The sequence below is a fragment of the Nelusetta ayraudi genome, unplaced genomic scaffold, assembly GCF_046127955.1.
Source record: "Nelusetta ayraudi isolate G7.1 ecotype Tasmania unplaced genomic scaffold, CSIRO-AGI_Nayr_v1 ptg000074l, whole genome shotgun sequence".
In the NCBI taxonomy this organism is placed as follows: domain Eukaryota; kingdom Metazoa; phylum Chordata; class Actinopteri; order Tetraodontiformes; family Monacanthidae; genus Nelusetta; species Nelusetta ayraudi.
Window position 1 is genome coordinate 524,025 of NW_027466124.1, and position 260,203 is coordinate 784,227.

Consider the following 260,203-nt stretch of genomic DNA (forward strand, 5'->3'; position numbering starts at 1 on the left):
ATTTTCGCCCCGCTTGGCAGTAAATCAAAGCAGCAGCTGGACATGCTGCCTAATAAAGGATGAAAGCGGCTCTTTGCGCCAGATATAAGTCCTGCGGTGCACCGGTGTCACATCCTAGTTAATGGCATTAAAGGGATTTTTTTTTTTCCCCCCCTCCCCTCCCGGAGGTATCGAGAAGCCGGACGGCGTGCACGTGTTGTGCGATAGTGCATTAGCATGCAGGCCATATGTCGGTACAGTAAATAAGGAGTGTGGCTTCAGGGCGACACAAGGGCAGGTCAGCGGGAAGAGCCAGTAAATGACACACCTTCTGCTGCAGAATGAGCTCAGGCTGCGCAGCAGAGGCAGCTGGCAGGGAGAATAATTATAATAATAATAATCAGGTTAATTACAAGTGTTGCCTACCTGAGTTTTTTCTCTACTTTGCGGTCTCTACGAGGGCATCGTTTCAGGGGAGGGACACAAATCACACAGCGTACTTTTAGTGTTATTGTTTTTAGTCCTTGTTTTTATTTTTACGACCCTGCTCATGACAGTGTAATTGATCATCGCCACTCTGGCGAGACAAAACTTGGAACGTTCTAATGAGGAATTGCAGCGTTATCACCGATGGAAGCTGCTTCCTAAACTTTTCGCCGTGAAAATGATTCTGCCATCTGTGCCGGCGATGTCAAATGGATCCATAGCGCTGCCCCCTGCAGTCAGACTATGAAGTGCAATCTGTATTTTTTTTTTCGTGGGCCTTTTGTAATTTCCCACCGTCACTACACCTAATGCAGGCTAACGTTAGCGTTAGCAGTGATCGGACAAGTCATCAAACTGAATGCGTTGTTCATTCTGGGAAGCACAACGTCAAACAGTTAAAAGTGCTGAAAATGTGTTTCTTTATTTGAAAAAAAAAACACAAACAGCCACCAGACAGTGAGAAATACGTGGAGGCTGGAGTTTGCTCTTTCTGTCAGTCAACCTCAAGGCACAGAAAGAAACCAAATCTTGCCAAAGTTCTATTTTTAGATTCCCTCGTTCTTCAAGCTCCATGGGGCTTTAAGCTCTCTGTCAGTTTGAATCTCATCTCACTCGCCAAAAAGCATAGTTTTGGAAAATGAAAAATTCAATTGTATCTCAAAAAAAAAAAAGTGTCCTCCTTGTGGAAAATTGTGCTGATTGTCGTCACATCAACCCAGCGTGCTTTCAGTTTTTAATTTGCCCGGCGGTTACATTTGATATGGATCAGCCATCCACCGGGGGAGCTGTCTTTTGATCTCTCACCCATCAAACGTTCATTTTAGTTGTTACAATCTCTTGAATAACTTGCCAGTAATGAGTCTGTGCGAGTCATTTCTTTTGCTTGCCTGAAAGTTTGACGGCAAAAAGAAAAAAAAACCAAGCAACAACTGTAGCTCGTCCTCCGTTCTTCAGTCTTTTGCTCCAGTAACTTTGCACTAATTAAAACTCTGGCGGAATGTCTCACGCAGGACGTTAAGATAATAACATTTAAATTAAAGGAATTAAACTCGCTATGGGGAAGCCACGAGCTGATTACAGCTTGCCGGCTAACGGCGGCAATTTGCATGCGTGTGCACGTGCACAGGTTGGGCGCAAACAAATCAACTTGCGCTTGTGTTGTTTTCTCTCTCTTTTTGTGGTCTGCAGCTACATCCAGAACTCTCAGCCCTACCTCAACAACATGACGGCGGTGGGCTGCATGATGGCGCTGGCTGCCGTCTTCCCGCTCGGCATCGACGGCCACCATGTGCACAGGTCTCAGTTTCCCGTCGTCTGCCAGGTAAGCGGAGGAGAGACAAAAAATAAACAGACAGAACAAAAAACAAAAAAAAACAAAAACGGATATAAATGCTTAAACCCAGCGCGCTATGTTTGCTGTTTGTTTGTTTGAATTTCCAGGGTCTTGTTTTGAAATCAGATGGGTGAAGGCGGCATTAATTATCTGTCATAGCCGCAGACTCGGGTGCCGCCGCTCTGATATCGCCGGCGGAAACACCTGCAGACTAATTAGCCGCTTCAGGATTCTGATCGGCCACAATTACCGCATGAAAGATGATGAAAGTCTGAGCGCCGACATAATTCACGAGGCGTTCGGATGTAATTTGGTACAGACGTCACCCGTTTTTTTTATTTATTTTTTTGATTTGCTGGGCGAAGGAAGAAGAAAAAAAAAAAATCAAGATACACTATGGAACCAGGCACTAATGAGGAGTGGGAGTTGCTCTCTGTCACAGTGTCGAGTCTCTGCTGCAGAGAGCGAAAAACGAAGGTTTACATTCGTCTCGTCTGGCTTGTCCACATCTATCTATCTATCTATCTATCTATCTATTTCCTCTGTGATTCATTTCTTTTCCATTTTCCCCTTTTCACACCTTGAAAAATGTCATTTTCTCATTTGATTCTTTATTCTTTTCTTTCCTCCTTTGTCATACTCAGTTTCCTTCTCGTGTTACCTCTCGCTCATTTCCTTCTCTCTTTCCCATTTCTCTTTACCATACCTCTCTTTTTTTCTTTGTTTCTCTCACTTCCCTCCCCCCTTTTTCTTTTATCTTCGTAGTTCTCAATCATGGGGAAGTGTGCCCGGTCGCACTTGATGTCTGATCAAAAGCGCCATCAGTCGTGTTGTCGTGATTATAAATAAATAAAACAATCGTGGCTGTAGACAGCGAAAGATGAAAACAAATCAAAGTCTCGCCTCGACGTCGCTGAATGAATGAACGGCGTTTTAAAAGGAAAAGTTTCCTCCTCGTGCCCTCTGACCCCGGCCCGGCTCTTGTCTCTCTCCCTCTCTTCTCTCTGTCTTGCCAGTTCCGCTTGTGGCTGCTCGGCCTCGGCTTCAGCCTGGCGTACGGCAGCATGTTCACCAAGATCTGGTGGGTCCACACCCTCTTCACCAAGAAGGACGAGAAGAAGGAGAAGAAGAAGGTAAGGGGGACGGTGGGCGGGCTGTGTGGGAGAGGGGAGGAGAGCAAGTCGGGAGGGTGGGAGGGACAGAAGAAGGAGGGCGGGAGGGAGGGAGGGAGGGAGACCTGAGCCGTGCAGCATGTGTGGCTCCGGCTGATAAAGAAAAGTTCTGTTAGGGAGAGAAGGAAAAAAAAAAAAGCAACTTTGCAGGCGTCTCAGAAACATAAGCTGCTGAGAGGCCGGCTCGGCGCCATTTGCTGCGGAGGATAAGGGAGTTGGACACACTGTGACACAGATACCGCGCTCTGCCTGCACGTGCACACGCAAGGCACATGCAACACGTACTGACGGCAATTTTGCAGCACATGTGCGCAAAAATACACACAGCAGCCGGTCCTCCTCCCCCTCTTGCCCTTATCGGCTGAGAAGGACGTCATTGGCTTCGTTTGCATGCCGGTGCGTTTGCCTGTTTGTGTGTGTGTGTGTGTGTGTGTGTGTGTGTGTGTGTGTGTGTGTGTGTGGGCGTGTCCGCATCCCGCTGCAGATAGCGCGTCCCTGCAGCCGGCCAGATAGCGGCAGCGCGCCGGCTGCAGTGGGAATTTTTCCTTAGACCCTAATCACAAGAATGGGAGATTAAGCCGTTTGTGGGGGCATTTATGAATATGGATGAGTATTAAAGTTCGAGGTGGGAGAAAAAAAAGCAGAAAAATGAAAAATGAAAAAAAAAAAAAAGGGCGAGGATTTGTTGTTGGAGGACGAGTGCGACGAATCGCACTCCCTTCGTGTCCACAGGGGGGCGTGTTTGGCCCGGAGGCGCAGTGTTTAAAGCCACTTTGACAAACAGAGGGCAGGACGAGCGTGGCCCAAATCGTTTCTTCATGCAGCTCGAGCGAGGAGGCGCTCCGGAGGACGGCGTAATGTCTTTTCGCTCTTTATTTTTTGTGCTATTTTTTTCCCCCGGTTTAGAGTCCCCGGCTCCGCCGCACACCTCAATCGCCGCCACTACGTCGGTGGTGCTGGACATGAGCCAGTGTGGCGGAGTTTCATACACGGTGGGCGTAAATGGGAAGGAACGGCGAGGGCAGGAGAAGGGGGGGGGGGGGGGGCAGGGGGAAGGGGCCACAGCGGGAGAGCTCATTTCGCCCCGGCTGGTTTGTCGGTCACGGTTGTGTGGCCTCCATTACGGCTTTTTGGTGAAGAGCGACATAAAGTTGATATCGATGCTTCCAGCGGGCGTCCAGGTGCAGGCGGCGCCATCCGCAGCGTGGACGATGTCGGGTGGCAGCGCCTGTGATTGGCCCTGCACACACCAGCAGACTCCCGGTGCTCCTAAAAATATATTTAGACACACACACACACACACACACACGCACTTGGAGACACACGCGCTCAGAAAGACAATTCGCGCCCAGCCATCCAGAACTCGCAAGGACGCCTGTCGAATTACTCGTCCTGGTTGTTTGTCTTTGTTTGTGGGCCGACTCATGATGCCCTTGGATAGTGACAGTAGTATTTGTGTGTGTGTGTGTGTGTGTGTGTGTTTGTGTGTGTGTTTGTGTGTCTCTGCCCGGTCTTGCACAGCAACACTTGGAGCCATGGAAACTCTACGCAACAGTGGGAGTGCTGCTGGCCATCGACTTCCTGTCACTCATGATCTGGCAGATCGTGGACCCGCTGCACATCACCGTGGAGGTAGAGCACCGCGCGCACACACACACACACACACACACAGACACACACAGACACACTAGATCGTTGCGGTGTCATCGGCCGTTTGGCACACACAGCGTGCGGCCGCTGTCATCAGTCAGCGAGGCGCTAATGAGCCGTTTGTGTTTCTCCAACCTGTCAGTGAACTCGAAAAATAGGGGAAAAAAGTCCATACTTTAGTTATTGTGCTTGCTCCATTCCTCAGAAAGTATGTGTAAAACCACTTAAGTGCTGTGATGTCATAAGGGTTCAGATTTCTTAGCAATATCCTCCTGCGTTCCCAAACAGGTGGATAGTCCAAGAAAGTCGCAGTTTTTTGCAAAATGCTTGTTTTATTTTAGATTTTTTGGGGATTTTAATTGTGCCAGACAGGACGAAAAGTAAAAGTCTTTCAATGTATATATGGGACTTTTCAAGGTGCCATGCAACATTTACTGTCACAACAGTCACGAGTTTGTGAAATCGCTTTCGTTTTCATTGCGCCACGTTTAGTTGAAAAAGAGAATGTGAATATTGGACTTCCATGTCATCCAGTTGGCACCCAGTATGACACCTTCTGATTCCAATTCCAATATATATCTATATATATATATGTATATGTGTATATAAATATATTGTGTGTAAAGACCTTTAAGACCTTTCAGCTTAAGGTCAAATTGAAAGGGTGCTGCAAAACATTTCACAGTGCCTGAAATGAGGAAAAGAGCAAAGATGATATTGAAAATTCAATAAGTAGCATATTTTCAACTTTGAAAGGTTGAAACTTGTTTTTGACATCCCACTGAAGGTTTGCTCACCAGTGCTGGGCAAACTGCGAATTTCGGCCACCCGGTGGCTAAGATGTAATTCTCACAGCCTCGATGAGCGCGAATATCCGCTCGACCGAGCCACATGTTGACCTGTGGACGGGAGGAAACTGAGACATATTTACTCCTCCAGCAGAGGCAGAGGACTGTGAGCATTGATTTCGAGCTGTGTATGTGTCCGGCTGATGAATGGAAGTCCAATAATCACCTTCCTCCAGGCTTCTCCCGGTCCCCGCCGCCTCCGGAGGGAAATAACTGCCGTCATTAGTACTGAACTGCTGCCGTGTGTTTAACCACTGTAGATCTGAAGCGGCTCTCCGGTTGGCTGAACACAGCGGCCGGCTCCAAAGAAAAAAAGAAAAAAAGAAATCTCGATATGTTGAGGTTCCAGTGGATCTTGAACTCTTTCCTAAGAAATTCCTGCTCTTGCTACATGCTAACAGCTGTGACGCTATAGCTAAGGTGCTTCACCTTAAAGGGAATTTGTGCTGGCGTAGGCCCGCCTCTCATAAACACACACACGCACACGCACACACACACACACACTACTTTACATTGTGAAGTCAGTGTCTTCTCCTTTCAACCCTACTGTCCTCAGATGGACCAAACCCCCAAAAAAAACAAACTCGAAAAACCAAATGCTTGTGTTTAATGGTACTGCTGAGGTAAGCGATGATCAGAGTCAGCTCGGTCCATGTGCGCGTGGTCTGCAGTCGTTAAAGTTCAGGTGGAGCTCTGCATAAAACAGACGTGCCTGGGCCTTTTCTGCACAGCCTGGACTTTAACTGCAGGCCTCACTCGAATTTTATTCTCTTGCAGTATTTCACATTTATTGCATATCTGATACTTCGACATCTGTATCAGCGCCGCAGGAGAGACCCGGGGGGGGATTAGCAGCGCCGTCTCTCGGGCTTTTGCTTACGCTGCTTTTTTTATTATTTTTTTGTCTGCCTCTGCCGTCTTCAGCGCGCTCCTGTCTCATCCCTCGTCATTATCTCCGCTCATTCTGTGTCTCTCTTTCTCTCCTTCTCTGCCGTTTGCCGCCGCCTCGTCATCCTGCCTCTCCTCTCCTCTCGCCTCCCGTCTGCCGCGTGAGCAGAAGTTCACCAAGGAGGCGCCGAAAGAAGACCTGGACGTCTTGATTCAGCCCCTGTTGGAGCACTGCAGCTCGGAGAAGATGAACACGTGGCTCGGTAGAGATCCTTCTCTTCTCTTCCTTTGCTCTCGCTCCTCCTCTATGAGACCAGCTGGTGGCTGCTGCAGCATGTTCTTGCAGATCACAGAAGTTCATAATTTCTTCGAAAAACAAAAAACAAAAAACAAAAACCCAAAACGTCAGGCCCAGGGAAAAATCAGAACTGATCACTAACTCGCTAACTCACACTCAACTGTTGCGTGAACGTCGTCGGCTGTGGCGCCGCCCTTGTCACACACGGCGCCGTCACGTATGTGCGTGCACTCCTCACTCCGAGTGAATCGGGTCTCGTGTGGCCGCCCGCGCGTTTGATTCCTCCGTCACCGGCCCGCCCTCCCGCCTCCCGCCTGGCCGTCTTTGACGGCGGCTCTGATGAAAGTATAATGGTGCTGAAAATTCAAATAATGTGGGTCACAAAGTGGGCCACTGCCCCGCAGCGTTTCCCCCCCTCAGAGAAGGAAGAGATGGCCCTTTAATATCAGGCGGCGTACAGAAACAATGGGCGGTCTGAAGTGGCGTCCGACTCTCTCCGTCACACATTTCCCTTTTCCCACTCGACTCGCTTCGCCTCTTTCATGCTTTTATTCTCTTTTCTCTGTCAGTCAGCCTGACTGTGACAGGCTTTAGGCTCATCCATCCCTCTATTGTGGCTGGGCCCTTATTTTTTTTCCCGGAGACTTCCTACCTCTGCAGCGCTCGGTCGTGTCGAGACCACACCAGGAGCACGCAGGTGTTACTGAGTCTCAAATTAAAGTTGCACCCCAGCGGGTTTCAGTGCAGCCCCCTGGAGGAGTAGCGGGCGCGGGTGGGGGGGGGGGGGTTCCTGCGGTAACAGGGCCTTCACGTCCTCACACATTTCAAGCGACTGTGTGACAGCGCGCTAAAGTGCCGCCGCGCTCGGCTAAACGCCGCTGTCAGCACCGCAGGTTGGAGTGCAGATGTTTGCTCCGCACCTTTAAAAGAAAACTGCTGTGAAGGGGATTTTAATGCGTGGATATTGATTGTATGCATTGCAAGAATTAAAGGTCCAGTCTGCAAAATTTTTAAGGAAGCCCACCTGACAGCGCGTTTCGTACTGTCGGGTGGGCTTCTTGCAAAAATGGTAGTGCAAGATGGCAGCTAACTAGTAGCAAGGCCCTTGCTCTATATATATTCTTATATATATGTGAAAACAGTTCAAAGGGTAGGAAAGCCAAATTACTTTTATTGCACTATGAGCAAACACTGTTATTAATGTATTTATAGGCAGTATGTTAAGATTTTACCAGCACAAAAATCATAAATCAAGCCCAATTTTACACACTGGACCTTTAAGAAAAAGAAATGATGTGATTGTCATCAGTTCTGGTGAGGAATAAAGCCACAAAGCGATGGAAGTAGATTGAAATGATCCAAATTGATGCAGCAAGTCACGGATCGTGTTCCAGACCCTTGCTTTGCTTTGAGTCAATAAACTCCAATAAATTCCCACGTCGTTCAAACGCACGCCCCTGCTGCTGCCTCTCGTGACGAACGGCTTCTGTTTTGAATTTGCAGTCTCCCTGCCGGATCCCGGGGATTGATTCTCTCAGACGGAGATCTCCCTCGCTCAGCGTGCGAAGAAAGTGTTTTCCCAGGATGCCCGGCTTCTCCCCGTAACCCAGCAAATTGGCTTTGACTTGTAGAATCAATGCGACGACCCTGGAATTCATCAGCGAGGTCACTGCGAGTGAGCGGGCGAGCGATGCGGGTTAGAGAGTCAGCGCTCATGTTGCCGCTGCGCCGTCTGGGTGGCAAACGTCTGGGTCCTAAAATGTTCTCCAGATGCACTGAAGTTAATTAGGCCAACCTTAATCGGGGCCTGTTGGAATGTTTAAAAAAGCTTCCCTGCGGAGCTCAAGCGTGGGCACTGTTTGCTCAATTGAAAATTAATTAATTGTTAACTGTTTGGAAGGGGAGAGTCGACGGCACGCCATATGAATATGTTTTGTTCGTGGTTCATTTATTTTGTCCTCATTTTTGCCCTTCAATATGGGTTTTTGTTCCATGTCAAAAAAATCGTGTGGTGGAACTGCGCAATCCATGCTAATGGATCAATAGCATTAACAAGGCTAGGTCCTTTTTTTGTAGTTCTTAAAGGCAGCCAGAAGTTGCTGTTCCCTGGTTCTGACTGTAGGCTCACTGAAAGAAAGACAAATTGGAAATGTTCTCTGCTGGAGGAGGGCAAAATGGGTGGATGGATTGAAATCTTCGGGGGGGGGGAGAGAGAGAAATTCCTTTGAGCAAAGTGATGTAATTAGCAAATTCCAATCATTTGTTCAGGACATCAGAATCCGGTGTGAAGGAGCATGCAAACCTGATTAAACACACGCGGTGGTGTATTGTTCACTGTATGTAAAGGGCAGGGCTGCACGCTCGCTAATTTCCTGTTTCTTTCTCCACTTCCTGTAGGCGTGGTTTACGGCTACAAGGGTCTGCTGCTGCTGCTGGGCATATTTCTGGCCTACGAGACTAAATCTGTCTCCACAGAGAAGATCAATGACCACCGGGCAGTGGGGATGGCTATTTACAACGTCGCTGTGAGTACGGGGGGGGGAGAGAAAAAAAAAACTAATCTCCCGTCTCTTACTGCTCACTTCATGCTGTCTCACCTCCTCTGCAAGGCTTCTTTTAAGCTCGCTGAATCCCATCCAAAATCGAAGGCAGTATGATTTTTCTTTTCTTTTTTGTTACGTCGTAATAGCCTGAATTTGGCCGGTGAGCATCAGCGGGCTTTAATCACTGCCAGCGCCTCCCTGATCGCTTCACCTGGTGTTTAACATTTTCTGGAATATACAGCAGGAGTCGTTTTTTTCAGCTTATATGAGGGAAGATAAGGCGATTGACCGGCGTGTCAGGGCAATTTCAACCTTTAAAAGCTGCACTCTCAGCGGGATACTCTATGCACTTCATAAAAGTTAATAGAGTTCACCGCCAACTTGATGCTCCCTTAATCCCTTTGTGGTGTTTTTTTGTTTTTTTTGTTTTTTTTTTAAAGAAAGAGATTGGCAGCCGAACATGACACATCTCCACATCACACTGACACGCCTCCAGCAGCGGCGTCTAATGATCCTCAATAATAAAGAGAGCAGAGCGGAAAATTACTGACAACTTTTCTTTTTTTTTGTGTTGTCTCTCAAAACAACCTCTGGGATCAGCTGCACATTACAAATTGATGATCCTCTGTAAAAATGCACCGTCTGTGTAGTGATTGGCGGGCGCGTTATAGAACACAGAAAACAGGCCGCTGCATGAAATATTCAAGCGTTCCGACGGGTACATCTCCATTTTATTTTTTTTTATATATTTTTTTTTTTTTCATTCTCCAAAACAAAAATCCCAGGGCACATTTTTATGTCCAAGTCATTATAATAGCAACGCTGCTGTTGCGCATGAATCATCCGGTTTGATGCATCTGGTGCCTGCAACAAAACCAGCAGCCGCCACTCGGGTTTTTCACAATAAACCAAAAAACAAAAAGCAACTCGTCTTTCAGGGTACTGCTCCGGAAAGTAATGGATCATTATCGGGTTCGTTGCCCAAGTATCTTCTCTCACATACAAGCAATTTGTCTCTGTGTTTGTTGCATAACGACAAACGATTGCATTATTATTACGACTGCAGCTGCAGCTGCGTCTCACATTCATCATTTGTGTGTGCGAGGATTTATTTAATGTCACAGTTTTTTTCAAGCCAAAAGAAAAGCAGCACAGTTCAGCCGTGTTTTCACGACAAATGCCTGTAAATTGCTGCCAAAAAAAAAAAAGCTGCACTTTTCAGCAGGCCAGCTGTTTCCACCTGATGGACGAGCCAGCAAATATCCTGGACTGCTGCATTTTCACTTGTGCTTGATTTATCCATTAGTTTTGGGCAGTACTTGTCAAAACTGGACAAGCAACAGTAATCACACAAGACTACGCAAAACAGCATGCGGGTGGCACTGCCGATTTTACCAAGTGGCCATCTGTGATATTGCAGGAATAAAAATGTGTTTTTCCCTTAGAATATAATACAAAACTAAACGCCTCTAAAACGGTTAACAGGATGCCTCCAAACCTGAGACACGGTTCATGATAAATTTATCTATTGTATATTTTTAAGCCATGGGCTTTTCTAACAACTTTTCTCCCCATTAAATACTTTATTGCGAGCGTGACTTACGGTTACCTAAGTGCTGTTCCGATGCATCAAGTGAGTCACAGACGCATGGTGGGAAGTGACACTAGTTAAGCATCACCACTTCTACACTTATAGGTCCACTGTGTAATATTTGGCTTGATTTATGAGTTTTGTATTGGTAAAAGCTTAATATACTGCCCATACATACATTAATAAAAGTGTATAATCGGAGTACAATCAAACTATATTGATTTTCCTGCCCTTAGAACAGTTCTCATATATATGTATAAGAATATGCATAGAGCAAGTCTTGCTCCCAGTTAGCTGCCAGCTTGGAAGCTGGTGTGGACAATCCAGCCCGCCTGACAGCGCATTACATGCATAGGGTGACCGCTCGTGTCCTGAACCAATGAGGAAGAAGGTGGACGACCCAGTGGCAAGCTCAGGAGGGGGGGGGGGGGAGAGAGAGAGAGAGAGAGAGAGCGCGAGAGAGAGACGCTGCAATGTAATATTTAACCACTTGATGTTGCTGTTTCTTCTTCGTGGGGCCCCCATCTTTCATTGGTCAGCTCGTTCTGATGATAAATAAGAACTCAATCAGGAGCCACCAGGAGTCTTTCCAGGTTCTTTTTCCCTCTCTGGCGTCCATGCCTGGAATGCAGGAGGGTCCATAGGAGGCGCTGCTTTGTTCCCGAAACGTGCGCACTCAGGCAGCGGTGAATGACGGCGCCGTCAGTCGCTGGCATCCATCCATCCATCCATCCAGCGGCTGTTTGTGGCGCTGCTGCGGCGGCGGCGGCGGCGCCGCAATCAAACGCTTTTAGCAGCAGCGCCGCCGCCGCCATTCTGTCGACTACCGCCACTTTGGGTAAACGCTCGGTGGCATTTTCCTCACGCCGTCGACGGCCAGCCAACTTTGAAACGTCTCTGGGAGAAAGTCGTCGTTCCTGTCGCGCCGCACAATTTTGTTTATTTCTTTTTCAATTTTTTTATTTATTTATTTATTTATTTTTGCTTTGCTTTGGTGATCAAACCTCCCCCTCTTCTTTCTCCTCCTTCCTACCCGCGGGCTCTCTAACGACTGTTTTTTGTTGTTGTTGTTTTTTTTTAGTCTTATGCCACGCAGAAAAAACACAAAGAGGAAGCACCTTAATGAGCATCCGCACACTTAGCAGCTCGGCGCCGCTTTGTGGATGCATAATTAGTAAATGGATTGATCTGGGCGCCTGCGTGGAGGAGAGGATTTATCATTTATCACCGTTCATGGTTATTTATGAGAGCATTAAATGCGGCTCATGCTCGCGCGCGTGCTCGTTTCGGCGCACACTCAAGCCCTAATGTGCGTGCGCCGCCGCCCATAATGTTGTTATTTTGGTGTAGCGATATACACATAATACACGTTATGATCCCGTCAATAGTTAATAGTGTCTGCGGAGGGACCCTCCTCCTCCTCCTCCTCCTCCTCCTCCTCCTCCTCCTCCTCTCCCTCCTTCCTCCTGGCGGAGCCGCCAGCGCCTGCCCGGCCCTGATGAGATGACAATGCGGTGATTGTCAGCGCTGCTGCTGCCACTTCACTCATGACTTTTTAATGCTGTTTTCACATGGGAGCCCTCGCCGGAATGATAAACAGATGCCTAATGCTTTTATGGATGTGATTTTCCAGCCTGCTCACGCTCCCTCTCTATCTCCCTCTCTCTCTGCTTTATTCTTCTCCTCCTCTTCCTCCCCCTCCTCCACCCGTCCGTTCCTCCTTATTCTCTCTCTCTCTCTCTCTCTCTCTCTCCCTCTCTCCCTCTCTCTCTCTCTTCTTGTCTGTCTTTGACTCCTTGCAGGTGCTGTGCCTGATCACGGCTCCGGTTACTATGATCCTGACTTCACAGCAGGACGCCTCCTTCGCCTTCGCTTCTCTCGCCATCGTCTTCTCTGCCTACATCACGCTGGTGGTGCTTTTCGTACCCAAGGTGCTCCGACTCATTACTGACGTCCTCAGGGGGAATGAAAAAAGAACAAAAAAGAAGAAGAAAAAAAACCTACTGCCGCACTTAAACCAAAGGTCAAACGTGCCTGCGTCAGAGTCTTTAGTGATGCAGCCTGCAGCTCCATAAAACAACAAGCTCCTGCAAAAACTGACGGAGCTGCATTTTCAAAATAATAGCGTGCAGTCGGTGCAGAGATGTCAGCCGATGGCTGGAATCTTTTTTTTCTTAAAAAAAAAAAAATATGGCTTCTTACCCCAGAGTGATATCCAAGCCTGTAGTTGGTGGCTGCTAACAGTTGGTGTTAGGATTTATTTATTTATTTATTTTTAAAAAAAAAGAAGGGGAAGAAATTACTGTCACAAACATTGTATGGCATCACACATGCTTGGCAGCATCTAAGACCATAAGTAGAGCCGCATTTGCGACGCAGAGAGTTGCACCTATATGAATCTGGATCTCAGCAGCCCTAAACTGGCAGGGGAGACATGCATTTTTAAAAACTGCCATTGACTGGCTGTTTCTTCGAGCGCAGTCCTGGAAAATACTGAGCAGCGCACGCTTGAAAGATCCTTCCCCTGGGACCGAGTCCGGCTGGTGGTTCTCAGCTTTCAGCCAAGTGTGAGAGATATTGACCTGAAAGGGCTTCAGACGCTGGAGAACCGAGTCTCTTCATCAGGAGCTCCTGCAGAGATGAATAATGCATCTCTGGAGGAGCGTTATTCATTTGGTCGACCTGCTCTCTTTCACGCCTGATCATTTTTATTTTTTTCGGGGGAGGGAAAAGGATTTTATTTATTTATTCTTTTGTAGCTTTATTGATCCTCCCCTCCTCCCTCTGTCCCCCCCCTACCCCTCCCCACCCCCCTTGGTCCTCGATCTCGCTGTGCAGATGCGGCGCCTCATCACCCGCGGCGAGTGGCAGTCGGAGCAGCAGGACACGCTGAAGACCGGCTCGTCCACCAACAACAACGACGAGGAGAAGTCCCGTCAGCTGGAGCGAGAGAACAGGGAGCTGCAGAAGATCATCCAGGAGGTGACGAGTCTTTCACACGCACGCGCCCGCCGTGTCGGGCTGCCGCTTCACGTTCACAGACTCCATGCACCGTTGTATTAAATGTGAAGGGCAGCGTTCTGTTGACTCGTTTGTTTTCATAGCGTTAAATGCAGCCCGGTTTCCATGGCGACTTTAACTGTGACAGATGTGGAGGCACCCCGTCCTAAATATTAGTGTCACTGTTAAAAATGACACCCGGGCCATAAAGATTTTATGGGGCAGAAAGCGCGACCAGGGAGCCGCGGCGCCGGTGTATCAGTCACTTTCCGACCCTGGACGATCGCAAAATGCAATTAACGCTTGAGGGAGGAACAGTAAACTTTGTTTTTATTTAAGTATGAATGATGAGACCAATATCTCATGAAGGGACGATGCCGCTGCAGCGCACTCTGCTGGACAAACTGTGCAATCACACTGGCATCTACTTAAAAAAAACAAAACAAAACAAAAACAGATCAATCCATTAAAAAAAAGTGATAATAATAATTTTGTTTTAAAACCAAGCCAGTAAAATGACCAGACTCCTTAGTATTTTCGCAAAAGAAATAAAGACTGTTGCCACACTAACTTCTAACTTGAAGGAGGAGAAACAGAGAACATTGTTATCGCAGTGCCATGAAACTGAAGTGGCTGCAGGACGGCGTTACTCAGCAGGTGGTCATTAAACACTGAGAATATCCAGAATTTCCTCATGTGAAACTAATAGCGTGCTATTTTTAGTCTCGATAAATGCTTCCGTATGTGCGATCCTCGTCTTTGTCTCTCCGTTTCTTGTTTTTATTACCTGTTGCGGCACGTCCAGAAGGCCGTGAGTCAGTTTTGCTTGCAAAAGCAGCGTGACATCAGAGGGGGGAGGGGCTAGAGAAACAGCATGTAAACAGGATTTTAAATCATCTCTGATCAAGAGTGGTTAACCACTGTTAGTAGACATTTCGAGGGTTTATCGTTGGCTCTTCACTCACAGTCACTGTTATTGACCAAGATCTACAGATAAAGACATGAACTGAGCTGAACTCCACAATCATAAAGACGAAGGACTAGATAGAGGTAGAACTACATTTTAAAAACCTTAGCTTTTATTTTGACTGTAACAACTATATGCGGTTTAATTTGCCACAGCTCAGTACTAGAAAAGTACCGTGTATACGGTGATTACCACATATATTACCACATATATTACCACAATATTTTCAGGACTGACTAATCTACAGACTAATTTGTTTTTTTGGTTGTTTTTTTTCCCCCTCAAGTATTGCTATTAACTCTGCTAGGGAGCTGGGGTGCTGCCTTTCTAAACCCAAATACCCACGCATGAAATCTGAGTCACCAGCCCTCAGTGTATGACTGGCCTGAAGTTCCACGTTCAGGTTTTAGCTGTGACCAAACAGGAAGCTGCTGCCCGCCTGTAAGCGGCGGCCTCGGCTGCAGTGTGACCAGCTCATTAAAAGAAGAGCGACGCACGTCACCAGAGGTTTTTTCTCTCCCACTGATTGGCTTTTGGCAAGACGTCGTGGTCCAGATCGCGGTCGTTGAGCGCCGTCCCCCGCTTCCCATCTGGCTCCAGTCAATGCTAAGACATCCGACTCGTCTGCTTTAAAACTTCACAGAGGTTTCATCCAGTCAACTTTCAAGTGTCTGCGGGAAAAAAAAGTTTTCTATGGGCTCTTCATTGGACGGACGCCTCATAAAAACCCATTTGTGTGCGAAAACGTCCATCTGTTGCATCGTGATGAATTTAGTCATTTAAAAAACCAACTGTCTCTCCTCTTTGCAAGTTTCAAATTTCCCTTGAATATCTAAAGTGACGCACACAGATCAAAAAGGTTGCGGGTTCGATTCCGGGGCCTATGGTCTTTTTGTGTGGAGTCTGCATGTTTTCTCTGTGGTTTCTGTTCGAGTCTGCGAACGCTGGGTTTCCTCTCTGTGGCCCTGCAATAAAGCGGCGACTTGTCCAAGGTTTAACCCCGCGCTCTCCACATGACATCTGAGACCGGTTCCAGCAGGCGGGCTGGTGGTGGAACACGAGATGGCAGTCAGACCCACCGTCACTCTAAACACACCCTCCAGCCTTGCCTCCAGTTCTCACACTCGCCGTTTCTCCCCTGCAGAAAGAAGAGAGGGTGTCCGCTCTCCGCAACCAGCTGGCCGAGCGCCAGGCCCTGCGCAACCGCCGCCGGCCCTCCGTGGGCCAGAACCAGAACCACAACGCCCCGCCGCCCCAGCCTGACCCCAAGTCGCTGCTGCCGCCGCCCGGCTACCCAAACCCGGCCACGGACAATCACTCGCTGCCGCCGTCCTTCTCCAACTCGTCCAGCCTCTACCCAGCCGACAGCAAGATGAGCCGCAACCACTGCCACAACAGCCAGATCCCGCTGCTGTACAAGTAGGCGGGCCAGGCGCTGGCGAGGAGGGGCAGGAGGGAGGCTGGGTGGGTGGGGTTTTTTTGGGGGGGCGTGGGGGGGTGGGCGGAGGGCGGGGAGGGGTCTTCAATCGCACAAATGCACGCGGTGGACACGCACGTCACCACAGAGACACTGTGACCTTCACATACAATCGGCGATGAGCACAGTGGTGTCGTGACACTGTTGTCAAAGAGTAATAATACTGCTAATAGCAACAATAACCATGAAATCAATGATGACTGCGATGATGATAAACAGCGTGGAAGCACAAGCGAGCACACTGGAGTGATTCACAGCCGGCGTCGCACCACTCACAGCTTCCGTCTTCACCGCGTTCAAGCGCCATAAAAAACAAGCACACGGGGGGGGGGGGGCGGCGTCAGCACGAGAGGTCGTCCCCAAAGGTTGCTGGTCGCCAAGTCATCCCCCTCCTTCACCGGCCTGCTGACCTGGAGGCTCAGATACACGGGACAGAGGGGGGGGGGGGTAGGAGGTGTCTGTTTGCATCTTTTGCTCTCTGGTCTCCACTTCTGGACTTGACGAGCACCGCCGTCGTGATTTCTATCGTTCTGTCGTATCTGCTCTGTTTCTCGTCATGGAGTTTCTTGTCCGGATGATTCGTTTACTTTTTGAGAGAGTTGTGAATTCTAAAACAAAGGAAAAAAAGAAGAAAAGAACTGAGATTCTGCAGACGGGGAATGTACAGTCTTCTCCTCGGATGTTTTTTTTTTTGGTTTTGTTTTTTTCTTGTTTTTTTTTGCAGCCGAGCTGGACTGCGCGAGGCGGCGGCGGCGTCCGATCCTTGGTGGTTGTGCTTTATGAAATAGCCATAATTTAGAAGAAACCGAGGCATGTTTGGGTGTCTATTGTCGGGCCTGTACGTGTTCAAGAACATGACTTGTGTCTTTAGAAAAACAAACAAAAAAAAAAAAAACCTTTGATGTAAAGAAATTAGACGGACAGGACGAAACGCCTGCTCCCGTACCAGAGTTTATATTTTGATTGTTTGCAATTGGTAATGGTCGGTTTATTTAATTTATTTATTCATTCATTTATTTTCCAAAACTTGAATAGATTTGTGTTGAATCTGTTCCTTAGCAGTAGAGAAAAGAGAGCTGTCGGATTGAAGTGTCCGTGCACGTGATGAGCTCCTCAGCTGCAGCCCTGATGTGCTGAGGGGAGGAAGGTGACGCTCAGCCTGGAAAACACCAACTGTTTCTGCAGAGGCACTGTGGTGAGACGGCGGCTATTTCTGTGGAGCGGGGAAAACAAAACAAAACAAAAAAAAATAACAACAAAGGAAAACCTGCTTTTCGTCACATTTTATACATGCCAAAATGTTAGTCTTTAGTGTCTTATTGTTTTTACGTTTTCTTGGTTTTTCATGAATGGACACACCTCAAGTTTGAATTTTTTACGCAGTTTTTCTTTCTTATTATGCCTTTGCTGAAGTCCTAACGAGTCTAAGGGGCGACGGAAGTGAAACAATGAGACGTACTGTATTAAAACTGCAGTTAATCTGGATGTTCTATTTCATTCATGAGCTGGTTCCAGATTTATGAAGCGACAATACCCAAGCAGCAGTCAGATATCTCTAAAACATATATAAGCATATATTCTATATACATACATATGTATGTGTGTATATATATATATATGTATATGTACATATATATATATATATATATATATATATATATATATATATATATATATATATATGTATATATATATGTATATATGTATATATATATATATATTTATATATGTGTATATATATATATATATATATATATATACATATATACATATATACATATACATATATATATATATATACATATATATATATATATACATATGCCTGCACTTTAAACCCATCGAGCGCTAGTTCTACTCTATGTTGCAGCAGTTCTTACATTTATACCTCAGGTTGCCAGCCGAGAGGGACGGTGATGAATGAAATAGGCCATATTCATTAACTGCACAGATCCCGGATCAGTGTAACATATGAATGCAGAAATAATCAAGGAGTCATTCTGTTATCTTGCACATGTACGCCAGTAATACATGGTTTCTGGAGCAATTTGTATCCACTATATCTGCAATCATAAATGTTGATATATTTCAGAGTATGTGTATGCTAATATATGGTTACCGTAAAATAAAATATTTGTTTTTACGTCGGCGGGGGAAGGTGTTTTTTCCATTTCATTTGAATTTTTCTCTTTCTTTTTAATTTTTTTCATCATTTGTGGGCCTATTTATAACATCCGCTAGATGTCAGAAGTTATTTGTTGCTCCGCTGACTCACAATGACCTCCTGAGTGGTGAACTCTCTCACACTGAGTAATTTTGTCACTGAAACTTCCCGTTTCTTTTTTTTTTTTTCCTTTCCCCACTCTGAGTAGCTGGCAGGAGTGAAAGACCAAATAAAAACGCCGGAAGAGATCATTATTGACCCGGGGAGGGTAGGGGAAGCGGTTTCAGACCCGGTGACGAACTGGGAAGGCCCCCATGGGATCCTCGTTAGCGAGACAACGTGGGGATGAGAATCAAGTCAAGTGGACAAATGAGCCTTAATCGCATGCGACGTTTCTGAAAGCCAAAGACGATGAGGAGCTGCACGATCTCCCTGTTTGTCTTTTAAATGTAAACTTGCTCTCGTGCAAGCCGAACGCACATACACACCACACTGTTTACACACCCCCACACACACACACAGACATGCATCACATCCCCATGTCATGTTTCGTTCCAGCCGACTGAAGGGGAGGCGTGTTGTAATGGGCCGGGGAAGGAGCTGCGCTGTGTCGCAACACCACGTCGTAGGACGAGTGGCAGAAAAGGGTTAGTGTGTGTCTGTGTGTGGAGGGGGGTTGGTGGGTGGTGGGTGGGAAGGATGGGGTGTGGGTGTGGGGGGTGGGGGGGGGTGTCACTGGGGAAAACCCGAGCTGGGCTGAGGCTTCTGTGGGCCTCCATCTTACACAGCACTCAGCAAGAGACGGCGACTAGCAGGAAATTCCCCTCCTCGTCCCTGATCTCAGTGAAAAAGTATCCACTGGCGGTGGAAGCATTGTCACGGGCCAAGTGATAGATTGTGTGTGTGTGTGTGCGTGTGTGTGTTTGTGCCTGCAAGTTGGTATGTGTGTGAGCTACCATCCTGGCTGGCCGCAGTCGTTTGCCAACTCAGCTGCACAGAGCTGTGCGTGTGTGTGTGTGTGTGTGTGTGTGTGTGTGTGTGTGTGTGTGTGTGTGTGTGTGTGTGTGTGTGTGTGTGTGAGGCCATCGTACAGTCAAACGTCGCGTCGTCACAGTTTGTTTTTTTCTTTTTTTTTAATTAAATTAGAAAGCATATAAATAGAACATTCTGACACCAGGTCACAACAATATAAATATAAATTATAATAAATAATGCAAATAACAAGTACATAAAAGTTGACGCGGTACGTCAGTACAGCAGTTTGTGAAGGGTCCTCTTCAGCGAAGAGTTTTTAGTTGTTTGTTTTTCCTTTTTTGTAAAACAAAAAGAAAAAAAGGCTCTGATAACATTAAAACTGTTACAGTTTACATGGGTACTTAAACATCAGCCACGCTGAGGGAAACAGGATTAATCTCCATTGAGATCTGAACATGTCAACGTCACCGTGATGATGACCATAAATAACAGCGCTTTAAAAAAAAAAACAACATATGAAACTGTGCAGAACTTCTCTTCCTCTTTGTCCTTTCGCGAGTCCCTTTTTTCCCGCCCCTCTCTCCTCCCTCTCCCCTCTCCGTCTGCTCTCGCCCATCTAAAGTGCAAACACGCCGAAGAAGGTCTTGCCCTCCTCCTTCTCCACTTTGGACAGCGGGTGGGTCTCCGCCCACAGCGTGTCGCCTTCGATCAGCTTGAACACGGCGCCCAGGTAGATGGTGTTGTACGAGCCGTGGCCGGCCGCCTCGCCGCCCTCCGACCCCCCGGCGCTCTGACACGCCGACCTCACGCCGCCGATCAGCGGCACCTTGCCCCCCATGGAGTCGGCGTGGCGCCATATGCGGTGGCTGAGCGGCGTCGCCTCGGCGTCGCTGCCGTCGGCGCCGCAGGAGACGCTGTAGGACGCCTGGCTGTAGACGAAGTACAGGCCGCTCTCGGGGATCTTGATCCGGTTTTCGACCAGCTCGAAGCCGCCCTGGGAGAAGGCCTGGCCCTGGGTGCTCAGCCACTCCAGCTGACGGACCTCCGCATCCTCTTCGTGTGAGAACTGTCGGGCTACGGGGGGGGGAAGGAGAAAGAAAGTGTCATCATCACACACCTCCATCCATCCATCCATCCATCCCACAGTCAATGATTAGACTGAATATTCCAAAGCACAGCAGCTTAATGTGTGACTTGTTAAACGACTTGTGCAAACGCAAGTGGAGCCTCCGCTAAAAGCCGAGCTCCCGAGCCCCGGGTTGCCAGATCCAGATGTTGTGACTCACCTTCTAAATGGATTGCCGACTTTGCACTGCTGCCGATGCTGCTCAGCGTGTTGTTGTGACCTGCGGACGGGAAGACACAAATACCAGTTGGTCTCAAGCAAACTGCTGAAATAAAATAATTATAACCATAACAGCAAAAATAGTCATGCGGAAGATTGGCCGTGCACACGCACTCACCTGTGGGCTCTGAGGAGGCGGACGAGGGAATCCTGTTCACCAGCGCCTCCAACCGACCCTCCTGAGGCTGCGAGAGGAGGAGAAGAGGATCAGAGGTCAGGATCAGAATCCACAGGTGCAGGCGTCCACCGAGCAGACGATGCTGAGTGTTGGAAATGACTTTTCATTTCTCCTTACCGTCGCTTTTTCCTTTCCGTTCAGGTGCCACACAAACAGCACGGCGCCTCCGAAACACAGGACCAGTAAGAAAAGAGCCCCGATCATCGTCCACATCCTGCCCGAGGAGGACTTCTTCTCCACCAGGACCACCCTCCTGGGCAGCATGCCCATCTCCACGTCGCTCTGTGCCGCTGTGAACTCCACCATGGTCGCTGTGCAAATGTGTTCTCTCGTTTGTCTCTGGTTGACTTGATGCTGCGGCACTTCTGCTCTGCTCTCTTCCTCTTTCTGTGTTGCTGTTGTGTCAGACTGAACTGCTGCCAAGAGCATGTGTGGCCGTATTTATATCTGCCGCTACTGCTTCTGCACGAGGGGAAACTCCAGTGATGTCACCGCGTCAGTGGAGACAGTGCATGGAGGCAGCGGCAGCAGTGGGGAGGCCGCTGGAGAGAACCGAGTTGGCAGGGGAACAGAAAGGTTTTTTTTTCTTCTCTCTTTTCTCTTTCAGTGGAGAGCTGCGGGTTTTACACAGCCGTGGTTTCAGGATGGGAAAGTGCTCGGTCAAATCTCAGGGTTTTTTCTTTGTTTTTTTTTCAAATCTTGTTTTTTTTTTTTTTTGATCACACGCACACGCACACACACACACCCACACACACACACACACACACACACACACACACACACACAAGTATAGTGAGGCGCTCGCACATGGACATAAACACATACCGAGCTCATTACAGGTTTTCTGAGCCGGCCGCAGAATGTAAGCCGGCCCTGCGACTGCTGAGCTCCACACATAGCACACACAGAGCTCCGCGGCTGCCACCCAACACCCCCCCACCCCCCTCCCCACCGACCCCCGGCATTTTTCCAGGTCACGCCGGGCCAGATGTTTTCCCCTCGGCCACAAAAATGCGTGTTTCTGTAAACAGTCCACCTGCTGGTCGGCTGTTTTGGCTGCACTCGGCTGCAACACGCCCTTCTGTTTTGCATCTGTGCGCGCTGAACCTGCGGCAGGCGGCTGTGACCTCGCCGGCCCGTTGTCGGGGGGGGGGGGGGGGGCAGCGTACGGGCTTGTGGCAGCTGTTTATCAACAATTGCACCCAGAACTTCTCCCTTTTCCTACATGATCACCGCCGTGATTCATGTTGGCAATGTAGTCACTGTCACACACACCCCCTCACCCCACCCCCGCCCTGATAGGAACAAGAATAGATCAGCGTCGGAATGTAATATGTTGATGAATCGTAGGTTCACCAGAGGAGTCTGTGGGAGGGATGGGAGAGGCTGACCATGACGACCGAAACAAATAAATAGTTATAGTTATTGTTATTGTTATTGTTATTATTATTATTGTTATTGTTGTTGTTGTTGTTATTATTATTATTATTATTATTATTATTATTATTATTATTATTATTATTATTATTATTATCATTATTATTAATAGTAATAATAATAATGAGAATAATAATAAGAAGAATATTTGTTTATTTATTTATCAATAATAATAAACGGACCACCAAAACTGCTGGTATAAGCATTGTTCAGATTTGATTGCCTATAAATATCTACAACTCATGAATTAATTAGAATTTAAATTTCAAAAAATAACTAAAGGCAATGTGTGCAGTTTAAAAAAAAAACAAACACTGTCAATACACAACTCTTACTCTCTATCACTCTCATCTGAAAAGAAATTTCTGAGAGCGAGAAAACTGTTGAGTGAAAACTTGGCAACCCTCCTTTTTCCATTTCAGGCTTTGTGCTGCAACCCAGACCAAGCTACCCGACAAACTGGTTCCACTTCTCTCTCTCAGCCTCAGTCCCTTTTCCCTCTTTCGTTTTTCAAACTGTGTGTGTGTGTGTGTGTGTGTGTGTGTGTGTGTGTGTGTGTGTGTGTGTGTGCGCGCATGTAAGACTGAGAGTGTGTGTTTGGAATAAACCATTCAAAATGTGTGTGTGGGCTATTCTGTCCCCGTCTGAGATGTTGAGGCCTGTTGCGGTATCACGATGTCTGATATGATTCTCATTCAATTCCCATTGTTTTATTCATTCATATATATTCCTTTTTTGCCCCAGGGCTTGGTGTGCGTATCATGAATAATTGTCAGGCCACTTCCATTTTAAGTGTGTGTGTGTGTGTGTGTGTGTGTGTGTGTGTGTGCGCGCAGCACTGTGCCAGCACTGTGAAAATCAGTACACAACTTCCTCCCTCCTCTTTACAGTTTTATTCCGGCATGCAAACCGCCAAATGCAACAGGATGAGATCACCGTCATCAACGTCGTATTCGCCCACATGACCCACAAACAAAAAAACACCTCCGCGCCCCCCTCCCACCCGTGTGACGACTCAGGTACATCCGCTGTCCTCAGACGAGCAGCAGGCCGACCACAGAGGAGGGTTTATCCATCCGTCGGGACGCAAGTCAGAGTAGAAAGCGGTGCGTAGCACAGCCAACACCTACAGGCTCCTGGAAATTTGGTTTATGCTTTTTTTTTTTTTTTTTTTTCTTACAACCCAGAAACCTTTTTATGACCAAAGGCCTTCCTGAGAAAGTCTGTTGAATTCAGGCATAAATTCATGTTTTCCTTTATGAAGTACTGAGAGAGATTTGGAGGTGCTGACCCGAACGCCTGTGAATTTCCACGGCCCAAAAAACAAACAACACAGAAACTGGCGGAGTGAGACACCTCCAAGTCATAAGCGGTAAAAAGATAGAAGCATATATGTGTCACGTAAATACAACAAGGGCAAACTGAAAGAAAGAAAAAGAAAACAGACACAAAAGAAGAAGGTTCCGTCAACCGGCCTGTGTTTATCCCACACCTCTCATCGGCTTTGTTGAAGTTTATCTTTGGCAAATTGGAAAAACCAACTCGGTGTCTCAAAAGCTGGTCTGTTGGTCGTCATTTTATTGTGCTGATAACATAAATATAGGAAGGAAAACCAAAGTGCCTTGACAGTCGGTGGTGGTGTGCGTTGCTCCCACATGCTTTGTTCCCGAGGGACACAAACGCCTCTTCACAGAGACAGAAAGTGAAGCTCCCCACTTCATATCTGGGTTTCCTATTTCCCTTTCCCCTTTCCCCTTTCCCTGTGCACCTGAGTCATGGCCAGTCCGTCCCTGCTGCGGCATATTTCAAACATAGCGTAGCTCCCCGGCCACATCAGGAACACTCGCTGGAGAAGGGAGGAAAAAGAGCCCTGCTTTGTTCTCCTCCTGATTTTGCCGACGGATTGCATCATGAAATCCGGGGATCGTGCGGTCATCACGCAGCTGAGCTCAGCCAGCGAGCAAAGATTACCCCAGGGCAGGAAGGAAAAGGTCGGCAGCTGAGGAGGGTAGAAGAGGAAGGAATCCCCTTAAGCCAAAAGAGACAAGACCAGTGCCTACCAAGTTCTTTATTTATTCTTTCTGGGGAAACACTCACAGGTGCTATTCTTTTTCTTTCTTTTTTTTTTTTAATCCACATCATACAGTTTTTGGTTTCGTGTCTCTCTCGCTCTCTCCCCTCTTCATTGTTTCTGTGTGTGGGCTCAAAGGCAGCTACTCGTGTAAGGGAATAAACTGGGCCAGAATGAGGTTAAACCACAAATGCAAGGTAGCTTCCGCCACTGCCAGATTGTATAGTCTGGTGGCCTACCAAGCCATCGATGCGCTGCCAAGCATTTACGGCGTGCCTGTTTGCCGTTTCACCGCCCCTGATCTGCCAGTAACACACACAAAAACACACAAGGCCAGTCGAGGTTGTTATCTGAGTCTGAACATCATAATCCTCCTGATTCACAGTCCTGGAATTAGCTGAAGTCGGGGCGAGAAAAATCAATTGTACCTTCAATGATAAGATTACAGGCTGGTGGTCTGAACGACAGTTGAGACTGTGTGACAGTGTGGTTGGTGGCAGTCATGTTGGATGGGAGGATAATAAGACTTGGCTGACCTCCCTCATGCATTGTTGTGGTGTTCAGAATTTTGTTTGACTACATAACAAGATCCAGCTCACAGATAACAATGTCTGCTAAGGTGCCAGCACTGTAGTGTAAATGCGGTTCATTGGTTGTTGATTTCTTGGTCAATTATTTTTCTTTTTGTTTTACAAACAAAAAAATGTATCTATGTTTACATCAGAGTAAAAAAAAAAAGATAAAGCCAAGCCAAAAAAGATAAAAGCCGAGCCAAACTTACTCACAGCTAATGAAGACTGAGTCAGTTACAAACATACTTCCTGCTTCAGATTACAGGTAGCTCTTGCTGTGGTCTTATCACAACCACAAGCAAGAAAGTATTGTATAACATTCCTTTGTCTTAGCATGCTTGACTTTCTTTTGTTGCTGTGAGGTTCAGCATCTTTGATATGGACTGTTAGCATTTAGCCCGGCCTGGGACACCTGTGTGGGCCGTCTCCTCTGGTCCAGGCAGCTGCAGCTCCCAGGCTTAGAATGTCCCACCTTGTCATGTTTAAATGTTTGCCGTTTCTAATTCTTGTCCCCACGCAAATCACTCATTGTGCAAATTAGCATTTGGCCACTTTTAAGACGGCCAGTAGCTTATTTTTTCACTACAGTGGCGGCGACACTGTTTTGTCCAAGTGGTGTAGGCCTAGCTAGCTATTGGACCAGCCTGCTAGCTAGCCAGTAGTAACCTACAACTAGTAGTAAACTACGGTAAACCACGGACCCTGAGGCCAAAGTGCCAAATATATGGTAAGACAATATCTGGCCTGCCTCAGTTTATTAATACGGCTAATGTAGAAAACCAAGATGATCTTTTAAGCACGGATATGCAGAATGAAAATAATTGACCCACATAACAAGACCTTTAACGTCATCATGCGGACAGTTTTCCTTGGAAGGACATGACAGCCTACTGAGTGATACATACTGTCTTAATAAGGTCTTGTTAGTGTCACCTTTTATGAATAACATCTATTCTGTGAATAGCAACGTCATCTTCTGTTGGCAGATCACTTGATTAGCAGTGAAACACTCAACCTCCCACCTTCACAAAATAAAAGTCAGAAAGGTTTTTTTTAAAAAAAAAAAAAAAAAAAATCCAGCACAACCTGTGAGATATTGCACAGAGAACTGATGCTAACAAGCTAAAGCTAAACCGCTATTATGTTGACGGCTGACTACTACTGTGCCTAGATTAAATGACTTGTGTTTATCAACAGGAAACAGGGCAGATTGCTCAACACAGAGCACAGAGCGGGTAGCACAAATTTCATCAAAGCGACAGACGAGGAATTCAGCGTGACTAAACCAGATTTTTAGGCAGTGAAAAATAAATATGCCGCAGCTTTATGCAACGGCATTTGAAGAAAGTGTGTTTTTGTGTGACTTGTAAGGGATTTGTCATGTGTTGTTGTTCCACACTTTGTAGATGCCGGCAGGCCTGTCACTCGGTGTTGAGCAGGTAGCGGGTTGTTATCAATTCACCAGAGCGTTGAGCACCTGCCCGCAAGGTGTGAACAAGGCTGCGGGACGCCCCCACAGCTTTCTCCACGGCGAGAAAGGACAAAATTAGGGGTCTGAGCAAATGACATTAAAACAATTTACGCGTACACACGTGGGGCAAAGCCCTCGGTGGTTATTGTAGCCTCGACCACATGTTTACTTCTGTAAGCTAACAATCGGCATCGCCAAAGTCATCATTTCAAGTGGAGCCGCAGCGTTTCCTTCAAAACCCTTCGCTGCCAAACATCTAAAACCAAAAACCTTGGCAACACTGCCGTCAGGTTACAGAATGGATTTTGTTTCCACCTTCTTTCTGTCGACGGCTGCCGAACCTCAAGAGTGTCAGAAAGCCTTTGTGTGTCACACGCAAACAGATATTGTGACGATGCCTGAACTCATGCCCAAGTCATCTCTTGGCACCTCTGACGTCTTGAGTAAATTGTTCTGTTCAATCATTGGCCGCAGTCAGCCGCTGTTGTCAGATTTTCCCACTTCAGTGGGGATTCTTGTGTGATATTCCACAATACGGTCCACTTCTCTAAACTTGGGGTCATTACTTCCTGTATTATTCTGACACACGGCCGTGTATTTGACTGTGTCACTTGACTCCTCCCACACTTCGCCTGCCTCGTGCTTGTTGTTCGTGGCCCAACAGTTTGTCAGAGCCGAGCAACAGTTGTTCTTTCGTTAGTTTGAGAGGCGGAGGCTTTAACCAATCACACTTATCAATCAGCGCATCAACAGACTTTGCAACTATCGCGTGACTCAAAATAACTCGAAATAACTTTCATTTCTTCTCGTCGGGTCAGGTGTTGTGTTCTCATCCATCATATGATTTATGTTATTTTATGCAAAATGCGGCTGCACATGTGATAGATGCTGCAATAAGATAAACCCCGAGCAAAACCCTGGAATACAGGAAGTGGCGCCTACCAGCAGGTCGTGGAGCTGCTGCCGCTGACATGATGGAGGAAGTAGTGATGAAAACTGCGGTAAGAAAGCATTAGGCAAGTGTGAATTATACACAATTTAACACTTTGTGCTTACACACCATCGCGTTACGTCAGTTCCAAAGAGACTTAACATGTCACAGTGTCGTGGCTTTTTCTTGTATTTGTATCTTGTAATCACTCCTGCAGAACAATAAAGTTCTCCATGGCAGAGAGTAGCGGCTGGGTTGTGATGTGTCATCCGACAGAGCCATGCAGTGGTTAAACATCGTCATGCAAATCTCTCCGACGCTGCAGTTGCTTTCCAGCCTGTATTGTGCTGCCTGCAGAGCATCAGCGTAGGTTTGGCCAGAGCTGTTGAGGCGGAAAGCCAAGACCCTCCCTTCCACTTGAAACACGTTATGTTTGACACTATTGGAAATATGGTCATTTTGATAAAATCATCGCTGCACTTTGAACTGCTGCAGTTTTACAAATGCAACACTCTGCTGTCTTTTAAGAATCTTAATGCTTTGTAGAGCTGTAGAAAACCCTCAAGCACACACCGGGATTCCCTGCTCTGCCACAAGGGGAACAAAAACTCCAAGGAATGTTTCCCATGTCTTATTGGGTTTTGTTTGTTTTCTATCGATCTGAAATAGGTTGTAAAGAGGAAACTTTTTTAGTAAAAACAAGAGCCGCGATTGGGAATGCTCCAACCATCTGTCTGCTGGAAAAATGATTAACAGAACACAATGTGAGCCAAAGGTTCATTCCAGTTGAAGGCCGACACGACACTGAGAACGATTAGAGTGAAGTGCCAAGTGTTTTTCTTTTTTTTTGTGATGCTCTCTAATCTCAATGACTGCAGCTTCAACCCCACGGCCAGATTTATGGCCGACGTAGACAAGAATGTCTCTGTTTGCCTGTTTCTTCAGCTCAAGAAGAAGCCGACAGAAATTACAAGGCTGCCAGACACACGCGCACGCACGCACGCACACGCACACGCACACACACACACACACACACACACGCAGACACACACGCACACACACACACACACACACACACACCATTGGAGCTACAAAGAGTCCCGGGAACAAAGGACGGAGTGTGTCAGGGAATCTGCAACCTCACAGGAACCTGCCGGACGTGAAGTCACGCCAGCTGCTTTCTCTGAATCCCGATCTTCAGGTGTGTGTGTGTGTGTGTCTGTGTGTGTGTGTGTGAACTGAAATATTCTAGAGGCAAGCACAGACTTAACACTGGGGAATTTCTTTTGGTTTGTTTTTTTGACACGTCACTAACTGTCAACTTGTTATTTTTAGAGTCTCCAGTTATAGACACTTATTAAGTTTTGGTTGGGGTGTAGCACTTTCATTCCAGGTAATGGTGTGCGTTTTAATGTGCGTGCTTGTGTCTGTGCGCTCGGTGCTTTCTTGATTGAACTCCGCCAGGCAAGGTCACTTTATAGTGGTATGACTTGATAGATTTCAAAATGAGGCCGTGATTCATCTCTGTCTGATCATCTTTGCGATGGAAGTTTGTAGACGAACCCAAGCGGCTGCCATCACATGATTCTGTGGTGCAAAGTCTGCCCAAATAACCTTAGAGGTCCCTTATTGTGCAAATGTACTGTGTCAATGTAGAATAAGAGAACAGAAAATGGCAAACATTTACATGTAACTAAGGAATGGTTGGAGGGATTTGGCTGAGCTGCTGTGTCACTGCCAGGTTTCTGGCTCTGAGACAGTGGTGTGCTGATCTTGCTTCACTTTGGTGACCTTGAAGGTCACGTTTCACAAAATTCACAATCTGTCAATAGTCTGTGTCTGCGGCCTGTCAGGGAACTCCTTGTGAGGAAAGTCCATCCTGTTTCTTGTTTGGCCTATGCAACCAAGTGCGCGCCAAGGGAAATCAGCCATTAGTGATGTCACTCAGGAGACTGATGCTGCTCCCAGGTCACGCTGTCACCTACAGTCATGTCATAGAAATAACTTCAGAAGGAACCCATTTTTGCAGCATGCTTTTACTGCAGTTTTGGGGAGTTTTCGCTCAGGTTGCGGGGCTATGAGTGACAAAAAAAAAAACCCATTTATCATTGAATTTTCTTTAAACTACATGACTAAAGTTACACACATCTACCCTCAGCTTTTAAAAATAGTCTGGCCTGTCCTGTTTGTCGTCTCCCCCGGCTGCCACTGCTGCGGCTGCAACAGTCAAAGGCAACTTGAGCTCGCGAATTTGTGAATCAGGGCGCATTTCGACATTTCAGTTCACTATTTATTATAATAAAAATATAATAAAATCATTTCATGGGACAACACTGAAGAAATGGCACTTTGATACAACGTAAAGTAGTCCGTGTACAGCTTGGATAACAGTGTGAATTTACTGTAATATATATATCATAACTCAACATACAGCAATAAATGTCTAAATCGCTGGCAACAAACAAAAGTGAGAGCATAATATGTAGGTCAGCTCAACTTGTTCTGACATTCAGTGTTTCGACTGAGGTTACTATTGAGGTTTTAGCGTAGTCCCTTCAGCCAATCAGCTTCTAATCACCCAGATACCATTTGTGACTCTCGTCTGTTCTTTTAAATATTTCACAAGCTGGTGACTGTACTGTTGTTGCAGTCACAGCAGAGTAGTGCGATTGCGAATGTGCTCTGATGAAAATGCACAGATTATGTAAGAGTAAGTCTAAGAATAGCTGCCTTTCATATGTTGATAGCTGGGCCACGGAGCTGCTGAGGGGGAAGATCTCAGGTCGTTTGGAGTTTCATCACGCTGCAGGCAAGCTCTGAAGAGGAAGCTGTGTCACTGATGTTGCACCAAATTTGTGGTTTCCTGTTTTTGCACCTGTTGCTCCCAGTTACTCGGCGCAACACTCCATTCATATTGGAAAGTGCCAGAGGCCTGAAAGCCAGGCAGCGGATTCCTGCCGGCGGTGGATTTAACGAGACTGTGACGCGTTCACCGCCTCTGCGGTTTCTGTCCAGTCTTTAATTGACAGATGGTTTGAATGTGTTGCTGGGCCGCCGCCGCCGCCGCTGCTGCTGCTGCTCGCATAATATCACACTTTCGTCATGCTTCCTGCCATGGGTAGTTTGACGCCCTCTTGTGGTTGGTCGGTAAAGTTAGAGTAGAATTTACAGTCTCTTAGTTAAGTTTACAGATATTTTATTTTATTATTAGTATGGCACAAATCTAAACAACCATATTATTTTATAAATTACAAAAAATAAAGTAGAAAAACAAACAAACGTGAACAAAAAACAATTACAAGCAACCAATTAAAGGTCTCATATTATGCAAAACAGTAATATGCCTCTCTAGATTGCTCCATGGCTATAAAACAGGCCTTTGGTCAAAAATGTTTCCATAATTCTTTTCTCGACTGAATTCCAATTTTAAAAAAAAAAATAAAATAAAATAAAATAAAATAAAATAGAACTATAGAGAACCTCATGAAGTTGCCAGTCAGAACCAGTTGTCATACTTTAACATTTCTTAAATCGATATTGCATATCAACTGCATCAGGTTTTTGCATTTTGACATGGTGCATGCACAGATTTCTTCATGTATGAGGGTAAAGAGGAGATCTCCGGTATGTAGACCGGCGACGTGGAAAAACAGTCCAGACTCAGCAGTCACTGTTTTCTTTTTCATCAGAGATGATTACTTTAACTGAAAACAAAAACTACTGCCAATAATACTAATAATACTCATACTACTACTACAACGACGACGATTATTATTATTATTATTATTATTATTATTATTATTATTATGATAGAGAAGATTTACATAATTATGTCAGAATCTGGTTGATACATATGGGTGGTTAAAACTTCCTGGAACCTGCTTGAAGTTGGAGCTTTTGTTGCTTTAGTGTTTGTTGTTGAAAACAAAAGACAACCAAGATGAATCCTTGAGAAAAAAAAAAGAAAAAAATAGACAGACAAACCCCTGAATCCTTGTGATCTGGAATCTTATCGGGCCCAGACTTTTACAAACCCCCCCCCCCGACCCCAACTGTAAGAATGTCAGTGGGTGATCTGGGTGGGTGAGGTGTTTTCCAGGCCTGGAGGCGTTCCGTCCTAATGCAGCTCAAAGGCTCCCCAGTAGCTGATGTCAGGAAAAAAGTTGCCAGTGATGTTTATTCTGACACGGTCCCCCTTTTCAAGCTTGACCACCCTCGACACCCACACAGAACCCCCTGCCATGTTGGGGTAGATCCCGTCGATGATTTTCTGCTCGTGTTGACTGTGCCTGGCATGTTTGAGCAAAACCACCGACTTGGGGTTGGTTTTTGGTGGGCTGAAGGCCACCTGGGCGTAGAGGAAGTAGAGGCTGTCCATCTTGCAGAGGATGGAGTTGTCTTGCCAGGTGAGGTGACAGGAGTGGCAGCTCTGAGACCCACCCGCGTCTACCCAGGACTGTGTGCCATCTGTTGGCACATATCGCACAGATTTATCCTAACAGAAGACAGCTGCCACACTCAGGACCCCCTGAGAAAGCCACGCCACCTCTTAATCTCCACATGTGTTTCCACGTTAATTCCGAGGCCCTCCCAAACAGCGACATTTTCACCCGAGAGGGGCCCCAACTTTCCCCTGATGGAGCGATGCTACCGTAGCTTATAATTGTGTGGTGGTGGCGCCCACATTATAGCTCGGCGTCGACTTTGTCGAGGTTTGAGAAACCCACTTCACAAAGGAAAGAAGCAGTGTGGTGGGAGGAAGGCAGCTAGGATGGAAACATGACAAAGCGCGACTGTTTGTTCTCTCCTGTTCGCATGGTTCAGCCCGCCGCCGTCTGAGTGCGCGCTCGCTAACAAATGTGGATAAATCGCAAAGTAATCCCTCAGATTAAAATCTCCTTCAACCGTGAAGTGGCAAATGATGCAGTTCGACACAATGTCGCAATAGAATCCCATTTGCTTTCACATTGCTCTAATACGTCAAATACTGATAACGCAATCTCAAAACGAGCATTTCTCGAGTTAAAGGGGCAAAACGCATCAAACTGCCAGGAAAACAGGAAAGTTCTTGTTCATATGAGAAACGCTGTCACTCGGTCACACTGATGGAGAAGTGAGTCCTAAAATGTTTTTAATCTTAACGCAAAACTTGAGTCTGTTTCAGTCACGTAGCATCGTGTTGTTATTTACTCGCCGCTGCACCCACTTCCTCTCAATGTGCTCCGTCTTCCTACGTTTCTTAGAATGACAATGAACAGCTCCCAGAACGCTGAACTTTTCCACCAGCCCACCACAGACATCTGTAGGTGAGGCGGCAGCTTTTACTCAGTGCTAGAAACTTGAGTTAGACAAAAACGGAGCGTCGGGGCCTCGCTGTGCGGCTTTGTTGTTCGGTGAAAGGTTCTGGGCTACGTGAGAAAAAGTTGTGTTCATCTCGCTTTAATAACGTAACATGGTTACTGTGTGTGACAGCAGAAAAGAGTGTGACGGGCCTAAAAAAGAATTCTCTTTCGTTCTCGCTCTCATTTTCCTGGGGATTATAAATAAAGAGCGGATCTGAGAAATGCAAAATTTGCTGACATCATACCATGATGTGGAAGTAGCAAAATATAGAGTGGCACCAATGTACTCACCCATCGTCATCTCGATGTGTGACAGCGGTGAGCCTGTAGAAATGTAAAATCGATTATTTTGCTGCAAGATGCTCAGATGTTCCAGGTATACATTTTCTTCTATTTACATCTTTATTGTTTTTATGATGTTTTGTGGACAGTGGTAGAAGTTAAGACTAATCAACTTACCAGTGGCCTTTAAGGGAGCTGCAATAGTGTTGGCTGTAAATGGATGAAATAATAATAATGAAACAGCATTAACAAAATAATAATATACTAGAAATTCACAGGTGTTTACAAGATCAACAAATACCAAATAAATTGATTGACAAATACCAAATAAAATCGAATAGTTCAGATGTCAAAGAGTATAGAAAGAACATATTAAAGTTAAAAACTGAATTTAACAAACGTGCATGCGTGTGTGTGTGTGTGTGTGTGTGTGTGTGTGTGTGTGTGTGTGTGTGTGGATGCGTGTCACTGATCATGTATTACCTGTTGGACTCACTTCTGGCTTCAGCGTCAAGGCTTCATTCTTGAAGAGACAACAACAGCAACAAGATGAATTCACGTTAGAAACTTTACAAGCATCATCTTCAAACATTAAATAAAGTCTTGTTTTAACAGACAACATATCAACCTCCAAACAACAAGGTGAATCTGTGTGTGTGTTCCTAAACTTCTTTTTGGAATCGGGGTATTTGCTGTTGCCAACATAACCACAAAACATGGTTGTATACTGTTGGAAATTGGAAATGTTAAACGGCAGTTAAAAAAAAAAAAAAAAAAAAAATCATTATCTTCTTGTTTATTTTTGATACCAGTTAGAGGTGTTCCGAGGTCCTTCCGTCCTGACGCTGCTGCCATCTAGTGGCTGGTCTTATTAAACCTTTTGACTCTTCACAGAGCGACCACTTTTGTATGTGTTTGTGCGGGCACGTGTTATTTTTAATGTAATTCTCTTTCTTTCTTTCTTTCTTTCTTTCTTTCATTCTTCCTGTCTTTGTTTTGACGTCGTGATGTCACTGTCTTTCTTTCCTCCAGTGTCAGCGATCGTTACCTCGGCCGGCTTGGGCTTGATTGAGGCGAAGAGCGCCGCCATCACCACCATGGCCACGGTGAGGAGAGCGCACCACACCTGCAGCAGCAGGTACCTGTGAGACCTCGGCTGCCAGTCCATCCTGTGGCACACACACACACACACACACACACACACACACACTTGGTGTTGAGTAACTTCATGATGGAACCTTCACTCACCTGCTACTTACAATCCTTGGCCTCACGTTTAATCCAGTTCTCTGTGAGCTTTGCTTGCTAAGAGTTACTGGCCCTTCTTTTGTCTTTGTTATTTGTGTTCTAAGAGTCTCAGTCATTGTCTGAAGATACACAATTCGGTTTGAGAAGATGAAACAGACTGAACTCTGAAAACTGACCAAGAAACTCAGGAGCCTTACTGACACACAATTTCTATTTTATGGCGATAAGGAAGTTTGTTTGTTTGTTTGCTGTCATGAATATTCCAGTAGTTGTTCATCTGTGTGTAAAGCTCATCCACACGCTTGATTTAGTTCCGCCAACGCAGACATTAGACAGTTTTGAGAGGTTCTATATTTCACCCATCTTCAAATCCCAAGCAACTTTATAGATCTCCATAAAACGACACAATTTAGCAGAGTTTTAGCTCCTGATACAACTTTTGCTTCCACGGAAAAAACCCACAAAACCAACAGAAGTGAAGCATGGGCTTCTCTCAATTCAGGGCTGTTCACTTGAAGTCTGGAGACAATGACTGGTTGAATATTGTTCATCATTGCTGATTATTGTTATAGTACAGTGGTAGTTAGAGTATTTCACATCTCTCTGCGAAGGTTCTCAGACATCCAGGTCATCAGTTAAGACTCTAAAGATCAACTGTAAAATGCACCAGTTCCAGCATCCACAGAGTGCATTGTGGGTACGTGAGTCCTCGGCCCACCTGGCCGCTACCTCTCAGGGATTTCACCGCACGGGGAAGTTTTCCTCCTCCTCCTCCTTCACCTTCATAGAACGGCGTGTGGGAGTTTTAGTTTGAAGTGCGGTTATTTTTTTTTTAGACTGAAACTGCTTCTGTGATTTCTGATACGCTGCTGACCCTGAGTCATAAAGGCATGAGTCTCCAGCACCGTCAACATGCACCAACACCTCGCCGGCTGGTTCGCTGCGCACGCTGGTAGCTTCGTCTCACTCCAGGATATCCAGATTGGGCGTGACGTCATGTCGTCAGGTGAGACGGGGTGATTGCTACGGAGCCCAGCAGTGCCATGGTGCATCCCAACCAATCAGCCGCAAGTGTGATTGATTGTGATTCTTATGATTTAGTATACCTAACCTTGCCACTGCAGCTACAACAGGGTAAAAGGCTGTAGTGTTGCAAATGTCTCTCAGCGCACAATTATGACATATGACAGCCAGTCTCACACAGTGGCCACGCATTCTTTGATTGGCTGGTTATGGAAAGTCCGAGTTCCGTGCCTGAAAATCTCATTTAAGATTTATAAACATTTTCAATCTTTTCAAACAAAATATAATTTTTAAAAGAGGACACACTTGACTGTCACATTTTCCCCCACTTGATCTAATTCTGCTAAATTCACAATCCCAGCTCCAGACTGTCATCTAACATGGTGAATGGATCTGGTTTGATTAAAATCATAATTATATAGTTAGTGTTGTTATTATTGGACTCAGTATATCACAAAAACCTCAACTTACCCAGCGTGTCTTGCAACCTCGGTGTCCAGCTGTGTATGCTGCTTCTCTCTGGGCGACATGAGAGCCTGATAGGGTTTTTCCTTTAGTACAAGCTGGTTGTGGAGATGAGACAGAGGTTTGTTTGGTGTGTGTGTGTGTCTCTCTCTCTCTCTCCCGCTCTCTCTCTCACTCTCACTCCCTCTCTCTCTCTATACTTCTGTCTTCCTCCACAGACAGAGTTGTGGTTTGAGTGGGGACTCATAAAGGACGGCTTTGGTGTAGGTGGCTCTCCGCTCGCGTGTACGTCGCAAACGTTAAGTGTATATGTTGTGAAAATGTCTGTCCCACTTAACACCTTGCTGTGAAACTCGAGACTCCGCTGAGGCCAAGGGGAAAGTTCATGAAAATAAACCTTTGTGCCAGGGTGATTGGTGAGTTATCCCTCTCAGTCCCGTCTGAATCAGAGAAACTGGGAAAGAAAAAAAACCCCTCTCTGCTCCGAGAGGTTTGGGTAAAGTGAAGGTGTTTATGTTCAGGTGACACATTTAGAAATTGGTATTCGGTGCAGCCCCCTGCTGACTCACTGATGTTTGTTGTCGGAGGATTTTTGATTTCCCACGTTGGTGAGAGTCACGGCCACAGCCATACCAAACCGAAATATCACTGAAGATCATATCACACATCTTTGATGTTTTATATGAGGAGAGTTCAATCTGTTCAATCCTCCCCCCCCCCCCCCCCCCCCCACACACACACACACACACACACACGCACACACAAGGGAAGGTTTTCTTCTCCGAGTTTCAACACCTCGACCTCACGAAAGTGTCTTTGCTACTGAAGAAGCCTCTTGGATGAAAAGGTAAAACGTCTTCCAATGACAAAGAACAAAGTTGCCTCCGTCTGGACGACCGATATCATTCACATATGGGCCTTCAGTGATACATACAGTGACCTTCAGTGGTCAGAAAGTAGATTGGCAACACTGTTAAAGGCAATTTTACTGCTTTCTGGTGTCTCACTTTATTTTTGTGCATCAGTATCTTTCTTAGCTTATCTTCAGGGAATTCAGGGATTGTGAAATGTGGAGTCGATCGCTTACAAAACAGTGATCACTTGATGGGATGCCAGGTTTGATAAAAGCTCATCACCACTGGTTCTGCTGGGTGTGAAGGAGGAGAGTTGAGGACCGTTGCTGACCAGTATTGGGCCATGATGTTCCTCCTTGTGTGACTGAAGTCGAGAGAAGCCGTCAGTGCTGTTCTTTGTCCTTCTTGCAAAGAGGAAATTGTCTTGTTGTGATGAAACTGACCGCATTACAGCATCCATGCTGACACAAACATTGTTTACGAGCCAGCAGTGTGCCTCATGTTTGTGGCTGTGGTTGATCTCAATCGGTCTGGCCGGTCAGCTGAAAGTAATTAATCTGTGAGTTTTAAAGATGGATCTACAAGATCTCTAGACTTTGGTGATCCAAGGTGAACAATTACCTTATTTCACCAACCATATTTCACCAAGCAAAGTGCTTTGGACCAAACACTGTCATGAGCCGGAGTTCCTTGGCGACCCTCAGGGCCTCCACCCTGGCACCTCTGGCTTTGCTGTGTGACGTGCTACACCTCAAACGGCACCAAAATCTCGGCCTTCCTTCCACCAGGCTTTTCATTTCATTTCATGCCACAGAAATGGGATCGTGTCATGAAAACGAGAGCGACATTTGGCTCATGGCAGCCAAAGTATGAGCGAGAGAGTAATAGTGAAGGAGAGAGTCACTAACCTTTTCTTACTCTTTGCTGGTTTTATTTTCAGTGGGACATCCCCTTGCAGCTGCTCTGTGTTTGACAGGATTCCCTAAATGTCACCAAATTTCACCTCCCTCTTCCCTTTCTCTACTTTGCACTCTTGCACAGGCAGACACACACAAACACTGGGTGCTTTGTCTGTGTTTGATCCTTAGGTGCTGTCCCCAGGCTGAACAACTAAAGGGAACAAGCAGTTTCTAATTGTTCTCCTCCATACTCCCAGCTGTGTTCTTTGCAAGAACTATATGTTTTATATAAAACCTGGTCTTTGGTTCTTCCCACATAATTTCCCCCACTGGACTGAGACAAATACCCGTTGACAGGCACACCTGCACTCTTTATTTTTTCCAAGCCCCCCCAAAAAGACAGGTCAGGCTGCTCTGCAATGCAGAATTGTTATGTGTTTGCTGTCAGTGATTTAGCCAAAGAGGAGTGTGTTGAAGAACTTAAGATGAAAGCAAAAGTTCAAATTATCCCTCTTGCCCTGAATTATTGGAACTGAAAACCAAAAGTACACAATATCTCTTCATGGTCAAATGGTGTAATGTAATGAGTTTGTTCTAAAAGGGCACAAAGAAAAAAAAAAAAAAGAAGTGGGGGTATTTACTTGAATTGTTGGTGCTGCTCACAATGAAAAACTAGTCAATCAAACAGTCAATCAAATACAACAACAACAAAAATTGATTTTCATATGAGTTGGAACAGAGCCATACTTGGAAAGAGGAAGGAACCAGACAGAAGCAGCAAGTGACGAGGCAACTCAACTTCCTTATTCACTTTTTGTTCTTTTTCATGCTCCAGCCCAGGACACCTCAAAGGCAGCTGCTTCAGTGAGCGCTTGCCAAAAGACAGGGAGGGATTCCCTAAAAATCCTTCTTCTAAAAGAGTCATTCACTCTTCCTGCAGATAAAGATTTCACAGCCTCTCATTGCTCATGTTAGAAATGACTAGAATGCTTTGTGTCCTTCACTCTCACCTAGCTGAGTTGGGTATCCTCGCTGAGCGCTGGACATTGGCCGCAACCTTTCACACACACTGAGTTGCTGTTTGGTGGAAAATGTCAGGAGCTTCACTTTCACCAATATTTTTCTAACTACCAAGTAAGTAAGTACTAAGTGTCGCTTTTTACTCTGTCAACTGCCCACACATTCGCAGCCGTAGCAGCAACATTACTTGTCGTCTGCCACAAAATCCCCAATATAGAACAACATTCACCGTGTGAAAAAGTAGCTTTATCATTGGGGAATGCCTGTAGCAAGTGTTGTTTGTGAACTTTCCTCTCTTGAGCGGAGACAAACGGAACACATTAGCACCCACACAAAAACCAAACATGCGGCCATACGCCCACACGAAGATAAGATGCCCTGTCATGGCGGCCTTGGAGGGCTCTCCTACCCTTTTAAAAAAACACGAACCAGTGTTTTTAGCTTACAGTGGGAATGCTTTAAGCAAAGGGCTTAATACGCTGCTTTTCGGGAGAATTATTTTAATTTTTATGGAGGTGGGCAGGGGTGGGGTGGAGGATGACACCTTCTCTCAACAGAGGAGCTCCTTTTAGTGGCAGATTGCTGTCACTGACCTCTTCCACCGAGAGATTCAGGTCCTCTTTTGTGCCCTGTGCCATCAGGGGGTACAATGCAACACTTGGGAGGGGGGGAAGGGACAGGCTCCCTGGGGAGGTGGCACGCTGATGTTGTTGTTGTTGTCGCTGCTGCTGTTTGTTTTATTGTTGCCTCAATGTCCACGGTGTTGTGATGAGGATGAGGATGATGAGGATGATGAGGACTTCTGCTGAACAGATGCAGGTTTGATCCACACCCAGATAGACCCTGCCAAGCCTTTGCACCTGAGCTCTCACTCATCCTAAATAGCAGCAGTGTGACTTCATCAACACTTGACAGCACCTTGGAATTCGATCATCCACACCGCAAATCATTCAGGTTCAGTCACTCTGTCTGACTTCTGACTAAATGTCTTTTATTTGTGTCATAGGAAAAATATGAGGAAGCCTCACTTTCATGCTGCATGAAGCCATTCTGTTGGAGGACAAGTAAAAAAAAATGTAGTAATCATAATCCAGAACATAAACAAATTGTAAAATCACAAAATGTAATTATTGTCATTTCCCTGCTTACCTCAGTGCTTCTTCATTCATGTACAAAGCTCTGGAGGTGCAAATACAGTTATGGGATTAGAAATGACAGAGATCAAGAACGTATGAAGGGGAATTTTTCTTTTGAAGGAAAACATACTTTTCTGTTGAGGCAATGTGACATTTGCTGTCATGTTATGGCAAGCGGCGTGTTTTAGAAACAGTGCCACCACACTGGGGTTTGTGTCATTCTGACGAGCTACGGAAGAAAAACAATAACAAGTAAAAAAAAAAAAAAAAAAAGGAAAAACATTCGGGAGACTGAAGGAATGAGGAACATGGTGAGTATTTCAGTGAATAATATATTTAACTGTATTATCAGCATTTAAATCGCTTGTCCACCAGTTTGATTCCCATTGTGTGCATGTGTGCTTTCTAGCTATGAACTGTTATAATGTCCGAGTATCATTATTTTTAGTTAAAAAAAAAAAAATACAATGAAACATCACAGCATTCTTGAAATAAAAAATCTGTTCAGTGGGATTTTCCATGATATAACATCAATAATGAATGACGAATAGTTTATTACAGCAGTGACTCTAAATAGGTTAAATCAATGCATAGAACAGAGAAATACTGTTGAGAATGCACTTCAAGCTGTTAGACAGAGATTACTGACAACTTACTGTACAGCATGAATCTGTTGATGGAATCTTCCGAGTCTGTAGGACCCAGGGGTGGCTCTATCTCTTGAAAAATGATGCATTCAGGGCAGTTGACCCACTTGCCACTTAACAGCGGGTTTCTGCGCTGCAGTCGCCCTACAGGGTGAATAACATTCAGAAAGGCAGCAAAACAAGGCAAACACAAACATGGCAATGCAGCAGATTAATTGCAGATGTGATTTGAAATGTTCTTGTCAGTTTGCACGTTTACACTGTGTTCATCCCGGTGAACACAGGAAATTACTGAAATGTGACAACTGTGATGTTGATTTTATTTCTAACCTCCTCATAAATTTCCCTTTTTGTCAAAAAAAAAAATCCATCTGCACAGTTGAAAGTCCATATTTAGCAGTGTGGATATCTTTGTGATCTATATTACATTTGTGGGCAAATGCAGGTGACAGTAAAGTTACCTTGCAGCTCCAAATCATCCCTGTCAGGGTGAATCTTGTAGGTCCAGGTCTGCTTCACGCAGTTCCCTGCACTGCAAAATATTTATATTCATGCAAATACAAAATGTATTTTAAAAAAACATAATCTACCCTTATTGGCAGAATTACACGAGGTAAATGTGACATCAATGCTTTCATTTTTGTAATACATTTAAACCATTTGTGGATGTCACTTCTTTAGTTTGGGCATTTTCGTGTTTCTGTTTTTACGCGGCAGTTTCATGTGTGCATATGACACGTGTCCACACTGGGCCTGAATGTGCTGCTAAATTTGGGATTTGGGGAAGTTAGCTGTGGAAATTTTAATGTTTTTTTTCAGTTACCTCATTGAATAGTTTGATTCCAGTGCTACTTTTACAACTATGAGGTTTTAATGGTTATAGTCTCCTTATTTGGTGTTGTCTAACCTGGAAAATCTGCCCATTACGACATCATAAAGGGCTGATTTCCGAAACCGTGTGTTTGGAAGCTGCAGCAACAGAAGGAAACGCCTCTCATTTCTGGAGATGTAGATTATTGTTGGAACCTGCTGTTGGCATTTTTTTTCATCAGGTCGCTGAGAGGAAACAAAAACACTCCTTTCCCAGAAACCTCTCCCATTAGGTGAGACTGTCTGTGTGAATCTCACACACGCATGTGTCCTGTCGTCAGAAGGGTGTCGTTGTCAGCCTCCTCCATGTAGAACCACATGCTGTCCATCGCCTGGAACTTCAGGACGTCGGCCTCTTTGCGGCTGACGACTGCTCGGAAGTGCCATGTCCCCAGGTACTGAAACGCAGAGGGACAGATGGCAGAGGCGGCACAGAAGTGAGCGCCGGCAAAAACAAGGAAGAAGCTGCTAGAATAAAAAGCCCACCGCATTCAACGGAGAGCGATAGGTGGAAAAAACAGAGGTGGTGGAAAATGTATCTGCGCGGGGTTCGTCTTACATTCATAGTTGTCAACATTTTTAGATTTGCATAAACTGTACAGCAGTTCCCTTTTTTTTTTTTCTTTTGGTGACCCAATAACAGAGAAAATACTGCGTACGAATGGATTTGTTGCATGTTATTATCTGTAGGCAACTCAGAGGCCAACAAATAGAATTTTAGCATATGAATAAGTAGAAATCTAGTTTCTTACCTGCTGCCGGTCAACCGTATTGACAGGCAACTGCTCAGTGGATGGGCAGGAATTGTTAATGCCAAGCAACAAGTTGTGCATGTAAATGAAAACCATTAAGAGTTTTTCCCACATTGTTGCCATCTATGAGGATTAAGCGACGCGCTGATCAGGCTGCCCTGCTGAGGTTTGTGTCATTTCCAAGCATTTCAAGGAGGGTAAAAGGGTGAAGCTTAATGATTACAAATTGTGTTGCCATATCTGGTGTGTGTCAGCAAAGAGAGTTGAATTTGCTGAACCTCTGTCCTTCATTGTAAACAGTGAGGTTTGCGTTTGTTTCACAACAGAAAAGCAAAGGTTTATTGGAAGCTCTCAGGCGAGACCGTGGTGTAGGCAGCGCCACGTTTCTGTAAAACCACTTCAGAATGAAAGAGTGTCTGTTATAAAGCCCCGTTATCTGGTGTTTCAACCTAAAATATATGTATGTGTAAAAGACTTCGAGACAATCAACCTACTTGTTGTGTTATTTTCTAATCTATTGCAAGCTTAAAGTACTAGAAAAGAAATTGGAATAGTTTTCCCTCCAAAATAATTTACTATTCATGTAGAAATGAGGAAATATAGAGAGAGAGGTTGGAAGAAGCACATTAGCAGTGTCTCTGCGGGCCACAGTCGTGCTTGGCTTGTCGTTGATTTACACCAACTTCCACTAGGAGGCGTCAATCGCCAGCTGTAACACGAGTATGTAATGTAACGTAATGGTCTTCACAAAATCTTTGTGGCATAACGTCTTTGAAAACAAATTTTCTAATGAAGAATTTTTTTTCTGCTGTGCTATGTAAACTTAGAGTCACTTGACCGACGCTCACGGATGTAAACTTTTTCCCTGAACACTGCTTTAATGAAATTAGAAATTATTTCACCAAACGTGAAAAGCATAGCTGTACTGTACTGTATTCCACCCATTTCAGGAGCATTGTTGACAATCAGCTAATTGATAAAAACAACAAAACACTGACACACTTTTTTTTATTATTTTTTTTATTGCTAGATACAGACCAGGGTTCTGTTAAGTGCCATTTCTAAATAAACATATTTAAACCATGAGTGTTTGCTATAGTAAAATATATTTTGTATGCGAAGAAGAGAGACTGAAGTAGCTGGGGACAGTGTCAAGTTTGAAGGCTGCACCAGGTGTACAACGGCTCCCAACCCATGAACCAGTGCTGAAGAGTGATGGATACCGGAAATACAGAGGTCAGACAGACATGCAGGTTGCCAGATGTTTGCGTATTTACCCAGAGACACACAGGCATTAATCAAATCAGGCATTCTGGTCAGACGGATTAATAATAAAAATAATAAATAAGCCCAATTGACAGTTTGCTCCAAATTAAATTATTATATTCTTCATTACATGTTGCAAATCCAACATTAAATTTTGTGATTCATTTTTGAGCTTCTTTGCACACAATTTGATGAAATGCTGTATTTTGACGCAGAGACGATTTCTGTCACATCCTGATCCTCTTGATTAATGTTGCTTCTCCCTGGTAGCTGCAGTGTGCATGTTTAGTAGTTTCCGGTTCCCAATCTGTGATGACAGGCCAAAAAAACCCAGAAAGAAACTGATCCTACGACTCTCCCTTCAGCACGGACACCAGATCCCCGCTCTCCTTCAGCTCCTTCATAATGTCCAGGCCCCCGATCAGGTCACCCTTGACATAGAGCTGCGGGTAGGTGGGCCAGTTGGAATAGGTCTTGAGGCCCTGACGCACCTCCTCGTCCTGCAGAATGTCGAAGGTGTCAAAATCCACCCCGGCGCCGTTCAGAATCTCCAGTGTCTGCTTGCTAAATCCACACCTGGCCGCCTCCTTGTTGCCCTTCATGAACAGCATGACGGGGCTCTGGTTGACCAGGGCCTTGAGGCGGTGCTCCATGGTCACGGCCTTCGGGCAGGTGTTGGCCAGCTCGCCGGACACGGCCAGCTCCTTCACGATGTCCAGTCCGCCCACCAGCTCCCCGTTGGCGTACAGCTGTGGGTACGTGGGCCAGTTGGAGTAGGCCTTCAGGCTCTGACGCACTTGCTCGTCGGACAGGATGTCAAAGGTGCTGAACTGGATGCTGTGCTCTTTGAGCAAGGCCACGATCTGCCGGCTGAAGCCGCAGCGGGGCTCCTGCGGGGAGCCCTTCATGAAGAGCATGCAAGGGGCCGCGTTGATGAGCTTCTTTAGCTGCTGGTTCAGGTCCATGGCGCCGCCTTCGCCGGCGGCTCCGCCGGGACTTCCGGCGACCGCCAGGCGCTGTACCTTCTTGGTCAGCTCCGGTACGTGAGCCCCATCGATGCGGTCCACCTTCTCTCCTCCTTTGAAGAAAAGGAAAGTGGGCACTGAGGCGATCTCATACTTCTCCGACACCTCGGGCACTGCTTCCGCCTCTAACTTGACGAACGTGGTGCTCGTGGGCTCCTTCGCCAGCTCGGCCATCGCTTCGTTCATCTGGGCGCACTGAGGCGCCCATTCCGCCTGGAAATGTACAACAGTGAGACATTTCCCAGCCTTGGCGAGGATCTCCTCGAACTGCCTCTGTGAAGTCACTTCCACGACATTCGCCATTTTTCTTTCGTCTGCGGCGCAGCGATTCCGGCAGCGGCTTGACGTCACTTCCTTGCAACCTGGTGGTGGTAGCCTCCAAGTTAGCTTCTAGGAGCTTCTACGAGGAAGTCGATTGCGTACCGTTTGATGATAAGAAACAGCTGCACACACTGGATACGTTGAAAGAATAGTGTGGATTTTCAGGTAACGGCTCGGCCACATGCCGGGATCTACTTGCAACCAAATACGATGTCGAATGTGATACGATTAGTGTCTCTAACATTTTGACTGTTTGCGTTAGCTTGCGCCGCCCCACCGGGGAACGCTTGCTCACCAACAGCTTCAGAACAAAGTCTGCTTCTCAACGTTAAGCCAAGCTAATCCTGTTAGCAAGCTAATACTCGGCTATGCTAGCAGCGGAGCGTTAATTGCGTTTACTGCTAGCCTTAGCAGGTCGTGTTGCTGTCTTGATGATGGCCAAGGCCGAAGTTATGAAGACCGGTTTTGTTTTAAACGACAGGCTGCAGTCCTATAACCTCAGCTCGTGAACGGCAGCATTGTTTCGGACGATGATTGTATTAGCATTGTTTCTCCTCATATGCGCGAAGTAGTTGGCGAACTTTACTTGACAACAGCATCATAGTGGTGATAACCTAAACGTTTGTTTATATTCAATTCTTCTGATATTCATACGTGACGCAGTTTGACGTAATCATTTTAAATGCGAATTTTGGAAATTTTACAAGTTCACCGTCGATTTTCTTCTCTCTCGCTTAATTGTCTTTAACAAACCACATGAATTTCGAAGATTAAGCAAAATTACGTTGTCTATTGGAATTGACGTTTAGCACCACATGCACTTTCCATTTCATTGACGTTAAAGGAAATTGTACAGTAATTTTTACTGTACAGTTTGTCTGCCGTCTACAAAAATATGCATACATTGCACACATACGCATCCATTATACACGTGTGATAATAGGGCTACAGTCGCTTGATATGCTTGTTAACTTATATCCAAAAGGTTTCTTAAGTTGTAAAAACGAGTTTTAGGGTTATTGAGTCCCATGTAACCCTTAAGCGTGCAACACCTTGGAGTCAGCACTGACAGTTGTACTTATGTTAATGGAGACGGGAAAAACGTGAGTTCTTACTCAATTGACCCTCATTAGACAACGTAACCTCAATTCACACCACAGCATAGCACTGTGGCCCAACAACTCATATGATGCCATGGTGTTGTGAGTTGGGCCACCTCTGACCACGGTTAAATACCAGGTTCTCCCTAAACCATTTCTTAGAGCGGAAGAAGCCTTTCATGTGGTAGGTGAAATGTCCAAGTAATCTAGATTGAAGTTCAGTCGCCTACAGCTCAGCACAGATACGGACATCTGAGAACCTGCACAGACCTTTGTCATCATATTTTATTTTATTGAATTGTTAATATTCTCATCATTGTATGAAAACCTGATAAATGTCTTGAATGTTGTAGTGCCAATATGATTCGTAAATACAAAAATGCTTAACAATAATAATAATGTGTCAGTGGTTTTTTTGCATTTGGTTTGTAGTGTGAAAAACATTTAATAAAAAATAAACCGTGATTTACATTGAGGCAATAATTTTGCTTCATATAAATTGACAATGAACCAGCCAACTCTGATTAGCATGCCAATGTTGCTTATTGGTTATTTTGTCATTGAACGTATTAATAATGTCCCCTAAAAATATTTTCTCTTCAATCATCACATGGTTGTCATCTGCGTGCGCATGAAGGTGCTAATTATTAACCGAAGCCACCGTCTCCACGGCTGGTTGGCTAAATTATCACACTAGGTGTAAACTCAGAGTATGTTGAATGTGATTTACAGGAGTACTGCTAGTTCTCTGCAGTAGTTTCAGTGCACTTGTTGATGTTGCTGGTCTGATTAATGTGATGTATTGTTCTGCCCCAAATTAAAACAAATTGTTCTTTATATCAGAAACACCATGGAGGAGCAAACTACAGACATTGAGGTGACAGTCAAGACATTAGATTCCCAAAGCAGAACCTACACTGTTAGATCTCAGGTAAGTTCATCTATTTGCAATGTAGAATGACTTGTTTTTTTTGTTTGTTTTTTTTTGTTCTTTTTTAAACTCCGTATTCCCTTTTGCAGTGGTCTCAAAAGTTATTTTCCCTTTTAATTAGTTGACAGTGAAAGAGTTCAAGGAGCATATTGCCTCTTCAGTGGGTATTCCTGTGGACAAACAAAGGCTGATCTACCAAGGCAGAGTCTTGCAGGACGAGAGGACCCTAGCAGACTACAGTAAGCAAAGCTTGAATTAGTAAACAAAAAGCAACACATGTATCTTCCATACAGTTCGCGTGAAGTAGTGACGCCTTCATTGCAACAATTTCTCCTTTTGTTCTGATGCAGAAGTGCACAGATATAACAAGGCTTGTTTTTTTGTTCAGATGTAGGTGGAAAGGTGATACACCTGGTGGAGAGGGCTCCTCCTCCACCATCCCAACCTGGGTCAGGTTCTGGAGGCACTGCAGCGGACAGCGGCCCCTCCTCGTCATCATCGGGCCCCTCGCAAGTACCTCCTCATGACCGCAACGCAAACAGCTACGTCATGCTGGGAACCTTCAATCTCCCAGTTAACATTATGGATCCTCAGCAGATACAGGTAGGGTTTCTCGTGACCCACTTGTTGACACGTATTCCAGTCTGTGAGCATTGTGCACTTGCACACCTGCCAACCTATATACATTTTGTGTAGCATGTACGCAATTTGATATTTTTCTCTAAGTGTATGTTACGGATGTTGCAGCCAAAAAAAAATTATTTTTTTTTCAATTATTATTATGATCTTTTTTTTTTTTTAAGTAATCAGTCCTGCAGGGCAGTTCTACTGGACTCCAGGATGAAAAGTGAAGGTCTTCAAAGGGATATATACTAAGACTTTTCTTCTTTATGTGCTGTAATCATGCAGATGTCAGTGCAGCAGATGATGGCCGGCATGGGAGAGAACGTAAGGAACGCTCGAGTCACAACCAGCACTGGGGTAAAATTCGAAGCCTGTATTCAATCCTGCATGGTATTATCTTATTAGTGTCTTGTTGTTGGAGCAGAAGGGTTAAGTTGGGCAACTGGTGATCTTGGAGAGGTTTCAAGAAGCCTCTCGGATCAGAGGTGAAACATCTTCAAGATCACAAGAACAAGTCCAGTTGCCCCAACTGAACCCTTTCCAAGTCCAGTTGCCCCAACTGAACCCTTTCCAATTCCAGTTGCCCTAACTGAACCCTTCTACTTTAAGAGGACATGGATGACCGAGAACCTTCACAGACATATCGTGTTGTCGCCTAATCTCAACATATGTTTTTCAGACCAATGGTTCCGTGAATGTGCACATCGATATGGACCAACCGGTGCAGAGTGAACCAAGGCTGAGGCTCGTGCTGGCTGAGAACCTGCTGAGGGACATCAACAACCTTATTCAAAGGATGGAGGTGAGAGTGCGGCAGATTGTCCTGGATGTGAAGGTGGAGTCAAAGCACAGCGTTACCTTTTAAACAATCACGTCGTCGTCCTGCGTCCCCGTTTCAGAGTCGGCCAGTCGATGCATCTTCGCAAACAGATTCAGCCACTGCTGCTGCTGCCGCTGCTGCTGCTGCCGCCGCCGCTGCTGCTGCTGCTGGGCCCCCTCCCCCTTCATCGTCATCCACCACCTCCACTCCCTCTCCCTCTGCTCAGCCCATGGACACCTCCCCACCTCCGACAACCCCTCCACCCCCGCCCACCTCTTCAGGACAGTCTGAGGGACCAGCACCACAACCTGCACCACAGTGAGGCTTCCTTCAGTACCGACTTTCTGTTCCGTTGTTGACCAAATGAAAACAGTTACCATGAATCAGAACTTTTATGTCCTCATCTACTCAGTCACCCCAGCCCAGCCGAGCTGGCAGAGATGTTGTCTGAACTGAGGAGGGTGGAGGAGAGACTGCAGCCGTTCATCCAGAGGGCTCACACCATCCTGGAGACGGCCACCACTTCAGAATACAACAATAATACAGTAGGACTTTGCACTGCTAAATAGAGAATGAGAAGTTGTTTTCTGAATTTAAAAATGAGATCTGAACAAAAATTGTCACTATCAAAGTTGTTTTGTCTGATTATGGACTGACTTCACTGCCACAGGAGAGAGAGGAGGACCAGCGCACCCTCGTCCTGACGTGGGAGGCTCTCCGTCTGCTTGGCAATGCAATCGTGGCCCTCAGTGACCTGAGGCTGAACCTCTTGAATCCCACGCCCCGCCACCTACACGTGGTCAGGCCCTTTTCCCACTACGCCACCCCGGTCACTCTGCCTGGAGCCGTGCACCACCACATCCCGGTGCAAGTCAGTCAAGCGTCCAGTCGGCTCCGTTGAATGTTCTGACTGCGCGTTTCCCCACAAGGCGACTGATTTGCGTGCTCTCCTCCTCATACACCTGCAGATGAACCTGGGTGCCACGGTGACTGCCAGCATGGAAGGACAGGCCCCGCCCACCCAGTCCGCCAGCCAGTCTGATCAGCCAGGTCAGGGACAGACCTACCCCCCACAGACTTCCCCGTCCAATCAGCAGCCTGGACAGGGACCGGCTGGGCCCCGGGTCATCAGGATCAGCCATCAGGCTGTCCCGGTGGTCATGATGCAGATGAACACAGACGGTGTGTTGTCCCTCCCCCGCCCGCCACTGATTGAAAGCTGTTTGTGTGCCGCTCAGTTGGTGACTTGCTGAGTGATTTGAAGAACAGAGATGTTGTGTCAAACCCCTCCCCCCTCCCCCTGGACTGTCATTAATACACTTACTTTTACAGCAAAGGTCAGTTGTGGACTACAACTACTAATAGTTCAGTGAGATTAAACCATCTTTGTTGTCGTCTTTGTATATTCTGCGCAGGCCCAGGTGCAAACCCTGCTGCAGCTGGACAGCCGATGCCTGGACAACCAGGTGAAAAAAATAACACTGGAAAATCCTTTTATGCAACATCTGGTTATGCAAAAACCCAGAAGTTCAGCTGCGTTCCTTTTTTTTTTTAACAACAGTGCTATAGTTGAATTATCTGTGACTGACATTCGCCGAAATGGTGTGAGTCGTTAATGATTGGTCGCTGTCTGTCTCCACCAGGTGCCCTCCCTCCCGACTTCATGCGGAATCTCATGCAGCAGATCAGCCAGTACGCTGCTGCCGTCGCCACCAGCGCTGCCACCGCCACCGGGCCGCCGGTGCCGCCACAGCCCACCCCTCCTGGCCCCAGCTCCACGGCCAACTCCTCCGCCACCACCACTGGTCCCAACACGCCCACCACCACCCCGACGGCTCCGCCGCCGCCTCCTCACGGCGGCCCGCAGCCCCAGGCCAGGGTCGTCTTCACCAGGCCCTCCTTTCAGCCCAACATGCCCCCCCCAGCCTTCGGCCCCCGGGGGACCACCATCAACGTGCGGGCGGCCATGCCAGGCCAGCAGCCCGGCCAGGTGGGAGTCCTGCTGGTTTTCCTCTCCGTCAACACTGGCAAACACGGCTGATTTCAATCCATATTTTTCCACAGGCATTCAACCCTGCTGCCCTCAACCAGATGATCAGCGGGTTGGTCGGACAGCTTCTGCTCCCAGGACAAATGGGTACGCGTGTTCTGACCTTCCAGTCATCTGCTATCAAACTGGGCTCACCAGAGCTGTGGGTCGCGCGTCAATGTCACCTCGCACTCAACCGTTCCCTCTCTTGTGACAGCTGGCCAGCCAGCCACATCCTCGTCCTCATCCTCGTCCACACCCACCACCTCCACCTCCACCTCTTCCTTTACCTCCCCCTCCCAAACCTCCTCGTCCTCCTTTTCCTTCTCCACCTCGGGTCCAACGCCGCCCACGGCTAATGCTGGTAACCAAGGGCAGCCAGAGGGCAACCCCGGTGAGGCCCAGCCGCAGGAGATGCCCCCGGATCTCGGACAGCTCCTGGGATCTCTCTTCGGGGTGGCTGGCGGCGCTGCCGTTGGCCCTGGAGGGGCTCCGACCATCACCGTCACCACATCCGGCGTCCCATCCTTCATCCAGGGAGTGAGCGAGTTCATGCAGCAGGCGAGTGTTTTGAATCTGCATTAGTTGCGACCCCTCTAAATTTTCATAGATTTTCTCTTAACTTTTAACCTGTTTTACCTTTGTAGGCAATGGCAGCTTAACATCACAGTTTATCTAGAACCTTTAAGGCTGCGTTCAGACTCAAATCCGGGCTTTTTTTTTTCAGGGTTGACTGTCCACACTGTTTTTAGCAAGTGTCCAAATGGGACCTGGCTCTGTTCAGACTGTGCCACATTATTGACCGAGCTGACACGTCGCTGTTGCAACGACGTCGGGAGTGGAGGCGTCGTCCAGCATAGCGTGTAGTGTGTGACGTCATATCATTGCGACAGCGGCACGTGTTGCCATGCATGGCCTGGAGCTTGGCTTGAATGGACCTACAGTATCTCCCCACACACTGATGAGCCAATGAGGTTCCTCCTCTGTCCAGGCACTGCTGTTTTCTACTTCTTCTGTCTGCTCCATTACGTTACAGCTCCGCACCTGGAATGGCGCCCTCTGGTCTGGCGCATTGGGTTTTGCGTTGCGTAGAGTGACAGACGGTCAAAACCCATCAGTGTGTTTGGAGCTGTTCACACTCAGACGCATCTGTCCAAATGCCATTTGAAACTCCCTCCCAAATGTGGTTTCAATCCGTCTTACATAAATCGGATTTCATGCGATTTGTGACGGTTCAGGCTACAAAAGAGCCATCTGGTTTAAATCAGAATGGGCTAAAATTTTGATTTTGGCTGGCAGTCTGAACAAGGCCTAAGAATATTTTTATTTGGCTCAACTCATATTGACATAAATAAATGTAACTGCGCAGTGAAATGAATTTACACAATAATCTATCTTCATACGACCAAGACCTCAAAATAATGTGAACAGTCCTTGTCTCCTCAGGCCTCTCAGCCCATCTTCTCTCCACCTCCACCTGCCGCTGGCGCCACCCGGGCTCCGGGGCCCAACGCCGCCCCCAACCCACCAGGTGCGGCCGAGGCCCTCAACCCAGAACTGTTCACTGGAATCGTCCGCGGTGTCCTCAACACCATGATGGGCTCCTTGGGCCAGGCCCAGAACGACACCGAGAGCATCGCCCAGTTCATGCAGAGGCTGTCCCAGGCAACAAACATTTTCATCAGCCCAGAGGACCCCACCGGTAACTTTCTCTGTCACTGCATCGGCTGCATTTAAAAGTCCAGAATGTTAATTCATTATGTGAAATGTCAGCAGTTGAGATTTTTTGTGCGCCTCTACGGTGACCCTCAGGGTTTTTCGGGGAGCTGCTGATGTTGGTGTGCCAGACATTCACCATGTCAGACCTGGTGATGCTGCTTCATGGCCAACACCAGCCGCTGACCCGCATCCAGCCACAGCTCTCCCAGTTCTTCACCCAGAACTACCTGAATGGCAGAGAGCCCACTGATGAAAACATTGCTGTCAGTACCACTGATCTGTCAGTTGTTCGGATTAAACGTCTCTTGTGTTTTTGTGGTCTTGTGCCTAAATGCTATTTTTTCCCCCTTGCGTTTTCTTTACCTGATGTCCTGCAGACTGCAGCTGCCAGTCTCGTCAACGAACTGGAGGAGTACATCACCGAGAGCTTTGTGAGTTTCTGTTTCCACTCTCTTCCCAGCTGCACAATGACACAGCAGTTTAGAATCTGTAGTAGTCGTCACGTGTAGAGATCTGGTCTCCCCTCGCATCAGTTCATTCTTGCTTGTTTTTTGAGTCTTGAAACACTTGATATCGTTGTTAAAGTAGCTGTCCTGGTGTCATTTCAATTTATTTAGTCAACTCTCCATGTTTGTTGTTCCTGTAAGATGTGGCTGCATGGTTTGTTAGTGTATTAAATGGTGCCTCATTATTCCATCCGCACAGAGGGAGTCTTCGGTCACGGTGTTGGAGGGTGTGGATGCCACTCAGACCAACATGTCGTTCTTCAGGCAGCAGCTGCAGCGCATTGCCACGCACATTCTGCGCTGCCATGGTAACCTTTGAAAAAACACGGTCTTAATCACAGGAGCGTCTCTGTTTGTTACCGTTCCTGTGAGGTTTGTGGTGTTGACGCTTCCGTGTTCATGTTCCAGATGAGTCATTCGGACCGGTGCTGCTCCAGATGTGCAACCAGGCTCTGTTCGAGTGCCTCGCTCTCAACCTGCATTGTCTGAGAGGAGACCAGCGAGCCCTCACTGCAGTCATCAACCATCGTATAGTCAGTATACACGAGCTTGGTTGTTGTATTGGCATCACAAATGTGCTAAATTAGTCATCCCTACATTTGTCACATCCCATCATTTAACTTCCCTCTTTGCTTCTGTGTGATCGCTGGTAGGGTTCTGATTCGTTTAACTCATGCTGACATTCCTGATCAATCAATAGGAAAATTTAAATATTTCATTAGAGGACAATCTCACAACAGAAGCCCAAACACTGCAGCCCCAGAAGTTGGTGTCACCCCTCTCACTGATCACTGTGTGTTGTGCTTTCAGCGGAGGATGTCCAGTGACATCAGTCCCAGCCTGGTCAACTGGATGACGAGCATGATGACGATGAGGCTGCAGGTCATTCTGGAGCACATCCCCATCACACAGTCCCAGATCCAGAACTACATTGTTCACACACAGGTAAATAAAGTTGCGATGCCCTGCTTCTGGAATGACCAGTTTTATATTTGAGTTAAGTTCATGCAACTTCCTCCCAGGAGATGGATGCAGACACACTCGCTGGCACTTTCACTTTGCGTCTTTTTGTATGATGATGGCCGGGCCTGGGACCTTTCTGTGTGCATGTTCTCCCTGTGTCTGCATGGGTTCTCCCCGGGTTCTCCGGTGTGAATGGTTGTCTGTGTCTATGTGGCCCTGCGATGAACTGGCGACTTGTCCAGGGTGTCACCCTGCCTTCGCCCTAAGACAGCTGGGATAGACTCCAGCAGACCCCCGTGACCCTGAATAGGAATAAGCGGGTATAGAAGATGAATGAATGAATGATGATGCTGAAGAAACCTGCTTTCAAAAAGGCTCTCGCAGATCCTTTTACTTTGGAGGGCGAGGCCAAAAAAGGCTAATGAATATTGAATGACACTATTTCACAGAGAGATCAGTCCGCAGCAGGCACACAAGAGCCTGAGGGAGCACAAGGTCCGTCGGTAAGTGTGCGGAGTCTTTATTGCCCCTTTTCACATCAACCAAGTGTGACGCTTGAGGCGCCGCCGCCACCGCCGCTTCCCGGCTCTCTCACTCACGCCGCCATCGTCTTCCCCCGCAGAACGGCGACACCCTCTCACCTGCCGCGGCCACCACGGCAGAGGAGGCCATGTCGGTGTCACACGACACCAGGGGGTCATCGCGGGAAGCGAGAGTGTTGCCGGGAGACCTGGGAGCGTCAGGCGGCGCCGCACCACTAGGCGGCGACATGGCGGCCGCAGGTGCCGAGGGGGGAAGCGAGGAGTCTGCCAGAGAGTCGGAGGCCTGGGCGGCTGCCGTGCCTCCGGTGAGAACCTTCAGTCGTCCATTCCATGATGTATAGCATCTAAAAACACACCGTCACAAATATCAACCTGCATCCTTGACGCCGCCTGTGCTGCTGCAGGAGTGGGTGCCCATCATCAGGTGTGACATGATGACCCAGAGGAAGATGAAGGCACAGCCTCCCTTGTCCGACGCCTATTTACATGGAATGCCAGCAAAGCGCAGGAAGGTAAGCGGATCGGTTGCAGACTCACGCGCAAGCGTCACTTTTTGTCATCAATTCCCTAACGGTCTGTCGGTCCCTCTGTCTGTCTGCAGACGGGGCTGAGCGGCGGAAGCCTGCTGTCACTCTCTGATGCAGTGAGTCAAGCAGCCAGAACGGCAGGAGTGAAGCCCATCACGTCGGCTGAACAGCTGCAGGACGATCTGGAGAGCCAAGAGCTGAAGGAGGCCTACTCAGAGCAGGTGACTGCATGTCCAGTGGGAGGAAGACGCTTGCAGCACAGTCCTGCAAATGAATGACAACAACTACAATTCTTTGTTTTTATAATCTGTTGAAAAGTGGAAGCAAGCACACTTTATCTACTATATTTCTGTTTGCCCCTGAACTTTATTTTTTTAACTGCATGAGTTACATTACATTTATTTCTATCAGTTTATTCTGTGAAACATCTGCTTCCTCCGCAGTTGCCATGTTATAAAGTGGAAGTCTGATTACTTGACTGAGCTTTGAAAGAAAAAAAAAAAACCACTAGATTTAGCCGTCGTCGTGATAGAAAATGCTGACTCAAATTTATTTTGAAAATAGTCTTTATTGAAATAGAGCCACATCTGAAATACTTAACCTTATCTTTGAACAACCCCTGGTCTGATTTGTGAAATTATTTCTGACTACTAGTGCTTCTCTCTCACTTCCCTGTCTACCACTTTACACTAATGCGAGGACAAAAATGTTCTTCCCCCTCAGGTCAAAGCCGACATCAAGAAACGTGTGAGGGAAGACTCGGACTTCAACTCTCAACTCTTCCCCAACACGCACAGAGCCTTCTCACCAGACTCGTAATCCAGTTACAGGGACCTCCGAGGCCCCCCCAGACCCCGACCCCCACATGTATGCCTCAATTCGACCTCCACTCATTGCAGCTTGGCCCCTCCCCCAAAACAATCTGTCCACGTTGTGTGAACATCAGACGCTCTGTTGACTAATGCTAATGTGACTACTTCCCCCGTGCCTATTTATTTCTGTGTTTATTTTGATCAATGTGTCCGAGTAGATGTGTATGTCTGTACCTCCCCCCTCCCCTCTTGCCCCCATGTTGCTTTGTTAATATGAAGCCTGGATTCTCATCTTTTAGAGTTCCTCTTTATACTCAAGCACAAGAGTATACTTTCATGTAAAAACATGCCGTTTACTACATGAATGTACAGTATGCTTAATAAAACTCTTGATTCACAGTAATGAGAGTGCTCTTGAGAATAGAATCTTGTCATAATTGTATTAAAGGCCAATTTATGCAAAGCTAATTTCCATAACAATTGCTTGAAAAGGGGACTTTAAATGAATAAGTTGTTATTGCTACATATGTCCACTAGAGAGCATTCACGAGGGCACACACGACTCTCTCAAGCCAGAGCTCAAGAGTTCTGAGTTCATGGAACGGGTTACATCAGTGGTGGACCGTCAGGGCCAGCTAGGCTCTCTCTGCTGGCCTAACCATACTTAAGAGAAGTACATTTTCCTGAAAATATGATAATAAAGTGATTCTCCACCGGCGCTTCCATTGTCATTGCCAATCAAGGTAGAGTTTTTATGCAATCATATTTCAGCTAGCTTGTGTTGTCAGGTCCTATGAAATCAGCAGTCGACATAGCAGGCTGATGTGCACTGTAAGTGAACCAACCTCAGTTGCGATAGCCAATCAGATGTTGAGTCACCGCTGCTAAGGCCAGCTAGCTTACACTGAACTTCACACCCAAGGATACTGTGATTGGGTGAGCCTTGAGAACCTCTACGACTGAACTCAACCCGGAGATCCGGTTGCCACCACTTCAAACCCACGATGGCTGAAGGACAGGGCCGGCCCAAGCCTCCCTGGGGCCCTAAGCAAAATTTGATTTTGGGCCCCTCTATTTCAGCCAATATTGATTGTTGATCATTCACACACCTACAATGAGTTCAATGCAGCTCTGGCAGTGGTGTTTACATCCTATTGACGGCCTGACATGTCTTTACACATGTATGTATTGCACATTGAAATTATGCTGTTGCTGTATCTCCAAAGGTAAAATAATCAGAAACATAAGTAATACCAATGCAAACCTAATACAAATAATTTCAATTAATGCATCATGGAGGGTGGGGGGGTCACTTGTATATGCACTAACTGTGGTTTTTATTGTGTCTTTTTATGGTAATTTTCACGCGCCGGAGATCCTGGGAGATGCTGCAAGCAAAACGTCTGCGTTCCACACACACACATACACACACACACAACCAATTTTAAACCATGAGTTTTCTGTGCAATGATAAGCATACATGCACATGGGAACATGACCCATTTCATCCTCTTTCTTTCCTTCTTTCTTTCTTTCTTCCTTCATCACTGGACCAGAAATATATTTCTGAATTGATGTTTTCCTATTTTATAGTAGGTGGATCTTTTTGACTTGGTCGTTTTAAAAGTAGCTTGCATGTTGAAAAAGTGTGAGCACCCCTGATCTATGCCCTTTTCCAAGTTCCACAAGCACTTTCACTGTCATCTGCCTGATTACACCCATGCCATTTTCAGAAAAAAAAATTTGCAAACCCTCTATATTATATTACCATTTTCAGAAATTAATTTAACTAGGTCTGTTTTATAAAAGGTAAAGTCAGCCTCAAATTCTGGCAATAAATTGGAGACTAAAGTCCTCTGGAATCCCAACGTTCTCCCCTAAAACTATTTGCAGCTCCTCCTCAGTGGCTTTGTTTCCTTGTGGTCAGAGTCAGACGGACCACGGCCTTGCCTTTATCTCTGATAGCCTGGTCAAAAACTGGAGATTTAATGTTAATTGCATCACAGGCAGAAGCATTGATGACACATGCAGACTGCATGTGCGTTACCCTTTTTATGATAATTTTATTATATTTGAGTGATTTGTTCACCCCAGTTGGAAGGATAACTGGAGTTGAGATGTCCTTGAAACTGGCAATTACAAATGCATGATTGTGTTTTTTTTGCAGGTTTTTGTAAAATTTGCTTCTTTTCTATATTGAGCTGCCAATCAATGCACTTTGTTTTTCCCACTCATGCCGGTCAGTGTGTGTGATGAATATCACAAGATTTCTTGTGACAATATTGGGTTGCAACTTCAGAAAAAACTTGCAAACAGCATGAAATGCTCCAAATGAATGTTAACACAAGCTAAAAATGATACTGGATGAAACCCTTGAGCCATGGAGTCGCCTTCTGTTGCCAGAACTGTTAACATTGTTGTGTTTCCAAGGTCAACCACTTATCAGTAGGCAATGTGATACAAGTAGCAGCTTCAAAGAGAACTCGAGAGTAGCTTGCTGTGGTGGCAAAAATGAAGATCTGCAAGAGGAATCCAGGGTCTGCTGAGAGTTTTATTATGGAGCTCCGGACACGCACCCAAGGCAGGCTCGGTGTGTGTGTGTAGGAGAAAGGAATAGTCAGGTTTTAAGGACGTTTGGTCAAAAAGGGGAGGGAGAAGAGGAACAAAGGTGGTCTGATACAGGAAGGGCAACTGGTAGAACAAAGGCTCGGGTGGGGCGGCAGTCATGCCACAAGAGATGGCCCAGTGCACAGCGGGGAAGCACTACTGGAAACCAGATGCATGAAGAAAAGAGGTGTGAAGTCGACGCAGACAGGGCAATTACATATGTGGAGCCTTCACAGCCAGGGGTAAGGCAGAAACCGCCTTACCCCAATCTCAATATTGAGGGCGATTGAGCCAGAACTTGACGTTCTGAGAATTGGGACAGCACTTCGCGGGAGCGCGCATTTTTGAGATTGAGGGTTAAGGGAGGAATTGGAATTCACCCTTTCCTCTAAGACTCGGCCAGGGGAATTTCTTTTCTTATCTTTTCTTTTTTTTAAAATTGGTTTTTGTCGACGTCTCGAGATTAAAAACAATGCCAGTAACACCTTTATATTGATAGTGGACAGGGCCGGCCCAAGCCTCCCTGGGGCCCTAAGCAAAATTTGATTTTGGGCCCCTCTATTTCAGCCAATATTGATTGTTGATCATTCATACACCTACAATGAGTTCAATGCATTTCTGGCAGTGTTGTTTACATCCTATTGACGGCCTGACATGTCTTTACACATGTATGTATTGTACATTGAAATTATGCTGTTGCTGTATCTCCAAAGGTAAAATAATCAGAAACAAAAGTAATACCAATGCAAACTTAATTCAAATAATTTCAATTAATGCATCATGGATCACGTCCAGGGTGCCACAAATGGTTTTCAATCTCAAAGGGTAGCACATCCAGCTACAAGAGTGTCCTGGGGTTGATTTACACAACATTCCAAGTGATAAAGCACAAAGTGAGGTATATCATCTAATCAGCAGCTGCACTCTGTTGAAAGTGTGTTTTTGTACAATAATATATCTTTGATCATATAGAAATAATCATTTATACATGAGAAAAAACACTGGACGCGGAAGCGCCGAGCGCTTCAGTTCGGCGGCCATGTTAATCAATGTAGTGCTTCACACCAGACGCGAACGGGTGCGCGGCTTGTGCCATTAATTTCAATGGAGGCGCCGACGAAATTCGCGAGCTAGGCTCGAACTGGTTCACACCAGACGCGAACTGCGGTCAAGCCAGCCAACAGTTCGGCAAAAGCGTTCGAGCGAGCAGACACTCGCTTTCTGCTTGCTTTGTGTACACCAAGTATTACAGTAACTGCTAACGTCGACAGTCGACAAGCGCTTCTGCTCAGCTGCAGTCTTTTTTTCACTCCCACTTGAGCTTCTTCTTTAAAAAAAAAAAAAAGAAAGAAAAGAAAAATCATTTTCAACATCGCCCGCCCCGTCCCGTCCCGTAGCCAGCTCACTTTCGTAGGTGTGTGTGTGTGTGTGTGTGAGTGTGTGAGTGAGTGAATAGAAACACACTCCGGTGTCCATCTTAAGACCTCTTTCATAATGATCACTGACCGGCATCTCCAGGATCAAACAGACGTATTTTGATCAAGTCTTCCTCTGTGTGTGTGTGTGTGTATTTGTTTAATCTCTCTCGCACTCTGATTACTGACAAATATAACATACAAATATGATCGAATTTGTCATTCGGTTTTTATTTTGAAAATTCACCGGATTTTCTCGTTTTTTTTGAGCGACTTCCTGTACTATTGACGAGGATCGCTCACAAAATGGAGCAGACGCCGAAACGACAAATGCATGGCGCGAGCCGCGCGCCTGTTCGCGTCTAGTGTGAACCACCACATTGATTAACGTGGGCGCCGAATGGAAGCGCTCGGCGCTTCGCTTCCACGTCCAGTGAACTGACGTTAAATGCATGGCGCGATCCGCGAGGGGAGTTGGCGGGGCTTTTGTTTGTTGTCAGGCTTATTTGTTGCCATGGTGAATCGTAGTATCGACAATGTCTTTTTAACTCTAGGTGTGAAACTATTAAGAGTTGATTTAATTAACTCAAATCTGCTCTCATATGTTCTGAAACTGAAAACTGAAGAGTTCTCGATATCCGTCCGGATCAACTCAGAGTTCAGAGTTGAACTCAGAGTTTGTTGAACCTAGTTTGTGAAATGAACCTCTGTTAACATTAGCTAACTAAACCTCAACATCTCAATTGCAACGTTCACAAACAGCAACATCAGACATATTGTGTGTAGGAGAAAGGAATAGTCAGGTTTTAAGGACGTTTGGTCAAAAAGGGGAGGGAGAAGAGGAACAAAGGTGGTCTGATACAGGAAGGGCAACTGGTAGAACAAAGGCTCGGGTGGGGCGGCAGTCATGCCACAAGAGATGGCCCAGTGCACAGCGGGGAAGCACTACTGGAAACCAGATGCATGAAGAAAAGAGGTGTGAAGTCGACGCAGACAGGGCAATTACATATGTGGAGCCTTCACAGCCAAGGGTAAGGCAGAAACCGCCATCACACTCGCTTTTTTCATCGCCATTTTTCGAAGATGTCTTGGCGAAAATACGCAATGCCTTCTGGGTAGCCTTTACTCCCAAGGGTGGTGCCGGAAAATCTCAATATTGAGGGCGATTCAGCCAGAACTTGACGTTCTGAGAATTGGGACAGCACTTCGCGGGAGCGCGCTTTTTTGAGACTGAGGGTTAAGGGAGGAATTGGAATTCACCCTTTCCTCTAAGACTCGGCCAGGGGAATTTCTTTTCTTTTCTTAAAAAAATTGGTTTTTGTCGACGTTTCGAGATTAAAAACAATGCCTTCCGCTGAATATTTGAAGCAGTTCGTCAGCGACAAACTCGCAGCTGTGGCTGAGGAAATATCTGCAGTTTTTCTCACATCGATCGTCGAGTATGAAGAGGAGCTGGAACGTTTGCGCAAATTGTTAGATGCGGCCTGGAAGCCAGTCGTGAAGTTACCCCGGACAGGTCAGTAACACCTTTATATTGATAGTGGACAGGGCCGGCCCAAGCCTCCCTGGGGCCCTAAGCAAAATTTGATTTTGGGCCCCTCTATTTCAGCCAATATTGATTGTTGATCATTCACACACCTACAATGAGTTCAATGCATTTCTGGCAGTGTTGTTTACATCCTATTGACGGCCTGACATGTCTTTACACATGTATGTATTGCACGTTGAAATTATGCTGTTGCTGTATCTCCAAAGGTAAAATAATCAGAAACAAAAGTAATACCAATGCAAACTTAATTCAAATAATTTCAATTAATGCATCATGGATCACGTCCAGGGTGCCACAAATGGTTTTCAATCTCAAAGGGGAGCACATCCAGCTACAAGAGTGTCCTGGGGTTGATTTACACAACATTCCAAGTGATAAAGCACAAAGTGAGGTATATCATCTAGCAGCAGAGTGCATCAGCAGCTGCACTCTGTTGAAAGTGTGTTTTTGTACAATAATATATCTTTGATCATATAGAAATAATCATTTATACATGAGAAAACACACTGGACGCGGAAGCGCCGAGCGCTTCAGTTCGGCGGCCATGTTAATCAATGTAGTGCTTCACACCAGACGCGAACGGGCGCGCGGCTTGTGCCATTAATTTCAATGGAAGCGCCGACGAAATTCGCGAGCGAGGCTCGAACTGGTTCACACCAGACGCGAACTGCGGTCAAGCCAGCCAACAGTTCGGCAAAAGCGTTCGAGCGAGCAGACACTCGCTTTCTGCTTGCTTTGTGTACACCAAGTATTACGGTAACTGCTAACGTCGACAGTCGACAAGCGCTTCTGCTCAGCTGCAGTCTTTTTTTCCACTCCCACTTGAGCTTCTTCTTAAAAAAAAAAAAAAAAAAAAAAGTCCCGTAGCCAGCCCGCTCCGTAGCTCACTTTCGTGTGTGTGTGTGTGTGTGTGTGTGTGTGTGTGTGTGTGTGTGTGTGTGTGTGTGTGTGTGTTTGTTTAATCTCTCTCGCACTCTGATTACTGACAAATATAACATACAAATATGATCGAATTTGTCATTCGGTTTTTATTTTGAAATTAGTTTATTTTGAAAATTCACCGGATTTTCTCGTTTTTTTTTTTGAGCGACTTCCTGTACTATTGACGAGGATCGCTCACAAAATGGAGCAGACGCCGAAACGACAAATGCATGGCGCGAGCCGCGCGCCTGTTCGCGTCTAGTGTGAACCACCACATTGATTAACGTGGGCGCCGAATGGAAGCGCTCGGCGCTTCGCTTCCACGTCCAGTGAACTGACGTTAAATGCATGGCGCGATCCGCGAAGGGAGTTGGCGGGGCTTTTGTTTGTTGTCAGGCTTATTTGTTGCCATGGTGAATCGTAGTATCGACAATGTCTTTTTAACTCTAGGTGTGAAACTATTAAGAGTTGATTTAATTAACTCAAATCTGCTCTCATATGTTCTGAAACTGAAAACTGAAGAGTTCTCGATCTCCGTCCGGATCAACTCAGAGTTCAGAGTTGAACTCAGAGTTTGTTGAACCTGCTTTGTGAAATGAACCTCTGTTAACATTAGCTAACTAAACCTCAACATCTCAATTGCAACGTTCACAAACAGCAACATCAGACATATTTGGCTCAATTTTGGTAAAGGCTGTGATTTGATTTTCACAAAGAATGTATACAGGACAAAAATAAGCTGCACTACTTTTACTCAATGAAGTCGAAAATGATAATCCACACATCATATGTAACAACTGAATGAAAATAAGAACTGGAAGAGAACTGAATATTATTATGTTTTCCACAATTCCTCTCCTCCACAGACGCGTTCTATTTTAAACCCATTTTGACAGTTGATCTGGCCTAATGAGATAATTTATGTGCTAGTCTATGTTGCAAATCGCAGGAAGTTTTTTTTTTTTTTAAGAAATCAATTGAAATTATGAAATTAAAACTCTTCAAAGACGATAATAAACACAGATTAAATTAAATACAGTATAAAAATGAATGAAACGGGGATTTTGTCAGGGAGAAAACAAAGCACAGTAATCATAAGTCTGCCACATAAATGAAAAAGTAAATAGGGCACTAATGGAGAATAAGGACTGGTATTTTAAATTAAAATAACACATAGCGAGCAACGGTCGCAGCAAATGTCGCGACTGCTAGCGACACCGAGCATCGACACTGCCGGCAGTCGCAGCATATGTTGCGACACTTTCGCAGAATATGCTGCCACACTTCCGGCACAGATCAAATGAAGTACATCATATGAGTAAATGAAAACGTAGATATTGTAAAGGAAACAAAATAAATATAATTAAGAGGTGCATATAAAGTAAAAGAATAAGTGAATACGGCACTTAAATGCACATAAAGGAGCATAAGTACTGGTATTTTAAATTAAAATAACAAATAGCGACACTTCCGGCAGTCGCAGCAACACTTCCGGCAGTCGCAGCATATGCCGCGGCAGTCGCGGAACGGGTGCCACTGCCACAAATCGAGCCAGCCCCTACTGTGTTCGCGTCTGGTGTGAACTACTACATTGATTAACATGGGCGCCGAATGGAAGCGCTCGGCGGTGCTTCCGCGTCCAGTGTGAACCGGACGTAAGCCGTCGCTTACTTCGCTTATGCCTTGGGCCGGCTCTGCTAGCCACACTAAAGATTGGCTAAACAATGTGGCTAACTAGTTTCCTAGTCACCTATGGAGTTGACCGAACAAGCACAGCAAATTAACCACCGGACAAAACGCCCACAATAATGTAGGTGAACCCCAAATTAGCACCACCTCCAGTAATTTCCCCCACCTGGGAGGTTAAATGGGTGAAACCCTCTACTATAGACATAAAATCACAATACTAGTCAATTTCTATCAATCTTGAGGTATTATTAAATGATCAAATTGGAGTACATTAAGCAAATTGATTTGGGTGCTTAGTTTTGGCTTGTTTAGTATATCGTTGTGTGTTCTGTGCCCCTCCAGAGAAGGAAACAAAGGAGACTGTGATTGTGGATGACAATGCATCCCTGAATCAAGACAGGAACTCCAGTGTGGATCCAGAAAAGCCTGAGCCTCCACAGGTCAAAGAGCAAGAAGAAGAAGAACTGCGCATCAGTGAGCTCGGACTGAAGCAGTTATATTCTGCTGATGGGGAAAATAACAGGAGTGGAGATGCAGCTGTTGACTGGAATCCTGAGGAGTCTTCAGGTGACAATGGAGTTCCAGTAATTGTCTGTGTGTGGTCAGAAGCCAACACTGATCTTTCCCTCTGCCCTGGTGTTTCTCAGAGTCTAGTTCAGAAGAACATTAAGTGTGAAAACTCAAAGTCAACAGGACACAAATGCAAAGATCCAACCAGTAACTGCCACATAACTAGTGAAACTAGTAAAGACCGAAACGTCTCTGTCACAGACTCAAAATTTCACAAACGCCTTGAGATCCACATTGGAAAGAATCAGCGTGTGTGCAAAACATGTGGGCACAAGCTCTCAAGTCGTGGAGCGTTATTACGCCACATTCAAATTCACTCAGGCGAGAAGCCACATGTTTGTCCAGTATGCAGCAAGAGTTTTAGAACACAGTGTAACCTGAAAGTACACAAAAAAACACACACAGGCGAGAAGTCATGTGTGTGCCAAACATGTGGTAAAGCTTTTGTTTGTAACTCAAATTTAAAAAGACATATGAGATCGCACACAGGTGAGAAGCCATATGTGTGCCAAACATGCGGTAAAGCTTTTGCTAGTAACGCAAATTTAAAAAACCATATGAGATTGCACACAGGCGAGAAGCCATATGTGTGCCAAACATGCAGTAAAGCTTTTGTTAGTAACGCAAATTTAAAAAAACATATGAGATCGCACACAAATGAGAGGCGTTATGTTTGCCAAACATGCGATAAAGCTTTTGATTATAACACAAATTTAAAAAACCATATGAGATTGCACACAGGTGAGAAGCCTTATGTGTGCCAAACATGTGGTAAAGCATTTATTTGTAACTCAGATTTAAAAAAACATATGAGATGGCACACAAATGAGAAGCCTTATGTGTGCCAAACATGCGGTAAAGCTTTTGTTAGTAACGCAATTTTAAAAATCCATATGAGATCGCACACAGGTGAGAAGCCATATGTGTGCCAAACATGTGGTAAAGCTTTTGTTCGTAACACAATTTTAAAAATCCATATGAGATTGCACACAGGTGAGAAGCCATATGTGTGCCAAACATGCGGTAAAGCTTTGGTTAGTAAAGCAACTTTAAAAAGACATATGAGATCGCACACCGGCGAGAAGCCATATGTGTGCCAAACATGCGGTAAAGCTTTTGTTAGTAACGCAGTTTTACAAATCCATATGAGATCGCACACAGGTGAGAAGCCATATGTGTGCCAAACATGCGGTAACGCTTTTGTTAGTAACGCAAATTTAAAAAACCATATGAGATTGCACACAGGTGAGAAGCCTTATGTGTGCCAAACATGCGGTAAAGCTTTTGTTTATAACACAAATTTTAAAATCCATATGAGATCGCACACAGGTGAGAAGCCATATGTGTGCCAAACATGCGGTAAAGCTTTTGTTTATAACAGAATTTTTAAAATCCATATGAGATCGCACACAGGTGAGAAGCCATATGTTTGCCAAACATGCGGTGAAGCTTTTACTGTAAAGCGATCCCTGGATATGCACAAAAAAAGACACACAGGTGAAAAGCCATATATTTGCACGACATGCAGCAAGGGTTTTTCCCTGAAGAAGTACTTAGATCGACACATGAGTGTCCACACAGGAGGGAGGCCTTTTGTCTGCAAAGCATACAAAAAAGATTTCGCTAGTGCCAGTGCCTTCAGAAACCATGTGAAATCAACACACCAAGATCAGACATCAAGTGTCCCTGAACACACCTGAATATTGTCAGCTCATTGGTCAATTACACTGCGGATGGTGCGTTGATATAGTATTGCACCTGTCTACGTACAAGAATTCTAAAGGTGCATTCATGGGGAGAAAAACATATATATAAATATACACACACATACATACACACACACACCCTTTCACAAGTTTCAAGGTAAGCTGTTATTGTCTGTTAATTTGTTTTTTATTAGTTTTATGAGTTGTTGTTTTTTTTTACCTTGGTGACTTTTGTGTGTTCATTGGAATATTGATGTCTTGATACTATTATATCGTCAGTGTTTGTTGATTCTTTGATCAGCTATCCATCTTAGGGGATAAGTGTAGCCAAATCACTCAACTTTGCAGCGTGAAATTTTACACAAGTGTACAGGTTTTGTGGATTTCGAGATAAATCTTGAATGAAGAATACGTTAAAATGTAACATCAAAATGCTGTAGGTCATGTGGAGCGCTTGCTTTTGGTTTTCGGCTTTTTGTATTGATTAAATTTATGAATTTTTGTTGCACTAATTTCTTTTAATTGGGGTTGAGGACGATGTTTTTCGAATGTTTATTATCCATCCATTTTCAACTCCTGCTTATACCCGCACAGGGTCGCCAAGGCCACATAGACAAGAAAGACAAACAACCAGTCGCACTCACATACACACCCACAGACTATTTTGGAGTTTCCAATTGACCTCACATACATGTTTTTGGACTGTGTGAAGATCCCGGGGAACCTGTAGAGAGCCCATGCAGACACACGGAGCAGGGCCGGCCCAAGCCTCCCTGGGGCCCTAAGCAAAATTTGATTTTGGGCCCCTCTATTTCAGCCAATATTGATTGTTGATCATTCATACACCTACAATGAGTTCAATGCATTTCTGGCAGTGTTGTTTACATCCTATTGACGGCCTGACATGTCTTTACACATGTATGTATTGCACATTGAAATTATGCTGTTGCTGTATCTCCAAAGGTAAAATAATCAGAAACAAAAGTAATACCAATGCAAACTTAATTCAAATAATTTCAATTAATGCATCATGGATCACGTCCAGGGTGCCACAAATGGTTTTCAATCTCAAAGGGTAGCACATCCAGCTACAAGAGTGTCCTGGGGTTGATTTACACAACATTCCAAGTGATAAAGCACAAAGTGAGGTATATCATCTAGCAGCAGAGTGCATCAGCAGCTGCACTCTGTTGAAAGTGTGTTTTTGTACAATAATATATCTTTGATCATATAGAAATAATCATTTATACATGGGAAAAAAAATAGTTGAAAAAAATTATTATTTTTTTTATTATTGCTCTTGGGGGCCCCTTAGTGGCCTTGGGGCCCTAAGCCGTCGCTTACTTCGCTTATGCCTTGGGCCGGCTCTGCTGAAGGAGAATATGAAGATTTAGTTGCTGAATCATCTGCAAATCAAAATGTAAATACCGTGGTGCATTGGCGCAGTTCGACAGCTCACAGAGTACTGCTGGTTGAATACTTATTAAAACTTTGTTGAGGAATCTCTGAAAATGGCCCTTTTTTTGTAAGTTTTGACAATATCAGAGGCCTTAGTTACTTTGTCTTAATTATGATTTAAATGCTCTGGAAACGATGTTTTCCCCAACTGGGTCACCTTTATGAAAGTGATCTAATGTCTGAGTGTGACTCTCCATGGGTTCTCAGGCCATAGTGTCATATTGAGGGTAATGTGAGGTGTATTAACTTAGGGTGGACTAAATATCAGGTATCTTTTATATTTTTTTGGGGGGGAAATTAAAGACAACTTCTTGAAGATGGTTGAGATGTTTCACAGACAGGAAGTTAGAAATCAGGCACATGTGGATGGTTTGGAGGCCACTTTTCTTTACAGCCAGTCAGTGGACAATCAAGGTGCGTGATTGGCCATTGTCAGTGAGAAGAAGATTTTGATTCTTTGTTCTCTTTCCTAAAGCCCCTCCCTCGCAGGCCACCACCCACCTGCCACTTGACATCTTTGTAGGAATTCCAGAAGACAACTAATCGTGTCTTCTGGATTTCCTACAAATACAAGACTTAGTTTAATCATCCGATAGTTAACATAATTATCCTGTGACCATGCACCCACCTCTAACTTGTGCTCCATTTCTTTGTTAAATTTTTTTTTTTCAGCAGATGGATTTTGTAAATCTCTTTAACCAGTAACTGGGAATACACAAGGAAGACCTAGGCGTAAAATGCACTGTCCACCATAGGGCTATAGTCTATCTCATATATATTTCTGCATCATTATATAAACATATGCTTTACAAATCATACAATGTGATTTCCTGTGTTCTTTTTTTACATTCTGGCTGTGTCTCAAATCAGGTTCTGCACCCTTGAGACCGAGTGTCCTCCGTCTGAAGGAAGCGTTAGTAGACTTACCAGCCTAGAAGGACGGACCAAACCCCGCCTCCGCGGTAACCACAGGGGACGGTCTAGCCTTCGGCGTATTTCCTCGTTTCGTCACCGCCGTTCCCTCCGGCTGGCCAAGCAGACGTTTTTATAGCATCAAGCTAACCATTGGTTCGCCATCTAACGATGGCGTTGGATGGTCAAATAAATAAAATCCTACGTTAAAAACTGGATACTTTATGTGAAACTTCAATATTTAGTTATATATGTCGTGTCTTAACCAGTACATGCCGCTAATTTCAGCTGACTTCCCAGGATCCCACGATGCTTTGCAGCAGCACGCAAAGCACCATGGGATACCCAAGTGCGTGAAGGATAGTGCGGTGTATCCTTGGAATCGGCTAAAACTAGTGCGTATTTCCGAGTGCGCATTTTGAGCGTCCTCAGCACCCTCGGGAATTGGGACGAGCCTTCGCGCAGTGCTATGGCGCAACTTCCTTCCAAAATGCGCACTTCAAGGGCGCAGAACCTGAATTGAGACACAGCCTCTGTCTCTTACAGTTGAAGTGCACCTATGATGAACATTACAGCCCTCTCTTATCTTTTTAAATGGGACAACTTTCAGAATCGGTGGCTGCATGCCAAACATTTTTTGCCACACTGTTTATATGGTAAAAGATAATAGTTAACAAATAGTTAAATATAGTTAACATTCAGTACAAACCAAACAGTTGATAATTGGACTTGGATTTTGTTTTTCTCTGTTGTGATGATGCGCTGCAGGTATGACAGACCTAATATTCCGCCCAGTGTGTGAAGTCTCCCCCTCATTATCTCTCAACACATTGTTCCCCGTTGCCTCGGTGAACAGGCCCAGCAACCGAGTGAGTCAGGGTTGGCTTGTTTCAGAGGAATCCAAACAAGTGCACTTCCTGGTTGGCATCCTGTTCTGAGGGAGGAATGTGAACAGACCATGTGGCACCAAACACACGCACTTCGTTATCAGCAGCGAGGGCCGGTCAAGGACACGACTCGCAACTAACAAAGTCTTCTGTTGGCTCTGTGCATCTCGCTGCCGTGAGGACATTGGACACCCAGTGTTGGACTCTACACTGTGTGTGTGTGTGTGTGTGTGTGTGTGTGTGTGTGTGTGTGTGTGTGTGTGTGTGTGTGTGTGTGTGTGTGTGTGTGTGTGTGTGTGTGTGTGTGTGTGTGTGTGTGGTCACCCGTCAAGAGCTATTCTGGGAGTGGCAAGACCAGTCAACCAGCAACTGTGGAGTTTACCTGCCCTTTGTTTGCGTTCGGTGTGTGTCTAATAAGGCTACGGCGACCACAGTGTGACTGATGCTGCTTAACACACACACAGACGCACACAGAAACACACCTTAAAAAAAAAAAATATCACGAAGTCAAAGAAAGTCACTGAATCCTTTTTGTAGCTTGTTAGTTAATGTCAGCAGCTCATTTTGTTCCAGTACACAATGAGAAAAATGAAAAAGCTTCCCTTTACTTTTTAAGCAATACAAAATGTATTAGTAGAGAAAAAACAAACTAAAGAACTTTCATGAAAATAATCACCCAGACATAATGAAGACATGAAAACAGGACGATGGCAACAACAGATTGATTTTCTAGTTGGCGTCTGCAGCTCGGCCAAAACAACTGAAACTGAAAACGTTTTTCATTTCTGCATAATCTGTTTTTTCTTAGAGACTGACAGATGTTGGTAATTTCTAGCTTTATATTCACCATGCTGCATCAGTCTCACTATGCCCATGAAAGTGTAGATTACAAAAAAGTAAACAGAAAAATGTTTTGAACAGTGCAGCTCATTTTTGGCGTGATTATAGAAAAGCTCCGGGGTTTGATCTGGGATCTTTGAGATTCCTGTATCGATGGGAGAGCCAGACTCCGAAGATCTGAAGGTGAGAAACGTACTCAGGTTGAGCAAACACAGTCCGGTTGTACGAACGAAATCGGTGTTAAACGCAGGAACTTCCAACAATACACACTCACCTCGGTGAAACTGAAGAAGAGTCCGATGCTGCCGACGAACCGCAGCACGTCTCCAGCATACTGCTCGATGATGTGTGAGCACGAGGTGCAGGACAACGGCTGCTTGTGAAAGCAGCTCTGGGAGGATGAGGAGGAAGAGGAATCATGAGAAAATGTAAGACGTTGGTGGAACTCAGGATCGGGTTGAAAGACGAAACTAAAACAAACAAACAAAAAAACTCCTACAGCAGCGCAGGTGCCGTTGGGGTTGACGTAGGAGAATCCGCAACAGTTTAGTGTCTTCTCCACGTCGACCTGAGTGGCCTCAGACTTGTTCCATCCGATCTCCAGCAGCTGGTTCTGAGAACAGCAGGGAGACAGTCGGCTTGTGAGAAAATAATTGCGGGAAAAATTGTGGAAGGCAGCACCAAAAGGAGGAGGCAACGCTGGGTCCCCAGCCCATTAGACTTTAGGTTAGACTAGGGTCGGTTAGCTTAGCTTATGTTAGCTTAGGTTCATTGATCCCACATGGGGAAACTTAAGTAGCTGCCAGAGAAAACATAGAAAAAAAATTATACGAACAACACATCATTTGCAGTACTGTACACACAATAAGGCAGATGAATCGTGGTCTAGAAGTACGGCATGGTAATAAAAAAAGAAAAACAACATCGATCCGTCCATTTTCCATACCCGCTTCTTCCCGAGTTCATCACAGGGCCACATAGAGACAAACAACCATACACACTCATACACACACCTGCGGACAATTTAGAGTTTCCAATTCACCTCTCATGCATGTGACCACTGCAGGAACAAATGACTTCCTCATTCATTCAGTAGAGTAGCGACACGTCACTAAGACTTCTAAAAATATTAGCGGGTCGTTCTCACCACCTGTTGCATGCTGTGCTAAACTATGTGCAGTGAGTAAAATCTGATTTGTCCTCGAACAGTACAAAGGCAACTGTGATATTGTAGATCAATCATTGAAAAGCTCGACTTATTTTAAGGCGAAAGGAGCTTTCAGTACCAATCACCATTCCTCTGAGGGTGAAAAAAGGCGGAGCTACAGCCGGGTCTTTGTTAAAACAAAATAAATAAAACGAGAAGTTAGAGCTAGTTTTTAAAAGATGGACTGGACAACGTTTGCTCGTTAAAAAGAAGAGCAATGAGGGCTTTTCTCCGCCGTCGACTGACTCTGCTCAGTTAGACACACCAGAGTATCAAAGCCGTGAGCCGACATGATTCAGGTGACTCCTCAAACCAACAGAAACTGTGTCACAACCAGATTTAACCAGCAAATTCAATTCAAGCAAAAATATAAAAACATATATATATATATATATATATATTAAAAAAAACAACTTACCTGCTGGTCTTTATTTATGGCCAGACAAGCACAGGAGACTGAAAACTGGACGACAAACACTAAGAACAGGACAATCATGTACTGGAAGAAGTTTAGGAAATTGACATGAAGATTAAAAAGAATAGAAAAAAAATATCCAAGTGTAAAAACTTGAATAACATTTCATAAAAACTACAGATAAATTTAATAGAAAAAAAAAGGACAGCAGTGATATCTTTCAGTCTTTACGTCAACCAACTGTGTTAAACGCGGAGCAAGGATACGAAGAAGAGCAGGACCTGGTGGTGCTTCAGGGCACCGCAAAGCCCCACCAGAGCCACCAGGAAGAGGAAGCTGCCCACGCCGATGACCCCGGCCATCACCCTGATGCTGGAGACCAGGCCGAACCATTTCCCCCAGCCCGCCACACCGATCAGGAGCAGACTCACCAGCTGGAGAGGGAAGCAGATGAGATGCACAGAGTCCGTTTGTCAGAGGACTGAAAAGGAGCCTGATAATCCCTCATAGTCCTACCTGGAGATCAAATACAACATGGTGCTTTTGTTTTGTTTTTTAAAATTAATTTATCTGAGGTTGTTTAGCTGATCATAATACATCATAATATGTTTTTTATAATGATTAAATTATTATAATTTACACATCTATTTCCTGTACTTTGTGTTAGTTACTTTTCCCCAGCTGTTGTTTAAAGTGAAGCACAATGAGTTCATGTCGTGTGTTAAGTATTTCAATAGGATAAGATATATCAAGATAGGGTTTGTATTGCAGAAACAGCCTGCTACAAGCAAAGCAAGTGGGTCATAGTTCATCCAGACATCCAAACATTTTTTTTACAATTCTATTTAGCGAATAATAATAATAATAATAATAATAATAATAATAATAATGTGAAAGTCATTACAGGGTATTTTTCCGGCAGCTGTTTACACAGATACAGCAACGTTTTTCTATGACCTCAGCTGTACACCTGCTGCTTCACACGTCGACTGGCCTCCACTGATCCAAATGAGGCCTAATTATTCAACAGCAGCAGCTGTTGCTGCTGAAAGCGTTTCCGCAACAAGGAAACAGCGCCGAAACAAACTCTCAAACCAGGCGGCAATTTAAACACGAGTCGCAGTTTCTGTGTCGCAGTAAAAACATAATCACTTATATGTAGGTCTCAATGCTCAAACCTGCCGTTGTGTCCGCCTGTTGCGTAAAGTCCCATAAACATGCACCTGCTGACCTGCACAGAAAAGCAACTCACCACATAGAGAACGTTGAGGGCGCACAATGTGTTCTTCGTGCAGGTATATCCGCCGCAGACCATCTTCTCCTCCGGTCCCGTCCGCTCAATAAAGTGTAAAGTTTGCGAGTTTCCCCGAGAGTTGGAGCCGCTGCTGACGGTCTGTGATCGCTTCTCCTCGTCCGCAGGAAAGAGAAATCCGAGAGTTTCCTGAAGGGCTGCGGATTAACCGCAGCACAGACGACCTATTGTTCCTTACGCACACAGCACACAGCACTCAGCCCCGTGCGTTGCCATCAACGGCTCGTTATTAGGCACTACATACAGGTACTACCCGAAAAATTAGAACGTCAAGAAAAAGTTGTTTTATTTTTGGCAATTTAACATAAAAGATGAAAGCAACACATTTTATTGAGCCATTACACTGACATCTCAAGCAGTTCCTTGTTGTAACTTTGCTGATTAAGATTGTCAGCTTATTAAAACCACAAACCCACAAACTCAGAAAATTATTATAACATTTGAGGGTTTTTTTTTTGTTTTTTGTTTTTTGTAAGCTGCAAGACCTGATCAGCAAAATCCAAAGAAATAAAAACTTGCAATATATTGATTTGCATATTATTCCTTTATATAATATGTCAAATTCACCTTTTAAGTTGAATTGCAGAAACACTACAACCTTTTCAAGATATTCTAATTTTCTGGGTAGTACTGTATATATACAAAACTTTCAAGTTTTTGGGAAAACGCAAAAGAGATGGCCAGCATTATAAAGAGATGATTTAAGCCAAAAAAAATAAAAATAAAATAAAGTATTTACTTATGTTTTTGTTGAGATTTAAATGTGAACATCATCTATAACAGTAGATATGTTCTAATATGTTGTGGTAACTTCACTCTTATGACCAGTAGATTATAGAGATCCAAAACTGTTTTCCCAACCATTGTTGTATTATAGCGCTAAAAGCTCCCTCTTGTGGTCTATCTATCTCACGTCACATCACATCACGTCACATGTGGTCACGTCACGTCACGTCACGTCACGTCACGTCACATCACATACTGGGGTATTCATCTGATAATCTAATTAGACTGCATGTTTATAAAGTGAGAAATCAAACCCCAAACTAAACAAAAAAAACGGACAACATAAATTAATAAATAAAGTAAAAAATCAGCATAATTTAGAAAGAAAACGAAACAGCATTTTTCTTTTATCACTGATCTATCTACTCTATCTATTTTGCAAGTGTTACAGTATTTACTATTAAAACCTTGCAGTCATGGTGTTCTGGTGTTTCCTGTTTTATTTTGAAAGTTTGGCAAAAAAAAATATGTCGGTGAAAACACTCTATTAAAACGTCCCACAAAATGGTGTATCCCTATATGAAGTGCACTGTACAGAAGAGTAGGGGGCGATTTCAGACATAGCCTTCGTCTCCCCCACCGTCTGTGCCCAGATGTTGTTTCTACTTGGTTATCTAATGTTTCATCATGGCTCTTTCCTGTCTGGTCACCTGGTCTGTTTTTTCTCGGTTGTCTGTATCTCCAGGTCTGTTGCCTGTTTCAGTCCCGTTTCGGTTATCGGTTTAAGTTTGCCCGTATTTCTGAGGTTTGTTCATTTTTCCCATGAGGACAACTTTTAAGTTTTGTTCATTATGTTCAAAAAAAGGATTTCCTGTTTTTTAAATCTGGGGTTGTCTGTGTTTGGGTCCTGCCGCGCTTGCGACACTCGGGGAAATAAACATGACTGACTCTTTGCCATTAAACACACACACACACACACACACACACACACACACACACACACACACACACACACACACACACACACACACAAAGAAAGAGGAAGCGGATACAGAAATGCACTGGTTTCTCTACTGACAGAGCTCTCTACATTCAAAACGAGCTGAGTTACAATCCTGCTGTTTCTGTTTTGGTGGCGACATGGAGGAGCTGAACTATGTGGCCGTGACTTTTAGGACCGATGGTGCTCCAATATACGGTCTGTCTGTCTGTGAAATATTGTCTTCTTCTCTATTGTGGGCGCATTCTAACCATTCTAACCTGCTGAAGTGAAACCAGAATTGTTCCTGTTATTTTCACAACTTTGGGCAGAAGACATTTGTGTTTCACATTTGTGTTTTTTTTTTGTTTTTTTTAACGGAGGTACTGAGAACCAGCGATAAGACCAACTCTGAAACAGATGTTATGATACGCGTGCACAGAACAATTTTGAAAAACAAACAGACAAACAAACAAACAAAAAAGACACATGTATACTCTGACTTGTTTGTGATTGTTTGCCTTCTTTCATTCAAAGCTGTTATCTAACGGTCATCTCTGTGAGTTTCAGCCAAATCTGAGTCGTGACCCCAAATGTCCCCAAAAAAACAACAAACAAAAAGTGTATATTAGGATTTTTTTCCCCAGCAAATTTTAGAGGTGAATTTTTGTGCCGACCCACTGAGCTAACCTAGCTCGGGTTCCTGAGGACTGTGGTAGGATATCAGTGCATAAAAAACAGCAATGATACATTTGGTACATTTTGCCATTGGACTCTTGAACAACCTGCAGCTGCAGGGAAAAGTAAACAGCCGGTCACCTTCTGCAGGTGTAACACAAGTGCAGCCTCAGCGTTTTAGGTCTAGTTTAATAGTAAAATATATATGTATATATATATATGTATATATATATATATCCTCACTCTTTTAAAACTGAAGTCAGAAAAAGCTAGCTCAGCTTACCTATTTGCTTCATGTCAAAAATGAGACCTCTTCCAGTACACATTTCACCCACTAAAGATGCTTCAAGACTCATCAAATTTGCAATTTGCAATTTCAATTTCAACCCACTCGGCTGTATAGCGCCACCTACCAAAACGAAATCAGCCACCCAGATTAAGTTTGAGGAGTTTTGTCTGTGGTATGACTAAATTAGAACAAAAACGTTCTAACTTCTAATTTCTAAAAAAAGTAAAAAAAAGAACCAAACAAAAAAAAAAAACCCATTAATTACCCACTTTGAAGGGGAGGTCTACGAGAGAGGCTTAGGGCCACAAGAAGAGAAAAAAATATTACAGGAAGTAGATTTTTATTTAAGTCATCATCAAAAAAGACGAAATTTCGTGAATGAATAAAGTCAACGCAAATAAAGTGGAGATTGGCGAGTAGACTGGATGGGTGGTGGATTAACCCAGTTAGAAACAGTTAAAAGTAAACTGCCGAAAAAAAAGGTTACACAACAAAGTTCACCTACAGTATTAAAAAAAAACCCTGGCGAAAGCGAAGGTACTGTGCTCCGTTACACTTGCGCGCACAGCCTTTCGACTTTATTCTCGACATTTTGACTTACTTCACGATGACATCATTTCCACAATTTCGATTTTATTCACCAAATTTAGTCTTTTTTACGTCGACTTTATTACTTGAAACTTTGACTTTAATCTCAAAATTTCAACTTTATTCTCGAATTGGAAAGTTAAAAAAAAATAATTATATCTTCTTCTTTTTCTGTTCTTGTGGCCCCAATCCTCTGCCGTAGAGGTCTGAGTCTGAGAAGAGGAGGACGTTTCATTTCCCCTTGACCTTCTCCCGCTCCTTTTTACAGAGAAGCCCCATGACTCTGCAGTGATCTATGAGGAGGTGAAGCCAAGAAGTGTCGAGCCTGACGCACACACAGGTAGACGTTACGCAGATTGTCGGAGGCGTCTCTCCCTTGCCAAAGTCACGGTGCTTTTTGCTCTACAGGAAGCAGAAGCGGTGCTCCGGTGCCCCCCCTGCTGCTCCGTGCGGTGGCAGCAGGTCTGACCATCACCTGCCTCATCCTGCTGTCAATCGTCATCGCCCTCACTGTCCACTGTGAGTCTAGCTGTTTCTCTTATGCGTGGCTGATTTTCTGCAGGAGTGACGCTTTCCTCCCTCTCGACCGCAGTCAACATGGTCATTTCCGAGCAGAAAAGAACGCAAAGCGACCTGACGGAGCAGATTGAGCGGCTGCAGGGGTTGCAGGTGCGCCTGGAGAGAGAGGCTGGGGAGCAGAGCGGGGAGAGAGACCGGCTCAACTGGACCCTGGGAGTCATTCTGGAGCACCAGAACTTCCCAGTGGCCTTCCGCTGCCCGAATGGAGGTGAACCAGACAGGCAAACTGACACCGTCCAATGCCCTGCGGAGCTCACAGTGGGGCATCGTTGCACAATTAAATACTCAAGAATCTTTGTAGATCTCCATACAAAGAAAGAGGGGGCGGGGGGGGGGGGGGGTCTCCAGGGTCTCTGTCAGGGTAGAACTTGGTGTGATTACTTAAATACCTTGAGCCAAACCGGAAGATTTACAGGATGTGACACAAAAAATCTGCATGGTAAAACTATGCTTCTTGATTCTTGATGCTTGCCTAAAATGGAGAGTAAACAGTCCGGTTATCTTCTATCGTGTGTTTGTCATACACCGGATGTATATATTTTCAACATATTCAGGAAACATCGGTCTCAAACACCAACCCATTCTGTCACAGACTAGCTCGTCTGTGCTTGTAGACTATCTACTGCAACCACATCTGCCTCTCCCGTCTGTCATAAAACAGATGGTACTTTTTCTTTACAGTTGATTCTATGAGACCTTTAAAGGTTCACAGCATAGTGTTTGTCAAGGTCGTGAGCAGGAGACACAGCACCTGTCTGTCTCACACCCTTCTGGTTCTACAGTGTGTAAACCCTGTCCCGCGGGCTGGCTGCTCTTCCAGTCCATGTGTTACCTCATCACCGAGCACATTTACTCCTGGGAGTGGAAGACTTGGGAAGGAAGCCGCCACAGTTGCAGGGAACTGAGCGCAGACCTGGTGATGATCGACAGCCAGGAGGAGCAGGTACATGGCAGCCAGTTTTGTTTGTTTGTTTTTTGTTTGTTTTTTTCCTGTATGTGTGCAGTGCGAAACTGTGACATCTTGTGGTGAAATAACGCCACGGTCCTAATAATAACTTAATATCCCTCCACCTACTCCCCCAACCCCAGTTTGTTCATTCATTCATTCATTCATTCATTCATTTGTTTGTTGATTGATTTATTGAAGTCCAAATCATTTTCTCATAATGATTTGGTTCAGTGTTATTTCTGTTTTCTGAATAACCTTTAAACATTACTTACAAATACTAATAATACTAATAATTAAACCTGCAAGCAGGGTTGATGGGGCTCACACACACACACACACACACACACACACACACACACACACACACACACACACACACACACACACACACACAGCCTTTTCCTTTAAATAAAACTGAGTAAATGGCTTCGGGGTCAGAGCGTATCTTAACAAGGTCATTTTGTTGACCTTGATGAGCTGTGAAATGACAATGTTTTTTGTGAAATGACCCTAAGGACACTTTGTTCATCAAAGTGTTTCCTGTCATATTCTGAAGTTTAAAGAACCTTGAGTAAACGGCATCGGCGGGAACTCTTCAACTCTAATGTCACCCATTTGTGGAACTCAGCATTAATGGACTAAAACTAAAACATACTAAAACTATAAGGATGTCACAACTAAAAATGGTTGATTTTTTTTTTTTTTTTTTTTTTTTTTTTAATAAATGGAAATATCTCCTTCTGGTTTGTCATGGACCAAAAGTCAGAGTGAATGAATGTAGGTTTGAAGAGAGGAAGGTGTGGATTCCATGTCTCTACAACCTTCATACTGGCCCAATACTAGGGCCATTCAGGTCTGAGACAGTGTTTTTTTTTTGCCAATAGGTGGCGTTTTGGAGCACTTTCATTTTTGCATTTTATAAAATGCTTCACCGGTTCTGATCTGCATGCCAATGTTCTAATTTTCAGAGCATTATAAGGGGGTCAAAATGAGGTGGAATGGCGTCACTTGTGCGTGTACCCCGTACAGAAATATTCACAAAAAAAAAAATAAATAAAAATACCAAAAATGAAGGGGATCTCGCTCATTTGCTCCGCATTGTTTGATCTTCACAGTCTTGGCTATGTGATACTAAAGTTTCATGCCCCCAGGAGAAGATGTTTAAAAATTGGTTGATTGTTTCGCATTATTTTTTACATATATACTTTCCTGTTGTGTGTTGTTGTTTCACGCATGCAGGAATTCATCAGTAACAACACAGAATTCTACAATGATTACCGCCACGGCTACTGGATCGGCTACAGCCGGGTAGAGGACACGTGGATGTGGACTGGCGGGAGCAACGGCACCCTGACGTTAGTTCTGATCTTTGGGATGGCACAGTTTGGCATTTCTCGCCTCAAAGAGCCTCCAAGTAACCAACTGCTGAATTCTTCTTATCTCCCAGGTTCTGGACGCAACAGAATAAAGTCTATGGGGAAAAATGTGCTTTGACTCTTAGACTTGACTCTCTGGACAACTGGAGGAAAACTAGCTGCCACATGAAGAACCGCTGGATCTGTGAAATGAGGACCTTGATCAAATAAACAATCTCGCCTAAAATATTGTCACCTAAATGGTAGCACATTTCTATTTTTCAATAAAACTGAAGGACAAATGACTAACAGCTTTAGGAGGATGGCAGCTGAAAAGGAACTAAACATTCAAAAACTGTAACCACAGGTTTTCTTTGTAAGGTTTTTTTTTTCAATGTTATGAGATAAGAATGTTTCCAAATAAAGAAGTTTAGGTTCAAAAGAGTTCAAAGTTCTAACTTCCTCTGTGGTCACAGAAGCAGGAACTCTTGCCCTCACAATCTGGGGCCAACAAATGTTTCTACTCATTCAGGAGCCCATCAGAGAAAAGAGGAAGCTCTAGTTTGTTCTCCATCAAGAGGTGCTGCAAGCGACCGCTCAGTCTCTCCAACATCTGCGAGGTTACAACCCGGGGCGGTTCCTCTGCACCTGCACCAGCAAGTGGTGCACATACATGGCAGGAGAGCATGGAGGAAAACATCACTTACGCCACAGTGGTAATTAAGGATGGCAAACAGCCTCCAAGGGGTAAGAGAGTCTGACATCTTGCATCTTCCAACGTTGATTTTATTCTGATCCGTTTATGGAGAATCAAATGATAACGTCACAGCAAAGAGGGTCACTGCAGTGTAAGAGGAAAGTTTTTGTAGCAAAGTGGCATTCAGGCACCTTTTCATTAAAAAGTAAAAGTAAAAACAGTATCAGATCTGATGTATTGTGACTTTAGCATTTTAATTGGGTAAAACTGAAAATCTGAATGTATCTGACTTCATCACAACAGTGCATAGTGCTTCACTGCAGCAGTATCCACATAGGTTAAAACAATAAAATTCATAGTATTTGTAACAGTAGCCTTGAAACAAACTACCGCGAAATAATTGATGAATATTCAGGGTGAATTCACTCACTTGATTCTGTGAATGTTGCCATGCAGCGAAGACAGAGGAGTCGACCGTCTACGCCAGCGTAAAAGCTAAACTGGCTGCAACAACTTCTAGTGAGTGTCCTTTTTAAATTCATTAATTTTAACAGTTAAGTTATAAAACATGCTGGGATTGAGTTTGCTTTGATTCTAAACAACTTTCAAATCTGGTAAGCAACTAAAAATAAATAAATAAGAAGTTTAAATAAGTTTTGGCTTTAAAAAGTTTTAAATAGCTTTTTATATTTTACTTATATGTTTTACATTTTATATACACACACATATGCATTCATTTATATATATTTGTGTGTGTGTGTGTGTGTGTGTGTGTGTGTAAATATATATATATATATATATATATATATATATATATATATATATATACATATATTTACACACATATATACATTTACAAATTTACTTAATTGCTCATTCACAAAATTGCCATGAAAGCCAAGTGAGTCAGTAGCAGGTTATCAAAAGCATATTTCTGTCATTTTTGATTTCAATCAAAAGAAGACAAATTTAAAAAAAAAAAATACACGATAAAATGTTTTGAAAATGAAAAATAGAAATGCCATTGGTAAATAAGTGAATTGTAATGGTGATGACTCTCATGACAACCAGGCAGCGGAGCTGGAGCTGGATGCTCCTGGTTCCGTGTGTTGATGTCCTGCTCAGTGCTGCTCTTCCTCATCCTACTGGGGTCCATCGGCCTCCTCATCCACTGTGAGTCATTACGCAGCGCTCTGGTGGTCAGCCAGGGAAGTGCACCGCGTCGCCCTCACAACTTTACGACAGTGTTTCACCGTCCTGCCAAAATCGTAACGAGCGGCAAAGTATTTCTGGAATAACGTCTTCTTGACTTTTAAGAATAAATGGCCCGCTAGCGCTCATTAACGCTGCGCCTGTGACGCTGCAATATGGTCAGTGTTGTCAAAAACTTTACAAGAGAAGGCCACTTAAGGTGTTTTACCCCACTCAGCGGAGTAGTTTCCCCTTTTGCCCCAACAGGGAGTCTCACAATGTCAACTAAGTGGCTCAATGGCAGTGGGGAAATCCGATTGGCTAACGTTGCACGCAACCAGGCAGAAAGTTTCCCAAATGTCTTCACAGTCGTTTCCCCAGTGTTTTCATGGGAGCTTCTTTCCAGGCGGGTAACATAAAATAAACCCCTCAGATTTGTGAAACGTGGTTTAAGAGAAATGTCAGAACTATAAAGGTCCTTTAAGGTCTAAAAACAGATCGAGCACAATATGAATTAAAAAAAAAAAGAAAGAAAAAGAAGAACTGACTAAATGCCTCTGCTGCTCACCGTCACTGCAGTCCGGCTGCTGATTGGCCATCAGCAAACACAAATCAGCCACCTGGAGGCTCAGGTGGAGCAGCTGAGTGACTTAAATGTCATCCAGGAGAAAGCAAACGGCGACCTAAGGGGATTGACAGAGCAACTCAACTGGACGCTCAACGTCATCATGAGCTATGAGAAGTTTCCTGTGAAGATGTTCTGCCAGGGACACAGTGAGTCAGAGTGAGAGAATGAGTTTGTGTGTGTGTGTGTGAAATGCATTTGTCTTCAAACTGAACTTCAGTCACCTCGTCTTTGTGTCATTAACCACAAATTCAGTTTGGTCGTCATTCTCCAACCCTGCAGGGTGTCAACCATGTAAGGACGACTGGATTGAGTTTCACAACAAGTGCTACTTGTTTTATGAGGAAGAACCTCCGTGGAAAACGTGGGGCGAAAGTCGACGGTACTGTCAGGAGAAAGATGCCGATCTGGTCGCTATCGACAGTCTGCGAGAACAGGTGACGCCGCATGAAGTCGACATTTCGACTGGATGCGGCCTGGCAGTGTCAGAGGGTCAAATTTGTGTTGATCTTTTGGCTTCGACTCACAGGAATTCATCAGCAGTCACACCAAGAGCTACTATGACACCTCCCATGGATACTGGATGGGGTTGCAACAAAATAGTGAGAAGCAGTGGGTGTGGCTGGATGGCAGAAAAGACACTCTGGGGTAGGAGTGACTTTTATGATTCACCTGAACTGTATTGTGATCTCGTGATGCCGAGCTAGTTGACAGCCGGTGCCGGTGTAACAGAAATTGTGAGTCATGAATTGTAAAAAGTGTCATTAGTAACAGCAAGTACAAAAGTAACATGAATGTTGCCGTTTCCTGAGTCGGCCTACTTCAGGACTTACCTGAAGTAACTCGTATGTGAATTAAATCAGGGAGCTAAAGTCACACCTGTTGCATTCATGATTCCATGTGTGCAAAAAATAAATAAATAAAATAAAAATGCATCTCTCCCCTGTGAGTAAATTCATCAGAAATGAGAGACGTGAGTCCTATTTGAGAAGGTGCACGTTAAAAGACTATGGATCTAGAAATCAGCTCTTTGTGTGATGTGACAAAAGGCAAACTTTAAGCCACTCCCCCACCCCCATGATCCTTGTGTTGGATGATTTCAGGTTCTGGGCGCAGGAAGATCTCGGTACCTTTGGTCAGTATGGACTGATGATCCCAGCCAGGAACGCTACCGACAGCTGGGACCCGGCAAAAGCAGACATGGAAAACAAATTAATCTGCGAGAGCGTCGCACTGCTGAAGACTGATGACGAGTAGCGCTGATGGAAATCTAAACACAATGTTTAAAAACAAAGACTGAGCTTAACGGTGAAAAAAAAAAAAGTCTCTATACATATGGAGACATTTGTATTTTCTGAGACAAACACACACATATATATGTATGTGTGTTTATATATGTGTGTATAGAAATGCTAAAACAATGTATTCTTAAATTTTAACTGCCCCTCTATGTTTCTTTTACATAAATATTAACAGGTTGTTGCCACGATGGGGAACATGAGCACCATTCACGGTGCAGTTGAGTGAGGACCCATCTCATAATATGCGAAAGTTCATTTTTTTATTATTTGCACATAGCATTCAGTTTCCTACAACACTGGTGGCTTCCTATGTTGCTTCTGTTAAAAAGTTGAATTCTTAAAATGTTATTTTAAAAATTGCCTTGAAAGCTAAATCGCTAATAAAGAGATAAACAAACAAACAAATCTCAACAAATGATCTTGAAACCGACAAGTTTTCTTGTGGCCCTTTAACTGCTAATAATTTGGTTTCAGGGTAGAATGTTTTTTTTTCTTTTTTTCTTTTTAACTCTTGTCTGAGCCGACGGTCTCACTCCATCCTGCATGTCACCAGTCACTTGGTACTGACTAAAGGTGACAGCAGTTATTCTTGGTCTGAAGTTCTCATTGAACTTTTCCTCCAATCACAGAAGAAGCTGCTAAATGATGAAGCTCCACCCTGTTGGCCACAAGAATGAAAGGTCTACAGCTTTAATGCCACAGCAAACATCTCATGTCAAAAAGCGACTCATGAGTCCAACTCCAAAGAATCTTTCGGACGCCGAGCTACTCTTTGGACTTTTTCTTTTTCTTCTTCTTTGGTGGCGCTTCCTCCTCGTCCGTGCCATCTCTGGCTTTGTCCTTTTTGCACTTTTTCCTTTTCTGTTTCACAGTCACTTCTTGCTCCCCACCATCAGCTGCCTCTAATAAAACTGCAGATTTTTTCCTCTTGCCCTGTAGGGGGCGGTCCCGAGTTGGCTCGGCTGGGTTTGACTCGGTATCTTCAGCCTCCTCCTCTGCAGCGACGTCACACTGGAGTTCAGGGGATTTCCTCTTTTTCTTCTTCTTCTTCTTCTTCTTCTTCTTGACAAACTCAGTCGTTTCCACCAGACCCCCGGAGGCCTCAGCGCGGGGTGACGCACTCTCTTCTTCCTTCTCCGCGTTGTTTTTCTTTTTCCTCTTTGTTCCGTCAGATGGATCCCCGGCGCTGTTCTCCACACGCATCACGTCTCCCTCAGCTTCAGCCGTCTCTTCCTCGCCGTCTTCGTCACGTCGCTTTTTCTTCTTCTTCTTCTTGGGTTTAATATCCATTTCTGGGTTTTCAGGAACCTTGTCATTCAACTCACTAGCGCCCCCTGTGGATTTGCCCTTTTTCCTCAGGGAATTCTCCACAGCCGACTGGGAAGTCCCACTTCCTGGTTGGCTCTTCTTGCCATACTTGGCCATGAACTCGGCCTCCTGCTGCTCCAATCTGGCAAGCTTGGCGCTCATAGTCAAACCATGCCGGGCACCTCTGGGATAAAAGCAACAGAAGCTGATTGTGTGTCACTCAGAACAAACTTGCATATTTAAATAACTTACTTAGATAAACTTACTTGTGAGCTGTGCGTCCTCCACAAGCCTTTATAAGATCAGCGTCAGAGAGCCTGTTGACCATCACCTGGAGTTAAAAAGCATGTTCTGGACTTGACATTCTTTCACGTGAGGCTCTTACTTGAAGGTAGTGGACAGGTCCAGTTTCTGGTCGTCCTCCTCCTCGGAGCTACTGCTGTCATCCGAGGCTGAAGACTTTGGCTCTGGCTGCTCCTGACCAGACAGCAGTGTGGCTGACTGGGAAAAAACAAAACAAATCACCACAACGCCACAAAGTAGAGCTCTGTTAACAATGCAATAACATCTAAAATTTGTTTTCATATTGGCTGCTGCTTTATCCCAGTTCATGTTGACACGGTTACATGACGAAAGCAATTACTTTGACAAAGCAGCCATAAAGTTTGTCTTTAGCCAGAGTGGCCTTCGCTGGCTTCTTATTGGAGATCATGCCATCCTCTTCATCGTCCTCTGCCGACTTCATCACCTGAACGCCATTCTATAGAAGAAAAGAAACTACAGCTCATTTGGAAGCTTTTCTTTGTTGGGAGAAAAAGTATCCGACAACAATGACAGAGGTTCCGGCTCAAGGTCCTTACACACCGGGCAAAAGGCGACGCAACGCAAATAAGTACATTTTTTCTGTACACGCCAAGCGCGATGCGGATATGCGTATAAAATTCAGTCAGCGAATGAAGTTTGGGGCGCCGAAGGAGAAACGATGGAGTCGACCGCACCCTCAAGTGATCTGTCCTGGTGATGGTGACGAAAAGTCTTTGGGTGAATCAAATATTGTTCTTGAGAGGTGTTGCAGTCGTTATGACTTATGACTTTTGTATGCCTAGTACTTTTGTTTATAGTGAACTTGTGAATTCTTATTGTATTGCTAAAAATGTGCGACGGCGCAGGTGGAAGATACTAAATATTTGCTTAAGAAGCGGCGGTTACAAACATTTTTTTTTTAAACCATGTTATTGAAGTCGCTGTTGCCATAAAATATTTTTTCGTTTTCCTTAGGATCATCATTTAGAGAGATTTTCAGAACAGATTTAAATGACAGAATAAAAGATAAGATTTTTTAAAAGTGTAACGACCAAGAAGTTTTGTTTTCCGTGCGTAAAACGAAACACCGCCTTCGACAGCACAGCTTTTCCAAGTAAAAGATCAACATAAGAGGAGATGGGTGAGTTCAACACGACCATCCAGGAGCTCAAATTTTACCCAGTGAAATTAGGCCTGAACGGACAATTTGGAGGACTGCTCTGTCAAACTGGCTCCGCATTTGCAGAGGGAGAGAACATTCCAAAGTTTTGATGTGACGTCATCGACCATCCAACATCATTTTGATTGGTCAGAGGTCCAGTGCTTGCCTTTTTGCCTCTGAAAAATTTGACACAAGACTGAAAAAAACCAACAACAAAACAAACAAACAAAAAAAAAAACGCAAATTATTCGCCCAGCGAATTCGCTCCCAGTGTGTAAGGACATTCAGACAGAACCCAGATGACACGAGTTGCTTTCCACTTTTTGTATAGCTTACCTGATCAGATTCCACCTGCAGGCTGGACGAGGCCTTGTTGAAGACATGATCCCACCAGTGGAAGGTGAACTGATCTCCTTCTTTATGACCAAACTAAGGCAGAGAAGCAACATTTTCTTTTTTGAAACATGACTGACTGAGGGCCAGTGAGAAAATATTTAGGAAAGATCTAATGTCACTCACCCCGCCTTTGTTGCATTTTACTTTGACCTTTATGGCCTCTGAGATCCCGTTCTCAGCCCGGCCAAGGCCTTTACCTGTTTGCACAATAAATAAGTTGAGCTCCAACGTGACAAAATTGTACTTCAAGGCACATGAGAGAGAATTTTACCTTGTTCCCAGCCGTGACGCAGGAGTTGCTGCTCGGCAAACTTCAAGCCTCGACTTTTCTCTTGGACAACTTCTGCCATCTGATGACACAAGGGTGCAGATTATTAGAAAAGAATATTGTTGCAATAGGAATAATCAAAAGAAATCTAGTGCACAAGACAACAAATATATTGGAATCTTAGGTTCTGCAACATAAATTTGACAGTGAGGAAATTTGGAGATTTTCTGGGAGACACTGATTATCAGACTTCAGATGAGTCAAAAGTCAACATGAAGGCTCTGACAACCTTTAAGAGAAGAACTTTCGTTTAAATAATGACATCCCGAATGAGGACAACCAATACATTAACAGCAAATATGCACACATTTGAAGCTACTTTGTTTAAATACAAGGCGTCAACAGCAGTGGATGAAACAGGACTTAGTTAGTCAGGACTTTACTGTCCTATACAGAAACAAACCAACAAACCCCTCTTTTAAGTATGTTCTGATCCTGGGCTTTTTATTTATTTTATATTTTCAATGCATTACATAGCTGTTTGGCGTTTAGATCAGAAGATCCATTCGGAAATCTCTGTGTTGCTACCAGCTAATGCTAGCTAGCAGTTCTCGGTGACTTAAATTCTCATGCAGAGCCAAAGCAAAAGAAGTGAGACTTGATTTACCTCTGGCCGACTTGTTTGCCGCAAAACAAGTGAATGACTAATGCGACAGCACGAAGGAAACTCAATTAGAAGCAGCACCGGCCAGTATCCATGTGGTTTCAGTCGGAGGCTGACATGACGCCGGAAGGTACTTTGTTCTTCTGAGAGTTTAAACGAGCGGGTGTCGAACAACTCATTTGCTCACTGCCGCCACCTACCGGGCAGGAGTGAGAATTGATCGTTCACGCGTGGCGCTGGGTAAAAGAAATATATACACACACAAAGAAACCCAAACAAAACATAAAGTCTTTCAAAATTTAAAGGTTTTGCACATTTTTCAATTTTATACAATTTTAATTTAGTCTAATTTTTATATTAGATATATATTTAAACACATACCAATTGGACTCCACATGATTCCTCCAAAATTCGAGATTCAAAGAATTAACCCTATTACAATTATTTCGCCCTGGTTTCTGTTTAAAAAAAAATAATAAAAAAAGATAATAAAATCATTATATTATCGTTATTAATGACATTGATGATAGGTTGTCCCGTGCGCCAATGCGCCAGTAGATGGCAATGTGGATTACGTGTGCTTTTCAAATGAATACCACAAGTTCCCATGTTATACAAAATAAGACCAAATGCATTACATGTGCTACAAAATGAAACAAACGCAGTTGTTCTTGAGTGAGAGGCATCTCCCACCAATATCTGAACGTTTCCAACTTTACTGTTGCGAGTTAATCTGTTACTTTCCTCCAGAAAGCAGGACTGCAACCCCGGAGAAGTGATTCTGACTCTAATTAGTAAACCAATTTATCTGTGTTTACATTTCAACTGAGAAGCCACCCAAGCGTCGCTGATCACTCCTTCAACAGCCAGCAGCGTCAATGATGTCACCCTCAGACCACCGCATCGTGTCCCTGAGCTGCCCCTCCGCACCCTATATGTGGAAACATGCAGGAAACAGTCCCACCTCCCTGCTGGTTTCCGCGCGGTGAGGATGTTTGTGTCGGAAGCGTGGCTCCCCTCAATGGGGTGTTTATTTGTGTTAGCACTCAGCAGGGGGAGATCTATCTATCTATCTATCTATCTATCTATCTATCTATCTATCTATCTATCCAGGGTCCACAAAACAGAGCACTGCTGGTTTGTTTGGTCATTATTTTTTTGAGTTGTGATTATAAACAAATACACATAAAAAGCAACGATAAAAAAAACACCAACTCTGAAATGTTTTTTTTTTAATCTCTCCAGTGTAAATTTATATCCCACTCATAACAAAACCCCACCAGTGACCCAGCCCTCCCTCTTCTGCGCTCTATCCCTCCTCTCTCCTCTCTCCTCCTCCTCCTGCTCTTCCAGTACCACCATCGCTGTCACACTTTTTTCACACACACTTTTTTCCACTTTTCTTGGCTGCGTTCCTGAACCCTCCTCCTCCTCCTCCTCCTCCTCCTCTGGATGCGACTCGAGCTCCCTCTCCCTCCTCACTTTACTCTTTTCTGTGTTTACGCCGCTTGAAGACTTTGTCGAGTGCGCGGACTCTTGAAAGAAACGCACCTTGGGTGTTTTCCCCCCGCCGTTTGGTCTGGTTGGTGTTGCCTGAAGTTCTCCAGAGATCTCGGGAGTTGTCGGCCGGCTGGTGAGTAGAAAAGTGCCGCTGCTGTCACTGAGAGACGCTGGATTGACTGTTGTATTGCTAAGGGAGACTTGGTGAATGAAGTTGTGAAGGAAAACGTGAAATCATCTGTGTTGGCTTTAAATGTTTTATCCTTGTGTTTTTATTGTTTATTCCTCTCCTCGTCTGACTTGAAATGCGCAAAAAAAAAAGAAAAAAAGAAAAAAAATGACGCACGATTGAGTTAAACTGGCACGGAGACGCATCTGAGAGCGGCTTATGGGTTTGCGTGACGACTAAAATAGCTTTGTTTATCAATACAGTAAATGTTTCCAACTATTTTAAGTAACCATTAAAAAAAACTGCTGAAGCTGAAAAAATATTTTTTTAGTCACATACTGTAAAGACAAAGTCACATTTTCCTTTTATTGCTTTATTTGTTCAAACAAACTTTAAGCTCACTCTAACTCAGCCTTTTAACTTGCAGTATATGGGTCAAATTTATTGTTTTGACTTGCTAAAAGTTTTGTTGGATGAATGTTGTTTCCTCTTATATACCCATTGAAGAGTTGCCTACAAATTGTTCCCCCATTAATACTTATTTAGAATAAAATTGAGCTTTTTTTGTATGGCGGATTGTCAGTCAAAGTCAAGATTATGATAAAATGTAGCTTTTTCTATTGCATTACAAGGCCGATGGTTAATCAAGTTTAAGAATATGTTGGGACAGTCCAAACAAAAATAAAAAAAACAACTAAAAATAAAACATTGTTGTTTTTTTTTAGGAAACTTACGTTTCTGGGCGTGAAATCTTGATTTGCAAATCCAAATTTTTTTTCCAGAAGTGTAAATACCCGTTGCCCAGTTGTCGTAGAGTTGATCACACTCAATCTTTGGTAGATTCTGTGATTTGTGTTTCATTTATCACATTGCACAATTTATTTCAAGACAACCTTAAGCCTGCTGTCTGGGAATCAAACAGACTATTTGGGTAAAAAATGAGCGACGTTTTTGGCCTCACGCATACGAGAGTTGCTCTCACTGAGTCCTTCCAGGATGAGTTTTGTGCTTATTCCTCTCCTTTGGCTGTCAGGCTTCTGTCAGGGTGCTCCTCTGCTGATTCACTGGTGAGGAACTCTCTGGGTGTGGGTCTGCCGCTTCTTTGCTCTTCACCCGTGCCCCTCCCTTCCTCCTCCTCTGCCTTTGGCTTTTATTGAGTCGCGCCGACTCAATCAAAGTGGCGGGTCACTTTCCTCGGGTCAGCGAGGAGTCGTGACTCGAGTCGGTGATGCGCGGCGTTGAGGCGGCTGCGGCCCGTGCAGCTGTGTGACATCCTGCCTGTGATGGCCTGACTCGGGCCTCGTGTCCTGTCAGCCGAGTTAATCAGGTGGAGCAGAGTGCTTTTGTTCCGGTCTGCAGATGTGTAGGCCTCCAGTGGGCTGTTGATGTTTTCGGCTCTGTGTGCGCCGAGGCTGAATGGTGTTACGCTGGGTGGAAACCTAAACAGAGACACAGTCTGCAATATATTTGCTCATCAGAATTTATTTTTCGTGAGCTGAGGCAGTTAATACAAAATCGTAGAAATGTTTAAAATTGACTGATTGATGATGTGTTAAAGAACCCAGACAATGCAAAAGAATGCTTTCCACCAACAATATGGTGTTGCCACTGAACAGAAATGAAATAAACCCTGCATTCTTTCTTGCTAATTTCGTTAAAAAGTCTGTGGTAAAACACACACTTGTGGAAATCAGCTTGAATGTGATGTCACAAAGGGCACTGATACCTCGCCAACCCTCACCCAGGTTAGTGGCAACCCTCCCAGCCTGGTTTTGGCTCCGCCCCTCTGAGGCTGCCTTGTTTTTGTCTCCTTCCAAACATGTGGGGGTCCAACAAAGCACAATTTTCTGCCGGAGGCTGTAAACAAAGGGCTAAATGTGCAGTCTGTGGCTGACGGACAGTGCTCCTTCACACCGCACTCTCTGCATTCAGGCCAATGAAAAGATCGACTGCTCAGCGGCGGCCAGGCGAGCTGTTTTGGAAAAAGACGCCCGTCCAGTTTGTCTCTCCTGGCGATGCTGTAAAATCAGAACATTAAATGTGGCATTTACGCCCTTGTCATCCACGACGTACGGAGGAAAGCTTTTTTGATTGAGGGGATCTAAAATGTATAAAAACCATCTGTTGACGGCGATGCCGGATGATTTAGGATCGGAGACAACGTCAGCCACCTGGTCCAGACTCCTGACCCCCCACATCTGGCAACCACGGTCGACCCGATATTTATTTATTTTTTCAGGCTCTTTGACTGTATTTTGTCCTTTTCCAAGCGCACCGTCGTGCACGCGGCAGTTATTTACATATATTGGTCTCATGAGCTGAACTCGGCAGATGGAAAAGAAGTGCGCCTCCCCGAGTCCGTCTTTGTTTTTCCTCCCCACATGCCATCGTCATTAGTCGGGGGGAATAGAATGTCTCACGCTCTTGAAAATTACTCTGCACTGTTTCACCTATCAGTGGTATGATGTGCCCTTCTTCATTTACTGTTATTATTATTATTATTATTATTATTATTATTATTATTATTATTATTATTATTATAATCTGGCTGAATGACCAGTGACCGGGCCCGTCACCCCTTTTGACAGCTGGAGGTCTGGATGAGTTACCATCTGTTTGTCCAGGAGAGCGACCAGGGCTCAGGCAAGCTACTGGATATGTTGTTGTTGCAGATGACACTGACCAGAGACAGCAAGAGGGAGAGAGAGAGGGAGAGAGAGATGAGCAGAGGGGCAGAGAGAAAGAAAAAAGAGTGAGAGATCACTTGAGCCCCCAGTGCCTGGTGCTCTCTAAAACTCAGAGTCAGAGTCTGCCTGTCATCTCACGAAGGCCACGACGTCTCCTGGCATGTTTATACCCGCCGGCCACACACGTCTGTGTGTCATCTACGGCAGATCACAGCTCTCAGATCTTCATTGAAGCTGTCCTTTCGAAGAATCGGCCCGCACTTACATTTCTACGCATGAAAATGGTTTGATGGGTTGCAGGTTTTCGGTGCAAGTGTTTGCAATTTCATGGTGAATGAAGCCCTCGGAACTGTCCTGCAGCTCAGGACCTCACAGTGCTGCTGGATGGCTGACTTTCCACTTGTGAACATATCGCACATCCACCCTTCCAAGCTCCAGCCTGAGGCATTTCCACTTGTTTTAATATTACGTAAGCAATTAGCATCTATTTGGTTTTGCTGGGAACTACAAGCAGTCCTTTAAAGACACAGAAGAGCTTAGCGTAGATGCGGATGAGCAACTGCACTGAAGGATTTTTTTCTTGACTGGCTTTTTTTGTCCGGCTTCGAGCTGGTTCACTTTGATTGGTCCGATCTGACCATAATGGATAGAAGCCCCCCCCCCCCCCCCAACCTCCTCCAGTCCCCTCCCAGTAATATTTAGGAACAGGAAAACGTTTTCTCTTCACCAGAGGGGCGTGTGCGATAAATCCAGCCGATTTAGGAAATGTTCCATATGCAGTGCCAACTCGCAACATCACAATATGCTCTGGCATGAAATCAAGGCCAGCTGTTCATGGTTCCCAGCGGATGGATTCCAATGATGTTGCCTCCTGATTCAGTGCAGGGCAGAGCAACATGTTGCCAGGAGGTCTCGTCCTCGGTTTTTAATATATAAATATATATATACATTTTAACAATAAGACTGTTTGTAAGATGTTTCATGTGTCACGAAAACAACTTCAAGCATCATGATGAACAAGTGAAACCATCCTAGAAAGTACCTCCTGGTAGCAGCCTCAAGTGGCGGTCAAGCCCAATACAAAAGTGCAATATAGCAGCAGCCCTGTGTTTGATTATCTGGCATCAATTTTCTTTTCTTTTTTTTACAAAAAGTAAAAACAAAAAAAAAAAAAAAAAAAAAAAAGTGTGGACCTTCATCTGTTCCCAAGAACTGGAAAAATTAAGTTGTGCAAGAATTGTGGAAGAGTGTTCGCTGAAAGGCAAAGAAACTGTTAAATGTCCAACACACCCGAGAACAATAACAGTCTGTGTTTGTCAATGTTCTTCCCAGAAATATACTTTTGCTTGCTCCACTTTCCAGGAAGGGAGTGCTAAAACACTGGAAATCAGCCCCTTTGTGATGTCACTAAGGTCACGGAAATCTCAAATGCAAAATTCATCTCTAACCTGTTAGTGAACTCCTCAGATATGAGACGAGTTCATCCTTTCCAGGAAGTGCGTGCTAAAACGCTCACTTCTGCATATGTGATGTCATAAAGGGCACTCATGTCACTGTAATAGTCCCATCCACTGAATATGCTGATTTCTGAAGATCTTTGGAATAGCTTTTCTGTTAATATGTATGTGTTTATCACAATTGATCACCGGTGGCTGCTCTGTTGAAGTCTAGGAGGAAGAATAAGATCTCAAAGTGCTCTCGATGTGGCAGCTGTTAAATCCTTACTTCTATTTTAAAGCTCCATGTGTATCTACAGTAGAATATGTTGAATGGAGAAGTCTGTTGAGTAAAAGCCAGTGTAAAAAAAAAAACAAACCCTTTGCAGCTGAGGAAAATAGATTTGTATCGTTGTGCAAAGTGTTGCATCATGATATTCCTCCCACCGTTTTGCAAAGTGATATAAAAAGAAAACTGTGTTAAGCATCTATTCATGACACTTTTCTGGTTGCAATGAATAAAAGGAGGGTGGGGGAGGGTGGGTTCAGAAGAGGGTGAAGTGAGCTGAAGAGCTGAATATTCCAACCACAGGCTTACATAAGCCTTTCAAGTTCATGAGCTCTGCAGCCGTGCAAATAATTTGGAGCAGATTGAAGAGAGCAGCCCCCCCCCCCCCCCCCCGACTCTTTTGTTTCTGGACCTGTGTGTGTGTGTGTGTGTGTGTGTGTGTGTGTATGTACGCTGACTGTGGAACATGTAGATTTTCATTGGACCAAAAGACGAAATTGTTCAAAAACAACAAAGGTCGGAGGGTTTGCAGGGCTGGAACGGGAGGAGGAGCCAGCAGCGGTTTGATGAAGTGACCACAGACTGGCTGCGCTGCGCTGGGCTGCGGCGAGGGTCCTTCCTGAGGGTGGCGGTTGGGTGGGCGGTGTTTGAGGCGGTGGGTGGAGCAGCGGTGGCGACACTGTTGATTAAGTTTTGTTTTTTTCTTGAGTCTCTCACTAGCTTGAGCGTGCATGTGTGTGTGTGTGTTCTTAACTAATGGAAGTGGGTGAAACCTGAGACGTGCAATTAGAAGTAACCCAACACCTAATTGAAGGCCCCGCTGCACTTCTGCTTTTTTATTTATTATGTATCAGATGAAATTTGTTCTGTTTTCTTTTGCAAAACAAAATAGTTTTTCTAATACGTGCCCATGGTTCAACGCTTGGCATGTATTATAAATGTATTCAATAAATGTTTTATAAGTTTACCAAACTAAACGCGAGTGACTCATGTGAGAAAAACAAAACAAAAAACAAAAACAAATGGCCTTTGTGTCACTCCTGGCGCTCCTTGAGCTCGAAGCCCAGATCAGCTGCACCAGCTGTGTTGAGCTGCGACTCGTCCATCTCGCCATTTCTTTCCAGAAATGAGAGGACTTATTTTCTTTTCTCGGCGCTCCAGTTTCCAGGCCACTTCTGAAAGACAAACTCAGGCCAGAGGAAAGCCGGGATGACAGATTGCCTCTATTTGTCGGCGTCCCCATTTGTTAAAACGGCACTAAGCCACTGGTGAGGTAAAAAAAAAAAATCTTTATGAACTTGACAGGGAATCTGACAAGGGGGAAAGGAAAAAAGCGACAGAGCCTTGAAGTCTGATGGCAGCGTTAACACAGTCTGGGGCCCCCGGGCAGAAGGGGCCCTGGCCCCGCCCACAAGCTGTCCTCTGGCATACACACACACTGTCTAAACCAGTGATTTATTACCTGGAGGAATCCAGATCTGCACTGAGCAAATTAGAATAAGCAAACGCTAAATTACAATTAATAAGGATTCCAAATGAAGTGGCTGTTGCACAAAGTAAAATAACTCTTTTGTTGGCAATTCAGCGCCGCTGGCTGCAGGTTGAGGTTGAAGCGCGGCAATTTCTTTCTTCGATGCGACGCAGAGCAGCAACAGACACTCGTCAAATCAACGTTTGGATCAGTTACTCAGCCGGCAATCACAGTCGTTCACGGTGAATTTACAATTTGTTGTAAAACTAGGCAATGCACATCAGGATATACTATCAAAATTTGAAGCTGCTTCTGTTCCTGAGCAAACAAACTGTAGGGAGACGTTTCTCTTGGCTGTATGTGTGTGAGCGAAATAAAATGCAATATCAGGAATTTCACAATATCACCACTCTATCACCCTTTGACTTAGTCTGGAAATATGACGTGGATCTTTGAATATTTTGAGTCTTGAAGAGAAAAAGACACACAGCAACGATGCCAAAAGTAGCCACTGAAGAGGGACCATCTGATCCGTCACGGCCGTCAGAGATTACAGGGCGCTGCCTGTTGTTTTTGCGGCGTGCTGTTGTAATTAGCCGTCCTTTGGGGGCTCTCTTGCATCTCGCGGGGCCCCCGCCAGGTAATTGGCTGGTTGGGCTGCACGGCCTCACCGCCCCTGGACAACCGCTGGATGTGAAGCCTCTCCCTTCACATTCCCACCCTCCTCTGCTGACATGTCAGAGGAAGAGAGTGTTGAGACCCAGACCTGGATGTTTTTTCCAACTGGCTTCCTATTGTTTATCCCGGGTTTCATTCCCTGCTGCTGCTGCTGCTGCTGCTGCTGCTGCTGCTGCTGCTGCTGCGTGAAGATGAGTAAAGCCAGACGACAGAGCCTGGACTTGAAGGACAGTGTTTACGATTTTTTTTTTTTCCCTGTCCCAGAGGAGTGAGAGTAACTGAGGGGGGATGAATTACGAGTTGGAGACAGACTACTGTGAACCAGAAACTTGTCATCAATTAAAAACTAATGAGAAATGTGTGGTATTTTTCTTCTTCTGTTTCTTCTTTTTCAAAGATGCTGTCAAGCCACACGCAAAAAGCGCTTACTCGCACATTATCGTCCTGGGCAATTTGTGGCTGTAGAATCTCTGCACAATCAGAAGCAGAAGCTCCTGTTTGGATGAGACAAATGTTCCATCAGAGAGTGAAGCAGGGCCTGCTGAGCTTCCTGCTGCTGCCCTTCGCCTCTGGCCAGCCAGAGGAATGAAGAGTGTTAACACAGCCTCTACTCTGCCCGGCTTCCTTCTGCGGCTACATCAAAAACCCAAACAATTTGACGGGCCCCTCCGATGAGCGCTCGGCCTCCCGCGGCGGCGCCCAGGATGTCCTGCGCAAAGTTGAGTTAACAGCGCCACCTGTGGGGGTTGAGAGGAGGCGACGCTGCTGCTAAAAACGCTGGAAGGAGGAAGGAGGAGGAGTAGGAGGCTAAGGAGATGAACACATCTACAAGTTCACCTTCAGGGTAGCACACGTGGCCCCCAATTTTATTTTATTTTTTACCCCGTTCTTCTCAGAGTGAAGAAAATAAAAGTTTAACTTCCAGATGCTCGTAGAACGACACTCGTCTGGGGAGAGGTGGACTCAGAATGATCACTTTAATAAATTGCAGGTTTTCCACCTTTTTCGGGTTTTCCTTCCCGAAAGGCAGCGCAGCGCTCGCCAGAGGTCGGCCTGTAACTCAACGGGCTTTAACTTTGAGGAATTCACTGGCTCAGGCTGCACTTCCTGGAAGTGGAGATAGAGGGAGGAGAGCCAGCAGAGACACGAGGTGATAAGTGAGCAGTGAAACCGACCAGGTTGCTGCTGATGCTGCTGCTGCTGCTGCACCAGCCTGCCTCACGGCCTCCGCACATTTCTTCTTCTGCTCTAATCACTGCAATAAAGCTGCACCGCTGTGCACGTCAAAAATTAAAAGAACCTTGTGCACCTCCAGCAGACAAAGCTGTGAGTGAAAGCATTTTCAGCGTCCTGAGCGCAGGGAAGAGGCAACGGCAGCGAGAAGAAGAAAATACAGGAAGGGACCCCTGCTAAAGACATTAGCGAGAACGCTGGTAGCAGGAGTTTCACCAAAACTGTAGGGGCTGTTTGTTTTTTGAAAATATTCTTTTGTTGTTGTTTTTTTTTTTTCCCTCTGGCAAGAGTTTAGTGACATGATGATGTTGGCTTGTGGGGGGGGGGGGGGCAGTAACCAAAAAAAAGAAAAAAAGAAAATCTGAATGGTTTATTCATTTATTTATTTATTTGCACCATAATACAGATAGATTAAAAAAAAGACAATTATACAGAAAGTGCTGTAGAGGTAAAAAACAAAAAACAAAATGGGCTTATTCAAGGAAACCTCCCCAAAAATAAAGATAAAAAAACTAAAAATAGAATACTCAAAATGGTTCATATTGAATGTGATAGACAGAGGCTTTAAAAAATAATTTCAAAAATCAAGCCAAAGAATTTTGAAAATGTTGCGTGTGGTGTGTCAAGTTATCCCCCCCATCGGCCCACCTCTCCTCCCCCAAACAGATGCCTGACCACATGGCCGTGACTGAGATGCACATCTGTTTGTCACTGTGCCGCTCTCACTCCACACCGGCTGCCTTGGTAAATCATCCGCGCGTCAAACTGTTTTCTTTTCGCTTGTTTTTTTTTTTTTTTTTACTTGGACAGCATCAGATGGATGGCAGAAGGAAAAACAAAAACAGTCAACAACAGCAGCAGTTGAAGGAAAACCAGACAGTCCACACTGAAATGGTCCCCAGCTCGCAAAATCACAGCAGCTGCAGAGAGAGAGAGAGAGAGAGGGAGAGAGAGAAGGAGACAGAGAGAGAGAGAGAGAGAGAGAGAGAGAGAGAGTGGAAAAATAAATTTGCCACCCAGTCACATTGGAAGTGTTGTCTTAATTGGAACCAGATGCCTCGTGGTTGCAATCTCTCCCTGTTCCGTACGAGCCGCGACTCAGCGAGTCAAAATGCTCCATGGCGCCATGAAATACGGCCTCCTCCGATGCTGCGCCTGCCCGGGGGGGCTTCGTCCCGTCGCAGTATTTAAAGGCTGCGGACGCTCGAGAGGAGTCGCCGTCAATCCCGCTGAACCGCCATGAACCTCCAGAGACGGAAAAACTGTCACTTTCACTGCGGATGCGTCATTTGCAGAACAAGTTGCTGCTCTGCAAAACTTTAACTATATGCATACATATTTTTTTTCTTTCTGAAGGCACAAATGTAGCTCTCATAGCTTCCTTGCTCTCTCTCTCTCTCTCTCTCTCTCTCTGTGTGTGTGTGCGCACTCTTACGATGGAGTTGTGGCCAAGTTTTTCTCTCTTTCACACCTCTCTGTCAGAAGTTTGGACTGCAGCCCCGGCGACCACAAGGGTCAAGACCACAGGCGCGAGCTGGGGCACGCCCCCTGTAGGCCAACAGAGGATGCAATGCAATGGAAAGAAAAAGAAAAGTGGGCAGAGTGTGTGTGTGCGTGCGTGCGTGCTGGGCACATCTGTGTTTATGGCTGTGTTTGATGCAGAGTTTAGTGATGACTCTGCAGGTTCGGCAGCGTTTCCCTTCTGGCTGCTGCGGCCTGATGTGTCTGTTTCCCCTCCGGAGACGCCAGCGCTCCAATCGTGTGAGGGGCGAGCGAGCGGAGGGCCGAGCGGACGGTGAGGGAGCGACTGTAAAAGCTCCTCCGGATGGCTTTTGCACGTGTGGCCACAGTGCAGCCGGTCCAGACGTAAAGCACCCTGAAGGCTCGTCTCGCCGGGGCCCCTGCACCAGTCGACCAATAAATCGTTGTGTAACTGGACTGGGATCAATATGTCGATTCTGCAATTTATTGCAAAAGGCCAAATCAAGTAGTTCCAGTTAATCTTTGATCTTAAAGAGCCTCACAGAGGGGAGAAGCAGCAAACTTGGTCACTGTTTGTTATGTAAAAATCTAACAAGGCAGAAGTGAATGTTTCGGGGGGTGGGGGGGGGGGAGCTATTTTTAGCTGCGAATGAAAATAAATTTGCTGCAGGAGATTTATTTATGTAGGATTGAGGGCTGAGCTGAGCACAAGAGAAGGTTCAGATTGTGATCCCTCGGTGGCTTTTGTTGATTCTGCTGTTGCTCTCTGTAAAGCAGCGTGCACACCAGGGCTCTTCGCTCCTCCCGGCTGTTAAATCTCGTCGGAGTGGAACAGACTGGTTTTTTTTTTGGTTTTCTTGATCTCCTGAAGGTGAATAAGACAAAAGATGAAGCAGTTTCCTTTGAGGTACCGACACTTTCAGCAGGAAAACAATTAATTTAATCTCATTCAAACGATACATGTGGCTGCCCTGTATGATCACTTGGCAAGCAGAGTTTCCTGCAGGATGTCAGAACAGACACGGAACAGACTGTCTTGTGCCGAGCAGCGGCGACACGCAAAACACTGGTGGAGGAAAAAAAAAAGCGACAGATTTCAGTTTTTTCTGTTCCGTCACTTTGATTATTGTCCTGCAGTTCTGAGGAGCTTTATTTCTGGTCTCCTCAGCTCCTCCGGTGATGTTAAAGGCTCTTGACCCGCTGGCAGCCCACTGTGTGCATGCTTCAGGGACAGTGCGTGCTGATGAGCAACGACGAAGAAGTGTTGGCCTCTGCATAGTTTTATCATGGGAAGATCGGCAAAAGTCAGAGTGGATAAACTTCATTACGAGTCCCTTTAAGCGTCAACAAAAAAAAAATAATCAGCGTTTCCCACAACTTTCTGACCCCTGAGAGAGAGAGGGACTGAAGTAATAAGTGCCGGAGGAGATACAGAGGGGGACAAATAGAGTTCCTGATTAAAGAAAACAACCTTTCATGGCAGTAGATCAAGCGCAGGGATGATTTTGTGATAAGTCCAGAGAATTAAGACCAAAATATCAGTGGGGAGAATCTGAGGGTCATTCTATGGCATGTTTAAGGTCTGATTTTCAGGTCTTTATCTTACTTCAGTGGAGCAGCTTGATGAATTATACAATTAAAACAACAAAAAAACCCTCTTTAGATCTTTGGGAGCATTCAGCCTGGTGTTGACAGCCTGCTTTTAAAACTGCTGCTTTGCTGGGCGTTCTGTTTGAAAACAAGGTGGCTTCAGAGGATGGAACCAACAGCTCCACTAATCCTGGAGAGTCTCATTGGTGGCCATTAATGACATCACAAAGGGCCAACAACTGGAACCGCATGTTTTAGCACTTTGAGAAAAGTGGAGGCAGTAAAGGGAGTAAAGCACGTTGTTAAAGCAAGCAAATTGTTCTTTACAGATTTTGATTTGTCTTTATACAAATAGTACGGAAAAGTTTTTTTTCTTTCCCTTGGAAACGTCAAGGAATTAATTCATTGTTTGCATTTTTTTCGTGAAGATGAGCAACAAACTAGAAGTCTGAATACAATACATGAAATAAATATGAAATAAATAAATGAACATAAACGATACGGTTACCTCCTGGACTAACTAGGGGTAACCAGGACTAACAGTGAATTAAAAACGGGTAATGGAAAAAAAATAGAGCGCGGTACGTATATGCAAATAAAGTATATTTTTTAATAAGGCTAAAACACCACAAGGCAATTCTGGCAAAAACCAAGAACGATTTAAATAAGTTGATGAAAGCAAAACAATCCTTTACACACAAAGGACGGCTACTAATAACAAACAAAAGTACAAAAGTCAACTAAACAACTCACCACTTGGCATTCATAAAAGAAAGCTAAAAGCTAAACACAAAACAGAGAACACTGGAAACCACTGTTGGGTGGTCAAGCTGTGGCTGTGGCTGAGTTGGGGACAAAGAGTGAGTTGCAGCTCCGCCGCCTCCTTTTATACTCCAAACGCTCTCCAGGTGACATTGATCTTGCAATCAGACACAGCACACACACACACACACACACAGCACACTCCACACAGACACATGGACACACCCACTCACACACACAGCACTCTCTGACAACTCAGCTCAGCTTACAAAACACATACACGTAACAGATAGGTAGAAAGTTGCAGTTTAGTTTTAAAAGGACAAATTATGAAATCTAATAAAAAATGATGTGCGACCATTAAAATAACAAAGATAATGTGCGTAAAACACAAAACCCACAAAGAAAAAAGGAGTCGAAACGGAACCAGCAGAAACACTGGCTGGTCTTCCTGGTTCCCGCTGGTGCCTGGATGGTGAAACAGGAAGCGACGCCGCAGGAAGCGGCGTCTGAGTCAACAAGGTGTTTTGCGAGCGGCGCTCCTACAATGGCAGCATGGACGTTCCAATGGCCCCGAGTAGCCCCTCCCCCCTCCTCAAGTTGGTTCCACCGTGACTGTTTCCCATCAGAGGACGTTCATTCATGTGCGTTTCATTAAAACTTGGCTCTTGGTGGTGGTTGTACTGGCGACGTGGCTGAGCGGCGGCCGCGTCGTCCCACTGCTCCAGACTGCAGACGGGATTGAGAGTGAATTCGCTTCAGATGTGGACGCCACTCAGTCGATGAGTCCGAATGTCACTGATTGGTCACGACTTTTCGTTTTGCGTTGGAATTTTTGGTTCGTGTCTGCAATTAATCTATCTCAACATCAGTTTGAAAAAAAAAAAAAATGCAGGAATCTTTTCCATATGGCTCATATGGTAGCGACAGATTTGTGCTATTACTGAGCATTCTTTTGGCGTTTGAACTTTTAAAGGGGGGAATTTACCTGCAACAATAAGCCCGGTTGCAGTATTTCAAAGTAAAGACAGCTTTGGGTGAGGATCCTTCTTCTTTTGTCATCTTCAAAAACATGAGCTTCTTCAGTCTTTCAAATGTCTTTCAAAAGTTTTTCAAAAGTACTTTTTTTTTTTTTTTTTTACAATACTGCTTTTAGAAACACAGATTTGACGGGAAACTATTGAGAGAAAAATGAAGACGTTCCCAAACATTTTAAACATTCTACCAAATTCAAAAATCCATCGCCCTGCCTCTTCTCGCAGTCCGTCCTCGGTCCTGCAGTTCCTGCGATGTTTCAGCTTCTGCTGCCGCCCTGCAGGGAGTCGCCAGGTTCTGCAAGTGCTGCAGACTTTTGCCCACAATTGTCAAACTTTCTCTCGGCTTCTTGCGCCAATTTCACGAACGCCGCCCTAGAGTGTTGGTTAATGCCGGACGTCTTTCTCAGCCCGACTCGACTTCGTGGCTGGGAAAATCCTGCTCAGCCGCCTCGTTACGGACTCCTCGCGGCTGTTCCTGCGTCTGTGTGTTCGCCGCGCTGCGGACGCCGAGGTTTCACGCGGCGGCGTGCGTTTTAGCGGGAGCTTTCTTCGCCTGCGATCTCGGGGTTTACAACGCTGAGCCGCGTGTTCTGGTCACGGTTTGTGGAAAGGCTGCGAACGCGAGAGGGAGTGTGTGTGTGTGTGTGAGTGTGTGTGTGTGTGAGTGTGTGTTTTTACAAGCTCAGAAATGTTTCTCTTTGACCAGTACGATCACCAGAGCATTACAGCATATATAATTACAGCCCAGTTTGGTCATGTCACCCTGAAACCTCAGCCCGAGCCTCCATTTTGGGTTTTTCCACCATTTCGCTTGTTTCCTGCAGAGTTTCTCCGTGATTTGGGCCTCGAGGTGTTCACGTCCGGCTCCCTGCGTGCCTCCGTCCATTTTGTTTATTTTCCCCACAGTGTCAGAGTTTGACATTGTGTTTACTTCTGAGCCCCGCCGCCCCCTAACCTCTGCTCTCTGGCCGTCAAACCCACAGTCATCCGTCCTGTGGTTTTTGGTCACGAGTGTGCGCGACCAGGCAGCACTTTGCACTGCGGCTCGGCGGAACACGAGCGCATGAGCCTCAAACGTGTCAGAGCGGTCAGCAATTGGCAGGGGAACAAAAAAAAAAGCAACACAGAAGAAAGATAATTGTGTTTCAGCGCAAAAACCGCACCGGATCACAAACATCTGTAAAAAAGTAAACATTTGGCGAATGAAAAAAAAAATCACGATTTGTTATTTTCTTTTTAAGCAACGAGCGTCACTGACGCTGCAGGCGAGAGTGACGGCAAGAGTGCAAATGTGGTGCAGATGTCTGTGTTGAAACACTTCGAAAAAACCAAGTTTGTCTTCAAGTTGGCTCGTGTTGGTTTACGCCTGCGATGCTGCACTGCTGCATCGAACTCCAACCAGGGTTGGCAGAATTGTCCAGCTCACACAATCATCAGGTTTTTCCAGCCATCCACCAACAAAAAAACACAACACATTTGCTCTTCATCATGTTCAGGTGGGAAAGGATCAGAGGATGTTGTCTCGATCGGCTGGAGGCCAAAGAAAGGTGAACATGAGCGTTAAGTGCAGGGGACAGCAGGACATTTCCTGTTTCCTTCCTGAGTTGTCCCTGGATGCTGCTGCTGCTGCTGCTGCTGCTGCTGCTGCTGCTGCTGCTGCTGCTGCCGACGACCGTAGGAAAGTATTCCTGTGCGGGGCGCGAAACTAGATGTATGATCAGAAACAGGTTAATTTTAGAAAGCAGATGTATGGCCTTCTGCCCTTTGTGCTGCCAGATTGGAGACCACAACCTTCTGGGAGGTTGGGACAGATAGTTTTTCTTGTTAATTCTATTTTTATTATTTTAGATTGGAAAAACCAAAGGGCGCTCAGCTGCTAAATCATGCATATTCAGACGAGGAAACTTTTGACCTGACGAAAAATGGCCCAGCCTCACTGGAACGTTTCCAAAATCTTTTGGATTTATCTCTCGTACTCATCTGGTAGAGAAAGAAAAAAGACGGTATTTGGCAAGGGGAGGCTAAACTATTGCATTCGAGCAGACCAATGGAATTTCTATAGTGCAACCTGGTTGAAACAGGCTGTGACAGCTCACGGCTTCCAGTTGGTGGGAGGGGCCAAGTTAGCAGGACATGTCGACGGCTTGGTTCTGCTGCAGCTGCAGCATCAATGCTACCCTCTTCTGTGTTAGCAGTGGTTTTTTTTTATTTTTTTATATCGTCTTCTTTAGTCTTCTTCTGTGGTATTAAAGGGCAGCTAAAGCCAGCACTGGTTGATTTCTGTTGAAGGAATCTAATGGGTTTGAAATGACAAGGAACAATGGATGAACAAGATTCCAGAATAGAGGTTAGAAATTTTGAACGCAACTCTTCCGACTTTAATCCAACCATCTCTCCACACTCAGATTGTGGATTGACCCAGGTGATATTTCCAGCTTTTTTCCTTATGACATCTTGAAATTTCAAAGAGGGGAAAAACAGTTTGATCTCCAGTCGAGAACTTCTTTCTAACTGCCCGGTGGAGAAACTTCATTTCTTCCCTCGGCTTTTTTTTTTTTCTGAGCTCACGTCTTCCTCATTTGGCCCTAAACAACGGCGTTGCCACGGAGACCTTATCTTGCTGTTATCCACCAGCCCTGGTCTCCATCACCATGAGGACAGAGGCTGTGACCTCATGAAGACACTCCAATGTAAACACTCCAGCCCAGTGCCAACCAGTGGACAGGAAAAGGTGCAAAGCTTCAAGAGATTTTTGGATTCCATCAAACTGGTTCGTCTCCCGTTCACACAGTGAGGCAAGAAAGATCCACAGTTTTCATCCGGGTAATTGAAATCACACCTTTGTTTATGAGCACGACTGTTCGGTCGTTAGTTCATACACATTTGCGCAACATTTTGTGCTAACCTGCTAGCAGGGGCCTTTTTCTTTTTATCTCATTAAAGCAGATCATTTCCACTTCTGAGGCAGATAATCTGCTGGTGACTCAGGGACATGGCGGTAGGTTTAGTGGGTTTTGTTTTTATCTTTTTCCCTCGTCCCCTTCCTCCTGATTCTGACCGTCAGAGAATGGCCCCATTTCCTGTTTTGTTTCTCAGAGGATGACTGAGCGTTTGTGCCAGTCTCGGTGAAGTTTGTTTTTTTAAGCAAACAATTTACACATTATTCCTGAAGAATTACAGGAATAAATTATTGATATTAATATTATTATATATTATGTTTTGCCTTGGTTTGCTTTTTGTGTTTTAAGGACTGTTTGTGCAAATGATTCTCATAAAAAAATAATTTTCATTGTGATGTTTGATTGTGAGTATTGGCTCACAGAAATACAAAGCCAGATAGCTTGAGAGACAGAGTTTGATTTTGCTAAACTTTTGCACTGCAACTAGACAGAACCAATCACAATATGTCCTAGGGGCGCTGTTGAGCCAGCAATGCAGGTGGACTCATGCCTAGCCTGTTTTTTTTGCTGCACAGTTGTCTTCCAACTTTTTCAAAACTTTCAGCGAGCTTCAGCTGATGTGAACATCATCGTTTGCTTCTGGACACTAAAAGTCTTACTCTGAAGGTGTCGGGATGTTTAAACCATTGAATTTATATCAAACTGCCACTTTCAGTGGGTGGTTGGAGAGATGAGGTTGGGAGGAGCTCAGATCTGCTGAATCTGGACCGTATCGCAGTAGCCAACTACATCCTGTCACTCAAAGTCAAGTAGAGGAAAACTGGCCTGAAGTCAGCGAAGGAACTCTTGGAGAGAGGCAGCTCTGAAATTAAGACATCTTTTAAAAGCAACCAGGAGCCCAGTTTGGCAGATACTAGCTCATGTCATGTCAGTGAGGCCTGGCAGCTGAGGAGAGTCCAGCTCATTCACTGGAAATTAAAGCTCTGATCTGCAGGCAGGGGTTGTTAAAAAAAGAAAAGAAAAGAAGAAGATAACATAACCGTCTCAAAACAGAGATGAAGAAGAAACAGACGCCGTACAAGTGCAAAGGTGCACGGGGTCGCCTGCAGTTCGAAAGTTCAGCTGTAGCCCCGCCCCCCTGGCCAACATCAATCCTGCAGACAGAAGAACTTTGCGGAGAACCTCTGGCCTTCTCCTCTTCCTCCTCTTCCTCCTCTTCCTCCTCTTCCTCCCCCTCCTCCTCACTGGATCATCCTTTTGTCAGCTCCCTCGACAACCTCCTGTTGAACCTCAGCCGCCAACGGTTTCCCACCGTTACCCCACCCTGATGGGTGAAGACCACCTTGTGACCGTAAACGGTGACACAATCAGTTCTCACAGGACGGGACTGATAATGTGGCAGGACTTATTTTTTATGAGTTGTTGTGCCACAGCGTCGGGTCGGGTCGGGCGTGGTGCGGCGCGGCTCTTCATTGTTCCTCCGAGTGTTTTTAAGGGTCTCGGCCCCCTGCCCCCCCCGTCTGCCTCCCCCGCAGTAACACGAGGCAGTGTTGCCACCGAGAGGGAGGAGGAGTGTTTGCCAGCCTGAGTGCGGTTTGAGCAGTGCTAGAACCCAGATGCAAAGGATTATGGGTTGTTTTTTTTCACCGGGTTTACAGTAACTCTGGTTTTTATGTGAGGGCGGGGTGGCGAGGGTCGGGGTGGGGGTGGCGACTGTGGTCGATGTGTCACACGGGGCGTCTGTGGCTGATCTGGTCCACTTTCTGTCAGTTTTCAAGCACCCCGAGAAATTATATAACTTTGCTTTTCTAAAGCCGCAAATGTTTTTTTTTTTGTGACAGAAAAATCTTCACTTTTACAGCAGATCTGTCAGGATGATTAATATAAACGTAGAAACATGAAAAAAAAAAATCATTCTGGAGTATGAATCCATTCTGACCTATTTTGAAGACTGGGAGTTGTCAGACGACGTGTTACAAGGTCGACTCCGTCTCCAAGATCTCGTCTCGCGAGAAACTGGCATTCATCCGACTGCTTTTCGGGGACTTTGACTCAAACTCAGGCGGCGACTGCCACCGGCGCAGCTATTCACCTCAAACGTTTACGGCAGAGCCAACAGAAAAGACCAGGTGGCTGTGATCAGAGGAGGTAACGAGTGTCTGACCGTGTGAAGAGACACACAGGGGTCAACCGCAGCCGAAGAAACGGATCGGGGGTTGTCGCTGTTGCGATAAACTGTCTGTAATATGTGTACTTCTGTGTATTTGTGCGCTCTTTATATCTGCTGCTATTTCCGAGGTAAAAAGTCCAGTTTTCCTTGATGAAAACAACCGCATACGTCTGAAGGGTTACCAGACAGTGACATGCACCACGAGACTCTAGGGGGAGCTCTACATACGAATGAGTTTGACTTTTATTCCTAACTTTTGGGACGCTGCATTGACAGAAGGAAGGACTCACAACAACAGTGAGACCGTTTACCGCAATGGTCTCCGAGACAGTGGACGGTCCAGCAGCGTTTTGTGTCCCCGTCACGTCGACTCAGCACTGGACGATTTTCCTTGGCACAATCAGAGGAGCGGGCGAGATCGTTACAATCTTCAAGGCTGCGACTGCAACACAACTCTGCGTGCGAGCGCGCAGCCGTCCTTTAATCAGCCACAGAGTTGGATTGTGTTACTGAGGAGTCATTTCTGCATCTGCTGCTGAAAGTTCCCACTCTGACCAGCCGCTTCTGCCGTGTTTTCTCTTTTCTTTCTTTGTTGTCGGAGGACTCGGCTGATTGGCACCTTATAACGGCGCTAACAACAGCCGCGCCGCTTTCAGCGCAGTAAACAGATCAGTAATTGGAGAAAAACAGTCGACAGTTTGTCTTCGTGCCACTGTGTTTTGTTTTGTTTTTTTCCCTCCTCCAGTTTTCCAGTCCCAGGAAATTCCAAAGTGAAAAATCAGCCACTGAGAACTGAAGCAGCTTCGGATCGGTTTTTAATAAACAACGCCAACATCACAAGATATTTAAAAAGAACAATAAAAACTAAAAATAAATTCCGCGTAAAGCTACCTTTGGTTGGAAGAAAAAGTCCAGAAATCAACACCTTTTATACAATAAGTTCTATAATGTTTGGTCCGGAGGGGCAAGTAGCCAACTTTTTTACGTTTGTTTATAAATTCAGGAAGCCAATAAAAAGGATTCTCAGTGGGTGGGCGCACACCAGAGTGAACTCCTGTCAAACAGCGATGAATCTTTATTTCTGCTCGTCATTACAGTAACAGAATTTATTAGTGCAAAGCCGCCGCTCGCTGCTCCCTCTGGGAACGACTGGATAATTAAATCACTGCCAAAAGTTCAGCCGCACGCTGTCGGGTTGGGCAGCCTGCTTCAATTATCAGACTCTCTTTTATTGCGCAAACTTTTTGATTTTATCTGCTACGGAACTGAAATGTTATGGCCCTTTATGAAGTCGCTTTAATGCTGCTTTGAAAGAAAATCTTCGGAAGGACAGGAACCTTCAAAGTGCCTGTATTCTGTTTTTAGAAGATTTTCTCTTCTCAGACACTTTGATGGGTTATTTTCATAGAACTTATATAATGCAATTCACGCTCTTCTCATTGGAAATCGTGTCCGGCCGCAGTTTTGTTTCCCATTAAAATGATCCCTCTGCAGGAAACAGGTTTCCCGCTCGGACCTTGAATCCATCACTGAACGGTTTTCGTGTGATCGTCTTATTAAGTCGTCACACATGTGAACAGATTTGATGCATTATCGGCCGTGATAAAAGACAGGAGTTGTTCACAGTGTGCATGGCAACTGTGGGACCATGGCAGGGGTGGGGAAGGGAATTTCAAGGACATAATTTGAAAAAAAAAAAAAAAAAACTCTGAAGAAAAACTGAGATATTTCACAGTGCTGCTTATATCTTGGAAAAGTGAAGTTTTCCTCCTGTTTGAATTACTTTCTTTCCCGATTTTGCCCTGAACTGACTCACTTTTCCTGCTCCCATCGCGGTGCAATGACAAAACAAGTGAACTTTCCCGAACGGAACGGCTTGATTGGAGTGACGTGCGGAAGCTCCTGCAAACCTGGTGAATTTAAACCTGCCGCGGTCGTTTGAAATATTGGACGGGAGTCACCTCAGACGAACTCGATCTCTCAGCTGCCTCTTTTCAGCCTCTCAGGGGCTGGAGACGTAAATATCTGCCAAGCAATATGCCGTGCACTGTGTGTGTGTGTGTGTGTGTGTGTGTGTGTGTGTGTTCACTTAATTGTAGAAACAGGTGGACTTGAGTTTGTACAATCAGGTCGAAAGTCTCACCGTGTTCTTTTTCTGGAGGACTTTATGGAAGACTGACTGAGAACTGAGACATTTGACCTTTCACTCCTCACACGACGATATATTAGAATATTAGAATAATTTCAGAAGGGATATTTTTCCTTGAAACTGGGCGGCTGGACATGACGGCAAGTGCAAAATACGACCACATTTTTTTGGCTTCAGATGAGGCTTAAACACTGACGTGCAGGATTTACTCGTCTTTGACGACGGTGAGAGGGAGAAATATCTGAACATCTCCTCCTGCTTCCTCACATTCATCAACCGCCGCAGGTGCCTCGCGCTAGCGGTTACACATTTGACCTCTCACAGGCACAGACTGGAAGTGCAGCCTGCGGAGCCGAAGCCCGGCGCCTCCAAACCTGAACGTTGGGTTCCATCAGGAAAACACGTCCGTCAGCCAAAACAGCTCTCTCGCAAAGAAACAAACCGGATCAGAATTCACTTGGTAGCTGCCGGCGCTGAGTCCATGATTGAAACTGAATATGCTAATAACAAGGATTTGGGCGTCTTTAGTGAGATTAATCAGAAGAAAGAAGAAAAAAAATCGCAGCACATGTGTTTTCATTCCAGCCCTCTTCTCTTTTTTCCCGGTTTTGTTTTTCAACCGAAGCCCTTGTGTGGTTCTGGAAAGAACATTTTGGGGCCCAGCATTCCTCATTCGGTGCGACGTGTGCACACGTGGGCCCTGACAGCAAGCTGAAGCTGAATTAGCTCAGTGTCCTCAGATGCTAAAAATAGCCCCCGTCTCTGAACTCCTCTCGGCGTATGGGACTCATTTGATGCGTGTGTGTGTGTGTAAAACATCTCCAAACGTCTCCCGAACATAAAAAACACATGAGCTGTCCTTGAAAGAGTTACAAACTGTGTAGCTGGTGTCAAAGAGCCCGTGTGTGAGCCACCATTGCGGCAGTTTTTTGTTGTTGTGTTTTTCCATGTAACGCGCGCACACACACACACTTGTCACTGTGTGCAAGGAGTATGGGTGTGCGTATTTTTATCCCCCCCTCTGTTTTTTTTTATACGGGTTTATAAGCGCCACATGAAAGTGTCGCTGTGCCGGATGAGAGCGTCTGTTTCTTTCATTGCAAACATGAAAAAGAAAGCTGAACTAAGAAAAAATTGATAAAACAAAACCTCCAGGGGCCACCGTGGCGTCTCACAGGCCTCCTTTGTGCACCTCTGGCGGAGGTGATCCGTGCAGGCGAGCCTCAGCCGCTGCCAGTTCGCCGCCAGCGGCGTATGGAAAACTTTGCAGCAACACATCCATCACACACTGCTTTGCTCGCGTCACACACACACACACACACACACGCGCGCGCACGCACGCACGCAGGTCCAAGTGAAAAGATTCAGAGCAGCAGGCTGGAAAAAGCTCAAAGGAAAATAATGATAGCTCACGGCTGAATGCAAAAAGAGTAGAGGGCCATTATGCAGCAGGAAGGGGGAGGATCGATCGGAGCAGAAGCTGTGGCCGTTGGTGGAAAAAACTCACATACCTGCTGTTTTATCCGAGTTTAAAGCTTAAAAAAAGAAAAAGAAAAAATCAAACTGCGCTGATTTTGCTTGTTTCATAGTGTGTACTGAAACACACAGTTTGGTTACGGAAACTAAATATCCCGTCACACTGTTGAGCAGATCGCTCAGGGAGCGAGTGTTTTCTAAACCTCTCATCACTCTGAGCATTTTTCTGATTTCTGCGTGACGTCAAGAAAAGGACAAAAACAAACGACTGTCAAAAATACAGAACAGACCCACAAACATTTCTCCTGCCTTGATGTTCCAAAAAAAAAAAAATCCACCTCGCTGCCAATGTTTTCTGGCAAGGACGAGCATCGATGAACTCACAAGAAAGGGTCCACCCTGCTTCTCCGCCTCGTCCTCGAGCACTTGAAGCTGGAAATCAGCCGTTTGTGATGTCACAGGAGGTGCTACATCTCCAGGGTGTGGGTTCCACCCTCTGAGGCCATCGTGTATTTCTTTTTTCCGTCCAACGTGCGGAAGGTCCAAAGCAGCATCTCAACTTTTTAAGCGGGAAGCTATAAACAGAGGGCTAGATATCGTTCTCTCTGACAGTCGTCTGGATTTGTTTTAACTGTTGCACCACTCCTCCCACCGGACTCCAGGAGGACAAATAAAGATGTGAAAACAGGTGGAACGTGTTTCCTTTGAGAGAGTCCAGACGGTGACGTCATCACATTGGCCCCTCCCACCCGACAGGTAGCCCCGGACACACGCTCGCGGCGCACGGCCTTGACTTCCACTTGGAACCAGCTGCCTGTCGGCGGTTGAGAATTCCCATGCGGTCGGAGTCCTTCTCTCTAATGAGGCACAATTAAAATGAAAAGAAGGTAATGAAAAATATTTACCGCCAGCCCAGTGAAGTGGTTGAGGGAACTTGATGACTCCTCTTAACAACGAACATGTGCCCGGCTCTCATAAAAATGCTGTTTTCATGGCACTGAATGAAGTCCCGGCGGCGGCAGGAGAGTCGTGAGAGTCGTGAGAGGTCGTTTATCAGCAGCAGAAAATCTGAGAGCTGCGACTCTCTGATTTATTGGCGGCACGTCGAATCAGCCTCCACCAGTGGAGGGAATTTAAGGTGAATCCATCACATCAGCCGTTGATTGAGGTGTTTCATTTTTCCCCCTACGCATCAGGGTTTTTTTTTTTTTTTTGAGCTTTCAGTAAAACTCTGCTGCCTCCCCGATGACTTGGAAACACACACAAAGTGACTCTGATGGGAATTGAACCGCTAATCTTGGCACCAGTGGAGGCGTCTTTTTCATCAAACCACAGGCCCATCTTTGATCTCTGGAAATTTCCCCAAAATTTCCAAGCATCCTGACACCGATTCAATAATGCGCGTGAAAAGACAAATGTGTTTTTCCCCACCGGCAGGCGGATGACGCGAGACAAATTTGACTTAAATTCAATTCAAATATGTTGTTTACTCTTTGCAGCCTTGTACAGCTTGTATGATTTAGAGGATTTATGCTAGCAGCAAAATTAGAAAAAAAAAAAGTTTGAGCGTTAGCTTAAAATGCTTTTCACTTTCTTTTGGAAACAGAGCAAATGTGCCAAAGAGCAGCTTCCTGAAACTGGATCCAGTCATCACTGATGCTCACATAGCTCGTCAGGCTCTGAACACCATATTTCTTTAAATTGCTGACAACCTGTGACCGGAATTTAGCGTTCCGAGTAAGCGGTGGTAGTAAATTGATGAACGGACAACTGAGCAAAATTCTAATGAAATTCACTACACAAGCGTGCACACTTTTTCTTTGGCCAGACGCCACGGTCGTCTGATCCAGAGACGTTTCGCTTCTTAGCCCGCCGTCTCTGACCCGAGCGGTTGGCCGCTCGCGGGAAGATGATCCTGATGCATCGCCCTGATGTCACCGCCCTAACATGTCAGACAATCCCCCCGGAGGCCGGGAGTTGATGACACGGGGCGCCGTGGGACGGAGACTCTGTCAGGCGGGACACGTAGGGAAAACAGATCCGATGTCATCGAGATTCCTCGCAGCAGAGCTCCAAACCAGCAGCCTGTGGAACCTCTGTTCATTCCTGCTGGATATTTGTTCTAAAAAAAAAAACTGCCTCCCTGCAGCTCCCTGAGAGCCCAGACGGGTCCCCGAACTGAGGTGCTCCCTGGGGCCGGTGCTCTGATGGCTTCCAGATGCTGCTGCTGCTGCTGCTGCTGCTGCTGCTGCTGCTGCTGCTGGGGGGGGGGGGGACGGCAAGCAGCGGCGCGGAGCCTCGGCCGCAGCTCTGATTGATCGGGGTCAGGATGAAGACCGGAGTCACGTTTCTTCACTCTCATCTCTTTTCTCCCTCATGTTTTCTTTTCCGACGCTGGTGTCATGCATCTTCTCCGCCGCCGCGTATGTGTTGCTGTCGTTGTTGTTGTTGTTGTTGTTGTTGTTTTAAACGCCTTTAAATGTCTGGCGCCGAGCCTCACCTCTGCTGAGCGCCTAATGAACTCTTTTACGGTCTTGAGGCCACAACTGCTCTTTACCGCAATTTATGGCCGTCAGGAGTTTCAGCGAATCCCCCCTCGCCGCTCGGTCCTGTGTTCATTACAACCAGTAAAAGACAAAAACTCTCCATCTAAACAAACGGCAAAGTTGATTCAGGAGGTTTTCCCACTGTGCGCAATGTTTTCCATGCCGTGTTTGTCCCCACTGGGGCAGCCAGCACAGGGTTGTTGTTCTTTAGATTTAGGAGACTTATCGTTCAGTTTTTGGGGATTTCGGTGAAATGGTTGATGAAGTTGTCATAAGAAGGCTGAAATGAGAGGAAAGAAGGAAGAAATAACAATATAATAACCCATAAGTAAAAAACATCAGTAAGGTCTGCAAAAACAGTGCAAACTACGCACCAAAATCTCTTTGTTCTAATTGCAAATCCAGACTGCAAACCCAAACTGGCCCAAATGATGGAAACCAGGGCCAAGACTCCAGTTGAACGTTCTGCAAGTCCTGCAGCTCGTTCCTTAGTTTAAGTCTCACCCGGTCAAATAAGTACGTGCAGGTGTGTGTTTGCAGAAGCAGCACAGTCTCTCTCGCTGTCTCTCGCTCTCGCTCTCTCTCTCACACACACACACACGTGCACAGCATGCACAGCATGCAACAGCTGCATGATAACAAGTATTTACAGTGTGTCTGTGATGTCACACTCCCTGATTGCAGTTTAATTAAATCCAGTCACACAGCATAAAATGAACCTGACCGTCAAAACAACTTCATTGCACCTCTGCTTTGTTCACCTCGTTCAAATATATGCATTTTTTTTCATCTGTCTCTGACTTCCCGCCCCCTTTTCTCTCTCTCTCTCTCTCTCTCTCTCTCTCTCTCCCCCCTCAGGACCATGCCAGCTCTGCAGAGCTCCGCCCTACTGCTGCTCTCCGGCCTCCTGATTGGTCTGAGCGACTCTCTGGACCCAAGAGACCCCAACGTGTGCAGCCTGTGGGAGAGGTGAGAGCCGTCTGACTGTCTGGTTAAACCGCTTGAGCCGTATTTTGCTTTAACAGGACGCACAAAAGCTTGAGGGATGTTTGTCTAGTTGAGGCTCAACCAGTTAAACTCAAAAACCTCTTTGTTCCCCTCTTCTTTTCACTCAGGCATGAAATTCAACAACCTCTTTTCCCACTTTACGGTGGGAAAACTGTCGTAAACTAAACTGAAAACTGCCACATCTTGTTAAGCACAACTTATATAAGAAATATAAAGAAAAATGTAAGTTGAGAAGCAAATTGATTGTACTTGTTATAAAACCATAAAAGGGGGAGTTTTTCACACCAGGGCTTCGACTTAATGGGTTTAAAGGAAGAAACTTTGTTGACAACAATCACTCAAGCAAAATTTGAACAATATGAATAATAAATTAATCATAAAAGGAATCTTCTGCCTGTTTGCAGCTTCACCACCTCCGTGAAGGAGTCCTACTCACATCCGTACGACCAGGTGACAGAGGAGCCCTGCTCGGACCCGCGGACCTCCTACAGATGCCCACGCCACAGGTCACGTCCTGTTTGGGCTGACTTCCTCTTCCTGCCCGCGTCGGTGGTGTTGGGAGTAGGTCAGAGCTTCCTGTCTGACTGTGTTGTTCCCGCTACAGGATCACCTACAAGACGGCCTACAGGCAGGCGGTGAAGACCGACTACCGCAAGAGGTACCAGTGCTGCCCGGGATACTATGAAAGCAGAGACAAGTGTGTCCGTAAGTAACTGTGGAAACCTTTGAGGAAATGAGCTCGGCTGTATGTGAAAGAGAATCGATGTCGAGATGCTCAGACACGGAGCAGCCGCATCGCCGAGATTTGAAAAAAATGATATTTTGCCGATGGACCTTGGAAAAGCTCCCATTTGACACTTTTAGTCAGGATATGGCCAGACCAGTGTCTTTTTAGGAACTAGGGGCAGAATCAATGTCTATGGATGTGACGTGGGAAGCGGCAGCAGTAGGAAGTGGAGTGGCTCCACGGGTGGAAAACCACTGAGAAAACTCTTCACATTGGCAGGAAAATAGATCCATGACGGGAAGCTCTGCAGGTGGTGGGAAACACGGGGCAGAACCGGAATTGAATGAGGGGCAGATTGTGACAGATTTCAGGACAATTCAAGGCTTTTCTTTCTTACTTTTAACAAATGGTGTTGTTTTCATAACATACGTCTGTCTCTCTCCCCCCCCCCGCAGTCCTGAAAATTTAGGATTTATGCCCAAAAAATTGTTCACAAAAAATAAAATTGCGCCCCAGTTCATAAAGGCCTTTAATTGCCTTTTGCGCTAAATCATCATGACAGGCATTGAATTCTCTTCCTTCTTCTGCCTTTGGTCTGTTTTTCCATCACGCATCGTGCACATCCAGTGTGAGCAGCACGTGGCGGCAGAATTACCATGATTACAGGTTCTGGTTCCACCGCAGTGTGGTGATGCAGAAAATGCACAGGACAATCTGGCAGTGGAGGCTCAAACTGAACACTAGAAAAACCTCTTACATGTAGAGGTTTGGACACTTTGTACACTTTGTGTGCGTTGTTTTCTTTTGGTGTGAATTCCAAATTTTTGTTTTTGTTTGAGGATCCTGTATCGCCATTAGAGGCCGAGGCTGAGCGCGTTCTGGGTTAAACTGCTGCTTCAGTGGGAATAACTGCGGTTCTCCGCCAGCGTCCGCACAATATAAGCTCTGTATTCCAGAACTGTTGGAAAACCTCCAGACAAGTATGACGTTTTGTAAAATGAGAGCGATATTTGAAGAACTGAGTGAAGAAAAAAAAAACAATTTGTGGATCAAGCCGCAAATGTTTAGTTTAATGAAAGAGACCAAAGTCATTTAGGAGGAAGTGAACATAATCCCAAAGTGAGCGACTGCAGTCTCCTGCATGAAGGTCGACGTCCTCTATGAAGAAGGCCATTTTCTAAGGGCAGCCAGGGCTGAGGAACCGACACTCACCGTGAAGACGAGTCAGAGTAACGTGGCTGGAAATCAGGGCAATCGTTTTAACAGTGTTCCTCAAATATCATGAGTTTGGAAGAATTCCATCTGAAAGTTTCCTCTGAAGGAAACCATCCCAAGGGATCTTTAAAGTTCTGTAAACTTCACTTTATGGCTTTTAAAACAATAATCTGTGCCTCTGCTTCCGCAGAAGTGACAGAAGTCCGTTCTAGAAATAGGCCCTCTGTGATGTCACAAAGTGAAGATGTGCTGGCTCCGCCGTCAGAGACAAACTCAATTTGTTCCCTTTCTGAACATATGGAAGGTTAAATGAAGCAGCCGCTTTAGCTGGAGGCTGTAAACAGAGGGCTAAACATGCTGTTGTCTGGAGATTGAGTTTGTTTTTTGTTTTTTTATGACTATGAAGGCAATTATTATTGTACACTATTTTGCTAAATACGATATATCTAAAATCTCCAGAGCCTCCAGGATGATTTACTCTGGGCAAACAGATTGAACGTGTCCAGTGGCCTGGATGAACGGATTCTTTGTTGAAAAGCCGAACCGATGCTGCTGTCAACAGCCGGCTGACGCGCCACTGTTGCCGACAGGCAGCGGTGACGTGCGTAAACAAAGCCGAGCTGAGCGCAGCCTCAGCAGGGGCGGAGCCAATTCCACCATCGTATCCCCAAAACACACAGCGGTAATAACAGGGTTTGGCTTTGGAGATAAATGTTTGTTGTCGAAGCCACAATGATATGCGATGATGTTGTGTCTTTGTGTATGTGTGTGTGTGTGTGTGTGTTTTCTTTTGTATTTAAACACAAAAGCCTTCTAATTGCAGTTTTAGTAACAGAAACTGAGATTTAAGTTTTTAACCTGTCATCTATGACTTTTCCCTTCTCCCAATATATATATAAAATACATAATTAGATATATTTAGACTGACCTCATTTGACCGATGGCAAGACAGACTTTGTCCCTGAATCCTTACAGCGTCCAGTTTTCACAACCTCACCTAGAAATGAAAAAGAAGAGGTAAATCTCACAAAAACATTTTGCAGAGTGACTTCAGCTGATTGGCGGAATGAAGGCCGACAGAGCCGAACAAACATTTCACGACGTAAAGACTTGAGCTCAGTTCATTCACAACACTTAATCAAAAACAATTTATTGCATCATGTGACACAGAGAAGAAGAAACGCACAGCTGTTGAATATACAGCCTGCAAACATGAATGTTGTTAAAAAAAAAAAAATAATTGAACACAGGCCAAACTCACAGTATCCGTCTGTGACCGACTTCTTATGCTTCCTCCACCTTTCAGAAAGTGTATATTAAGTTGGTACTTTGTGATGTCACAAAGGGCGCTGTTTAGTGACCACACCCCCGGCCAGGTGTTGGCTCCACCTTCTGAGGCCACCTTTGTTTTTGTTCCCTCTCAAAAGGTCCAACTCAGCTTAAGTTTGCGCTGGAGGTTGTGAACACAGGGCTAAATACGCTCGTTCTCCAGAGTTGTGCAGAGTTTTTCAATGATTTAGTTGTGCGAGGCGGCTCCACTGGGTGCCAAGGAAATCAAATAAAACTAACCACACAAAACCAAACCAGCCCCGAGGTGCATTTTAGGAATACATCTCAATAAAAAAAAAAAAAAAATAGGAGTCAGAGTGACAAAACCACTCTTGGATTGTTTGGACGTTTAGTTTAGTTGAAGTTTAACAGACTGGGCTGGTTGACGGTTGGCTGAGAAGCTTCCTTAAACTCGGCCGTGTTGCAGAGCAGAAGCAGGATGTTGACAGCGTGTCTCCTCTCGCCCGCAGCCCGCTGCACCAAGGAGTGCGTCCACGGCCGCTGCGTCGCTCCGGACCGCTGCCAGTGTGAGGGAGGCTGGCGAGGCGACGACTGTTCCAGCGGTATGAATCACTCCTTCTTCTCACCCTCCTCCGGCTAGCAGACGTCTCCTCACACCACACGCACAAGCACACAACAGGAAATGATGCCCAAACAGAAGTCGGGCGAGCGATGATTCGACCGGAGTCCAGCGAGCCGTTGATGGAACCGGAGGGACACTGAACACGGAGCCACGCCCCTCGGTGTCGTAACTGCAAACAAAACAGCCTCAGTGTGAAGGACGCGGGCAGGAAAAATGAATCGAATCGGAGTTAAATGGAAGTGAAGAGTCCGTGTTGATGGACCATCTTGTGGCTCCTCGACATGCAGATGACGGCCAGGAAAAACACTTGGGCACGCGTGAGCGTCTCCTTTTACACATCAAGACTGAAAGCCATAAAGTTTTACAGAGGTCGCTGATTCAAACTGGTGAGTTTGGCCTCGCTCGTCGATGAAATCGATGATTAAAATCTCCCCAAAGCCCCAAATGTGAGTGAAACGCCCAAAATTGTTGCTCTTTTTTTCCCACGTCATCCAGCCAGTTTTCATGGCACTCGGCTGGGTCGATGAAACTCCTCCTCCCCCACCTACTCCTGCTCCTCCTCCTCCTCCTCCTCCTCCTCCTCCTCCAGCCCCCCCCCCTCCCCCCTTGCAGAAAGAAGGAATTAGCTTCAACGGGCAGCGGTCGGTGACTTGACAGGGGGATGATGGGAAGGGGAAGTGGAAAATGTTACCCCACTCTGTTTCTCCAGCAGCTCTCCTTGCTAGTCCCTCCTCTCAGCCTCACTATTTTCCTCCACTCCTGCTCCTTCCACCTCCTCCCCCCCCAACCCCCTCCTCCTCCTCTTCGGCCTTGGCTCCTCTGTGCGTCGCGGTAATGAAGTCTTTTGCTGGCAAAGAGAAGCCCAACTCTTCCTGGATGCCGGCGTGTCGAGCCGTCAGACTTTGGGAAGGAGGAGAGGGGCCATGAGCCTTTCAGTTTTAATGAATACTCTGAGGACAGCAGACTCAGAGGGCTCAGGATCACGGAGAATAAAAATACAAAATTCAGTGGTTGTAAAGGACGAAGGTTAAAAACGGGCCAGAGGGCGGAGCCAGAGGGAGGCAGGAGCGGTGATGGGGAGTATTTATGCCTTGCATAAACTCTGTGTCGGAGCAGATGTTGATGGACGGACCTGATGGGCTGGAATCGAGGCTGGCTTCAGATGCCCTGGAAGATTGCACGGAACGTTTTGGCCACGAAACAAATACCCAGAGAGCAGCAGCACTCGCACGACTCGCAAGGGGGAAAGGAGGAATTTTCCCACCGTATCAGCGAGCGTTCCTCCTCCTCCTCCTCCTCCTCCTTCACCTCCTCCAGCACATTCTTCAGGAGATGCCAGCTCTGAAGTGTGCGTTAATCAGCGGCTTTACGCGCTCCGAGTGGAGCTGATGCAGGCCTGCAGCGGCTCTGCAGACACCCCGGCCTGCGAGCTAGCACGAGGTCGTGAGGCCCGTTTTTATACGGGTCAGAAACAGTTTGAAGCAATCAGCCGTGTCATTTGGTGTCACAGTGGTTTTGTTCCCCTCAAGCTGCGCAGCGGCCATATTGACACTGTCATATCTTGTCTGTAACCGTTTTATGGAGCAGTGTCAGTATTTGATCATTTGAACAAGAAAGAAAAAAAATGACATTTTTATAACTTCCTCTATTTAAAAAATAAGAAATCTGGAGAAATGTGCGCACTATTAAATATGTGACAAACACATGGAGCACTAAAACAAAGTCCTTGGGTCATTCAGATTTACGGAATATAACCAAACATACTAAACATACATATATACTCCCTGTTTGTACAAGAAAGTGTTTGTTTGCAAAGCCTGAAGTGGCCGAGTTTAAAAGTTCAAAGGTCACCTAAATTTTCCCAGTAGAAATCCCGCCAATAGAAACAGATCAAGGCAATGATGTTTGAGGGCATCTGTGATCCTTCCTTCTCCTCTGGAGCAACAAGCCCACAGCTGCTTTCTGCCTCATCCCTCCAACTCCCCTCCTCCCCCCTACCAAAAAGAACAAAAAAGCATTGCCGTATTTGTCTTGATTTGTTTTTGAACTTGGGCCTCCAAGGTCGGCTGTTCTGAAACATTGCGGTTTGCGCTTCCTCCTTCGCTCTAAGTGAAGGACCGTCAGACGCGAACGCTCACACGCCCTCAGGGAGTTTGGAGCAACGTCGGTGTTGGACGGACGGGAGTTGAATGTGAGTCGCTGATGTCAAATGACATTTTCAACAAGTTGTCTCCATGCGGAAGCATCTTCTCTGGTCAAACCATCTGTGAGTTTAATCCTTTGTGCGAGCAAAAATGAGACAACAAGTTTCCGCATGGCAAAGAGCCACAAGCCTCCTTTGATTCCATACGTCATCTTCCTGCTGATGGAGCCGAGTGCAAACCAACTCTCTGCAGACTGGGGGGGGGTCAACTCTGCCAGCTGGTTGCACATGGAGGGGGGCAGCCAGGGCGTGCACATCCAATCTGGAGTATCTCGCAGATTCCCTCGTCTCCTGTCTGGATGCATCAGGCTCTGCAGAGCCGCTTGCTAAGTCTTTCCTGCTGCTGCTGCTGCTGCTGCGGTGGAGAATGTCTGTGTAAACACCATTGCCGCTCCAGCTGAGTTTCTCATTATTCAACGTGACAGACTCCGGCAGGACCCCTCTGTCGTGCCCACACAGAGAACAGAGTCAAGTTATGAATCCACCAAACAGAGGAGGCAAGCAGGGGGTCCAGATCCCGGTCAGAACCACGGCAGCGAACTGCCGCCAAATTTGGCTTTCTCTGCTTCTTGCTTTCTTTGGAGTCGCAGTCAAAGCAGCTGAGCGGGTGGGTGGGTGGGTGGGTGGACGGATGGATTGGGTGGTGGGGGCATTCAGGTAGGGGAGGAGGAGGTGGAGGAGGAAACACCACCTCCGCTGGGCTGCTCGTAGAAGCTTGGCAGAGGCCTCGGCGAGGAGCTGCTGCTCGGATTGTTGCTGCGTTACATCAGCGGGCAGGCAGATTCCTCGGAGAGGACGACACCCAAAAGTCTGACTCAAAGTCAGAGTTATCGATCAGACATTTGAAGAATGCTCGACATCTGCTCCGTTCTCATAGCCATCGGTGACCAACTGGAAAGAGATTTCTCCTGAAATCCACCACTGCGTGCGAAACCTCGGCCGCATGCAAAACCCCCAGAGCCGCCAGAGTTGGCTTCTGTGAAATTAACCATTTGAAGACCCCCCCCCCTCCCAATCCTCCCTCCCACCACCACCAGCACCGTGCAAATCGGCCTCGGCCATTCAGAATTATTTGTGGGTAACTCGACACTGCAGTGCAAAGAGCAGAGGATTTAGAGGAGGGAGGGGCGAAGAGCCGGCGCCGCCACTTTGTGTAATCCGTAATCGCAGCCCGTCTCTTTGTTTCTCTGCTCTCTGGTTTTCCTCTTCCCAGCTGCAAATCACATTCACCCCCGTTTATTTGTTTTCAATGACATCATCAGCGTGCACCCACCGTAAACCTGAGAGTGGGCCGAGGACAGACGAGCGACACGAGATGTTTGGCACCGGGTGCCAGTCGCAGTCACGGCGTTGCACTCCGGTGCACATGTTTCTCATTTCGCCTCCAGCGGCGTGAATGAGGTTTGACTCAGTGTTTAGTTGAGGAGCAGAGCAGAGCCTTACTGGAAGTCGACTGCCTGGTCCCGCTGGAAAATGTGGGCAATGAAAGTGGGAACTTCAGTGTGTGTGTGTGTGTGTGTGTGTGTGTGTGTGTGTGTGCACGTTGTTCTCAGGGGATGTGGAAAAAATAAAGCTGGCAAACGTCTTTCAGAAAGTCAGAAAATGCAAACATGCTGTATTTTCCTGCAAGAGGAGGATTTTCAACTGGAGCTTCAACTGAACCATTAAAAACCAACGAGGAACTCAGTTCAGATCAGATCACTGCGTATAAAAATGGGAGGAACAAAAAGGACAAAAAAAACAAAACAAAACTGTATTTTTTCATTTGGCCAGCAGGGACCGCCAAAAATGGTTGCAGAAAGACTGAAAATGACTGTCAATATGGGAAGGAGCTCCAAATTAATTCCATCACAAAATCATCCTTTTTTTAAAAAAAAAAACCAAAAAACTTTTTTATCCCGTAAACTCAAGATGACGCCATTCGTGTAACAACTCTCTAAGCCAAAACCAGTGATTTCATGCTGACTCCGCCCATATTTGTATACAGTCCGTGGTTTAAAAGTGTTTTCCTCAGGGTTTAAAATGTTAAAATGTTTTTTTTCTGTTCCATTGCAGCCTGTGACAACAAGCACTGGGGGCCGGACTGCCGCCAGCAATGCAAGTGTGAGAACGGCGCCCTCTGCGACCCGGTGAAGGGTGCGTGTCAGTGTCCTGCGGGCTACATCGGACGCCACTGCGAGGACTCGTGTCCGGCCGGGACCTTTGGGAAGGGCTGCCTGCAGCGCTGCAAGTGTGGCACCGGAGGCTCCTGCGACAGTGCGACGGGAGAGTGTGTGTGTCGGGACGGATTCACAGGCACCTTGTAAGTGAAGAAGATAATGAAGAAAATTAACGTAATAATTTAAAGAACAACGACAACAACCAGAAAGTGAATCTATAAGAATAAAAAAAAAAAAAAAAAAGACTAAATAGAAAGAAATAAAATAGATTGATAGATCCAAAACAATTATCAATAAAATAAATACATTTCCAATGTTTGGCAAAAGAAACCTTGTATCTCAAATAATTCTAAACTAAAATGAAAAGGATAAAAATGCTCTTTAGTTTTTCGAAAGTGACTGATATACAATGATATGTATGTTGTCAGCAGGTTATGATTAAACATATTTACCGAAGCTTCACTTTAAGCAGTTACAACAAAGTTGTGAAGTGGTCCAAGAAATCTTCTACTTCGTACCACCACCTTCCCGAAGACCAGGAAGTCGTGGAACAGCTGTGGAAAAAATTCTGAAGAGCTCTGACTCTTAGAGACGTGTCAGGGGATTTTTTTTTTTTTTTTTTCCTCTGTGTGTGTTTTGTGTCTAAATCCAGCGGCCAGTGTGCAGATTGAAAACAAAGCCGTGAAAGTGCAGAACCAAACACTGACGGCAGGCTGCAGGAATGTCCCAGGACACAAGCGAGTCCTCTCGTTAAAACCTCTCCTCCGTCTCCCCTCCAGCTGCGAGAAGTCCTGTCCCAGGAAGTGCCAGGCGCGCTGCCCCTGCCAGAATGGTGGCATCTGCCGGGGCATCGGGATCTGCGCCTGTCCTCCCGGATGGACGGTGAGAACCGGGCGCCACTGACCTCCACGCCACCTGCTGGAGGCAGCCAGATTGGGAATTAGCTCATGTGTTCCACCTTTTTTTTTTTTTTTTTTTCTTCCCCCTGCTGGCTCCCAAATCTGAACAAGCTGTCTCACTCTCTCGGCGCTGGACTTATCTCTGCGCACATTTAGAAAGCAAACCTGTCACTTCTCGGAGACGCAAAAGCACTGTCTGTGAACGTGACAAATTGATTGTGAGGCTCCCCGTTAGCGGGGAGGGAGGTGCGGGTGTCAGCGAGCAGCCTCACTGCTCCTTTTTCCAGAACTGCATCCAATTCATGCATTTTCCCCCCCTATTGTTTTAAAAAAAATGATGTGCATTTTCTCAGAACCCCCCCCCCGCCCTCCCCAATATTTTTCTTAATTTCTTCTTTCTCATTTTTCTCCTTGCAGGGCTCCGTCTGCACCGAGCGATGTCCACAAGGCCGATTTGGCTCAAACTGTGCTGAGGAGTGTCTGTGCCACAACAGAGGCAAATGTGACCCGGAGAGCGGCCAGTGCCAGTGTGCCAAAGGTTTCACCGGCAGCAGGTGTGTGCACGAGGGATCGTCAAGCCCGTCACTCATGTTGACCGACTTTCCAAGCCGAGAGCCAGTAGAACGCGGAGGCGTGGTGGCCGACCCGACGAATCCAGCCGCAGCTGATAAGAACCAGCTCACGTCTGAAGCAGCTTCCAGCTGCATTTTTTTTTTTAACAATCGTAAAAAAAATTTAAAAAAAACTCCAGTTTGCCCTCCCCAAACACTTGATATCCTTCAGTGTGGAAGAATCACAGACCAGCTGTGCCGGTTAACAGGGGCCAGCTGGTAGCCAGGTTACTGCTGCCAGGCCAGCCTCTCCTCTCTCTACCGGGGGGGGGGGGGGGTAATCTACTGATTACGCCTTTAAAAAAGTCATCTGATTACTTATCCAACTACTTTGTTTCATAAGTAATCAATTACTAATTACTTTAGTTAAAAAAAAATAAAGTAACAGTTGCTCAGTGCTATGGAATGAACTTTATTAAAATGCAAATTTTAAAGCACAGCAGTTAAAAGATCTCGACTGTGCAGAGTACTGCTCACTTGTAAACAATTTATGAGGTTCGACGTGGATATTTCCGAAGTTGAGAACGTCTTGTTTCCTGCACATAACGCACATCGAACCACAATATCCTTTGATTGAGACCAGATGAACTCAAAAATAATGCTTGTTTTGGTGCGTCGTCGCATATCAATGACGCTGCATGCACGGTCGCATCTTTGTTTTTGGTTGTTTTTCTAAAATTCAGACGTTTCGTGGATAATAAGACATTTTCAGCTTGCGAAACATTTCAGAAAAGCGATGTCATCGTTACTTGATAAAATAATTATGACATAACGACCAGTTTTGCCACAGTAACCCCGTTGGATTACTCCGTTACTCAAAAAGTATTTGAATTACAGTAGTGGATTACTTAGTGATCGATTACCCGCCAGCACTGATCGCCACCATGGACAACTACTACTACAGCTCCTCCTCTTCCCCGACTCGCTGTGTTCAGGTGCAACGAGGAGTGCGCGGCGGGCTCGTACGGCCAGGACTGCGAGGGCGTGTGCGAGTGCGCCAACGGCCGCTGCTACAACATCGACGGGGCGTGTCTGTGTGAGCCGGGCTTCAGCGGGCCGCACTGCCGCGACAGGATGTGTCCGCCCGGCAAGTACGGCATGCACTGCGAGCGCGCCTGCCTCTGCCAGGACAAGCACACTCTCAGGTGAGCCGCAGCGCAGGCACCTCACACGTTTCCTCTGTGGTGAAGCTGCAGCAGCGGGTGACAGAATGTAGAAAACATCGAGTAACTCCTGCAGGGATCAGACCTTCTGGCATCATCACGGTTCTAGTTAATGTTGTTTTGGTTTTGGTTTTTTTTTGCTAAGCAAATATTGTACTTCAAACTGGTGGCCTGCCTCCACCCTATGACAGTTGGGACTCCAACACACCCCCGCAAGCCTGAGTGCAGGAGAAAGCGGGTTTTGAAAATGGACGGATGGATGGATATTCAACTTCTTAAACTACATAATCTATTTTTGGTTTCTCTCAGGCCACAATTAGAATTGGATTCCTATATATATCATTTAGATTTCTAAATATAATATTTTGCATGATTTTAAGACAATTTCCTGTCCCTTATTTCAAAAATATGTATTTTTAATCAACTAAATAGCTGTAATTGCGTGATGTTCTCCTTCATGGATCTTAGCCAACTTATTTCCAGACAGCCACCACATTGTTTTCATGCAAAGAAACAATCAAAGAAAGAAAGAACGGCCAGAGTGCAGAGTACATACTATGCTGGTGGCCATCTGCTCCTGATAACGTTCTAGACGACAGAAGATGAGATAGAAGATAAAAAATGAAATGAACATCCATTAGCCAAGCCGAAGCACCGTTGTGTTCAGGAGGACAAACGCACCCCTGCTGCTCGGGGGCCTGAAGCCTTCCTGGTCTCCTTGGCTCGCTCTTTAGGTGCACTGGCTTTTCCATAGTGACCCCTATTGGCAAGACATTAGGTTATCACAGGTGTTTCCACTGCTAGTTGTCTGTCCCCTTGAATCAGGGTAAAAAAAAAATAATTAAAAAACAAATCCAGATGCTGCTCTTGTAGCTGTTGGCTCGGTTGAAAGATTCAGATTAAAGTTATTTGAGTCTGTTTCTACATCCACAAAAAAACATGCTCACATATTCACCACATGCACTTGAACACCTCCGTCAGTCCAGTGACCTCATGCTGTTTGTCAGTCTGAGAGCGCCAGTCATCAGAGTCAGACACACCTGTGGGCGCTAATGAGCGTAGCTGAACAGGACTGAGTGCTCAGCAGACAGGAAACGGGCACAGCTGGACGAGTGATGGCTGCCTGGTGCAGTTTGTGGCAGCTCGGTCCACGGTGCGACAAGAAAAGGCAGTTATTCTTTGACGACAGCAAGAAACTAAAATATTTCAGATCTTTTTTTTAAAAAAACAACAAAACATTGATGTTGTGTCAATTGGTAAAAAAAAAACAAAAAAAACAACACAACAAAATAAAAACTCTGAATCGTGCTGCTATAATTTCATGTGGCCAATCAGTGAGATGAGCGATTTGTCTAGACGGAGCAAATCTCCAGAGAGCTTCTGAGCACCGCATCAAGCAAAGTGAAACCCATTGAAATGAAAGCAAGTCATTGGAATCTTTTGCAATGTTGCTCTTCGCAGCAGACAAACCTTCACACTGGGACATTCATCTTCATCTTTGCACCTTGCAGTTGTTGACTCTTCTAGATTTATGGAACCAGACGGAGACACGACTCAAAAAAATGAAAGCTGTTCTGTTGTCCTGAGAGTTACTGACTGGAGCGGATTAGTTGCAGGTGAAAATAATAATAACAATGATAATAAATCACGAGACACTATGAAGCGATGTCCAAGCACACATTTTATCCGACCAGTCAGGAGCTTTCTTGCTTGTTTGTCTGCAGCTTCCCTCCCACTCACCTGTCCTCCTCTTCCATTCCCCAGCTGCCACCCAATGAAAGGAGAGTGCACGTGCCTGCCAGGGTGGGCGGGGCTGTTCTGCAACGAGACCTGCCCATTGGGCTTCTACGGCCACGGCTGCCTGGAGCCGTGCCTGTGTGTGAACGGAGGGGTGTGTGATGGCGCCACTGGCCGGTGCCACTGTGCCCCCGGCTTCACGGTCAGACAAAACACCCCTTTATATGACATTTTTAAAGAGGTTACAAAGTTCTTGATCGTGATTTTTTAATTTTTTTTTTTGAATAATGTTTTTTAGGGAACTCACTGCGAGAGTCCCTGTAAAAGCGGCAGTTATGGGAAGAACTGCTCCCTGGAGTGCTCCTGCCACAACTTCGTCGACTGCTCGCCCGTCGACGGCGCCTGCTTCTGCAAAGAGGGTACATTTTTATTTTTACCCCCGCTGTCGCCCCCTGGTGGTGGCCTTTATCATGACCCCCCCTGCCCCCCCCCTGCGACCAATTGAAACGTGGCTGTTGTGTTCACCTTCAAGGTTGGAGGGGTGCGAAATGCTCCAGCCCCTGCTCGGAGGGAACCTGGGGTCGCGGGTGCAACGCCACCTGCCGCTGCGCCAACGGGGCCAAATGCGACCTGGCGGACGGATCCTGCAGCTGCACCGCCGGCTGGCACGGCACCCACTGCGAGCAGCCGTGCCCGGTAAATACTTGCACGTGATTGGCTGAGATCAAAGTTTCCACAATGGATGGCGAGAAGCGAGAATATTTGGGTTCGTGTGCAGCTTTTATTCAGGTTTTCCTCCAAAGGTCAAAGGGCAGCATAAACATCAAAGTAAAATCAAACCCCTCACTATATGGAAAGGGCTATTTTCCATTTTCAATTCTCAATTTTTCGATGCTGGATCAGTAAATGTGGAAAATTGTCGAGAGCGTTTTGCACAGAAAACAGTGTTTTTAGCCCGCTGTTTATGGTCTGCTGCTAAAACTGAGGACATCCAGTCTCAGCTTCCTGGCTGCGCTGTTGCCAGCAGACTACATCAGTGCCCTTTGTGATATCAAGTCAGATTTCCAGAACTCGGTGCATGAGTGCAACCCAGTAATTTGACAAAGAGATAATATGGCGGTTTAATAGAGCGATCAGGTTAACCTTGAAGGACCTTGCCCTTGTTTGTCTCCCGTGGCAGCTGAATAATCTTTTGGACTTGAGACACAACTTTGTACAAACAATGAAAAACGATACAGAGGACGTGAGGTAAGAAATTCCATGTTCAGCTGAGCTGTGCTGAAAAATGAGCTTTTACAAATAAGACTAACCGACACTAATCAAAGTGTAACAGCCGACCCTTGCAGACGTGAATGGAAGATTTTTTTGTCCACTCTGTCCGAGGGCCGCTCGGCTTGTAAAGACGAGCCATTATTGTCCCACGACAGGGAAATTTGCCAAGTAGCCGCGTCTCAGCAGCTCCCGGGGGGAGGAGGCGCTGTTTTCTCTGGGTGTGTGTCTGAGAGTCTGAGAGCCCTGACGACTCTTCTCCTCCTTGGCATCTGTTCACATGTGCAGATGGGCACGTTTGGTCCTGGCTGCCTGAAGAGATGCAACTGTGTTCACGCCGACGGCTGCCAGGCGTCCAGCGGGGAGTGCCACTGCCTGCCGGGCTGGGGGGGTAAGTCATGACGTGTCGCAGAGAGAGCAGCCTCTCCAGCAACCACCCCAGCCAGTCACTTCAAATCACCTCTAATATACACGTCGGACGAGTTGGATGAGATTCAGAGTCTCTGAGAGCAGCTCGGAAAAGGTTTTAGGCACTTTTAGCATTTCATTAAAAGACAGTTTATGAATTTGATTCTTCTTTTGGATTTATATACAAGTTGGTTAAATGTTGCATCTATCAGGCTTAATTGAATATATCATTGTACCAAAGTAACACTAACAATAAGAACTTCTATTTATATATCACTTTCAGTGTTGTTGGAATGACTCCATAGCCCAACAACTGTTTACTGATTACTCCATTAAAAAGCAATCTGATTACTTCTTTAACGACTTTGTTTCATAAGTAATCAATTACTAATTCATTTAGTTTGAAAAAAAAAGTAAAGTAACAGTTGGGAGCGTCTTGTTTCCTGCACACAACGCACAACGAACCACAATAATCTTGGATTTAGACCAGATGAGCTGAAAATAATGTTTGTATTTCCAGCATTCGCTGTTTTTTCTTTTGCCGCCGCCCTGCTTGTTTTGGTGCGTCGTCGCATATCAATGACGCTGCATGCACGGCTGCATCGTCAATATGCGACATCATTGTTTTTGGTTGTTGTTCTGAATTCCAGACATTTTGTGGATAATGAGACATTTTTAGCTTGCAAAGTATTTCGCAAAAGTAATGAAATCGTCACTTGATGAAGTAATTCTGACATAGTTACCAGCTTTGCCACAGTTTAATTACGGTAGTGGATTACTTAGTCATAGATTACTGGCCAACGCTGGTCACTTTCGGATAAGAGTCTTGAACAATTTGGTCACAAAATCATAAGCAAAGGGGAAAATATGTTCAATATGTTCTTGATAATTTCCCCTCCCCTTAAAGGCCCGCGCTGCAGCGAGCCGTGCTCTGATGGCCTGTGGGGGCGCCACTGCAACCAGACCTGTTTCAAGCACTGTCCCAACAGCGACACCTGCCACAGAGAGACAGGAGCGTGCGTGTGTCGGCCCGGCTACTGGGGGGTCACCTGTCAGAACAGTGAGTGTTCCAGTCAGTCAGTCAGTCAGTCAGTCAGCAAGTTGGGGAAACAGAGGGATTGTGACGTACTGTCTCCTCCTCCTCCTCCTCCTCCTCCTCCCCCTCCTCCTCCACCCCCTTCCCAATCCCAGAATGCCGAGCGGGGACTTACGGTGACCAGTGTGGCCTGTCCTGCCCCTCCTGCAGCCAGTCCTACCTCTGCCACCATGTGACGGGAGAGTGCGACTGCCTGCCGGGACACACGGGGGACGACTGCGATCAAAGTGGGCGTCGTCCGCTAACACAGGCAGACTCGCTGCGGCCGGTCGCAGCCTCCCACTCATCCCGTGTCAACTTGTTTTCGCAGTTTGCCCGGCGGGTTCCTACGGCAAGCAGTGTTCCGAAGTGTGCGTCAACTGTGCCAACAACTCCACGTGCGACCACCGCGACGGCCACTGTGAATGTCTGGCCGGCTGGACGGCGACAGACTGCTCCGTCCGTGAGTGTGTCAGAGTGCTGAGGGGAAAATCAGTTGGATTCCAAGAGAGAAACAAATAATTCATTCCGCGTTGCGGAAACCAGTCTGTGCTCTCTAAATTGACCCGTTGTGATGTCACAAAGGGCCACTACTCATACCTTTCCCAAATAAGTGACCATACCTCCACCCAGATGTTGGCCCTCTTAGAGCGCCTGGTCTTTGTCCACCTTCAAACATGTGCAAAGCAAAGCATCAGTTTTAGTGGGAGGCTGTAAACAGAGGGCTATAACAAATTAAAATTAATTAAAATAAATTAAAATAAAAATAAAATTAAGTATCAATCAGTCACTAAAAATGTTAGGTTAATGTTAAGGTTAATGCTATCAGTCTGCTTGATAGTTTATATAAATGTAACCAATGAGACCAGCAACCAACCCTCACACCTTGCTTTATTGTTGCCTCTGGCATCTGCTTCCATCTTTTCCAGCCTGCAGTCCAGGTCGATTCGGTCCGTTCTGCACTCAGACCTGCTCGTGCCCGGCCGGCCTCGTGTGTGACAGATTTAGCGGAGAGTGTGTGTGTGAGAGCGGAGAAGATGACTGCAAACAAGGTGAGGAGGCCAAGAGCTGAATGATCTTTTTCCTGGCTGCAGCTTCCTCTCCAAAGAAAAAAATGAGAAAGAAAAAAAGCAACCTCTGCCTGTCCTCTCCTCCGTCCTCAGACTCGTCGGAGCAGACCGGCAGCGTCATGGTTCCCCTGCCGCCGGGGGAGAAGGAGTCGTGGGGGGCCATCGGTGGCATCGTGGTGCTGGTCATCCTGGTGGTGCTGCTGCTGGTGCTGCTGCTCTTCTACCGGCGGCGGCAGAAGGACAAACAGAGCAACACGCCCACCGTCTCCTTCTCCACCAGCCGCACCGTCAACTCCGAGTACGCCGTCCCAGGTGCGGTGCAAAGAGCTCCCCCCACCGGCTCATGATGAGAAACAAGACTCACTCGTTTTAGTTTTATCCGTGTTTTTTTTCAAAATGCATTTCATCCATTTTATTTTCATAATGTATTTCTTCAACCTTGGACCCATTTTAATGTATTTAAATGCACTGGTTAGAGTTTTATTCCAAATCATGTGGTATAAAATCTCAGTAACTTCTTTTTTTAAATATATTTTATTTATTAATTACCATTGACTTATGAGTTATGAGTTATTATTTTGGTAATTTTTTTTATTTGATTAATTTTCCAGCAGTAGCAACAATGTAGACCGAGGACTAATTTACTCTGTGGGACGTCTGTAAACTGTTACCATTATTTTCCTGATGCAGCAGCTCTCGTTAACAGAGCGGTTTTCAGTGTTTTGTTTGCGATGGCGCCTCCCCAGGGAGCCGTTTTAACGGCCCTGGAGGCAGTGAAAGTGCGAGCACGCCACTCACTCCCCCTGTCTGTGTGTGTGTGTGTGTGTGTCTCCGCCGGGCCCTGCAGATCTCCCTCACAGCTACCACCACTACTACTCCAACCCCAGCTACCACACGCTGAGCCAGAACCGGCCGCCGCTGCCGCACCTGCCCAACAACCACGACCGCACCATCAAGGTGGGCGTCGTCGGCTCAGCACGCCGGTGGCAAAGCATCCTGGGCGGCTAACTAACTGCGTCTCCACCTGCCACACACAGAACACCAACAACCAGCTGTTCTGCAGCGTGAAGAACATGGAGCGAGAGAGGCGGGGCCTGTTTGGCGTGGAGAGCAATGCCACGCTGCCAGCTGACTGGAAGCACCACGAACCTCACAAGGAGGCAGGTGGGTGTCGGCCCGGTGCGCGGTCACGACCTGCTGTTTCTGCCTCCCATCCGTCCACGGGAGGAGGGAAGTAAAGCGAGTCGATTAAGATTTAGAGGACAGTAAAACCGCACAGCCTCCCGACCTTCTGGATTAAAAAAAAGATTAAAAAAAAAACCTCATCCGTCCGACTCTCAGCCAACATCAGCCAGTGCCAAGGAGCCGGGAGGTGATCCTGCATTTTGAGTGTTGAGCAGAGCAGCCAGTCTGACAGTGTTAAAGGCTTAAATACATTTGAATTGGCTCATAAAAAGTGGCATTAAAACCAGAGACAGAGTGCGGTAAAGGTCCCGTGTTAAGCAACTTTCACTCCACTCGTTGTTTCTCCAGCAGTCAGTGAAGGCCTCCACTGCCGGCTCTGCTCGTCAGGATAAATCATTCTACAACTCGTCTCTTTGTGATGTCACAAAAGGCGCAGATGCCGGGATGGCAATCCCACGACAAGTCCGCCGCTCCCCGCAAGTCCGTCCAAGTTTTTTTTTTTCTTCTGCAAACACACAGCTGAGGAGAAACTTCAGAAACTCTCTTATACGATCCAGACTTCGGTTTATCACCCTTCCTTCGGTTTAATTACCTTTTTTCCCCTTTGGAGTTGTTGCAGTGGTCGACCCGCATCTGAAGCAGTTAAAAGAAAAGCTCAAAAAGGAAAGAGGACTTCATAAAAAGGCCAAAGAATCTAATCACCCGGTGTTCATTTTACAGGATGGACTTTTCTGCTTTAGATTAGTTTGAACTGAATGAAAACAGAGATGCCAGAGTTGTAAGCTTTTTCTTTTTTGTTTTATCTTTTCAGGAGCCTTTGGCATCGACCGCAGCTACAGCTACAGCGCCAGCTTGGGAAAGTATTACAACAAAGGTAGTTTATCAGCCTGTTGTCAGAGCTCCATGCCTCCAAACCTTCACTTTGGCTTCTCCCCTCTGATCTTTACCTAAAAAATGAAATATGATGGAATCCAATCCTGACTTTTTAACAAAACAAATAGTGCATAAGGTATGCAACAAACATTTTCGCTACGCCACAATCATTATTATCAACGACCCCTTCTTTGCGCCTGCTGACCCCCGCAGTTGGATGTTCTTGACCTCTGCATCTTCTCTGCTTCCTCTGCACTTGCAGAGCTGAAGGACACGGCGGCGGTGAGCAGTAGCTCCCTGAACAGCGAGAACCCTTACGCCACCATCAAAGACCTGCCTGGCCTGCCGCTGTGCCCCCCGGAAAGCAGCTACATGGAGATGAAGTCGGCCGTGCCGCGAGATCGAGCCTACACCGAGATCAGCCCGCCACCCTTCCACGCCGCCACCTTACGGAGAGGTGAGCAGAGAAATAAAAGCAAAGGGTTTTAGCTTTGTGAAATGATTGTGTGTGTGTGTGTGTGTGTGTGTGTGTGTCTTAAATATGTATGAGCTTCTCCCACAGTGAAATTGCTGATATGTTATATTATATATTTGTATATAAATCAAATAGAGATGTTTGAGAAATATACAAAAACAATTCACTTGAGCCAGTTAAAATATAGGAAAATATGATTCTTCAGCAACATTATGAGTCCAGAAAGTATAATGAAGCCGATGCGGCATATAGCCCCTTTAAAAACGACTAATTGGGTAGAAAAGTCTGCAGAAGGGGTCACTGTACATAACATTATAACAGACGCGGCTTGTTGTCCTAAAATCGTCTCATAATAAATTTAAATTACTATTATTTTTATTATAATTTTATTTATTTATTATTTAAATATTTGATTCAGGCTTTGACGAGCCGTCTGAAAAAAAAAAAATAATAACGAGTCGTTGTTGAAGGGTGTTAGACGCAAAACCTTTGATTAATGAAAATCTTGGCCCAGGACGATGTTTTTCCCCAGGCTTTTATCAGTGGAATCCTGGCAGCAGGGGAACTAAACTCAGCCCTAAATCACCAGTAGAAAACACTGCGTCCGCCCTTTGCATGCGCTGTGCGGAAAATATGCACTAAATCACAACATAAACGCCTTCAGGACATCAAAACCAGAAGCCAAAATTGCAGCAACTGCATCAACACTTCTGGGCACTCATCAGGTCCTCCTCCCCCCCCTGCAGAGCGTCAGAGTTCCCTCGGCCACGCCCCTCACCCTCACGAAGACCCTCTGAGCCACTACGACCTGCCCGTCAACAGCCACATCCCGGGCCACTACGACCTGCCGCCGCTGCGCCGCCCCCCGTCCCCCAGGAGGGGTCCTCAGTGAGGCCCCCGGCAGCGGCGGAGACATTTTTTTCCTTCTGACTGTAGAAGATTCTGAGCATTGGAAAGAGGCTTCTAATCTGAGAGAGAGAGAGAGAGAGAGAGGAGGGGAGGGGGGCACTGGTGGAGCGTCTGCCCTCGAGCCCCCGCTACCACGCTTGATTTAGCTCAACACTGCCTCTCTGTGGGCCGAGGTGGTACTGACGCCTCTCCGTGGCTGTCCTGACATCCAGAGCAGGAAGCCAGCGGGGCCTCGGTGGAGAAGCCCGGACTGTGACTGCGACAGCAGCGGGGCTCTGCAGGCTGCAGCCACCTCCTGCAGGAAACACTTTGTTTTTAATCATGTTGTTATTCCTGTCGACCAGGACTTTCATCACTTTTTTTTTTTTTTAACAAAAAGAAAAAAAATATATCAATGAGTTCTATTTTTCCCACTTTTTTTTTTTTTTTTTTACGTTTTTTTACATTTATGGTTTTGCTCAAATACATAAACTGTATATTTCAAAATAATAATTGAGATGCAATGGAAAACATATAAGAGGTAGTTGATACCAAATTGAACCACATCTGTTTACAACCCGACAGTTAAAAGATGGGAAACTTTGAACAGTTGAAAGGTCTTAAAATGAATGTGGCTCCCACACTGCTGCTGTTCCAGGGACACGCTGTAAATAGAGAAAAAAAAACATATATATATATATATATATATATGTATACACACACACACACACACACACACACACATATATTTCTAGCTTCAGAGAACAGCCGAAAAGCCAAAAGCTTCGACGTCAGCATACTGTTGAATTATAAATGAAAAATAAAAAATAAAACAGACAAACCAGCAGTCACACAAGTCCAAGGCAAATCAAAGCGGCGTGATGAATGTAAAGGCTTTTGTTTCAGTTTCTGAAGGTTTGTTCCTCCTTCCAGGTCTCGTTGTCTTCAGACTAAATGCTGGAATCACTGCCAGACTCACCATCAGCAGGATATTAGTTTCGAACAGGACCCTTTCCAGCTTCAAGACGCTGAACTTTAAAAAAAATAAAAAATAAAAAATGACTGACTCCTGACTCTTGTGACATCACATGAGTGAGCACTTGGCCAGTTGACTCTGTTCCTGCTGCCACAGAGAGTTTTAACTAAACACGTACATATAAAACATACTCAAAGCCCAAACCTATTGTTTGATGATAAAATAGAATTTTGCCGAGATTCAGTGTAAAACAAGGGAACAACCGCCCCCCTCCCCCCAATGCATTATTTCCTTGGTGATTATTTCTCAAAGGCAGCATTCTCTTTAAAAAAAAAAAAAAAAAAAAAAAGTTTTATATAAAAATCCAATGAAGTCAATTCACTTGTTACTTTGATGGCAGAAACTGTGTTTACGTGTCAGAATGTACATTATGTGCTTTTTTTTAATGCTTTTTAAGCCTCTTGTACTGCCTTGCTGTTTTGAATGTAACCGTGGAACTGTGTATATACTGTAAATAAAGATGGCTGCACTTTTAAACGTGCACATTTCTGATTGACGGAATTAATCACCTGTGGACAGTCACTGCAAAAAAAAAAAAGAACTTTATTCATTATTTATTTTTCTTAAAAACCAAACAGAATGAATAAATGTTTTTCATCATTGTACAGTAAAGGCAACGGAAAAAATGAAAGTAAAAAAAAAAGTCCAACTTCAAGCAAAAAAAGGAAAACAGACTTTGGCATGTTAGGTTGTCCCTTTAGCCACACCCACACAAGACTTTTAACACTAAGAGCTCATAATTTGTACAGCCAACTCCAGGTTGTTATTTGCTTCTTCATCAACGAAAAGCAATGACGGTAACAAAACGCTGAGGAGCAGATGTGGAGCTGCCACCAGAAGTGGATGAATTTCTGCTTCTGTCCGATTGTAAAATGTGTCCATTAGAACTACAGTTCCTACAACGAGTTCCTAACTGGGCACTGCTCACTCACTGGCTGCAGACGTTGCAGCTAAATTCAACTTGAGTCGGTGACTCTCTTTTATTTTGGGTTATTTTTTATTTTTTATTTTTTTTAAAAGATTGTCATGAACTGCGTGTTTCAGGCACTTTGTGGATTATGGCAACAAAAGTCATACAAGTGCATCAGGCAAGAATGGGAAAAAACAACAACGACAACCCTAGAAAAATCAAACTATCAAGTATTTTCCATAAATGAAGCAAAACACTTTCCGCTGGAGTATAAACGAGTCAAGCTGCCAGACTACAGTACAAATCTACCTACCGTGCATTTCTTTTCTTGGCAAGGGCATAAAGCTGAAGTGTCAGAGATTACAAACCCCCCCCCCTCCCCTCCCGCTGCTTAAAGCAAAAGAAGTTAAAGAAGAAAAAGCCCGAATGACCAGTTCTTAGTACCATGGACAGTCACATGACTGCAACACCAGGGCAAACAACTACTGCCACTGTTGTTGTCAGTGTCCTCGAAAGGCACATCTCTATTTCTAGTCTGTCTATTAGCACTGATACAGCCGACTAAGCAGAGAATTCTTAGTTTATAAATATAGACTGTGTAAAAAAAAATATATAGATATGTTGTATTTATGGCATCGCATGTCAGCAAAGACTCCCAAGCTCCAAAAAGGTCTTCTGCTTATTCCTAGTTTAAAAAAAACAAAACAACAAATCCTTATTTTTCTCTTCCCAAAGTCAGACACGTGCACAATCGTCATAATTTTCTCTCTACAAAGACTCAAGGCGACACATTTTTAACGCACGCCGATAATCCAAAGCCGTCACCAGCTACATTCAACTTTATCTGGCCGACAGGCCGCATTCAAAGACATTTCTCTGGGGGTCGAGCTGAGGGAAAAAAAATTTAAACTAAATCTACACATCAACCTGATTTTTTTTTTTTTTCCTCCCAGCACGATACCCAACCACATGATCTTAAAAAAAGAAATCGAGCCGTGGCAGAAAAATGCACAGGCTGTCATCTGTAGCTACAGCTACCACAGCTACAGAAACTAGTGAAACACCCTGAGTTTGCAGCGCTTTGGCTTTCTGTGGAAATATTTCCATCTCGGTCGTTTTCTCTGCGACAGATATGTGTGACGATGGCACAGAGGCCCGGACGAGGACGAGGACGAAGAACAACACAGCAAATCCCCAAGTAAACGTTGGATGCATTGGATGGGCGGTGAAGATGAGAAACAAACCCAGCAGGGGAATCCTTCCCCCTGCTGTGTGTGTGTGTGTGTGTGTGTGTGTGTGTGTAAGTCTCTGCAGAGAAGTTTTTCTGACAGGGTTCACTAACTGTGCGTGTTGAGTGTTGACAGCCTGGCCATTAAATGTGAAACCCCGGCTCGGACTGAAGCACAAGCACTGGTCAAAGGAGCTGTGTGTGTGTGTGTGTGTGTGTGTGTGTGTGTGTGTGTGTGTGTATGTGCAAGAACAGCAACATATGGTACAAGCATTAGCACGGCACACATGCAATAATATAAATGGAAGGAAAGAAAAACAACAGAAAAACAAACAAACTCAGAAGCTAAATACAAGACTCTCCCAAAACCCTCGAGGCAATTTTAGAACCTGCAGTAATGAGTAATCAGAAAAAAAAACAAAAAACAGCAAAAGTAATTATTGATGAAAAATAAAAAAATAAAAAATAAAAAAAAAAAATGCTGATATCCCCACGCAGCAGAAGCGTCGTCCTTTCGTCCTTCGTGGGACTGGGACACAGGAACTGCGATGCCGCTCCGTCGCGTGCTCTTCACATGACAGAGCAGTTCTCCGGCTGGACTCGGGCCTGCAGGGGGAGAGGAGACAGAGCAGGAAGCTGAGAAGGCGGCAAAGACATTTACTTAGCAAAGCCGGAAATAAAAGAACTGCCTCGCTGCTCCGTTTACCTAAAAAGAGGAACCACGACAGGCAAACGGCAAAACAGGAAGAAAAACAACAGAGTGCAGCCGCTCAACAACTCTCAGATCCACATCAAACAACTCTGGTCCACTTTAATGTTGCGGGTCTTTGGGTTTGTCACGGAGAACTCAATCACTCAAAGGTTTTATTAGTTTTGTTCTGAAGCCTCGAGCTGCGCCGAGCTGCTCCCAGCCTCTGGAACGCTTCACTTTGATACTGGATGAATATTTTTGGATCATATTATTAATCACATTATTCATTATTTTAATATTCCCCGTCACATAAAGTTCATTTCGCACTGGTGCGCTCGTCCTCCCTGGAGGCCTTCCAGACATTCATCAAAAATCAGGACGACGACTTGGGCGAGAAAGCGTCAGGCAGACTGAGTATCACCCAGCTGCTTTTTATCCTCTCTTTTTTTACTTTATCGCAACTTTGCCAGGCGACGGCTCCCACCTTTCGAGGTTGGTTGGTTCCCATGAAGGAGGAGTGGACCCCCAGGCCCTCAGGAAGCCCGCCGCAGCCGCCGCGGTCCGACGTCTGGCCGCACGAGTCGCAGATCACAGTGCGGCTCCTCAGGTTGTACTCGTTGTCCGCGCCGCTGGTGCTGTGAGCTGCCTGCAGGGGGCGACACAATAGCCCACGGTGAGCCGTTCAGCCCAGTAACTGGTGCTGGTTGGGGAGGCGGGGAGCTACACGGGCCTCACCATGTCGTCGTCCTCGTCGTCCTCGTGGAGCAGCGTGCGAGTCACTTTCCTCATGGCCATTTCCTGGTTGGGAGGAAACGAGGGAATAAAAAATCTTGGCGAACAATTGGAAGACACAACGGAAACGTGAGCGGGGTGAGACGGCCGACCTCTCCGCCGGCGCTGATCAGGGTGGTCTGCAGCTGGTCGCCGGTGCCCCACGAGTTCTGGTTCTTCCACACCACGTCAGAGGGAGGGTTGTGGGTTCCATTCCCGGCAGCTGCCCAGATCTGCAGAGGTCACAGTTCGCAGGAAATCAGAAACAAAGAATTCTTTGTCTTGTTCTCAGCTTTCCAGGGTAGCGAACAGCAGCAGCCGCTTTTGTTACAACTGGAACGAAGCGGACTGAGTTTGGCAAACCCAAAGACCGGCTGGCAAGGCTTTCAACTGCGGCAGCAAGGAGGAAAGAGGGAGTCTGTGACCAAATAAATGGAGCAAATGATTTCAATGGTTTTGACGTCATCATCAAAACCATTGAAATCATTTGCAACAACGTCCAGGATTTAAAATGTCCTGGACGTTGATCTTTCACAGACACATTAACGCATTAAATCACGCAGTCTGCACATTTCTACCGACTCCCGGCAGTGAAGAAGCGTCGAGAAGCTAAAGAGAGACTCACGGTGACAGACGTCCCGGCCTTCAGCATGAACCTGTGAGGAAACTTGTAGAGGATGGGGCTGTCGCCGCCCACTTGTCTCTTGACCTGCCAGTTCCCCAGAGACTGGTCCTGCAGGACAATCAACAGCGTCAGCAACACATTTCTCCTTTTTAACATTTCAACCGCAATTATTTTCTCGTTTGCGTCCCAAACTTGCCTCGTCGCTCTTGTTGCCGAGGCGGACAAACTTGCCGTCCAGGTCGACCTCGTCCACGGTGACGCGGCCGCTGGCCGAGGCGTGCTGGCTGATGCGCGCCCTGGTGACGGCGCCGCCCTGCAGGCTGGAGGTCTCGCTGTCGTTGTCGTTGAGGCGCCGCTTCTTGCTGCTGCTGGCCCCCGAGGAGTTGCGGCTGCTGGTGTGCAGCACGCGGCTGGTCTGGCAGTGGCCCGAGGCCGAGGTGCGGGTCACCGTCACCCGGGTGGGCGGCGGGCTGGGCGAGAGACGCAGCCTGGAGGAGAGAGAGCACGAGAGGGGGCGGGGGGGAGAGAGAGAGAGAGAGAGTTTAGCTGTTGAGTGGCTTTCATTCTTGTTGCTCCTGCTTCTCATCATTTAATAATACAAGGACTAAACACTTTACACGGTTTATGTTCTGTGTGAAATACAACACAAATGTATCATCACTTGGGACTAACAGCGAGACCTTCCAGGGATATATATAAAAAAAAAAAAAGAAAAAAGAAATCAGTCTACAGAATCTGACACACCAGGACAGCAGATGCCCACGCACAGCTCCTTGTCTGACCGCTCTCTTGTTTAAACTGAAGCAGACATGATCGTGTGAACCTCCCTCTGACATGAAAGGATGACAAGCGGCTGTCGGAGCGACTTGAAGTGCGACTCAGTTTGCCTCTGTCGACGTTCACCAGTGAAAACGTGGGGAGGCTCAGCAGATGAAAAGGAATGTGTCCGACGCGTGCTGGTGAGAAGTCAGCAGTTTCGTTCTCGAAGTCCGACTGCGATAAAACCAAAACGTTCTGCCCTTCAAGGCCCCATATTCTATATTTATACAACCGGTCTTTATTTTTTGCCAAACTGGACTCACACAACCGCTCTCCATCCTCAGGTAATAAATAGCATATTCAGAAAACTGCTGAGCCACCACCTGGCTGGTGGTGCCCTTTGTGGCATCACAAGAGGCTGATTTGAAGAAAAGTGGAGCATGAAAAAAAACAAACAAAGTAAACGGAAGTTAACGGACTTGAACACAGGACCTTTGAATGAACTGAAAACCAAAATAAATAAATGCTCCATTTCTGTTCGCCATGCCTGCGGCAGCCTTTCCAATCTGGGGGCGGTTACCTCTCCTCCTCCCCCTCCAGCAGCTTCCTGTAGGCGTTGATCTCCATGTCCAGTGCCAGCTTGACGTCCAGCAGCTCCAGGTACTCATCCAGCTGCTGCGTCATGCGGGCGCGCAACTCCGCCATGTCGCGGTCCTTGTCTTCCAGCCGCCGCCGCGTCAAGTCGCGCTCCCTGGCCAGGGCTTCCTCCAGCTCGCGCACCTTGGCCTCGCTGGAGGACAGCTGGTGGGACCAGACACACACACACACACTTTATACTCTGATGTGACAAAGAACTGAAAGTGCAGAAATGCAGCGGCAGTGGCGGCGGGCCAGTGTGTGCGAGTGGTCACCTGCTTCTGCAGCGTGCTCAGCTGGCCCGACATGCTCTCCAGCCGGAGGCGGGACTGCTGCAGCTCTTCATGAGCAGCTCCCATCATGTGGCTGTTCCTATCTGCTGACTGACGGGCCATTTCCAGCTGAGGGTGAAGAGATGGCGCAGTCAGAACCGGGACGGTTCGCAAACAGGCCGTCCTGTTCTCTGAAGCTTTTGGTTTTTTTTGTTTGTTGTTTGGTTTTTGGCCATGGTCCGTTGATTGCTCTTCTTTAAATAATCTGTATTTTAACTTGCTGAATCTTCTACTTTAGAAACTTGATTTGCTCTTTACATACCCCGTAGATGACCCTCATGATCTACAAGATGCATTTTTGTGACTTTTCCTGCATTGTTCTCGACTTAAACACCTAATTTCTACACTTCTTCTGTCAAATATGGGACGTGATGTTTTGTAAATATTCAAATTCTGTTGTCATTGTATACAACTATTACAACTTCAAAACAACTATTATGATGGCAGAATAGTAATACAAGAGGGACTTGATGCTGCATGAATTAGTTATTGTTGAAATACCAGCGCATTTCCCCTATGAAACCCAGAGAACTGATCCACAAACAGTTGCCAAGCCTGGTTAATATGACCAGCAACTCAACAGGCGAGGGAAATTAATCACGTATGCATCCCTGACGCAGTTGTGTTTGGTTGTAAAACTTAGTGTACAGACCTTGGAGTTGTAGTTCTTCTCAATCTCCTCCTTGTAGATGCGGACCTGATCCTCGTGCTGGGTCCTCAAGTCGCTCAGGGCCTCGGCCAGCTTGCTCTCAAAGTCCTGCTGGCGCCCGCCGTCGATCTCCAAAATGCGGGACTCGTGGCGGCGCCTGGACTCGCGCAGCTCCTGCACACACGGACGGACAGTCGCGGACGTCAAGAAGGTGATGAAAAGCAGCGTTGACCAAAGTCTGAAGTCTTCCCGGGTTGCGGGAGATGCAATCAAGAAAATCAATATGGAATTATTGATTCTAAGCCTTAGGATCAGTAGATGTTGTTGCCTTAGAATCTAAGGCAACAACATCTACTGATAAGACGACCTGTAAAAACTTTAGCAACCACTGAGTGGCCAACCACTAAAGTAACTGCTTATTCTGCAAGTCCACAGATCTAAAACACAATACAATATTTAACTTTTTTTAAAATTAAATCTTAGTCTTAATGCCCAAACGTCCACCATCAGACTTCCTCTGCATCTACGGTAATCATCAGTTCTAATTATCTCTACATGCACGCCGTCATTGTCCTTCATCAAAAATGACTCAAAACGGAGCAGAAATGGCTGCATCCGTCAGGCAGATCTGTATCAGACTTGCAAATCAAACTGGCAAGATGGTTTGGAAGGGAATCGATATCCTGCGGGGGGGGAGCCCGAAGATGAAAAGTAGGACGGCTGACTGAGACGGCTCAATAAAAATAGAAGCGTCAAGGTGAGAGAGCGGCTACCTCGTTGTAGATGTTCTTCTGGAACTCCAGTTCCTCCTTCAGGGTCTGCAGGCGGTTCTCGGCATCCACCCGGCGCAACATCTCGTCCTGCAGCTGCTTCTTGGCATCGGCCAGGCTGCCGCTCAACTGGGAGGAAGGAGGAGGAGGAGGAGGAGGAGGAAGGAGGAGGAGAGACAGGTTCTTTAATGGGGGCGTGCAAAAGACACAGAAAATACGCTGCAGCGAGTGCGATCTGAGAGCAACCGGGTCAGTTGTTCCCCAGAGCGGCCAGTAGGTGGAGCACAGCCACAAGCGGTAAGCACATCCGGAAGAATTCATTGATAAAAAAACAAAACACAGGCAGGAGGCTCAGAAAAAAAGTCAAGCGTCTGCTTCCTCACCTCAGCCTCATAATAATGAACAGCCTTGAGGGTTAACGGCAAATTACTACCTCCAACCACCTCGGCATGTCTTCAACAAAAAAAAAGTCTTTAATAAATAAATCACAGAGGAAGAGAAAATTATTTTAAATGTCAAGTACAGAGGTACTGCACTCAAAATACTGTATTTGTAACGGGAGATGAAAAAAAATCTCGGGGGATTTTCTGAAGATGACATCCTGCGCTCAATAAAAATCAACAACAAAAAACAATAATACCCAGAAGCCAGAGCTTCCCCGAAGCCCGAAACCCTCACCTTGGCCAGCTGGTCCTTGAGGTCATTCACCTCAGCCTCCAGGCTTCGTTTCTCACTCTGGGAGGTGCTGAGGCTGGCATCCTTGGAGCGGAGCAGAGCCTCCTGGTCCCTCAGCCGGACCAGAGCCGCCTCCAGCTCAGACTCCTTCTTACCGTTCCTGCAGAGAAAAAAAAAAGGGAAGGCTTGGGGTTTTTTTTTTCTTCCTTTTAAAACGACGTCAAGATGAAAAAACCTGCCTGCAGTCCTCTGCGCTGGTTGACGGTGAATGTGGCAACACTTCCTGGTGATAACAGGATGTTTTAAAATATTTTGTTCTCACTGTGCTTTCTCACTTGCACCACGTCAAACTTCCTGTTTGTGTGACAGTGTGCACGACGCTCGGGGAGGTTTTTGAGGTTTTTCTGTTTAGATCTTTCCTCGCTGTCTGAGGCCCAGCGCGTCACCTTTAAAAGGACCATAATAACCTGATGTTGGGGTACTTGGAGCTAATTAACCACTCAAAAAAGCTGACAGAGAGGGACAGAGAAATGCAGAGCATCTGCTCAGGGTTTACTGATTTTTACTGCATCATCACAAAACGGCGCCGGTCAACCCACCAATCTGACTGTTGAAGCTCAAGCGACCACATGGCCACAGACGTGAGAGAAAAAACATGTTTGTTTTGTCAATATGCTTTTTTTAAACCACTAGATGGCACTAAATCCAAGACACTCGACCTTGAAATTGGGTTTTCTTCGCACTTAAAACAGTCATGGCTCCCATTCAGTCCCCGAACATCTGACATCTGACAGGCAGTGCTGCAGGACTGTGCACAAACAGTCGCCCACTGTTCACTACAGGGATGCACTGATTCAGAGATTTGGACCCACAGTACCAGCTAGCAACAAGCCAAACTTTTATCTCCGGGCAATCTGCATTGAATTAGGAAAATCCACATTTGTTGCGCACTCGTGTCCCCGCCACCCCTCCTAAAGTCTCTACGGGAACCAATTTAGAGTTCCAGTTGGAGGGGAAAATCCTGCTGGAAACGGCAGTGGAAAAAGAAAACATTCCCAGCAGAAGACGAGGGAAGAGTAGAGCGAGGAGGGTCGTTTGCCACAGAGGTGGTTCACTGCTGCCCAGGAGGAAATAGTGCCCAAGTTCTTATTGTATTTGGCGCTGTGGATGGATCCCACCATCTTTTGGGCTTCGCCCACTTTCATAGCTCATGGCTGACGTTGCCAGCGCTGAAATTTAGCTCAAACATGTGGGGGAATTTTCTCCCCCTGTGTCAGGAAATAAAGGAAGTAAAGTGATGGACAGACGGAAAACAGTGAGCAGACGCTGTCGGACTGGAACTAAAACACACCGACATTCACCATTCAAACAGACAGCATCTTTTCCCCCCAACAAGTCTGGGGCTTTTTTGGGACTTTGTTACAGGAAGTGAAGTGCTGAGATTCCCTGCGTCCAGGTGGAAAAACAATGAAAACTAAAGTTGGAAAAGTGCAGACTCACGGCAGGTCGGCCGCCCAGTTTGTTCAGTTTGGAGGGAAGAAATTAAAGTCTGGCCTGCCGCCGGACTGAGTCCAGATCAAATAATCATCCCACAAACAAACACAAAAGACACGGGGAAACCTTGGGAAGGAGGAGACTGCAGCCTGTGGACCGACAACTCGCCGCACAAACAAACACACGCAAACACAAGTGATCCATACAAATCACATCAGACGCGATCTCCGAATGTTACGGCGCAGTTTGTTACAGTCAGCTTGCTCAAAGTCTGAAACCCCCACCAGCGTCCTCGTCCAATGTGGAGGACAATCAGCTGTAGCCTGATTCCGGAGGGTCTCCAGACTCAAGTCGCTCGCATTGTGTTTCACTGCGAGGTGATGCTACACTCACTTCCAACGCCGCATACATTCCACCATGACTTCCACTAAAGAACGACCAGATGTTGGCAGCAGATGTTCACACGTTATTTTCATGCTGCAGTGCACCAGTTCAGATTCATAACAGAAAAAATATGAAAAAAAAAAAAAAAAGTTCTCCTCCAGCACCTCTGACACGCTGGATCCTAAAACCAGCTGTTAGCAGGAGTTTGCCGACAGTATGGAGGAGATTATTTGACAGCTTGCAGTCAGGAAAAAAAAAAAAGAAAGAAAAAAAGCATGTGTGAAAACTACAATTACCTCTTTGTACAAACACACTGGAGGAATTCTGACCATGATCACAGAGCTGCACAAAGAATGCAACTCATTTTTTTCACGAGGCAGACGGAAAAACACTCCAGGTTACGGCTCCAAGAGGCCGACGCCAACGTGTCAAGAATGTCTTCACCGCCACTGCCGCCTGCTTGGACAACGCGCCGTTAACACCTTCAAACATTCCCCAAATTGCTCAACCTACTGTAAAAGAGGGCAGAGGCGGTCGGCCTGGAAGGGGCCTGTTAGCCGCCGCTCGCCCAGCAGATTAGCCGAGTAAAGTGAGGAGCAGTTACTGCTGTATAATGAGACTTTTCCTGTGTGAAAGGGTAAAAGAGCCTCAGCGCTGTTGGACCGCCGTCCTGGAGGCTCATTACTGTGTTGCTGGGAAAATATTTAGATGTTTTAAAAAGGCAGGTGATGCTGCTGTGCAGGATCTCTGCTCATAAACACACCACCGGCCGCAGCACTGCAGCCAGTTAATGGCAGACAAAGTCCGACCTGCTTCCATCTCAATGGACTGGGTCATAAAAAATTCCACTACAACTGCTACTACACAGAATAATAAAACATTGATTTGGTGACCTGAATAGTTGATAACTTGCAACCGTTAGGGTTAGAAGGTGAAAGAAGCCTTAGAAAATCCATCTAAACCAGGGCTGGGCTAGGCAAACTTTTTGACTGGCGGGCCAAAACGGGTTGTAGAATTTAACAGAGGCGGGGCCGAAGCAGATGGATGGAGTGTTTTGGTGACTCACCTCATAGGGGGGGAAAAATATATGTTGGGATATGGAGAAAACGTGCTTCAATGTTGATTGAAAATTAGCAAAAACAAACAAAATGTGTCTTTGAAGCCCCACGTTGTTGGGCTCTTTACTGAAATTACTCAAAGCATTGAACACATTGATGAAATACAGCTATTTTATTACTTACTTACTGTGAATATAATTTCTTGAAGTTCGACGGGCCGGATTAGAAAGTATAACGGGCCGCATACGGTGCCCCGGCCGTAATTTGCCCATACCTGATCCAAACCCTCAAATCCTACAGGGAGACACTCTCATACTCTATTAACATCTAAATGGACTTCAGATCTACTCAGTGGCGTTATGAAATGTGAGCGTGATGGGCTGCACGCGGTTGCTGCAAACATATGTGCACGCACACAAGGTTTTCAATGCATTTACATAATCCGTTGCAGGGCGTGTGCGACTGTGTTTACGCAAGCCAAATGTGCCATTAAAGAGCCGACAACATACAAACATCCATCAACTTGATGCCGCATTCTGTTCCAGTGATGAACTGGCAGCATGTGGGGACACTTTGTAGTTTTTCTCCCCTTCAATAAAATTTCTATTTACAAAAACGGAGAGACAGAGTCAGCATCAGTCTAATAAATGTGGCGCTGAGCTGCTGAGAGGCAACAGATGAACAAAGACGCTGCAGATTATATTTGGGAATTTCAGTAAATAAAGTTGGAAAAAAAAAAGAAAACCCAAACAGCTGCTTTCATTAATATTCCGGGGGGGGGGGGGGGGGGGGGGGGTCTGTTGCCGAGAAAAACAAGGCAGCGAGTCGTGCAAACTAGTGGAAAAGCTCTCAGCCAAATAAAAAAAGAGAAAGGAGGGGCGGCGCTGCAGGTTGAGCATCAGTCACTGGGAAATAAAACGCAGGAGTTACCAGCAGACATTGAATTTCAATTTGGCCGATCTTCATTTAAATTTCTGGAGTGCACGAGTCCACTGGCCCTACTTGTCATGCCGTCTCCCCACCCACGCAACAAACGTCTGCACACACACACACACACACACACACACACACACACACACACACACACACACACACACACACACACAAAAACATTATGACTCTAAAAAGATAATGAATGGTTTTCGCATCACTCCAGCCCTCTTCAGCCTTTTATTAGCAGGGGGGGGTCTCAGAAAAGACTCGGAGGATACGTTTTTGACGCAGAGACAAAATGGGAGCGAGTGGACAGAGACGGTGTGAGATGGGGACGGAGGGATACCGGGGGGCGGGGGGGTGAAATGGAAAAAAAAAAAAAAGCGCCAAAATAAAGAGACAAAAAGATTTTTTTTTTTTTTAAAAAGGGAAGGGGGTAATGGAGAGGAGAAATGTGAGGAGGAGGAGGAGGAGGAGGAGGAATGTGTTGGCTGGGCTCCCAGCCTGGAGGATGACTCACAGCTATCTTTGTCCACCACAGTAACGAGGAAAGAGCCCCGCCTCTCTCTCCCTCGCTCAGAGAGAGAGAGAGAGAGAGAGAGAGAGAGAGAGAGAGAAGCCAACACACACACACACTCCTGTTTTGCTATGCCATCACCATGGCAACCACGGCCTTGTCGTCAAGCCTGCTAGCATGTCTGTTTTTTTTGCTGCCAAGACTAAGAAATAGAAAAAAAAAAGTGCCCACTTTTCCAGGAGATTTTTTTTTTGCTTTTTTTTTTGCTTTTTTTTCAGAGAGACGTCTGCTTTGGTTTTTTAGCACGGCGTCTTGAAATTTCCACACAAAGCACTCGGCATCAAAGGACGAGGGATTTGACGCAGCAGGCAGGCAACCTTAACGGAGGTCCTGGACTCTCACGTGCAAACACAACGTCCTGTGCAGGCGGAGGGAGTTGTGGGAAATAAGGAGGGGTTTCTGTTCATGGCTAACTAGCGGCGCAACTTTTCGACTGGTAGCTGCTCTTCACAGCAACTTGACTGCAAAGCCAGTGTGTCGGGGAACACGAGGCTTGGTGCATCCAAGATGGAATAACACACATTCACCGTCTCCAGCTGGAGGGGAGAAGAAGTGGGCGGGGCCTCACGATTGTACTTCATCTGGAGAATTAATAGATGATAGTTGCCCGGTACTTGTATATCTGGTTGTTAAAATATCCTGAGAAAATAAAGTTACTTTTATCTGTGTGCCTTCAAATTGTTGAATTTTCCCTGAATGGTTTAAAAAAGTGCAGCAATGAAGTTAAGGAGGCAACATTAACATGACGGGTCGTCTGTGCTTACAGTTCTTACTACACTGTGTGTGTGTGTGTGTGTGTGTGTGTGTGTGTGTGTGTGTGTGTGCAGGCACATCCTCTGTGCTCCACTCACTTCATCATTCATTGTGATCTAATTAGCAGCAGAAGTGGAGAATTAAACGAGCAGAACTGGTCAAACTGCTGATGACCCAGCGACTTTCCGACCCTGACGGCATCAAAGTGCACAGCTGAAGGACAGGGAGGGAGGGAGGGAGGGAGGAGGGGGGGGCCCTGCGGGTCGTGCACGCTCACGTGCACACCTGGGAGGCCACTGCCCCACCTGGCCCCCACTACAGCTGCAAACCGAGCGGCTGGCCTGCAGCGGCCGAAGCGGGGACCCCTTGGGCTCTCGCTCTGCCTTTTGTCGCCACGCTTGGCCACCGTGAGGCGCCGCCATACATCACCTCATTCATTTCCTGTTTTGCGCTATTCACATAATTCCTCCGCTGCGCAGCACAGGCGTCCATTGATCCACGGGGTATGTCACTGTGTAAACACATGGACATGCATGCACGCACACACACACACCCACATACACACACACACATACATACATACATACGTGGACACACATACACACAGTCTGGCAAGCATGTGTGGGCCCATGTGGGTGGGGTTTCCTGGTGACTCACAGCTGAAGGGCTGGGAACAGGCAGAAAAAATAAAAAGGAGGGGGACACGGGGGCCAGGGGTCTCTCTCTCTCTCGCTCTCTCTTTCTCTCTCTCTGCAGTTCGGCTTCAGCCAATCACCACACAGCGATTCTGGTAAACAAACAAACACCTGGACACAGGATCAGAGCAGGCGGGAGGGAAAGGATGCGGGATGATGCAACCTCAGCATCGCGTTTAATTACCGGGCCATGTTGCAGTCACGCTCACCTTCAGTTTCTGTTCATTCTTTCCTCTCGAAAAGACGAAACATAAAAAACTGTAACCGCCTGAACGGCTCCGGACTGACCTCCAAACTGTCAGTTGACTCTTTCTAATTCCATGAATTACCGTAAGATTATTATAAATATAATATAATATAATATAATATAATATAATTAATATATATATAATTATATATAAATTATATATAAATTATATGAAAGTCGTCATTAAACACAGTGAGACAACTCCTCAGAATATTTTAAAAATTGAGATGTGAAAATTTCCTTTAAACTAAAGATTTGTGGGAGTTTACGGTGAAATGGCTGAAATCCCATTTTCTTCATGCAAACATTTTATTTTTTAGCTGATACACAACAGAGGGCAGTGGCCATAACTTAGACACAACTTGCATTTTCCGCCCATTTAGCCGTTGTGCGCGTGACAGTTTAAATAAGATCAAGATCAAATGTGGTCGTTCAACGCGGTGAGGGGGAGACAACAGTTCACCACGTGGTGCACAGCTCACACAAAAGAGCGAGCGGTCCAAAAAAAAAAAAAAAAAGGGGGCCGAGGTCTCAGTGCAGTGCTGACACATGACTGTTTCCTGTCTCCTCAGCACAGAGAGACACACAAACAGGGCTTGTGTGTGTTTGCGGCCGTGTGATATATCAACAGGGGGCCGACTTGAGCGCAGGCCTCCGCCGTCGGCCGACACGGATGCTGCCACATGTGTCAGAGGGGAACAAAGTTCATTTTGTTTCTCCCTCAATTCCTGTTTGCACCGCAGCAAATGTCGGCCGTCATCCGGGAGACACGCGGCTGCCGACGCACGTCAAAGCCTCACACTGATCACAGCCAGAGCACGTCAACTGCTTGATAATTGCCCATTGTCTGTGTGTATGTCTGTGTGCATGTATCAGTTCCCAACAACCACCGTTTCTCCCCTGCAGAGGAGCCGATGACTCACAGCCACTGACTCACGAGTCAGTCCACCAGTTCTGTGGACCGTGTTTTCCAACGCCTCTTTAATCTCTCTCTCTTTGCCGCCGCGAGGGAACAAAAATTATCGGCACTAACGTGGAGATCGAGAGACCGAGATACCCGAGCGCCTCTCGCTGGTTTCTGGGTTCTTTTCATTCGCATGAGATCAAAAGAGGGGAAGGCCAGCGAAGAATCGCCACTCCCGTCCTGTGATCAGTGAGCCGAACTGTTGTGGAGAGAATCCAGGAGTGCAGAAAGCAACAAGAATAAAATCGCTTCAGCCGCAGCTCCAGGTCCTCCTCAAAGCAACAGCTGCCCCTGCAGGGAAATCTGCATCTTCAATTTAACTGTTCCAGCGACTGCAGTCGTGGCACCAATACTCCCGTTTGCTCTCAATCCAATTCAAACTAATCAGAACATTATGCATCGTGTAAGTGGGCGTGCCGCTAACGTTAGCTGCATGCTAGACCAAAGCCACGTGGATATTAAGAGGATGCTATTTTAGTTTTAGTCAGCGCTCTTCAGTTCCTCCCGGCCTACCGAGGGGAACAGAGAAAAAAAAAACACACACACAAAAAAAAAAAAGGATATGATGCTTTGAGTGAAACCAAACTGCGGCTCTGGGATGGACTTCCCATTGTTGGTCGCACGCACGCACAATCCGGCAACACCTGGAACACGACCAAACAGAGACGACGAGCAGGAAGAGCAGAGCGCTGAGGATTTAACAAAGAGAACGGCAAAGGTGGACGACTCAGCTGAGCACCAGGTAAGCAGTAAAAACAGAAGGAAAAAAAAAAGTGGTCACTGCTAAACGCTTTCCTCCGATTGTTTCAACCGCGGCAACACCCATCAACAGCGGAAGCTGTTTACACCGACGCTCGGAGGGAGAAGTGCGGGCCGACGGAGCAGCATCGCCAACTCATCACAGAGCTGACGGGCTTCTCCGATCAAACGGCCCTGAAACGCAGCCCCGTGTATAAACTTGGCGGGCGAGACGGCGCCTTCAATAAGAACCGTGAACTCCACGACCTGACGGACGTCTCCAAACATTCAACTCCACTTCAATTCACTCTCAGGCTCTTTTTCTTTGTGCGTGTTTTTTATTACAGATCCAGAGATGGAACAATGGTTACATAACCAACCAGAAGGGGTCAGGATTGGTCGAGGGCAGAGGCCACGCCTCCTCTAAATGTCCTCCCCACTAACCACCTAATCACCCCCCCGCCCCCCCCCCGGGCTCTGTGGAAACTCTTAGACTCGACACTGAAGCGCTGCCAAAAGGCTTGGTTTTACGCAGGGTTCTGGTGGAGCGGACGCCCGAGAGCGACTGGCTCGTTACGCACAGCAATAAAAACCCAAAGAAAGTTCCACGCAGCTCCATTACTTCCCAGCCACACGTGTTTTCCATTGCCGAGTGTTCTGTTAGAACAAATGCTTGCCACAGCAGGAAAGCCCAGTGGGCCTCACAGCACCGACCGGAGGGTCCGAGCGCTGGTCGGCGACGGGATTCGGCCGCGTGGGAAGCGCGAGCAGCGCGAGCAGGACTGAAGAGAGTCAAGGGAACATCTTGAAATCACTTCTTCTGGAGCTGAAGAGCCGATCTCTTCCATCTGCGTCTGGTAATGTCGGTTAGACAAAGGAGAGGCACTCACAAAGACTGAAAAACATTTTTAAAAATCTGCTAATTTGTTGCTACTGAAAAACCTGCAAGCTGTAAAGCTGTAAAGCAGAATCGAGAAGAAAAATTCCTGACGAATCTCTTTTTTTTCCTTAAAAAAAAATAATAAAAAAAAATCATTCAGGGATAAATTATTTATTGTCTGATTTCAAGGGTAAGAACGGTTCCTTCTCTCTCGTACTTCTGAACAAGTTACCCGACGTGGAAGAATGTCTTTCATGTTGCGGCGCTCCGAGGGGAACGATGCAATTTGCATTTGCTGAATAACACTCCAGTCGGCCCGAGCACCACTGGATGCAACACACACACACACACACACACACAAGCTGAGATCACGGTGGGGAGAGGAAGCCCCGCCCACCAGAGTGGCGTCTGATCAAACAGCATGAGAACAGAGAGACGGCAGCATCGAGAGATCTGCTGCTGCTGCTGCTGCTGCTGCTTTTCCACATATCTATAAAATGAAATGTTTACGAAACTAAACTTCGGAGTTTATTAAAATTTTGCTACGACATTATTGAAATTTTGGTGCGGCATTCAGGCCTGTGAGGGCGACCGAACCAGACAGACAGTTTAACGGTTTGTCATGAATCCAAGCACGACTTCAACGGGACGACTTTGCCGTCGATTTAATTACTTCTGGTTATCACACCATTTAAAAAAAACTCTACTGCTGTGAAGACTTTGATAAGAAGGGATTAAACAAGTCAGATACAAGGCTGTCGAATTAAAAACGACGCTGATCAATAATCACAAGGAGCCTACATGACAAAATACTCTGAGCTCCGTCAAAAACTTCACAGTCGTTCTCTTCCAAAAAACAAAAAGAAAATGGACATCGTCGGTCTGCACTCGCAGCACTGTGTCATAAGCAGCATCATTCTAATTAAATGTCATATTTCCAAAATTTCCGGGGCTTTCTTTCTTTCTTTTGTAGATGTCGAACAGCAAACCAAAGAAATGAAAACACTTTCTCAACTGAGCTTCGAAAACGTGGCGATTAACATTGTTGCCTCTGTGACCGCGGAAAAACTCCTGATTTCCAAAATAAACAGCGAAGAAAAGCTGCTGGAACTGGGAGACGACGAAGGAATTGAAAATGTTAAAAGCATCGAACGGGAATTCTTTTCTCACATCTGAAAAGGCTTTAAGACATTAGATCTTGTCAGAGCTAAGGACCGCCCCCCCAACCCCCCCCCCTTCACTCCAACCCCGCCACCCTCAACAGGGTCCTAATAATAACATCCTCACAGCTACACATCTAAAGCATTCCGGGGAAATAAAAATAGAAAGGTGACTAATATTAGAAAGCTTCTCATGACGACCCGTTCACTTCCTCAAACCATGTGGCATAAAAAAAAAAGATTCAGTTTGTTATTATGAGCGTTTCTTAGCGAGAGGAGTTTTTTTGATTAATCACATTTCAGAGCACTGAGGGAAAAAAGAATTACGCTGCAAGACTGAGAGTCCCGACAACGAGACAAAGCAAGACGTGCGTCTTAATAAAAACAAAACATAAACAGCGTCATAAATAGGATTTAAAAATATAATAAACAAAGACAAACAATTCACATATTTTACTAAATGTTTAACTACATGGAAATATATTGAAGTAATTGACCACATATGAGGTATCACGCAAAATAATAAACTGACGGTAATAACTGTTGTAATGCGGCAAAATTTATGGCAGCCTGCGCACAGTGAAAGCCGCAATTCCAAACAGAGGAAATGGAGAATGTGCTAAAATGATAAGTGCACTTCCTGCTGCGCTCCCCGAAGGCCACACAAGTCAACACCATCAATATTCCTTTAATGAGCCTCGGAACGCTGCAGTCGGACGAGCGGCGTCCTGTCCGAGTGCTGCGGCCGCCGCCACGTTTTTCTCTTAATCCTCTTTATGAAAGACTGGAGAGGAGCTGCTGCTGCGCCTGTGTGTGTGTGTGTGTGTGTGTGTGTGTGTGTGTGCAGGTGGGGCGGGGCAGGCGAACCCGGCGCTGCACATCCCTCCATTCTTTTATTCAAACTAGATCCGATTCAGCTCAGTCTTTTTCACCATTTAACTCCATCAGATCCCAAACCAACAGGAACCAATCGTTGTAAAACAGCTCCAGAAAACAGAGACGACCAATGACGAACTGCAGTCCAAGCCACGTGGAAACTTTTAGAGCCCAGTCGTTGCCCATCCCAGAATCACTTTTCTTTGTCCAGAAAACAACAGATTTAGCCCTGTGTTTACATCCTCCTGCTGAAACAATGGCTTTCCGCTTCCTGCCAAGCTGCGTTGGAGCCCAGGTTTGGAAAGGGGGACAAAGGTAGGGTGGCAATATCAATACCAGAGCCCTCTGTGACATTACAAAGGGCTTTTTTATTTTTATTTTGCAGCAGTCACTGGGATTGGCTCTCCTCATTCAGGGGAAGTTGGCCGAATAAAGAGACACGTTATTGGCAAAGTGAATTTTACGTGATTATGGGACCTTTAATATCGACCAAACACAGCAGCGAGTTTGGCATTCATTTTAAATGACAAAGAGAGTTTAGAGGTGCGTGTTAAAAAAACCCAGCATGGATAAAAGGAGGAGGCGCCTCTCACATGTCAGCATCCTCTCATTATTAAACATCAACTGAGGGCGTGACTGCTGACTTGTCATGCAACATTGAGCCAACTCAAGCGGGGCAACGTGTCATTTCCACTGGCAGTTGGCCGAGGCGGCTCGTCACTGGGTGGAGCGGCGATGGCGAATCTCACAGGAGGAATTTGTGACCATCCTGGTGCTGTCACACAAGTTGCACAGCCGCTTTCATGGTCCCACAGAAAAACAAAACGTCCCAGTGTTGCGGACAGAACAAACCCTCGAGGGGTGGGGGGGGATTCTGGGACAGCGGGAAACCCGGGAGGCCGAGGGAACGACAAGCACTATGACTGCAGGCCACTGAACACACACACACACACACACACACACACGCACACACACACACACACGCACACACACACACACACACACACACTTTTCAATTGAAAATTTGGGAACCACCCTTTACATCAACCAACCATCCATCCAGCCTTTGTCAACAGCGACTGAAATATTTACCAGGCAAACGGTGCCGGAGGGGGAGAGCTGGTCGGCTAACTGGCTCTGCACGTCGAGCCTCTGGCTCCGTGTGTGTGTATCCGTGTCAGCCCTCGGGGCCGAACAGGTGTGACAAGTCAAACCAAGACTCCACCTGCTGCTGTGCCACCCGTCCTGCTCCGGCAGGACACACACACACACACAAAAGGTCTGACTGAGGAGCAAAGGTGTCTGCTGGCTGTTTGTTTGTCGTGCCAGCATCTGCCGCTGCCGTCGCAACCCATCGCCGCATATTAATAAACTCCATTTCCTGCTCTAGCCACACACACACACACACACACACACACACACACACACACACACACACACACACACACACACACACACACACACACACACACACACACACGCGGTCGTCAGCTCATTCCAAAGGAGGTGAAAAAAAGCTCTGAGTCACCGTCACCGCCCCGCTAGCAGACCAGTAATAAGACTCCTCCAGCTCCATGGCAACCAAACACTCCAGTCAGAGCGGCCCAGACACAGCCAGCCCAGTCTGGACTCTCACGTGCCTCAACCCATGGGCCTTCCCTGGAAAAACTACGGGGGCAAAAAAAAAACTGTTCCTGAGAAGTGGACCAGGAGAAAAAAAATAAAAAAACAATGAAAAAAAAACATTATGGCGTGCAACAGTCACATGTTGTGCCTTCCATTCAGAGCTCACAAGCCGTCACATTGCAATCTTTTTCAAACACACAGTCTGCATGCAGAGGATGTGTGAAAACAAGGTTAGAGATAGATCACATAGATTCCTGCTCTGGGGCATGTTTCAGTTTTACTGAACACAAAACACTGGGCTGTGCCAACTCCATGGCGGAGAAACACAATAGGGCGCACGGCCTGCCCTGCCCTGTGAATGTGTGTGTGTGTGTGTGTGTGTGTGTGTCTGCGTGTGCGTCATCAACACACAGACTGTGGTTTCTTCACGTTCCGTATTAAGGACGTACTTCTGGATTTATGTGCAGCTTCCACAAACAGATTCAAATTAAAAAGTGATGATGTAGACCGAGTAAGAAAAAATAAACAGCTTCAGTTTCATTTTAATTTTTGCCTGTTTGGCTTCCGCAAAATATTCTGCCACTGTTAACTCACACAGCAGAGTCCAAACAAAGTCTAGATTGAAGGCAAATCGAAACTCTTGTCTCATGTAAAGCATTGTTAACAACAACAACAACAACAACAACAACACCTAATGTTGGGCCAACAAATCACAGACACCCAGTGGTTTGTGTCACGGAGGGTTAAAGCGGCCGGGGGTGCGACTCTCCTCTGACTGCACGGCGATGGGAGTGTCCCGCTCCCGCCAGGCCTCGGGGAGTCTGGCTGACATAACGTTGCGGGATCGACTCGCTGCCGCATTCCGCAGACAGCAGCGTTCCTGAGCAGCCACCGCCGAGCTGAACGACGGCAGGTGTGAACCTTAGCAGACGCAGGCGGGCCGACAGGTAGAACCGCAGCGTGTTCATGTGCCAAGTCTGCTGGGAAACTTCGGGGAACACAGGGGGACGGCTATTTTTAAAATCTGGGCCGCGGCGAAATTGCCCTTGTAAATAATTGAACTTTTTTTTTTCTTTCCTTTTCTTGTCTTCAGGACAAGAGGAGGGTGGGGGGTGTGGGGGGGGGGGATTCACCTGCATCCCCGTTTAGCACTGTGACAGGGCTGATAAGGCAGCTAACGATGATGGGGAAACTGAGCCGAGCTCCCAGACAGCAGCATCCCGTCGGTGCTGCAGACACAACTTTAAAGGCCCAGTATGTAACATTTACAGGTACAAAAACACTGAAGTCCACAACTGTCGTGGTTGCATTCACGACGAATGAGAATTTAGATTGATGAAATTCAAAGAGCTGATCTACTTGCTCAATTGCTTCACCGTACAGTATTCCCGGCGACCCAAAAGCATGTGAGGTTTTCCCGAATCGGAAAACGCAAGATCAATCAAGCAGGACCTGAGAAAACAGGGATTCATACTGGAGTGGCCTCCCTCAGGCCGAATCTACTGGCGACTTGAGCATCGCCCTGCGTCGTAGTTTCATGTAGGGAACCAAGCGCTCCTTGGTTTCCCCTGGCGCGACTAAATTCCTTAAACTGGACCGTTGCAGAAAATTCTAGGAGTCATTCTGGAACTGAAAGAGCCACAGTGTCAAGGTTCCCGTGCCGCCACCACGATAGGAGCAGGACACTTTGCACAGCAACGCAGCCCCGCCCCTCCCCTCCCAACGGCCCTCCCTCCTCCTCGAAGCCCCTCCTCCCACCTGGCTTTCAGCTCCTTGTGCTCCTCCCTCAGCTTGCTGAGCTCCAGCTGCAGGCGCGCCCGCTCCTTGGCCACCTGGTCCAGGGTCTTGCGGGCGTCGGCCAGCTCGGCCTCGTACGCCGCCTTGATGCCCGACAGGTCACGGGTGACCGAGGACTCCGACTCGGTGATGCGCAGGCGCAGGCCGGCGTTCTCCACCTCCAGCGAGCGCACCTTCTCGATGTAGACGGCCAGCCGGTCGTTGAGGTTGCACAAGTCCTCCTTCTCCTGCAGCCTGGTGATCCGGGCCGGAGAGATGCCGGTGCCGCCGCGGCTGGAGCGTTTCTGGCCTGGAGTTTCCATGGTAATGATGAGTCACTGGCTGGTTGGTGGGAGTGAGTCAACAAAAGAGAAAAAGACAGAGAGAGAAAGAGTTAAACAGGAAGGGCTTTATATCTCTGCTTGCTCTTCCAGAGAACCCGCTGTCACATGATGAATCACGTGGTTTTTTTTCATTTTAATGGAGTTAATTCCAAAAGACATTCCAGTCTTGCATAATCCCAAGGCTGGCCTGGGCGACCGCCCCCTCCTCCCTTCACTCAATTCCAAGATAATTGAAGCCACAATTCTTTTTTTTGTCCCCATAATCACTCTGTAGTCTATAAAATTCTACAGGGAGGAGTTTTGTTTCTGGTGATTCCAGCCCGCAGCTGTATGAAAACAGAGCCTCTTTGATTCACAACAGAAGCCGTCTTCGGTCATGCCCCCTTTTTCCAGCTGCTGATAAGTCCCACAGCGGCACATCTTTACTTTGGCCGGGGCAAAAAGCAGCACATGCCAGGGTGCCGCTCAAGCCCGATCCGGCTCCATTGGATCCGCTGGAGCCACTTCATGCAGCTCTCAGCTGGGTAAACAGATCTCCCACAACCCTCTGCTCACAAACACCAGGCAATTACGCTCCTATAATTATGATAAAAATATGCTGCCTTAGCTAAGGGATGGAGTGATAAATAAAAACATTTCCCTCCCGTGCTTGCTGAGGAGTGATTCGAAGTGAAGTGGAGGCGGGGCCACATAAAAATGAAGGAAAAAAAAGTTTGGGATTGCACAGACACACACACACGCGCTGTTGATGGTTGGCTTCGACCTCGACTTGTAGTTTTACTACTCTGTACGTTCAGCAGCCCCGCCCTCACCCCGTCCCCCAAGCCCCGTCCTCACCAGCGGCACAGATCATCATATCAAAGTGTTGACTCACTATAAATTCCTTCAGGACTCTGATATGGGCAATGACACACGAAGAAGTCACGAAGAAGAAACTTTGTGGTTTTCCATTTGGGTTTTTGGACGAATCCTTAATAAGCGGCATTATAAAAAAAAATATCTACTTACATTCAATTTTCTTAGCAATTAACTTTAAGTGCAGCTAAAAAGATTCCCCTCAGCGCTAAGAGCAGCAACGGCTGCGGGGCGGTGGGAAAGCTTGGCACTAGTTTGGCCCAGTAGTGGGCGGAGGCCTCGCAATTTGGCCATCCCATCCCACAGAAGAGTGTGCACAGCACGTGCAGGAGCAGGCCCAAATACTCACTCACTCACTCACTAACTAGAGTGCTCTCTGGCCACACTTTTTTTTTTTAATTTTTGCATAAATGGAGCAACCATTTCAAAGCCGCACGTTGTTGCCTGGAGGCGTCACTCTTTTCATCCCCCCACCCAACTTTTCTAAAAAGTTACACAAAGTTGCTCCACCAGTTTGGAATTCATACAGCTTTGGAATCGACGACAGGAACAAAACAAACAAACACACACACACACGCAGGCACGATGTGACTTTCTGAACAGAGCAACGTTAAAATTCAGCAGGAAAAAAAAAAAAAAACTCAGAACGTTACCTCGCCTGTCTGAGGAGCTCTCGACTGAAGCCTGCTGAACGGACTGAGAGAGGACAGGACCTCTCTGGAAGTTTATCTGGTGGGCTCGAGTGCCTTAGCCGCAGCGAGAGCGAGAGTGTGTGCGTGTGTGTGTGCGTGCGTGCCATACCCAAGAGGAGCCTGTAGAGAAGAGGATCCGTTTGAATAATGCAGTCTGGCTCCCTGCTGGTGGAGTGTGTGCGCTGTTGGCTCGTGCCCTGGTCTGTTCTCCTAGCTGTCGCACACTGCACATGTACCTACTGCTGGAGAGAGAGAGAGAGAGAGAGAGAGAGAGAGAGAGAGTGAGTGAGAGAGAGGGGAGGGTGGGGCGGCGAGGAGGAGCCAGGCGAGACAGAGCGCGCTTGTGTGTGTGTGTGTGCTTGTGTGTGTGTGTGTGTGCAGCTGCTGGGCTCTATCTCTGCCTGCGCCGGCCCAATCGGCTCCCTTCTCCTCTGGCTGCTGCGGCAGACGGGCCGACCTCAGCGGCCGGTGCAAGCGCTCCGTCAATAGGAACGCGGTGACACTGATGAGAGTGAGCAGCTCCCAGGTGGGCGACAGTGTGTGAATGTGTGACGCCTACTCCCCCGACCTACACCCTCTGCTCCTCCGCTACAGGAAAAAAACAAAAAAAACAACACACACACACATTCCTGTGACCACTTCGCTGCTGAGGTGAACACAAGGAGGCTTCCATGTCAATGCAATTTCTTCAATATAATATAAAATAATTAATAAATCTTAAAAAAAAAAAAAAAAAAAGGGGGGGGGGGGAATGCTGCCTGCTTCAAACAGGTGAGATTAGATTACCTCCTCCACACACGACATCCTGACAAAGGTGTCCAGAAAGAAAACAATAAATAAATATATATTTTCGTCCACATCAGAAAAATAATCCATCGGGAGGTTCGCCCGCTGGAGTTGGACAGCATAAGGTCCTCTGATCTTCAGTTCCAGAGGCGTTCCGGTCCCAGTAGAGGACGGAGGAATTCTCAGCAGGCATGTTGACAGTCTGAAAGGTCCGACAGAAGTCGATTCAGGTCTTATATTCAATCTGGTCGGGGTGGAGTTAATGGAGTCACACATCCAAACCAAGCAGGGGAAAAAGAAGGTTTCTGTGCCTGTGTGTTGCCAAACCATCACCAAGACAGCCCAGTCCAGTCGTGTGTATGTGTGCATCTGCACGTGTGCATGTGGTTAAACAAGGGTAAGGCAGCAGCTCTGTTTTTGGGCATGGGGCAGTGGCTCTGGGTGGATTGTGGGGCCTTCCAGTGGAAAGTAGCCGTCAGTGTGAGTCACACGGCCCCGTCGCTCCTCTGCGGCTTCCTCCATCGGCCCGTTTACATTCTCACCGCTGTTTCCATGGATTCATGCTCCGACCAAAGAACAAACAGGCCATCTACTTCGCTTTGTTTATTTCCACACACGTCATGACTTTTAAAAAGGTCCCTCCTGGTGAAAAAAAGTAATGACTTTGTCAAAGTTCTCTGGTGCTTGCTCCACCCATTCAGAGTGTGTGCTAGCCTCCTGTGATGTCATAAAGGGCCAATACATTACTCACACCACTCCCAAGTAAACCTCATCACATCCAGTTACCTTTTTTTTCCCGTCTTGTTCCAAACAATTGGAAGGTTCAACAAAAGCATCAGTTCTTGCATGAAGCTAACACAGGGCATTTTAGTGGGAGGTTTTAAACAGAAGGCTAATCTCCCCAGAGGGTCTGGATAATTCATTGTGTAGGGTTGCAGAACTGGAGATAATATGATGGAAAAAAAAACAACAACATTTGTCTTGAAAGTGAAAATACAGTTGCAAGAAAACTTTTTTGAAATTTATTTATCTTTCAACTTTTAACTTTCAGAAATTGAAATTTTAAGGGGGTGGGGAGCGGGGGGGGGGGGGTCTAGTTCCTGATTTATTCTCTGATAGGACAAGCCTATCATGAGACAATCTCACCTTTACAATAGTGTTAAATGAAACGCAGCAAATGCAAACAGTCGGGTGTCACGTCTGAAAGCCCTGCTGGCAGGTTCTGCCTGGTGCCTGACTCCAGCGGAGGAACGGGGCAGGAACGGGCAAGACAGAGTGTGGTGCAACCCTTCAGACAAGACGAGTCCTGAACACAGAGCCCAGAGTCACTTAACGCACTCTGATTGTCTCACACCCACGATCCTTTCCAACCTCGCAGCATTCCAAAAGAGACGAGGTGCAACCGCCCCGCTGCTGAGCAAACTGGATGATTTATTCCAAAAGCATGAGCAAGTGAGTCACTGCCGTCCAGCAGAAACAGGAGGACAAAACCAAGACGGACTCAGTTGAGATCAAACGGCTCTACTGTAAACAGTCGCTTCGATATCATCTGACGCACACAACACACACACACACTCTCACACACACACAAAGGCACACACAAAGGCACCTTTTGTGATTCTCTTGCCCGGATCTGTCTCATGTGGTAAACCAGGGCGTGCAGGGTAGAGAGAGAGAACATTCATGTTTCATTTAACAAACCTCGAAAGCCATTAGTTGAAACATGCATTTTAAAACCTCATTAGGCTGACTAATTGTGACCGGTTAAATCCAAGTTTTGCATTGTTTGGCTTTGCTTTCCTCACAGCGTGTTTACAGCAGCCTTCAGTCTCCCGTGATTTGATTTTATGACTCATCGCTACAGTTCACAATCTGCAGGAAATGAAAGGTATTGCATTTAAAACAAAAACACAGGAACATGCATTGACCCTCCCCAGACAGCTTCATCTTTTCTCCCGCAGTCTCGGCAGACGTGTTCCTACTTTCCTCTGCTGGTCTCAATAAAGTCTGAATACAGTCCAGGACTGATGCCAGAAGCGGCACAAGAGTTCAGACTCCTAAGATACTTCTTCCTTACTCAATTCTCACTGAACTGAACCCTGTTGTTTTTCGACAAGTGACTAACAAAAATAAGCAGCACTTTTTACTTTTTCATGATCCACTAGCAGCACTAAAAGTTAAATTATGCAACTACATTTTTGTTTTTACGGTCATCATCATTACTTTCACCTTAACTCTTGGAGCTGCTGCAATATTCACACTGCAATAACTTTCTCATATTATTTTCATAGCAATAGTCGTACTTGTCTCACTCTGAGAGCATTCCCAGAGTGCTTGATCCCCTTAAGTCTGTGTATTTAACTTCAATAAACTAACTGCAGACCTTCTTTATAAACAGGGAATTGTAATGAATACACAAAAAACACTTAAAGTCACCCACTTGGTGCAACTTAATTTGGCAGCACCGTAAACTTTATCCCAAATAATGAGCATAAAGTTTAACCTATACTCTGTGTACACATTTAAATAAAACCTGAACTTGGCGACCTCAGCAGATGACTGGATGGAACATTAAAATGCTTAACGGTGGGTCAGATTAGCATAAATCCATATTTCATACACAGACATGTCTAACGTTAAAAGGACAAATTGCACGAGCGGGTAATTATCACTGACGTCACCGTTTTGACAGCTCGGCAAAACCTGAACAACTTTCCATTCCGCAAGCTCAGGATTCTGAACCTGCAACAGAGCATCAACACCGACCGTCACCATCCTTTACTGACCTGCTGTCGTGCTGCAGAGGGACTAACGGCAGTAAAAAAAATAATAATTTTAAAAAAAGCCAACACACGGTTCCTTCCAGACGCCCCTAGAACTGTGACGCTGCTCCTCGTGAATGACTCGGCAGCTCTCCCACCGGGGCTCTCTGGCGCCCCCTGTCCGCCTCCACCGGCTGTGCGCCCAAGTCATTCAAAGGCACAGCCGGTTTAAAAACAAAGGAAGCGCCGCCTACTGGCCGCCGACTGGTGGGCGAAATCATTCACTGGAGGTGGTTCATCGGGTTCAACCCGGTCGACGCCGTCGCGCTAGACGCTACAAGCCGTAGCTGACCCCACACACACACACACACGCGCGCGCGCGCGCACGGAGACACTCGTGTCGACTCTTACCCTCTCTCCGGCTCGAGTGTACGCGCGCGCGGAGGCTTTGTCTTAAGACACTTGTTTTTTTTCCCCCCCAAAACGTGTCGCGTTCTTTCCGCGGTCATTTGTTCACCTTTAGAAACGTCGAAGGCGCATGAATCATGCTGCAGTCCAATCAGTCGGCCGGTGTCTCGAGGTGAGGTGGGAGTTGGTGGGGGTGGGGGGTGGTTGGTGGGGGGTGGGGGGTGGTTGGTGGGGGGCGGGGGGGGCGGAGAGGTGAAACCGGCGCAAGAGAAGTGCAGGGACAAATACAGCGCAGGGAGGGACGAGGCAGGGCGCGCGCCACCTGCAAACCAGCATCACCTGATTAGAGGCGGCCGGAGCTCGCGGGCTGCTAATTAAGATGCAGCCCACAGGCGCCACCTGGCGACCGTCATTAGACCCTTTTTTTTTTTTTTTTGCCGGCAGGCGCTAATGAGAATGGAGAACTTTGCAGGTGAAGTTTTGGCTGCACATCTTTCTACATGCAGTCATGTATTGTGGATCCTTGACTATCTGTAACGTAAAACAGACACAAGAGGTATTAAAACATGTGCTCTCAGGTGAACGTCTCACTCCCTCCCTCGACGTCCCACTTTGGCAGTGATTGATACACTGACCGACCTGAACTGGGCTTCACATGAATTGATAATTTAATTAAAGTGGCGGTCAAGGGGAGGAGGGTAGCGTCACAAAAACCATTCCTCAAGACACCCACAGAGCAGGCCAGTACAGATGGCCCCGTTAAGCAGTGGCGTCAGTTCAATTCCCCGCCACCCCAAAGTCGTCCTACACCCAAACAAATGAGCAGAAGAAGAAGTAGAATCAAAACGACCACCACAGGAGAAGGTTTTTTTTTTTGTTTTTTTTTATGCGGCTCTTTTGGTGGCCGGTGCTTATCGTTATGTAACAGCTGAGCGCATGAATTTTGCATGATGCTCCGGAGCTGTAAATGGTTTGTTTACATTCATAATGTTCATAAATGATGAAAAGGGAGACGGCGGGTCAGTCTGAGACATCATGATCTCTAGGAGTGCACTGCAGGCGCGCAGCCTGCCTGGCTGTGATCGCGGCCTGCGTGGAATTAAACTCTTACCTCCGGGGCAGTATTAGTGTGTCATCTGTAACTATGCATAATCCCTCAGAGATAGACGTACATTTTTTTTTATGGATTTATTTATTTTCCACGCTTTGTTATAAAACGGTAGCCTGTTTTCAATCAGCAAGCCCGTGACGTACAGATATATATATATATATATATATATATATATATATATATATATATATATATATACATATATATATATATATATATATACATATATATATATATACATATATAGCACTTCAGGAAGCAGTGGTGCAGTTGTCTGGGAACATTTGTGGATCAGGATATAAACATGTTTATGATGTTCTGGTCAATATCAATAAGAACACTGTTCTGACAGTGACTGCTGGGGAAGAACCATTCAATTCCTGGGGTGAATGTTGCCATTTTCACCTATTTGATGCACATTATTCATTTTTATTTGAATACGTGTCTGTGTTTTTGTCACATTTCAGATTTGCAGTGCAGTTCTTTTTTGTGCTGTGTTGAAATGGACCTTGTTGTTGAGGATGACATGAAGTCACTTTATATGTAATTAGAAACACGCAAAATGATGCAGTCCAAAGAAAATTGAAAATAAATTGGAAGAAATTTGATTTAAAAAGTTTTTTAAATAAATAAAAGCCACTGAACAGGGCACGGAGTGTTGCACATGTATTAAAACATGATATAAATCTGCCTCTATTCTACATTTCAGGTTACATTGATTCAAAATGGGTGAGACATCCACACTGTTGTGTATATTTACCGTTAAACAAAATACTATATTTCCTTTTATATGTTTATATTCATCACTTAATGCAAAATATGCCAGAAATGGCAATGGAAATCAGTCGTTTGTGACCTGTAACCGTGAGTTTGTTCCATCCTCTCAGGCTTCAAAGGTAAAATGAGGCAAATTTAACACTCCCAAGTAAAGATGCTTACATTCAAAACAAAAAAAATATGTAACAAAGGTTAATGTTCTCACTCTGTGGAACATTAACGATATATATGAAGAGGGAACTTTAGATCTCCTGTGTGCGCCAGGGCTGCATCGTGTGCGATCAGGTGTGAGAGGCTTTCAGCCTCTTAGGTATAAACTCCCAGTCCTCCACACACGCACACACACACACACACACACACACACACACACACACGTATACAAAAATCTGACCAAAAACCAGCTGTGTTACAGTGTGACACCGATCGCGTGACCTAATCCTTCTGTGGATTAAAAATGTCAATCTCCCATTGTGCGCGAGGTAAACGTGACGGAGGTCTGACTTGGGCTGCCGGGCCCCGGAGAAGAACAAGGAGCCCGTGAAGAAAGTGAAGCGGGACTGTGTGTTGAGCTCAGAGCTGCCGGTGACGTGTGTGAGATGAGCAGCGTGCGGGAAGCAGACAGTGAGGTGAGTATTACTCATCACTAGGCGTGTCAGCGGCTGTGCAGCATCAATTGTGATTAGAGGAAAGGCTGGCTGGGTGGCTGGGTGGGTGGGTGATGGTGATAGTGGTGCTGATGGTGCGGCTGGTGCTGGTGATGAGGGGAAGGCGGGGGGAGGGGGGCAGAGATGACCTAATACCCGTAAAAAGCAATGAAGTCATTCTACCTGACTCATATTCCCTCAGCTGACAGCAGCTCTCCCAATCGCTGCATCCCAGTGCACGTCGCCGAGGGGGGGAGAGAGAGAGAGAGAGAGAGAGTGCGCGCGTGCTTGTGTGTGTGCGTGCGTGTGTGTGTGGGGAGGGGTGAGGGTCAAGCTGCATGGCTGCCTCTGTGTTTGTGTAGTAAACAACATGACACACTGCGGCGTGTGGAGAGTTTGGAGCAAAACAAAAACAAAAGAGCAGGGCAAAGAATTGCTAAAAGTGAGGAGGGTCTTCTGGAGCTGCACTTCTGCATTCAGACTGAAGGCAGGCTCTCATTTTTAAATTTTTTTTTTTTTTTTTTTACAAAAGTGATCAGCTGAGATTTTAATTTTAATTTTAGTTTCCTGAACAGTTTCTCTATATGGTGTCAAAATCATAAAAACAACAAAATAGAGAATTGGAGTAGTCATAAATACACAAAGTAAATAGACAGAGAGCTATGAGGGTGTACACACACACACGCGCGCACACACACACACACACACACACACACATTTATATGTGTATATATATATATATATATATATATTTATTTATTTTTCAAAAAATGTATAGATATATAGATATAGATAAAGATAGATATGTGATATATAGAAAGTAATAAGCATAATGCACAGGACTGAATACCCAAGCGAACAGGTGCATAGAAAATGAACAATTGTCAGAGTCTCTGTGTCAGATTCCTCAAATAAAGAGCACTTTCAAACGGCATTCACTCTAAGCTGCTCTGATTAAAAAATAAAAAAAAGCAGCCTTGTCTAAGAGTGCCGACTTGCACCTAGATAAAACTCACTGTTGCTTTCCTTGCTTTCCTTATTATGAGGCTTTTGAATGCGCCTCACCTCTGAATCTTCAACTTCATGTCTACTCTTTTTATTTGAAGATAAAAAAAAAGAAAAAAAAAATCAGACAGGGGATCAATAAAGCAACTTCACTTATATCATCTGTATATGTTCTGTCTGCTGCTGCTGCCACCCTGGCCTGTTCCGTCTGGTAAAAAAAATACAGCAAATAAATACACTAATAATTAAAAAAAAACACACACACACACACACACACACACACAGGAGGGAATTACCTCCCACCGCATTTAGCGCTTGATTAGTTTAGCTGAACGACTCCGGGGCCCCATCGTCAGCCTGTGAGCACGAGACGTGGTATCATTTGCATGAGGTCTTACATCATTGCTGAGAGAGGCCGCTCGCTACGGCATCAGCACGTGGTGCTTCAGCCAACGGATCCCTTTGTGCTCGCCGTGGCCTCATTCAAGTGACAGCGGGGGCACCGGCGACGTCCTGAAAAGGACATCTGGCTGTTGGAAGTCAAAGGGACGTCCTTCAGGGAATCTCGCACATTTCTTCACAGCCTATTAAGCCCGTCGTCCACCCACTGTCCATAGGTGAGAGTGATACATGCGCGGGACAAAGAGATTTGTACGGGTCTCTGTGGCACAATAACCACAGCATCTTCCCAAAGGATCCCGGTCGGCCTTTCAACAGGGGGTTGGGGGGGGGGGGGCGGTGGGGTGGGGGGGGGGTTGTAATAAAAAAAGGGAGAGAGAGAGGGAGAGAGAGAGGGAGAGAGGGAGGAGAGAAACAGGACTACTGTGAAGACCAGATGGTCAAGATCATGGTGCTGGAGGAGGAGGAGGAGGAGGGGTGGGTGCGAGTAATATGACCTCAGCACTGTAGGTTCCACATGTATCCTGCTGCTAACACACACACACCCACACACACACACACACACAGATACAAATAACAATGAGTACAGAGTCCGAATCTAATCTAATCCAGACTGGTTGTGGACCATTCAGAGACACAAAGGAGGTTAAAGGTCACGTGCGGCGTAAGATGTGGTATCATCCCTCGGTGAGAGCGTAAACTGCAAACAATGTCAATGCCACTCTCAGTTTTCTGGTGTCCCGCGTGATGTCACGTCCGTCCCATCAGCAGCTGCCGCGTCAGGGTGAAATTCACACACTCACCCACGAGCAGGACCGCCGTGGAAAAGTGGACCTGATTGCTTGTCTTGTGAATGTGCAGTAAATAGAGAACACGACAGTGGCTTTCAAAAAACACCAGCATGCAACCGTTACAACTTGTGGCAGAAGATCCTTTCAGACTCTGGGCCTTTAGGTTCAGCCGCGATAGTCAGAGCGCCGAACCGACACATCTATGTCTTAAAGTGGGGGTGTGTCTGCTGATGGGAGGGTGGGGTGGGGAATTCTATCCAAATCCATTTTTATTGATCCGGGGTCTGGACTCTCGGCGGACCCTCGCTAATGGATGCCGACGACCTCCTGGACGCGGGGACATCCTGGGTGCAGCACCCGGCCGCCAATCCTCTGGCCTGTGCGCCGGGCTGGGTGGGGATTGGGGCCAGACCCCCTGGGCCCACCCTCTGGTCCTTCACGCATCATGCAAACCTGCTCTCATCCCTGCTGCCGCTGCACACTTTCTTTTTTTTATTGTTGTTGTTTTATCTGCGCGTGTTATTGGGGTGGAGCAGAGATGTTTTAATCTCACAGCGGCTCCAATCTAAAACACACCCTCGCCGGAGTGGAGCCCGTCCTGATTGGCACCCAGAGAGCTCGTCTAGACCGTCATTATGCGGCTAAATGCACCTGCTCTGTCTTTTGTGATATTTATTTTTGGGACGTGTTGTTTGGAAATTTTGCGATTACACTGACGCCGATCCTCGCGTTGTTAAAAGGCAGACGGCGCTCTCGCTAGAAATGCTAAAATATTCATGCTCAATCTCGTCACGGAGTCACATGTCACACTCGGTCTGTCGTATAAACCCAAAAACCCGGGGCCTGCGTGCGTGCGTGTGTGTGTGAGTGTGTTTGTTTTTGTTGTCGCACAGTCACGCCGTGGGAAAAACACCACATATGATGGGGAATAATAAATTGAGTTATACAGATGAGGTTCGAATGTGAAAGTAATCTATGGCGTGAATTCAACACCTCCCCTGGGATCTCCACCGGACACACACACCGAGCGGCTGCGTGGACATTAAATCCTTACAGCGGTTCAGACCCACACATCAAGCAGTGTCTTGAACATGCAACCAGGTTGAGGCTGAGGGTTCAGGAATGATATAGATTGTTGTGGTGGTTGTGCTGAGCGTCCCATATCTGCAGTTTACCTTGTTGTTTAGGAAGTCCCTTTGCAAACGCACACACACACACTGAACTCTCCCCAGACTGCATATATGCACAGATGGGAACGTCAGACTAGGCTGGAGTCAGACTGACACTTGGAGGAAATCTGAAAACATGGCCATGAGTTGTTGTTCAAAGGAGGGCAGCTTATGGAAATGTGTGGCGGCACTTCCACATGGATTCACTCTGTGCGCGTGGTGGCCTCAGTGATAGAAAATCAGATTTCAGGTTGTTGATTGTTTTTTTTTTTTTTAATAATTAAGATCCCAAAAAAGTCTCCAAACTATTTCTGTTTGCCTCGCCTCCTTTTAAAAGAAAAATAAATTAACAAGTGAGGACAGCCTAAAATTCATTTTTCATGTCTTAAAGTTGCACAGACTTCGATGCTTGTTTGAAACAGCTCAAATCATACACGTGGCAAATATTTTTTTTTTTTTTTTTTTTAAACACAAAAAACAAAACAAAACAAAAAAACTCCAAATTTAAATACAGGTTGTATTTCATAAAGTCAGCAAAAACTAAACAAAAGCATCCAAACGGCCGGAATATCTGTAACATCCAAAAACTGCCTTTGAGTTCTTTGTGTTGTGCTCCGACCATGCCGTCAGGCGTGGCTTCTGTCGAGGACATCTTGGAGAGTCTGTGCGCGAAACGCGGTTCTTTGTTCACTGGGGCTGCTGCTGCTGCTGCTGCTGCTGCTGCTACTGCTGCAAAACCCTCTTCTCTTTTCTTTTTTTTTTTCTCCCTCTCTCCCCCCCTCTGCCTGAGACGGGAAATGTGCTAGGGCTTTACTGACGTTCCCCCCGCTGCATAGGGTCTGCATCGGCTGTCTGACATCTCCCTTTCTCTCTCTACTCCCCCCTCCCCAGTCTCTCTCCCCCCCCCTCCCCCGCCGCCCCCGTCCAGACACCCTCTTTCCCCTCCTATACATAACATCCTCATGCGCAACGGCACCGGAGACAACAGCGCGCGGTGACCTGCCGCAAAGCACGGCTACAGAGAGAGGTGGGCGGACCCCCATCTTCCCCACCCCACCCCCCACCCCCACCCACAACAAAAAAAGAGAGCGCTAACTCACTTTACTCCCAAAATTCATAACAGATGGGAAACGACTTCCCCCTTCTTTATAATGCAGAATCCTCTTCCAGGATTTTTTTTGGGTTTTTTTTTTTTGTTTGTTTAAATCTTTATTATTTATTATTTCTAAGTTGACATCACCCCCTTTTCAGCGGGCGGACGACCATGTGCGCACTTTGCACACGCAGGCGGCCGCTCCAAACTGTTTACATCCCCAGGATCCTTACATAAGGTTCGCGCCGACAAAAATGCGGCTGCACTGCAGCTGCAGGGGTGGTGGGCGAGCCCGCGCGTTCAGATGGCGCAGAAAGGTAAAGGATGAGGTGCTCGAGCCCCTCGCGCTTGCGTGCCCGTGGTGTGTTTATTGCCCCCCCACCTCTCCTCTCTCTCTCTCTCTCTCTCTCTCTCTCTCTCTCTCTCTTTTTATTTTTTTTATTTTTTATTATTATTTTTTTTTTATTTTTTATACATTCCTCCCCCCAGCTCTCTATAGGTGACGGGAGGAAAGTGGATTTGAGATGCCACAGGCTCGGCAACCTGAAACGGAATGGTACAACGGGAGAGAGGGCGGCTCGTCTTGTCTCGGCGAGGAGGGAGGGAGGGAGGGAGGCAGGCAGGCAGGGGTGGGTGAGGCGGAGCGGCGGCGGAGCTGTGTAAACCAGACTGGGTGGAGCAACGCATCGCCCGCCCCATCTATCGTGTAGACGACGGGCCTTGTGTCCCGCGCGCCTGCCTGGAGCTCAGCTCGCTAGCGGAGAGGAGACGCTTGCTTTGGCTTTGGCTTTGCCGCGGCGGGCTGCGAACTAGTCTGGCGGAGAGAGGCAGAGACGGGGGCGGGACTGTGGGCGGGACTAGCGCAAAAAAAGGGGGGGACTCGGAAGGAGGAGGGGGCGACGAGGAGGAGGAGGAGGCGGCACGGGTGCTGTTTCTCCCAGTCTCTTTCCCCTGTCTTTGTCTCACACACTCTTTTGTTAGCCATGCCTAGCCTGCTGGTTCTAGCAGGGATCATGGAGAAAAATGGGGGCTACGCCGGGGATCTGGCCGGCTCCGGCTTCGGCAGCGAGGGTCTGCTAGTGCCGCCCGACGAGGAGGAGGACGACTCCCGTGCCCTCAGGGTCGCGCTGGGCCAGCTGTCTCTGCTGGGGCTCGGGGAAGGCGAGGACGGCGGCGGCGGCGGCGGCGGCGGAGCCCCGACTACGGGAGTGCAGGACCGGAGCAACAACAACAACAACCACCACAACCACAGCAACAGCGTCGGCGGCGGCGGGGACACGGCGATCCTGCAAGGGAAGAGCAAGTTGTGCGCCCTGTACGAGAGCTCGTCAAGTGAGAGCAAAGGACGAGGCTGCAACATCACAGAATGCGTCCCGGTGCCCAGCTCCGAACATGTGGCCGAGATAGTGGGCAGACAAGGTAAACCGCTGGCTTCCTCCCGCCGACAAACTTGCGCTTTTCTGTCCTCTACATTTATTTTTCCACGGCGGGCTTTGTCCCCCCCCCCACCACCACCCACCCACCATACTCAAACTGTTACCTGGTGTTATTTGACAAAGAAAAGGGAGTGGTGTGTGCGTGTGTGCGCGCGCGCGTGCGTGTGTGCTTGCTCGCGTGTTTTTTGTACTCCCCCCCCACCACCACCACCACCCCCCCGAGACGTCAGCCTTCCACTTTTTTTTTTCAGCCACAACGTTGCAAGTTGTCGGCCACTCATCATATTGAAAACAAGTCGTTGGCCGCTTTGTGTCTGGGTTTTTTTTTTTTTTGTTTTTTTTTTTTGCTGGATTTTTTTTTTCCCCCTCTCCATTTTTAGGGGTGTGTGTGTGTTTTTAACACAGGCTCTAGCAAACCCCCCCCCCCTCTCTCTTCTCTTTTCGTTCCATGCTGGGCGAATTATTCCACATCCACGCCATCAATGTCAGCGCGCGCGCGCACACACACACACACACACACACACACACACACACACACACACACTGGGGCACTGAGAGCACTTGCTTCCTTTGTCGTCTGAGACGCGCCAGACTGTTCAAAAAGGCAACGTGCCGCGCTGCGACCAGACTCGTGTTTTTTTCCACTTTAAGGTGATGGCCGTGGAAAAAAAAAAAGCCGCCACCAAAACACCACACAAATACACTCACACACGGACACCAAAAAAAAACAACAAAACAAGCTCCAAGCCGGGGGTCTGGGTTTTTTTTTTTTTTTTTTTTTTTTTTTTTGGGTGAGGTTTTGTTGTGAGGGGAGGGGAAGATGTTTGGGCTCCTTGTTTATGTTGCGCACTGCCCCACTGACACAATTGGACAATGGAGAGCCAGCGTGGTCCTCCTCGCGTGGTGTTGTTCTCTCCCCTCCCCAGTCAAAACGAGGGAGCTGGAAAGTTAAATTCCAGTCGCATTAGCGATTCTGCCCGGTTCTATTTTTTTTCTACCCCCCCTCCGTACAGTCGGAGGGTTCCTAACGAACAAAGACCTTCAGTTGAATGACAGCAGCTGTCAAACAAAGGTGTGAAAGTCCGGGTGGATGATGGGGAGAGGAGGGGAGGGGAGGGGCCCGTCTCCCCCCCCCCACACCCCCCACCTCCCACCCCAAGACAGTGGTGCTACTTGGCACGCGGGATTGGCCTTAAAGGGTGACTCAGCAAGAAGTTGCACCAGGAGGTGGGAATCTTCTTTTGTTCATAAACATGTTGTTCAGGTGTGTGTGTGTGTGTGTGTGTGTGTGTGTGTGTGTGTGTGTGTGTGTGTGTGTGTGTGTGTGTGTGTGTGTGTGTGTGTGTGTGTGTGTGCCCATTCACTGCTAAGCTGGTGTGTCGTGCACGCTATCCAAGTTTCACATTGAGGCCGCCTGGACTTGAGTTGTAGAACCCCTCCCCCCCCCACATGTAGTTTTTATTCCCTGTGCACAATGTTGTTTTTTCCAAAGTGGCTGCAAATATCGTTGAAGGGGTTGTGATGTGGAAAAAACAAGAATGGGTCAGCAGGCAGCATCTGGAAGCTGAATGGGAGTCAACACGAGGGGCTCCTCCTCTGCTCCCCCATCATCACCCCCCCACCCCCCTCCCTTTTTTCTTTTTTTGTTGGACTGCACACTGCACAAGCCCACATGTTTGTCTAACAGCAGTGAGAGGAGGTGGGGACGGAACGGAAAGCACAGATACTGCAGAGTGGCTTCGGGTATCATCATCCGTTACTCCAGATTTATCCCGGCCCGGCAAACGAAAACAAACGGCGGTGGAGCGGAGCCAGCGAGGGTTCCGGAGCAGTGGAGATGGCTTCCTCCACCTATAGCCTCCTCCTGCCGCGCTAATGTAGATTTACGTCGCGCTGCTAAGTGCCCCTCGTCTCCCGTTGCAGCTTCCCGTTCTTTAGTCTGTGTAAGTGTAAGTTTTGAATTTTAACGGGGCCAGTTGGAGACGGTGGCCCCCCCCCCCAAAAAAAAACCACTCTTTTTTTGTTGCTCTGACCGAGAAAAGGTGCCAGATTTATTTATTCCTTTTTTCAAAAAATGAAAGAAAGAGTTGAGCTGCTTTTCCAATCTGGCCTGTGGTTAGCAGGCACTGTGTACACACCCCCTTCCTGCTCTGCCTGCTCTGTGCATCGCAGCCCGTTTGATGGATTCCGGTAACATCCTGTCATGGAGAAAAAGCTTGGAGACGATTGTTTTCCCTTGTTAGAGGCGTTGATGGGTGAGGATGATGTCGTGCTTTTTCTCTTTTCTCTCTCGGGCCCCCTGGAAGTGGAGGGCTGCTTTGTTTTGAGTCACAGGCGCCTCTCTACCCCACCACCTCCCGCCCCCCTCCCTCCTTACGCTGCCGTTTTTACAGTTGCAAAATAATTATGTCACAGCTGACCTCGATTTTTTTATGCACGATTAATTAATCAGCGTATTATGTTGCCGAGAAGCGTTCAGCCGAAACGTAATATTTACCAGCAAAAAAAAAAAAAAAAAAGGTGCACCGGCATCCGGGAGAAAGACAGGGCTTTTTTTTTTTTCTTTTTTTTTTTAGGATCTTTTGTTGCGAGGCCATTCCAACCCTTTCCAGTATCACTATCCTTCTGTCTCTGCAGCCGATCCCAGAGGAAGTGTCTGTGAACAAAGTGGACCTATTTAATACCATTAGAGTTGCATTTGTCGTCACCTCAAGCTGTTTTAATGGCCGCGATTTTTCAGAAAGGTGGCGCCGTGATGTGGACGCGGCGGAGGGGGGTGAGCCAAGGGTTGCCTCACCGGAGCTGCGGGTAGAGGGTTTGAACTCGTCCCAAAAAGGAGCTCAGGCCCCCTTAAGAAAGAGAAAAAAAAAAAAAAAGGAAGCAGGTTCTTGTTGTCAATGAATTGAGTCATCGGCTCTCTGCTGGTTTGTACGTTTAGAGCGACGCTTTGCGTGTGTCCTCCTGCGCCACGTGCCCCCTCGACCTGAAACGCACCACACAGTCGTCGGTTAACAACACCGCTTTCCCTGTTTCGTCCCATTACAACCTCAGACTAATTTGTCGTGGAATAACATTAAACCTGCACTGCCTCAGATTGGGGCCTTTAAAAGCACTTGAAAGAGCACACACACACACACACACACACACACACCCCTCACCCCGGAAAAAGAAGCGTATGTGGCGTTGGGTTTGCGCTGGGTTGAGTCTGAGGATGAGGAGGAGGAGGAGGAGGAGGGGTCAGGAGGTGGTCGATCCCCAGCATCAGGCAGACGCATCGCAGCTGCTGCAGCTTTCAGCCTCAGAAAGTACCTGTCTGCATGGGCTAATACCTCTGCACACGTCCTCGTATCGCTTAGTAAATTATGGGGTTTGATTTAGAGCTGATAAATAATAGACCAAAGCTCAGGCAGGAAGCCTCATTTGCCAGTAAAAACAAGGTGCTCAGTTGGGTTTGACGGGTTGTAAACGGTGAAACAAAAAAAAACAAAAACCCACGGGTTTACGGCGAGCAGCGGGGGAGTGGAAGAGTTTTGCTCGTGTAAGCGGGCAACCTTTCCCAAAATTGGCCTCCAATGTTTTTTTTTTCTTCTTTTCTTTCCGTATTTACATGTTTGAAAAAAATGCACGCTTGCCTCTCTCCTTGCTGCAGGTTGTAAGATCAAAGCGCTGCGGGCCAAGACCAACACCTACATCAAAACGCCGGTGAGGGGGGAGGAGCCCGTGTTCCTCATCACCGGCCGCAAGGAGGACGTCGCGCTGGCCCGACGCGAGATCATCTCCGCCGCCGAGCACTTCTCCATGCTGCGGGCGTCCCGCAACAAGCTGGGCGTGTCCTTCAGCGGCTCGCCGCCCACGCCTCTGCCAGGTCAGACCACCATCCAGGTCCGAGTGCCGTACCGCGTGGTGGGCCTCGTCGTGGGGCCCAAAGGATCCACCATCAAACGCATCCAGCAGCAGACCTGCACCTACATCGTCACCCCCAGCCGGGACCGCGACCCCGTCTTCGAGATCACCGGTTCACCCAGCAACGCCGAGCGGGCCCGCGAGGAGATCGAAGCGCACATCGCGTTCCGGACGGGAGGCCTGCACGACCACAACAACGAGAACGACTGCCTGGGGCCCAACGGCGGCGGCGGCGGCAGCCCGGCGGGCAGCGGCGGCGGCGGCCTGGAGAGCCGGTTGCAGCAAGTGTGGGGGCTGCAGGGCGGCCAGAGGAAGCCCCTCACCAGCAGCTACCGACAGAACTTCTCAGATGCCATAGTGGGAGGAGGAGGGGGAGGCGGCGGGGGCGGGGGAGGCGGCGAGGGTGGGGGCATCTACAGCAAGGGGAACTTCTCCAGCTCCTCCGGGGAGAAGCCGTGCTCGTACTTCGGCTCGGACGGCACCCAGAGCTGGGGCGACCCCGACTACCCCAAACAGGTGGCCTTCTACGCCCAGCAGCGCTCCAAGAGCTTCGGAGGCCTGCCGCTGCCCCTCACCAGACTCTCGCCCGGCCTGCCCGAGCCCTGCGGAGGCAACAACAACTCTTCGGTCACCAGCATCGGGCCCGTCGCCAGCTCACCTCACGCCCAGGCCCGCCGCGCCCACAGCGAGCCCACCTCGGCTGGCGAGGGTTTCCCCGGCCGGCTGCCGGTGCCGGACTCGCCGCCGGCCACCGTGCGGGACTGCATGACCTGCTTTGAGAGCAAAGTGACGGCAGCCTTGGTGCCCTGCGGCCACAACCTCTTCTGCATGGAGTGTGCCATCCGAATCTGTGAGCTCAACCACCCGGAGTGCCCCGTGTGCCACACCCAGGTCACACAGGCCATCCGAATATTCTCTTAAAGAACCGCGTCAGTTTTTACCATTAGTTTTGTCAGTGTTTGTTATTATGATTATTGTGATTACTATTATTATTATTATGATTCTTATTATTATTATTACTATTATTATTATTATAATACACAAGTTTGTTTTTTCAAGAAAAAAAAATCAATCAAGCAGATATTTTAGAAGGCACTGCTTGCTTTACTAAAAAAGTATAAGAAATATTTTTAAGTTTTTCTTTTATATATATATGCATATATATTTTATAAAGGTTTTGTTTATAAGAGAAGTATAGTACCTTGCATTTTCAGTTTTTTGGGCTGCTGCTGTTTTTCATTCCGGGATCACGGCGTAGGCAGACAGGTAGACAGTAATGTGAACACTTTATTATTGAAATTTTTTATTTTGCCATGAAGTAGGTTTATATGGAAGGAAGATGATTGTTCAAGGTACCCAATCTGCACCTGACTGACCTAGAAAGTCAACATTGTTCTTAGAAAGCCGAATTCTCATTGCACCTTACAATCATCTTGGTTTAAAGTAGGGTTGTTGTTTTTGTTTTTTTTCTGTTCTTTTTAATCATACCTTGAAATGTTGGGGGGTGAATTCTGCCTTCTCAGTCATACTGTGATTGTTAGATACAAAATTGATCCAAAATCCATGTCAGTTCTGGAATAAGTTCAGATTAATGAAAATGTGAAAAGACTGATTGTAGTCAAATCTGCGACTACGAGAAAAGAAAAACAAAAGACACCCCCTGCCCCCCCCCCCCCGCCCCTCGCCCCTTTTTATTTTTCATCCGTATACCTTGAAGTCTTATTATGAACTACATTCGTCCTAAAAGGGTAGAAAGAGGGTATTATTACTTTGTTTATTTCAATCCGTCGGTATCTTTAATTCTATTGGTTCCGTTCTCTCACCGGAGCAGACGAAAGGTCGTATTCAGTACCAGTGAAAGGTTCTTTCCAGTAGCCATTGATCACACTTTGGTGACTGCAGTTTGTTGGAAAGAGTCGGCAACGCTCGCTGGCCACTCGTGGCGCTTGACAAGCGTGCGGTTCCTCGGTTGGCTTCAAGCACTGATTTAATTTGTGAGGGCCGAACGCCTTGGAATCCGTCCAGTTGGCTGCTTCTTGATATCTGTCTCCCGACAACCCACCCCCCACCCCCCCTCTGCCCCCCGCTCGTTTTCGGACGCCGCCACCTTTAGCCCACACTCTGTCGTCGGGAAACCCTCTGGTGATGTGTGTGGCGAGAGGAGAGCTGCGGCCGTAGACAGAAGCCCAGGGAAACTGTGAAACCTGACGTCTTCCGCCCCGGGTTCGGCGGCAGATTAAAATGCTTGACGGTGTAAAAATTTGCGCCCCCCAACCCCCACCCCCCCCAAAACCAGTAATCCGGGCTGCACGTCCCGTCCCATTCTACCGGCATTATGCGGTGAGCTCCGAGGGGGCCAGCTGTCTCCCTCGTAATTAGCAAAGCTGTACAGGAGCAGGTGTTGCACGGCGGCACAGTGTGGCTGTGACCCCGAGTCGGAGGTCTCGCCTGTCCCCCCTCTTCTTTCTCTCCTTTCTTTGGCTTTTATGTCCCCCAACCCACCCGCCGCCCCCCCGAACTCCCCCTCCGCTTACAGTTTGATCGTTGGAAGGCCTCGCCTGCCGAGTCTGGGGGTGGTTGGGGGTGGGGCGGCTTTGTCTGGACCCCTCGGCCGGGGCGGTGCGGTCCGCACGGCGCTCGGACACGGCGTGGATCCACTCATTGATAATTAGGCAAATGTGGCGGGTCCAGGTGCGGACCGTGTGGGGATTCTGTGGTTCTGTGTGAGGAGCGGGGACCTGGGGGGACCTGGGGGGGGTCCTGCAGCGAAGCCCCTCAATGCCCCGCCCTACTCGCCCAAGCGCAGGGGATGTTCTGTCTACAGTTGGACCAATAGGACCCCTCCTCCTTCCACCCTTTCTCCCCCTTTTCCTCTCCTTTTTTCACCCTCGATCTGAGCTATCCCAACTGGAGAGAGAGGGGGGGGGGGTTAGGTGGAGGGGGGGCGGGCTCTTTTGTCCCCAAAACACACACTAGCCGAATTTGGCTGCGCTTGTGAGAAAAAGAGGGGAGGCTCTGCTGCAAAATAAATTATCCGCCGTTATTGAGAGGCATCCCAGTTTGCAGCCTCCAGTGTTTGTGTCGCGCGGCACACGATGAGTATGTACACAGACTAGCACCATTTGTAACAAAAAAAAAAAAAAAAAGAGAGAGAGAGAGGCAGAAAAATATATTGCGTGAGCTCATCAAGAAGGAGGGGCCCGCTGCTACCCCCCGCCCCCTCCCCCCACCCCCACCTCCACACCCACAACCGCGCTCGCCCTCCCGAAACTGCACCGGCCTGAATTTGCATGGGGGTCCCGTTTGCGTGACCGCCAGAATAGATCGCGTCAGCTAACTGCTACTGTATAGGACATCCTGCAGCTGCCCCTTCACCATGGACACCCGGGCGGGCAGACACGCACACACAGGCACGCACACACACACACACACACACACACACACACCCTGCTTTGAGCTTCCAGAATGGAATCGGACAATTGTAATTGACAGGAAAGCAGAGGAAACGCCCCATTTAACCAGCACTCATGCTGAATCAAATTACACACCCTCTGCGTCTGCCTTAGCCCCAGCCTGGGGATTTCAGAGGGCTAGAAGAGAGCGGATGGGGGGTAGGGATTAGAGCTGTTGAATGATGGTGAGAAGGGGAGGGGTGGGGCGGCGGCAGGGGGCGTGGGGGGGGTATTTTTGGCTGAAGAAAGAGAGAACTATAACCACCCACCCACCCCCCCCAAACAAAAAAAAATTTCAACTTTGCAGCACTTGTATGTATGATTCAAGACTTGCACTGAGCTTTTTTTTAAACTTTTTTTATTTCTGGCGGGGGAACCGTTGCACTGACCGTCAACGCCTCCTGCTGCAGGAACAGTTGAACTTGGCTTCTGTCTACGGTGATAATTTACAGATCGTGTCTTGACGAGCACAAAGGCCCTTCTTTTTTTTCCCTTTCTTTTTTTTTTTTTTAACAAGATAAACATAAAGCAGGCCACTTACTTGCATAAGGCATGGGACCGCGAAAGGAAGCACTGCACTTACATAAAACGTGCCCTGAAATCTATCAGATGTAGAGATAAAGTAAAAAAAGAAAGAAATTGCTATGGTGTTGTTATGAATGGAGACATTGCACAGCAGTCTGGCTTCAGCTTTCGACGTCCAATTCAAGGCAGTATGACGCTGTTCTTTGAACTTAGTATTTTATTTTTTTGGTTATTTTGTTTTTGCCTTAATGTTGTGTTTTTTTTAAAATTTTTATTATTACTGAAATATTGACGTTTCTTTGGCATCCAAGGTAGCAACTTTTGGCCTCTGATAGCGCAGCCCCTCTTTAAAAAACAACAACAAACTTTTAATATGTTTATTTTTTATAATTTTTTAAAGGAAAGAATGTGAATCACAACTGCTTTTGGGTTGGGGGGTGGTGGGGGTGGGGGGGATTGTGAGGGATCGAACAAATTAGGGCCCTTCAGAAACTTACCTTAAAAATATGAAGTAGAGCACCTTATTACAAAACCTGCGCATTTAAGTAATACCAAACCGACCACTGATGGTGAAAACACATGACATAGGATTTGAAAGAAATGCACATAAGGATTCCCTATCATTTTTTTATTATTACTATTTTTTTGTATTATGGTGGTTCTTGTTCTTATTACTACAGTAGGAATAATTTGGGAGACCTCTCCTTCGTGTAGCCAATGCTGATGGCTTGGTCGAGTTTTGCACTGGTTTAATGAAGAGAGGGCTTATTGGAGATTCTCCCTGTATAGACGCTGTATAAGTTAATGAGTATTGTATTTTATGGGAAAAGCACTCTGGAGCATTTATGTAAATACAGTATGTGTATCGATGGCGAACATCTAGAAAAAGGCCGGCTTAAAGAGAGGTTTTTTTTATTGTTATTTTTGAACAAGAATAAAAGTTTCAGTGTCAATGTTTTAGCATATGGAATTCAAAATGAGTCTTAGGGAGAATAAATCCTTTATATATGCGCCCCGTCAACACTTTGAATATAATAGTATATTAGATCCATACATTTAAGACATATTATTTAAGCTGATTAACTTAGTATTCCATCCAAATATATAGATAAGAAATGAAACAGACACTACTATAAGCTGTAATAACGACTATCCTTTATGAAGCCTTTGATGTATAGATCCAAACTCAAAAAAGGAGAGAACAGAAACTCGAGTGGTGTGTGTGTAATAAAGCAAACCCCAAATGAATGAACCCCGTCTCTATGTATATTAGGATGAAAAAGCAATAATAGGACAAGACTGGGACAATAAACAGGAGTCTTCTCGGTCACCTCTTAAAGTAATATTCCGCTCAGACATTGACCTTGACGATTGGGACGTGCTGCTCTGCACCTCTCGCATCTGCTTAGAATTCATTATGGATTTACGCCAGTGGAGAGACAGAGATATAATTAATTAGCTACAGTTTCAGGAGAACTAATTGTTCTTGTTGCGTTCATCAGGGTCTCAGTCATATTGATTGTTCAATTTCTTTCTTCTTTTTTTTTTTTTTTTTTTAGTTTTTGTTTAGAGTTGATCACAGGGTGGCTTGAGACAGAGAGCGTTAGTGGGAGTGGTGGGGGTGGAGAGGAGAGAGTCCGTCCTGTTTGTGGAAAAGCAGGAAGTGGGGACTTTTCTTGCGGGATGGTCTTAAAGGTACACATGCACACACACTCACAGTGAGGAGCAGCAGAGCATAGGACAACACATGATGTACTGTAATGTCGGTGACACGCTGCGGCCGCGTCGACGGTGTGAAGAGCTCCGACTTCACACCGACGGGCAGACGTGTTACAGACGGCATCTCTTGAGGCCATGACTTGTTTACATTGCGTTAAGTTTCCGGATTCTTGGCTCATTTCGACACTTGCACCTGCTTTTTTTTTCCATCCCTTTTATTTCACTTTGAAAAGGAGACATGAAAATATAGGTCAGACATAGCCAAAGAATGAACAAACAAAAAAAAACACAACAAGAAGGGGCGTGGGAGGGGCATGAGCTCATTGGAGTTGGCTTGTATTGGGAAAAAAAAAGAAAATGTAAAAGAAAACATTGCTTTGTTCAGTGTACAAAATCAGGATTATTCTTTTTCTTTTTTTGGGGGGGTGGGGGGGGAATCCACCCCTCGCTAGACTTACTGTTTACCCAAAAGTCTTAAGAGGTTATTGGATCGATATCTGTGGAATGAAGGCATATCGTGTTTCAGTGTCGTAAGATTAGTTTAATACTACAGAGGCGCCGGTAACAGACTTAGTTCTCCCCAAAGAGATCCGCTTAGAGCACATCCTGGCACTTACAGTCCTTTAAGTCGTTCCCTTTTGTCCCGCTCAGTCCAGGGAACGTTTGCGAGTCCTCGCGGAAAAAAAAGTTGCAAAGTCAAATTTAGTTAGAGGGGACTCTGGCCCACCGAGGTGACGGACAAAAAGCTGAGAAGGGTTTGTGTTGACAATGACGAGACGGTGAAAGTTCAGGCTCAATTCCTCATTTTTGCAACCCTCGATGTCAGAGATTGGGTGTAAACAAGGTGACAGTGTCATAGATGGAAAAAGACACTTTTTTTTGTTTTATTTTCTTTCATTTTTTTTTTTTTTTTTTTTTTTTTAAACTTCATATCACTTAGAGAGCCATTTACTGTATCCTTAAGTTTAACTGCATGTTAGTAAAATATAGTACGGTAGGAAAGATTTATCGAAATAAAAGTTAAGATCGCTTAAAGGATTTGTCCGCCAGATAACCTGAATTGTATAAAAAAAAAAAGCTTTAAAATCTCAAAGTGAACATCAGTTAAAAGAACAAACAAACATATATTTACCGTGTAGTTTAACTAATTGATACATAAAGTTTAATTATGGTTCTTAAGAATGTGCTAAGGTGTAAGTTTCATTTGTCCCAACTCACCCAGGGTGAAATATTTCTTTGATCCAGAGGTGCAGCGAAGGGGGCAGGGTGACTCTCAGTGACATTTGACTCATTTAGTTCTTGCTAGTATTATTTACAATATTGTATTAAGCTTACTATTATAGTAATGGTAGAAAATGTTGATGTTTTTTCTTCTCTTGATATGAAAAAGGTCTTTATGCATTTATGTAGAATCCTTTTTTTAATTTTTTTTTCAAAAAAAAGAGGAGTGATAGGAAATCCTTATTTTCAATGGATGCACTTAAGCAATTGTACCAACCTGTCGAAAATCACACATGGAGCAAGAAAAGCATTTGAATGTACAAAAAAAAGAAAAAAAAATCATTCAACTGGATGCACTCCTTATGCTTGTTTTTTTGCTATTTACAAGTGAGCTTTAAGTTTTTTGTTTGTTTGTTTGTTTTCTTTTTGGAAAGAATTTGCGACAGGTTTTTCAGCGTAGACTATATTTGAGTTCTTCCACATGCATTTATAGAAAGTTACGTAAAATGAATAAAAAAAAAACATATTACAATTTCTCAAATCTATTTTGCTAACATGGGTTATTATTTCATAGAAAGCAGAGGAAAAAAAAAAGTCAGTATCTGGATGTTATTTATGAAAAGTAAAAAAAAAAAAAGGAGCAACATATTTATGAGTAACCTCAAGACATTTTGTTTTTTAATTAAAATTACAAGAAGTTAATATATTTCTAAACAGGGAAGTCGGTTTCTACTAATAAGAAAAAAAAAACGAGAAAAGAGGTTTAGAAGTTTTATTTATGAAAGCTGTGGACGCTCGCCTCTTGACATGACTTTGCGGTGGCTGAAGTGCATGGAACAAGGGGGCTGTCGTGGCTGAAATTGTAACTTCAGACGTGCACTACTGCAACACCGGTGCATTCACAATGGAATAATTACAGAAAATAATATAATATTTTTTAGAATTTGGAGATATTTTAGTCACAGAGCATCAATTTTGTGCCTCAATTATATATTTTTTCCTGCATCAGCGCCCTTTGTGCAGCGCTGCTTGCTGTGACCCCCCCCCCCACCCCCCCTTCACTTTCAACGAATCCCATGTTACTGACTGAAACCCATAAACTCATTTCCTCTGTAATCTAAACTCGCTTTTTCACTTTTCCCAAACGTACGAAACATGTTGCGACTGCAATGCTTGGGGATGAATGAGCCAGCTGTGACCCCACCACCCCACCCCCCCCACCCCTCCTCTTGCCAAAACGGGGCCGAGCACGACTTGTACACAACTTTCATTCATTACATTATCTGCATCTACTACTCAGACAGTTTGTGATCACTAGTGACGGAGCATAATCAGCTTATAGAAAAGCCTTTATGAGAGACTTTCCCTAATGTGTAATTAGGTGGGGGTGTGCAAAAAAGCGGAGCGAGAGCATCTAGGAGAGGACAACGGCGCACTGTGTGGTAGAACTATGTATCTAGAATCCAACATGTGTACACACACACGCAACACACACACACACAGACACACAAACAAGATTCATTACCGTACTAGTTTGCATGTATGTTGTATGGTCACTTAGACGGGAGAAGCGGCGCAGGTCCCGTGGCGACGCACCCGAGGCACTTGGGCCGTTTCTCCTCTGTAGATTTTCATAGTTGGAGTCTCTTTGGAAACAGGAGTTGACAAGAGTTTGCAGCCAGGCAAAGAGTCCCCATTTCAGTCCCCACATTGGGTTTTCTACACTTAGGTTACCTGTTTGAGTGGTTTAAAAAGAAAACAACAACAACAACAAAAAAAACAACAAAAAAAAAACAACAACAACAAGACTGTTTGCACCCTCCTGCGGATTTACTTCAAAGTTCTTAGTTTGTGTCGAGTTGACAGATCGAAAAGAAAAATGTGACGGGGGAAAAAAAAAAAAAAACGACGACAACAACAACACAACAAAACACTACAATGGCACATTTTCTGCTGCACGTGAAGGACAGGGACTGAAATGTTGCTCGCTGGTGAAACTCGCAAAACCTTTTTCCGATGAGGCCGATACAGCCTGACAGTTTGTCTTTGGTAGCGTTTCCAATTTTTCCAGCACAGTAGAGGTGTTTCATGCCGGTCTAATAGTGGTTGTAGTGCATTAGTTTTTGGGCCAGCATCAGCTGGCAGTAGTTTCTGGTTTCTCTGTGAACAGTGGAAGAGGGTTACCAGTGTGGCCCTCAGGTGGCTGACCGTCAAACTATGATGGATGGGAAAAAAAAAAAAAGAAGTTGTCTTTGAACTCTGTTACAGTATGCCGTGCCCTTACCGGGCATGCGATATTGCAGGTTTATTTGTTATAGCACAGGGTTTTTTTTTTTTGTGAATTTCATTTTTTGGGAGACATTTTTATGATTATTATTATGATTATTATGATTATATTATTATTATTGTATCGCGCCATGTTAGTTCTGGTTCTTTGTTATTTTTCCAAGATTCAAGATGTATTGTAAATGTTTCTAATAAAACAAAAATGAAATGATCTCCAACAGAATCTAATGGTTTTTTTCCTGCATGAGGTGGCATTTTTCTTTTTTATATAGCTAATCACATCTTTTGGAAAGCATCCACGTTTTTAGTTTTTTTTTTCTCCCTTGTGTTTGTTTGTCTTTAGTATCAGAAGGTTCATTTTAGGGCAAATATTTCATTTTACAAAATTACTTGCAGAAACTAATTAGGCGGTATTGCTTTGTCAATATTTTGCGATCGTCTGCACCGATGACGCACAGTGCCGAATGCTCCGGTCTGCCACTCGCAACCTTTTTGTGAAAGAGCACCCAAAAAGACGTCTCAACACAGGCGGGCTATAACAAAGGAGGTTTATTTATACACACGTAGTCCAAATATACAGAAGGAATAAATGTTAAAAAGCCCTAACCTACACCACCCAGTTTGATGGCCTGTGATGTCATCGCAGGTCAAAGACGATGTGGAGACACGCGAGCAGTATAAACAACATCTGTGTGCATAACCTTTGGATTTAATAAAAGCCCCCCCCCCCCAGCCTCACCCCGACCCCTCCAGCACGAGCACTGTTTCTCCTCTTCCTCATCTATTCATCTATTAGATATTAGCCACCCTCCAAACCCCCGGCTCCTCGGTACCCCCCCCACACCCCCTTCCACAGGAAACAAAAGGCAAGTGCGAGCTGAGGAGGCAGGACCCGGGGAGATCCCAGAAGACAGAGTCCTGTTCCAGTTACAGACGGGGGGGGGGGGCAGAGAGACAGGCAGGCGAAGGTGAGCAGGCAGCGGTGGATTTCACTTACAGTAAAACAAGCCATCTCGGGAAACAGCAGAGACCACAGGAGCAGGGCAGGGCTGAGTGGCCTCGCCGCCTCATCCCAGGAAACATTATCCAGCCATCTATCCCGGCCCCGGCGGCGCAGGGTTGCCCATGCATCCAGGCCAAGTACGCACAAGCAGCCGCGCCGCACCCGGAGGTGCGGGGCAGGGATGAACGCTCGTCGGCGGGGGCCGCTGTCCCACGGACATGTTAGGCGGTCGGGGGGGATTTGGTGCGGCCGCACAGCTATCCCATTTCATTTAAAGATAAGGCTGTGCAAAGCTTGCAGGGGCGTGACTCATGCAGAGGGGCCGAGTGTGTACAGAGCGGGGAAGCCGTCCATGCAAAGACCAAGAGGCAATCAAAAAGAAACGACGCGTCACTCTTTGGGAGGGGATATTACTGCTGAGTGGCACTGGTGGGACACAACTGCTCTCCAAGCAAGTCTGGCATGTGGATTTGGGGATAGATGGCTTGGTGCATCTTACATGTTTTTATATATATATGTATATATATATATATATATTTATATATATATATATATATACACACATATATATGTGTATATAATTATGTAACAGGTATGTAATTGTCAGAAGAGAAAAAGGCAAAAGCATTTAAAAGCAAGAGAGCTCCCTTTGCTGCAGAGCAATCAGTACCAGATCCAAACCCGACCGGAGGGGAAACTGCACCCCCCCCCCCCCGCCTCCCTTTGACCAAACGAGTGTTCAATAAATATTGTGAGGGACGTTATTTTGGAAATATTATACATTGCCGGAGAAATGAGAGCGGCGGCAGTGACTCAGGGGTTGCAGTTCAGTTCTTTGGATGTGGATTTTTATTGCTCAATATCCTGCCAGTTGGAGACCAGGGGAGAGCATTTACTGGCTTGTAAAACAGAGCCCTCGGAGGGGCGAAGAGGAGAAGGCAGAAATCGTGACGGGACACAAAAGGGACCTTATAACGTGTTCAATATTTCATGAGATTGTGAATCAGCTCTGATCATGTACCTCTGTCAGAGCTTAATGCACTGAGTACTGGGTGTCTCCCCCGTTTCCCGCTCCCTCTGATCCTACACCCCCCCCACCCCCACCCCAGATCATTTTAACTTCTTTACCCCACTACCTCTCCCTCCCTCCTGTGGTCCAAACCTTCAATTGTATTTTTTTTTTCTTACCCTGAAAATAGACAAATCAAGTGCTGTACAAGTGTCCTTGTGTGAAATTGCTAATTCTACCTGTCCCCTGTCTGTCTGTCTGTCTGTCTGCTGGACGTGAAGGGTGTCATCGGCGAGGCCTCAGTTGCTCTGGCAGCAGACCCCCTTACTGGCTGAGTTCTGGGTGGGCTCCACAGTGATGGGCACCACGTTGGAGGCCGGGGAGAAGTCCGAGTCGTTCCGCCCTGACATCTGCCTCTGTGACACGATGTTGTAGATGGCTGAGGTGGAGAGAAGGCGGGGAGGGGTGGGGGTGGACGGAGGTGCAGAGAATGAGTTACATGCAGACGCCTATAAATCCAGCCAACAGAGGGACATATTGTGATAAGGACAAACAGCATGACAAAAAAAAAAGAAAAAAAAAAACCCAACTGAACAGCGACTGTTCTACCCAGACTCCTGGCAGGCGTCGGGGATTCTTTCCATCCTAAACTGGCATGGTTGTGTCATGTGCCAGTACCCGGTCTCCTATCAGGCATTCCCCCAAAGCAACAAAACGCAATACATTTTTACATCCTGCGCGCTCGCGCTACATATTCGGCCCCCGAAGCCTCCCGATCAACCTCAGCGAGTGGTTTTCGTTTGCAGTTAATTTGTCATCATTTCTGCTCCTCATATACTTCATTAACTCTCCAAATGCTATCAACCTGGTTTAGACATCAGCGGGGCAGTCACTTGATCTTCTCTGCAGCACACACACCGTGGACAGATGTGGCGTAAACGCGTCCGCAACCGGAAGCCTCTTAACGGTCCTGAATAGGCTAAACTAAATCTGTCCATTTACTCACTGCTGTTTTGAGAAAACTGTGCCTCCAGCCTGTCACAGAACTCAAATAAGAACAAAGATCCTATAGCTCACGAGAGAATGCATGCTAAAACACAGCATACTGGGATTCAGCCCTGTGTGATGTCACAAAGGGGTACCGATACCTTATTGGAACCCTTTCCTGCTCGGCGATGCGACACAAAGTCAGGGGTTGGATCTGCCCACTGAGACCACCTGGCGGTCGCCAGGTTTTTGGCCAGTCTGACGCAGCAGCAGTTTTAGCAGGATGCTAATTCACAGTGTCGAGCTGGATAAAGAGCCGGCTTTTAATTAAAGGTTTTGTCTTTGCTGTCTCCTTTTTATTTTTAACTAATTCCACAGGACTGCTGCAAGAGGAAAAGTAAAGACCAAAAAAAAAATATATAAAAAAATTGGCTATGATGAGTCGGACCTTTCAGCCCGAAGTGTCAGGTGGCCACACTGAACCCCATCCCTCCAGACCCCTGCGCAGCGCCACTGCTAAGCCCGTCCACGGAATAATCCATCAGGATAACCCTCTTTAACCTCCGGTCTGTCTGCTGCCGATATCTACGCCTGACATACTCTGCGCTCCGCTGGGTTTTCAGCTCACTTCCTAGTGGCACGCTAACGCAACGCTAATTTCACTTCTTCTCCTTTAATGAGCCAATTAGGCACATTAGTTCAATGGGGCCTGCTGTTTGTAGCTTGTTGTTTTTTTTTTCCTCTCTCCCCAGGATTTACAAATTGCAGATATAGATGTGGTCTCGGGCTGAACGGTCCAAACGGATCGAGCCGAGCCCTCCGGAGAGGCCAACGTGCAGCAGGAGCGAGCGGTGCATACTTGCAAAGCCTCTGGAGCATTTCAAGTGCAGGCACCACCGCTGCTGGACGGTCCCTTTAAGCACTCCAGGGTTGGACTCACAGCAATTACTGTTTTTGTCTCCATGTTACCAAAACTCCTGCATAGCTTGTTGGCACGGCTATCGCACAACAGGGGGGTGTGGGGGGGAGAGACTGCTTATTTTGAGAGATGGGGCGCAGCATCAAGTGGGTTTGTGACCACAGATTAAAGAGCAGTCCTGATGTTTTCTAGGTATATAACACCTTGAGGGCATTTTCCACTGGTGCTGTCTGACTCAGTGGCCTTTTAGTGGTCCAGTTACCCATTTTTGTTTTTTTTTGTTTTTTGTCGTTAATTTTTTTGCGCATTCCTGATCGGCCAAAACAACAGACATAAAGCGGATTGTGCTGCCATCTAGTGGTACCACGTGTAACTATTTTGCAGTTACACGTGGAACTTCAAAGTATGTGGAGGAGAACGTCTGGGTCAGATGGGTAGACAGTCTTTAGGGATCCATACAGTGGGATACACAGGCTGCAACAGTGGTGCAAGAACATGCAGACTCACTCACCTTTGAGGATGGTGTGGAAAGCCTGTTCCACATTAGATGAGTCTAATGCTGACGTCTCCAAGAAAGACAAGCCATGCAACTCTGGAACACACACACGACGACATCAACATGTTAATGCCCCAGGTAGCGCATTGTTGAGGAATACTGTTCATAAACTGCGTTTTCATTTGACAGCTGAACATCTCTAGCCAATCACCTCCAGGATCTTGACTACCTGCAGAATTCCACAATGACGTTGCAATAATTCACGACTGACTTGGACTCCTGCTGCCTTGTTCTAACTCACTTGGAATGTGTGTGTGTGTGTGTGTGTGTGGCAAGAGAAGGCATAAAAATAGGAATTTATCTTTAATACAGCATTGCTAATGTTGTCAGTGTGCGATTGTTTTTGTATCATTTCTTTTTGACTTGAACCACAACATTTTCTTTCACAACTTCTTGGGGCTGCATTAGAACTTGAAGACGGTGATTAACAGGGCGAAGTGCACAGGCCCTTGCAGGCCAGTCATCGCACAAGTTCAGGCAGCGCCACAAAACGCACAATGCGAACACTGTTGCAGTGCCTACCTGCAAACGCCCTGGCTTCATCCGTGGGCACTGCCCTCAGGTGGCGAAGATCGCTTTTGTTGCCCACCAGCATGATGACAATGTTGCTGTCTGCGTGGTCCTGCAGCTCTTTCAGCCAGCGCTCGGCATTTTCGTACGTCAAGTGTTTCGCGATGTCGTACACCAGGAGAGCGCCGACGGCTCCGCGGTAGTACCTGTTAGAGAAATTAATGAATTAATGAATGAATGAATTGTTAGAGAAACATCTTTGATTTTGAAAAAAATAATAGATAAATAAAATGAGGATTTCAACACTTTTTTGTGGATGTGTCACACTGACTCCTGACTAAACCTTCCGAGGCGTGGAATAACATATGGACAACTTCATTAAAACACAGACACACCAGAGAATTAAGGTTTTCAGAAAGTAACAGAATCGTGACATTTTGTGACAGAGACTATTTTTTTTTTAATTCTTTCTATTTCTGAAAGTCTCAGTTGTTTTAAAAATAATAAGGCCCATACTAAAATATGAATAATTAATATTTTAATAACTTGATGGATGGAGACTCTTGGTTATGAGTCCAAACACGCTTGAGAGCAGGAACAAGAGTTTTGACAAATAGAAAAATGAGGTACAAAGCAGATGTAAGAAAGACTGCAAAGCTCCTGTGGTTAGTTTGTTTGAACATTGTTGTAGCATAAATGTTTTAAAGGCGCTATATTACAGCTTTTTATGGGTCGTCGTTTCCCACCTATGGACGGCAGTGGCGCAGCCTCGCATGATTAATTCTCCAAAACAGAATGTTTAGTCCATTGTTTACAGCCTCCTGAGACTACAACAAAAAACCAGATGCCTTGTTTGCATATCTTTCTTCTTCTTCTTCTTCTTCTTCTTCTTCTACCACTTCATCCGTGTTTGCATATCCACACATTCAAAAAAAAAAAAAAAAAAGGGGAGATAGAATAACATCACAAATGTCTGCAAAGTGAAGCAAGCGAAAGAAAAGAAGCCTTTTGTCATTTTTGGGGAGTTCACCAACACGCCAGAGACGGAGATCTTTGGAAAAGAATGGCTATTTATTTATGATGGGACCTCCTAAGATTACAACTGAACTGAAGCGCCTTCAGACTTTAGTGTGGAAAAACACATCATGTGACACACTGTCATCGTGCCCCTAAAATTCTTTGCGTGCTCCTAAATCCTTGGAGTCGCACTCCAAGCCTGGAATGACACAAGTGCTTCACTCACGCAGAAGTGATGGCCCGGTACCGCTCCTGGCCAGCCGTGTCCCAGATCTGAGCCTTCACCGTCTTGCCCTCTACCTGGATACTGCGTGTGGCAAACTCCACCCCAATGGTGCTCTTGCTCTCCAGGTTGAACTCGTTCCGGGTGAAGCGGGACAGCAGGTTACTCTTCCCCACACCTGAATCACCAATCAGCACCACTAGAGAGGGAGGAGCAAGAGGAATGAGCACGGTGAGACGGTGCACTCTAGCTACAAACAAATTAGTGAAGAAGGAAAAAAAAAAGAAAAAGAAAAAGTCGTTATTGGAACATTCTATTATTATCTCTGATTATTTTGCCCATCATGAGCCTTGAGTGGAGCAGTTTGTTTAACCGGAACATGATGATGGTTGCAGCGGAACATTTGTTCATTGGTATTAAACATTCTGCCTCAACCATTGATGTAAATGTGCGGCTGCCAGCTGTGGTGGTGCAGAAACTCAGGAGACTCCCGCTGGTCAAAGAAAACATTAGAACCATCGGCTCTTTTACAGAAACACACACAGGCTGCGTGGAATAATTTGAGATAGAATGGGCACTTGAGGCTGCTGTCTCCCAGTGAATGCTCTTTAGAGGCGGCATTAGGGACAAGAAAGAGGAAAATTAGGTCAATGTGTGTTTTCCTGTACACTAAAAGTTGGACAAAGAAAAGATGTCGCGCACGCAATCGAAAATAGGAAAGCAAAAATAACAAACACACTGATGAAAAAAGCACTTTGCATGTCTTATCTAAATATAAAGACAACACACTGACACACACTTGCTTCCGAGACAAAATTAGCACTTCACAGCTAAAATGCACGTCTTTAAAAAAAACTAAAAAAAACCAGCAATGTTTAAGTGTCTCCTCCTCCTCCTCCTCCTCCTCCTCCTCCGCAGTAATCCTCTGTTTGAATGTGCTTATACATGACTTATTCAGACGTCTACCAGGAGGCCACTTCCACAGTTATGAAGTGAGTCACTCTGTCAAAGGGAACCAACCGCACCAGCACACCACCACCACCCTGCTGTTGGGAAACAGGAACCTGTTGTGGAACGTGAAGATTGCATTAACAAACGGACCACGGAGTGTCTGTACATGGTCTTAAGCAACAGTTGTCAGTGTTCGGCGAGGCTACGTGGGCACAGGAGCACACCTGGTTGATTCAAGAGGAAGAGTCGTCGAGAAAAAAGACCGTCGAACCTTGAAACGTGGGAGACGTCTGGCATCGGTGCCATCCCATAATGTGGCTCTCCCTCAAGACAAAAACGTCCTGTCGTCGTCATTCCACACAACACAAAAGGTCGTGGGTGGAGGAAAAAAAAAATAATTATGCAACCCATTCCTGGTCTTGTGCCTTCAGATAGGTATTATAATAACAGCGTCACACGCCCATGCACTAACCCTCTGCTGTCTTTGAATACCTCAGCAGAAACCAGGCTGATACACCCTTGAACAACTGTAGCTCTCTCGAAACAATACAGACTTGCCCCCCCCCCTCCCACTTAATACTAAAATAAAATTAAAAAATTGCACCCAGTGGCGTGTGCAGCAGAAGGCTAGCATGAACAATTGATTCATTGCTCGACAGTGAGACTGTGTCATTGAGTCACGTCGGACCAGAAATGACATCCGATTGTGTGATTTTAGGGATTTTATTTTGACCAAAGCAGATAGTGGCTGCTGGGAAAACAAAGAAAACCCTTTACTTTTGCGATCGCCATCGGTTGAATGAACTTGTGTTGTGGCATAACAACATCTCCTTTCATTAAATTTTGATAAGTTGTTTAGCTTAAATAGATAACTGAGAGTCATTTGCAAAATGTATGATGGCAATAACTGACAATTCTCACGTCGTAGATATTTTTCGTTTGTTACGAGATGCTTTAGACCTGGGCAGTAATTAAGCAGAAGTTCTTTGAATACATCAACAGAACTTTGAAAAGGCCTAGAATGAAAGCCTAAATTTGGCAGAAGTGGCAAGGTTTTGCGTTAGCTGTGAAAAAAAAAAGCTGAGTTCCTTTCGGTATCTGTCTCCACTACTGTTGGACCTACAAAGCAGCAACGCTAGGGTCAATACTGGTCCAGCATTTCCGCGGTCGTCTCAGTTGAAAGACCAAAAATGTCTGAAAAACTGCGCTGAGGTCACCGCTTTTCTGTTGGACAAGTGAGCTAGACAACTGTTAACTAATTCCAGCATGTAACAAACAGTTTGTGAAAAATATTCTTTAGGATTCTGTTCAGAGAAGTATGAAGCATTTCAAGGAAGGAAGTGTGACTTGAGGAGGACACTGGCAGCTGACGAGGCTCGGCACTGCTGACATCTCTCTCAGAAGGGAAAGGTCTGTGTGACTCACTGGGAGCTCACGAAACCTGACTCATGTTGTCCAACAGCAAAGGACAAAAAGCAGGCTGGAGCGACAAAAAAGACGGGACCAGAAAAATGTTGATAGCTTTATAGTGACTGGCGCCCAGTGTCTTATCGGCGTCTCTCTGCGCGACAACTGATAACTTTGACATTGGGCCACTTGAGATTACGGTTTAATCCAAGAGTGGGCCAATCTCATCTCCTCTATGTGCTGAGAACGGGCTGCTCACTCCGTGCAGGTCTTTCCAGTTTGACAACACATGCTTGTTCAGTGTTCTATATTTGAACAGACCATGAATACGCTGCTGTGCCCTTGCTCATGGAGACTGAGTACAACTGAGGAAAGCGAGGACTGGATGTGACAGCCATAAACAATCACCTTCTGACACGTGACCAAGAGATGAAAGAGCACCTATGCAAGCTCAAATGTCCCCGTTTATTCATAGCTGGCCACTCTAGCGACTTACTGAGAAGTTTTCAAAAAGAAAAAAAAACAAAACAAAGAAAACAACAACAACAACAACAACAAAGGATCCGTGGCTGCACTCCAGTGACGGTGTTTGCTACATCGTCCCCAGAAAACAAAACAAAACAATGAAGCTCTCCACTAATGACCACAACCTCTCCCCTAGAAATTGATTCTCAACGCCAAAACCGCATCTTTGACATTATTGCATCATCATCGTAATCATCATCATCATCATCATCATCATCGGAAACGATTCTCCCGCAGAGCAGATGCACTCAAACAACGACCAGACCACAGGGGCGGTGGGGGAGTCCTGAGGAAACAGGTTGCTAGCAAGGTGCGACAATGACCATGTGTCGTAAAATTTCAACACCAAGCGACCCCAAGCCAGCGTCAACGTCCACAGCAGGTGCCTCTTGTCTCAAGCTAGGTCCCCCGAGGAGGAATGTCCACCTACATGTCGGCATCAGGTGACACTTGTTCACACAGGTGGTTCGCACTCGCGGGGGGTTGGGAGAGTAGGAGAGCGGCGAACAAAAAAAAGAAAAATACGTCTCTTTGTTCACTTACCTTTAAAAAGGTAGTCATACTCGTCTTCTCTGTGCGTCATTGCTTCTCCTGTTTAACTTTGACCTTTTTTTTTTTGGTTGTTGTTGTTGACGTATTTGCTCCAAAGTCGAGCAAACTTCTAGCGGAACCTTGTTCGCACACTTCGAGAGACGACACCGCGCCGTTCCTAATTAGTCGCCGGACCAAAAGACGGCGATGTTTCTTGGGTGTTTTTCCCTCTCCCACAACGACGTGAAAACTGAAAACACAGAATGAGCTGTAAGAATTCCGTGAAAGGCTTACAAGCGGCAGTAGCTGAAAAAGTTTCGCCTCCTCTTCCTCAGCCTCTGTCACTTGCCATCGCCAGCCCAGGGCTGCGACGTCACGTCAGAGCTCAAGTCCCGCCCCCGCCTCGCTTCCACTGGTTGATCGCTGATCGGTTGCGCTCACGAGCGCTGACGCGATTGGCGAGCCGCGCTGTCGTTTGTGATTCGACAGTCGGTCGTTTCATCGTGACGTAGCTCCACGCCGCTCCCCTGCCCCCTCACCCCGGCCCTCAACAGGTACTTCCAGGCAAAAAGCAGGCGAACAGTGACGTCACCAAAGTGGCAGAGTAGGACGTGTCATTATTAGTCAGGATTAGCAGGTGCTGTGTTAGCATTGTTAGCTTAGTGCTCATTTATGAACCTAGGAGAAATCCATAGATGTTGAATTGAAACAGTTTTCCCTTGAATGAATAAGCCTTTGCAAATGTTTTAGGTATCTGTTGCTACAGTTGATTACATCATTTTTAATATATTAAGTTAGCAAATGTCAGGAAGTTTGTCTTTTTGTCGTACATACATTAAAATATCAGTAGCATCTTTGAACCATAAAGAGCAAAATTGTGAATATAGTATTTCAACAGATTAGTGTTTACATAAAAAATACAAAAGATAGAAAAGAAAGAAAAACTAAAAGACTGCGTTCAGTACATGTGTAATACGCCATACATGTTTGCATATGTGCCTATTCTTTCACCTTATCAAAATGTACAGCATTTATCTAAAAGGAAAGATGACATTTTTGAGGACATTGCTTTGGGAAACAAAAATGTATATGTAAAGGCCACTCATCATAAACTGGTTAACATGGCTTCATATTGACTTGATGTGGAAGAGTGAAACATCTTTAGGGGTCGAGGGGTCCCAGGACTGTTTGACTGGTGTTTGTCTACCCCTAATGCAATGGCCTTGTCATTGATTTCGGACCTATATTTAAAGCTTTATTGTATTTCAAAATTGACCACTTGGGAGAATGAGAAAATGTAGAATCTAAAGTCATTCACTGTGCTGGATCGAGCACATTAATAAATATAAAAACCCATGCAGGTTTTACACTCTACTTTGTCAAACTAAACCGTGTAATGGAGTTGACACGAGCACTCCACTGATGTTGGTTAATAGTCGTTACTCTATCAACTTCTATTTTTACTTGATGTTTTTAGTGCAGCACCAGTTACTTTGCACAAAGCAGACAGCTGGCCTCACTGTTATTAGATTTGGAGCAGGAAGGAAAAACAGTTGTATCATATCTCCACAGCGCTCCATCAGAAGGCCTATCGCACTCACTCAACATGCACATACATCACACTTTCCCCTCGATTAGCAAGACAACAAGTTACTGAGCAAGTGGCAGATGTCAGACAGGGGAAAAAATAGAGGTCAGTAATTGCGGTCCACCTCCAAAATGGTCTGTTATAGTGGCGCTGTGCATCTAAAAATAACTCAACACAAATGTTCTTTTTGTATAAATAATTGTAGAGGTCATTCAGTCTGTGATCCCGTTAGGGTGGAAAACCTGAGATGGCAAAGTGTTTTGAAAATGCAAGGAGAATTACAACAGCAGCTCATTGCAACGGCGAGCGAGAATCAACAATGCCAGGGGTCCTGACCAAGAAGCTGACTGCCAGTTTTTGGAACGACTAATTTTCCGGTTATGCTGTCGTATTTATGTTGGTTTTTTTTTTCGTTATGTGTTTTAAAGGATGAACATAATATTTAACCAGGCAATGTTACTTGACAAATTCTTTATTTCCTACAGGAATGGAATCACACTCGTCTCACTCCATTGGCTGGAGCGCATGCACACACAAACACACACACTCGACATTGACAGTGACACCCACAGATCGTACAATAAAATATTTATTACCAGCCATACTAAAGATGTTCATAAAACATAAAGCTGTCATTTACATTCAAAGTACTGTATATCCTGTGTGTACATCGGTCCAAATCTCTTTGTGTGTGGTTTATATATACACCACGGAATTGCAAACATTGTTAAATATGCTCCCACGTCAGTGGGGACCATTAAAAAAATTGATGCTGGTCTCCAGCTACATTCTTTTTTTAACTCATCGTACTGCCACGTAGCCTGTACACATCTGTAAATCAGTCATTACATTATAGCATCACCATGCGGACCACTGGAAGTGATAACACCCAGTGGCTGGACGGCCTCAAATACCATCCAGGTAAAGCTGGAGAAGGCCCAGCAGCCCCTCCTGGAGTTTTAAAACTGATTGTCTTGTGATCATTGTGATCAGATGTTCCTGCAGCAGGGCTTGCTCTCCTCTGTGGCCTCTGCTCTGGCACTGTTTATGGACACGGCGCTGATGGGAGTCCGGACCACTTCCTTGTTGCTCACCTTTCTGTGAATCTCTGAGGCAAAGAACATGGTGCGGAACAAATACAAGGGATTAGATGGAGCTGAAAAACTCAAGATAATTCAAAGAAAAATACAATAAAAAAACAAACTCCAGAGGAATTTGCTACTTCTTGTGTTCCTACAGATCTGAAAGCTGTGTCTAGGATAAAATGAATTACCTGCCAAGACGCTGCTGAATGCAGCCTCCACATTAATGGACTCCAAAGCTGAGGTCTCCACAAACAAAAGTTGGTGTTTTTCTAGACAGCAAGGACATTATGTCAATACCCTGTTCTAGAAAATTCACCCGGTCAGTGTATTCAAACAGTTCTAGAAAACACACATTATTTTTATGGAGGCTGTAAACCCAGGGCTAAATAAGCTTAAAATGTGGGAGTGTGTTCCCGATGAGACCCATGATGTTGTATTATGTCTACATGTATGTCTTTTAAAAGGACTCCATGGCTTGTGACTTGTCGGTTAAGATGATAAACACAAAAACCCTGGTAATAACTAACTTATTAACTTCTCAAAGTGTCACTCATTCAATTTTTATTTTTTTTTTAACCTGCAAAGCTTCGAGCCTCCTCAGTGGGCACAGATCTCTCTGACTTCAGATCCGTCTTGTTGCCCACCAGCATGACCACAATGTTCTTCTCGGCATGTTCGTACAGCTCCTTCAGCCAGCGCTCCACGCTCTCATACGTGAGGTGTTTTGTGATGTCATAGACCAGCAAGGCTCCCACGGCGCCCCTGTAATACCTGGTGGGAGGAGATTTACTTTACATTGCTATTGTGCAAATGTGTGTGTGTGTGTGTGTGTGTGCACATAACAGCATGAGAGAAGAAAAATATAGAATTTTTGATACATTTGCCTTTAATTATCAATTATGGTGGATTTTTATAACACTTTCGTTATGAGTCATGAGTGTTTGATTCCTAATAATTAGATTTTCCCTAAATGTTTACCTCTAACAAATCCATAAGGAAACTTTCTCTAAAAAATATATACATATATATCTCAACTATGTTCAGCAGCTCAGCTTACATGCAGTCTTTTGCTGGGCAATTAGCATAGTGATAAAAAAAAAGGATTTGGGTGGAAGTTGTGGATTGAAAACAACTAAAACGAGAATTCAAGCAGTTACTCCTGCTGTCAATTAAAAAAAAAAAAGAATAAATAAAGACAGGCAGATGCTCCTGTCATAAACCAATCAATATTTCTTCCGTAATTACATTTCTGCTACCCTCTCCCAGTAACATAATTAATTCCACTTTAATAGGTTTTAGCTGCTTGTTACAGCACAAATGAGAAATTCCATGGGAGTGAGAATTTGCATACTGGAATAAGTCGGCAAGTAATTACCTCAAAAGCCAGGCTGTCAGAGAAAAGGGCTAATCCAGCAGTGTGGCATATCCTCAGATTCTGCCACGGACAAAAAATACAACTGACATGGTCCTTTTGTTTCACGACCACTTTCCACACTGTTAATCCCTCTCATTTAATTAAAAAATAAGAATGAATCAGAAGCACCCTCAGAAAGAACAGAGGCCCACCGAGGACTGGCCGTTCAAACAAAGGTCCATGCACAAACCAATTGAATTTCAGCAGGCGTCGTCTTCCAGCAGGGAATTGACCGGAGACGGTAGCGCGCTCATTTCCAGATCAGGTGTAACGCAGGAAAAGGCCTCGCTTCTCTGCCTGTGTATCGGCTGATAACAGTGCTGTCGGAGATGCTGGCGCGCTGTTTGCATAACAAGAAGTGGGCAACGACCGTGTCCGGCCATGTGGATTATGAACACATAGCAGGAATCGCTCCTTAAAACTTACTAAAAAAATTGACGTTATTGATCAGATCTGTGCTTGTGCACGGATGTCCCAAAACCAGTGTGCCTGGTCATAAGGTCCAGCGTTTACTTCGTGTTGAGACACCTGTGGGCCGCCTTGACGAGTTACAACTTTCCTAACTGAAAACCACACCATCAAAAAAACACAATTGAACTTTAGCCTCTCCCTTTATCGGCAGGTGGTCTGTGACAGATGAGACTCCTTCAGAGAATTAGGATTGATTCAAGGCCTAATGTTTTGTCCTAAACATGGCAGTGGGAATCCCTTTAAAATCCAGTGTGACGGGGATTTTGAGTGGAGCTGCCTCACATGAACAATAACAAAACCCCCACATATCTCGCCCTTCATTTACTTCCTGCTTCCCACTAGAATTGATGCTTTGTTGGATCTTTTGCATGTTTGGGCGGGGACATGGGGGCAGATGTGACATCATAAAAGTCTTATTGTCACAACTGTGTGTTTTTGTTGTAGTTGTTGTTTCTGGGAATTTCCTTGACAAGATTGTAGACACACTAGTGTTGGAGTGCTTTGGAAAAGTGAACTTTTGCATAATACAGGGTGATTTGAAGGTATGACATTTGGCAGCGAGAACCTTTGAAGAACATTTAAGATGTGACCAAATATTATACATTTGTTCCTCACTGCAACTGGCAAAAATAAAGCAACAATTATGGCCCTTACGCAGATGTGATGGCCCGATACCGCTCAAGCCCGGCTGTGTCCCAGATCTGGGCCTTGATGATAAAGCCGTTGAGCTCCACCGTCCGAGTACTGAACTCCACGCCGATGGTGGTGCGACTGTCGTGGTTAAACTCATTCTTGGTGAAGCGGGACAGCAGGTTGCTCTTTCCAACCCCAGACTCTCCGATCAGAACCACTGTAAAGGGGAAGGGAAAAAAAAAAAAGTGATGGGGATAATTGATCCGCGATGTCGTTGCAAAACCAAAAACCCCGGTGTTTCCCTGGATGAAGCGGAATCATAGACCGTAATTGGAAAATCCTGCCATATCCACCTCATCCACCACAGCCCAATTTCATATTTGTTTTTAGTCTAGGTGTGTCTCTCCTGCATACGTGATGAATCCTCTGTCTTGGCTTGAGTCTGCGGCTGGTTACAAAACCGGGGAAGCATCAAAAACAGCACCACACCTTGAGCAAGCAGAATGCAGTGAATATGTTGCGTAAATCAGTATGGGGTACTCAGAGAAACAGGGATGCTCTATACTGGGAGGGCTGTGTGCAATCCCGCTACACTTTGGTGAGGTGTCAGTGTGTAAAAAATTCCATTCATAACGGGTAGATTTTTTTTTTTTTTTAATTCCATTCCAATGATCTTCTTTTAGCATTGCATGAGAAGCACACTATCACTTTTCTCAAGTAGTTTCACCTAAAAAAGCTATTGCTTGAAGGCCACTTGTAACCAAGGTCGCTCAGTATGTAAAAAAAATAAAGAAGAGGTGAGATTTGGTGTTTGTAATATGGTTGTATATACACTAAAGTGGCCTTTGGGGTTTTTTTTTTTTTTACAATAAATGCTTTTCATTTGGAGGTACCTGAGAAAAAGCTGAAAAGGGGAGAGTGGTAGTTGTCCAGACTGCACAGCATAGACTAAAACTAAGGCCGCAGGTCTGCGGCAGCACATGTGAACCCCTTTCCTGGCTGTTTTGTGTTCCTATTCGAAGCGATCTGCGGAGGTTGATCCCAGTTTTGAGTTATAGGAGGTTGGGCGGAACGAGAGGACTTTTTGGCCACTTCAACAGAATTTCTTGTTGGGGGGAAGAGCAAGCAGATGCCGACAGAGTGACCGGCGGGAACTGATTGCTGTGGATGTTTCATTTGACAAAATGATGGACTGACTATTGAAATTCTCATGACCTGATGCATTAACACACTACTCTGCACAGTGTGCTGGGGAGGTTGGTGAAATCCTGCACTAACCTTTCACACGGTCAGACAAACACGGTTAAGTGTAAATGTGTATAGCGTCACAATAACTGGTTGACTGATGTATAAGTTAATCCCAAACCTCTCTGAAGGACCGAGAAACCTACATAGGGGGGTGGGGGGGGGGGGGGGGGGGGGTCGAAAAACATCTCACAAGTGAACTTTTGTCTCCTGGAAATCTGAGCGTAAGGTGATTACAAATCAGGAGGAACAAGTTAAGCAGCCACTTCCTTTTATCTTGGTCTGAGGAGCCTACCTACTGGGCAAACAGGACTGGAAACTGCACAGTCCACCCCCCTCAGTGACTAATATTTGGGTTTCAGTTGTTGTCGACTGAGTCAGCCGGGAGAAAAAGGGTTTGGCTTGATTGGCACAGATAGAAAAGTATGACCACACTGTGAAAACACAAGCGCTGCACTCTTTACACAACAGGATGAGATGCACGCAGGTAGGCGCACCGAGCGAAACATTCTCACTTGGAGGTGTGCATGACGGACAAGCAAGATGTCAGAATTGAAATGCTAGCATTGCAACTGCCATGAAGAATTAAGGATCTGGCAAGTGTGATCTTTTAACTATGGCAGCTGTCCGACTATCATGGTTGCGAGATATCATTTGTTGTCTACCACTACATATTTCAACCTGAGAGGGCGCCATATCCCAGACTCATTTGTTGTGTACGTAAAGGTGCGGCACGAAAAGCCTTCGCCTGTCGTTCCCTTTCCAGGTTGTCAGGTCCTGAGGCATCAACTAGGCTATCAGCACGAAGCACCAGTCAAAATCTCAGCGAAGCCTAAAGGCATCTTTCTTTTGTTTCAATCAAGAGGGCAAAACTTTCTTCAATAGCTGTCCCACTACTGAGCTGGAACTATCCGACCGCAAAAATTCTCTTCAGCCACAGTTTGGAAGCTTTCAAGCACGTCACATGATCCTTAACAGAAACTGGAGTTTGCCCAGTAGTCTTAGAGGCAGATATTTTCAATGATTTAATCATCCGCAAACTCTTAATCATGAACGTCTGACAACTCAGTAACTTTCAGGGTCACTTTGTTCGGGAGACCACAGATTTAAAAATTTAACATGTTCTGTGAAGTCCAGCTCTCTCTCTCTCTCTCTCTCTCTCTCTCTCTCTCTGTACAGGACTGCTCACAGAAAGTCCTTGTTCAACAAAGAGTTTGTTTAACACAAAGTCTGTCAAGGAATGTTTTACAAGCTGCTCCATTTTTTGTTGCTTGTTTTAGGCAATTGCTCACTTTGCAGTCAGAGTTGGCATTGTGTGCTGCCAACCCCACCCCCCAAACCCCCCACCCTTCCATTTTCCACCACTCAGTAACTTCTTAGACAAACAGAACTCCTGGTTTCAGTGGCGTCTGCAGTGGAGGTCCTCAAATATGTCTGCCTTCCTGATTTGTTCACCCGTAACATCAAAGTCAAAAACCTATAGTGAAAATAAAGTTGTGTTTTTACTTTGCTGTGCATGCACGTGTTGCCGGCGCCAGACCTACACACGCTGCAGCTCATAGTTTCCTGTGAATAGTTTGGTGGAACGAAAACTTGCTTTCAAGCCAGTGTAGCACACAGAATGGTGTCTTTTTGTCACCCATTGTTTAGTTTTAAGGTTTCTACTTTCCAGCCCATTTATAGAATTGGGTAATTTAATAATACAATATGTCTTGGGATTAAACATAAGGGTAAGCATCATATTAGAAATGTGATGCTGAATAATTAAAATGACAATACATGTCACATGTATGACCACTGCTTAATTTGACAGAAAGCATCTGTCAAAAAAAACAAACAATCAAACTTAATCATAATTAACTTTTCTGTTAGTTTGTTTTTGCTAATTACACGGGCCCACATCCTGCTCAGCATTATTTAAGTGGGAGGAGTTAATGAACTGTGCCCTCTGTAAATGTTTTGGCTTCAATTCATCTGAGACTGTATTATGTTTATCTTTTAGAGAATAATAAAATAATGATATTATGGGTGTTACAAGTCCAGTACAAATACACTGCCAGCATATAAAGAATGGATGCTGTCTCAGATTGAAATAACAAAACAAAGTGCACCTTGAAAAAAAGGACGCTCTAATGATTTCACAAAACATTATTGTTAAGATTACATGCATTCACCTGGATGCAGCAATATCCTGCAGTACCCACCTTTAATTCAAACCCAGTAAAATAGCTGCATATCTAAATACATAAATATGAATATACAAACCTGGCTCCGCCATGTGTTTGGGCACTGTTGAGCTAATACCAAACAAGGAAGTGTGATTTGAAGGGTACACGAACGTGACCAAAAAACAAAACAAAACAAAAAAAACCTTTTAAAGTCTGATGGGCTGCAGTCGAAGGTCTGACAAGTGATGATGTACTCACCCTTAAAGACAAAGTTGTAGGCCTCCTCTGACCCCATGTTGTCTCCATTCACCGTTGGTGGACCCGCACTTCACTGCAGCGTCTCCAGCTCTGAGCTGCTGATTTCAGGATGTAAGCTGACACTGAGTCACAGCACGGCCAGCCCAGCCACAACAGTTCCTTGCGCTTCAGGAAGGAGAATGGCCGCAAGGATAAAAGTATTCGACACAACGCGAGTGCCACCCGCCAGCTTTCTGCCCCACTGAGCCCTGTCTCTCTTTCAGAGCACAGCTGGCCAGTTTGAGCAACTCATGCAGACTGTATCAAGGTTGTTCTGCTGCAGTGGGCGGGGCTTGTAGCAGGGAGTGGCAGGGGGATGGTGTGTCATAGAGGTGGAGTCAGCGCAGGGCAGGTTGAACAGGTGGAGTGAGCGGTATGTACTGCAGAGGGGGCCGTCAAGCGCCTCCTATTGGCTGCGTGTAGAAAACAGGAAGTATGAGAATACATGAGATTTGGTACCCTGAAAAAAACTTTAAAGACAGTGTCACATCGACAAGAGTCACACAGTTTTGTAATACATGTCTAAGTTCAATAGAATTCAAATAAAAGGTACCCGATTGTGCAAAATCCTCTTCAATTCTCTACTTTTGTTTTAACAGTAATTTGTCTGTTTCCAATCTCTGAGTAAGTAACCTGTGAGAACAAGATAAACACTACTTTAGAAGCACATGCTATAACAAATCTAGAAAACCATACCTTGGTCACATCACATGAGGAGTTTATTGATTTTTGTACAAGACAAAGCCTTTAAACCACAAAGCTGTCTTATCTTTGAATGTTTCAACTTAATCCCATTTGATCTTGTCATCCACATGCAAAATCTATTCATGTTTTGTGTGGAACAGAAACCTTGTGCTAACCCTTATCTTCATCCTGAAAACAACTGGTGTCTAGGTGAGATATCACCTTGAAGCAATAAGACACAATAATACAAAATTATTCAAAAAGTTTTAATTTTACAACTCTGAAAGTGAAGCAAGAAATCCTGACACAGTTCGACAGACAAGAAGCATTAGCATCACAATGTACTGCAGGTAACTGGTTGGGTTGAACTAGTTGACTGTTCTGATTCTGTATGAACAGATATAAAAACACATACGTGTTCGCTTTGATACAATAATCATAAATACTCTGACTTGCCCAGGACGCACGCACACGCGCACCAAAACACACAAACAAACAAACACACACACACACAAATTGAATAACATCATGTTTTTCTTTAAGGAGGCGCGAAGTGACAAAAAACATCTCCACTACGATGCTGCGACTTGGGTTAATGGTTCTTCTAGGTACTGCACCAAGGCTTCTGCCTGTCAACACAACACAGAGAATGGTGAGAACACACAATAAAAAGGATTATGGTATCTTGGTGCGAAACATGTTCAAAACATTTGTCTCTGTGGCAATCTTTTGTGTGGCATAACTTCTTGGTTGCCGGGAGGGTCATTTTACTGTATTGTCTACTCACTTTGAAATTTTGACTTTGCCTTTGGTAGCAGCTCACTACTATTTTAATAGTGAGCTGCTACCACTGGTTGAGCCAACAGCTGAGGTGAAGTGAAATGCTAAACCTCTCACCTTTGCTTTGAGCATTCCAAAGCCGACGGTTTCTTTGGCGTACATGCATAGCAGCAGGTTGGCGACACGAGTGATGGCCACTCGTCCCTCCTGACAAAGAAAATGAGATACATGTTATCAAAGAGACACACAATGAGTGCAAACAGTCACTACTCAAAGGAAAAGTCAATGAGATCAGCAAGTCGTACCATACAGTCCATGAGTATGAATTTGAGCTTGTCCTCGTTGAAGGCCTGGTGGCCGTTCTTGTCGTAGGCCGCCCAGATGTTGCTGGCGATGGCGGCTGTCACTCGGGCGTCAGTGTCGCCGTAGCCAGAGTAAGCCAAGAGCGAGCCTTCGTTATTCAGCAAGCTACAGAGGAATTTAAGATAAAAATGTAAAGGTCACAAATCTAGATGCGACCAGTATGTTTGAGCTGCTTCATGCAACAACAACAACAACACAAAAAAGGTGTCCACATCCCATGAATCAAACTGGGAACGCACGGAAAGATCAACAACGAAAGCGGTCAACTTTGTGAAAACTACTGTACGTTCTTTTTGCGTTTCTGAACGTACAACACCATTCGTTCAATTGATAAGAAATATAATATTAACATTGTTTACATTGGATGCATGTCATAGTGTTCGTCATGGTTACATATGTATTTAAAAAATAAAAAAAAAACCCCAACAACAACAAACAAACAGAAATGACAGTCCATTAGCATGTTGCTAGCTGGTCGTACTCACAGTGTGCTTTGGACTCCGTTAGTGTTCGCTTGGCTGAGAACCTGCGTCAGAGCCTTCGGCCGTAGCATGATGACTCACTTTTGCAGCCTGCTAACGACAAAAAATATAGGAACCCCGTGGTCGTTTAACCGACACTCGCTAAACTGTCCGAATGAACTCTTCCGTGAAAGAAGTCAGCTGACTTTTTGTTTTCGTCGTCTTCTTCTTTTTCGTTTTAGGCGGGTGGCAACCAACTTGATAGGTGCATTGCCGCCACCTACTGTGCTGGAGTGGAACGGAGTAACTACCCGCCCTTTATCGAAAATTAAAAGAGAAAAAGGGGAACAAAGAAGCACTAAATTCTTATTAGTCCCGACTAATAATGCTTTATATGCAATTTCCTTTTCACTGTGATTTAATATCAATTTTAAGCTAAAACAGTTTTTTTTTGTTTGTTTGTTTTTTTTTTATTTCCGCGTTGTTTCTTTACGGTAGAAGCGACCGGGCGGAAGAACGACGTTCTGCTGCCCTCCACTGGTGTTTGTGGGGTTAGGTGGCGTTTCTACTTTCTATTAATACAGTTTTCACAGGTACCCGTTAAATGGTGGTGAAGTTCGTGTGTTTGCTTTTGTGTTGAGTTAAAATTCCCCTATTTGTCACGCTGCTGGGTTTATGTCTGTTGAAAATTGTTCCACCAACGCATGGACATTTAGGTAGCCACTCAGACCACGAGTTAAAAAGGTGAGTAATTCTGAAGAAAGGGGAACGTTCTTTTTTAGACACGTGCGAATAAAAACACACAATAAATATCAAATATTCTTGCTTTTACTCTGGAACCAATCAGATTAGTACCCAGTGTCTCGCGGGGTGGGTCGACAGTCAAGTCGTGCCAAGCCCTAAAAGTCAGCAGAGATTTGTATGCGCCTCGCGGGAGCGCGCACCACCGAAGCTTCGGCAACGGAGACATCAAATGCGTCTTTGAATACGATAATGTTTCTTTGTCAGTTACTCTGCATTTAACACACTGTGTTTGATTAAACCCAGAGGCAGTGACGTTTTGTTCAGCCAAAGGTGACTTTTGATTTTTTTTTCTAATATGATTTGTCGCGTAACAAAGCAAGCAGTAGCATTAAACAAGTCGGCAGTGGGTATCAAATGTTCTGTGTCCAGCCAGGAAGTGCAGAAATAAGGTTCTGTTGCCGACGCGCTGTGGAGCTACAGCTGTGCGCGCTCTCGAGGTGTGCAATGGCACACAAGTCTGGGACGTAGATCTCGGCAAACCGGGATCGCCAAAGACTCGTCATAATAAAAGTCATATGCTTTAGAGAAAAGAAGCTTTCTTTCAACCGCCTTTTCAAAAATCACTTTTACCGAGCGGACACCCTCAACCGGTACGTGTCATGGTTGGCGCGGTTGTGTACAATCTCTAAAAACTGTAAAAACTGCATTTCCGGGGTACAGTTTCGGCGTAATCGATCGAATCTTTCCCCCCCCTCATTTATATACAGCTTGAAGAGTAATACCAGTGTATCCTTGACTTTTTGATCCTCGCACATTCTAGGGAATCTTTCCACTTATCGAATGGTCGCAACGGCCTGTAAGTAGAAAATAACATTTGAACGTCGTCATGTTTTCCATCTTCCGGACGGAAGCGGCGTTGTCATTTATAATTTGTGCTAAATACCGTTTTGTCAAGACACGGATGATAACCTTGTGTTGATTTTTTTTCAAGACACGTGGAGCTGACTGTTTGCACTCTTTATATTCAGTCTGTTATATACAGTGTGATCCCGGGGGAAACAACAACAACAACAACAACAACAACAACAACAACAACAACCCTACATCTTTTCCACATTGTATTTGTGAAATTCCAGAAGATGGCAGTAAGTGTAAACAAAGTGGCGGGGGTCACTGTGGTCACCGTGGCCTCTGACCCCCAAAGCCCCTACCCACCACTCTGCCAAATCGTCTGTGGCCTCTGCTGCAACCCTATGTGCTGTGTTGTGTCTGAGACCCTAAGGAAGCTCCAGGGAGGATCTCAATACATACTGGGGGTGAGTGGTACTTTTGTCTCTAACCATCCAATTTCAACCTCCATGTGAAAAAAAAGAGTTTGTTTACGGCTAATATTAGTGACACACGTGCAATAAACCCCAACCACAGTAGATAAAACTGATTTTTTTTTGTTTTTTTTTAAATTCTGTTTCTCTACAGAGTGTGCATATTATGGTTGGATTTTTGAACATCGGCCTTGGAGTGAATCTGGTTACTTGCTCCTCTCCATATCCATTTTGGCTTGGAGGGATGGTAAGCCATAGTTTTTATCCATATAGCATTCTTACCTGAAGATGCATATCTATTTACACTGTTCCCTGGAAATCTGCCCTAAAGTCCTCTATTATCTATAAACTTGAGACTTCAGAATCAGTAACCTTGGAGTATCATGTCCCGCTACTTTTTTCCCCAACAGTTTATTTTGTTTGGCATTGTGGCCATCCTATCTGAGAAATGCCCCAGTTCATGTCTGGTAAGTTCAGTTATATTCTTTTGCTATGCTTTTTTTTTTTTTTTTTTTTTCACATTTTCAATTTGACAGTGTATTTTAACTTAATTGAAAAAAAAAAAAACAACAACTTTGAAATTGGTAAAATGCCAAATAAATATTTATTGTGCCATTTCAGATTTATTGATTTGATAACATTTAGTGTCATTGTCTCAATAGCCAGGTTAACAAAAATGCCAGAATTGCCCTTTTTTCAGATCATCCTCAACGTGGTTCTGAACCTTTTCGGAGTTCTCTTTGCCATCGCAGCCATTGTGCTCTACAGCATTGACTTGTCAATCGTAGACCTGGATTGGATTTGTTATGAGGACTATTATGGAGATGGCCGTCAAAATCCAGACTACACTAAATGCTTGGCCGCAAAAGCATGGCTGTTGGTAAGTCTTGTCCCAGAAATCATAACATAGATTACTATAATTAGGGCCTAAACTGATCTACCAGCTCTACCATTGTTTTTGTATGATGAACTCAACCCGGTCAACTGGCCAGTGGTGGTAGGTAAAGCCTGTGATTCATAGATCTTAATGAAGAATCCATGAAAAAAACAATTGACGTGCTTGTTTTGCAAGTCTCTCCTCAACCTTTTTTTGTAGCTGGTAAAAAGTTATCTAAAAAGAAGATATGATCATTTTAGATTATTTTATGTACTTCAGAAAAATGTCTTAGGAAAAAAAACTTTCAAAGAACAAACTAATTAAAGAAAACTTTATTTGTTTTGCCATACTTAGTTGAGCCTCTCACAATATTATTTAAAAAACAAAACAAAACAAGACAACAACCTAACTTTGCTAAAGTATTTAGAGGGTGAGGCCAGCACCTGGCTCCGCGTGTTGTCTCTAACCCTGCCTACCAAATGATGCATCTGATTTCTGGCACTGTGCATTTAACGCACACTTACTGACAAGTGAGTCAGGCAAAAGACAGAAAGGATGAACGTCTCTTCGCATCATAGTGATGAGGTAGAGATACAGATTATTGGTAAAAGGAGTTTAGCCTAATATTAGAACTATTAAAGAATTTGCACTCAACTACAGCCATCAGCTTTCGGTTTGTCTCCCCAACAGTTGATGATGAGGAGCGTCACGGTCTTGCTGATTGTTCTAGCAGTTCTGGAACTGTGTGTCACCATCAGCTGCGCTGTGATGGGCATCAAGGCTCTCAAAAACATTGAGAAGACAAGAAACCAAAGTCAGAGAAACCAGGATTAATGCTGCGTTCCATTGAAAATTCCCCTTGACCTCAGGATTTTAGCTGGAAAGTTGAAACAACTATGGAACCCCTGACGGTTGCACATTGTCATGTTGTCTTTGGGTTTTGAAAACTATGAAATTGGTTACCATGACCAATTTCATCGTGTGCTGTTATATGCTAGTGTGAGATAACATTGCCAACAACAGACACACCCAATTCCCTTTTCAAAGAACAATTGACCAATTGTCAACACTAATGTGATGTTATTGTGCTTTGAACTTTGACTTCTATGGTAAATAGAACACACCATTCGTCACTTACACTATCCTGGAAATGGTTTTGATCTGCGTTAAAATCATATATCATATATCATATATCAGTCCATATATGCATGCATTTTTTACGTAGTAGAAAGAAATGAGGAGGTACATCAGAACCTTTCTGATCAGAGAAACTTTGCTAAACTGTTACTTTTCCCTCATGTGCCTGAACAGTGTTGTTGTAGGCATCCGTTCACTGTTGATGATGGATTGTGCCTGAAGGGTCGTCAGTTTGTGCTGCAGAAGTGGTTGTGGCTCTGGCTCTTCCGCTGTAGGCGCAGACAAACACCGCCTGAACATTACGCGTCAGCAACAAGTTACTGCCATTCTCCATAAATTTCATTAGTAAGTTAAAATGCTGCGCAGAATAACCACTACAATCAATAATGTACTTTTGTATAATTTTCTAAATGCTTTTTCATTATCAAATATGTAAGCAATTATACTGTTAAATGCACTTTCTTTTTGTGGTCGCTTAAAATCTGTGCAGTCTTCTGTTTGCACTAAAATAATACTGCTGCGTATTTTCTACAGATGATTTTCTTATTGTCAATTAAATCCTTGTGCCTATCTCATTGTGACTGATTTTATTGGCTTCTCTTGTGTGACTAAATCTAATGAGGGCATCCCAATATGATCAATCGGAAACCTGTCGTCCAGTGAGTCAACCCTGTTTTACTCAATGACACTTGGAGAAAGGGGGACGCTGTCTGCGTTGCAGCATTGGAGCAATCACAATTGAGGATTGAGCGTCACTACCTGAGATTTCCCAACGGAAAGAAGGCATGAGCAATAAACACTTTTGGCGAGTAATCTATTATTCAGTAATCCACTACTGTAATTACACTACTTTGTGAGTTACTGAGTATTGTAACGAGATTACTGTGGTAAAAGTGGTAATGTATTTTAATTATTTATCGAGTAACGATTCCGCAACTTTTTGCAAGCTAAAAATGTCTCATTATCCACTAAATGTCTGAAATTTAGAAAAACAACTGAGGATAACGATGACGCAGATTGATGATGCAGCCGTGCATGCAACGTCATTGATATACGACAACGCACCGAAACAAGCATGGCGTCGGCAAAGGAAAAAAACAAACAAAACTGATTGCGTTTGATAGCTGAAAATACATTATTTTGAGTTCACGCCTGGCACACCTCCTAAACTCTTGAATCAATATCTAGGTGGTTTTTTTTGTTCTTTGTTGAAGTACATATACCGGTCATTATCTGGTTGATATTTTACTACATTCTTTTAAAATGTCAAAACAAACATGAAAAAAAATATCATACAATAAGAATACAATGCAGATAACAAAATATATAGCATGTATAAATATATGTATATACAGACCTATATGTGGGTTATTTAAAATAAAATAAAAAAAAAGATAAAATTGTTTTCTGCAAACTCCACCATGACGCTGAAGTTGGCACCACATTCGCCGCGGTGCTTCTTGGGTTTCGATTCCACCTTAAAAAAAAAAGAAAAAAAATCCGCAATTTGACCGCTAGATGGCTGTGCTTATCCCAACAATTTTCAACATAAAATTCAGCGAATCATGATGTCTATGTTGAGGTGGACTTATGACTAAATTATACAGTAGAAATGGACATGTGAGGTCTCATTGTAAAGCCTGGGAGCTCTACTATCACAATTTGGTGACATATTTTACGGGAAATCATTTTGGCCAAAAAGCCCAAAAATGATTTCCCACAAAGTGTGGACGTTGTATATGAGAACCAGATTCTTAGCTACACCTTGAGGTGCTGCTGAACACATCATCAGTGTAACCTGGGATCACAGGTGGTTTCGGGCCTTTCAACAATCACACCTCACTGTCCAGCTTGTGTCCAGGTAGCCCTACCCTACAATCCACTCTTCTCCCTCCTGATCCACAGCCTCCTCGACGCGACTTCTGCTGCGTCGAGGTGGCCAACTTTAGCCCAGAGCATTCGGGTTCAGCCTTTCGCAGCTTATTCCATATGACCATGCGCTCCACAGCTTGCTCTCACCTTGTCCACGCTCTCAGCTGCCACATCCCCACCATCTGGCTGGCCTGCTTCTCCTCTACTCCTGCTCGCACCGCACCCCCTCAAGGATCAGCGACCTCTCTCTCTCTCTCTTTCCCCTGTGCCTCGCTGTAGCGGCGCGTTCTGCCACTGCTTAGATTTAGTACATTTACAGTGCTGGTGGTGAGAGATGATTTAAATACAATAATGATACGATTCGGCTTAAAAATGAACTTCAACAGCAGGCGTTGCAGTTACACTTTACAAATTTATGTTTCCACATTGTCTTATGTAGACTCTGCACGTCATTCATGGCTTGCGGAATACTGGCCTCGGAATAATCCTCTGTGACCAGGGTCGCGCCATCATGCATATATAGCTAGATGAGCTGGATGGGTGTCTCAAAAATCATAACCATTAATTTTGTTATTCATTTTGAAATTCTGATTATTAAATTTGTTTATATTTATTTTATAAAATGAATGATAGAAAAAAAATACATGTTATATGTCATATCATGACGCAGCAGTGTAAGAGTATTTCCACTTCATAAATGTTCAGAATTCTAATGTTTTGTATTTCTTATGGGAAATACATTTACAAACTTTTTGGTGCCATCATGTGCACATGTAAGCGCCTACACGATGCTTTGCTTTTTGCACTTTTTTGAGCAGCTGTTTAAAAATTGTTCTATCAACATGCTTGTTGTTCACTCTCTTAATAAAGGGAGGCGTGTGAATGTTGTCGGGAAAAGTGATCAGCGCCCTGGACAATCTCTTCCGAGACGATCCACAGACGGTTAAATGTGTGACGGCCTCCGAGGGGCGGGATTTTTGGGAATTGACTCAGCGAGCCAAACGGAGACTGCGCAACGGCTTTCAGGACTGAATTCGCGTAGGCCTACACAGAAACATTAAGGTGAGAAGTTTGTTTTTGTCTTCCTTTAATTTGCCCCAATTCAACAAATGTGTTCCAAGCCACTTAAATCCTGCTTTCCCCGGAAACTGAAACTGGAACGTGGAGCACAACTGATTCAGTTCGTGAAGCAGACGGGGAGGCGGACAGCATTTCATAACAATTCGTGTGTTTTTACTAGACGCATGCCTCGGGTAGTTTCTCTGTTGGGAATCTTGCGGTGGTTTTTTTTTGTTTTTTGTTTTTTTTTTTGCCTCTGGTTGTTTTTCCACAGTCCTCCTGTCTGAAATGCGCACTCGGCTAACTTGCGGCTCTGACTCGTCAGTCGTCCTGAGTTTACGGAAGCGCGACTCCGTGGTGCGTAGCCCTGTGACAAAGCAGGAAGTCGTCCTCGGTGCGTCATCCTGCCCTCAGCTGCCCCCAAGACAGCTGGGACACAGACCCCCAGCGGAGGCGGAGCCGTGTATGCGATCTAGTATGAATGGATTTGGGTAAACATTTCAGCTCCAACACGCAGCAGCAGTTGTAGCCAATTCAGTGGTCTCTACCACTAGGGGGCGCTAAAGATACTGGTCGCGACTGCTCTACAGTGGTCTGTCCTGTGCACCTTGTGGTCTTGTCTGTTGTCTGGATCGGCTATTAAGTGGTCCGTGAAGTGGTTTTTGATTTTTTTTTTTGATTTTTTTTTTTTTAATGCACCTTCTCCGTTCACTGAACGTGTTGTCAGTACTGTTAGCTGAATACATATCAAAGATCATCAACTTTTGTCTATCAAATCCACATACTGGTGTCGCGGGTGACAGTTTTCGGACTATGGTGGCCAGAGGCTGGACTGCAACGCTTTTGTACATGTTGCCTCAGTGTTTTAAGGTAAACTTTATAATCACTACGGCATTCGGCAAACAAACGGTTTTAATAATGATGGTGTTCCGTAATGATGTAATAATGAGGATGAGAAGAAGAAGAAGGAGAAGCTTTTATTAATCCTACATTGGGGAATTGTGCATAATTACAGAAACAATGCAATAGAAAATATTTTAAATTATATTGATTAAGAAGAAATAAAGAAATAAAATAAAGATAATTATAGGCTAACAGGGAACAAGCAGCGATCAAACTATATATATATATATAGTTGGATTAGTTTACAAATTATTCATATAGTATTGACATATAAATGTTTTATTGCACCTGCGTGAAGATGATTTTACTGAGTGCAGTTGTACAGCCTGATGGCTGCAGGCATGAATGACCTGCGGTAGCGCTCCTTCTTGCACTGAGGGTCCAGAAGAAGAAGAAGAAGAAGAAGAAGAAAGACCCAAGTTCGTCCCGTGAACTTGTGAATGTAACGTTCAGTCTGTACAACTCATGTTGGTTTGAAGCTTTGCTTAAAATAACAGATGCATCTCATAGAAAAGGTGGCGTCAAACTGTTAAAATGTAGCAGATCTACTTTACTTACATGTTACTCTTCTCTCTGTCTGTCTCCAGTAGCGCGCAGGATGTCTGTGACCGTGAGCAATGCTGATGGAGTGACGGTGTTCACTCTGACCTCTGACCCCAAGAGCCCCTGGCCCCCACTGTGCCAGATATTAAAGGGCCTTTGCTACAACCCGGTGTGCTGCTCTGTCTCTCAGCAGCTGAAGAAGGTCCAGAGAACTTCACAGTCAGTGCTGGGGGTGAGAGACGGTGTTAAATAAACTAAGGACACGATATATCATGAAGTTCTAACTTGCACAGATGTTGCTGCAGTTCCGCTGTACATATTTCTTGTCCACACTTTCCTCTCTGCAGACTCTGCATATCATGGACGGGTTACTGAACATTGGCCTCGGAGCCATCTTAATCTGCAGTGATTCAGGCCCTTCATGGAGAAATGAGTCCAGTGGGTTTCCCTTTTGGCTTGGAGGGCTTGTAAGTCAGCTCATTGTTTCCACATTTTTAACTAATAACAATAACCAATTAAATAATTTGAGAGCTTTTTAAAGTATTTTCCCATACACTTTAACTTGATCCGCAAGTGAGCGTTGGTGTCATTCCAGTGTGCTCACTCCAGTGCAATAGTCACTAGTAATGAAACTGTGATTCGAAAATATGCAACTGTGTCAGATGCAGGAAGATGACACTGGATGGCATGATGACCTATTACTCAAGTCAAATCTCTTTACAAAGTTAATTTCAAGTTAATTTAACATTCCTTTTTACATGCAATTTGATCTTGTGAAGTTAAGAGTATGATTTCTTTCAAAAATACATGGTTGCACAAGAGAGATTTCTGAATCATTTAAAAAAAAAAAAAAAGAAAAAAAAGAATGGCAATATAACCAGATGTTAATATTTTTGTCTTTCAGTTCATATTTTTTGGTATCATGTGCATTTTGTCTGAGAAGTGTCCCAGTTTCTGTCTGGTGAGTAGTCAAGACAGCCACGCACTTCTTAACACATTTAACTCCAGAGAATTTGTATATACTTAAATGTGACTCAATGATGCAAACACACATGTGAAATTGCACAGCTCCAGTATTTATGTGTCATTTAATGGAAGGACACAAAGCAGAACATTGGCTTGGACTTGAAACGTTCATAAACAGAGATTCTTGTTAAAAGCGCGACTATTTCCCTGTGAAATGTCGGGCTTTGCTCTTGGTGAATTGTTGAGTTTCAGTTCGACGCGCCCAAGCGTGCTTGTGATAAACAAAAATTCTGGAGGATGCGGCGATCCACTGTTCAGATTGTTTATTTGAAATCCAAAAACAAAAAACAAAAACGGTCTTACCGCGACAGCGGACAATGCGGCACAGGTTGTTTGCAAACTCACAGATCGACAAAGTAATCCAACAATCGTCAAAAAATGAGAAATCCAAAGAGTGCTTGAAAAGCGGTCTAAAACTGTTTGGCTGCATTCAACTCAAGAGACCTGCCGGCCCCGTTAACCACCCTAATATAGTGCAGGTGCTGCAGTCACCTGCCTATGGTGATGTGGGGGCGTGGTCCTTAGCGCAACCAATACTAAGAAAATACTAAATAAATAAAACAATTACTTTTGTGTCCATAATTAACACATTAAGCCACAGTACCAATAAATCAGAAATAAGGAAAGAAAATAACTATTTTGGCTCCAACATTCCGGCCCCTAATTGGCATGCAGGAAACAAATGTCAATTATCAAAACAAAACAGAGGAGCCAAAGTTCTTTCACATCTTGTACAATATTATCGTCTTTTTTTTTCTTTTTTCTCTCTTTTTTTTTCACAATATTGCAAACTTTTCAGTCTCTTTTGAAGATCTGCAACAGTTGATGAGTCCAAGATGTGTGCATATGTGTGAGTGAATCTTCAGGTGCTGCTTGTAGGTGTGTGTGGTGGGAAAGGGAAGTGTGTGTGCGTGAATTTGTGCGGGGACGGGTGTGAGTGTGTGTTTGGCATGTATATGCGTTAGTCTCTGTCTGATGCCTCCAGAAGAAGCACGAGTTTGGTGATAGGCCGGCAAAGAGTGCTGGTCTTGGTCCGAACTTGTACTTGTCTTACGGCTCCCTTGGAATCAGGCACGGGTTGAGTCACTTGGCCCATAAGCCATGATCCTCTTGGTGCCATTTCGTCCACAATTAAAACGATGTCTCCTTTTTTGAAGTTTCGTGTCTTCCTTGTCCATTTTTGTCTTTGTTGCAGTTCTGGCAGATATTCTTTTATCCATCTTCTTCAAACTACATCTGCCATGTACTGAACTTGACGCCACCTCCTTTTGCTGTAACAGTCGTCCAGTATTGTGCAACTTCGCTACTGCAGCCCTTTGTGCATCGGTTGCTTTATTCCTTTCTTCCAGCAACACAAGTTCCTTGGCTTCAAACTTCTCCTTCATGCGCTTCACCTGGCTCTCCAGTTGAGTCAAGAAGTCTGTCTTCTCCTGCCACATCTTGATTGTCTCACCGTGAACTCTTTTGGCCTCTTCCAACTCGACATCCTTGTCCACCAGCAGCTGTTTGAGCTCCTCCTTGTGGAGGCTCAAGTGCTCCAACTGCTCTCTGGCTTCTGCCTGCTGAGCGCGGGCCACCTCCCGCTGCTGCTGGAACCTCTTCTGGGCCTGCGTTGCCTCTTCACGCATCCTCCGTAGCTGGTCGTCACGCTCCTGCAAGGCCTCTTTAAGTTTGCGGATGGATTCAGTCTGGTCATCGACTATTTTGGCTTTAATTTTGAGGGCATTGCCGTCCCTCTCACTCTGCTTCTTCCGACTCTCCAGCTCAGCACCCAACACCTCTATCCTGGCTTCCAAACGTCCTCGATCCTGAGCCAAGGACACTCCTTGATGAGCGAGTTCCTGGCCCCAGATCTTCCTCTCTGCCCTGAGGCCGTCTATCACAGACTTGTGGGCTGTGAGCTGAGACATCAGTTGTGCCTTCTCTTTCTTCAGCAGCTCCAGCTGCAGACTCGCACGTCTGTCCTGCTGCAATTCTTCTTCCAAGGAACGGAAGCGGCTCTTCAGATCTGTCACAGTGTCATTTTTGGCTTTGTTCAACTGAGAGATGCGGCTGTTCTGTTCTTTGACCATTGCTGTCAGCTGCTGCACCAGAGAGGCAGATTTCTTCTCCTTCTCCTGGAACTGAGTAAATGCCGCCTTGTGACCCACAAGCTCCTCGGTCATCTGGTCACAAACGTCTTTGACCTCAGAGAAGCGAGCAGCCTCAATGGTGAGCGCCATGCGGAACTCGTCCTCCAGGGCAGCGTACTGTTTCTTGCCCTCTGCCAGTTTCTCCTGCAGCTCAGACTCCCTTTGGCCGTGTTTCTGCTCCATGAATGCAACTTCTTTGGCAACTGCTTGGCGGAAATCTGACCCATCAGGCTGCAGCCGCAAGTCCAGTTGTTTCCTGTGCTCCTGTTCCCTGGAAACCAAGAGCTCGTGCAGCTTTTGAAGTTTGTCTTTCTGCTGGCGCACCGCTGCTCTCTGGATGTCCAGCTCTCTCCTCAGAACTGCTGCTTTGTTCCCCAGCTCCCGCTGTCGCTTCTCCTCCTCGGCTTGCTGTTGCGCCCTGAGTGACTCCCCCTGGGAGATGTTTTCCTCCAGCCTGTGCAATGCAGCATTGTGTTGCTCTTTGCTGGTGCGGGCTTGCTCCACCTGGTGGGTGAGGGATCGACACCTCGCCTCCAGCTCCTCAACACGATTTTTCAGTTCACAGCGCCCTGACCGCTCCCTCAGCAACAGTTCTTTCAATCTGTCAGTGGTGTGAAGGGCCAAACTCTGAAGATCTTTTTCTTCGCCGGCCTTGGTCTGCCAGCACTTGAGTTCGTCTGTGAGCTTCCTAACGGCCTGCTCTGCCTTCCAGCGTCGCTCTCTCTCCTGGTCACGCTCTTCCAAGATAGTCCTGTAGGTTTCTGCCTCATCTTTGGGTTTACTTGTCACGTCAACAGAGGCTCCAATGGCTCTTTGCAGGAACTTTCTCACTGGCTCGACTGCTTTCGCGCCGCGTGCAATGTTTACTTTTTTCCGGGTTCTCACTGTGGCCTCTGAACTCGTCTCGATGCGACACTGTGGATCACTGTCTGATTTCCTGCTTCTGATCTCCTTGGCAGGCCCCTTCTTCGTAAGGCTGTTGCGATGTCTGGGGATCCTGGACCGCCTCCGGTTTTCCTTCCCACTGTCACACTCGCTCTCTGACGTGTGATCCGTGTCCCTCTTGAAGATTTGTTGTGTCACGACAGCAGAGGAGCTACTGGTTGTTTTATCAGCAGGGGTCAACTTGATGAGCTGGTAAACTTGTTCCTCCAGTTTTTTGATGCGTTCTTCATTGACAGAGTCCACTGTTTCAGCTACACAACGATTGTTTGGAAATTGTGTGTCCTTTTTCTTTAATGGCAAAGCAATGCTGTAATGTCCATCTACCATTTTGATGGATGCAGAAACACTTTCCATGAACAATTTATCCTCCTGCGACATTTCAAGACGCTCTTCTTTCTCACGCTCCGGGAAGTCTTGCTTGATTTGCTGTCGTATCAAGTTCTCCAGCTTGACAACAGAGATCCTGTGAGCCATGACAACCCGTTTACCATTTTTGGAGACACTTGTTTTTCGAAAGGGACCATTTACAGTCCATCCTAAGGCTGTCTTAATGGCATAAGGTCCATTTTGCCTGCTGTTAATTACCTTCCAAGGTTCCAGTGCCATTGGAACGTTGCTGCCGATAAGCAAGCCGATATCAGAATTGATTGGATTGAGTTTTACCTCCTTTAGATATGGCCATTGCTTCAGATCCTCATGCGTGGGAATATTTTCCTTCTTAACAGGGATTTCATCTTGCATGTATGTAGTCGGAAGATCAAAGTAATCGTTACTGTCGACACTGCACATCTCTAGATCACATACAGATGCTGTCTTGACAACTTGAACTTGAACCATTGTTCGTAAAAGTATATCTGTGGTCCTTCCAGTGAGTTGAAGCTGCTGGAGAAGTGCCTTGCTGCAAAAACAATCAGTGCTGCCTGGATCTAAAAAGGCATATGTGGTGACTGTTTTGTTGTTTTTCTTGTTTCTTACCTTTACAGGCACTATAGCTAAGACCGGTTCCACTTCTCCAGTGTTGTTATCACTTGATCCAGTTTCTTTGTCAACTTCAACTAGACCACTTGTGATAGACTTTTCTTGGTCTTTATAAGTTTTGGCTCCTCCTTTATTGGTGATGTGCAAAACAGTAGGGTGCTTGAGAGAACAAACTTGACATGTCAGCCTTTGTGAGCATCCTTTGCTCATGTGCCCTGACTCCAAACATCCAAAGCACACTCCTTTCCTTTTCAAAAAATCCAGTTTTTCATTGTGAGCTTTCCTGTTAAATTGAGAGCAGGTATCAAGCGTATGAGCGCCACTGCAAAATAAACAAGGCTTTCCATTATCTTTAATAGATTGGACATGGGAAACACTGCCCCCTGCTGGTCTTGTCAATGGGGACACGCTGGTAACTAAACCACTCTTGCTCCTTCTCACCATGCTGCCTTTTGGCAGCTGTGGTACCTGGAAGTTTCCTTTTAAAATTGGTGCAACGTCTTTTAAGCTGCCGAATACTGGGTGGGATAAGACTTTAGCTTGATTATCCACAAAATTCACCAAATCTGCAAACCTGGCTCTTCTTCCACTCTGCTCTTGCAGGTCACAAGCTTTGAACCTCCATTTTTCTTTCAATTTATAAGGAAGCTTGGAAATGATGGCTTTCATATTCGTTGGATGATCCAGTTCCTCCAGATAATCCACTGTGTTCATTGCGTTGAGGCAGCTGTTTAAAAACAATGAGAAGCTCTTCAAAGATTCAGCATCCTCCACTTTTATAGATGGCCAACAGATTGCCTTATCCAAGTAAGCTGTGGCAATTGTGTAGTCATCTCCAAAATGTTTTTTCAGCAGTCTTTTTGCCTCTAGATATCCTCTGTCTGCTGGCATATACTGGCAGCTGCGCACAAGCTCCTGTGGCTGGCCGGCTGTAAACTGCTCCAAAAAGTGAAGTCTGTCCCTGCTGTTGTCCGTTCTCTTCTCAATTCCATATTCAAACGCTCTGATGAAAAACAGATAGTCCAATGGTTCGCCTTTGAAAACTGGTATGGAAAGTGAAGGTAATGATGACATATTGTGCTGCTTTACCAGAGCTTCTGTAATTTTGTTTTGCTTTTCCATTATTTCCGCTAACTTGTCAACGCTGGTATGCTCTTGCCTTGGTGCAGAGTTGAACCTCTGCATGGTGGTTGATTTGTGGTCATGCTGCTGAGCGCTCACGTGAGTTTGCATGCTTTGTTTCACTGTGTGCGGCAGGTCATAACCTTTGACAGAGGTTTCTCTAGTTTTTGGTCTCACCACTTGTGGATGTTGTACCTTTTCAGTGGAAACTTCCTCGTGTGGATTTTGAGCAGCGCCCTTTCTGTAGTACGAGCTCATTCCATCAGATTGAAGAGATTTTTTGGAGCTGTCTCTGGCTTGCATAGACTCCAACACACTGATTTTTGCATTTGCTGCGGCGAGTTCAGTTTCCAGCTCCAATTGTTCCTGTCTCCTCTTCAATAGCTCCTGTTGCGCTTCAAGCTCGTGTTTTTTATCCAAGGCCGCAACTCTCTCCATGATGGCTGCTCTTTCGGCACGAATACGAATATGCGATGATGTTCCGGATGAACCTGACCATGACGTAGCCTTTGATTTTGGGGCATTAGAAACGCTGTCATCTGGTCCAATGTCATCACAGTTTACATCACCTGGTTGCTTGTCGTTATCCACCATAGTGAATGAAGTCATCTGCTGTCCATCTCCAATACTTGACTGTTTGACTTCACACAACCATAGTTGCACATCCTGTCCAAAAGCACTCAATTCAGCAATCTTATATTTAAGCCACTGCACTTGTTTAGCATATTCATTGTCAGGTAGCAAACCTTCAAGTGAATTCTGACATGCATTTGCTTCGTCACAAAGTCTGTTCAGTTCATGCAAATGGCCTTTTACTTTATTAGCATTTTCATTTGATTGCATGAGCTCTTTCATTATTTCCATTGTTTTTTTTGCCTGTTTGCACTTCAAGTTTCTTGTTTTTTGGGTGTTGAATAAAAACATCTCCCAACCCTTGGCAGTTAGTTTGATAACCCTTTTTTCCTTTACAGGGCCCGTCACATTTTCCATTGCGACATTTTGCTTTTCAGCATCACCATCTTGTCGCTGAACAACAGGATCAATGTTAGACGTGACGTTTTCATCCATTGCTTATATTCAACTTTGGCGTTACATTTACAGACTTCAATCCTTCGGATGTGCAAGTGCGACATTCCCAATGAATGACGCTTCATTGAGTGGGCGTGACAGATTAATGTTCATTGACGCTGCGTGCGTTCCATTTGTTTGCACAACAGCGTTCGAACGATCGTCATGCGCCAGTTTTAGACAATAAAAGCGCGACTATTTCCCTGTGAAATGTCGGGCTTTGCTCTTGGTGAATTGTTGAGTTTCAGTTCGACGCGCCCAAGCGTGCTTGTGATAAACAAAAATTCTGGAGGATGCGGCGATCCACTGTTCAGATTGTTTATTTGAAATCCAAAAACAAAAAACAAAAACGGTCTTACCGCGACAGCGGACAATGCGGCACAGGTTGTTTGCAAACTCACAGATCGACAAAGTAATCCAACAATCGTCAAAAAATGAGAAATCCAAAGAGTGCTTGAAAAGCGGTCTAAAACTGTTTGGCTGCATTCAACTCAAGAGACCTGCCGGCCCCGTTAACCACCCTAATATAGTGCAGGTGCTGCAGTCACCTGCCTATGGTGATGTGGGGGCGTGGTCCTTAGCGCAACCAATACTAAGAAAATACTAAATAAATAAAACAATTACTTTTGTGTCCATAATTAACACATTAAGCCACAGTACCAATAAATCAGAAATAAGGAAAGAAAATAACTATTTTGGCTCCAACACTTGTCGTCTTTGAGGTTATCCTTAACGTGTTACATGTCAAGTATTTCAAGGACAAAGGAGGATACTGGTTTGGAGTTCAAGCAAACTTAAACACCGTTTCTTGTTTATTTTCTCTTCAGGTCATTCTTAACGTGGTTCTGAACATCACTGGAGTTGGATTTGCCATTGCCGCCATTGTGCTTTACAGTATCAACATATCAAATATATATGTGTGGTGGATATGTCGGGAGGAATGGTATGACCAGCGCCGGCAGCTTCCAGTCGGAGAAATGTTGGAGAAATGTGAAGAGGGTACAGCGATGATTGAAGTAAGTGCCACAGATACATCAAGTACAACAACAAGGGATGAAGTTCAAATTTGATACCAACCAAGTTAAGATTGACAGGCCAACAGATTGCTGTCACTGCTTCAGTTGTGTAGTTGACGCTCCATTCAGTGGCCCCACCTACTGGGATTTACTCCACATACAGTGAACAATGCTTAAAAAAAAAGAAAGCGAGGCATAGTTTGTTGGGACCCGGTGAACTCAATGAAAAGTCTTATCAGAACTAATGTCCTGCTCATGGATTGCTTTTAAAAATAATGATAGATTTTTATGGGTATGAAAGTGAATAATATGTAAAATAATGATATTGGCCAATGGAAACATGGTTATTGCAGCTTGTGGAATGCAATTGAGGTGGGAAAGGTTGATTGAGTGTATAAAACGTGTGTCACACCAGGGGATGCAGAGAGGCATCAACATCCTGCTGATCATCCTGTCCACCCTGGAGCTCTGTGTCGCCTTGAGCTCAGCCGTCATGGGAATAAAGACGCTGTGTGGCGGTGCCAACACCGGAGACGAGGTGAACAAAAAAAAAAATTGGTCTTGAGCCCACAAAAGATTTTGTCTTTGCGTAGCCAAACTGTGCCTCACCTTCTCATTTTAAAGACCTTTCACACAGCGGATGAGTCATGAAAGCGGCACAAAAGTTCTCAAACGTTCAGAATCCTCCACGATTGGCTGACTTGTGTAAATACCATTTGTTTTTGTTTTTTATTTCTTTTTCTCGCCTCTTTTCAGAGCGTTGATGACCCGGAAGTGATCAAACCACTGCTGCTGGAAGCCGCGGCTGAACCAGAAGCCTGAACAACAACTCAAGGCTTTACTCCTCTGCTTTAATACCACTTATAGATGACCATCTGCTTCAAACCTTTTGCACTTGAACTCCAAAGTACTTTTGCTACATTCTGCACTCGATAATTATTGTTTTCGACTCTGTTATGAAATTCTATCATGCATGTAGCTTTTTTGAAAAGGGAGGAACGTCATTGTGTGACAGTAACGGCGTGTTTGCCATTTGAGAATATGTTAAAGGTGTCTTAGTTTTCTGTTCTCTCTTTTCATCTGTGACAAACTACATATATGTGATTGCTATAAAAATGCCCTTTGCTGCTCCGTTTCCTTTTCTGTCTTTTTGCACGTGATGTAAAAACTCAGCCTGCATTCATGAAATTATGATTTAATCAAGTATGCTGATGTGGAAGTGGAAGGTTCTTCAGCATGACACACTCAGTTAATCCAAACTATTGTTAAACTGGACCTCTGTGGCAACAAATATGTGGCATGAGGCACAAGGAGGGGGTGCGTACAATTTACCCCCCCAAAAAACAGTGAATTAATAATGTCAACAACGCCACCCCGGAAGTGACCCAGGGAAAAATAAAAATAAAATTATGAGAAATAAACTAATGACCCCCTGATTTGATAACTAAGGGCACAGGTTCATTATACAGAGGCAAGAGAATGTAGTTCCAGTCGTTCACACAAAGCAAAAGGTATTAGAATAATAAGTAAAACACTATAATCATGAAATAAACGCAATGTCGCCCTCTTCAGGACAACATAAGGTGCTTGAGACGATGCCCTGCTTGGGGGCTGCTAAAATGTTCGTTTATCCTTTCATTTCCCTTACCGTTTGACCGGCAGCTAGCGGAGCCTCACAAATCCCAGATGAAATAAAACACAATACAATAAAAACAAAATTAGATCCTAACCAAACAACACAACAAAAACACGAAACAAAACAGCGGACTAAAGCAGTCGAGAAGAACAGCCACGTGAAACAGTGCAACAAAACAGCGCAGCAAAATAGTTGAATAAAACAACTAATAGTCCACAAAAGAAAACAATGAATTACTTCCTAATAATAATAAAAAAAAAATAGTAGCAGAGCGCAGGTAGCTAGGTACCGTCTAGTCAACGTTGCAGGCTCAGTCAAGTGGCAGTGAGAAAGTTAAAAAGAGACGAAACAAACGGCAAATATCACCCTAACTGCCGCTAGCAATCGATCTGGAAGGAGAATTTCCCTGGGACCCTCCACTGTAAGGTAAGAGGATGCAGAACCTAGCAGCACATAGTTTGAGATTAGCGCTAGCAGATTGGGACACAGCCGGAAGGAAACCCACACGTGCCTACCTGTGGCGTCCAGCCAACTGACGGAAGTGCGCACCAGCTGCCGGAAAGAGGCGGTGCTAAACCCTTGCAGGGATTTTATCAAGCCCCCAGAGTCCAATACGGCGTCCCATTCACTTCAAGGCTCAGTCCCGAATAATAATAACTTCCGGGACATAGCTCGCACACGCTTCGGACGTGCGCGTACAAAGCCGTGACGTCACTCTCAGAATGTAGACTTTTATGGGGATTTTCTAGCCTTTAGAAACTATACAAAAAGTCTATGAATAGAAATATACAATAAAAAGGTTATATTATGAACCATGCGTTTGGTAGGAGGTGTCCTGTCAGCCATTTTGCAGACGTTTATTTTTGTGTTGCGGTCAATGGGGAAAATGCCTCTTGGTCCCATGGAATTTTCTTGTTGCAGTACCTTGAGTGACCACTGGGAAAAAAAAAAAATCGACCCGCCGCCATTTTGCCAGTTCGGTATCCAGTTCTTATAATACATCCATGGATTTTATACAGCCAACAATGAACACAAAACGGAAGGGGAGGGAGCACAGTTTAATGGAGAAAAATAAATAAATAAATAAATAAATAAATGAAAGGGGGTGGGGGGGTGGGGACTAATACTTCCCCTGCCACATATATTTTTGGCATTAGTAATAATAACACAAAAAGTGGAACAAGCAAAAGAAGCCGTATATGTTTTATCATCACTGGGGCTTATTGACCACATGCTGATTGTTGTTTGAAAACATTGTCCAGGTGAGAAAATAACAGCAGAAATATGCAACTGAAGTCTTCAGAGTTTCACACAGTGCAGGTTTTTAAGTCGTGAACAATGGGCACAACCACAACCGTGACTACTCCACATGCCTGGGTCTGATAGGGTTGTTGGTTGATACCGGAGGCTGTGTTTAACCAGTCAGGCGCTGGAGCTCTCACACCCAGTCACACACACAGCAACTCCGCACTCAAGTAACAAGGTACGGATAATTATGCTTCATCATTGACGAAAAGCAAGGCGACTAGTGTTTGGAGGTGAGTAAAGATGCGAGACGCTTCCCTGAGGACCAGAGCAGAGACTGTTGTGTCTGCGTTTCCTCCACTGAATCGAACCCTGAAGGTTCTGTGGTGCCGTGCTGAGAGGAGCTCAGCTGGGCCGATGGAGAGGAGCACTGTCACAGTTCTCGGGGTGAGAGAGACCAAACACTAACAATCTTTTTTATTTTTTTCATCACTGTCAGTGCTGGGATGTTTTAATGTGAGATCTTTCTTTCTGAACAGACTATCCAGATCATGGTGGGTGTCTTTAACATTGGGCTTGGCGCAGGACGCACAAGCACAGGTCCTGGGGATTTGACCAGTTTGGGAGCTGCTTACTGGCTGGGTGCTCTGGTAAAACATCATTGTTTCCTGAGGAAAAAAAAAAAAAAATCCATCAGACCTAAACTGACGAGTCTGATGCTGAAATGGGAAGAATTGTTGAATTTTGAACTTGAAATTTCACTGTCTTTAAAATTATGACCTCCCTCTGTGTTTAGCGGGAGCAAAACAAAACAAAACAAATAAAAAACAGCTGATTTTGCCAATTCTTCTGTGGTTTAGAGAGCATCATGCAGCAGTTGCATGCTTTGGTCATAACCAAGCTGATTGGCTGCTGAGAAATACAGAAACCCCTCTGGATGAGAGCTTGTTGGATTGGCGCTGATTTCATGTGAACTTCATTGTTTGAGTAGATGTAATGTCGTAATATTACACCCACCCAATATTACTCATGCATGTGATGGGTCATCAGTTGGTCCTTCTACACACTGAACAAATGTGTTTGGTTTTGATCCTTGACACCTGCCTGTGAGATGAATTATGATTTTCTTTAGATGGACACTTGAGTGTTGCTCGCGGTTTTTCATTGTTTGTCGTATTGCCTGGGCCCTACGCCTCTTTACTCTTTTTGTGTATTTTGAGAGTGCGTCTTTCTTCTACTAACTTGTCCGTTATGATTTCCCTGCAGTTCATTGTGACTGGAATAATGACCATCCTGGCTGGCCACTGCCCTTCATCCTGCCTGGTGAGTGGAGCGATGACTGATAGAGAAATGTAAATATGTCCTGCTTTAACTGAACGCGTGTTTGTCTCTCTCAGTTGGGCTTCACTGTGTTCATGAACATTGCTGGTGCCCTCTTTGCCATCACGGCCATTGTGCTATACGTCATCGACCTGGAAAATGTCCCTCTGGTGTGGGTGTGTGACAGCAGCAGGAACAGTGTCCTTCGCAGAGAGGACAGCTGTGGGCGAATGGCGCTGTTTGTCCAGGTAAAAACAACATTTTTTTTAAAAAAAGGAATGAGAGTTGAAAGGAGCATTAAAGTGCAACTTTCAATTTTTATCTTGACTTGTGTGTGGTGCAGAGGTGGACTGATATTATTATTATTATTATTATTTCATGTCAGATATGCTTTTGGAATTATTTTGTGTGAACAAAATTGTTTTTATAATAATTATTATTATTTTTTAATTCTGTCTTTTCTCAGCATTTGTTGGCATCCATGGATAGGACCCTGATTATTTTGGCTCTTATTCAGCTCTATGCTAACATCCGGTTTTCTGTCATGGGCATTGGAACTTTGACCCGTGAGATGGAAGACACAGAGGTAGGAACCAATAATATGTGTGTGTGTATATATATATATATATACATATATATATATGTGTGTGTGTGTGTGTGTGTGTGTGTGTGTGTATACATATATATATATATATGTGCACACATATATGTTGTTTTTTTTTTAATGTGGGTGGGTGGGGGGTGTAGATGATGCATAAATTGTCTTTTGTTGTTGTTGTTTTTTTGTTTTGTTTTTTTTAAATCTAAGACTTGCTGAAAACAGAGTGATTAGACATTTCACAGTTTAGTTCACCCCTAACCTCATTTAACAGTCTATTTTAACACTGCAGATGTGAGAGTTGTCAATCATTGTTGCCACTGACGTTGTGTTCCTGCCCTTCCGCCTCATCCTCCAGGCCATTTGCTGTAACAGTCCAGTGTGCCGCTTGTTGCTGGAGGAGTCGGCGTCGACCACAACAATCTTGACTCTTGGGGTGAGAGAAATGTGCTCATTTGCAATTTTGTTGTTGAAATGTTAATCAACCCTGTGGACTCCGTCGCAGGCCGTGCAGATCATGGTGGGTCTGTTCAACATCGGACTGGCAGACACGCACACCAACCACGCAACTTCCAGTCTTGCTTCTGTGGGAGTTGGAATCTGGCTGGGTGCTCTGGTGAGTGTTGCTAATTGAATGGATAAACAGATAGGCAGAGTTAGCGTGATGCCAACTAGCGGTTTGCAAAGGAGACCCATTCGGAAGATTGGTTTTCACCGTCGGCGGTGTCTTGAGCTTCCGGTTCATTTTGATGTTTCCATATTTGGATGTGTGGGTGGTACCGAAGGGAGCAATGACTGGAGCAGCATGTGCCCTAACGCTAGGCCCACCCACCTGGTGGGTGTTTAGTATTTGGCAACTAAACTGTAGCTATACCCATTTTAATTTGAAATTAGACCAAATTGGACAAAGTAGACTTTTTTAGACTAGATTTAGACAGGAAAAAGAAAATATGTACCTGTTTGTAATGGTATGTATTTTGGGCTCCTTTCCATATTCCATATGCCATTGAGTCTTTTGCAACCATTTTGAGTGGTCCCTGCTGGCCAAATGATAGAATGCATTTTTTTTCTCTAAGCATTGTAAATTCTGCTGTCCTCTCTTAGTTTCTTGTTGCTGGGATCCTCTCAGTTTCTGCCTCCCGGATCCCCGTTTTTTGTCTGGTCAGTAAAGCCTCGCCAGCCCGACGAAGTGAGACACTTGATGAGTGCCAAAGGACTAACAGCCCCCCCCCACAACCCCCATCACCTCCCATATCCACACCTCCTTCCTCCCTCTTCAGGTTGGATTTGCTGTGTTCGTGAACATAGTCGTTTCCATCTTCGACATTGTCGGCATTGTGCTGTACGCCATCCACCTGGGCACCGTCAACATGTCCTGGAGGTGTCACAGCCTCGAGGGCAACTACAGCTGCTACTACCTCGCTGCAGTAGCTCGAGTAAGCATGCTTCCACAGAATAGGTTTCATAATGTGTTTTTTTCTTTTCCAAAATTATCATTAAATTAGCTAATACTACAGAAAATAAATGTATTATTATTATTATTATTATTATTATTATTATTATTATTATTATTATTATTATGAGCATATATGAGCACACACTCACTCAAGTGGGTCCTACTCTCAGACTCATGTGCAGAATACATGGATAAGTTTATCAATAAAGAAAATTAATTACTTTTGAATTCATCATTTGTATTTTCAATAACACGACTTTCTGTCTGTATCAGAACTTGCTGACAGCTGCAGACATCTCGCTGATCATCATGGCTGTTCTGCAGCTGTGTGTCGGCATCACCGTCGCCGCTCTGAGCATCACGGCTCTGAGCATCACGGCTCTGCTGAAGAAACCGGCGGAGGTACGACTGACTGCCAGCTTCTGGTGGTCAGATTTCTGCCTGCAGTATCATTAATAAGATCATTTAGTCAACGCTGCAGTGACTTCATGAGCCCCTGTTCTGTTTCAGCATTTTGGAGAAGATGTTGATGTCCTGGAACCACTGCTGGTCAAAGATATTGATCCTGATGTTTAGAAACAAGTCCAGCCAAACACAACACAAGCTTGTTACTGATTTCTTCAAAAGTTATTCTTTAAAGTAACTTTGCCTTTAATCACAAAGACACAAACATTTAATGATTCAAATATTTTTTTTTGTATCACTTAGTAAGTTTAGTCCTGAAATGACTTGATTGAATAAAGAACAGAAACATTTGGACTGAAAACACCCAAAAGTTTAATGTATTGAATTAATCTGATTTTTATTTTATTTTATTTTATTTTATTTTATTTTATTTTATCTCATTCTTAGTGGAGAAGGGTAAAATGAATGGGAAGAAATGAATTCAAGAATGACAAAGACAAACTATGTTTGACTCACACCTGCCCTCTCTTCATCATGTATCAAACTAATTTCAGTGTAATCAATATAGTATATAATGTTTCATTTATATATATGTATTATTTTGCTAGTTAAAATTTACTATCGACTGTTGTGAACCATACAGAAACCCACCACCAGGGGGCTCAAAAGATCACATGAGATCTATAGAAAGTCTTTGGTTTTTGTGGAAAAACTGTAGAAGCCCCCAAATAATCTTGTTGATTCATCTTGAATTCATTCTGCACAGACCAAACACAGTTTTCCTTCTGGCAGAAAGCAGTTCCAGGTTTATTTTGAAGAGCGAGCAGGTTGAGAAGGCCGCACATAGGTTGTTCTTCTTGCCGTTGTTTTTTGTTATTGTATTGCGACACAGACACACAGCGTGCCTGCTCTTTCAAGGACGTGTCTGAGACGTGTGAATCACCTCTTGGGTTAGAATTTAGCAATGGTGTCAGTCACTCCAGACCTCCAACACCATAGCGGGAATTTTTACTTTGACACATGCTCAAACAGTGGTGCCACGCGAGCTTGTTGGGTCTTGCCAGGATGTTTGTGTGGAGGGTGGGAGCCAGAAGGGTGAGGAGTGGGACGAGGGAGTAGCAACCAAACAGCGCGGGTGGTTTTCCAAGCTCAACGTTCTAAAGTTCGATTTTTTTTTTAAAATCAATTTCTTAAGGAAAAAAAGTGTACCTGACTTGACCACATGGGGGCAGTGCAGCAAACTTTAGTTACAGGTAAGACTCTTACTTTATTTACTTAGAAGCTGGACGAAAATAAATATTAAAACAGCGCTTCATCACGTGACAGACACAGTGTACGGACCATTTAGCCACTTTAAAACTCCCTTTGAAAGGAACAGGCGCCCTTCTAGAAGTACCTTTGTATGAAGTTAGCCCCGCCCACTTTCCCTCCAACCTTCAAGATTGCCTTGAAATGTTGGCGAAATGCCTTGTTTTCCCACTAAGACTGAATCTACATGACGGCCTCTGTCCGGCAACACAATGTCTTCCTGCAGGACGGGCGAATCTTTTTCGCTGCCTCGTGATGTTTTCTGCGTTCCTGAGGTCATCTGATGGGCCGGATTCAATGCAGGGCTGTTTAGCCGAATCGTAACCGTGAAAGAGTAATTCCACGTGTGATTTGAAGCATCGCTTTCCCCATTTAACAGGTTGTCATCAGCTGCCCCCTTTAGCCCACCTTCAGGCAGGGAGCGATGACAGCTGGCCTCTCGGAGGCCAGCAGGGCTCGTTCGCTCGTTGACATTACGAGCCTGATTTTCACTTTTATGTACAAAATATTCTCATTTAAGGCATGTTCTACCATATATCTACTTAGAATTACTATCATTTGCTCTTGTCTTAATGCTAGAATTATGTTAGGCTTTTTTTTTTTCTTCCCAAATTGGAATCTCAGTGTTGCGCATTTATCGTTCATCCATTACATTTGTAATATAAAATAAATTTGAAGAACTCATAATTTCACAAATATCTTGAGGTGAAAATTTGGTTATCCTGCACAAAGTGCCAAAGAAAAAAATATCGACTTGCGAGCGTCGCATGGCACCAGTTAACCTTGGCATTTTGAAAGTGAAAGAGGCACATTTGCTGCGTCGCTGGCCAAAAGTCAGTGACTGCAAGGTTTAAACCGGACTCGTCTCATGAAAGTCTTCATCTGGAACAAAAATGTTGGTAAATGTTGATGATTTTCAGACTAGTTTGCTGTCAGTCCTCATTCCCTATTATTATGTATACTGTATCATTTACATATGATGCTATTAGTCAAGTCACTACTGCTAGTATTTTGAGTCCGCTGATGTAGCTTGACAAAGAGAAGTCATAACAGGCCTCAAGCTTTCTCTTCATCATTTGCTGTTGTCAGTGTGCTTGGTCATGTTTTAAAATGATGCCCCCCCCGACCCCACCCCCGGGCAAAAAAACAAACAAAGCTAAAACAAAAAACAAAACTTAAAATTATAAAATTTTCCAATCCTTTCTTGATTTTTGATTTGGTGCCATGTTAATGTCTCGACATTTCAATGGTATTTCCTCAGCCAGTAATCTTCATGAAAAAACAAAAACAAACAGCGAGACAGATGGGGAGTTTCTGACCCACAGTACTTGTTTTCTGCACTTGTCCATGTCTGCTGACACACTTGGCCCGTCAGTGCTGCACGTCTCCGGCAGCCCAAGATAGAAAAGCCACAACCACATAATTATGGAGCTCAGAGGGCGTTTCCAAATTCTGCATCCTCCCTTTGCTCTGTCTACACAGCTGCTGAGTGACAACTTTGATTCAGATTTGTCAAATCATTTTATTTACTTGAAATAAAAATAAAAATTCCAATTATTGCTGCTCAAAATTTTTTAACTTTAATAAATAAATACACACACACACACACACACACACAAAGATACCAAAGATACAAACACGTGGCCACATGGTTTGTTAGAGTTTATTGAGAAGATTTATGACATCAAATACTTCAGATGACCAACGTAATAATAAATCGGAGACACTGAAACCCTCCCCAAATATTTTTGATTAGACAAATACTACAGAACAGAAGTAAAACACAAATTTACAGCATACATGACATATTTGGTTAGAGAGTGAAATTGCACTGACATATAAACACACTAGATGAATGTGCAATGACACAGAATAGAAAAAGGTCAGTGGTTTTTCAAAATGGTTTACAAAGTGATAAAAAAAAAAGTCTATGCAGAACATATTCCGATCAAAAACTTGCATAAAACATTATCACCAAATCCTCCAGCAAAGATGCCTAATATGTAAATTTCAATTGCCTGTTTTTTTAAGCAATTCTTTTCAATATAGAACAAAGTGAAAAAAAAGCTGATGTTTTGAGGAGGCAAAACCTACCGCACAGTTAAGACGCAACAGTGTGGCAGGTATGTGAGACATGTGCACGTAAATAATGACCCAAACTGGGAGTGTTAATACAGCTGTTTACTGAAGGATTTTTAAGGCAGCAAGTGAAGTTTTTTTTTTTTTTTTTTTTCTTGTGTAATGTGCGGAGACATTTTGTCTGGGTATGTTTGTCGTCAACAAAGGTGCTGTTGCAGTTTATCACTCCTGGCTTTACGTAATCTTCGTTGGACAGATTAGAAATTGAGCAACCCTCGAGGCACTTTGGAAAGTGTCAAAATGACACTTTTTTTTCTTAAACAAATCCCAACCCTTATCCCAGAATCTTTAAGAATGTTGTTGCAGTGTTTTAGCAGCAGAACTCAGCAACAAAACACCCTCTTTTATTCTTGGCCTCGTTTATTTGGCTGAAGGTCTGTGCAACAGCGGCAGTGGTCCCAATCCAAAAAACACCAGTTTAGAAATAGGATAGGTTCTGTAAAGATTGGAGGAAAAAAAAATCCCTGATGAGATTCTAAATTTTGTCCTATTAACCCATGTAAACACAAGTGACTTGATTCTTGGGAGAAAAAAGGGAGGGAGTGAAGGCACAAAAACTGAGGGAGTGAGGAAGGCAGGGTCAGCAACAGACCTGAATCATCTACGTTAATTGTGCACCTGGTGGTTTTTACTCAACAGTGTCATCAGCTTCAAGCAGAGTGAACGCAGACGTAGAGGTTCTTGTGCTCCTCCCAATAGTGGAGCTCCCCGGCGAAGCTGCAGAAGCACACTAGGTCTTTGCTGGCTTTGACCGTGTGGACCACGCACTCGCCGGGCAGCTGCTCAAAGAGCAGCTCGGCCACGCCCACCACGCTGAGTTTCTTCTGGTCCAGCATGAGCTGTTGGATGCGAGCCCTGTCCACGGGCTCCGGCGAGGAGCTGTACGACACCCACACGTTGAGTTTCTCATCGGACGACGTGACCGAGAAGCGGCTCTTCCCGGTCGGGCAGTGGAACTCCTTCTTGCTGGCAAACAGGCCCGACGGGGACCTGAAGATGCGCACGGACCAGCGCACCCAGTCGTACTTCTTCCCCAGCTTCTCCACGAGCGCTTCCGCCATCTCCTGGTGGGTCACGTGCGAGTTGTCTCGCACAATTCGATGGCAGTCCAGCTGGGCTTGCTTGGGGAAGCCGTCGACGCACTCCTGGATGACGGCGTTCATCTTCTCCTGGACCACCTTCATCCGCTCGCCCCAATCCTTCAGGAGCTCGTCCTCCTCGTCGTAGCCCTTCAGAGCGGCGTGGCCCAGCAGCGCGATGAGCCCGACGCAGAAGAGCTTCTTCAGCCGGGCGCAGAAGTCCTCCATTGGCCGCCGGCTTTTCTCCTCGTAGTTGAGGGTGATCTCCAGCACCGACTCCCCCGAGAAGTTGTCCCCCGTGACGGCGTTGTACAGCGAGATCAGGTTCTTGTCACCGCCGGTTTTGGCGAAATGGTCCAGGAAGAGCTTCTTCTTGACCTCCCGGAACTTGGGCTTGGCGTTGAGGATGTCCATGTACTTCCTGAACTGGTTGGTGATGTTCTCCTCCAGGGGGAAGTAGAGGGCGTCCAAGCCGCTCTTCTTGATCTCATCGTTGATCCTCTGGATCTCCTCTGAGATCACCTCCAGGCGGTCCCGCACCTTCTGGAACTGCTCCTTCATGAACGCCGCCTCCTTGCTCTCCACGTTGTCCAGTGCCAGCTTGACGATCGGTGCGGCGATGGCGAAGACTGGGAAGAGGTCGCCGGCGATGCTGGCCACCACTTCAGCTCCCTGCTCAAACACCTCCATCACGGTCTCCACCATGTCCTTCTTATCCGCCACCAGCTGCTGCAGTTGGTTGGCCATCTTTCGCTGACGTCTCTCAGGCTGATACCAACGATAAGAAAAACAGCAACAGTGTCAGAACTACTAAAAGTTTTGTCTTTTGAGCAGGAGAAATCTCTTCTTCAACCATTGTACAAAAACTCTGCAAACGTCTGTCTTTTTAGGTGTACTGAGAAGAAGAAATTCTTGTTTGCTGTACTTACTTGTGTGTTTCAGCGCTGGACTCTGGCCTGCTCGCCGATATGGCAAAACACTGATAAGGAAAAAGGAGAAAAAGCCGAGTGAGTTTCAGTGACGACTGCCGGTCACGCCCAGTGAGCAATGACTCAACAATGCAATGGGAGTTCAGCTGTTAGAGCGCTGCAATTGGCCGAGCTGGGTTTTTTTTCTTCCCCACGTCCTGCCCCCAATCTTACTGGAGAATTGCTCGTTGCAATAAAGATCTTTGAAGAACACTGAAATATGATGAGGAAAAACCGCCGAGAACAGCCACCCGACGCCCAATAACCAGCATCACCTACACGATGTCTCGACCACTGTTGTTCTGACCTTTATAAGCCCTTAAAAATGTTTTGCGTCAAAGAAATAAAGGAAGCGTCTTGTCACAAGTGTACAGTAACGGCACGTCAGACAGAAAGCGCATGCGTTCTTTGAAGGTTGTGGACAAGTGGAAGATCAGAAGATACTTCATTTTTCCGACTCTTTTGCTTCGGAAGCCAAAAAAAAAAAAAGTCTGGATTTGGAAAATGGTAACATGAACACAAGCTGCTTGGCCAAGAATGCAGAGAGTGAAAGAAAAAAACGTGTGGAAAAAAGTAACTTGTTGAAGGTTTGCAGGGCATGTTCAGACAAGTTCTGCTACAGAGTTGAAATTCTAATTCGGTTATTTCAGGTGGGAGAAAAGAAAAAAGACAGACCAAATGTGCCCGTTGAGTGCACGCCGTCGGCCTGCAGTCACATCATAAGTTTTTCAAAACGTGGCTGCAGGAGACGGTCAATATTGAAGCAGCAGGCGTGAGGGAGTGATTAAGTGAGGCAGGGCAAACTTGCGGGGCAAGGCTGCCTTTTCTTTTTCTTTTTTCTTTTCCAGTGGAACCTGGTGAGTTACCATGGCAACGAGACAACGGCAACTAATCTGTCAGCTCATTTGTCTTCCTGCAGAGCTCTGCTGTGTTTGGCTTTATCTACACAGACTGCAGGAGATTGCAGCTCCATTTATCAGCCTGCAGCGTCTCTCTCTCTCTCTCTCTCTCTCTCTCTCTCTCTCTCTCTCTCTCTCTCTCTCTCTCTCTCTCTCTGCAAAGGTTGGGACCCTCTGCAGGAGTCCACAGACAAAACTGGCGTCAGGGCTGAAATTGAATTCCACCACGACACAACACAATTCTGAGAGAAGATACCTGCCCAATGAATTTGAATATGAAGAGTTCAGATGAAATGTAGAAATGTAAAGCAACAGAACAAGAACAGAGGAGAACAGAACAAGGTGAGAACAAGAAAAGGAAGGAAGGAATGAGGAGCCTGGCTGAAACTTATTCTTGACGCTGTGATACAAAACATAAACTGTGCAATTTCCCTTTGTAACACCTGAGAGAGAAACCGGCAACCTGTGAACCCTGTTTTCCTCAGGGGTTCTCCACCATCAGAGGGTTTCGGGGTGGAGATTCACTGAGTGCACGCTCAAACGCAAGTCTCGCGCATAAACAGCTGAAGATGCGCATAAAGTCTGGCATGGGCTTAAAAACGACGCCACTTCTTACAATAAGATTATTATTATTTATTTATTTTTGCCACTAAGGCATCTGACCAACGGTAATTTCATAATGTAATCCCGAAGAACGAAGTACTCTAGCTTGCAGCTGCAGATTCAAATTACACAGTAATGGTTTCACTTTTTGTCCATGACTATTTATATCCGGGTGGCAAGTTTCACACAGACAGCATTTTGTCAAAAAAAAAAGGAAGAAAATTCATTAAAAAAAATTAACATGACACGGTCACACAAACAGAAAGACAGAAGCGGCCGTGGAGGACCAACAGAGCCTCTTCCCTCAGCTCGGACAGCGGCTGGCTGACTGACTGGCTGACTGACTGACTGACGGACTGGCTGGCTGACTGACGGACGGACGGACGGACGGCCTGACCACTCAGCTGCGACCGCGGACAGCAGAAACTCGCCGCTGCACTCCAGTAATGGAAAACCTATCGATCACTTCCTCGCGTACGCCGCCTATAATTGTATCGTTTTACAGCTGGAGGACCGCGAGAGGAAAACAAACACCGCGTGTCAACGCCACAGATTAGTCGCCAACGACGTTTAATACCGTGTGCCCCCCCCCTCCTCCTTCTTTCTTTCTTTCATTCCCCGAGCCGAAGGTTGACACTTCCTGGAAAAGGCGGCGGCAGACCTGGCAACCAACGCCCTGACAAAAGTCTAAACTTTACGATCAAAGTGAGCTCAATAGGGAAAGATTCCACATCGGAGTTAATTTCATTCAGCTGTGTTACGGTATTGTTTGTTTCCCCCCCTGGTTTTCTCTTTCTTTTTGGCGACAAAACGCTGCGTCGGAACGTAAAAAAAGAAAACGAAAAGGGCGTTTACGTAATAACCAGAGTGCAGAGCTAAGTTGATGTTGTCATTTAATCGATCGTCTCCAACAAAGGCAACCAGTAGGCTAACTGTCTAACCATAACAGTTGCAGCCGCACATCGATATCAACATCCTTTTGATCATAAACAGACTCACCTTTTACAACAACAACCACCCCAACAACAACAAAAAAAGTTTGCGGAAGAAAGTGCACAGCTCTCACAACGTGTTTGCCTTCCTATTGGTCATGTGGATCGCGTGTTTCCGCCTGGAGACACACCCAGGCACAGGGGCGCGCAAAGAAAACTAGTATAGTTGGGCGGCGATGGAGGGGGGGTGGAGGTTGGGGCAATGAAAGGTTGTAAGAATGTTATTACAGATCAGCCTCCACCCATTTATTACACGATGACACGTTTATTATTATGCTGACATTGATCCAGGGAGATTCTGTTTTGTGTGGACGTAAGATCAGAGGAACAATGCTTGTCATTTTTTATCATTTGAAACGTGTAATAATTACCAGTGGCAAAGATCATCCATGTTTTTTGTTTATTACAAATAGAAATAACTCATTCATTCATTAATTTTCCATACCCGATTTCATACCCCATCCCAGCCATTTAATATATATATATATGTATACATACATATATATATATATATATATATATATATATATATATATATATATATATATATATATATATATATATATATATATATATATATATATATATATGTATACATATATACATATATGTATATTATGAAGTTTCCTCAAATAGCTACAACATTTTTTTAAATCTGATTTTCATACACTTGAAGTCTTTTATTTTTCATTTTTTTCTTTAATGTTTTCTCAAAGAACTGATTGGAGACAGTTTATAATGGATGGACATTGTTATAGATAATTCTTTATGTTTCCAGACCGATCAGAGAGATTTGAAAGTCTTTCGTATAGATTTTTTGTATTTGTGTTTTAGATGAGGCAGATGTTGGGGAACGTCTGAAAACAGCAGCACTCTAATGCTAAACTACTTCATGCTAAGCAATGGGTCAAGAGGTTCTGTGGACTCCATACACCTGTTGCTGTGTCACCAACATTGAAAAATATATTGCAAAAAAAAACAATCAGGTAAGACAGTTGCATCCCGGAAACATTTGTAGCACATTACGACAGTATATCCATTAGAACGGTTTTGAATATTTTTTGGAACATTCATGAAATGATTTGTTGATTCGCTCCTTTATGCTTGAGGTTTCATCCACAAGCCTACTCTGGGTGGATACATAGGTAGGCTCCTTTGTGTTTCATAAAGTAGAAACAATCCTCATGGAAGTTGTTGGTCTCCACCACCTCTTTGTAAGTGCTGATGGCGTGGACCAGGCAGTCGGGGATGGTGTTGTTCAGGGTCCGGGCCACTGCCATCATGTCGCCCTTCAGCTTCTGCCGCTCGATCTCCTCCCGGATCTGCGCCTTGTTGATAGGTTTGGGGTTGATGCAGAAAGAGACCACCACCTTGATCTTGTTCTTGGTGAAAATGTCGAACCAGTTGGCTCCGCCGCTTCCGTGGTACTTCTTCCCCGCCAGCCAGTTGAAGAAGAAAATGCGCTCCTTGTCATTGAAGGCCCTAATGGACCACTTGACCCAGTCGTATTTCTTAACGAGGGCCTCCAGCAACTCTTTGATGAACTCCTGGTTGACAGTGCCGGGGTTCTCCAAGAGTACACCCTCCATGTCCATCTTGGCCTGATCGGCAAAGTTGTCTGTGCAGTCATCCACAGCCTCTTTCATCCGCTTCTCCACATCCTCCATATGGTCTTGCCACTTCTTCACCATCTCCTCGCCCACTTTTCCCTCCTTGAGGGCAGCGTAGCCCATGACGGCGATAATGCCAACCACAAAGAGCTTCTTCAGGCGGGCGCAGAAGTCCTCAACGGCCCTTCTGCTCCTCTGCTCGGTGGTAACTACGGTCTCCAGCATTGGGTCTCCTGAGATGTTTGTTCCAGTGACGGCATTGTAGAGCGAATCCAAGTTCAGGTCACCATCCGTGTTCTCGTACTGCGTGATGAACTGTTTCATCTTCTTTTCCTTGAACTTGGGCTTGGCATTGACAAAATCTTGGAACTTCTCGTACTGGCTGAGGATCTGCGCCTCCCGGTCAAAGTTCTGCTTGTTCATGGACGTCCTCTGCAGCTCCAGGGCGATTTCGTTAATCTCGCCCTGGATTCCCTCAAGTTTCTGGTTCACCTGCTCGAACTGCTGAGTCATGTAGCGAGCCTCTTTGCCCTCTGGGTTGTTGAGTAGCTCAGCAGAAGCGACGAACACAGCCTCCAGGATTGGGTGGAGCTGGCCCACTGTGGCGGCCAGCACCTCAGAGGCTTGCCCCATGATCTCCACACCTTTCTCAATCTTATCCTTGTTCTGCACCAGCCAATTTTCAACACTATTCATCTTTATCCTGATGTGTTTCACTCTTATAAAAAGAAATTCTAGCGTCCTCAGGCAGAGATTTTTGTTCTGGTGCCTGTAAGAAGAAGAGACATGAAAGCCTTGTGAAGTTCATTACGGACCAACATCATGGCATATCTGAGAGACATCAAATGGCAGCACTTTATCTATTGTTTGGCAAAGAAACCATAATCAGCTGACGCAAGTTGATTTCTTTTCTCACCGCCGGGACATTTTGCTGACAAACAAAACTCCACAATGAATCCAGCGCCAGGTCATGTCTACACAAGCAGGCATCCAGTTTCATGCCGCGCCCTCGGAGCCTTGCTCTAATGACAGGGACTCATTTCTAAGCCTTAGTGGCATTGACACGTATCAGAGAAACTCATGGAGGTACACAAACCGGGTACACACAGAGCGCAATTCAGTGCAAATATCTAACGCAGTGTGTGTGTACTTCCTTATTGTGCTGGGAATTATTGTGCAACACGGCAGCGCTGGTCACTTGGGATGACATTTTGTTTTACTGCTTTGACCGAGCAAAGCCAAGGCCCAGAGCAAACACAGATGTTTGCAACACGGTGAAGGAGAAGAGTTTTGACGTTGGTGAGGATAGAATGTGTTTTTTCCCCCTAAAAAGAAAACAGCGGGGAGAAATGACCTAACTGATTCTCATTCCCCAGGCACCAGGTCTACTTCAGAAAAGAGGTGACACACCCTTGTCTGAGAAAGAAAGGGGGGAAAAAAAATCCCCCACTCCTGCACTTGTTCAAAAATAAAATCACACTCCACCCCTCAATTATGTTATAGCTCAAAGGTAATTACAACAATTACAGAATTAGCAATGGTTTGATCATCTCAACTGGGAAAATTGGAGGGACAAAAAGCTGCTTTATGTAACCAGATAACGATACCCGCTCATCGGTAATTGCTGCATTGATGAGAACGGCAGTGCCATTTCACAGGCTTTCCTATCACTGACGCAAATTAGATTCACTTTTTTCAGTCACATGCCAGCACTCTAGAATATTTCTGAGCAAATAAACCAACAAAAGTACCCTCTCACCTTGTAGTTATGCCTCTGAACTGAAGTAGAATCCGGTGAAGGAGATTAAAAAAAACAGAAACTATCCAGTTCTTGCAATGTGATTATCTTGGTTAGCTTCAGAACAATGTTACTTGTGCAATCAGACACAGGGGAAAGTCTTTGTCCCTTTGGCAGTAATAAAGGTGGATAGGATTTGTATGAATAGAAAAAAAAACAGGCGAGTCCAGCACAGCACATGATGGGACATTGGAAAACCCTGCTGACTGTGATAAGCTTTACCAGACATTACCAGATGAGTTTACAGAGAGTTAACATATATCCAGTTCTCATTAACTCACTGTCAACCCCCACCTCTCCACCACGACCCCCCCCCCCACCAACAAAGGCATCTACCCATCTGGCATTCCACTTATTTGTTTATTTATTTATTTACTTAATTTCCTCCCTTGGGAGGTAAACTGGAGTTTTGAAGGGGAATCTAGTTCCTGAATGCCTCTCATCTGTAGGAGCTCAGTAAACAAGAAGAGAAACAAAATGCTTGCATCTTTCTTTCTCTCTCTTTCTCTTGTTCACCTCCTCATTCTTATTTTTCTATTTAAAAAAAATAAAAATAAATGTGATGCTAAATGGACAATGGAGATGCCGTTTGAAGAAATGAAGGCAAACAAATAAAGTTTGAAGAACTCACCTAAACACTAAAAATATCCAGTGGGCTTCAGTCCAGTGATCTGGTCGTCCAGCTGTGCCTGTGCGCACCAAGCTCCTTGGGATGTATATATAGCCTCTGTCTCTCTCTCTCTTCCTCTCCCTCGCTCTCTCCCTCAAACACTGTCCCTCTCTCTCTCTCTCTCTCTCTCCCTCTCTCTCTCTGTCTCCCTGTCTCTCTCTCTCACACGCACACATTTGCACAGTCTTGTTCTCTGTCGTCACTCCCCCTTTGGAACTCCTCCATCCAGTCCCAGCATTCCTCAGAAACCCACTCTGAGAGAGAGAGGGAAAGAGAGAGATACGAGGGGCCGGCACTGACATAGATAACATCCTGGAAACACTCAAGCATGCAGGCACACTACGCAGTCCTGGGAAAATAGCAACAACAAAAAAATGATGCCAGACAGACTGGTTGGTCAGTCTCATGGGACCAAGGTGAAACAAGTGTTAAAGAGTTGGGTGGAATGGAGCAATGGCAGTGGGCTTCAGCTGAGGGAGCCCATCAGAACAAGAACCTTCTTGTTCTAGCTTGAAAAAGGTTGCCATGGCCACGGAACTGGTTCCGCTGTCAGACAGTGCAACGAGCAACCGTGGCGGATTTACAGCACCGCTGCGTCCTCAACAAACAAATGTGACAGCATTTAACGTGGTCAGCTCTTCATTTCAAATACATCTCTTCCGGAAAGTCTTTTAAGGTGGTTGAAAATTGTGCTAGAACTGATCATTAGCTCTGGAAAGTGATTAGCTGCTGTGCTTGAGCGTTCAGAAGAAGGATGTTTGCCCCAGAGAGGCAGCTCTCCCAGAATCAGTCCGTCACAGAGACACTCCATGAATGGCTGCGTTTGTTTTTGTTTTTTTCTTTTCTTTTTTCTTTTTTTTTTTTCCAGAGAGCCAACCATGACAGCCAGAGCTCTCTTGAGGCCTTTTTGCTTTGTAAAGAGAACCGTAACGCGCGTAGCCTGATGCAATGGCAGCTGCGCGCTCACAGGAAGTGAAAAGGAGGATGTCTGATGGCAAAGCGATGAGTTGATGCTGGGTCAGGGAGTGAGGTGACGCCAGGCACTGTGTCAGTACCACACATTAGGAGGACGGGAAGAGGCAGCTGAACCACAAAGTGCAATTCCGAAACTTCTCTCATCCGTGCCAAGCTCCAGCGTGTGTTTTCTTAATTTGATATGTGATTCTTTTGTGACTTAAATATCTTCCTAAACAAGGAGTCAGTGACTGAAGACCGCATAAAAGAACATGAATAGAAGAAGAAGAAAACTAAAATGCAACGCATGGTCGGATTGCATGCTTAGCCATTGCTAAAAGGATTAGTGATTAGCTTTCAGTAGATGCACAAAAGATAACTGATTAGAGTTTTCAACTTGAAAGATACTGAAACAGCATAACTTTTCTCAGCAACAAAGTTTTCCCTTGACTCACAACTGGCTTAGGCAAGAGCTAAACTAGCAGCAAAATGACCAGACTGATCTCCTTGAATATGACAGACAAGTTCCAACTCCTCCTTCCAAAGCCTTTCCATGGGATCTTTACCACATGGGTGCGTGAGCTGATTCTACTCTGAAACTTTTTGCCTGGCGTGGCAGGTTACTGTGCAGGTGGATGGAAAATCTCTCGTGGACTCACTGCTGTTGTACCATTCAATGTACTTTTTTCTGGTGTAGACCTGTCTTCCAAAATGTGAATAGCACTGGCTGCAGCTCAGTGGAAAGTGCTGAATTTGTTTTTGTCCTTGCTGCGGTTTCGGGCTGAGCAGGTGGAAAAAACACAGGCATAGCATCTGAGTGAATGAAAACCAGCTGGAGAAAGAGGCTCCGCCGACTTCTGTGCATTTGTTTCATCTCAGCATGCGTCCATCCCCGCTGTCTGCTTCTGTTTGGTTTTTTTGGATCACAGGAAGTCTGATTTTCTGGAAGATGTGCTGAATTGATTTTCCTCCATCATAACATGCTCACAACTAAACTACATCTTAGGCTCATACAGTATGTCTGTTTTGTGACAAAATTACAAGCTCCACCCTTTCCCAGAGATATTGACTACGCTTGTTTATCCCACCCACCACAAGTTGTTTTAAGGTCACAGGAAAAGACCCCAGCGGCCAATCACCATGGCTGCTCGCACACCTCGTTGTGTGCATGGGTGTCGGGTGTGAAAGAGATCCTCTGCTCACCCTGGACGAGAGAAGTGCTGAGCATCGTTTGAAAACAGGAGTGTAATTACACAAGCAGATATTTGCTCAGGAGAGAGAAAGAGTTAAACAGCAGACAGACCAGAGCTGGCAGAGATTTAAACAGAGTCAGGAGAAATACTGATGAGCTGTGTGCTCACTGTGCCAAACCGCTGCACAAAATGCACAAGATCATTAATGAAAAATGTGTTTTCGTCGTGCAAGCACGAGATCATCACGATCACTCAGCCAACAGTCACATTTAACAGGTACCTGAATTGTTTCACTGCCAGTCTCTGTTTCCTTTCATATGAGCCTGTCTAATTACATCAGCAGAAAAAAGTATTGTCTCAGACTTGAGAGACGGGAGACACAGGATGTCGTAACTGTCATCCTGGATTTGGTCGACTCCCGTGGGAAAATAAAAGTGGGCGGGATTAACAGCTTTTTTGCTGCAGCATAAATTGGGAATATTTTTCCCACCTGCTGTAAAACAATGATTGTGTTGCCAGAGGCACCAAACAGTAGACAGACGAGTAAGACCTGCCCTGATGAGTACTTGTTAGAATTCTCACGGTCACCCTCGCCGGTCAGACCGGTAGGGGGCGTTGAGAGTGCCTCTGGCGACGGGAGACAAAATAAAGGAAGAGGAAATACATACTAAGAAGAGAAGGAGGGAAAAAAAGAAGTTCCCTTTTAATCCAAAAAGCAGTTTGCTAAATATTGCTATCTGACATGAGTGATTCACATGGTGAGTTAGTAAGCAGCCTCCTGACTTAACATTATGTGTAAAGTTGCAGCAAGTAGAAACCAACAACGGAAAGGAGCAAGTGAATAAGTGTATTGCCTGTGAGGGAAATGTTCACAGATTTTTTTTATTTCTTATTTTTAGTGAACTATCCCTTTGGTGTTGGTGTTGGTTTTCAAACAAATGGTCTCATGAAGGTTGAGCTACTCCTATTGGAGGAGATTACAACAGCCTTCCCATGGCCTCCTCCGTGAGTAGATGCTTACGAACCGCAGCTTCACTTGAAGGACCAGTGATGGACAATGGAGCAGGCTCAGGAGGCTGAGACATGGTGTCCCGCAGGGTTCTGTCCTCGCCGTCACGAGTTGGGGTGCGTCCACCACTTCGAATTTCCACTAAAGCTCTGTTGTTCTCTGCAGCTGAATCCTGTGCGCAAACCTGGTGCAGAAGCCCACATGCCAGGAAGGTCCACGTGGACCATAACTGGCTGCCCGAAGCCCACTCCCGTATTCCACCTAACAGTAGTAGCGGGAATTGCCCTGGCCAGCCTTCGACGAGAGGCTGCTACCCTTGCCCTAGTGAGGAAAGCCCAGAGACGTGACTGCCATATTCTTCCCAACTCCACCACAACAGTGCTGCCTCTAAATAGACTGAAGTCCCACCATCCATACAGCAAGGCTGCAAAAGATCTGCTCAGGTCCATCCCGAGGACCTGTCTACAGAGGCATGGTTGGCAGCAGGCATTAAAGGAATCATTTCACGTCGGCAATGAATTCTGCTGTACCGCATGAGAACTAGGGTCGGGCGCTTCCATGCGGAAGTGGGGCTTGGTGGACGGAGCAGCATGTGAGTGTGGCGAGCCGGGGCAGAGCGCTGACCACATAAACACTGCCTGTCCCCCGTATAGACCACTCTCAGAGGCCAGTCTATTCGATGTGGGACGTGAGACAGATTCAAGTTAAAGTTTAAGTCCCGCTGATTGTCAAATCCCGAAGGATGCAAAATTTGTCCGAATTTGACCCGTCCCCTGAGCGGAGCAGGGCGTGGCAATATGCTACTGAGACAGACATTTGATGATAACACACGAAAAAAGAGGAAGAAGCTAATAACACACAATTTCATAGAAGTATCTCCTTAAAAAAATGTTTATCTTTAGTGTGAAAAGCCTTTGGCCCAACAGTTTCAGTTTTGGTTCGTCACTCTGAGTATCTGCTGTCACTGTCCAGATGTTTCCAGGTCATAGAGAACAGGATGTTTAGTGACTAAAATATTTTTTTTTCCTGAGAGTCATTAGACAGAAGGGGAAGGGACGGGGGGGGGGGGGGTACAGAAATTCCTTACTTTGGTTCTGAAACAACCTAATGGGAAACACAAGGCTGCCACTATTAGCTGGTCTTTACTGACATGGTCATGGTCATGGCTGATCTAAGTGTTTCTCAACGTGGGTGGTGCTTTTGAGGATACGACTCAAAGGTGGCGGAAATTACGGCTGCAAAGTCAAGCAATTTACCATTTACCTGGTGACCATTTATCAGCCACGTTGGCAAGCCACTCGAGTTTTTCCAGAGAAGACTTGGCAAATATCGCCAGCAGGAATATAGCGTTGTAAAAGCTTCATCAGTGAACAGCAAAGCTGTTTTGTCATAATACAAAGTGACATACACAGTGTATAAAAACCACACACGATAGCAGAGGAGCTCACACTTCCTTCAACTTCAGATGTGGTTTCAACTATGATTTTATTTACCTATTTAGAACATGGAAACAACAATAATAAGAAACAAAAGACCAAACAAACCTAAAGGGCTTGTGATATGTCATATCAGCGTTTGGCAAGAAAACACATTCAGAATCTTCAAAGTTGCAGATAAATCACACTGATGCATTTGTTTTGCATTTGCATGATTTCCTACATTTCATACAGAGACTGACTAGTCAGATTTCACCATGATTTTATTCATCGGCACACATGGCAAATCAAAGCCAGCATGGGAAAGCAATGGGTCAGGAGGTTCTATAGGCCCCTACACCTGTTGCTGCGTCACCAACATCCAAAAATATATATTGTGAAAGTGATCATCTAAGAGAGCAAATAATGAAAGCAGATTCTGACAGTGTAGTTTACAGTATACAATTTTCAGTATACAGTTTGTGCTCCGCCCTGAGGTTTCATCCACAAGCCTACTCTGGGTGGATACATAGGTAGGCTCCTTTGTGTTTCATAATGTAGAAACAATCCTCATGGAAGTTGTTGGTCTCCACCACCTTTTTGTAAATGCTAATTGCATGGACCTGGTAGCAGGGGATGCTTTTCTTAAGGGACTGGGCCACTGCTGTCATGTCGCGATTTATACTCTGCTGCTCGATCTCCTCCCGGATCTGCGCCTTGTTGATAGGTTTGGGGTCGATGCAGAAAGAGACCACCACCTTGATCTTGTTTTTGATGAAAATGTCGAACCAGTTGGCTCCACTACTTCCGTGGTATTTTTTCCCCGCCAGCCAGTTGAAGAAGAAAATGCGCTCCTTGTCGTTGAAGGCCATGATGGACCAGTTGACCCAGTCGTATTTTCTAATGAGAACCTCCTGCAACTCTTTGATGAACTCCTGGTTGACAGCGGCAGGGTTCTTCAAGAGTAGACCCTCCATGTCCATCTTGGCCTGTTGGGCAAAGTTGTCTGTGCAGTCATCCACAGCCTCTTTCATCCGCTTCTCCACATCCTCCATATGGTCTTGCCACTTCTTCACCATCTCCTCGCCCACTTTTCCCTCCTTGAGGGCAGCGTAGCCCATGACGGCGATAATGCCAACCACAAAGAGCTTCTTCAGGCGGGCGCAGAAGTCCTCAACGGCCCTTCTGCTCCTCTGCTCGGTGGTAACTACGGTCTCCAGCATTGGGTCTCCTGAGATGTTTGTTCCAGTGACGGCATTGTAGAGCGAATCCAAGTTCAGGTCACCATCCGTGTTCTCGTACTGCGTGATGAACTGTTTCATCTTCTTTTCCTTGAACTTGGGCTTGGCATTGACAAAATCTTGGAACTTCTCGTACTGGCTGAGGATCTGCGCCTCCCGGTCAAAGTTCTGCTTGTTCATGGACGTCCTCTGCAGCTCCAGGGCGATTTCGTTAATCTCGCCCTGGATTCCCTCAAGTTTCTGGTTCACCTGCTCGAACTGCTGAGTCATGTAGCGAGCCTCTTTGCCCTCTGGGTTGTTGAGTAGCTCAGCACAAGTGACAAACACAGCCTCCAGGATTGGGTGGAGCTGGCCCACTGTGGCGGCCAGCACCTCAGAGGCTTGCCCCATGAGCTCCACACCTTTCTCAATCTTATCCTTGTTCTGCACCAGCCAATTTTCAACACTATTCATCTTTATCCTGATGTGTTTCACTCTTATAAAAAGAAATTCTAGCGTCCTCAGGCAGAGATTTTTGTTCTGGTGCCTGTAAGAAGAAGAGACATGAAAGCCTTGTGAAGTTCATTACGGACCAACATCATGGCATATCTGAGAGACATCAAATGGCAGCACTTTATCTATTGTTTGGCAAAGAAACCATAATCAGCTGACGCAAGTTGATTTCTTTTCTCACCGCCGGGACATTTTGCTGACAAACAAAACTCCACAATGAATCCAGCGCCAGGTCATGTCTACACAAGCAGGCATCCAGTTTCATGCCGCGCCCTCGGAGCCTTGCTCTAATGACAGGGACTCATTTCTAAGCCTTAGTGGCATTGACACGTATCAGAGAAACTCATGGAGGTACACAAACCGGGTACACACAGAGCGCAATTCAGTGCAAATATCTAACGCAGTGTGTGTGTACTTCCTTATTGTGCTGGGAATTATTGTGCAACACGGCAGCGCTGGTCACTTGGGATGACATTTTGTTTTACTGCTTTGACCGAGCAAAGCCAAGGCCCAGAGCAAACACAGATGTTTGCAACACGGTGAAGGAGAAGAGTTTTGACGTTGGTGAGGATAGAATGTGTTTTTTCCCCCTAAAAAGAAAACAGCGGGGAGAAATGACCTAACTGATTCTCATTCCCCAGGCACCAGGTCTACTTCAGAAAAGAGGTGACACACCCTTGTCTGAGAAAGAAAGGGGGGAAAAAAAATCCCCCACTCCTGCACTTGTTCAAAAATAAAATCACACTCCACCCCTCAATTATGTTATAGCTCAAAGGTAATTACAACAATTACAGAATTAGCAATGGTTTGATCATCTCAACTGGGAAAATTGGAGGGACAAAAAGCTGCTTTATGTAACCAGATAACGATACCCGCTCATCGGTAATTGCTGCATTGATGAGAACGGCAGTGCCATTTCACAGGCTTTCCTATCACTGACGCAAATTAGATTCACTTTTTTCAGTCACATGCCAGCACTCTAGAATATTTCTGAGCAAATAAACCAACAAAAGTACCCTCTCACCTTGTAGTTATGCCTCTGAACTGAAGTAGAATCCGGTGAAGGAGATTAAAAAAAACAGAAACTATCCAGTTCTTGCAATGTGATTATCTTGGTTAGCTTCAGAACAATGTTACTTGTGCAATCAGACACAGGGGAAAGTCTTTGTCCCTTTGGCAGTAATAAAGGTGGATAGGATTTGTATGAATAGAAAAAAAAACAGGCGAGTCCAGCACAGCACATGATGGGACATTGGAAAACCCTGCTGACTGTGATAAGCTTTACCAGACATTACCAGATGAGTTTACAGAGAGTTAACATATATCCAGTTCTCATTAACTCACTGTCAACCCCCTCCTCTCCACCATGACCCCCCATGAAAGCAGACAAAGAAGTTGAAGTACTCACCAGTGTTAAGATATCCAGTGATCTGGTCGTCCATCAATGCCTCTGTGCACCAGCCCTCTCTCTCTCTTTCTCTCTCTCTCTTATACACACATTCGCAAAGTCTTGATCTCTCATGTCACTCCCCTTTGGAACTCCTCCATCCAGTCCCAACAGTCCTTTGAAAGCCAAAACAGCAACAACAACAACAAAAAAAAAAATGATGCAAGAGAGGTGGGATGAGTGTTGCAGAACTGGATGCAGAGTGGTGGCAGTGGGCTTCAGCAGAGTGAACCCATCAGAACAAGAACCTTCTTGTTGTAGCTTGAAAAAGGTTGCAATGACTACTTAACTGGTTCCACTGTCAGACCGTGCAACCATGCAATCGTGGAGTATTTACAGCAGTGCTACGTCGTCAACAACTAAATGAGACACGGATTAACATGGGCAACTTTCTCGTGATGTAGTCTCGATGGCATTAACCAAGGCCAAAACTACGGTATGGAGACCAACGTTACACGAAGACCAAGACTAGTCAAAGATCAAGACTTGTCAAAGAACAAGACCAAGATCAAAACTAAAAGCCACGAAAATACCATGTCTGGACAAAGTCCAAATGAAGTCTACAGGACACTACCACTTGTATGAACTGCAGCACAGCAGTGACTCCAGCTGCAGATGGCTGAAGGGTGGGCCGCCTGTACATGAGCCCATCCATCATTCGCACAGATCAATACAGACCCAAGTTGGACCTGATAAAGGTTGAGAAGACGCGGAGAAGACGGCTTATTGATTGCAGGCAAACTGGGCCCTTAAATCTGTCTTTGGCATGATAGTTGCAAGTCCAATCACTTTCAATATACATCTTAACCATCTAAATCTCTTTGTGGCCAGATTTTTGCATACCTGATATACAAAAAAAAAACCTTGAATAACAGGGTTTTGTGTTTAATTTAATTTATTTATTTGACCTTCATTTTATTGGGTTGGTCCCTGTGAGATCAAGAATCTCTTCTCTTTTCCAAGAGAGACCTGGCCAAGACATCAAGTGCACAGACATAAAGGAGTAGATACAATAAGACTGAATACAAATTACAAGCACTGCATCACAATTGAAATCTAGTTAAATGGCCTTTCCATATGTCGTTCTGTTTCTCCTTCTAGATTTAGAAACATTTAGTGACTCCCTTGGTTTCACGTAACTCTTCAACAAATTCCAGGCCCAGGGAGTTTCGCTGGGGCACAGACGAGACATGAGATTGTTACATGAATAGATTTTCTTACACTGTTTTTTCTTTTTTTCAGTAGCATCATAACTTGGTGAAGTCAATTTCCTGCTGTCTTGTTGGTGGCGGTCCAGTTTCCTCATGTGAGCAGAGGGTTACTTTACTTTGAAACAGAAACACATTTGCATTAAAAAAGAAGGGAATTATACGCAAGATGTTTTGTGTAAGAATTCACTCCCTCAGGTAAAATAAACAAATTGAGGATTTAGTTTATTGTTCTTGGGCTGTTTTCAGTACTGTTGGATGTTGTTTAAAAAAGAAGGATTAGTGGGGCAGGGTGCAGCCATCTCCTGTGTGAAAAGTAAATAGTTTGGCGCCTTGTTTGGTCCAATTTAATCAAATAAGGATGCTGACACTAGAGCCTGTTCTTCTACACCCTCCTTCCCAAATATTGCACTAAAAAGACATCCAACTCAGTGGTTCAACGCACTGATCGATCCTATTACCTGGGGTGCAATCACTGAATCCTGCGGCTGATCTTGTGGCTCTTACAATCTTTAAGCTGCTTCCCCTTATTGCTCCCAGTGGCTAAGTGGCTGTTCAGAAAACCTGTAGGTTTTTGTTGTGTTAATGTAAAAGCACGTCTGTTGTTTTCTCCCAGGGAGCGTTGCTAACTGCATGCTGTTCCCTGCAACAGCCTGGTTTGCACCATTGAACCTTTCCACTCAGCTTTCTTATCTTCTTATTATATTATTATATTACAATCCCTACCAATAAATGAACTCCTCCCAGTCCATTTCCATGAACACATGAACACTGTACGGGAATTGCAATTTTTCTTCCTCTCTCTCAATCACTTTCTGCCTTGGACCCCATTAAACGTCCGGCCTCTTCCTGAGGTCTCGATCCAGATGGTGAACCAACCCACTGACACATCGTTTCCTGCTTCTCCTCATGTTCTCTCCCTCATTCTCACGCTATTACTTGTTCACCTCCCACTCTCTTGGGTACTTGGTCCAAAACCTCACCTCTCCCCCACTGGTGTTGCACAATTACGTCCAGCCGGCTTCAAGTGTGTCTCACTGATGAGATAAAACCAATCAGATTGATTATTTACTTGCGTTACACAAGCGATCCTGCTTGGGTTACATCACTCAAGACCTATCTCACAGTTTCATGATTACAAAAATATGAAGATGTTTTTTTTTTCTTCTTCCTCGTGTTTGCATTTTTTTTTTTTTTTTGCTTCAGGTTGGTGGAATGTTTTGGCAGCAGTGACGTCACTAGACAGAAGATAATAAGAAAAAAAAAGGGTAAATGTTGTGAGAGCAAACGGTGCTTTTGGGAGCAGGTGCTGCTGCAGATGAGATAGTGTGTGTGTGTGTGTGTGTGTGTGTGTGTGTGTGTGTGTGTGTGTGTGTGTGTGTGTGTGTGTGTGTGTGTGTGACTATAACAGCACCAGGATTTTGATTGAGACACCTGGTGGCCCTTTAGGGGAATTGCAGCCGGTGGATGGCATCACACGGACAGACATGTTGCAGAACATGAGGAAAACGTTGACGAGCCGAAGAAGGCACGCAGAAGACACGTGTTTGCCACCCAGCGAGTTTCCACTCTGAAGCGTCAGTGACTGATGGATCAGCCAGACTTTCCAGAAAGACTCAGATGCATTAAAAAAAAAAAAAAAAAATTGCTGCAGGTAAAACGTCTGCTGAGCGTGCCTGTCATTGCTTACATCCAGTCACACATTTTATTTTTAGGTAGGCGACCGAGTCCATCGCTGACATTTAAGACACAATAAAGTAGAATCGCGCTTTAGTCAAAATACGAATGCATCAGGATGTGAAAGACAATGCTCGTAAAGGGCAAACAGATTTAAAAACATCAGGCTTTATGTCATTAAGCCACGTGGTGGCAATCCCAGAGAAGAACAATCAAGAAAGTGGAGGCTGATCTCCTACCGTCTCTCACACTCACCGGTCTTCTTTTTATCCTATTCAATTCTGATAGAATTGCCACTCTAGCAGCATGAAAGTCAAATCTAGCAGCTGCTTCCTGTTTGTCTTCTCCTTCATTTGGGACTTTGAAGGAGATTGCAGCATTTTCCATCCTGGTTCCTTCACAGCTAAAAGGAAGCTGATTGGTTATAGAATCCTAAGATTGACTGAAAATGCAGTCGAATCCAGGTCAGGAAGAGTCTGTAATTGTAAAATATAATTATAACGGGGGGAAATTTTTAACCCTGACAAACATTTCACTTCAATTTGATGCTTTATTTAAGGAAACAAAAAACAAACAAAAACAAAACATGAACACTGAAATCACACATAAACTTTTTGATCATGATAAAACTTATTGTGCTCTTATGTTGAAAAATTCACCCCCACAGGTTAAAACATTGTATTGAGTTATTTATTGTTCTCGGGCAGTTTTCAGTATTGTTGGATGTGGATTTTAAAAACTGATAAAGATTGTGGTGCAGGGTGAGGCCATCTTTTATGTGAAAAGTAAACAGTCTTTCTTTTGTTTGTTTGTCCTACCTTTATCTGTTTTGGCAGAGCTTCCGCCTTCCTCAGAAGTGTCACTTGGTGGCGTGCGTGACTCGTCCTTATCACGCCACCCTCCCGCTGTCTGTTTGCCTCTCCAGGATGCTGCTCCGGGTGCGAGAGAGCATGTAGACTCCCTCGTCCAGGTTCATCGTTTCCGGGTCCCGTCTCCTTATTTCAATCGCCCCCCTCATCCAATGCTAGCATGCTGGCCACCAAGTGACACTTCTGAGGAAGTGCGGAAATTGTGGCGAAACGTGAAGGTAGGGCGAGCAGAACCCTTGTTTGAACAAAAGAAACACACAAACCTATGAAAACTGAAGAGATAATGAACGCAGTCAAACTAAACAGTCTTGCTTGGTCCTATTTGATCAAATAAGGATGTTGATGCTCAAAGCTCTTTTTCAACAGCCTCTTTCCCAAACGTCCAACTGAGCGGTGCAGAGGTAAATTCAACACTGTGGATGCAATCATGATGTCCTGCAGACGATCTGGAGTCAACCTGAGTACTTAGTGAAACCAAAGAACCAATTTTTAGACTGAATAATTTCCTAAAGCGCCGGTCAGTGGAGCCGTCACACAAATGTATTTATTTATTTTAATATGTACTGACAGAGTGCCAGCACTGGTCAGTCTGACAGTGATCAGTGACGTCAGATGAAGCAGTGTGCCGTCCCATCAGGTTTTCATCTCCGATCTCCAATTCGGGACTCGGACCCGCGTCCGGTGTGTCACCGAACAAATGTTTTAATGCTTCTTATCGGATTAGTCCACTCACGGAGCAGCAGGCCGGTCGATGGTCCACTCGGGCTGATGGGTAATGGCATTATCCTGCGGCGCTCGGGATTGGCAGACGCCGCAGACGGAGGGATGCTACCATTGATTGACTCTCCCCTCCAGGGCCGCTCCGATCCCAGCCTCCATCCAGCGCTTTATTTGTTTATGAAATATTGATATTGGGCGCTGTCTCCTCTTCAAGACAAGGATCTCGATGAATAAAAGGAGATGTGGCAGAAAAATAGATTTGATTCTTTGGCTTTTGTCCTCTATTTATACATATAAATACAAATGTGTGTTTATATATATATACATATATATATATATAAATTAATGTGTCTATATGCATAAATGTGTGTGTGTATATAGTAGTAGTACAGGTGCTAATTTTTATTCAGTCACAAAATGTAACTTTAAACATAAATAAACTAAACTGAAACACTAAGCCAACACAGACAAACGCAGCCTGAAAAACAGTGGTTTCTTTTCTCCACTCCTGCCATTTAGAAGCTGCAAAAAGAAACAGAAACAGTCTTTGTATCTGCATGTCAATAGCGCCCTCTGTCTGCAAACCCCGTTTAGTACCACTTGGCCAGGTCTTGTCTTACCTTTAGGGAATAAAACAGCAACTTGAACCAAGTGTGTGGCTACAGAGGACGGTTAACTTCTGGCTCCTGCGGCATGAAACAGCGGCAGCAGATCTGGCCAGTGATCAGACGCCGCCGTCCTCCCTCATCGACAGCCCGGACTGACGGCCCACCGCAGCGAGAGCCTTTTACGTCGGTGGAAGAGCCTCTCGATCAATAGTCGTTGCCTCCACGAGGCCTACACAACCACTAATGAATCCATTGGCTCACAACACAGGGTGGCTGCCTCCAGTTTACACAGCCTGGAAACATTTACCGTCACTGGTTTAACCATTTAGACATAAAAGACCAGGCCACTGCTGCCAGCAGACTGAGTAATTTTTTTTTTTTTTTTTAATGTAAAAAGTCAGAGATGCAGGTAGAGAATTATTAAACGTAACATTTTCTCAAATCCACATGCAAATGTGGTGCAGATGTCACAGTTGCTGGTTGTGTTTGTGGCTTTGTGTTGCTTCAGTTCAGACGGTCGTTGTTCTCTCTGTGTCTACAGATAGAAAGAGCACAACAGACTGTCTGCAGCACACCCTTTGTGAGCGTACCTGTAGGATTAGAGAACCGGCGTATCAAAGGTGCCATAGCTTGTTTTTCACTTGTGTAGGAATTTAGATTTTTATCTGAAGGGCGTTTTTATGCTACAGGGGCAGCAGGTGCAGTGCGGTCTCCACGGGCTGAGGTTTGTTCTCACCTGTGCGTTTTCTTTTTTCTCTGAGCGGTAGCTATTTTGTTTCACAATCACACAAAGATGAAATGAGATGAGATGAGAGTCTTTTGTTTTTCCTGGATTTTTGTCTCATGATATTGGCTGTGTAGAAAGACAAAGCAGGCTTTTTATGCCTTCTGACTGGTACAAAAGGCAGCTCTTTATACACAGTATACACACGATGCTCTCTCTCCCTCTCTCTCTCTCTCCCTCTAATAGAGCGTTACACTGGAGGAGTCTCAGTTCTTGTTTCATATGAAAGTCAATATATAATTTATAAATACTGTATATATATACTTTTAGGCCCATCCCAAACTACTCCTGCCTTGAATAACTAATATCTTTAGTGCATAGTTCACACAGCATTATTACAATTGAAATCAACACAATTTTACAACAAAGCAAAACAAAAGAAAATATTACCGATTAAAATCAAATCAAATTCAATTCAATTCAATATTTGTGCAAATGGTCAAAACAAAATCCTATTTGTGACAAGCATCAAAGCTGCTGGCAGAGCCAAAAAGTGTCTTTTTTTTTTAAAGGCAAAACAAACTCCTCCTCCCACCAGAGGCTATTTCTGCTGCGAGCAGACGAGTCTCTGATGACGCAGCACAGTCTACCTCCTTGCTCCCGCCCTGCTCTGTGTACCAGGCAATGTGTTTGATGGATGGTGGCAGATGTGATTCGCAGTAGAGAAGCAGCTTAGACGCTGCAGATGTGCTGAGATCTAACGGGGACGGCCGTCCCCGCCCGCTTGGGCACCTGAGCGCCGTGCATTAGCACCAACTTCCGTCCTGCAGCGCCGAGCTGCACTTTGCTGCTCGTCAGCAGGATACCAGCTCGGTCAAAAGGTTACTCATAGACTAAAACTGGAGCTGCGGACAGGAAATGCTGACTTGTGTGTAAATATCAATTAAATTAGTCCCGAGTCTCTGTTGCTGAGGCTGCACTGCCTGGTTTTAATGGGTGCCTGGATGCTAAATGGGCTTCGTAAATCACATTTCTACATGCTGAGTAGGATGTGTTCACACACGTGGTCACTGTCTGAGCCGGATCAATGACTATTGCAAACTACAGGTCTCTGGTTATAGATTCAATCAACATTCTTTGGTTTGGGGTTAAGAAAAAGGGGACTTTCATTCAAATTCATTTACATTTTGTCTTTATTTTATGCAATAAGTGATACAAGTTTGTAAATGTGCGATATGTTTTTTCTCTCCAGGTATAAATTCTTATTCTTCATATGTTAATTGACCCGCAAATAGTGAGTAGCAATATCATGGATGTAAAAGAAAAACGTTTTGTGTGACAAAGAAAAGACAGCGTAAAAAAAGAATTGTCAATATTGCACAACGCAGAACCTTGCAGAATAAGAAGGGCTTGTGTCTCATCCAGAACAACACACACACACACACACACACACACACACACACACACACACACACACACACACACACACACACACACACACACACGCAAGCGCACAAATGCACACACACACACACACACTTCTTTCATTTGATCCTCTTTTGGTTGGTGTTGTTAAATGTGTCCCGTACACAAGGCACAGTGCTGCATCTCCCGCTGCCAAAGAGTCTCCTGTGCTCCTGAAACTAAACTCGTATGCCTCACTGTCAGAGTTATGTGGGCCAGCCTGTCCAGCGACCACAAAGCAGCGCCCAGGAGACGCCGCCTCAGCAAAAAGCAGCTCCTGGAGCTGAAGGTGGTCGCACGAACCTGCATTTCTGCAGGGAGGCAGGATTAATACTGCATGAAGTCAAGGTGGAAGCGCAGAGGTTTTCCTACAACCGCTGCATATTGCACAGTGTTGGTGTGAGCATTTTTAAAGCTTCATGATATACATAGACAATTTGTTATGTTCTTCTTGAAATACCTACATCTACAGTGGTTATAGACAGCTCCTAGTAAATTAAAGTGCATTTGTGTGAACGCATCATTTTTTTTTTCATTATTATTATCACCGCAGTGCAGTTAATGAGATTCACTGCTTCAGATTTAAGTGTGAACCCAAATTCCCGATCTGATTCATTTCTGCCTAATCAAAGTGGGGCCGCACCGACCACCAACACCAGGGACCGTGTTCCTTGAGAAGGAGGCGGAGCATAAAGAGTCTGAACTGGACAACGTTTCCTCAGTTGAAAGAAGAGCAAAGAGTTCGTCTCCACTGAAGGCCTTCAGACTCAAGACTTGGAGTCATTTTCACAGAAAGGTAAAAGGTTCAGGTTTCTGTTGGTATTTGAGCAAATGCAAAACTTGATATACTTGATGATTTGTTGCACAATAGCAGCGGTAAATATTATATATATTTGGCAAAATCTAAGCAGAACGACGGTTTCAAATTGACACTTGACTGGCATGCAAGGCAACACAAACACACACAAATGAAAAAATGCACCACTAACGTAAACATTATCTTTGGACCTCCTTTAAACCCTTCACTCGGAGTGAATGCACACCGCCACGTTCTTGTGCCGCTCCCAGTAGTGACACTCGTCCGGGAAGCTCCAAGCGGCAGCCGACTGCTTGTGGCGGCTGACGGCATGAACCACGAAGCCGCTCAGCTGCTTCTCCAGCGCCTCCACCACAGCGGGAGCGTTGCCCCTCTTCGCCTGGCCCTCCATCAGCTGCCGGATGGAGTCGCGGGGCACAGGCTGGGGTCTGGCGCTGTACGACACCACCAGGTTGATGTCGTTGACCTGCAGCACCTCGAACCAGTTGCGCCCGGCCACGTGGTGGAAGTGCTCGCCCGCCCGCCACTTGCGGTAGCTGCTGCCCGAGTGGTTGATCAGCCGCACCGACCAGCGCACCCAGTCGTATTTTTTGACCAGGAACTCCAGGAGCTGCTGAGTGGTGGCCTGCAGGTTCTCCTCCTCCTCCTTCTCCTGCAGGAGGCGCTGGGCATCCAGCTTGGCCTGCTCCTGGAAGGAGGCGACGCACGACTCGATGACCGTCTTCATCCGGGACTCCACCTCCTCCATTTTGCCGCCCCACTCTCGGATCGCCTCCTCCTCGTCCTCCTGGCCCCGGGTCAAGGCACAGTGGCCCAGCAGAGCGATCAGACCCAAACAGAAGAGCTCCTTCAGGCGGACGCAGAAGTCCTCCAGGAGACGGCGGTTCCTTGCTACATACCTGCAGAGTGGAGGGTGGAGCGTTACACCGGAGGAGTTGCACAGCTGCCTGTGGACACGTGTGTTTTGACTCACGCTGTGAATATGATGTTGTGTAAACGACACTATTATGTGTATGTGACATCTTTCTCCTGCAACTACACCATTAAGGTGGACAGGTCCACTATTGTCTCTCAATTATCTTAATGACAGTCGTGTTTAGGCCTCAAATGAATGAAAGCCCCTCAAAATCAGTTTTCCAAATTCCAGGATATCTTAAACCCGGTGCCGGGGACAATTTCAGCTCTTGTATGCGGTTCTCCTAAAAACTTCTTGTGAGTTAATTGTTACAGCTAGAATTTTGATGCAAACATGTACCGTCCAGCCATCTCAGGCTGTTTAGTCATCACATAGCTGATGTGTAAGTACCTTCTACTCTGATTCACTGCAGTTAATCTGAGGCATCAAGTGACTGAAGTCACTGGAACCAGGTTTTATGTACAGATTTACCTTTCCACCACCTCTAAGATGGACTCCCCGAAGCTGTTCGACCCCATCACGGCATCGTACAGCACAAACAGGTTCTTCTCTCCTCCAGTTTTGGCAAAGTGCTCCAGGAACAGTCTGGTTTTTGCGTCCCTGAACTGCGGCTTGGCGTCCAGGATGTCCATGTACTTTCTGAACTGGTTACGGATGTTCTCCTCCACGGAGAAGTACTGGGAGTCCAGTCTGCTCTTCTTGATCTCGCAGTCAATGTCCTCCAGCTGGGTGGAGAGCACATCCAGCCTGTTCCTCACCGTCAGGAACTGCTCCTTGACATAGAAGACCTCTTTGCTCTGCACGTTGTCCAGGGCCAGACGCAGGACCGGGGCGGCCGCCTCGCACAGAGGGAAGAGCTCGCCCACCGCGCTGGCCAGAACCTCGGCTCCCCGCTCAAACATGTCCATGGCTGCTTCGATGGCCTCCTTCTTCTGGGCCACGACCTTCTCCAACTGACTGCTCATGGTCACTACTGGAGAGACACAAGTTAAACTTGAACGAAAGCTTGCCTAGACACACACCAGGAGTTGCCAAGTCATTCTTAGCACCCTCAAGAGTTCTCAGGTCAGGGAGCAGGAACCACGGTAGAATTGTAGGTCACATCACCCACCCCATTTTTTTTTTAAGATCTTTTCATTTGTCACCCCGACACCCCAGTTTTTGCATTGAACTTTTGAGTGTGAGGAACCTAACTGAAGGTTGAATACATTGTTAAACGCTTGATTAGTTTTCTACAAACAGTGACTGCAGAAAATCCTAAAAGCTCATTGTTTTTCTTATTTCATATTAACAATTTATCCAGGTGTGCAATTTGTAGATTTAAAAAAAAAACACACAAAATACCACTCCAAAATACCCAAAGGCATATCTGATGCTGTACAAACAAAACTCAGTGATAATCCGACAGATTATTTAAAAAAAAAAAAAAAAACAACAAAAATGATAAAATAAACCTTCTGCTCAAGGACACCTGATGTTCTACCTGTTATTTCAGTGCATCAATACAGTGGTGTTGCCAGGCTTGCGTGAGCAGTAAATAATGACAGGTATACCTTAACAATGGCTATTCAGACCTAAAAGGGAAGCGGGGGGGAGATTACATCCAGTCTTCTGAGAAGAAGCTGCTGTCTCTGAGGGGTGTATGTAATGATGTCATAAGGACAGAACAGACAGGCCTGAGATTATCTGAAGGGGAAAATGGCACAGATGCCCTTGGGCGCCGTGTGACTCATTTCGGAGCAGAGCAACAAGGCCACTGTTTTAAACCAAAAGGAAATCAAACGTAACGTAAATCTCCTTCTATCCTTGGTTGCAACCTGACAAAAAATAAATCAAAGTCCTTCCCTCCCCGTTCAGATCACTGTGGACGGACCCCAGATGCTGCGTCACCCTCCTCCCCCACAGATCACCGTCGTCTCTGACTCCCTTTTCAACCATTTTTACTGAGAAGGTGCCCGTTTACGACAAAATCACGGAAAAATACAATTAGAATATAATATACGATAATATATGTTAAATATTCAATGGACTGAAAGAGGTTGTGTCTAAAGAACGTTTTTGTTTTGTTTTTTTTTCAACTAATAAGCAGAAGAAAGGGCACCATGTTCGACTTCAACATGCGCAGCCACAAAACAAACTGTGCAAAGGCAAAGGCAGACATTTTTACGCACAAAAAAAAGAAGAGAAAACCCTCTGAGTGCGCGTGCACACCTCGGCCACCCTCCAGCTGAAAGCTTAACACATTCATCACATTCCTGCAAACTACTGCGCATTTCTTCCCACTGTACCTGTGTCAAGCGGATGCGCCCTTCACGCTTTGCTCCAACAGCTGAAAACAAGTAGTTTTTTGTTTTGTTTTGTTTCTTTCTCCACTTCAAGTTTGAGGTAATTCCTGAGGCTTTTCTCTTCCCCGCCGTGTGAGCAGAGGAGCGGGTCCAAGAAAGACGAGACAACATCCATGCAGGCGGGGATGCGCGCCGTGAAGAGGGGGGAAGAGGGAGGGACGGACGACAGACGGGCGGAGGGACCGACGGACGCAGCGCAAACTGGAAGAGGTGAATTTTTTTGTGGTGACTCCCATTTTTTCCCCCCCTCGAACCTGCCTGCGTTTACAAATGGAACTGAATGTCAACGATTTAGGATTGCTGATTTCCTTGCGCTCCAGGTTTCCTCCTGGGAGAGAATTCGTGCGCAACCTGCGTCGCCGTTTTGCGCCCCAGCCACTACTGGAGGGACTCAAATCGTAAGGTAAAGAAAAACCAGATTATTGCCGTTTGGATTTTTGTTTGTACCTTATTTTGTTGTTGTTTCTTAGGCATAAACACTTGAGTGAACCGCGGTACGATTTTTAAAAATGATTTATTCCCGTGTATCAGAGCCTAAATGGCTGACACACACACACACACACACACACACACACACACACACACACACACACACACACACACACACACACGCCATATTAAACACTCCTTGGTTGATTGACATATGAGAATACTTCAGTTTTGTTGAATTGGATGACATCTTTCCGAGCGCAGGATATAATGCCTCGGTTCAGGTAGAGAGAGAGAGAGAGAGAGAGAGACGCGCCTGGTCGTTCATTTACAGAGATGCATGAGAAACAGAATCACGTCTAAACACGACGGCAAAATGAAAAGGACCGCTAGCTTCTAATCATGTTCGTGGGCACTGTCGTCATATGAAACTGGACATCTGTCCGCTCCGTTTGTGCGCTCAAGACGCGCCCCAGTGCGCGCCCGCGAGCCGAGCCTCCGCCTTCATCCACAGACGTGAAAAATAAATTTACAGGTCACCGCTGACTGAGAGAAATGATTGCCGACACGTGCCGCGCGCCTGTCTGCCCCAATTCTCGTGCAAGTTCATCAACATTTCTGAAATCCACTGGTTTCTTCTCAGATCGAAATGGATTCTGA

At 45.5% G+C, this 260,203-nt stretch overlaps 24 protein-coding genes across 40 annotated transcripts in view; 10 read left to right on the plus strand and 14 right to left on the minus strand.

The window, feature by feature from the left end:
* gabbr1a (gamma-aminobutyric acid (GABA) B receptor, 1a) overlaps positions 1-16,222 on the plus strand; it is an 81,471-nt gene extending 65,249 nt beyond the window's left edge. For 2 of the 3 annotated variants that reach the window (XM_076043275.1, XM_076043277.1), the window contains 8 exons: positions 1,654-1,786; positions 2,815-2,931; positions 4,492-4,602; positions 6,526-6,619; positions 9,052-9,179; positions 12,591-12,719; positions 13,627-13,770; positions 15,900-16,222. In XM_076043275.1, coding sequence (XP_075899390.1) covers positions 1,654-1,786; positions 2,815-2,931; positions 4,492-4,602; positions 6,526-6,619; positions 9,052-9,179; positions 12,591-12,719; positions 13,627-13,770; positions 15,900-16,178 — 1,135 coding nt within the window. In that variant the 3' untranslated portion in view covers positions 16,179-16,222. The remainder of the gene's footprint in view (positions 1-1,653; positions 1,787-2,814; positions 2,932-4,491; positions 4,603-6,525; positions 6,620-9,051; positions 9,180-12,590; positions 12,720-13,626; positions 13,771-15,899) is intronic. The other variant, XM_076043276.1, reaches the window with a different exon arrangement.
* A 3,327-nt stretch (positions 16,223-19,549) lies between these two features.
* On the minus strand, positions 19,550-21,330 carry LOC142899627 (tumor necrosis factor-like). The gene is made up of 4 exons (XM_076043311.1): positions 21,012-21,330; positions 20,835-20,901; positions 20,658-20,717; positions 19,550-20,445 (listed from the first exon to the last, which is right to left on the minus strand). Exons 1-4 carry the CDS (start codon positions 21,321-21,323, stop codon positions 19,988-19,990), a joined length of 897 nt encoding a protein of 298 aa, XP_075899426.1. The 5' UTR covers positions 21,324-21,330; the 3' UTR covers positions 19,550-19,987.
* A 9,235-nt stretch (positions 21,331-30,565) lies between these two features.
* Positions 30,566-36,432, minus strand: lta (lymphotoxin alpha (TNF superfamily, member 1)). The gene is made up of 6 exons (XM_076043317.1): positions 35,743-36,432; positions 34,049-34,169; positions 33,484-33,523; positions 33,178-33,210; positions 33,010-33,042; positions 30,566-31,843 (listed from the first exon to the last, which is right to left on the minus strand). Exons 1-6 carry the CDS (start codon positions 35,799-35,801, stop codon positions 31,494-31,496), a joined length of 636 nt encoding a protein of 211 aa, XP_075899432.1. The 5' UTR covers positions 35,802-36,432; the 3' UTR covers positions 30,566-31,493.
* A 6,630-nt stretch (positions 36,433-43,062) lies between these two features.
* On the minus strand, positions 43,063-44,508 carry glrx3 (glutaredoxin 3). The gene has a single exon (XM_076043335.1). The coding sequence runs from the start codon at positions 44,506-44,508 to the stop codon at positions 43,528-43,530; it is 981 nt and encodes a 326-aa protein (XP_075899450.1). The 3' UTR covers positions 43,063-43,527.
* A 42-nt stretch (positions 44,509-44,550) lies between these two features.
* bag6 (BCL2 associated athanogene 6) lies at positions 44,551-55,813 on the plus strand. 4 transcript variants are annotated; one of them, XM_076043332.1, is made up of 25 exons: positions 44,551-44,691; positions 46,470-46,557; positions 46,679-46,796; positions 46,946-47,160; positions 47,467-47,538; positions 47,861-47,983; positions 48,081-48,319; positions 48,414-48,546; positions 48,672-48,872; positions 48,970-49,183; positions 49,417-49,467; positions 49,645-49,991; positions 50,066-50,138; positions 50,248-50,591; positions 51,477-51,732; positions 51,843-52,012; positions 52,127-52,180; positions 52,455-52,563; positions 52,664-52,788; positions 53,066-53,200; positions 53,668-53,721; positions 53,841-54,065; positions 54,165-54,272; positions 54,362-54,508; positions 55,011-55,813. In XM_076043332.1, exons 2-25 carry the CDS (start codon positions 46,477-46,479, stop codon positions 55,104-55,106), a joined length of 3,690 nt encoding a protein of 1,229 aa, XP_075899447.1. In that variant the 5' UTR covers positions 44,551-44,691; positions 46,470-46,476; the 3' UTR covers positions 55,107-55,813. The 4 variants fall into 4 exon arrangements, with proteins under 4 accessions (XP_075899447.1, XP_075899448.1, XP_075899449.1 ...); XM_076043333.1 differs by lacking the exon at positions 44,551-44,691 and adding an exon at positions 45,527-45,629 and having other exon boundaries at positions 47,467-47,505; XM_076043334.1 differs by lacking the exon at positions 44,551-44,691 and adding an exon at positions 45,528-45,629 and having other exon boundaries at positions 48,970-49,051.
* A 7,751-nt stretch (positions 55,814-63,564) lies between these two features.
* LOC142899571 (uncharacterized) lies at positions 63,565-66,286 on the plus strand (the record flags this gene model as incomplete). The annotated part of the gene is made up of 3 exons (XM_076043215.1): positions 63,565-64,591; positions 64,760-65,499; positions 66,269-66,286. Coding segments are annotated over 3 exons (1,785 nt in total), but the record flags the coding sequence as incomplete, so codon positions are not given.
* Positions 66,287-69,338: 3,052 nt separating this feature from the next.
* LOC142899560 (tetraspanin-13-like) lies at positions 69,339-72,768 on the minus strand. Its single transcript, XM_076043204.1, has 6 exons — positions 72,528-72,768; positions 71,542-71,709; positions 71,279-71,359; positions 70,153-70,266; positions 69,928-70,044; positions 69,339-69,830 (listed from the first exon to the last, which is right to left on the minus strand). The coding sequence occupies exons 1-6, from the start codon at positions 72,588-72,590 to the stop codon at positions 69,756-69,758; spliced, it is 618 nt and encodes a 205-aa protein (XP_075899319.1). The 5' UTR covers positions 72,591-72,768; the 3' UTR covers positions 69,339-69,755.
* A 1,589-nt stretch (positions 72,769-74,357) lies between these two features.
* LOC142899545 (C-type lectin domain family 12 member B-like) lies at positions 74,358-79,039 on the plus strand. The gene is made up of 7 exons (XM_076043184.1): positions 74,358-74,511; positions 76,116-76,187; positions 76,256-76,366; positions 76,440-76,634; positions 77,209-77,369; positions 78,615-78,730; positions 78,823-79,039. The coding sequence occupies exons 1-7, from the start codon at positions 74,454-74,456 to the stop codon at positions 78,959-78,961; spliced, it is 852 nt and encodes a 283-aa protein (XP_075899299.1). The 5' UTR covers positions 74,358-74,453; the 3' UTR covers positions 78,962-79,039.
* A 272-nt stretch (positions 79,040-79,311) lies between these two features.
* LOC142899542 (C-type lectin domain family 1 member B-like) lies at positions 79,312-82,949 on the plus strand. 4 transcript variants are annotated; one of them, XM_076043179.1, is made up of 8 exons: positions 79,312-79,477; positions 79,884-79,946; positions 80,496-80,600; positions 81,198-81,259; positions 81,302-81,392; positions 81,526-81,680; positions 81,773-81,891; positions 82,347-82,949. In XM_076043179.1, exons 1-8 carry the CDS (start codon positions 79,417-79,419, stop codon positions 82,498-82,500), a joined length of 810 nt encoding a protein of 269 aa, XP_075899294.1. In that variant the 5' UTR covers positions 79,312-79,416; the 3' UTR covers positions 82,501-82,949. The 4 variants fall into 4 exon arrangements, with proteins under 4 accessions (XP_075899294.1, XP_075899295.1, XP_075899296.1 ...); XM_076043180.1 differs by having other exon boundaries at positions 80,499-80,600; XM_076043181.1 differs by lacking the exon at positions 79,884-79,946.
* On the minus strand, positions 82,783-86,772 carry gpatch4 (G patch domain containing 4). The gene is made up of 8 exons (XM_076043183.1): positions 86,649-86,772; positions 85,985-86,063; positions 85,837-85,910; positions 85,654-85,746; positions 84,496-84,612; positions 84,238-84,353; positions 84,119-84,169; positions 82,783-84,036 (listed from the first exon to the last, which is right to left on the minus strand). Exons 2-8 carry the CDS (start codon positions 86,061-86,063, stop codon positions 83,310-83,312), a joined length of 1,257 nt encoding a protein of 418 aa, XP_075899298.1. The 5' UTR covers positions 86,649-86,772; the 3' UTR covers positions 82,783-83,309.
* A 1,289-nt stretch (positions 86,773-88,061) lies between these two features.
* Positions 88,062-134,614, plus strand: pear1 (platelet endothelial aggregation receptor 1). The gene is made up of 23 exons (XM_076043274.1): positions 88,062-88,278; positions 113,079-113,189; positions 113,633-113,734; positions 113,833-113,933; positions 116,970-117,062; positions 121,341-121,587; positions 122,224-122,326; positions 122,761-122,897; positions 123,890-124,099; positions 125,882-126,056; positions 126,153-126,273; positions 126,387-126,550; positions 127,412-127,514; positions 128,439-128,591; positions 128,723-128,854; positions 128,938-129,069; positions 129,536-129,658; positions 129,770-129,988; positions 130,524-130,633; positions 130,714-130,840; positions 131,673-131,735; positions 131,997-132,191; positions 132,956-134,614. Exons 2-23 carry the CDS (start codon positions 113,083-113,085, stop codon positions 133,099-133,101), a joined length of 3,063 nt encoding a protein of 1,020 aa, XP_075899389.1. The 5' UTR covers positions 88,062-88,278; positions 113,079-113,082; the 3' UTR covers positions 133,102-134,614.
* A 42-nt stretch (positions 134,615-134,656) lies between these two features.
* Positions 134,657-162,353, minus strand: LOC142899608 (lamin-A-like). 3 transcript variants are annotated; one of them, XM_076043284.1, is made up of 14 exons: positions 162,191-162,353; positions 158,341-158,473; positions 156,323-156,682; positions 142,183-142,339; positions 141,508-141,633; positions 140,738-140,908; positions 140,029-140,154; positions 139,698-139,918; positions 138,555-138,846; positions 138,359-138,466; positions 137,847-137,966; positions 137,698-137,760; positions 137,447-137,608; positions 134,657-136,877 (listed from the first exon to the last, which is right to left on the minus strand). In XM_076043284.1, exons 3-14 carry the CDS (start codon positions 156,661-156,663, stop codon positions 136,842-136,844), a joined length of 1,923 nt encoding a protein of 640 aa, XP_075899399.1. In that variant the 5' UTR covers positions 156,664-156,682; positions 158,341-158,473; positions 162,191-162,353; the 3' UTR covers positions 134,657-136,841. The 3 variants fall into 3 exon arrangements, with proteins under 3 accessions (XP_075899399.1, XP_075899398.1, XP_075899401.1); XM_076043283.1 differs by having other exon boundaries at positions 158,341-158,470; positions 162,191-162,341; XM_076043286.1 differs by lacking the exons at positions 158,341-158,473; positions 162,191-162,353 and adding an exon at positions 158,193-158,307.
* A 7,702-nt stretch (positions 162,354-170,055) lies between these two features.
* Positions 170,056-176,124, plus strand: mex3a (mex-3 RNA binding family member A). Its single transcript, XM_076043192.1, has 2 exons — positions 170,056-170,595; positions 174,262-176,124. The coding sequence occupies exons 1-2, from the start codon at positions 170,160-170,162 to the stop codon at positions 175,434-175,436; spliced, it is 1,611 nt and encodes a 536-aa protein (XP_075899307.1). The 5' UTR covers positions 170,056-170,159; the 3' UTR covers positions 175,437-176,124.
* Positions 176,125-184,252: 8,128 nt separating this feature from the next.
* Positions 184,253-193,717, minus strand: rab11al (RAB11a, member RAS oncogene family, like). Its single transcript, XM_076043195.1, has 5 exons — positions 193,369-193,717; positions 189,946-190,141; positions 188,715-188,908; positions 188,148-188,228; positions 184,253-186,169 (listed from the first exon to the last, which is right to left on the minus strand). The coding sequence occupies exons 1-5, from the start codon at positions 193,406-193,408 to the stop codon at positions 186,030-186,032; spliced, it is 651 nt and encodes a 216-aa protein (XP_075899310.1). The 5' UTR covers positions 193,409-193,717; the 3' UTR covers positions 184,253-186,029.
* A 1,683-nt stretch (positions 193,718-195,400) lies between these two features.
* LOC142899556 (ras-related protein Rab-25-like) lies at positions 195,401-202,537 on the minus strand. Its single transcript, XM_076043200.1, has 5 exons — positions 202,219-202,537; positions 198,569-198,764; positions 196,607-196,800; positions 196,218-196,298; positions 195,401-196,052 (listed from the first exon to the last, which is right to left on the minus strand). The coding sequence occupies exons 1-5, from the start codon at positions 202,253-202,255 to the stop codon at positions 195,934-195,936; spliced, it is 627 nt and encodes a 208-aa protein (XP_075899315.1). The 5' UTR covers positions 202,256-202,537; the 3' UTR covers positions 195,401-195,933.
* Positions 202,538-202,958: 421 nt separating this feature from the next.
* Positions 202,959-204,784, minus strand: lamtor2 (late endosomal/lysosomal adaptor, MAPK and MTOR activator 2). The gene is made up of 4 exons (XM_076043201.1): positions 204,570-204,784; positions 204,027-204,189; positions 203,839-203,928; positions 202,959-203,570 (listed from the first exon to the last, which is right to left on the minus strand). Exons 1-4 carry the CDS (start codon positions 204,635-204,637, stop codon positions 203,514-203,516), a joined length of 378 nt encoding a protein of 125 aa, XP_075899316.1. The 5' UTR covers positions 204,638-204,784; the 3' UTR covers positions 202,959-203,513.
* A 239-nt stretch (positions 204,785-205,023) lies between these two features.
* On the plus strand, positions 205,024-209,201 carry LOC142899555 (uncharacterized). Of its 4 annotated transcripts, XM_076043198.1 has the most exons (7): positions 205,318-205,939; positions 206,110-206,145; positions 206,318-206,605; positions 206,766-206,858; positions 207,022-207,078; positions 207,312-207,491; positions 208,179-209,201. In XM_076043198.1, the coding sequence occupies exons 3-7, from the start codon at positions 206,429-206,431 to the stop codon at positions 208,320-208,322; spliced, it is 651 nt and encodes a 216-aa protein (XP_075899313.1). In that variant the 5' UTR covers positions 205,318-205,939; positions 206,110-206,145; positions 206,318-206,428; the 3' UTR covers positions 208,323-209,201. The 4 variants fall into 4 exon arrangements, with proteins under 4 accessions (XP_075899314.1, XP_075899313.1, XP_075899311.1 ...); XM_076043199.1 differs by lacking the exons at positions 205,318-205,939; positions 206,110-206,145 and adding an exon at positions 205,024-205,289; XM_076043196.1 differs by having other exon boundaries at positions 205,319-206,145.
* A 2,216-nt stretch (positions 209,202-211,417) lies between these two features.
* Positions 211,418-222,497, plus strand: LOC142899553 (membrane-spanning 4-domains subfamily A member 6C-like). Its single transcript, XM_076043193.1, has 7 exons — positions 211,418-211,559; positions 213,047-213,234; positions 213,350-213,469; positions 213,907-213,963; positions 221,101-221,289; positions 221,705-221,827; positions 222,046-222,497. Exons 2-7 carry the CDS (start codon positions 213,058-213,060, stop codon positions 222,109-222,111), a joined length of 732 nt encoding a protein of 243 aa, XP_075899308.1. The 5' UTR covers positions 211,418-211,559; positions 213,047-213,057; the 3' UTR covers positions 222,112-222,497.
* LOC142899635 (leucine-rich repeat and coiled-coil domain-containing protein 1-like) lies at positions 214,313-218,136 on the minus strand. The gene has a single exon (XM_076043322.1). It carries the CDS (start codon positions 217,940-217,942, stop codon positions 215,096-215,098), a length of 2,847 nt encoding a protein of 948 aa, XP_075899437.1. The 5' UTR covers positions 217,943-218,136; the 3' UTR covers positions 214,313-215,095.
* A 1,582-nt stretch (positions 222,498-224,079) lies between the features above and the next one.
* Positions 224,080-228,304, plus strand: LOC142899582 (uncharacterized). Its single transcript, XM_076043231.1, has 11 exons — positions 224,080-224,617; positions 224,710-224,820; positions 225,437-225,493; positions 225,568-225,738; positions 225,957-226,076; positions 226,447-226,524; positions 226,594-226,704; positions 227,193-227,249; positions 227,369-227,524; positions 227,818-227,946; positions 228,055-228,304. The coding sequence occupies exons 1-11, from the start codon at positions 224,474-224,476 to the stop codon at positions 228,118-228,120; spliced, it is 1,200 nt and encodes a 399-aa protein (XP_075899346.1). The 5' UTR covers positions 224,080-224,473; the 3' UTR covers positions 228,121-228,304.
* Positions 228,305-230,902: 2,598 nt separating this feature from the next.
* rpz4 (rapunzel 4) lies at positions 230,903-240,114 on the minus strand. 3 transcript variants are annotated; one of them, XM_076043172.1, is made up of 3 exons: positions 239,977-240,114; positions 233,405-233,454; positions 230,903-233,243 (listed from the first exon to the last, which is right to left on the minus strand). In XM_076043172.1, the coding sequence occupies exon 3, from the start codon at positions 233,220-233,222 to the stop codon at positions 232,047-232,049; it is 1,176 nt and encodes a 391-aa protein (XP_075899287.1). In that variant the 5' UTR covers positions 233,223-233,243; positions 233,405-233,454; positions 239,977-240,114; the 3' UTR covers positions 230,903-232,046. The 3 variants fall into 3 exon arrangements, with proteins under 3 accessions (XP_075899287.1, XP_075899286.1, XP_075899288.1); XM_076043171.1 differs by lacking the exon at positions 239,977-240,114 and adding an exon at positions 235,945-236,390; XM_076043173.1 differs by lacking the exon at positions 239,977-240,114 and adding an exon at positions 235,299-235,915.
* rpz5 (rapunzel 5) lies at positions 236,621-239,509 on the minus strand. Its single transcript, XM_076043170.1, has 2 exons — positions 239,307-239,509; positions 236,621-238,316 (listed from the first exon to the last, which is right to left on the minus strand). Exon 2 carries the CDS (start codon positions 238,241-238,243, stop codon positions 237,062-237,064), a length of 1,182 nt encoding a protein of 393 aa, XP_075899285.1. The 5' UTR covers positions 238,244-238,316; positions 239,307-239,509; the 3' UTR covers positions 236,621-237,061.
* A 4,822-nt stretch (positions 240,115-244,936) lies between the features above and the next one.
* Positions 244,937-247,629, minus strand: LOC142899629 (protein rapunzel-like). The gene is made up of 2 exons (XM_076043315.1): positions 247,344-247,629; positions 244,937-246,353 (listed from the first exon to the last, which is right to left on the minus strand). Exon 2 carries the CDS (start codon positions 246,278-246,280, stop codon positions 245,099-245,101), a length of 1,182 nt encoding a protein of 393 aa, XP_075899430.1. The 5' UTR covers positions 246,281-246,353; positions 247,344-247,629; the 3' UTR covers positions 244,937-245,098.
* Positions 247,630-255,577: 7,948 nt separating this feature from the next.
* rpz6 (rapunzel 6) lies at positions 255,578-259,430 on the minus strand. Of its 2 annotated transcripts, none has more exons than XM_076043320.1 (3): positions 259,058-259,430; positions 257,241-257,739; positions 255,578-256,752 (listed from the first exon to the last, which is right to left on the minus strand). In XM_076043320.1, exons 2-3 carry the CDS (start codon positions 257,732-257,734, stop codon positions 256,059-256,061), a joined length of 1,188 nt encoding a protein of 395 aa, XP_075899435.1. In that variant the 5' UTR covers positions 257,735-257,739; positions 259,058-259,430; the 3' UTR covers positions 255,578-256,058. The 2 variants fall into 2 exon arrangements, with proteins under 2 accessions (XP_075899435.1, XP_075899434.1); XM_076043319.1 differs by having other exon boundaries at positions 257,241-257,742; positions 259,058-259,429.
* Positions 259,431-260,203: the final 773 nt, after the last annotated feature.

Excerpts from the sequence above, each read along its gene's own strand:
- LOC142899627 (XM_076043311.1), bottom strand. The coding sequence starts at position 21,323 with ATGCTCTTGGCAGCAGTTCAGTCTGACACAACAGCAACACAGAAAGAG. Across the intron at positions 20,902-21,011 it reads ACGGAAAGGAAAAAGCGACG|CCTCAGGAGGGTCGGTTGGA; the intron begins GTAAGGAGAAAT and ends CTCCTCTCGCAG. Across the intron at positions 20,446-20,657 it reads GTCGGCAATCCATTTAGAAG|CCCGACAGTTCTCACACGAA; the intron begins GTGAGTCACAAC and ends CCCCCCCCGTAG.
- lta (XM_076043317.1), bottom strand. The coding sequence starts at position 35,801 with ATGTCGCCCAGAGAGAAGCAGCATACACAGCTGGACACCGAGGTTGCA. Across the intron at positions 34,170-35,742 it reads GAGGTTGCAAGACACGCTGG|GATGGACTGGCAGCCGAGGT; the intron begins GTAAGTTGAGGT and ends TGTGTGCCACAG. Across the intron at positions 33,524-34,048 it reads TCAAGCCCAAGCCGGCCGAG|AATGAAGCCTTGACGCTGAA; the intron begins GTAACGATCGCT and ends TGTCTCTTCAAG.
- glrx3 (XM_076043335.1), bottom strand. The coding sequence starts at position 44,508 with ATGGCGAATGTCGTGGAAGTGACTTCACAGAGGCAGTTCGAGGAGATC.
- bag6 (XM_076043331.1), top strand. The coding sequence starts at position 45,607 with ATGTTAATGGAGACGGGAAAAAC. Across the intron at positions 53,201-53,667 it reads ACTACATTGTTCACACACAG|AGAGATCAGTCCGCAGCAGG; the intron begins GTAAATAAAGTT and ends ACTATTTCACAG. Across the intron at positions 53,722-53,840 it reads AGGGAGCACAAGGTCCGTCG|AACGGCGACACCCTCTCACC; the intron begins GTAAGTGTGCGG and ends CTTCCCCCGCAG.
- LOC142899560 (XM_076043204.1), bottom strand. The coding sequence starts at position 72,590 with ATGGTCTGCGGCGGATATACCTGCACGAAGAACACATTGTGCGCCCTC. Across the intron at positions 71,360-71,541 it reads ACCAGGTCCTGCTCTTCTTC|TACATGATTGTCCTGTTCTT; the intron begins GTATCCTTGCTC and ends AACTTCTTCCAG. Across the intron at positions 70,267-71,278 it reads CCATAAATAAAGACCAGCAG|AACCAGCTGCTGGAGATCGG; the intron begins GTAAGTTGTTTT and ends TGCTGTTCTCAG.
- LOC142899545 (XM_076043184.1), top strand. The coding sequence starts at position 74,454 with ATGGAGGAGCTGAACTATGTGGCCGTGACTTTTAGGACCGATGGTGCT. Across the intron at positions 76,635-77,208 it reads CTTCCGCTGCCCGAATGGAG|TGTGTAAACCCTGTCCCGCG; the intron begins GTGAACCAGACA and ends CTGGTTCTACAG. Across the intron at positions 78,731-78,822 it reads GGGAGCAACGGCACCCTGAC|GTTCTGGACGCAACAGAATA; the intron begins GTTAGTTCTGAT and ends CTTATCTCCCAG.
- LOC142899542 (XM_076043179.1), top strand. The coding sequence starts at position 79,417 with ATGGAGGAAAACATCACTTACGCCACAGTGGTAATTAAGGATGGCAAA. Across the intron at positions 80,601-81,197 it reads CATCGGCCTCCTCATCCACT|TCCGGCTGCTGATTGGCCAT; the intron begins GTGAGTCATTAC and ends CCGTCACTGCAG. Across the intron at positions 81,260-81,301 it reads TGGAGGCTCAGGTGGAGCAG|CTAAGGGGATTGACAGAGCA; the intron begins CTGAGTGACTTA and ends GCAAACGGCGAC.
- gpatch4 (XM_076043183.1), bottom strand. The coding sequence starts at position 86,063 with ATGGCAGAAGTTGTCCAAGAGAAAAGTCGAGGCTTGAAGTTTGCCGAG. Across the intron at positions 84,613-85,653 it reads TGCAGGTGGAATCTGATCAG|AATGGCGTTCAGGTGATGAA; the intron begins GTAAGCTATACA and ends TTTCTTCTATAG. Across the intron at positions 84,170-84,237 it reads GACCTGTCCACTACCTTCAA|GCTCTCTGACGCTGATCTTA; the intron begins GTAAGAGCCTCA and ends GATGGTCAACAG.
- pear1 (XM_076043274.1), top strand. The coding sequence starts at position 113,083 with ATGCCAGCTCTGCAGAGCTCCGCCCTACTGCTGCTCTCCGGCCTCCTG. Across the intron at positions 117,063-121,340 it reads AGGCGACGACTGTTCCAGCG|CCTGTGACAACAAGCACTGG; the intron begins GTATGAATCACT and ends GTTCCATTGCAG. Across the intron at positions 130,841-131,672 it reads CGAACCTCACAAGGAGGCAG|GAGCCTTTGGCATCGACCGC; the intron begins GTGGGTGTCGGC and ends TTATCTTTTCAG.
- LOC142899608 (XM_076043284.1), bottom strand. The coding sequence starts at position 156,663 with ATGGAAACTCCAGGCCAGAAACGCTCCAGCCGCGGCGGCACCGGCATC. Across the intron at positions 140,909-141,507 it reads AGAAGAACATCTACAACGAG|GAGCTGCGCGAGTCCAGGCG; the intron begins GTAGCCGCTCTC and ends CCGTGTGTGCAG. Across the intron at positions 138,467-138,554 it reads TCGGCAACAAGAGCGACGAG|GACCAGTCTCTGGGGAACTG; the intron begins GCAAGTTTGGGA and ends ATTGTCCTGCAG.
- mex3a (XM_076043192.1), top strand. The coding sequence starts at position 170,160 with ATGCCTAGCCTGCTGGTTCTAGCAGGGATCATGGAGAAAAATGGGGGC. Across the intron at positions 170,596-174,261 it reads CGAGATAGTGGGCAGACAAG|GTTGTAAGATCAAAGCGCTG; the intron begins GTAAACCGCTGG and ends TCCTTGCTGCAG.
- rab11al (XM_076043195.1), bottom strand. The coding sequence starts at position 193,408 with ATGACGCACAGAGAAGACGAGTATGACTACCTTTTTAAAG. Across the intron at positions 190,142-193,368 it reads GTATGACTACCTTTTTAAAG|TGGTGCTGATTGGTGATTCA; the intron begins GTAAGTGAACAA and ends CTCCCTCTCTAG. Across the intron at positions 186,170-188,147 it reads TTTCCACACCATCCTCAAAG|CCATCTACAACATCGTGTCA; the intron begins GTGAGTGAGTCT and ends TCTCCACCTCAG.
- LOC142899556 (XM_076043200.1), bottom strand. The coding sequence starts at position 202,255 with ATGGGGTCAGAGGAGGCCTACAACTTTGTCTTTAAGG. Across the intron at positions 198,765-202,218 it reads CTACAACTTTGTCTTTAAGG|TGGTTCTGATCGGAGAGTCT; the intron begins GTGAGTACATCA and ends TCCCCTTTACAG. Across the intron at positions 196,053-196,217 it reads ATTCAGCAGCGTCTTGGCAG|AGATTCACAGAAAGGTGAGC; the intron begins GTAATTCATTTT and ends TCTTTGCCTCAG.
- lamtor2 (XM_076043201.1), bottom strand. The coding sequence starts at position 204,637 with ATGCTACGGCCGAAGGCTCTGACGCAGGTTCTCAGCCAAGCGAACACT. Across the intron at positions 204,190-204,569 it reads AACGGAGTCCAAAGCACACT|CTTGCTGAATAACGAAGGCT; the intron begins GTGAGTACGACC and ends ATTCCTCTGTAG. Across the intron at positions 203,929-204,026 it reads TCATACTCATGGACTGTATG|GAGGGACGAGTGGCCATCAC; the intron begins GTACGACTTGCT and ends TTTCTTTGTCAG.
- LOC142899555 (XM_076043199.1), top strand. The coding sequence starts at position 206,429 with ATGGCAGTAAGTGTAAACAAAGTGGCGGGGGTCACTGTGGTCACCGTG. Across the intron at positions 206,606-206,765 it reads GATCTCAATACATACTGGGG|AGTGTGCATATTATGGTTGG; the intron begins GTGAGTGGTACT and ends GTTTCTCTACAG. Across the intron at positions 207,079-207,311 it reads AATGCCCCAGTTCATGTCTG|ATCATCCTCAACGTGGTTCT; the intron begins GTAAGTTCAGTT and ends CCCTTTTTTCAG.
- LOC142899553 (XM_076043193.1), top strand. The coding sequence starts at position 213,058 with ATGTCTGTGACCGTGAGCAATGCTGATGGAGTGACGGTGTTCACTCTG. Across the intron at positions 213,964-221,100 it reads AGTGTCCCAGTTTCTGTCTG|GTCATTCTTAACGTGGTTCT; the intron begins GTGAGTAGTCAA and ends TTTTCTCTTCAG. Across the intron at positions 221,828-222,045 it reads GTGCCAACACCGGAGACGAG|AGCGTTGATGACCCGGAAGT; the intron begins GTGAACAAAAAA and ends GCCTCTTTTCAG.
- LOC142899635 (XM_076043322.1), bottom strand. The coding sequence starts at position 217,942 with ATGGTTCAAGTTCAAGTTGTCAAGACAGCATCTGTATGTGATCTAGAG.
- LOC142899582 (XM_076043231.1), top strand. The coding sequence starts at position 224,474 with ATGCGAGACGCTTCCCTGAGGACCAGAGCAGAGACTGTTGTGTCTGCG. Across the intron at positions 225,494-225,567 it reads ACTGCCCTTCATCCTGCCTG|TTGGGCTTCACTGTGTTCAT; the intron begins GTGAGTGGAGCG and ends TGTCTCTCTCAG. Across the intron at positions 226,705-227,192 it reads GAATCTGGCTGGGTGCTCTG|TTTCTTGTTGCTGGGATCCT; the intron begins GTGAGTGTTGCT and ends GTCCTCTCTTAG.
- rpz4 (XM_076043172.1), bottom strand. The coding sequence starts at position 233,222 with ATGGCCAACCAACTGCAGCAGCTGGTGGCGGATAAGAAGGACATGGTG.
- rpz5 (XM_076043170.1), bottom strand. The coding sequence starts at position 238,243 with ATGAATAGTGTTGAAAATTGGCTGGTGCAGAACAAGGATAAGATTGAG.
- LOC142899629 (XM_076043315.1), bottom strand. The coding sequence starts at position 246,280 with ATGAATAGTGTTGAAAATTGGCTGGTGCAGAACAAGGATAAGATTGAG.
- rpz6 (XM_076043320.1), bottom strand. The coding sequence starts at position 257,734 with ATGAGCAGTCAGTTGGAGAAGGTCGTGGCCCAGAAGAAGGAGGCCATC. Across the intron at positions 256,753-257,240 it reads ATCTTAGAGGTGGTGGAAAG|GTATGTAGCAAGGAACCGCC; the intron begins GTAAATCTGTAC and ends TCCACTCTGCAG.